This window comes from Panicum virgatum, chromosome 5N, assembly GCF_016808335.1.
Source record: "Panicum virgatum strain AP13 chromosome 5N, P.virgatum_v5, whole genome shotgun sequence".
NCBI classification, from domain to species: Eukaryota; Viridiplantae; Streptophyta; class Magnoliopsida; order Poales; family Poaceae; genus Panicum; species Panicum virgatum.
In genome coordinates this window covers 71,900,163-72,178,942 of record NC_053149.1, presented here as the reverse complement: position 1 = coordinate 72,178,942, position 278,780 = coordinate 71,900,163, and the positions used below count along the sequence as shown (strand labels likewise).

The 278,780-nt window shown below is 45.6% G+C and overlaps 20 protein-coding genes, 4 long non-coding RNA genes, 1 other non-coding gene and 3 pseudogenes across 64 annotated transcripts; 17 read left to right on the top strand and 11 right to left on the bottom strand.

Annotated features, from left to right (window-relative positions):
• Nucleotides 1-42,463: 42,463 nt before the first annotated feature.
• Nucleotides 42,464-43,453, bottom strand: LOC120675151 (probable serine/threonine-protein kinase PBL25). Its single transcript, XM_039956233.1, has one exon. It carries the CDS (start codon nucleotides 43,451-43,453, stop codon nucleotides 42,464-42,466), a length of 990 nt encoding a protein of 329 aa, XP_039812167.1.
• Nucleotides 43,454-66,472: 23,019 nt separating this feature from the next.
• Nucleotides 66,473-72,798, top strand: LOC120673153 (probable LRR receptor-like serine/threonine-protein kinase At1g67720). 4 transcript variants are annotated; one of them, XM_039953869.1, is made up of 11 exons: nucleotides 66,473-66,847; nucleotides 66,976-68,182; nucleotides 68,284-68,355; nucleotides 68,474-68,542; nucleotides 69,059-69,130; nucleotides 69,220-69,288; nucleotides 69,441-69,533; nucleotides 70,246-70,274; nucleotides 70,443-70,626; nucleotides 70,730-71,942; nucleotides 72,055-72,798. In XM_039953869.1, the coding sequence occupies exons 1-10, from the start codon at nucleotides 66,742-66,744 to the stop codon at nucleotides 71,247-71,249; spliced, it is 2,421 nt and encodes an 806-aa protein (XP_039809803.1). In that variant the 5' UTR covers nucleotides 66,473-66,741; the 3' UTR covers nucleotides 71,250-71,942; nucleotides 72,055-72,798. The 4 variants fall into 4 exon arrangements, with proteins under 4 accessions (XP_039809803.1, XP_039809801.1, XP_039809800.1 ...); XM_039953867.1 differs by having other exon boundaries at nucleotides 69,441-69,604; nucleotides 69,789-70,274; XM_039953866.1 differs by having other exon boundaries at nucleotides 69,441-69,604; nucleotides 69,783-70,274.
• LOC120675150 (GATA transcription factor 15-like) lies at nucleotides 71,784-72,420 on the top strand. Its single transcript, XM_039956232.1, has 2 exons — nucleotides 71,784-71,942; nucleotides 72,055-72,420. Exons 1-2 carry the CDS (start codon nucleotides 71,784-71,786, stop codon nucleotides 72,418-72,420), a joined length of 525 nt encoding a protein of 174 aa, XP_039812166.1.
• Nucleotides 72,799-85,011: 12,213 nt separating the features above from the next.
• Nucleotides 85,012-94,309, top strand: LOC120675571 (ABC transporter B family member 20-like). Its single transcript, XM_039956769.1, has 11 exons — nucleotides 85,012-85,710; nucleotides 85,821-85,875; nucleotides 85,975-86,150; nucleotides 86,229-86,429; nucleotides 87,068-87,327; nucleotides 87,422-87,732; nucleotides 88,062-88,282; nucleotides 88,375-88,715; nucleotides 89,662-90,440; nucleotides 90,731-90,972; nucleotides 92,542-94,309. The coding sequence occupies exons 1-11, from the start codon at nucleotides 85,327-85,329 to the stop codon at nucleotides 93,769-93,771; spliced, it is 4,200 nt and encodes a 1,399-aa protein (XP_039812703.1). The 5' UTR covers nucleotides 85,012-85,326; the 3' UTR covers nucleotides 93,772-94,309.
• Nucleotides 94,310-94,548: 239 nt separating this feature from the next.
• On the top strand, nucleotides 94,549-96,126 carry LOC120675572. The gene is made up of 3 exons (XM_039956770.1): nucleotides 94,549-94,823; nucleotides 94,944-95,547; nucleotides 95,626-96,126. Exons 1-3 carry the CDS (start codon nucleotides 94,792-94,794, stop codon nucleotides 95,665-95,667), a joined length of 678 nt encoding a protein of 225 aa, XP_039812704.1. The 5' UTR covers nucleotides 94,549-94,791; the 3' UTR covers nucleotides 95,668-96,126.
• A 491-nt stretch (nucleotides 96,127-96,617) lies between these two features.
• LOC120675573 lies at nucleotides 96,618-98,043 on the top strand. The gene is made up of 2 exons (XR_005675392.1): nucleotides 96,618-97,669; nucleotides 97,760-98,043. It is a non-coding gene; the product is annotated as an uncharacterized LOC120675573 (long non-coding RNA).
• A 637-nt stretch (nucleotides 98,044-98,680) lies between these two features.
• LOC120672552 (vacuolar fusion protein MON1 homolog) lies at nucleotides 98,681-106,278 on the top strand. Of its 6 annotated transcripts, none has more exons than XR_005674197.1 (16): nucleotides 98,683-99,168; nucleotides 99,258-99,337; nucleotides 99,438-99,509; nucleotides 99,581-99,620; nucleotides 99,743-99,844; nucleotides 99,969-100,090; nucleotides 100,185-100,317; nucleotides 100,673-100,764; nucleotides 100,841-100,922; nucleotides 102,765-102,829; nucleotides 102,943-103,227; nucleotides 103,304-103,395; nucleotides 105,571-105,635; nucleotides 105,800-105,910; nucleotides 105,978-106,048; nucleotides 106,120-106,181. XR_005674197.1 is itself a non-coding variant. In XM_039953033.1 (16 exons), the coding sequence occupies exons 1-15, from the start codon at nucleotides 98,803-98,805 to the stop codon at nucleotides 106,006-106,008; spliced, it is 1,719 nt and encodes a 572-aa protein (XP_039808967.1). In that variant the 5' UTR covers nucleotides 98,683-98,802; the 3' UTR covers nucleotides 106,009-106,048; nucleotides 106,134-106,278. The 6 variants fall into 6 exon arrangements, 5 of the variants coding, with proteins under 5 accessions (XP_039808968.1, XP_039808967.1, XP_039808966.1 ...); XM_039953033.1 differs by having other exon boundaries at nucleotides 105,800-105,891; nucleotides 106,134-106,278; XM_039953032.1 differs by having other exon boundaries at nucleotides 105,800-105,891; nucleotides 105,978-106,184.
• A 25-nt stretch (nucleotides 106,279-106,303) lies between these two features.
• On the top strand, nucleotides 106,304-110,012 carry LOC120672554 (annotated as a pseudogene).
• Nucleotides 110,013-115,903: 5,891 nt separating this feature from the next.
• Nucleotides 115,904-125,051, top strand: LOC120672553 (pectin acetylesterase 5-like). 2 transcript variants are annotated; one of them, XM_039953035.1, is made up of 11 exons: nucleotides 118,207-118,768; nucleotides 118,854-118,983; nucleotides 121,497-121,576; nucleotides 121,680-121,769; nucleotides 121,948-122,072; nucleotides 123,697-123,757; nucleotides 123,915-123,965; nucleotides 124,072-124,149; nucleotides 124,238-124,343; nucleotides 124,425-124,570; nucleotides 124,658-125,051. In XM_039953035.1, exons 1-11 carry the CDS (start codon nucleotides 118,472-118,474, stop codon nucleotides 124,781-124,783), a joined length of 1,290 nt encoding a protein of 429 aa, XP_039808969.1. In that variant the 5' UTR covers nucleotides 118,207-118,471; the 3' UTR covers nucleotides 124,784-125,051. The 2 variants fall into 2 exon arrangements, 1 of the variants encoding a protein (XP_039808969.1); XR_005674198.1 differs by adding an exon at nucleotides 115,904-116,102 and having other exon boundaries at nucleotides 116,187-118,768; nucleotides 118,854-121,576; nucleotides 121,948-124,149.
• Nucleotides 125,052-128,518: 3,467 nt separating this feature from the next.
• LOC120677001 lies at nucleotides 128,519-139,730 on the top strand. 6 transcript variants are annotated; one of them, XR_005676076.1, is made up of 18 exons: nucleotides 128,519-128,863; nucleotides 129,686-129,765; nucleotides 130,083-130,133; nucleotides 130,213-130,731; nucleotides 130,816-131,067; nucleotides 131,520-131,585; nucleotides 131,922-132,098; nucleotides 133,291-133,342; nucleotides 133,413-133,700; nucleotides 134,071-134,181; nucleotides 134,941-135,129; nucleotides 136,020-136,295; nucleotides 136,724-137,332; nucleotides 137,734-138,242; nucleotides 138,337-138,397; nucleotides 138,473-138,541; nucleotides 138,722-138,921; nucleotides 139,296-139,730. XR_005676076.1 is itself a non-coding variant. In XM_039958344.1 (18 exons), the coding sequence occupies exons 1-17, from the start codon at nucleotides 128,612-128,614 to the stop codon at nucleotides 138,803-138,805; spliced, it is 3,645 nt and encodes a 1,214-aa protein (XP_039814278.1). In that variant the 5' UTR covers nucleotides 128,519-128,611; the 3' UTR covers nucleotides 138,806-138,842; nucleotides 139,296-139,730. The 6 variants fall into 6 exon arrangements, 2 of the variants coding, with proteins under 2 accessions (XP_039814278.1, XP_039814277.1); XM_039958344.1 differs by having other exon boundaries at nucleotides 138,722-138,842; XM_039958343.1 differs by having other exon boundaries at nucleotides 138,722-138,842; nucleotides 139,219-139,730.
• A 1,332-nt stretch (nucleotides 139,731-141,062) lies between these two features.
• On the top strand, nucleotides 141,063-144,393 carry LOC120672992. 14 transcript variants are annotated; one of them, XM_039953650.1, is made up of 7 exons: nucleotides 141,063-141,525; nucleotides 141,806-142,199; nucleotides 142,300-142,358; nucleotides 142,584-142,682; nucleotides 143,511-143,578; nucleotides 143,722-143,816; nucleotides 143,967-144,393. In XM_039953650.1, exons 1-6 carry the CDS (start codon nucleotides 141,424-141,426, stop codon nucleotides 143,756-143,758), a joined length of 759 nt encoding a protein of 252 aa, XP_039809584.1. In that variant the 5' UTR covers nucleotides 141,063-141,423; the 3' UTR covers nucleotides 143,759-143,816; nucleotides 143,967-144,393. The 14 variants fall into 14 exon arrangements, 4 of the variants coding, with proteins under 4 accessions (XP_039809584.1, XP_039809586.1, XP_039809585.1 ...); XM_039953651.1 differs by having other exon boundaries at nucleotides 141,065-141,525; nucleotides 142,321-142,358; XM_039953652.1 differs by lacking the exon at nucleotides 142,584-142,682 and having other exon boundaries at nucleotides 141,064-141,525.
• A 5,624-nt stretch (nucleotides 144,394-150,017) lies between these two features.
• LOC120673152 lies at nucleotides 150,018-152,654 on the top strand. 11 transcript variants are annotated; one of them, XM_039953865.1, is made up of 6 exons: nucleotides 150,026-150,460; nucleotides 150,582-150,619; nucleotides 150,845-150,943; nucleotides 151,772-151,839; nucleotides 151,983-152,077; nucleotides 152,228-152,654. In XM_039953865.1, the coding sequence occupies exons 1-5, from the start codon at nucleotides 150,391-150,393 to the stop codon at nucleotides 152,017-152,019; spliced, it is 312 nt and encodes a 103-aa protein (XP_039809799.1). In that variant the 5' UTR covers nucleotides 150,026-150,390; the 3' UTR covers nucleotides 152,020-152,077; nucleotides 152,228-152,654. The 11 variants fall into 11 exon arrangements, 2 of the variants coding, with proteins under 2 accessions (XP_039809797.1, XP_039809799.1); XR_005674531.1 differs by having other exon boundaries at nucleotides 150,031-150,460; nucleotides 150,582-150,711; nucleotides 151,772-151,894; XM_039953863.1 differs by lacking the exon at nucleotides 150,582-150,619 and having other exon boundaries at nucleotides 150,018-150,460.
• Nucleotides 152,655-154,927: 2,273 nt separating this feature from the next.
• Nucleotides 154,928-156,283, bottom strand: LOC120673926 (annotated as a pseudogene).
• Nucleotides 156,284-156,400: 117 nt separating this feature from the next.
• Nucleotides 156,401-159,570, bottom strand: LOC120673925 (protein TRIGALACTOSYLDIACYLGLYCEROL 2, chloroplastic-like). Its single transcript, XM_039954971.1, has 6 exons — nucleotides 159,417-159,570; nucleotides 158,778-159,323; nucleotides 158,328-158,657; nucleotides 157,170-157,285; nucleotides 156,978-157,068; nucleotides 156,401-156,883 (listed from the first exon to the last, which is right to left on the bottom strand). Exons 2-6 carry the CDS (start codon nucleotides 159,276-159,278, stop codon nucleotides 156,791-156,793), a joined length of 1,131 nt encoding a protein of 376 aa, XP_039810905.1. The 5' UTR covers nucleotides 159,279-159,323; nucleotides 159,417-159,570; the 3' UTR covers nucleotides 156,401-156,790.
• A 351-nt stretch (nucleotides 159,571-159,921) lies between these two features.
• TRNAM-CAU lies at nucleotides 159,922-160,008 on the top strand. Its single transcript is given in 2 exon segments — nucleotides 159,922-159,959; nucleotides 159,973-160,008. It is a non-coding gene; the product is annotated as a tRNA-Met (tRNA).
• A 185-nt stretch (nucleotides 160,009-160,193) lies between these two features.
• On the bottom strand, nucleotides 160,194-162,472 carry LOC120675622 (annotated as a pseudogene).
• Nucleotides 162,473-166,310: 3,838 nt separating this feature from the next.
• On the bottom strand, nucleotides 166,311-168,530 carry LOC120674100. The gene is made up of 2 exons (XR_005674973.1): nucleotides 168,200-168,530; nucleotides 166,311-168,113 (listed from the first exon to the last, which is right to left on the bottom strand). It is a non-coding gene; the product is annotated as an uncharacterized LOC120674100 (long non-coding RNA).
• Nucleotides 168,531-186,315: 17,785 nt separating this feature from the next.
• On the bottom strand, nucleotides 186,316-187,165 carry LOC120676994. Its single transcript, XR_005676073.1, has 3 exons — nucleotides 186,861-187,165; nucleotides 186,578-186,701; nucleotides 186,316-186,358 (listed from the first exon to the last, which is right to left on the bottom strand). It is a non-coding gene; the product is annotated as an uncharacterized LOC120676994 (long non-coding RNA).
• A 29,714-nt stretch (nucleotides 187,166-216,879) lies between these two features.
• On the top strand, nucleotides 216,880-218,186 carry LOC120671858. Its single transcript, XM_039952114.1, has 4 exons — nucleotides 216,880-217,303; nucleotides 217,404-217,543; nucleotides 217,636-217,793; nucleotides 217,873-218,186. The coding sequence occupies exons 1-4, from the start codon at nucleotides 217,149-217,151 to the stop codon at nucleotides 218,110-218,112; spliced, it is 693 nt and encodes a 230-aa protein (XP_039808048.1). The 5' UTR covers nucleotides 216,880-217,148; the 3' UTR covers nucleotides 218,113-218,186.
• A 42-nt stretch (nucleotides 218,187-218,228) lies between these two features.
• On the top strand, nucleotides 218,229-220,479 carry LOC120671857. The gene is made up of 9 exons (XR_005673893.1): nucleotides 218,229-218,315; nucleotides 218,396-218,526; nucleotides 218,645-218,720; nucleotides 218,804-219,158; nucleotides 219,277-219,475; nucleotides 219,564-219,640; nucleotides 219,710-219,970; nucleotides 220,049-220,121; nucleotides 220,223-220,479. It is a non-coding gene; the product is annotated as an uncharacterized LOC120671857 (long non-coding RNA).
• A 4,377-nt stretch (nucleotides 220,480-224,856) lies between these two features.
• On the top strand, nucleotides 224,857-227,301 carry LOC120671974 (probable dual-specificity RNA methyltransferase RlmN). The gene is made up of 10 exons (XM_039952254.1): nucleotides 224,857-225,075; nucleotides 225,157-225,232; nucleotides 225,313-225,410; nucleotides 225,485-225,589; nucleotides 225,667-225,753; nucleotides 225,835-225,951; nucleotides 226,089-226,192; nucleotides 226,435-226,574; nucleotides 226,667-226,803; nucleotides 226,895-227,301. Exons 1-10 carry the CDS (start codon nucleotides 224,896-224,898, stop codon nucleotides 227,057-227,059), a joined length of 1,209 nt encoding a protein of 402 aa, XP_039808188.1. The 5' UTR covers nucleotides 224,857-224,895; the 3' UTR covers nucleotides 227,060-227,301.
• LOC120671973 (AP3-complex subunit beta-A) lies at nucleotides 227,204-233,281 on the bottom strand. The gene is made up of 11 exons (XM_039952253.1): nucleotides 232,942-233,281; nucleotides 232,708-232,784; nucleotides 232,338-232,584; nucleotides 231,656-232,252; nucleotides 231,133-231,306; nucleotides 230,567-230,693; nucleotides 230,376-230,485; nucleotides 229,423-229,623; nucleotides 228,364-229,328; nucleotides 227,903-228,151; nucleotides 227,204-227,816 (listed from the first exon to the last, which is right to left on the bottom strand). The coding sequence occupies exons 1-11, from the start codon at nucleotides 233,143-233,145 to the stop codon at nucleotides 227,492-227,494; spliced, it is 3,276 nt and encodes a 1,091-aa protein (XP_039808187.1). The 5' UTR covers nucleotides 233,146-233,281; the 3' UTR covers nucleotides 227,204-227,491.
• A 518-nt stretch (nucleotides 233,282-233,799) lies between these two features.
• Nucleotides 233,800-244,379, top strand: LOC120673889 (kinetochore protein SPC25 homolog). 2 transcript variants are annotated; one of them, XM_039954929.1, is made up of 8 exons: nucleotides 233,803-234,044; nucleotides 234,190-234,255; nucleotides 234,430-234,576; nucleotides 234,945-235,052; nucleotides 235,122-235,211; nucleotides 235,306-235,428; nucleotides 243,549-243,739; nucleotides 243,885-244,379. In XM_039954929.1, the coding sequence occupies exons 1-8, from the start codon at nucleotides 233,873-233,875 to the stop codon at nucleotides 243,894-243,896; spliced, it is 909 nt and encodes a 302-aa protein (XP_039810863.1). In that variant the 5' UTR covers nucleotides 233,803-233,872; the 3' UTR covers nucleotides 243,897-244,379. The 2 variants fall into 2 exon arrangements, with proteins under 2 accessions (XP_039810864.1, XP_039810863.1); XM_039954930.1 differs by lacking the exon at nucleotides 243,549-243,739 and having other exon boundaries at nucleotides 233,800-234,044; nucleotides 243,885-244,345.
• A 1,027-nt stretch (nucleotides 244,380-245,406) lies between these two features.
• LOC120673888 (pentatricopeptide repeat-containing protein At4g39530-like) lies at nucleotides 245,407-249,661 on the bottom strand. Its single transcript, XM_039954927.1, has one exon. The coding sequence runs from the start codon at nucleotides 249,508-249,510 to the stop codon at nucleotides 247,042-247,044; it is 2,469 nt and encodes an 822-aa protein (XP_039810861.1). The 5' UTR covers nucleotides 249,511-249,661; the 3' UTR covers nucleotides 245,407-247,041.
• A 1,100-nt stretch (nucleotides 249,662-250,761) lies between these two features.
• LOC120673112 lies at nucleotides 250,762-253,105 on the bottom strand. Of its 2 annotated transcripts, none has more exons than XM_039953802.1 (9): nucleotides 252,806-253,105; nucleotides 252,572-252,639; nucleotides 252,415-252,480; nucleotides 252,219-252,316; nucleotides 252,085-252,122; nucleotides 251,898-251,985; nucleotides 251,527-251,799; nucleotides 251,348-251,413; nucleotides 250,762-251,258 (listed from the first exon to the last, which is right to left on the bottom strand). In XM_039953802.1, the coding sequence occupies exons 2-9, from the start codon at nucleotides 252,630-252,632 to the stop codon at nucleotides 251,103-251,105; spliced, it is 846 nt and encodes a 281-aa protein (XP_039809736.1). In that variant the 5' UTR covers nucleotides 252,633-252,639; nucleotides 252,806-253,105; the 3' UTR covers nucleotides 250,762-251,102. The 2 variants fall into 2 exon arrangements, with proteins under 2 accessions (XP_039809736.1, XP_039809737.1); XM_039953803.1 differs by having other exon boundaries at nucleotides 250,813-251,258; nucleotides 252,830-253,082.
• A 9,711-nt stretch (nucleotides 253,106-262,816) lies between these two features.
• Nucleotides 262,817-266,185, bottom strand: LOC120673110 (protein FIZZY-RELATED 3-like). The gene is made up of 9 exons (XM_039953800.1): nucleotides 265,617-266,185; nucleotides 265,358-265,480; nucleotides 265,170-265,274; nucleotides 264,830-265,009; nucleotides 264,503-264,760; nucleotides 264,316-264,417; nucleotides 263,529-263,591; nucleotides 263,367-263,435; nucleotides 262,817-263,249 (listed from the first exon to the last, which is right to left on the bottom strand). Exons 1-9 carry the CDS (start codon nucleotides 266,079-266,081, stop codon nucleotides 263,196-263,198), a joined length of 1,419 nt encoding a protein of 472 aa, XP_039809734.1. The 5' UTR covers nucleotides 266,082-266,185; the 3' UTR covers nucleotides 262,817-263,195.
• Nucleotides 266,186-269,090: 2,905 nt separating this feature from the next.
• On the bottom strand, nucleotides 269,091-271,201 carry LOC120673111 (probable WRKY transcription factor 57). The gene is made up of 3 exons (XM_039953801.1): nucleotides 270,752-271,201; nucleotides 270,479-270,628; nucleotides 269,091-269,932 (listed from the first exon to the last, which is right to left on the bottom strand). Exons 1-3 carry the CDS (start codon nucleotides 271,015-271,017, stop codon nucleotides 269,281-269,283), a joined length of 1,068 nt encoding a protein of 355 aa, XP_039809735.1. The 5' UTR covers nucleotides 271,018-271,201; the 3' UTR covers nucleotides 269,091-269,280.
• Nucleotides 271,202-273,641: 2,440 nt separating this feature from the next.
• LOC120675148 (DNA replication licensing factor MCM2-like) lies at nucleotides 273,642-274,926 on the top strand (the record flags this gene model as incomplete). Its single annotated transcript, XM_039956231.1, has 3 exons — nucleotides 273,642-273,808; nucleotides 273,900-273,999; nucleotides 274,285-274,926. Coding segments are annotated over 3 exons (291 nt in total), but the record flags the coding sequence as incomplete, so codon positions are not given.
• Between the last annotated feature and the right edge of the window lie 3,854 nt (nucleotides 274,927-278,780).

Below are 278,780 nucleotides of genomic sequence, written 5' to 3'. Positions count from 1 at the left end.
AACCCTCCTTGAGAGATCTAGTTTTTGGCCAAGCTAAAATAAACGAATCTTTAAACAAAAAGCTTGCTGCCAATGATAAAATTTTGGAAGGTATAAATGCAAAAGTCGAAACTCTTTCTTCTGCTCTTAAAAATCAACTAAGTTTCAACAAAATGATAGAAACACAACTAGCTCAAATCGCTGCTGCCTTTCCTGTCTCTGAGACCGGGAAGATTCCGGGGCAACCCAAATCTCCCGTTGAAACTGCAAATATGGTGTCTACCGGGTGGAGCAACCTTCCCCGACAGACTTCTCGCACTAACCATGCAGGAAGAACCACACACCCAAGGATGAATGCATGGGGCGGGCTGACAGTGAAACTACATGGAGATCCAGGGGTGCCCATGATCAGCTATTCGATCTTCGATCAATCCTATAGACGGGCCCTCTACGACCTTGGGTCAAGCATAAATATCATGCCCAAGGTAATCTTTGAGCAATTACAGTATCCTGCTCTTTCCCAAACCCATATGATTGTACAGCTTGCAGATTCCACAGTCGAAAACATCTACGTACGAATCAGGAACTGCTTCATCCTCGCCGACTTCGTCGTCCTCAACATGGATGGGGACCTGGGTTTAGACCTTATTCTCGGACGGCCCTTTCTGAATAGTGTGAAGGCTAGGATCGATGTCGGATCTGGAGAAGTCCAGTTCTGCATCGGGGTCGACAACATATTCTTTAAATTCCTCTACAGGAAGGAGCAGAAGCTCGCGATCCAGCAGGCTCACGATGGGAGTCCACTCTGGGGTGCACCTGAACCCCAGCCGGAAGAACCTACAACCACAAGATCAAAGAAAAGACGTGCAAAGAAGGTGTGGCGTAAGGTCACAAGCTCGTCCTCGTCCAATTCTCCAGGACAAGCCGAGCAGTGGTAATTACAACAGGAAAAATGTCCCGCTCGTCAGACTCAAAACGACGAGCCCTTGCCGAAGGTAAATCGGTACGTATCTCATATTTACTTTTCACCATTTTAATTTTCTTGATTTTTTCAATTTTTCCCACTGCATATTTGAATTTTAAACACCTTTGCATGCTAGAAACTTTTCTAGCACTTTTTGACTTTCACAAAAATCCAAAAAAATTATTTCTGAGCATGAAAATCCTTTGAAAAATAATTTTGAACATCTTTCGAAGCAAAGTTTGGCCGGGCACCCAATATTTCAAAACTTATAGCCGTTAGGGAGCCCCTAGGTCCTGGCTATCAGCCAGTGGGCCCACAGGGGGGCCGGCCGAACCCTAGGGTCGGCCGACCCAACCTGGCAATGGCTCCCTGCCAACTTTTTCCAACGGCTAGTGATAATTGTGCTCAGCTCCTAGTCGTTGTGCCCGGGCATTCTCTCTTTAAATAGAGGCCAAGAAGTGGGTGTTGAGCTCTCACACTCAACTCTCATTCACTCACTCCCTCTCAAACCCTCTTAAACTTTGCTCTTGGGTTTTCATTGAATTTTTGCTCAAGATTTGAATTCAAGAGACCTCTCTCTCTCATTGCTTTGCTGCAAGAAAGAAGGAGCAACTCACAGGTAAAAACATTCATTTTGGTTTCACTAACTTGACTTGTTTTCGAGTTGCACGTGTTTTTGTTCCATCATGAAAGGCTTAGGACGGAAGGTCTCCGGCGCATTCAAGAAGATGACGGGTAGAAGTTCATCCCATTCTCGGGGTGGCTCAAGCTCGTACACACCCGAACCTACGCCTACACCAAGCACGATGGACTATGAGGAAGAAGAACAATATGAAGAGATGCAAGCCGAACCGCAAGCTGGGGTCATAGAGATTGATGCAGAAGATGCACCATACCTCGACTTGCGAGATGATCGTGAACAATAAGGCTACACCATCCTCAAGAACCGAAGCTTCATCCACACCCGAGCATTCGATATGGATCTCCTCATCAAAACAGGTATGTACGAAGACTTCTCTAAAATTTGGCATGCAATTAGATGGCATAACTTCGTTCCCGTTGGGGAGTATGGTTCTCGACTCCTCACCATCCAATTTCTTTGCACTCTTCGGGAGGTGGAAAATGGGGTTTATCTTCGACTTTTCGGGAAAGAGTTTTTGCTTTCTTGGAAAACTTTTGCCGGCCACCTCGATTTCAATAAACGCTGACTGATTTCTCTCGATCAAGCTTGCCGCGGTTTTAATCGTCATGAATTTTGGGGCCAGATTTCGGGTCAAGTTGTGCATGGCAAGTTCGCACCTCGGTGCGGCGATATTCATAATCCATCTCTTCTGTTGATGCACAAGTGGTTAACCATCACTCTCTTTCCAAGAGATGATGTCCGACCCGTGCGCAATGATGAGTTGCTCATTCTTTATGCCATGGTCAACAAGATCAAAATCTCCCCCGCGCAAGCTTTGGTTAAACAATGGCTTTTGAATTTCAAGATGACGGGTCCTATTGAGTGCACTTCTTTGATTACTCGTATCACTACATGTATCGGTGCCTTAGAGGGGAATTTTATTCCTTTCATTGAGGGCGACCGTGCGTATATCGACGAGGCTTACTTGATCCAAGGTCACACACTCAAGAAAATCCCGAATGACTCTTTGATTTTCTTCTACTTGGGCTTTACAAATGAGATTCCGCTGCCCAATGCGGAGTTCCATTTGTATAATTGTCATTCGCTAACCATCCCTCTCATTCCACGAGAACGAGGTCATAGGCATAAATCTTCTGGATTGTCTGGCAGGATGACAAGAAGCAGGACCAGAAGGGAGGCAGAGCCGACACCACCACCACAGCAGCCACATCAATCACATCAGCACGAGGCTGGTGGTTCGTCATGGCACAGTGCCAGCACTGAGGAGTGGGCACGGCAGGCACCAAGCCACCGGTCCACAAGTTCTAGCTCCAGTGGAGCCCCGAACCTCATCAAACGGACATCCTCGTCCCGAGGTTTCGGTGGCATCACCCAGCATCTAGGTGAGCTGCGGGTGCAGGGTGACAACATACAAGAGACGTTGAACCGACACATCGATGCTACCCAAGCATGGCAGCGTCACACTGGCGAAAGAATCCACGACATGGAGCAGTTGCAGTTGCAGCGACAGGAGGAGTGGAGGGCAAACTGCTGCTGGACGGATTTCAACCCCGATCAGCCATAGTAAACCTGAAGCTAGCTTGGGGGAGGACCCCCACGAGAGGTAACTTGTATCATTTATTTTTACTGCTTTCATAACTATTGACACCGTTTTTTGACACGTGTCAAGGAAGGTAATTTCGGTGAAGGAAAGGTGGCCGATTCAAAAGAAACCAAAAGATGCACAGAGTTGGAATCGGCCGATGGGAGTCCGTCCGATGGACCTGGAGAATATTCTGCGAAGATGCTGATTAGTCCGCTCTGGTGCTCGGCCGATGGAGAGTTGCCGATGAAGTCAAGGAAGGAGAAGAGGATCCAGACTCTACGAAAATCTTGATGATTCGGTTGTAATATTTTAAGTAGTTTATCTTTTAGATAGTCTTTTCTTTATGATCAAGTAATGTTTGCCGTAATCGACTAGGACTTGATAGCGCTAGGCTATATATACCAGTTGTAAGGGACCGGAAAAACTTGATACACATCCAATACAACAAAATTTACAATTCCTTTGCACTTTTTTCGGCGACTTCGCCTTTTCTCTTCTTTTTTCGACGAGTTCTTTCAAGTTGATCAAGGATGCCTCACATTCGAGCGACTAGATTTGTTGGTGAGTTTTCATTTTACCGAGTATATTTGAGCTTTAGCTATCGGGTGCATCGCTGTGGCTTCGTTCAAATCTATTCAAAAGTTATCGAGTTTATCTAGGCTTTGACTTCTGGGCGCATCGCTGTCGTCTCGTCTAGATTTATTCACCAATTATCGATATCGGCTAGATTTGTAGGTTTCCCTATGCTTTTTGGCCATTATCACATCTAAAAACATACTAGATCGGCTTTAGGTCTTGGAGTGACACTTTTGTTATCTCAAGAGCTGTTTTAGATCTGTTTTTAGCTTTACATCATCTGAGCTACACATTTGTAGTTTAGATCTTGTCATACATATACGATCAGCTGTTCAAAGCCGGTTTTATCGTTTAGTGTATCAGCGGATCCTGCCGATACGCTCGTTTATTACGCGCTTGCATTTAATATCTTTTTGTCGTCTATAGTATCGGCAAAGCTTGCCGATACGCCCATCTGAGAGATATTTGGAATCCTAGCCGATACGCTCTCGAATTTGACTTTGTTTTCTCCCTTGTCAATTCCAGGTCAAATTGACTGGCACGCTTGGTTGACTTTTCCATGCTTGGCGAACACTTGCCCTCGGATTCCAGTGTGTTGATTTTTGCGTCAACACATCTTTTGGCACGCCTGGTGGGACACGAAAGCTTCAACATGGTGGAACTCACAGATAAATCTGTACTTAGTGAAGAAAATCATATTCCTGTTCCTGAAGATAAGCTCAAAGAAGAACAAAAGAAGGAATATGAAGAGCTGGTGGAGAGATTTAAGCGTGAATGTCTCAAATCGTACAACGTCAATAGATCTGGTGAGGTGATCAAGAAGTTTAATCTTCCATCTTTCCAGCCATTGACAGAGGCTCAATGTGAAAGCAAGATGATAGACGCAGTTGGCCAGGCTGTGGCACACGCCTTCATCAAGAGTGCAATAGTCATGGGCAACACGGTGCACAACGCAGTGGTCAAGACTTTTGCTGAAGGCACGTTACCAGGGTGCATGGGTCCTTGCTATATACAACCAGATCAGATGCAATATACTCCCTTGGAGGTGTCTATGGCAGCAGCCCTGTCGGCTCAAAATAGCCAGGCAGGAACAAGCAACAGTCAAACTCCACCCCAGATGACTACTGCAACATCGACATCCAATATGCAGTTTAATGCATCGGCTTCTCAGCCGATAGCCTCTCAGCCTGATCCATTGGCCGTTCAGCCGATGGGTGCACAGCAGGATGCATTGGCAACACAGCCGAATGCACAAGGCGCATGGAGTCCACAACAGATGGCACAAGCTAATGCATCAGCGCCACCGCCGATGACCCCACAGCAGCATCTTGCTATCCTGCTCCAACCCCAGTCTCCTTCAGAAGTATTATTGTTGCAATCTCCGCATTAGAAGGGAATCAACTGGGTATTCCACAATTAAGCAACTGAACAGATACGGTATGTCAATGTGCCGTACATGGATATTACTGGTCAACAATCGTCTAACCCATCATCTACATAGCCGATGATGACTCAGCAGACTCCTAATCAGATAGCTGTAGCGAAAATGGCCTCTCATGCCATATTTCAATATAATGTTTTGGCGATTGATGACACACACAACACTTGGACTAATATGACTGTTAAGATAAACATTCCTAGGCTTTTAGGTTCAAGTGATGACAAAGAGAAGATAGGCGTAGCTCTTCGGTCCAAAGGATTCGAAGATTGAAGAAACCGTGAAGAATCCAAGTCGAAAAGATCAAAACAAAGGCATTTTGCTATCACCGGTTAAACCGACGTGGGGCAAAATGAACTCACTGGTGCAATCACAGAAAAGGCCTGCGGGCTAGCGTTTGGCACCGGATTAACCGGCGTTGGGTGTTTTACACTCGTCGATGCATTGACTTGGAGTACACCAGGCTAGGGTTTTACACCGGTTGATGCATTGACAGATGAAGACAGAGGATATTCTATACACCGGTTAAACCGACGATTAGATATTGGTGAACGTCGGTGCAGTTGTCCAGAGAGTTAGTTTTTCAGCAACTACACTCACCGGTTAAACCGACGCTGCATCGGTTGATTACGTCGGTCGATTGAGGTAGCCGTTGAAGTATAACGGCTAGTTGGAAAATGCACTCACCGGTTAAACCGGTGATGACAAAAATGGGAGCATCGGTTTAACCGGTGATAGCGCTTTTTGTCAGCCTTTTTCCAACGGCTAGTTTGGGGTGTGTGGGCTATATATATGCCACCCCACGGTTCATTGGAGGTTGCTGGAGACTAAGGAAGCATACAAGAGTTCAAGATCATCTCCAACCACCATAGAGCTTCATTGTACATCATATAGGCTTAAGCACACTTGTGAGAGTGCTTAGTGCTTGTTTAGGCTTAGTTCTTGAGAGAACTAGCTTGAGTGAAAGCCTTGCTGCGGCAAGCATCTTGTGATCCGTCGTGTGACCCTCCGACTTGGTGTGGAGAGGCAACGACACTTTGTGCGGGGGAAGAGGAGACCCCCTCCTTGGTGGAGAAGCTCCGTAGTGGATTTTGGCCGGGTGACCGAGAGAGACGGTGGTGGTGCACGAGACTCGGTGTCTTGCGGGCACTCGCCTTTACTTGCCGGCAACGCCTTGGTGGTGTAGTGCAAGACGGTGATCGGAAGAGCCTTGGTGTCCCGTGGACGTAGGCATTTGTGCCAAACCACGTTACATGACCGTGTCTACTCGGGAGTTTGCATCCCTCTTGCACTTACCTCTTTACTTACCATATTACATTTCCACATTTACTTTATCTTGCGTGCCTTTACTTTCCTAGGTAGTTTGTTTAGGATTGGCTATAGGTTGCAAGTATTTTGGGGTAAGTAGAGAGTAGCAAAGATAAACCCTGGTCATAACTAGCATGTATAGGACGTGTTAGGTTTATCTTATGCAAGAAGTTTGAGCCCTAGGTTAAAAAGTGATTAGCGACCCTATTCACCCCCTCCCCCTCTAGGGTCGGACACCCCGGTGATCCTTACAATAGCTCAGCAAGCCCAACAGATGCAATCAGCTGGACAGCCGATGAGTCATGTAGCTCAGCAACTTGCGATGATGACCAATGCGGCGAACACGGTTTCCCCTCAATAAATGCCAATAGTTGAGCCGCAAATTGATTGGAGCACAAAGATAGCTGAAGTGATGAGGAAGCAGTTTGGTTTGAGGCCAAAACAACAGTCCGTTATGTACAAGACTCCCTTTCCTCCGGCTTATGATCAGATTCCTCTCCCACACAAGTACAAGATGCCTGACTTCACGAAGTTCTCAGGGCAGGGAGAAGTTTCTACGGTGGAACATGTTAATAGGTTCCTTCTACAGTTGGGAGAAGCGGGCAACCAGGATGCACTCAGAGTCCGTTTGTTTTCCTTGTCTTTGTCTGGATCGGCCTTTGCTTGGTTCACCACTTTGCCACCAAACTCCATATTATATTGGGCCAATCTAGAGAGACAATTTCATCAGTTCTTCTTCTCTGGGATTACTGAATTAAAGTTGACTGATTTGACCGGCTTGAGACAAAGAAATGATGAATCGATTGCTGTTTTTATCCAAAGATTCAGAGATGTCAAGAACCGATGTTATAGTTTGGTTCTGTCCGATCAGCAGTTGGCCGATGCAGCATTTAATGGACTCTTGCCGCACATTAAAGATAAATATGCATCGCAAGAGTTTGAAAGTATTAACCAGATTGCAAGTCGGATGACAGGAGAGACTCGATCCTACGAGCCCAAGAAGCCCTTTCAGAAGAAGATCAACTATGTGGAATATTCTACTAATGATGAGTCTGAAGAGGAGTAAGAAATGGTCGCGTCGGCTGAGTGGATACAGAACAGCAAGAAGCCAGTGACCTGTCCGTTTGGAAAGAAAGAGCCTGAGTCGTATGGGTTTGACATCACCAAAGCCGACAAGATCTTTGACTTGTTATTGTCAGAAGGATTGATCAAGTTGAAGCCATATCACAAGATTCCATCGGAGGACGAGCTCGAGAATATAAAGTACTGCAAGTGGCACAACGCCACATCGCATGATACAAATGAGTGCAAGGTCTTCCGACAGCAGATTCAGATGGCTTTCGAATAAGGGAGATTGAAGTTTGAGGCTCCCAAGAAGACGATGAAGGTCGACGGACATCCTTTCGCCACGAACATGGTTGATGTGGCCAGAGATGAAGGTTCTTCTCAAGCTAAGATTCTGACGTCATCATCAGCCAAGAAATCTGGAGCTGTTGATCCTAAAGCGTAGATAGCGGCCGATGAGGTCAAAGGAAAAGGTCCGATGAGGGATGCTGAACGTTCATCGGCACCACGTAGACGTGTAACGTCTCAAATGCTGTTGAACAAGTTTCAGCGTGATCGTGAAAGGCGGCAGTGTAGAGAAGAAGAGGAGCGACGCGAGCAAGATCATTGGAGGTGTCCTTTCTTTGTCTACTGCTGGGAAGAAGGGTTGACATTGCCATCGGCATATGATTGTCCCAAATGCAATGGTCAAGGCAGCCGATCATATGAAAAGTCACGTCATGAGCCCTATCGGCGTGAGCGCACTCCTGTGCATGATCGGCTAGGATAAAGGATATCAGTGCATGATCGACTGGGGGGCAGGACAATGCTACGTGATCCTGCTGGGAGAAGAATGCCTGTACACGATCGGCTAGAACAGGTGGCCGATGACAGAGTGCAAGATGATCAGCCGATGCGAAGAGATCCAGAAAATGAGCCTGATTGCACGGATCAATCTCAAGGGTGCCCAAGAGGTTTGACCAGGTCTCAGAAGCAACGTATTCAGAGGTTACGCCAGCTGGAAATCATTGAAAAAGAACAAGAACAGACTTTGAACAAGAAAGGAGTCAAGTCACAAGTCTGGCGTGTCAAGGCTAAGGCCGATGGTGAATTGGCCAGTAACAGTTCCACACTGATCCAAGCAGTCGGTTCTTCAGAAAGTTCCTGATGGATGAGTTCCTAGAGGAAGAAGGGAAGTTGGGGCATGGGTTTACGTCGGCCGATTTACTAGAGGAAATTGACATCGGAGATGGTGATAGACCAAGGCCGACGTTTATTAGTGCCAATTTGGATCCCAAATACAAACAAGAATTGAAGAGTTTATTAAAAGAATACAAAGATTACTTTGCTTGGGAATATTATGAGATGCCTGGCTTGGATAGATCTATTGTGGAACATCGTTTGCCTATAAAACCGGGGATATCGGCCATATCAACAAGGAGCGAGGCGATGTAATCCTAAGATGTTGCCAGATATAAAGGCCGAGATTACACGGTTAATTGAAGCTAATTTTATTCGGCAGTGTCGTTATGCCGAATGGATTTCTAATGTGGTTCCTGTTTACAAGAAGAATGGCAAACTACGAGTGTGCATTGATTTCAGGGATCTCAACAAAGCTACGCCGATGGATGGTTACCCTATGCCAATAGCTGATATGTTAGTAGATGCTGCTGCTGGGCACAAATGCTGGATACAATCAGTTTTATGGATGGCAATGCTGGATACAATTAGATTTTTATGGCAAAAGAAGACATGCACAAGACTGCGTTCAGATGTCCAGGACATCTCGGTTTATTCGAGTGGGTAGTCATGACCTTCTGATTAAAAAATGCCGGTGCTACGTACCAAAGAGCCATGACTTATATCTTTCATGAACTCATCGGTAAAATTGTGGAGATATACATTGATGACGTGGTTGTGAAGTCAAAGGGGCACCAAGAACATTTGGCCGATCTGCGTAGAGCTCTGGAATGCACCAGGAGACATGGTTTGAAGATGAATCCAAACAAGTGTGCTTTTGGTGTATCAGCTGGCCAATTCTTGGGTTTTATGGTACATGAACGAGGAATTAAAATTAGTCAGAAGCTATATCAGCTATAGACAAAGTTGAAGCCCCTACAACGAAGGTTGAGCTTCAGTCATTGATCGGCAAGATTAATTTTATTCGAAGATTTATATGTAATCTGTCGGGAAAAATTCAGCCATTCAGTTCTTTACTGAAGTTGAAGGCCGATCAGGAATTTGTATAGAGAGAGGAACATCAGAAGGCATTGGATGAAATCAAACATTATTTGGTAAATCCTCCGGTGTTGGTTCCTCCCCAAAAGCACAAGCCGTTTAAATTGTATTTATCGGCTGATGAACGTGCTATCGGATCGGCCCTTATTCAAGAATTTGAAGGAAAAGAAAGAGCTATTTATTTTGTGAGCAGAAGGTTGCTGGATGCTGAAACCAGGTATTCTCCTGTCGAGAGATTGTGTCTTTGCTTATACTTCTCCTGTACCAAGCTTAGACATTATTTATTATCGGCCGAATGTGTTGTTGTGAGCAAAGATGACGTTATTAGATATATGCTCTCATTGCCGATTTTAAAAGGGAGAATAGGGAAATAGATTTTGGCATTGTCAGAATTTGATTTGAGATATGAATCGGCTAAAGCAGTTAAGGGTCAAGCCGTAGACGATTTTATTATGCAACATTATGGAACAGAGCTAAACATGGTAGATCTTGTTCCTTGGACTTTATTCTTTGATGGATCTTCATGTGGGAATGGTTCTGGAATTGGTGTGGTGCTGATTTCCCCTCGGGAGACAAATTTTGAGTTCTCATTTCCGATTGAAGCCTCTGCAACCAATAATCAAGCTGAGTATCGTGCTATTCTCAAGGGAATTCAATTACTTCGAGAGATCAAAGCCGATGCTATTGAGATTTTTGGAGATTCTATGCTAGTGATTAATCAGTTAGTTAGGGAGTATGAATGCAAAGATGATATTTTGCAATTATATCATGAAGAATGTCTTCGGCTGCTGAAAGAATTCAAGAGGGTAACCATCGAGCATGTTCCCAAATTTCATAACAGTGATGCGAATCAGCTGGCTCAGAATGCTTCAGGATATTGGCCGATGGAAGGAATAATGGCCTTGGAATTAATAGCCGATGATTGGAGGAAAGAGATTATTGATTATTTGAATGATCCATCCAAGAAAGTGTACAGAAAAATCAGATTCCAGGCAATCAAATACGTATTGTTGGAGGAAGATTTATATTATTGGACGATTGTTGGAGTTTTGCTCAGATGCATCGATAAAGAAGAAGCAAAGGAGTTAATGGGTGAAATTCACGAAGGTGTATGTGGATCCCATCAATCAGCTTATAAGATGAAATGGGTGATCAGGAGGAACAGATATTTTTGGCCGACGATGTTGGAAGATTGCTTCACATATTACAGGGGTTGCCAAGAATGTCAGAGGTTTGGGAGCGTGCAAAGAGTTCCTGCGTCAGCCATGAATCCCATAATTAAGCTGTGGCCGTTTAGAGGGTGGGGAATTGATTTGATCGGCCAGATATATCCTCCATCCAATAAAAATCATAATTTTATCTTGGTGGCCACTGATTATTTCACCAAGTGGGTTGAAGCAATTCCTCTGAAAAATATTACATCAAAAGAGATGATTGAATTCGTCAAAGAACATATTATCTATCGGTTTGGTATTCCACAGACCATTATGACCGATCAAGGTACTATGTTCATGTTAGATGAATTTGAGGAATTTGCTACTGTAATGGGGATTAAATTGCTGAATTCTTCACCATATTATGCCCAAGCTAACGGTCAGGCAGAAGCATCTAATAAAGGGGTCATCAAATTGATCAAGAGAAAGATTGATGAATATCCTAGAAAGTGGCATACTGTACTTCATGAAGCTTTATGGGCATACAGAATGGCTTGTCATGGTGCTACAAAGGTGTCTCCATATCATTAGGTATACGGACATGAAGCTGTTCTCCCATGGGAGTTGAAACTTGATTCACGGCGTGTCACGTTTCAGAATCAATTGACGGCCGATGAATATTCTGCTCTGATGAAAGATGAATTAGAGGATTTGGCTGGCCATCGGCTGAAGGCTCTCATAAATGTTGAGGTAAATAAAGCCAAAGTTAGCCGATGGTATGATAAAAAAGTAAAAGCCAAAACCTTTGAGCAAGGGGAATTGGTTTGGAAGTTGATACTGCCGATAGGAACAAAGAGTTCAAAATTTGGCAAGTGGTCGCCGACGTGGGAAGGACCATTCAGAGTAAACAGATGCGTCCCTGGCAATGCCTATATTTTAGAGACACTAGAAGGGGAAGAGTATTCTAGAGCTCTTAATGGGAAGTATCTGAAGAAATATTACCCAAACGTTTGGGTAGATGCATAGCTGATTAAGTAAAAAGATCGGTTGAATTCAAGATAGCCAATGCAGAGAGTGTATCGCCTTTAGCACGAAAAATAAGAAAAGGCTTGATCGTATCGTAATGCGTTCAAGTGTTTTCGCGGCCGATATGACATATATCACCCTTAGATCAAAAAATCTAATCCAGAGATGCATGGTTTAGGTTTGACATGGTTTTCTGGTTCGATTGTGATAGCAAGAAGGTATTGGTATATTTGGAGCGATTGCAAGACAGAAATTAATGAAAATACAGTAAAGACAGTAGACAAGAGCCAACAAGGGGAGCCATTCATTGATTATATTTACAAAAGCTAGAATAGGCTGTTTCATGCTACAACCTAGTCTGACTCTTCCCTGAAGAGGTTGCTAATGACCCCCTCCGAGCTGACGTCATGGGCGACGGCATCAGCAGGGTAGTAGAGGTCCTCAACAAGCTCTTCGAAGGCATCGCGCCGTGGTCCTGGCTCGGGGAAGACCGGCGCCCATTGCCGGTAGTCCGCCCCGGACATGGTGGAGACAATTGTGATGGCTCTGGCGGCGCCCTCGTGAGCCCCGTACTCAGCGACCTCGGTGACGCAGGCTGGAATGTTCTGGAGGCGTGCGGCGACGGTTTCCCCCCTCGTATTCACCAAGTCAATGGCGACTCGGGCGGTGTCTAGCAGAGACTGGACTTGTGCCTCCAGCTCTAAGAAAGAGGAAGGGATTAGAGTGGAAAATCTGAAGGTCATTAAAGAAGACATAGTTCTAAAACTTACTTGCGGCCTTGGAGTCGGCGCTGGTGAGTTGGCCGCGGATGATGACCTGGTCCGTCCGTGCCCGGTCGAGGTCGCTACAGACCTCGTTGAGCTGGCGGAGGAGGTCGCGGATGTACTCCTGGGTGCCTGCATCCAGGATCCGAAAGTTTGGGGGGAGTTCCATGGCGGCGTATCTACAGAGAAGAGCTGATGGTCAAAAGCAGATCAGAGATGTAGCATTGACAGAGAAGAAAATAATGACTTACCCCAGATGGGGGCGGAGCGGCGGAGGAGCATCGGAGGAACCCTCACCGATGCACTTGTTGCTGGCCATCTGTCTTGAGGAAGGAGAGGAGGCTAGGGTTTTTTGGGCTGGAAGAAGAAGAAGGCAAAGAAAGCTTTGGCCGATGAAGAGAATACAGTGCCGATGGGGTGATTTATAGCCCAAGGCAGGGAAGGTGAATCGGTTGCGTGCCCCTACATATCCTTTACTCTTGGATCTAATCGAGGGACACGGGGGTAAAAAGACGGAAGGTGAATCGGCAGATTCCCATTGTGCGGGCGAGAAGATGAAGGGTTAAGGGCAAAGGAGAGATTTTTACTCGCCACCCGCACGGGAAGCAAAGCTACAGTAAGTGAAAAGACCGTTTGGCAGCATAATTATGACAAAAGTTTAATTTCAAAGTAAAAAGGACATTTTTACTCCGAAATTGGGGGGCATGTGTTGACACCGTTTTTTGACACGTGTCAAGTAAGGTAATTTCGGTGAAGGAAAGGTGGCCGATTCAAAAAAAACCAAAAGATGCACAGAGTTGGAATCGGCCGATGGGAGTCCGTCCGATGTACCAGGAGAATATTCTACGAAGATGCTGATTAGTCCGCTTTGGTGCTCGGCCGATGGAGAGTTGACAATGAAGTCAATGAAGGAGAAGAGGATCCGGACTCTACGAAAATCTTGATGATTCGGTTGTAATATTTTAAGTAGTTTATCTTTTAGATAGTCTTTTCTTTAGGATCAAATAATGTTTGCCGTAATCAGCTAGGACTTGATAGCGCTAGGCTATATATACCAGTTGTAAGGGACCGAAAAAACTTGATACACATCCAATACAACAAAATTTACAATTCCTTTGCACTTTTTCGACGACTTCGCCTTTTCTCTTCTTTTTTCGACGAGTTCTTTCAAGTTGATCAAGGACGCCTCACATTCGAGTGACTTGATTTGCTGGTGAGTTTTCGTTTTACCGAGTATATTTGAACTTTAGCTATCGGGTGCATCGCTGTGGCTTCGTTCAAATCTATTCAAAAGTTATCGAGTTTATCTAGGCTTTGACTTCCGGGCGCATCGCTGTCGTCTCGTCTAGATTTATTCACCAATTATCGATATCGTCTAGATTTGTAGGTTTTCCTATGCTTTTTGGCCATTATCACATCTAAAAACATACTAGATCGGCTTTAGGTCTTGGAGTGACACTTTTGTTATCTCAAAAGCCATTTTAGATCTGTTTTTAGCTTTACATCATCTGAGCTACACATTCGTAGTTTAGATCTTGTCATACATACACGATCGGTTGTTCAAAGCCGGTTTTATCGTTTAGTGTATCGGCTGATCCTGCCGATACGCTCGTTTATTACGCGCTTGCATTTAATATCTTTTGTCATCTATAGTATCGGCAAAGCTTGCCGATACGCCCATCTGAGAGATATTCGGAATCCCAGCCAATACGCTCTCGAATTTGACTTTGTTTTCTTTCTTGTCAATTTCAGGTCAAATTGACTGGCATGCTTGGTTGACTTTTCCGTGCTTGACGAACACTTGCCCTCGGATTCCAGTGTGTTGATTTTTGCGTCAACAATAACCTTGCATGAAACCCATAAAAATTTGCAAAATCAGAAAAATCCATAAGAATTTGCATAACTAAAAACAAATAAAAATTTGTAAAACTTAGAAAACACCAAAAATATTTCTTTAATATGTGTAGTAAGCATGGTGTAAGTTTTCCTTGTTGAGATGATGAATAGTTGCTTTGTTAATTTTCTTCAGATGCTTAGTTACAACTTTATGCTCTACCTAGTTTTGGGTTTGTTGGCTTAAAAAGTTCAAAATCTTAAACTTGAAACTTGTGGGTAGCAGAAAGCATGATCCAAATCTAAATTATTGTGAGCTATGATATGGTTAAGTAGAGTGCCTATGATCTTCTCTTATGTGATGCTTGATATCCGGAGTATTTAATTTTGAAAACACAAAAATTTAATAAAGTTCCTCGATGATATGAAAATTCCTATCCAAAGTCATATGTTGTTTTTCATTGCAAAATCTTCCACATATGCAGCTTGCTATCTCATTGAGCTTTGTCAAATTGTTGTGACCCTTAGTGAGATTCATTTCATACTCCCATGATCAAGATCACGTACATGTTTCCACCACATGCTATGCTTCTACACTAGAAGTAAGTAAAAATTCATCCATCTACAAAATAAAACTCCAAGTCCATGTATGACACCTCTCTCTCGAAAATATGTCAAGGATATGGGGCTATGCAAAAAGAAAATAAAGATGCATACCCAAAGAAGGTATGCCACATGCTTTGGCATGTCAAAAAAAAGAGAGAAAAAGAAAAAGATGCATACCCAAAGAAGGTATGCCACATGCTTAGGCATGTCAAAAAAAGAAGAAAAATATAGCCCTTTATCCAAAAAGAATGAAAAAGAGAAGATGGTGCATACAAAGGAGTTCATACACCATCCACCAAAAATATCCACACACTTACACATCTTGATTAAGGTTTATGACTTGTTTCTCCTTTGGATCCGGTCTTTGACTTAGAGAAATATGAGAAGCAGGTATGCCTTCAAATCCTCCATACCTACAGCTCCACAAAAACAGCCATTAGAGATAGGATGAGGAAGAAAGGCATAATAAAAAGCCTTGGTGAGGAATTATACACATTGAGCGATCCGAGAGATCATCCGAGGAACTTTATAGATTTCTTTTGAAAAACTTTACAAAACCTCCGGATTGACGGTTGAACTAAAGAGAAAGAAATATAAGCACTCTATGATACCGTTCTGACTCTCAACCGCCAAAGATGAGGTGAAGCTATAAGCTCCACAAGAGTAAGGTAAGAGGTAACAACAAAGGCCAACTTATTCAAAATCAAGGTAAGAAGCATTCGGTTGTGCTTAAGTATGAGTTGGAAATTCAATATTGTAGCAACTCCTGATCAACAACGAGCGCCTTGTTTTGCTCGAGATGAGCAAAAGGCTAGCTTGGGGGTGTTGTTGACGGTCGTTAAGTGCGAAATATGACAGTCAACTATACTTATAAAAGAAGAAAAACTATACCTCTTACTCACATATTTGTATCACTAACCTAGCTCCATAGTTGTTTACGAAGATTTATGTTTTCAGGAGCACAAGTTCGGAATAAGAAGAAACCTATCTGGATCAACAACGAGCGCCTTGTTTTATGAAGATTCATGCCTTCAGGAGCACAGTTGTTTACCCAAATGGAATCATAACCTTTCTGGGTCTTGGGCAATCCTACCACAAAATCCATTCCTATCTCATCTCATTTCCAAAATGGGATAGGTAGGGGGTTGTAATAATCCTACTGGCTTCTGATGCTAAGCCTTGATCCTTTGACATGTGTCGCAATGAGCAACGAACTGGGCAATGTCCGACTTCATACCATTCCACCAATACTTTTGTTTTAAATCCAAATACATTTTGGTGGACCCTGGGTGAATGGAATATACCGAGTTATGTGCTTCGCCCATGATCATTTGCCGAAAGTCCCCTTCTTTGGGCACACAAATCATATCTTTATACCACAAGGTTCCCTTATCGCCCACTCGAAAATCCGGTGCTTTGTTCTCTACGGTACGTTTGCGGATTTTCATTAAATCCTTGTCCAAACCTTGGGCCTTTCTGATGTTGTCCTCCAGGGTAGGTTGAACACTCAGCTTGTGGCTGGAGCCTCAAGGGACAATGTGCACATTCAATCATGCCATCTCCTCTTGCAGATGGGCATCCTTGGGTCCCTAAGGTTTCCAGCTTAATGCATCTGCTACCATGTGATGAGGACACGACACCTATAGATACGCCCATGAAAGTTAAAGATAAAATGAGCTCGTTTACACATTTGCTTAGTGACTTTTGGTACAACTCACTTGGTTCCACATGTACATGTCCTTATTTGTTTGTAGGTACAAATGTGTTTCAAAGTGCAAGCTCATCAAAGTCCAACATTCGGTTCGTCGGCCGCCCAATAGTGCTTCAATGGCAAGGCCGTAACTCATCCATCCGATGTGTGATTGAGGTCAATGAGCACTTGATGGAAAGCTTATTTGATAAGCTTTCAAATAGATCTGATATCACCTCAATATCTCGTCGGCAAGGTCTTCAAATCATCAAGACATTCTGCCATTGTTTTTGCCGGAAGCTACATCGTCGTCATGGGCTTGTTGTTCATCCTTGAAATCCTAGCCCAAATTGGAGCACCCCCAAAGGAGATGGGAGACACACCAAGGAGTCTTTTGGACGTTCTCCACCTTGGCCACCTCCTTAGGAGGCCAGCAAGGGCGTCCAACCCAAGTTGGAGGCCCAATGGAAGTCAACTTTGAGTCCGTTTCGGAGTCCAGGAGCAGTCTGCACTAAAACGGGCTCCACGGTCACATACTGGCTCGGATTTGGGAGCACTTTATATGGTGGGAAAGATAATTCCAAGATGCTTCCAATAGCACTGGTTTCAGGCCCAAATTCGTCCGGAGTCGACAAGAATCGTCCGAGGAAGTTGACATCCAGAATCTGTCCCGGTGCTGCGTCACTGTTTTTGGGCCGATGGTCCGTGTATCGTGTTGAAGCCCAATAGGGGCGCGTCCAGGGGTCCCTCGACAACCCTAGGGTCTTTATTAACAGCCGCCGCCACATCGTTAGGGTTTGAGTTTTGTTTAGATTCATTCTGTCAAGAACAGTTGTCGCCGTTCATCGGTTTGAGAAACCCCAACTCGTGAGATTAATTATTCATCTGTAGAGTCACTTCATTTGAGCTGCGTTCTTTTGAATTCTTGCTTATGTTCTTCATTGCGCTTGCAGGGATTAGCCTTCTTGGCGAGGTCAACCGGGTTGTGACACGGTTGATAACCAGAGGAGTTGTGGTGCTAAGATTGCTGGATTCGGGTCTTAGGATCTGAAAGCCGGATCGGTGTGTCTCGCTCTGCCTACAACGAGAGTTTTCCAGAACCTGGCGGAAGATCGGCAACCCACGTCCCCATCATTTGGTAATTAGAGCTTCAGGTATACTGATGAGCCTATGGCTGGACAAAATAATTCAGGCAGCAACTCTTTGGATGAGAAAAATGATTCAATTATTTCATCCAATATCATTTTCAGAGATTCTGTATTGCGTCAAATAGAAGAGAAAAGGAAGCCAAGGAAATATATATACATCGGCTCCATGCATGTTGACGTCACTTGAATTTCTATTGCCTTGGAGAAATACTTGGGGAAAAGTGGTAATTTCCTTATATACAAGTAGCTACAAGCATGATGCCGAGAGATGCGTGATTTGCATATGGCCACATTTTTATATTATTAGATTACTAGTTGCATGTTACAATTATTTTAATGTTATTATGTCACGTACTTAGGTTTGAGATACTTCTACACGTGAGTTAGGCATGGTCGAGTGGTTTTGGAGTCCTGGTGTGGTGCCTGCGTGGACTTGTTTTAGCCGAGCCTGTTAATGGGCCGTGGAGTCCAGGGTGCCTGCGTGCACATTGATAAAAATCCCAGGGTAGGCATGTAGGGAGATTAGATTGGATTTTATTTGTGCCTCTCGTCTAGGGTTCCTCCTACGAACAGCGAGACGCCGTCCGATCTCATCTAACTTACTGATTCTTCTGGATCGTGATTGGGAGCATGATCAGTATTGTTTCCTGGGTGCGCTGCTCCGGATTCTTCAGTGGATCTCCATCTTCTGATCGTGGTTCGTCGTGGCCGCGGGTGGAAGAATTATCTAGGGTTTAGATTGCATCCCTCATTGTAAGCCGATCCTTCTATAGATTATATTGCTACAGCTCATCTTTGATTTGTCAAAGGAATATTTGGATATTATTTCTATTACTCTGGTCGTGGTTGACTTTGATCAAGAGGAAGCTGATCCTATATTTATCTGTGTTCCTGCGCTGGTGAATATTAGCTACCGAACGGAGTTGGTTTATCCTGCCGAGGAGTACTATTACTATTTTCAGTCCTTTTATTATTTGGTCAGACTTGAGACTTGAGATAGATCACACTATTGTTCTTTGCTTGTCTCGAGATATATAGTACTATGCTTTTTAGTTCCTGGATCGAGGTTCTATTGCAGTAGTTTGAGTCATATACATTGCTTGACAACAGTACTAGATTATCTCATACATTATTCTTTAGTCTTTCTTGAGTGAACTGGATTAAAAGAAATATTCAGTGAAACTATTTGTAAGTACCTTGAAAGATCGGACACACTCCCGGACATTCTCGGCGTGTCCTCATCACCCACGTTAGCTTTACCAGGGTGGTAATGAATTTCCACATTATAATCCTTGACCAGTTCTAACCATCTTCTCTGCCTGAGGTTTAGATCTGGTTGGGTGAAGATATACTTCAGGCTATTAAGATCCATGTATATTTCACACTTGTTTCCAATCAGGTAGTGCCTCCAAATCTTGAGGGCATGCTATACGGCTGCAAACTCCAAATCATGTATTGGGTAGTTCTGGTCATGAGGCCTGAGTTGGCGGGAAGCATATGCAATAACTTTCCCGTCTTGCATTAGTACACACCCTAGTCCTTGTAGGGATGCATCACAATAAATGACAAAATCCTGATGAATGTCCAGTAAGGTGAGTACCGGGGCAGTTATCAATCTTCTCTTCAATTCCTGTAAACTCCTTTCACAGATTTCCGTCCAAACAAACTTCTTTTCCTTTTTAAGCAGCTCTGTCATGGGCTGGGCGATCTTGGAGAATCCTTCAATAAACCTCCGATAATACCCAGCTAATCCAAGAAAGCTTCTGATTTCACTAACATTGGTTGGCTGCTGCCAATTGGAAACTGCCTCAACTTTCTCGGGGTCGACTGCTACTCCTTCTGCAGTCAGAATATGACCAAGGAAAGCTACTTTCTCAAGTAAAAATTCTCACTTGCTGAACTTGGCATATAGCTTATGTGCTCTTAGCTTTTCCAGAACCACTCTTAGGTGTTGTTCATGCTCTTGAGCACTTTTGGAGTAGATGAGTATGTCGTCAATAAAGACTACGACAAACTTATCCAACTCATCCATAAACACCTTGTTCATGAGATTCATGAAATAAGCAGGTGCATTAGTGAGTCCAAAAGACATCACAGTAAACTCAAACTTCCCATAACGGGTGACAAAGGCTGTCTTCGGGATGTCACTTTCCTTAATCTTGAGCTGGTGATATCCTGATCTCAGATCAATCTTGGAGAAGTACTTGGCTCCTTTTAGCTGATCGAAGAGATCATCAATTCTGTGGAGAGGGTACTTATTATTGATGGTAACCTCATTCAGTGCACGGTAATCTACACACATCCTCATACATCCATCCTTCTTCTTGACAAATAGGACTGGGGCTCCCCACGGGGATGAGCTGGGCCTGATAAAACCACTTTGTTGTAATTCCTCTAGTTGCTTCTTCAGCTCCGCTAGTTCTGGGGCTGCCATCCTATAGGGTCTCTTGGCTATGGGAGAGGTCCCTGGGACAAGGTCAATGGAGAACTCTATGTCCCGATCTAGTGGCATTCCAGGGAGTTCGTCGGGGAAAACATCAGGGTATTCATTCACAACTGGAACTCCTTCTAAGGATTTCATGTCCATACTGAAAACCATTGGGTCTGGTCCACTTCCCCGAGTATGGCAAGTCACTTGCATCCCATCTGAGTTGGTTAGGTGTACTACCTTGTCAGCACAACCTACGAGGCTATTGTGTAGGCTTAACCAGTCCATTCCAAGGATCACGTATATTCCCTTAGACTTAAGTACTACTAGGTCTGCTAGGAATTCTACCCCACTTAAATTGATCCTTACCCGTAAACAACCTAGTTGACACTTGATGTCATCTCCAGGCGTCCGGGTTAATAGGGGTGTTTTTAGTAGTACCATAGGTATTTTATGCTTATCCTGTGATGCTCTAGAATCAAATAACACTGTTGTCAGAGTTGAGCTGACTAGAAACTCACCAAGTACCACTCCTTGTGCACTCGGAGCCTCCTGCGCGTTGATGTGGTTGACGCGGGCTCGTCCATAAAGCTGCTAGCTGTTGTTGTTGTCCTTGTTGTTGCTGCCGATGGGGACACGGTTGGCTCCGGACACAGGTGGTTTAGGCCCATTCACCGAGTTGGAGAAGGCTGATGCAGTAGCCTTGTTTTTGGCATATGGGCAGTTGGCAATGTAATGCCCTATCTCACGGCAGTTGAAACAGGCCTTAGCATTATTGTTGTTGGTGGTGACTTGGCTGGCATTGCTCTGCGGGGCTTTCATGGTGTTCTGGCTCCTTGTAAGGAACATGGCACCATTTATGCCATTTCGAGTGATTTTGGTGATCAAATGACAACACAACACTTGGACTAATATGATTGTTAAGATAACCATTCTCAGGCTTTTAGGTTCAAGTGATGACAAAGAGAAAGAAAAGATAGGCGTAGCAAAGCCCGAAGAACCGATGCATGAAGCATCGGTGCTTCCGATGGTTGTCGGAAGAACCGACGCCATGGCAGAAGGGAATCAAAGCCAAGTCAGCTTAGGGGCACCGGATGAACCGATGGGTCAAAAAGGGGCATCGGTGCATTGGGCATCCTATGTTCCAGAGATGTGTCAAGAGCCCAGGAGAAGATTCTTCAGCACCGGTTCAACCGACGGTGCATCGGAGTATTGCGTCGGTGCAATGACGTCAGCGCCCAGGAGAAGATTCTTAAGCACCGGATGAACCGGTGATGCATCAGTACAAAGCATCGGTTCAACCGGTGATCACTGCGTCAGCTGTCAGGAGTTCAACGGCTACTTCGGGTTATGAGTGATCGGAAGAACCGACGCTACCTCAGCCGAAGGCATCAGTTCTTCCGGTGATATGCAGATTTGCTGCTGACCGTTGGAGCAATGGCTACAAGACTTGGTGGCCTATATATACGCCTCACCCCGGCCATTTGAAGTTTGCTGGAGTTGCTGGACATCCCACACACACCCAAGAACATCTCCAACCACCATAGAGCTTCATTGTACATCATATAGGCTTAAGCACACTTGTGAGAGTGCTTAGTGCTTGTAATAGGGATTAGTTCTTGCGAGAGCTCCCTTGAGAGAAGTCTTGCTGCGGCAAGCAACTTTTGATCCGTCGTGTGACCCTCCGTCTTGGTGTGGAGTGGCAACGACACTTTGTGCGGGGGAAGAGGAGGCCCCCTCCTTGGTGGAGAAGCTCCGTAGTGGATTACGGCCGGGTGACCGAGAGAGACGGTGGCGGTGCACGAGACTCGGTGTCTTAGGGGCACTTGCCTTTGCTTGCTGGCATCGCCTTGGTGGCGTAGTGCAAGACGGTGATCGGAAGAGCCTCGGTGTCCCGTGGACGTAGGCATTTGTGCCGAACCACGTTACATGACCGTGTCTACTCGGGAGTTTGCATCCCTCTTGCACTTACCTCTTTACTTACCGCATTACGTTTCCGCATTTACTCTATCTTGCGTACATTTACTTTCCTAGTTAGTTTGATTAGGATTGGCTAGGTTGCAAGTCTTTTAGGGGTAAGTAGAGAGTAGCATAGATAAACCTTAGTCATAACTAGCATGTATAGGACGTGTTAGGTTTATCTTATGCAAGTAGTTTGAGCCCTAGGTTAAAAAGCGATTAGCGACCCTATTCACCCCCTCCCCCTCTAGGGTCGGACACCCCGGTGATCCTTACACTCCTGAACTGTGTGTTAGGAGCCTGGGGGCCTGTCACTTGGGACTGGGTCCTATACTGCATTGGGGCCTGAGATCTTGGTGCAGCATAGCTGGAGCTTCTTGGTTTCTGGAAGCGGTCCTGCTGGCGGGCCTTGCTTTCCAGGAACTTACGCTTGTTTTCCTTCCTTTCTTAAGCTTTGGCCCTTTCTGTGAGAATGGCCATGTTCATCAGAGTATTGAAGTCCGGATATATCTGAGGGGTAAGCAAGGTTCGGAGTTCTGGGTTCAATCCCTTCTTGAACATGTCATATTTCTTTTCATCCTTATCCACTTCCTCTAGTGCATAGCGGGCAAGCTCCATGAACTGGTAGGTGTACGCTTCCACAGCCATGCTTCCTTGCTGCAGTTCGCGAAACTCATCTGTCTTACGCTTCATGGTGGCTGTGGGGATATGGTAGCGGCAGAACTCTTTCACAAATTCATTCCAAGTGATGGTGGTGGCATCTTCAGCAGCGGCACAGTAATTCTCCCACCAAGCTAAGGCAGTTCCGGTGAGTTGGTGAGCTGCCAGAAGAACTTTGTCTCGGTCTTAGCATTTGAATGGCTCGAGCTTCCTTTCAATCACACGCAGCCAGTCATCTGCCTCCAAGGGGTTGTTGGATCCGGCAAATGTGGGTGGCTTGGTTCTCAAGTAAGCTGTCAGCTTGTCATTCATGGTCTACTCTCGTGACCGCTTATTGATGAGGGCATTGGTCAGGGCTTCCAGTATGAGGGTCTGATTGCTTATCGCCTGTGCTAGGTCCCCGAAAGGTGGAGGTGGTGGCATTGGCACTTCTCCTTGGTTCCCTTCTCCTTGCTGGTTTACCTCCTGCTCTTTCTGAATAGGGTCCTGGCCGTGCTCATTTTGCGGTCCTCCCGCGCCAGGGGCTGCAGAGGTCCGACTGTGGGAGGCTCTTGAACCGCGTCGGGAAGCCATCTGTAGATTGGGTAGAGTCTTTGTGAGACTGTGATTAGGATTAGGTGATGTTTAGGTTATTTAGTTTGTATTTTTGAAAAGACAGAATCCACCTCCTGCCGATAAGCACACAGATTAACAAGCACAAAGACTAGCAAACAACAAGCACAAATAATTTTATTTGCCACGGAAAGGGGTACAACACTTGGGCAAGGCCAAAACGCGTACTACACGACCGGGTACAAAGGCCACAATTAAGGGTACAATTTAAGCCAAAGGGGCTGGGAGGGCTCCTTCTAGGGTGGCTTCGGGACATGCTACTCGCGGGGCGAGCCTTCTTCTGGGACGGAGTGTCCCTCCAGGGGAATGAGCAGTCCTTACTTGCCGTTCTCTAGGACTCCATTTTCCGGGGGTTGCTCAACTGTTTCTCCTTCAACGGCGGCAGTAGGCCCTTTAGGGTTCTTGGGTGGGGCTTGTGGGGTCCCCAAAAGTGGTCCCCATCCTATGATGGGCGTCCCAAGTAGGACATGGTTTTCCCCAATTGCCGAGACTGGCGTTCCACTTCTGGTCCATTCTTGCATACGCCGGTCCCGGGCCTGCCTAAGGCTCTCCTGGGCAAACACTTCATTACTGACCGCGGCTGCGGCTCTTGCCTCGGCTTGAGCTACCTGGATCTGATGTATTCTTACCGCAAGCTCTGCTTGCTCAGCCCGATGGGTCTGCTCCCTCAGGATGCTGGCTTGCTCGTCAAAGAGCTGATCCAAGGAGGCTAGGTAAGTAGCCACTTGGTACAGGGGGTCCTCTTCATGGCAGTGCCGTTCCAGGCTTCTCATGCGAGCCTCCCAAACTGGGGTTCTGACGGCCGGAGGAAAGGACCTCATCAGTGTCGGGGCGAGGTGTCCCTCAAAAGCATAGATAACGGTGCGCCTTCCTGATGACCAAGGGATAGGTGTCTTGGTACCTAAACCCCGTGGCGGTCACTCGACATGGCTGGATGTCGGGGTAGCGGTCACTTTTGGTGATAACCAGGATCACCCTGTAGCGGAGGGTACCACAGTGCTCGTACTCCCTGTTGTAGTACCTTGGGCGTTCCGAAACACCAAGACTCTCCAGGGCATTGATCAAAAGGCTGGGGAAGCCGGGGGCAGCTTGGCAAATACCCTAGGTCCATCCTTCCTCAGCCATCTGAAAATAAAGATAGGGTGAACAAGCTTTGCACAGATACTTGGGTACAAAGGGAATAGATGATCTTTATTATTACAATAGGGTGGGGTACATTTTCCATGGATACACAATTATTGGGATAGAGGCTCTAGCTTAGGTGTGCTATTCTCCTATTATGGGGACTCTTCGTCGATCTGGAAAGGGCACTTCTTTGGTGGAAAACCGTATCTTCTAGTTCTTCTTCTTCCCTTCCAAGTCCTCTCATCCGGGCAATCCATGAGCGTCCTCTTCCTTCAGTGGGGCGGAAAAATCCCATAGGAGTCCGCTGAAGATGATGTTTGTAAACCACACGCATACGTCGCAGGACTTTTTGGGTGGCCTTTCTGTAGGTGTCTGGGATGCAAAAGCCAGTGGTGGAGATGAACCAGGGTTCCACGTCAGAATAGCGGGTGCTCTTTCGCACAAAGATCATTATATCACACCGACGGGTGCCCCTGGAGTCGTACTCCCGGTAGCTGTACTCTGGTGGGTCCACAACTCCGACGCGTTCCAGGCTGAGTAGCAATAATTTAGGGAGGCCAAGCTCTGTGGGGCAGATTCCGCCACTCCATCCATTGCCAGCCATCTGGAACAGGCAAGAGTCAGCGGTGAGTGTTTATGTGGAAAAAGGGTTAAGCAAGGAAAGTCCTAATGTGGAAAGACTTAGAAAAAAGTATCGATCCTAGGAGTCATGTTCTACGGCTAACCTATGGCTCTGATACCACCTGAAGCATCCCCTCAAAAGAGGTGACTTAAATGTGATACAAATATCAGTCCCAGGAGGCTGATAACACATTTATTACATCAGATGATACATCACCGTACAACTCACGCAATAATGGGCAATGAAGCGCCACTATCGCGAGGATAACAACTAAAACCCAAACAAGGATGTTAACTATGAAGAGGTCATCAGAGTCTTGCGTCATACGAAGCTTCCTGCGGGTGACCCTAACCCCAGGCAAGGTTGGGTGCAGAACGAAACCCCTACTCAACGTCCTCGGGAATAAAGTCTAGATCTTCCTCTGTAAAAATTAAGCAAGGGTGAGTACGAACGTACTCAGCAAGTCCAATCACACCCACGGAGGGGGTATAAACAGAATACATGCACAGGATAAATCAAGGAGGAGGCTAGGGTTTAAATTTTGCGGAAAGCTAATTTTTTATGCATGGGTTTATTTTGAAACCATTTTTTCTTAAAACAATTCTTTTATAGCCGGTGGGGTTGATCCACACATGATTCAAGATTTTAAAGGTTACTACCGGACTCCTCATCCGCCGTAGCACACGACACAGCTGCCGGACACTTTTCCAAAACAACTCACGCCAACCCAACCATTCCCAGAAGAAGTACTAGTTATGTGACCAAACCATAACTCGCCCAGTACCGTGGGCACGGCTATACGAATAGGTTTTAACTCTGCAGAGGTGTGCAACTTTACCCATAAGTGGGGTACCACAACACGATCACCTTAGCGTCGGTTCAGATCCCAACAAAGACATTACCCACCTTAGCTAGACCTGACTAGCCAACTCGGGATCCACCAAGGGGTCATTGACCTATCACCAAGATTTAACCGGTGCATAAGTCACACAGAGCTTATCCCTTCTCCTTGATCACCCGTTGCTCTTAGCTCTCCTAATGGCTATCAGACTAACTAGTGGGATTTATGCTAAGCCGTTGCCACATACAACAGTTGAGTGGTTTGCACGATAGTTGAGTTAGGCAAGATGACACATCAACTCGGTCCTTACTGTGACAAGATGGATATCTCCCAACCTTCTTGCTCAACCACAAAGGTACGAGCACACCATTTGGTAATTCACACAGAAGTGCCATCCATCTCATCTAAACTCATCTTTCTTTTAGTTTCTAAAAATTCCACATTCTCCCTTCCCACACACTCACACATTTTCTTTTTATAAAATGAGTTGTACCATGTTCAAGGTCCTAAGCATTCTAGCAGCGATTAACATCCAAATAGAATGAATCATATTTAGACATTAATCTTGGTGGTCAAGTAATGGTTATAGCAAATCAAGGGGTGGCTATCCAACCATGTTTTCAGCAGTCAAAGTATATGCAGTTTCGTAAAACAGGCCAATAGGTTGTGTTTATAAAACTGGAACAAAATATGCATCAAAGGATGAGATTGAACTTGCCGTTCACAAAGCCTTCCGGGAAGTCCGGATCGAGGTACTGTCCTTCGGGTTCGGGGTCGCGGTACTGGTCCTCGCACTATTGCTCGCTGTACTGCTCATCGATGGGTTCTTCCTCGGTCACTCCGTGATCTATGGAACACACAAACAAGCACACTATAAAAAAAAAGAAATAAAGGTTTTACCGTTGAACTCGGATCGGGAAAAATTAAGATATGGAGATAGGAGTAATATTTTTGTGTGGTTTTCTAATGACACGGCCGAAATTATGTTAGAACTGGCGTGGTAAAGTTTCGAAGTAATCAGAGGATTTTTGGCGCATGAAATGACGAGTCGAAGGAGTGGTTAGGGGTCAAACGGGGGTTCAAGGGCTTCTTTGTAATTGTTTTTGAGATGGCGAGGGCTTGATTGGAATTTTAGAAAATATCTAGGCTACTCTTAAAAATGGGCAGGGGTTTATTTAGAATTAATTCTATGTGGGAGGGTTATTTCCTAAATTGGGGAAACATGGAGGGCTTCTTTGGAAAAGAACATAGAGAGAGGGGAAGGACTCATAAATAAAAAGGAAGGAAAGGAGGGGCCTAAGGGCAAAATAGCCCTTTCTTCCTCCTCCCTCCCGTGAAACAGAGGAGGGGGCAGGGCGCCGGCGGTGGCCCTCGCCGGCGGCCCAGGGCGCGGCGGCGGCTGGTGCTAGGGGGAAAAGCGAGAGGGAGGCGCGGGGATTCCATCCCCCCGCTCACCCCGAGTGGAGATGGAGCGAGGAGGCCGGGCCACAGCGGCAGCCGGCTCCGCCGTGTGTGGCGGCGGTGCTGTGGATGTGGAGAGGGGGCATGTGGTGGTGAGTGAGGTGCTGGGGGTCGAGGAGATCCTATCCTTGCCCTCACCTTGGGCGGAGAGGCAGTGAGGCGGCCTGGCCACTGCGGCGGGCGGAGGTCGCCGGAGATGGTGGTGGTGGCGGCACTGCGGGCGTGGGGGAGTAGGCGCGCGGTGGCGGAGGCGGCTGTGGTGGCCGAGAGCTGCACGAGGGGCCTATTTAATTTATAGGCCGGGGCAAGGCGGGGAACAAGGGGGCGCGGTGGTGGTGGCCGGCGAGCTCGAGGACGGCGATTAATGGCAGTGGGGCTTACTCGGCCACTTGATGGGCGTCCACTAGCGTGGCGCTGTGGCGCGGAGGTGATGGCGAGGGGACGGCAGGCAGGGGGGCGGCGCAAGTGGGTGTGGCCGGTGGCCAATGGCGGCGGCGTCGTGCCTGGTCGGCTCTGCTTCGCAGGTGAGCGCGAGGGGCGAGGCGGCCAAGGGGGTACAGCGCACGCAGCGGGCAGGATGGGCGAGCAGCGGCCGCAAGCGGGGGAGGTGCGTCCATGGGAGGCTCGGTGCTGGGAAAGGGGGCCGGCGTGGGGGCGCTCGGCGTCGAGCAGAGAGCTCGGCGTGCAGCGCATGGAGGAAGAAGGGAGAGAGAAGGAAGAAAGAAGGATGAGAAAAAGAAAAGGGGGAGAAGAAAAAGAGAAGAGAGGGGGCGTCGGCGCGATTCGCGGCGGCGGTCGGCCACGCGCGCGCTGCGGCGTCCGGTCGGACAGCGACGCACGCAGAACGAGGAGAAGAGGGAGATAGAACGGTGATTGGTACTGGTGTCGGGATGGCGGATTGCCGGGAAATGATTTCGGGAGATTGGGAGCTCGGGCGGGAAGAGTTTTTTGAAACGGATTGAGCTCAACGATGAAAAAGATTTTGAAATGGAATTTTTAGCCAGCGATTTATTTGGATGAATTTTACGGATGTTACACTAACCCTAGAGCCCGAGTCGCTACTCCCTTCCACCGCCGCCGCTAGAGGAGGCAAAGAGAGGGGGGAAACGGAGGCGGAGGAGAAGTGGGAGTCGCTGCCGCCCTGATTGGAGAATGGAGATGATATGGAAATGCTGGAGATAAGAGTGCATTTGTGCAGCTTTGGTTTTCCATCCTCGTATGACTAAGTCGGCTTGATCCAATGGTGAATGTGTTTATGAGAAATACCTGGTGTGCTCTAGATCAGAGATACTCAGGGATAATTTAGTTAAGACAAACCAACAATTAGGTTTATGGCAAGATTTACTTAATTTAATCTTAGTAAATCCGATCCTTACAATGACCCTTATAAGGCGGGTTATTTAATTTATTGCTATATATTCTCCCGAATGGCACTTCTTCGATTGTCATTCTTAAAATAGCTTGTACATTTTTGCTATCGTGAAACTAGGAATTCAACAGAATTGCAACTCTTACTGACGTGGCGCTCCACGTCGTGCTAGCGTGTACCAGAGACCGGAAATGACCTCGCATGTAGCTACAACATGTTTTGTGACAGACCCGCCGAGTTAAAACGCTTAATTAAGCGTAACAGTCGAGTAATAGGACATTACTCGACTTCTACCGAATCCTAATTTTAGCATGGCAAGGATAACGACATATACATACTTGGCTTGGAAGTGGAAAATATATCAAGGCCGTACAATATTCATTCACCCGGGGGCATTTAATTACCAATATTGTAACAATTCAAAAAAAAGAGATCAAATGAAAATTTGGAGCTTACACGTGGGCCCCACGTGTCAGTCCCTCTCCCTCTCTTCTCCCTGTTTCTCCCTGTGCGCAACGGTCCGCAATAATGGAGGCGAGGCCTCCCGAAGCTCCCCCGCTGTGCGTTGCCGTCGTGGAAGACGATCCCATTTTCCCGGCCGGTGTCGTCGCCAAGTCGTCCACGATGCCTTCCGAGCTCGCCACCTGCCTCACTGTCTTCCACGCCCTCGGTTCTTTCCCTTCCTTCTTCCGTGGTCGCCATGGATAGAGAGTGAGCAAGCTCACTGTCTCCACCCGATTCGCGAGCTCCTCTCCATAGATTCCAAATCCACCATACCCGAGGTTCCTCCACATCTCTAGCTTCCTCCTCGACCTCTCCTTCATGAGCCCCCTCGACCAGAGCACCAGGAATCATTGGTTTCGCGGCCGCCGGTTACCAGTGAGCTCAAGATCCACCTCGACGTCGAACTCCCTCGTCCGGTCATCATTTTCTTCACTTGACGGCTCAAATCGTCCCTAGGTGATGCACTGGAGCTCATGCTTCCCTTGCTTTTCCATGTTCACCAAGTTTCCGCGCTCGTTCCAAGCCTCGCCGCCGCCGGCCGAGCTGCTCGCCGCCGCCGCACGCTGAGCGCCCCGCTCGAGCCGCCCCCCTCGACGCTAGCGCGAGCACCAGAGCCGCCCTACCCCACTGATGCTCGCACCGCCTCGCGCCGCCGCCGCCTGGCCCCACCGCTGCCGGAACGCGGCCTTGCCGCCGCCGCTCCCCTGCTCTGGCGCCGCTGCCGTCGTGCAGCCGCGTCGCCACCACCGCCCTGCCCCACCTCCGCACCGCAGGCCCGGGCACGCGAGCCAGAGGCCCCGCCGCCGCGCTACTCACCACCGGCCGCCGCCACCGCCGCGAGCTTCTCCTCCCCTGTTCCGCGCCGCCGCCGCTGACCCTCGTTGCTGCCTAGGGAGGCGCGCGCGCGGGGGCCCCACCACCGTGCCGCTGCCGCGAGCCGCCGCGCGGGTCGCCGTCGGTCGCCGCCGCCGCAGGCCGCTCGGCCCTGCGCCTGGGCGCCGCCGCGCGCCGCGGCGTGCTTTGCCGGGCGGGGAAGAAGCACCTCCCACTGACCAGTGGGGCCCGCTGGTCAGTGGGATAAGGGGGGATATTTTTCTTTTATTTTGTATTTTATTTTGGCTGTAGCTTGTAAATTCCATATAAAATCAAGGAAAAATGCGAAAAATGTGAAATAAATTTTGTTGGATTTGTTAGAGTAAGATCTATGGAGGAAAAATATCCACAGTGGCAAAATGACCTTTTTACCCCTGCAAGAATTTAAATTGTGTTTAGTCTTGCTTAATTAGTTTCTATAGATATGTTAATCTAAAAATTGTGAAATTTTTGCAGTAGCTTACTTTAAGCATGAGTGATCCACCGTAAAATTTTCATATTCATAAGACCTAGTTAATATATGAATATAAAATGTAACCAAACTTAAATATGTGTATAGGAATAATAATATTTTTACATGTAAAATTTTATACAAATTATAAGAGGCAAGTAATAATGTCTTTGCTAGTCGTGTTTTATTTTATAGTAAATCATGCTCTAATTGATAATTTGACCTCTAATTGTTTCTAGCACTTATGGTTAAAGTTAATCATCACCATACCTGTGTCATTTTATGTAAATTGTTAATTTGTTAGTGTTTATCTTCTAATGGCAAATTCATGATGGCATTTACTCATTGTCTCATATGCATGGCATTTACTCATTGTCTCATATGCATGCATATAGAAACCGCGACCGAGGAAGTCGTGTACGAGGTGATCGCGGAGCCGCAGGAGCAGACGGAGCCAGCCCCGCAGGAGTTTCGTGACGACCCGGCCCCAGGCCCAGTGGACACTAGCTCTGAGCAGCAACCCGCAGGCAAGCCCCGGAGTATAACCTATTACTTTAACTTATGAATTGTTATATATATATTTACTTGATTATGCATTAAGTTTCTAGGCGTTGGATGAAACCCTAGTTGCATGATTCCTAGGTTCCATTGGTCGGAATACTAGTATGTGTATGTCGTTATGCTTGCCGTGCTAAAAATAGGATTCGGTAGAAGTCGAGTAATTTCCTGTTACTCGCGAGATATAGGATGTCTTTATGATTTGATTATGGAATATTGGAATATGGAGGAAAAGAAAAGAATTGGAGACCGGACGGGAACTGTCTAGCCCGTCTGTGTCGATTAAGGACCGTTCGTTGTCTGGCCCTGAGATCGAGTTTGAATTGTACTAACTGCATGCCGGGAGTAGGAGGTAGTCGAAACCGGTAAGCCGAGTACTGCCTTGTTTCGAAAGTACAGAACTTCTACCCACCCCTTAGGGCAGTCGAGTGGCCGCGGAGAATTGGGATGCATATGTTTACTTTTGGTGGTCTCTTGTAGGGCTCGGTTGACTATATGCAGGTGGGGCGGTTCTGTAGTTCGAGGCGGGGAGGGGAATGGTTGGTTTGTATTGTCCGACGGGGCAAATACGTGCCGTGTTGGTTAGGTCCACCTTGCAAGGTTAAATCGGATCGATTCGCCGTAAGTCACTCTCGGATATGAGCACCTTGATCGCAGCACTGCATCGTAGTAATGAGATGGAATATTAATGTATATGTTGAAGGAAATGTTGAGATTACTAATTGATCTTCTATTATGTTTGTTTTAGAAAGGGGTTCTGCAAATGCCTAGAGGATATTAATTTATATAGAATGTGAGCTAAAATATTGAAAGTAAGGATCCACCTTTAGACGCTTTTCTGCAAATAATCCACAGCCAGAAAGCCGTGCATGTCTAGATAGTGGGCTATGTATACCCATAGTCGGGTAAGTCTTGTGGAGTATTAGTATACTCAGGGTTGTGGCTCAAACTATTTCAGGTCAGGATGAGATAGACTTCTGCCCTTGTTGTGCTAAATTCATCCAGCTTGGCGCGGATGGTTGGGAGGTGGCCGGACCAGATGCTTAGTCCTTGCTAGTTACAAAATCACACACCCGTGGGCTGAGTGTGTGATTCAATACTGCGCTTCATGTATTATAGTCGTCAGGTTTCCTATATCGGACTTTGTTTTAAAATAAAGTTACTCTTGTATATTGTTATGTAATTAAACCAGGTTTGTAGAACTTAATGTACTCTACTCGGTATTGTAATCGTATTTATATGTACTCGTCATGTTTGTACTGCCTGCGCTCACCTTCGCGTGGGACTACTGGTGTTTGTTTCGATCAGAAGGTCCGTTCTGAAAGAGCTGTCAAATTAAACCGTTAAGTCAAATGTGCCTGATGTGTTCAAATGATGGCCATTTAGCTTAATTTGAGTTTTAATTTGGTGGTTCTGTCACAGCTAGTATCAAAGCCGAAATACACCAGAGGTGGTATGGATGTGACTATTTTCTAGATTTTCAAAATTAAAAACGAATTTCTGGGTTATAAAGAAAATCGTTTCAGTCGCGCTTTACGATTAAATTCGTATTAAGCCCTATATAGTACTTGGTTATTTATAAATTGGTGGCAATATTTATATTCACTGACTTCCAGCACATTTCTTTCTGTTAAACCTTAATTTCTTGCATAACCCTTATTTAATATTGTAACGACGCACCTACGCTGAGGTAAGCAAGGTGAGCATTCTTGGTAGTCCTTAGAATAGCCCACGTGTTTCATACGTGTGCGGGTCCCGTATGATGAGCATACGAGGAGGTGATAAGGCTCCATTCAAATGAGCCTGTCGCTATCTGCCGCCTGATATGGAGTGCGGACTTCCCACCGTGTGATTGTGAGCACGGCCATTTCGTAAGGCAATGTTACGAGATGTAAATCTGTCATGCGATTGGTTATGACCGTGTACCTTGGGACACGTTTACCCTTGGGTGTCCCGTAAGGCGATTTGTACAGGAAGTGAATACGTTGCCTCGGTAACGTATGCAGTGCTGTCCATGCAGCATTGAACGCATGGGCGCCATCTCTATAGTGGATGGTGATGTATGAGTGAATATGTGGGCAACTGCATATGCGTTACCCATGTGGCGTAGGATACATGGGGGTCGTTCGTGTGTGCTGGCACGAAGGGTCCAGTCGTGGATATATGCATATATCTGTATATCATGTGCTTTCTGCAGGTACACTAACAAACGAACGCGTAAGTTAAGGCGTGTAGAAATCGATTATATAATCGAGAGCGTATGTTGCCACCAAAAGACCACGTATAATGCCCTATTATTGTCGGCAATTTTTGTTGGAAGGGTGACGTATGACGATCATGCATAATACCATTCATTGCATTATAAGAGTGGGTTAGCGAGTTATACAAAAGTTGTAGAGTATTTTGATAGCCACTCGCTTGCAAAAGTTGTGAATTTTTGGACGTATAGTTTGGGGGATATTGTCAAATCTATGCCACGAGGATTTGTGATTTTGAGAGTTAGTTGGGGCCTATGTTGTATTCACTAGTTGATGCAAAAATGGTTGTACCTCCCTCATGCATGATTCAGTTATTCTTGTTACAATTGTGGGGCATAAAAGTGGTGATACAAATATTGAGTTATTTAATCGGTGTTCTAAATTCAGCATTTTTCATGAATTGAATATTAGTTGCTATCATGATTACTTAATTTAATCAGATATTGGAACTAATTGATTCATGATTAATTGCAGAATGCCGAACACCGATAATGATTCCTCTGCGCCCAATGGTGCTAATGCGCTGCCACCGCCTCCCAATTTGGTTGAGGCAATCGCGGCCATGTTGACTGGGCGTGATGAACAGACGGAACTGCTCCGTCAGCTCGTTCATCAGGGTGCTGCACCGTGGCATGGAAATCATAATCATCACTAGCCACCTGTCCTTGGGTATCAGGAGTTCTTGGGTACTCAGCCACCGCTTTTCCATAAGGCGGATGAGCCACTGGAAGCTGACAGTTGGCTCCGGACCATTGAGTCCAAGTTTACTCTATATCAGTATAATGACAATGACAAGGCATCATTTGCAGCTCAACAACTCAGAGGTCCTGCACGTACGTGGTGGGATAATCACGTAGCCATGTTCACTGCTGGCACTCGGTTTTCTTGGAATGAGTTCAAGGAAGCTTTCAGGGCACATCATATCCCTGAAGGGGTTATTCGAAGGAAACTCAATGAGTTCTTGGCTCTGAAACAGGGCAATAATATTGTGACACAATATGCTCAAGCTTTCAACACCTTGTCTCAATATGCTGGATATCATGTAGAAACAGATGAAAAGAAACAAGCGTGCTTCAGGCAGGGGCTTAGCAGCAAGCTCCAGGAGCGCTTGATTATGTTCAAATTCAACACTTTCAGTGAGCTGGTTAATGGGGCTATCACTCAAGAGGACGCCCATATAGCTCACCAAGCAGAGAAAAAGAGGAAAGCACCAATGGGTGGGTCTTCTAGTCAAGCAAATCAGAGGTTTCGTCTAATTCAGACCGGACCCCCTCGGGCGCCTTATCAGCATCGGCCGGTGTACCGACCAGTACAGTATCAGACCACATATCGGCCTCCGCCACAGCAGTCAGGTTATAGGCCAACACAGCACCAGATGGGATATAGACCACCCCAGTACCCACAACCTCAAGGGGTAGCCAGATCTCTGGTGCCTCAGCAGAATGTGCTGAAGACGTGGGTGCAGCCACAGGGTGTACGCCCTAATTTTCCTCCCTGTTACAACTGTGGTCAAGTTGGTCATTTTGCACGTGAATGCCGTATGCCACCTAAGCAAGCTCAGGGTTCTAATCAGCACAATCAGAAGCCAAAAGTGGCTCATTTCAAGCCAGGACGCGTGCATTATACCACGCTAGAGGATGTTCCTGAGGGAGCTCAAGTGATGGCGGGTATGTTTTCAGTTTATAATCAACCTGTTACCGTATTATTTTGATTCTGGTGCATCTCACACGTTTATTAGCAAGAAGTGTGTCATTAGACTGGGACTGAAAATAAAGAGCATGTCCAAGCCGTACCATATTCACTCACCTGGGGGAAAATTAATCACAATCAATTTGTTAAGCAAGTACCCCTACAGTTGCAAGAGAAATTTTTTCCTACGGCCCTTATAATTCTACCAACTCAGAGTGTAGATATTATATTGGGCATGAACTGGATGGATGGTCGAGGAGTTCTTCTAGACACTACCTCATGATCTGTGCATATTAAATCTTCCATTCATGGTTCTATGACTTTGAATCTGGTGGACCATATACCTTCGACATCCACAGTGAATCAGGTTGAGGCCAAAAGTCTGGCTGAAATACCAGTAGTGTGTGAATACCCAGATGTTTTTTCGGATGACTTACCAGGCATGCCACCTGACCGTAAGATAGAGTTTGCCATTGAATTGCAACCGGGAACGGCACCAATTGCCAGAAGACCTTATCGTATGCCACCCAATGAGTTAGCAGAACTAAAGAAGCAATTGCAGGAGTTGCTTGATAAGGGTTATATCCGTCCTAGCACTTCACCTTGGGGCTGTCCAGCGCTCTTTGTTAAGAAGAAAGATCAAAGCCTCAGGTTGTGTGTGGACTATCGGCCTTTGAATGCTGTCACTATCAAAAACAAATATCCACTCCCCCGAATTGATATTTTGTTTGATCAGTTAGTCGGGGCTAAGTTATTCTCCAAAATTGATCTTCGATCGGGCTATCATCAAATAAAAATTAGGCTCGAAGATATCCCAAAGACAGCTTTCTCCACACGATATGGGCTTTATGAATATCTCGTTATGTCATTTGGATTGACAAATGCCCCGGCTCATTTCATGTATCTCATGAACTCGGTGTTTATGCCCGAGTTAGATAAGTTTGTCGTGGTTTTCATTGACGACATTCTTATATATTCCAAGAATGAAGAAGAACATGCTGAGCATCTTCGCATTGTTCTCCAGCGTCTTCGGGAACACAAGTTGTATGCCAAATTCACCAAGTGTGAGTTTTGGCTAAAGGAGGTTCCATTCCTGGGTCATGTCATATCAGAAGATGGAATTTCTGTTGACCCTAGTAAAATCAAAGATGTTTTGAATTGGGAAGCACCTACATCTGTTCCGGAAATTCGGAGTTTTCTTGGGCTAGCAGGATATTACCGGCGGTTTGTTCCGGATTTTTCAAAAATTGCTAAGCTCATGACTGAGTTGCTCAAGAAAGGGGTGAAATTTAATTGGAATGATAAATGTGAACAGGCTTTTTTGACCCTGAGGAAACTTTTGACATCTGCCCCTATCTTAGCCCAACCTAATATTACTCGACCCTTTGATGTATATTGTGATGCATCAGGTACGGGTTTAGGTTGTGTCCTCATGCAAGACCGTCGAGTAATTGCTTATGCTTCCAGAGCACTCCGGCGACATGAGGAAAATTATGCCACTCATGATTTAGAACTAGCAGTAGTGGTTCATGCTTTGAAGATCTGGCGTCATTATCTTCTGGGCAATCCTGTTCATATATATACGGACCATAAAAGTCTCAAGTATATCTTCACCCAGAATGAACTAAATCTACGCCAAAGGCGATGGTTGGAATTGATTAAGGATTATGATCTGGAAATTCATTATCACCCGGGTAAGGCCAATGTGGTTGCAGATGCTTTGAGCCGCAAGGCTCAGTGCAACTGCCTGTCTATTGTGCCTTTCAATGAGACCCTTTGTTACGAACTGGGAAAGTTAAACTTGGGGATCATCACGCACGGCAGTCTTAATAATTTGGTCCTTTCATCTACTCTTCGAGATCGGATTATTTCTGCTAAAAAATATAATGTCGGGATGGAAAAGATTCGCCAAAGACTTGCTGAAAATGACCCGGGGGTGAAGTGTTTTCATTTAGATGAGACTGGAATTCTATGGTTTAAGGATCGTTTGGTGGTACCTAAAGATTTAGAGCTCCGAAAACAAATCCTTGATGAAGCTCATCTCTCTAGGTATTCTATCCACAGGGGCAGCAATAAAATGTATCAAGATTTGAAGCAGCGATTTTGGTGGACAAGAATGAAGCGGGAAATTGCCAAATATGTGTCTGAGTGTGACATTTGTAAAAGAGTTAAAGCGAGCCACTTGAGATCAGCTGGTCTTCTTCAACCGCTGACTATTCCATCAGGAAAATGGGAAGATATTAGTATGGATTTCATTGTTGGATTTCCCAAGACTTCTAAAGGATATGATTCTATTTGGGTTATTGTGGATCGTCTGACGAAGTCAGCTCATTTCCTTCCCGTAAAAACCATCTATAGGGCACAACATTATGCTGAGCTTTATATCAGTCATATCCTGAGTTTGCATGGAGTACCCAGGACTATCATTTCTGACCGTGGTACCCAATTCGTTGCACGTTTTTGGGAGCACTTCCATGCAGCCCTTGGTACTCAACTCATTCGCAGTTCGGCTTATCATCCTCAGACTGATGGTCAGACGGAGAGAATAAATCAGATTCTCGAAGATATGCTTAGAGCCTGTGCACTCACCTATAGTCATAAATGGGATGAGTGTTTACCTTTAGCTGAATTCTCCTATAATAACAGCTATCAGGAAAGCATCAAAATGGCTCCTTTTGAGGCATTATATGGGCGAAGGTGTAGAACTCCATTGAATTGGTCAGAAGCCGGTGAAAGAAATGTATTCGGCCCTGATATGGTCAGTGAGGCGGAAGAACAAGTCCGGGTTATACAGGAGAACTTGAAAATAGCCCAATCCCGGCAGAAAAGCTATGCGGACAAGAAACGTCAATCGATCTCGTTCCAAGTGGGAGATCATGTTTATTTACGGGTATCTCCAATGAGAGGAGTCCAATGGTTCGGTGTGAAGGGAAAGCTCGCCCCTCGCTATATTGGCCCTTTTCCTATCATTGAACAATGTGGGCCAGTAGCATATCGCCTGGAACTTCCTGCCCAATTATCCGCAGTTCATAATATATTCCATATCTCCCAGCTCAGGAAATGCCTCCGTGTTCCAAACAAAATAATTGACATAGAGAAGTTACAAGTGGAGCCCGATCTTGTCTATCCAGAGCATCCAGTGAAAATTGTTGATCACAAGACTCAGGTCACTCGAAATCAAACCAGCAATTTCTATAAAGTACAATGGAGTAATCACTCAGAGCGAGAAGCTACCTGGGAAACGGAGGAATTTGTTCAGTCCAAATGTCCTAAGTTGCTCCAATTATACCAAGGTATATAATTTTCCGATTTCCTTTCAATCCGGCACTTCTCTTCTAAATCTCGGGACGAGATTTCTTTTAGGGGGAAGGATTGTAACAATTCAAAAATTAGAGATCAAATGAAAATTTGGAGCTTAAACGTGGGCCCCACGTGTCAGTCCCTCTCCCTCTCTTCTCACTATTTCTCCCTGTGCGCAACGGTCCGCAGTAATGGAGGCGAGGCCTCCCGAAGCTCCCCCGCTATGCGTTGCCGTCGTGGAAGACGATCCCGTTTTCCCGGCCGGTGTCGTCGCCAAGTCGTCCACGACGCCTTCCGAGCTCGCCACCTGCCTCACTGTCTTCCACGCCCTCGGTTCTTTCCCTTCCTTCTTCCGTGGTCGCCATGGACAGAGAGTGAGCAAGCTCACTGTCTCCACCCGATTGGCGAGCTCCTCTCCATAGCTTCCAAATCCACCGTACCCGAGGTTCCTCCACATCTCTAGCTTCCTCCTCGACCTCTACTTCACGAGCCCCCTCGACCAGAGCACCGGGAATCCTTGGTTTCGCGGCCGCCGGTCACCAGTGAGCTCAAGATCCACCTCGACGTCGAACTCCCTCGTCCGGTCATCATTTTCTTCGCTTGACGGCTCAAATCGTCCCTAGGTGATGCACTGAAGCTCATGCTCCCCTTGCTTTTCCATGTTCACCAAGTTTCCGCGCTCGTTCCATGCCTCGCCGCCGCCGGCCGAGCTGCTCGCCGCCGCCGCACGCTGAGCGCCCCGCTCGCGCCGCCCCCCTCCACGCTAGCGCGACCACCAGGGCCGCCCTACCCACTGATGCTCGCACCGCCTCGCGCCGCCGCCGCCTGGCCCCACTGCTGCCGAAACGCGGCCTTGCCACCGCCGCTCCCCTGCTATGGCGCTGACGCCGTCGTGCAGCCGCGTCGCCACCACCGCCCTGCCCCACCTCCGCACCGCACCAGCGCCGCGTGCCCGGGCACGCGAGCCAGAGGCCCCGCCGCCGCGCTGCTCGCCACTGGCCGCCGCCACCGCCGCGAGCTTCTCCTCCCCTGTTCCGCGCCACCGCCGCTGACCCTCGTTGCTGCCTAGGGCTGCGCGCGCGCGGGCCCCACCACCGTGCCGCTGCCGCGCGCTGCCGGTCGCCGCCGCCGCAGGCCGCTCGGCCCTGCGCCTGGGAGCCGCCGCGCGCCACGGCGTGCTTTGTCGGGCGGGGAAGAAGCCCCTCCCACTGACCAGTGGGGCCCGCTGGTCAGTGGGGTAGGGGGGATATTTTTCTTTTATTTTGTATTTTATTTCAGCTGTAGCTTGTAAATTCCATATAAAATCAAGGAAAAATGCGAAAAATGTGAAATAAATTTTGTTGGATTTGTTAGAGTAAGATCTATGGAGGAAAAATATCCACAGTGGCAAAATGACCTTTTTACCCCTGCAAGAATTTAAATTGTGTTTAGTCTTGCTTAATTAGTTTCTATAGATATGTTAATCTAAAAATTGTGAAATTTTTGCAGTAGCTCACTTTAAGCATGAGTGATCCTCCGTAAAATTTTCATATTCATAAGACCTAGTTTAGTATATGAATATAAAATGTAACCAAACTTAAATATGTGTATAGGAATAATAATATTTTTACATGTAAAATTTATACAAATTATAAGAGTCAACTAATAATGTCTTTGCTAGTCGTGTTTTATTTTATAGTAAATCATGCTCTAATTGATAATTTGACCTCTAATTGTTTCTAGCACTTATGGTTAAAGTTAATCATCACCATACCTGTGTCATTTTATGTAAATTGTTAATTTGTTAGTGTTTATCTTCTAATGGCAAATTCATGATGGCATTTACTCATTGTCTCATATGCATGGCATTTACTCATTGTCTCATATGCATGCATATAGAAACCGCGACCGAGGAAGTCGTGTACGAGGTGATCGCGGAGCCGCAGGAGCAGACGGAGCCAGCCCCGCAGGAGTTTCGTGACGACCCGGCCCCAGGCCTAGTGGACACTAGCTCTGAGCAGCAACCCGCAGGCAAGCCCCGGAGTATAACCTATTACTTTAACTTATGAATTGTTATATATATATTTACTTGATTATGCATTAAGTTTCTAGGCGTTGGATGAAACCCTAGTTGCATGATTCCTAGGTTCCATTGGTCGGAATACTAGTATGTGTATGTCGTTATGCTTGCCGTGCTAAAAATAGGATTCGGTAGAAGTCGAGTAATTTCCTGTTACTCGCGAGATATAGGATGTCTTTATGATTTGATTATGGAATATTGGAATATGGAGGAAAAGAAAAGAATTGGAGACCGGACGGGAACTGTCTAGCCCATCTGTGTCGATTAAGGACCGTTCGTTGTCTGGCCCTGAGATCGAGTTTGAATTGTACTAACTGCATGCCGGGAGTAGGAGGTAGTCGAAACCGGTAAGCCGAGTACTGCCTTGTTTCGAAAGTACAGAACATCTACCCACCCCTTAGGGCAGTCGAGTGGCCGCGGAGAATTGGGATGCATATGTTTACTTTTGGTGGTCTCTCGTAGGGCTCGGTTGACTATATGAAGGTGGGGCGGTTCTGTAGTTCGAGGCGGGGAGGGGAATGATTGGTTTGTATTGTCCGACGGGGCAAATACGTGCCGTGTTGGTTAGGTCCACCTTGCAAGGTTAAATCGGATCGATTCACCGTAAGTCGCTCTCGGATATGAGCACCTTGATCGCAGCACTGTATCGTAGTAATGAGATGGAATATTAATGTATATGTTGAAGGAAATGTTGAGATTACTAATTGATCTTCTATTATGTTTGTTTTAGAAAGGGGTTCTGCAAATGGTTATAGGATATTAATTTATATAGAATGTGAGCTAAAATATTGAAAGTAAGAATCCACCTTTAGATGACTTTCTGCAAATAATCCACAGCCAGAAAGCCTTGCATGTCTAGATGTGGGCTATGTATACCCATAGTCGGGTAAGTCTTGAGGAGTATTAGTATACTCAGAGTTGTGGCTCAAACTATTTCAGATCAGGATGAGATTGACTTCTGCCCTTGTGCTAAATTCATCCAGCTTGGCACGGATGGTTGGGAGGTGGCCGGACCAGATGCTTAGTTCTTGCTAGTTACAAAATCACACACCCGTGGGCTGAGTGTGTGATTCGATACTGCGCTTCATGTATTATAGTCGTCAGGTTTCCTATATCGGACTTTGTTTTAAAATAAAGTTACTCTTGTATATTGTTATATGTAATTAAATCAGGTTTGTAGAACTTAATGTACTCTACTCGGTATTGTAATCGTATTTATATGTACTCGTCATGTTTGTACTGCCTGCGCTCACCTTCGCGTGGGACTACTGGTGTTTGTTTCGATCAGAAGGTCCGTTCTGAAAGAGCTGTCAAATTAAACCGTTAAGTCAAATGTGACTGATGTGTTCAAATGATGGCCATTTAGCTTAATTTGAGTTTTAATTTGGCGGTTCTGTCACAGAGTGGATGATTCCACCATTAGTGGTAATGATTATATCAATCTCTCAGTTAATCCTAATCAAGGTAATTATTACGTGGGTTGTTACATGTTTGCTCTCAAAGCCCGGGGTAGCATGCATCTACCTAGCTCATAGATCATCGCAAATTGTTGCATCAGAATTCAGGAGCAGAGCATGCATGTGTGATCCAAGCAATCCAACCCATATCTGCTGCGGCCTAGCTAATCCACTACCTCTACCCACTATATATACGATACGATACGATCCGATCCGATCCGATCATCTACTGAAGAAGAAGCTAGCTGCTTGCTGCTGGTGCCGCCGATGAGGCCGCCGCCTCGGCGAGGTACTCCAGCGTGACGGCTGCGTCGCTCATGAGCGGGCGAGCGGACGCCTCGTCCTGCAGGCACATGGCGGCCACGGCCACGGCCTGCTTGAGGTCCCTCTCCGGGAAGTCCCCTCGCAGGAGCGGGTCGGCGAGCTCGCGGTACCTCTTGCCGTCCCGGAGCATGGGCCTGGCCCAGGCCACTAGCAGTTGCTCCGCGGGGGGCCTGGAGGAGTCGACGGCGCGCCGCCCGGTGACGAGCTCCAGCAGCAGCACGCCGAAGCTGTACACGTCGGTCTTCACCGTGAGGTTGCCGGCGCGCACGTACTCGGGCGCGCAGTAGCCGTAGGTGCCCATCACGCGCGGGGAGCGGTCGCCGACGGGGCCCAGCTTGGCAAGCCCGAAGTCGGAGAGCTTGGGGCAGAGGGCGTCGTCGAGGAGGACGTTGGAGGACTTGAGGTCGCGGTAGATCACGGGCGGGTTGGCCGTCTCGTGCAGGTACTCGAGGCCCCGGGCGGCGCCCAAAGCCACGCGCATGCGCGTCTCCCAGCTCAGCGCCCGCTGCGGCTCGCCCTGCTCGCCAGCGGGGAGCAGCAGGTGGTCCGCCAGCGACCCCAGCGCCATGTACTCGTACACCAGCAGCCGCTGCTCGCCGTCGGCGCAGTAGCCCACCAGGTTCACCAGGTTGGGGTGGTGCAGCAGGCTCAGCATCAGCACCTCCACCACGAACTCGCGATTGCCCTGCGCGCCCTCGCGGTCCAGCTGCTTCACCGCCACCACCTGCCCGCTCTCCAGCCGGCCGCGGTACACGCGCCCGAACCCGCCCTCCCCCAGCATGCACTCCGCCCGGAAGTTGTCCGTGGCCGACGCGAGCTCGCCGTAGGTGAAGGCGCGAGCCCTGCTGCTGCTGCTCCGCCGATCGGCGATGATGCTCGTCGCCCCCGCCGCTATGTCACCTGCCATCAGCAGCTAACCATTATAAATAAATAAATAAATATATATACTAAATCATCATTCATGTGTGTGTATATATATACATATTTTTAAAGAGCAGATCGTATCTGTGGTACTTTTATTTTTGGTCCGTCAATACCCAATACCCAATGATCGGTAGGTCCTTGGCTTGTATTTGCCCCACATACCACACCGTGCCCACACGCCGGCCAGCCCGAGTCGAACTCTATCACCTTCACCGCACGTTCCATCACGTCAATTCCCCTACCCGATTCCCGTCAGAGCTTTCTAGCGGCGGAAGACAGTAGTAGCTTTGATCGGTGTTCGTGCTTTGCTGGGTACCTACATGTGGTTGATCAGATCTCGTGAGGATGATATGGGGATGCTCTTCTCGGTGCTCGCGGTTGTAGTGGCTGCGCCGTGGTCGCTGGGCTGTCAATGGCCGCAGGGGTCACCAATGCCGTCGTGTGCCTCGCCGCCTACGCCATCCCTGTGCCTAGCAGCCACTCGACAGCTATGCCAAGGGATCGTGATTGGATTTGATTTTCACAGAGCGGAAGGAGCAGAATTGCCGGGCACCACTTGGGGCTTGACAGCCATTGCCACGGCTAGCAACCCCGATGTCATCGTGGTGCTGGTGGTGCCCTAATGGAATAGGAGAGGGGAAGGAATCGGCATTGGATTCGATTTGCAGAGCGAAGATTCCAACGAAGAACGTCAGGCAAGTTAACGGGCTGCATTGTGGATCACTATCGCAGGCTGGGTTTCAAGAAAATAGTAATTTCCCTGGTCTTTATTTGCGCTAAGAGTGCAAGACTAATTAATTTTTTATAAAAAAAAGAGTGCAAGACTAATCCATCCAAAAAAATTTACTTTTCTAGGAAAAATTATCAACACAGATGCTCCTGGAAATAGCATCTTAAACAAATATTTGTGTATGTGTTGTTCGTGTAGGATGACTGGCCATTGACCGATGACAAAGCTAAAGTTGTTTATTCATGATATGTATAATTCAGGAAAATTGCTGGTTTCTTCTTTCACATGATATATAGTTCATCCGTATCCAAAAATATCATATATTTTTAAGTTTCTCATAAGTCAAACTATCCTAAATTACAACAAAAACACCGCTATATACATTATGAAATATATTTTTAGATTTAACATCTTTGATGACTAATTTTGCATGTACTAAGATTCTATGATACATGCAATTCTAATAACTTTTTATGATCATCTATATCTTTCCGTTGCAACGCACGGGCATGTTGATAGTGTGTGTGTGATACTAAAGTGAGTAAGTTTTCCACCTAAATTTTTGGTTTGGTCCATCTTGTGTTATTGACAAGTGGATTTTAGTCCCTCTCATATGTAAGTCGGACTAGTCTTTTATCAATCAGAATTATAATTGGAACCTGGACAAATCAATCATAATCATCAGACCTCGCATAAATCAATTGAAATTCCAATCGGATCCGGACAATCAATGTCTCCTATGATCATAACATGGCCTGTACACGAAGAACAAGCACAAAATGGATGATATTATTGTGTTGATGATATTATGTAGATTTATTATATTACCCATAGCAACGCACGAGCACTATGCTAGTATATTACTAAAGCGGGTAAAGTTTTCACCTAAGGTCCATCTTGTATCATTGACAGGTGGGCGTTGGTTCATCTCGTATGCGAGTGAGACTAGCATTTCATCAATTGAAATCCTAACTAAAACCAAACAATGCAAATCAATCGAAATCCTAATCAGAACCCCGACAAATCAACCAGATTCCTAATTGGATCCCAGACAATCAATGTCTCGTATGACCACAACACAGTCTGTATACAGAGTGAATGAGCACAAAGTTGATGATATTACTTTGTTGATAATATTACATAGATCTATTGTAATACTCGTAGAAACACAAATCTTTTCTACATACTTTATCCTCACTCATTCGCATACGGTCGGTCACCCATTCCGAAATTGCTCCAACCCAAGCACGCTTAACATCGAAGTTCTTTCGAGATCGACTTCCGGAAAAAAAATGTTATAACTTGTTGGTATAAGTATCATATTAATCATAATAAACCCTTAGTCGGGATGTCACATCTTCACCCCTTAAGAGACCGACATCATCGTCGGTCAATCCCAAGCTGGGAACGTTCTCTTGGCCACGTCCGTCCAGAGCCAGTGCATGTGCCATGTTGTGTGACCACTCCGGGTCCACACCAGCCATGCGTACCATGTCTATGCAACTGTGACACGCGCGGCCATGAAACCGCGAGAGTCAACTCTGATACCATTATGTAACGTCCCGCCTCGGAGGCTCGCGGCGTGTAACGTCCCGACTCCTCGAGACTGGGCCCACTTAGATCTAGCAGGTTTTTCTAGGATCTAGACTGTCCTAACAAACCAGCACAAGTCTTTTCTGTACACTTTATCCTCACTCGTGCGCACCCAGAAAGAATTTTCCGGTCGGTCACCCATTCTGAAATTGCTCCAGGCCATTTTTTTTTGGAAAAAGTTCTTACAAGATTGGCTTCCAAAAAAGAAGTTGCAGCTTGATGGTATGAACATCTTATTAACCCTATTAAACCCTTGGGTCGGGATGTCACATTCTCACCCCTTAAGAGAACGACGTCCTCGTCGGTCAACCCCAAACTAGGAATGTGCCAGCGCATGTGTCATGTTGTGTAACCACTCTAGGTCCACACCAGCCATACGCACCATGATTGCACAACTACAACATACGCGCCCGTGAAACTGCGAGAGTCGGCTCTAATACAATTCTGTAACGTCCCATCTCCCAAGGTCGGGCCCGCTTAAATCTGGCAGGTTTTCTAGAATATAAAATGTCCTCACAGACCAACACAAGAATTTTATGCACACTTTGTCCTCACTCGTGCGCACCCAGGAAGAGTTTCCCGGTCAGTCAACCATCCCGAAATTAATTTAGGCCAAGCACGCTTAAAGAACTCGAGATCTTCCGAAAAAACAAAGTTGGAATTTATTGTATGAGAATCCTATTAAGCTCTTGGCCCGGGATGTCACACGGCTTGGCCGGCAGGGGTGAGCAAGCGCGAGGCAGCGGCTGCTCGGCGGCCGTCGGGGTGAGGCAGAGCTAGAGGAACACTACTAGAAAACGGACCAAAGGTCCTGACCAAAGGTTCCAGTTGCTTTTGCAACCGGTACTGATGCCACGCATCAGTACCGGTTGCAAAAGCAACTGGTACCTTTGGCCAGCGGCGATCAAAGGTAAGGGGTTTGGTACCGGGTTAAAGCATTACCCGGTACCAAAACCCCAGTATAGTCACCGGTTGGTGGCACCAACCAATGCCTAAAGGGCGGACAATGGCACCGGGTTTTGCCATGACCCGGTGCCGCCACGTGCCCACAACAAAGGCACAGGTTGGTAACTTCAACCGGTGCATATGCCTATTGTTTGCCACCGGTTTTTGAGCACCAACCGGTGCTTTTGAGCCACGCCTATAAATACCCCAACCCCTCCCCCTCCAAGCTGCCGTGAACTCACTGTTCATGGCAGCTGAGTGAGGGGAGGGGAGACAAAAAAATTTTAAAAAAAGTTAGTTATTTTTCTCCATAACTTAGCAATTGGTTTTAAGAAGCAGTTATCACTTAATTTAGTTTATACATGTGATAATTATTTTTAGTTGTAGCATTTTATTGTAGTTATATGTGTTATCAATTTATTTGATATGTGAATACTATCAAATTATTGTATTTATATATTGTATCAATTTATTTGATAAGTGAATAGTATCTATTTATTATAGTTATATGCATTATCAATTATATATTTGAATTCAAATTTTGTATGGAAATATTATCAATTACATATGCAAGGGTGCTTTATTTAGTTCCCTTCAAAAATTCCAAAACTTTACAAGATTCCACATTCGAGATGCATGCTGCGCCAATTCGAGACCCGCAGCTCAGCTAGGCCAGAAGGCCACATGCGTCGTTTGAAACAAAGTTTTTACACAGTCATGCAGTCAGAAGGCCATATGCATCGTTATAATTTTGTAGTTCAATTTTATTAATAGTGTATTCAATATTAGTTATAAATTGGTAGTATGAATAAACTATTTGTACACTACAATGATGTATATAAATGTATTGTGGACCCAGATGAGTCGGCAATGGATGTACATAGCCGACTGGCGTTCAAAGGAGTTCATTGATGGCGTGCACGAATTCACAGAAGCGGCCGAGAAACACAAGTATGGCGGTTTTGTTCATTGTCCATGCAAATTCTGTAAGAATGAGAAGGATTACTCATCATCAAGAACCATCCACAGTCACTTGTTCAATAGTGGTTTCATACTGAACTACTATGTTTGGACCAAGCATAGCGAAAGAAGAATTATGCTAGATAATAATGTAGAAGAAGAGGACAGGATTCCTGACTTTGCAGCCAATTATAATGCCTTTTTCAATGACACTGCAATGGGTGAGCCTGAAAAAGATACTAAAGGATACGTTGTAGAAGATGATCTTGGTCAGATGCTGCGCGAAGCTGAGGAAGGTTGCAAAACAGAAAAGAAATCGAGAGATCTGAAGCGTATGTTGGAGGACTACAGAACATTGTTGTCCCCTGATTGCAAACAAGACCAAAAGAAGTTGGGTACGACATTGGAATTGTTGCAATGGAAGGCATCAAATGGTTTGTCTGACAAGAGTTTCGAGGAGTTGCTGAAACTTGTAACAAACTTACTCCCTGAGGGTAACACCTTGCCGGCGACAACATACGAGGCAAAAAAAAGTTGTTTGTCCTTTAGGATTAGAGGCACAGAAGATACATGCTTGTCCTAATGACTGCATCCTATATCGAGGTGAGTATAAAAATTTGGAGTCATGCCCTGTATGCAACGCATGCCGGTATAAGATCCCTCGAGATGATCCAGGCGACGTTGAGGGGATGCGTGTCAAGAAGAGGGTGCCTGCCAAGGTGATGTGGTATTTCCCTCTAATACCACGTCTGAAACGTTTGTTCATGAACTAAACGAATGCTAAATTGATGCGATGGCACAAAGAACGTAAGCAAGACAATATGTTGAGACACCTCGCTGATGGGTCGCAGTGGAGAAAAGTGGACAGAACATTTCCAACATTTGCAAATGATGCGAGGAATATAAGGTTCGGCTTAAGTACGGATGGCATGAATCCTTTTGGTGAGCAGAGTAGTGGCCATAGTACCTGGCCTGTGACACTCTGTATATACAACCTTCCTCCCTGGTTGTGTATGAAGCGGAAATTCATTATGATGCCGGTGCTTATCCCCGGCCCGAAGCAACCCGGTAACGATATAGATGTGTATCTGAAACCACTGATTGAGGATCTTCTATTGTTGTGGAAAGAGGAGGGTGTTTGTATGTGAGATGCGCACGCAGAGGATCATTTTAACCTTCGTGCATTACTTTTCATAACCACCAACGATTGGCCAGCACTAAGTAACCTCTCCGGACAATCCAATAAGGGTTATAGGGCATGCACCCATTGTTTAGAAGAAACCGACAGCACGTACCTCAAGAACTGTATGAAGATCGTGTATATGGGTCATCGTCAATTTCTTCCGATCAAGCACCCATTAAGGAGGAGGCATGCTCACTACGATGGAAAGGCAGATCATCGTACCAAGCCTAGACATCGTTGTGGGAAAATAGTGTTTGAAATGGTCAAAGATATAAAAGTAGTATTCGGAAAAGGACCCGGCAGCAGATCAGTGCAGAGTATGACGGACGTGCACCTATGTGGAAGAAGAAGAGTATTTTTTGGGAGTTACCTTATTGGGAAGTCTTAAACGTCCACCACGCAATTGATGTGATGCACCTAACAAAAAATCTTTGTGTGAACCTTCTAGGCTTCCTTGGTGTCTACGGTAAGCCAAAGGATACATTGGAAGCGCGGCAAGATCTTCAACATATGAAACAACGGGCCGCCCTACATCCAGAAAAAAGGGATAAAGGACGTCATTATCTAGGTCCTGCGTGCTACACTCTTAGCAAGGAAGAAAAGCAAAGTATGTTCGACTGTTTGAATAGTATCAAGGTCCCATCAGGCTACTCTTCGAATATAAAGAGGCCACTGAACTTTAAAGAGAAGAAATTTGCACACGTAAAGTCCCATGACTATCACGTGTTGATGACGCAATTGATTCCAGTTGCACTTAGAGGTATTCTACCAGCTAATGTTCGAGCAATAATTATAAAGCTATGCGCCTTTCTCAACACAATTTCTCATAAGGCAATCGATCCATCGAGTTTAAGCAGGCTACAAGAGGATGTTGTCCAAAGTTTAGTCAGTCTTGAAATGATATTTCCTCCATCATTCTTCAATATTATGACGCATCTTCTAGTTCACCTGGTCAAAGAGATTGGTATTCTCGGTCCTGTTTTCCTTCATAATATGTTCCCTTTTGAACGATACTTTGCAGTCCTAAAGAAATACGTTCGTAATCGGGCTCGTCCAGAAGGAAGAATTGTGAAGGGTTACGTCACAGAGGAGGTCATTGAGTTTTGTGTTGACTAAGTGGAAGAACTCTACCCAATTGGGATTCCAGTATCACGTCATGAGGGGCGGCTGATTGGAAAGGGCACACTTGGAATAAAATCAGTAAATGCCACAGATCATGCCACGTTGAGGAAAGCACATCTCACAGTTCTGCAACAATCAGTCTTGGTGGCTCCATACATGGAAGAGCACATGCAAATTGTGCGAAGCATATACCCTTTGAAGTCTGAGACATGGATTACAAAACATCATAACGATACATTCGCCACCTGGTTGCAGAAGGAAGTCATGGCCAACGATCAAATTCATGAGCAGCTATCTTGGCTGGCCAGGGGTCCGGTAAATTCAATCTTGATGTACCAAGGATATGAAATTAATGGTTACACATTTTATACAAGAGCCCAAGATAACAAGAGCGCCAATCAAAATAGTGGTGTCCGTATAGATGCCACCGACTCTAGTGGCCAAACGAACTCATATTTTGGTTACATTGAAGAGATCTGGGAACTCGACTATGGGCTGTTGAAGATACCTCCATTTCGTTGTCAATGGGTTAAACTCACAGGAAAAGGTGTCGATATCGACGGGTACGGAATGACAACGGTAGACCTCAAAGAGCTTGGTTATCGAGACAAACCATTCATCCTAGCTAAAGATGTCACTCAAGTTTTCTATGTGCAGGACATGTCTAGCAAACCGAGAAAGGACAAGTCCAGGAATAAATCAAGTTTTGTAGGTGCCGGAGATGAGCCAAAGCGCCATATTGTTCTGGCAGGAAAAAGAAAAATTTTGGGAGTCGACGATGTCACAGATGAAGAAGAATACAATAAGGTTAAAGATATGACTTCGTTCGCAGTGGAGGTTGACACAAGTATTCTTTTAGCCGAAGAGGAGGCTCCGTATGCACGTCATGATCATAATGAAGGGATGATTGTAAAGCGAAACATCGTTAATATTCCCTTAGTTGAATGATTATGTCTTGTAATATTTTTTGTGAACATTATCATATTTCTTATGTAATGAATTGATTTATTGGGCAATTAAATGATTTATTATGCAATTATTTGATTTATTATGATTTATTATGCAATTAAAATGATTAGTTATGCACCTAAATGATTTATCATGTAGTAATTAGAATTATTGTGCATTTAAATGATTTATTATGCAATTATTTGATTTATTATGATTCATTATGCAATTAAAATGATTAGTTATGCACCTAAATGATTTATCATGTAGTAATTAGAATTATTGTGCATTTAAATGATTTATTATGCAATTATTTGATTTATTATGCAATTAAAATAATTAGCTATGCACCTAAATGAATTAGCATGTAGTAATTAGAATTATTGTGCATTTAAATGATTTATTATGAAATTATTTGATTTATTATGCAATTAAAATAATTAATTAAGCACCTAAATGATTTATCATGTAGTAATTAGAATTATTGTGCATTTAAATGATTTATTATGCAATTATTTGATTTATTATGCAATTAAAATAATTAGTTATGCACCTAAATGATTTATTATTATGTAGTAATTAAAAGAAAATCTTAGGTACTGGTTAGAATTGTCAACCGGTACCTAAGGCAGGCAATTCAGAAAAAAAAAGGGTTGGGCGCGGGTTCGAACCGTGGCCGCGGCGCACAAATTACACAGAGTTACCATTGAGCTATCGAGGGATTTCAGATCTCATCCCGCCAGAAATCTACAAAAGTAAATTTCAAAAACCCTAAGGCACCGGTTTTCGTTCCCCACCCAGTGCCAAAGGGGAATTTCAGTTCCCGCCCGTTGGGCACCTAAGGCACCGGGTGGGAGGTCACCCGGTATCTAAGCATTCCTTAGGCACCGGTTGGATACCCAACCGGTGCCTAAGGCTGCCTTAGGTACCGGGTGACTTTATCACCCAGTGCCAAAGGCTTCCACCATATAAGGGTCGTGCCTCCACTCCCTGCCGCCCTCCGATCCGCCGCCTCGTCCTCCACCGCCGCCGCGCCGCCGCCCCACGTCGACGCTCCTAGCTCTATAGCTCTGCGCCACCGAGCACCGCTCCCGTGCGCCACCGCCGTCGACGCTCCTCGCTCTACAGCTCTGCGCAGCCGCCGTCGATCCACCGCCCCGCCATGCCTCTTCGCTGCCCGTTCGTCACCGGAGCTAGGTGAGGTGGTGAGGAAGCCCCATACCCCCTTTCCCCTCTCTCTCTGTCGCTCTATCTCGCCGGCGATTCCTTGCCGAAGCCGCGGCTCCGCCCCCTCGCCGCCGAGTGGCCACCTCCGGCCACCGCCGCACCTCCTGGACCCCCTAGCCGCATTCCTCGTCGCCCCCCCCCCCTCCCTCCCCGGCCTAACCCCGCCACGAACCGAGCCCCGGAGCATCGTTTTCGGTGTACTCCAGCGGTCCGCCGCCGCCTCTGCTCGCCGCCGGAGCAAAGCGCCGCCCGCCCGAGCCGCCGGCTCCGCCTAGCGCCAAGCCGCGTTGTCGCCAGAGCTGCTAGCCAAGCCGCCGTTCACCTGAGCCGTTGCCCAAGCAGAGCCGAGCCACAGTTGAGCCAGCAGCCGCGTCTCAAGCCGCCCCACCCTGTTTCAGCCATTAGATCGAAATCCAACGGATCGAATCTGTTAGATCCGAGCCGAACCAGAGCCGCCCCGACGCTTTTGCTAAAGAGACCCTGAGTTTCTTCAAAATTAACCCACAGTCCTTCCTAGTTCAAAAGAAATTCCAGAGAGGCCCTTTCTAGATTTTTCTTGCAAATAAGCCCCTAGAATCTTGTTTTAGCCAGATCTTTCACATTTTGACTCCGATTTTAGCGATTCTTGCGCTCACGAGATCCTTGCATCGTGCTCTACATCTTTTTCAACTTTTCCAGTACATCTTTGCGTCATGCCTCTATTATTAGTCTTATGTATAGTGTACAATGTTTTCATTATATATAGTGTATAATTTAGTTATAGAATTTAGTTATTAGAGAGACTTTATTTAATCATGTATTTAAATAGAGAGTGAATAATGCTTGTATTTATGTATTTATCATGTATTTCTGTAACTCATGTATTTATCATGTAACTCATGTATTTATCATGTAACTCGTGTATTTCTGTAACTCATGCATGTATTTATGTATTATGAATTCTTCATTCTTAATTATGAAATCAAACACGACGCTCTCTCCTTCTTAACGACTTCTTAACGGAGATCGGTCTCTCGCTAACTCTCGTTGTCTCCTTGTCCCCGACGCTCTCTCGCTGTCTCCCCACCGACGCTCTCTCGCTGTCTCCTCACCGATGCTTGGTCTCTCGCTCACACACACGCATACACTCTCTCTCTCTCTCTATCTCTCTCTCTCTCTCACACACACACACACACTCACACACACTCACACTGACTCACACACACACTAACTCTCTCTCTTTCTCTGTCCCACTAACACACAAACACACACACACTGACTCACACACACACTCACTAACTCTCTCTCTCTCTCTCTGTCCCACTAACACACAAACACACACTCTCTCTCTCTCTCTCGCTCTCTCTCTCACTCCCTCTAACATACATACACTCTCTCTCACACACACTCTCTCTCTCTCTCTTTCAAACACGCATATTTGTTCAAAGAATTGAATTCTCCTGCTTCATTTAAGGATGGACACATACTCTAACACATTTTTACGGTTTCAGTTAAGGATGGACCCCTTCGGTGATGACGAGGTTGCCAAGCAATACATGTTGGACGCAATAAACGAAGATACGAGGGCCAACACCACCCAGCCAATCGCTGAAGAAGATGCTCGGACAGCTGATTCGTTCCTGAATATGTCTGGAGATGCCGATGAAGAAGATGATGACTTTGCGCCGCCGCCCAATCAACAGCAGCATGTTCCAGTACGAATCTTAAAACTATATGCATGGTGACTTCAGTAGATTAGTTTTGCGATTAACATATCTTTTCTGCAATTTAGTCGACCTCCGCATCGACTTCGTTGAGCCAGTCAAAAGGGAGACGCCGACCAACCAAGAAAATGGAGGGAAGACAGGTCGTCACAGAAGTGGACGCAGAGGGCTGTCCAAGTGCTCCAGAGGCTACTAGCACAAAATTTGTCAACCAATGTGGGGTTATTGTTCGGGCAAGAATTCCGATCACCACAAGACTATGGAAAACGAGCAAACCCGAAGAACAGCAACACGTCGTGCCTGCACATCAAATGGAAATGCTATGGGCAGAACTCAAGGATATGTTCACTCTTCCTGAAGGAGTTGACCAAGAACTTGTGAAGAAATGTGCCCTGAAAAAGATGGCCCTTGCCTTTGCAAATTTCAAGAAGAAGTTGTACATCAATTACATCAAGAAGGATAAGGAGCCGAACTGGGACGATCTTCCTCAGGTTAAACCATACTGGGAGGAGTTCAAACAATACAAACTATTAGAGGAAGCCCAAGAAAAATCCGAACAGACCAAGGTGAATGCAGCAAATAAGAAGTACAACCACCACATTGGGGCTGCCGGGTACAAGAAGTCAATAAAAAAATGGCAGAAGATGGAGCGGGACCTTATGGATAGAGGCATCCGGCCGACGACTTGGGATTAGCCGGATAGATCCAAGTGGTGGTTATTTGCTAATGGCGTGACACTAAACCAGTTGGATGGAAATTTGGTCGTGCCCGAGCATATGCAAGAAGTGTCCCGCAATCTAGTCGCTGCAATAGATGAGACCCAACAAGGAACATTCCAGCCTCAAAGGGAGAATGATGAGCTGACAAGGGCATTAAAGAATCCGGAACACCCTGGACGAGCCCGCGGCATCGGCGTGGTCCCATGGAAAGTTGCTTGGGCCAGAGATTCCTCTTACAAGACTCACCGAAAGAGCAAAGCCGAACAGAAAGAGAAACTTCGTGCCATGCAAGAAGAGATGACAAGAAAGGTTGCGCCCTTGGAATCTCAGATGGACGTTAGGGTCGATAAGGCAGTGCAGCGAGCTCTGAGCCAAAGGGGCACTGCTGGGTCGCACCCGGATGTTGTGATGAGCCCGGTCTCTCAGCGACGCAGCAACTGTGCATCCACAGCGGTGCCCGACGTACAAGCGGAACAGCAACCCCAGATTGAGCCAACGGCGGTAGATGACCAGAGGTATCCAGTGGACGATGTCATCATGCCGACACCGTACGAGCTTCATGTGCGAGCAAGAAATATATCCATTCATGTCGCATACGGGTCAGCCCTGCCCCTGAATCCTTCTACTAAAATTCATGGAAGGCCGATACCCCCTGGCTACACCTCCGTCACAGTCGAGCAGATAGTTGGAAACAATGAGGATCTTGAGCTCGACTTCGTTGGAGGGGATGGAGAGAAGACATTGGGAGACGCACTGCACGGGGTCGTTCTATGGCGCAAGGCCGACATCAAACTTACTGCAAGCACAACGGCTCCTGTGCAAACCGATCGCCCATCTCCGCGGTCTCCCTCACCACCGTCCCCACAACCACCTCCTTCACCACCGTCTCCGCCGGCGCAAAGGGCCACGAGTACTCCAACTCCTCCTGACCCAGAAAAAGGAGAGAAAAAGACAGCATCCCTCCCAGCGGCTGGACCCTCAAAGAAGAAGCAGAAAACGGTCGAAAGAAAATTAACCTACGAGAAAACCGCTGAGGAGTTGGAAGAGGAGACTGCTCGATATATAAAAGAACAATTGAAGTCTAAAGTCGAAAAGCTTACCCTCGGACTATGATCGTACTCTGACAAAAGCACACAAGGTGATAAATCCAAAGAAAAAATGTGGCAAGACCATTCCTCAGCTTGGCACACAACAAAAAGGACTCGAGCCCCTCCGGGTGCCAGGGTTGCCACTCCTACACCCGACGGACGTACAACTCCAGACGGACCTACAGGCCACGATATTTCTTTCTGAAACTGGATTAACGCTAGAGGAGGCAACGGGGCAAGAGGAGGCGAAAATCCCTGACGCTCCCGTTCTTACTCCATTCCAGCATGGAAAACCTTTTGTCACTGAGGAAGAGGAGAAAAGTCTAGGCACGTAGATGTTTAATTTACATAGATGGTACCTGCGAATGTCGAATGACGAAGGGAAAATGTTTGGAGTCAAGTATCGTGACCATGATTTCTTCCGCGGGGAGGACGACTTCTGGGTGTACTTCGAAAATTTATATCACATTTACCATCGACAAGCCCTCGACGCCTCTATCATCACCATTTAGGTTTTGTAAGTATCGCTTACCTCTATATTAATACTTTTTGTTAACAAGAACATAATTATATGTGTGCATTATAAAATTTCTATTGTATCGTTTAGACAGGAGACCCAAAGAAGCTGAAAACATGGATGGCACCATCAGATCGGCTTCATGTCTCCTTTGCTAGTCAACCAGAAAGTGCTCAACGAAAATTACAAGGAAACGTGCCAAAACATGTACGATTCGTTGACTAGGCAAAATTACAAATCATATATATTAATATCATACAACTTTGGGTAAGCCTTGGTCAACTCAATCCTCTGTTATATTACTAAATTAATACTAAGTCGTCTAATGCATGTATGTATATATTCTATCTATATCCGCAGTTATCATTGGATTTTACTCATACTTTCCGTAGAGACCGGCAATCTTATAGTATTTGACTCAATGAGAAATCCAAAGTCCGCAATCCAACATATGCTACACCCCTTGAACAGGTAAGTTCAATTTGCACAATCAAATCTTTTTTCTGTTAATAACAATTCATGAATATCAAACTTAACTTTGAGCGCAGGGTTTGGAAAAATTTTGTGAAAAATAACAAAGGACGTGGTCAATGGAGGCCCGAACTGAACGTTAACATGGATTATCCGGTATGTTGATTCATAAAAATTTATCTAGTTAAGTATATAATCCCAAATTATTCTAAATTGAGTAATTTATTTATTTCTCCTTAAGTGTGCGAGACAACAACAAAGAACTGATTGGTGCGGGTACTACACATGCGACTACTTGCACATCATGACTCCATGCGGGAAGGCTACTGATGAAGACACGAAAGTACGTCCAAACCGTTCACTAGTATATTTTCATAATTGTACTAACGCACATGATGTTAATCCTTTTTTTCTAAATGATAGATGTATCAAATGGGGGATGAATGTTACTCTACTGATCGGATCAACGCCGTGTGCGAGCAGCTCGCCGGATTCATTTTGAACGAGATCTTGGATCCTAGAGGCGAGTTCTACCACGACGGTCACATCCATAGAGGACTTCCATCGACCTCCTGAGGGGACCAGTAGTTGGACTACAAATATGACTTGTATATTTGTAAATATTTTTAAACATTATGTCTTGATGTTTGTAAATTAATAAATATATTAGTTCATCTAATTAGCTTAATTATATGCTCACATTTCACTTTTAGTTAGTTTCAAATATTCTCTGAAAATGAACACGAACGACCAATGAACGTATAGTACTGTAGAGATTGAGTGCGTTTAGCAATTATAAAAGAATAAACAGTAATAAATATAACAAACAAAACTAGATTTGGGGAAAAAAAGGAAAAAGGTCTTTGGTACCGGTTGGAAAGACCAACCGGTACCAAAGGGGCTGCCACCTTGCGTCAGCGTGGCAGCCTCTTTGGTATCGGTTGGACTTTCCAACCGGTACCAATGGGTGCCTAAGGCACCGGGTTAAATACCCGGTGTCCTAAGGTGAGGCCATTGGTTTCGGTTGGCGGGAAGCGGTGGAAAAACCGGTGCCTAAGGCCATTTCCAGCCGGTTCCCATGGCCCGTTTTCTAGTAGTGGAAGGGGATGAGCACAAAGAAAAATAAAGAGGATAACAAGTGGGGCCAATGTTATACGATCCTCCAAATCTATATCTATTTCTAGATCGTACATAAGATTTCTATCTAAATTTTGGTTTGATCTATCTAAATTTTAAATTTGATCCCTTATATTATTGATAGGTGGGTCTTAGTCCATCTCGTATGCAAGTCAACCGAGCCCTCCGTCCACGACTCGGTCACATAGTTTCCTACAAATTAACGCACGGACAACTATACGTATCTGATACTTATATCAACTTTGTTCGTTCGGGTTAATTTACATATCTCTATCTCTTCTCTATATTTCTAAAGCAAGCAATGATTTCTTGGTCCGTCAATCGGAAACCTAATCGGAACTTGGACAAATCAATCGAAATCCTAATCAGAACCTAAACAAATCAATTGGAATCCCAATGGAACTTGGACAATCAATACTTTGTACATTATAGAGTGAAAGAGCAAAAAAAAATTAACGGTCTCATATGTACATACATACCGCCGGCTTGTTGGTTGCGGCCGGACGAGCACGACAACCGCAGGCTACGACCGCGCCTCCTTGACGGCGACGGTGACGGCGCCTCCTCCTCCTCACCGGCGGCTGGCTTGAAGCACGCAAAGCAGCCCACCATGATCTATCTCGCTCCTCGGTAGAGCAATTCACTCAAAGCAGATCGAGCCAGCAGCAGGTTCGTAAAACACTCTGACGATCCATATATGCATGCAAGCTAAGAACAGGAGGACAAAATGCAAGCAATAATCAGGTCGATCGATCCATCCATCGATGGAGAACAAACAATGCAAGAGAACGAGCTAAGGCATGAATGCATGCATGTGTTCTCTGGTGGCGGCAATAATCCATGCATGGACCAAATTAAGCCGCTTTACCATGATCTCTTCTTGTCTATTAGAAGTAAGGAACTAAAATTAGTATGCATGTACTCCCCCGGCCCCTTATATACCGAGGGCCAGTACATGCATCACTAAAAAATTCACGCATGGTCTCTTGCAATATATATTTTTAGAAAATAAATTCATTCTTGTTCTTATTTGAACTTCGTCTAGAACAGCAATAAATTCATTCTTGTTCTTAATTTCAGCTATTTAAAAAATCACCCAATTTCGAATTCATATTGAGAAGTTATGATCGTTGGAAGTAGGACCTTGGAAACAAGATTCTAAGAGGGGATGCGGCTATGGTTTATGCAATGGATCGGCAATGCATATATGGATCAGCGAACTGGTGGATGAAACACGCTAAGCTATCAACCAAACTCAACCTAGGATTAAAACTCAACACTACATTATAGACTCTGAAATTAAATAATGCTAAAGGCTAAAGATATGAATGGTTGTAGGATGGGGCGAAACAACGGCAGTGACAAGCGAGCAATGTACACTACCAGAAAACGGCTCATTCATCCCTACACGTTAGTACCGGTAGCACTTTGGTCCGGTACTAATGGATCAATTTAGTACCTGGCGGGACGCACAGTGCCCCTGGGAGCCGGTTAGTACCGGCTGGAACCCCAAGCCAGCCCTAAAAATCTCCACAGACACGAGCAACGCAATGATCAACGACCATTTAATACCGGTTTGTGGCTTCTGCCCGTATTAAATGACACCCAAAATATTTAGTACCGGATAGAGTCTACACCCGGTACAAAAAGTAATCTGTTAATACCGGGTGGAGCCTCCACCCGGTACTAACGCGAGCACTGAAAAAATCTGCGGGACGAGTGGCCACGAGCGGCTCTTTATTTGTTCATTCTTTCCCTTCTCCCCTTTCCCTTATCTCTTCTCTCTTTCCATCTCCCTTCTCTCCTCTCTCTCTCTCTTAGCTCGAGCGGTCAGGACGCGCGCGGCGGAGCCAGGTCGCGGCGGGGACGCGCGCGGCCGCCGCCGCCACCGGCGCACTGCAGAGCCTGGCCGCCGAGCCCCAGCGGGTGTAGGGGGCGGGCCTCCCGGCGGCGGAGCAGGCGCCGGGCCACCCCGGCAGCGGAGCGGCGCGGAGCAGGCCGGGGGCGCGGCCTCCCGGTGGCGGAGCGGGGGCGGGCCGCCCCAGCAGCGGAGCGGGAGCCGGGCCACCCCAGCAGCGGAGCAGGGCAGAGTAGGCCACGCGCGCGGCCTTCCGGCGGCGGAGCGAGGCGGAGCAGGCCGGGGCACGGCCTCCTGGCGGCGGAGCGGCGGCCAGGCCACCCGACGATAGAGCAGGGCGGAGCAGGCCGGTGGCGCGGCCTACCAGAGGCGCACGAGCGGCGCGACCCTCCAGCGGCGGAGCGATTAGAAAATTCGGCCTGTGAAGTCTTGTAATTATTGTGAATTCGGATCTTGTGATTTTTATGTAATGAAATCTTGTGATTGTTGTGTAGTCTTGTGATTCTTATGATTTGTCAAATGAATTCTTAATTCTTGTGAAATGGAATCTTGTGATTGTTGTGACTCTTTTAAGATTGTGATTGTGTAATTCAAGTTTTGTGGTGGCCGGCGCTGTTGGAAGAAAAAAGGAAAGAAAATGAGAAAAAAAGGGGGGGAAAAGCCACGAGCGTGGTAGGCATAAAGCAATTAAGTACCGGTCAGTTGTTCTGACCGGTACTTAAGAATCTCTTTATTACCGGGCATTTTGGCCGGTACTAAATGTAGACGCATTTAGTACCGCCCAAGCGGTACCGGGCGTCCGACCGGTACTAACCGGGTGTTCCGGCCCGGTACTAATGTCTATTTTTCTAGTTGTGGTATGGGGATGAAGGCAAAAGTAAGGATAGGAAAAATGCAAACCTGACGGTATAGTTGAGCCTTTGATTACCACATGGGAAGGGGTGTGCCTCGGCCCATTTTCTGTCAAGAGAAGACAACTAACGACTTGGCTGCCACTTCACACAATCGATCCAACTTCTTATCATCTACAAGATCTAAGCCTGTGATCGGAAGCATCACGCCACCTCTGGTTATCAGTTGTGCGTTGCCCGGTTGATCTGGCCATCCTTGCCTTCAAATTGAAAAACACAAACAGGAGCAAGAAAGAACATAACAAAGGTTGTAGATGATGGATTATACTTCTGAAATGGGGTCTTACAAACCGATGATGGTGAAACTATTCTTAACAGATTAATCCATGCAAAAATCAAACTATTCTGAACTACATTTCAGCACTGGGAAAGGGACCACTTTCTGATGCTGATCTTCTTGATGTTGCGATCGCCAAAGCGCAACTGAGGGCATTCAACCAATAAAGGGGTCCAAGGGACCTCCCTGAGTTTGTGATGTTCAAGGGTATTGAGAAGTTTGTGGAGATAATCCCACACGCAAAGGGGCAAACGATGCACAAGATAGCGGTCAGGTTGATGTTCCCACCAAGGAGAAGAAATCATGATTTTTTTTTTGAACGAATCGCACAAGATAGTGCGAGTTTCATTGATATAGCAGAGAAAATACAAGTCTACAGCCCTGGGAGGCCATAGCCAGGAAAACAAAAATAAAATGGAAAAAATCAAGATTCACCCGGTTGGATTGGGACGTCAACACGGGGAACACAACAACTCAACTCACTCGGTTGGATTGGGTCATCAACACGAGGAGAACTCAAACTGCCACGAGAGGCCCAAAGGTAACCACCCCACACAAAACGGCAACAAAGTCGAAACAAGTCACAGCACCCATCCGCACTCCACACTCTTATAATCGTCGAAAAAACTTCAGTGTGACCCAACGTTGAAAAAGAAAACAAGAGGTGGACAACACCGCACCAAGAGGGTCGCCGCCATGCAGGATCCTTCGCCGCGATGCCGCTGCAACCAAATGCCGCACCCAACAGAGTGAACAACACCGGATCCGGGCCACTCGTAGACTGCCACGCAGTCGCCGCTTCCGCCGTTGGACTCCACCTCTCACGTCTACGCATGGGGGCCTCGCCACAACCGCCACAAAACTCTACGCCCAGGATCCATTTCAGAAGTCGCCGTCGGAGTGGTGAGCAAGGATGCCCCGCTCCCCCGGGTCTCTAACAAACCGCCAAGCCATCGCCGCAGTTTCGACTTCGCCTCGTTGCTTTACCCTCGCATCTAGCCACCGCCGCCATAGCAGCAAGCCAGGAAAGTCGCTTGCGCCATCTTCCGATGTTGTATCGCACCAGGAGGCCACAGCTAGGCTGAGCAACCCGCCGCAGTCCGCTGCAAGCCAAGTTGTCCCATGGTGCCGGTGCCGCGAGTGCTGTCATCTGACTCAGTCCCACATCGCACTGACCATTGCCAAGCAACGCCAGCCACTGCGGTCCGCTGCAAGCAGTCAACTGACAACCAAGCAACAACCCCAAACGAAGCCGCAATTGACCAAGGACCAGCGAAGCCACACACCAAGCTGGGTCTCTAGAGACGACGCCTTCAAGAAGGGCACGATGCCAAGAGCGCCGCCGTTGCTCGTTAGAGGACAGGGTTTTCACCCAGAGAACCCTTGCAGCAGAGTTGTAGCTCCAAAAATGACGCCCCCAACAGAGAAAGCGACGTCAATGACGCCGCCGTCATCCCACCAGCAACGCTGGCGAGGGCTTTCGCCTAGAGCATCCCAACCCCAAACTGCACGCGCACAGCGTGGCAAACCCGACACCAAAGCCCCGACAGCCCATCCAAGACGACACCGCCGCCGCGCCTCCACACGCCCATGCCGCCGAACTCCACCTCGACTTTGATCGCCGCAAGCAGCGTCGCGCAATAATGTCGCACGCCCGTCATCGAGACCGCCCCCGCGTGAGGGCACTCCTACGCCGAGGCAGCCGCCACGTGTGGGCACCTCGCCCCACACCAACGCTGACACCGCGCGCGCCCCCGCGCCTCGCACTGTTGCCGCTGCTGCGGCGAATGTCGGACGCCGCGCACAAGGCACCACGCCCTGCGTCGAGGCCGCCGTCACCGCATCCGTGGTGCGCGGACACCCGGCACATCGCCCTCCGCCGTGAAGACGGGCCCAGGCGCCGGACCGCCGCCCTCCATCGCCGTCCACGCGCGGCCGCCCCCAATGGCCGCAGATCCACCCATGGGGATGGCAGATCCGGCCATGGGGACGATGGATCCGGCCGCCAAGTCTCCGAAGGAGCCCCGCCGACCAGCCTCGTCGACCGCCGCCCGCACCGGTGAGCACCTCCGCTGTGCAGCTTCTCTGGACGCCAAGCTCGCAGCCACCGCCATCAGCCACCTCCACGCCGGCGCCTCCGCCGCGAGCCCCCACCGTAGCAGCTCGCCGGGCGCGCACGCCGCCGACACCTCCATCGCCGGCCGCGGTCCCCCGCCGGATCCGCACGCAGCTCGGAGAGCCTCCGCCGCCACCCTCCTAGGGAGCCGCGCGGACTTCCGGCAGCTCCCTCCGGCGGCGGCGAGGAGGAAGGGAGGGGGAAGGGGGTGGTGCCGCCGGCGACTGGGACGCCGCCCGAGTCGCCCGAGCGGGGGGCGACGCGGGGGCTCCTGTGTTGCGCACACAGCGACCACTAGTTAATCACGATATTTTGGGAGTTCATCTCACAGGAAAGAGACTTTACCACAGGCTATGAGGATTGCGGAGGATGAGGCTTATGGGAGTAGCATCTTATTGCATACACCATCTGCTGTCAAAGCTTATGGGAGTAGCATCTTGCATTGCATACACCATCATCTACTCTCAAAGCTAATGGCGCAGCGTCTCACACAAAAATCATGTAAGGGTAAACCTCTAGGAAAGTGAATGCTGCAGACAAATCTTCACGTCCTGTGAAAGTGACTCGGCCCAAGAAAGAAGTCATCGGATTCTTTATCTTGATGAAATGCTATATGGAACTCTCAACAGCTGTATGTGATCCTAAGCAGGGAGAAAAAATTGCCTCTACAAGTGTTTTTTTAGATTTTAGAAAAAACTCGAGTATTTCTAGTTTTGATATCAAAGAGGAGATACCTAAGAAGTCCGTTAACACTGAGTATACTTCTGAACAGCCAATTGTTGATCGTATGCAGGATGACTATTGGGCTAACACTGTTGGAATTTTGGGCTTGGCCCATTAACAAATTCAGAAATTTCAAATAAATTTTAAAGGCTCATATGTGTGCACAAGGGAGCTAGTGGGGCAAGCCTTTAGTTCCACCTTGCTTGTGGAAGGTGAGAATGGCTAATTTAAATGGGAAAATTCGATTCATGCCACCACAACTCCGTGAAATTGGGTTTCACGTTGAAAATCATGCCACTCAATGGCATGGATTTCAACATGAAATCCAACTTCGTGAAATTGTAGTGGCATGGATCCAACTGACTCAATTTAAATTGTGAGGCTATTCTTACCTCTCAAAGCTATGTGTGTGGGAGAGAAAGAAAATTCCATACACACGCACTCATCTTGGTAGGTGTGGCGTGGCGAAATATGTGGGCGCGCACAATGTTCGCCGAAATCCGGCTTCTCGCTTCTCGCCTTGCAGGACCGTGACTTTTTTTGCTGTTTTATTTTTTGGTTACTTGGCCCGAAATCCGGCTTCTCGCTTCTCGCCTTGCAGGACCGTGACTTTTTTTGCTGTTTTATTTTTTGGTTACTTGGCCAATAAGTCGATTTCCTAATCTAATTACGGACCCGATCACAACGCGGACGCTCCTATATATACAACCTATCGGCCTTCACCAAAAACAATCTAATCTCAGTTAGGGTTTTGCCTATCCTCACTGTTGCGCCGCCACTTTAGTTTTCTTCATCCTGAGCATCGGCGTGCACCGGCGAACAGGAGAGCAGGTCTCTGAAACCTCTGTCTTCTCGATCCTGCACCGGGAGAGGGCGAATAAAATTTTTGGGAAGCGCCCGGCGCGACTGCTCAAAGATCTTTGTCATGGCTCATCCTTCGTCCAAGTCAGGCACTGCAACGAATCGTCATCTACGACACCGGTAACTGCACTATGTCAACAGGACTGTCTTGATCCGGTCAACTTCGTTCGTCTTCCCAAAAGCCAAGGCTCAGCACATACACTGTTATTTCATCCAGTTCTTAATCATGTTTTCTGAGTTCATGATTATGTTGTGTCTTGTTACTAGTATGATATAGCTGTCCATGCTAGATCTAGCCATGTTAATGATTTATTTATTTCGGAATGTAATCATGCAATTGTCTCATATTTCAACAGACACTCTCATTGATGTGGAGGAGCCACTCTCTAGACTCAAAAGGAAGAAAGATGAGAGTAAGAAAAGAATAGACTCAAAAGGAAGAAAGATGAGAGTAAGAAAAGAACAAGCAAGAAGGCACATCAGGTCAAGAAACTTATTATTGATAACCCATCAGGACTCTTGCAAATGCAGATGAGCCGATGAGTGAAGGAATAGGGAACAACTTAAGGTTCAAAGCAAACCGATTGTGGCAAATGGGTCTCCACTCTCCACTGAACGCTGGAACCAAATCTTCTAAAGAAATGGAACATAGCGTGGTACCAGCAGGACTGATGCTGCTTGCCGCACCTCAGTGGGCTAAGAGTTGTTCCATCGCGCGGTGACCTTATCAGGATTTTTAGTCAATATGGGTCTGTTAGTGAAGCGAAGGAAGAGATTTGTTTTTTAGATAAATTTTGAATTCTAGAATGACTTGTTTTCTAGTCGGAGGGAGTATTCAGTTACTTGGATCATCTTATTCTGCAAATTTGGCTGGTATAAAGATTTGGTGCATGCCTGTTCTCTTTTATGCTGCCCATATGCTTCAACTTTTGATATGTGCAACCGGATTCCGTAAATCTGAAACCAGTAAAGCTTTTTATCTTTTCTATTTTTCGCATCAAGCGTCGTCCATTGAGATGAGATGGTCGGGAGTATATAAAATAAGTGGCGCAAAGTGATTTGCAGGTGGTAACGACTTTGTTTTTTCGCTGTATGCGTATGGACTAAAAGATGGAATTCCCTCCACCATGCATATTTTTCTTCTTTGGTGTGTGTATGTATGTGTAAGCATGGCTATCTGTACCTTTATTTACCGCTTTACGTACGTGATGTAGCTTTATTCGCTGCTGAATCTTTCTTTGCATTGCAGGCTTGCTTGCTTTACCTCACACAATAATCTATTCTCTTGCGGCTTCCATCTGCGAATTGGAGGCGTCTAAGATCTGAACTAACTTTGCTCTTGCTTAATGCTCTTCCATCCAGTTTGCATTTCATCCAGCAGAGGTAGCAGCCGAATTGGACCACTCCGTTCGGCAGCTAGCTCCAGTTCCAGCCCAATAGTATTTTTCTCTCATACCACTCCAGCCACCAGCTCCGGCTCCAGCCAGCCCAACAATATTTTTCTCTCTCACCATTGGCTGTTGCAGGTTGCAGCCAATCCACCGACCACCATAGCTAGCTTTAGCTTTAGCCCGTGTTCAGTTCCAAACTTCCAAATTCAAATTTTTTTTTCCGGCACCCGCATGGAGACTTAAATCTAGACGAAATAAAAAACGCATTGCGACTGCTGTCTGTAAATGGCGAGACAAATCTAATGAACCTAATTAGGCTGTAATTAGATGCTAAATTGCTACAGTAATGCTACAGTAAATAATCTCTAATGACAGATTAATTAGGCTAATTAGATTCGTCTCGCGATTTACAGACGAGTTCTGTAATTATTTTTGTAATTAGTCTATGTTTAGTACTTTAAATATAGAAATATGTCTTTTCAAAAATTTTACATGCCTTACAGTCCTGGCTCTGGCTGCCTGGCCCTGGGTAGGTACCTTTTTCCCTTTCTTTCTTTCTTTCTCTGCGTCCTCACTCTGCTGCTTTATCACCACACTGGCACACTCTCTCACTGTCCACCTGCAACTCCTGCTAGTGCCTCTTCTACCTCCCATCCCCTTTCCTCCTCGCCTCGCTCCTGGTAGTAAGTAGAATTACGATTTCAGTTCCATCCATGGCGGAGGACAGTCTTTACTCTTTAGCAGCAGCCAATTAATTAACCTATAGGTGGCAGTTTGCGAGCCTAATTAAGATGGCAGCAGGCAGCTCCTCCGATCCGGCAACCGGCATGGCCACATCTCTTCTCTCGGCCGCCCTCCTCCTCTTCTCCGCCGCCGCCGCCGCTGCGCAGATGCCAGGTGAGTTGGAATAATAATGTTCGATATGATTCTCTTCATCCATCCATGCGCCATTAATCGTATACGCCATGTGGTTGTATTGGTGATTTGATGAATCGATCGGTCGGTCGGCCGGCCGGCCGCTGCAGGTTTCGTCAGCATCGACTGCGGCGGCTCCGCGAACTACACGGACGGGCTGGGCCTGCTGTGGACGGGCGACGCCGAATGGTTCCCCTTCGGCGAGACGGCCACCATCGCCGTGGCGTCGGAGAAGCGCACGCAGTACTCCACTGTGCGCTACTTCCCCGCCGTGTCCCCCTCGTCGCCGGCGACCAGCAGCAGCACCAGCACCAAGCACTGCTACACGCTCCCCGTCCGCACCCGCACCCGCTACCTCGTCCGCGCCACATTCCTGTACGGCAACTTCGACAGCAGCAACGTCTTCCCGGAGTTCGACCTCTACCTGGGGGCCACCCGCTGGTCCACCATCGTCATCTACGACGACGCCAAGGTGGTCACCCGCGAGGCCGTCGTGCTCGCCGCCGCGCCCGCCCTCAGCGTCTGCCTCTCCAACGCCACCACAGGCCAGCCCTTCATCTCCACGCTCGAGCTCCGCCAGCTCAACGGCTCCCTCTACTACACCGACTGCGAGGCCGACGCCTTCCTCGGCCTCGCCGCCAGGATCAACTTCGGGGCGCCCACCGCCGAGCCGGTCAGGTACCCCGACGACCCCTACGACCGGATCTGGGAGTCGGACATGGTCAGGAGGGCCAACTACCTGGTCGACGTCGCCCCCGGCACCGTCAACGTCTCCACCGACAGGCCCGTCTTCGTCGCCTCCGGCGAGAGGCCGCCGCAGAAGGTGATGCAGACGGCGGTGGTGGGCTCGCTCGGGGAGCTCACCTACCGCCTCAACCTCAACGGCTTCCCCGGCACCGGCTGGGCCTTCTCCTACTTGGCCGAGATCGAGGAGTTCGTGGTCCCCGAGACGCGCAAGTTCAAGCTCTACATCCCCGGCCTGCCGGACGTGAGCAAGCCGACGGTGGACATCGGCGAGAACGCGCCGGGGAAGTACCGGCTCTACGAGCCGGGCTTCTTCAACATCACGCTGCCGTTCGTGCTCTCCTTCGCGTTCCGCAAGACCAACGACTCGTCCAAGGGCCCCATCCTGAATGCCTTTGAGATATACAAGTACATCCGCGTGGAGGTCGGCTCGCCGGATGGTCCGGTGATGGCAGGCCTGGCGTCGCGTTACCCCTTGGCCGACTGGGCGATGGAAGGCGGCGATCCCTGCCTCCCTTCGCCGTGGTCTTGGGTGAGATGCAATTCGGAAGCACAACCAAGAGTCATTTCCATGTAATGTACTATTGTGAATTTTGTTTATATATATATATATATATATATAACACTAACCTTTTTGCTTTAATATAATATATGCTCTGCATGCATGTCATCAGACATATTTCAGGAAAAAACTTGACGGGCAACGTGCCGCCGGAAGTAGGGGCCTTGCCATGCTTAGCAGAGATGTAAGAAGCAACACGCAGTTAGTTGATCATTATATTGACTAGCTAGTGTAGTAACTATATATATATTTAAGCCTTGATTATTATTATATATACTAATCCACAGTTTATTTCCTTGCAGCGGACTTGCTAATAACATGCTGACGGGCCCAATCCCTGACCTCAGTGGCTCGTCCAACCTATCCATCATGTGAGATGCATGTCCATTATTATATTATATTATATTATATTATATTATTAGTGTACGCATGCATACATGATGCATATGGCTTTTAAATAAAGAGAACATATCTATCTAGTACAAACCACAATTTTATGAAAATTCATGTAAATTATGGTAAAAAAAAGTCGTCTAAATTCACCCAAAAAAACACACATGTAGATGATATGATGATACACAACCTTGTAAAATATCTTGTCCAAACTCGACTTCGTTTGTGAGATATAAAAATAACAAATTTCTAACAAAACATCTGGACAACTTCCTGGCTTAAAATTTGTTCTTTTTATATCTCATAGACGAAGTCGAGTTTGGACAAGATATTTTACAAGGTTGTGTATCATCATATCATCTAGTCGTGTGATTTGTTTTGTGAATTTAGACGACTTTTTTGTCGTGGTTTACACAGATTTTCACAAAGTTGTGGTTTGCACTAAATATATTCATTTAAATAAAATACTATCTATCTATAATGCATGCATGCAGTCATCTCGAGAATAATCAACTGACCGGAAACGTTCCTTCATACTTTGGCAGCTTGCCAAAACTGAGCGAGCTGTAAGTCCTGCATACTCCTACCTGCTGTTCAATTATTCCGTCTGCTAGCTGAAACACTTTATTACTTATACAAGTACAATACAATGCAGGTACCTTCAAAATAACAAGCTGTCTGGATCCGTACCCAGGGCTCTGCTAAGTCGAAGCATTATTTTCAAGTGCGTGCCTGCGTGTTCTTTCCCTTTACTTACTTATTTATTTATTTATTTATAATAGAATAGAATACAATTAAATGTGTCCATCTCCCTGCATCCAATAAATTAACTAGCTATAAGAGAGAAAAATTAATTAAAGGACTGCAAATTTTCAGCTACTCCGGGAACATGTATCTTGGAATAGAGACCCAAGAGAAGACGAAGCATGTAATCATCATCATATCTGTTCTGCTTGGAGCTTCCTTGTTGCTTGCAGCCGCCCTATGTTGCTACATGCTGACACGCAGGAGCACTAAGAAGCAACACTCCTCACCACAAGGTCAGAATTAATTAATTTGCTTTGTAATTACATCTTTCCATCTATCTTTAATTTATTTGGCATGGTGTTCTTTCTGATCATTTCTGATCTTAGTGTTCTTTCTGATCATTTCTGATCTTAGATAGATAGATAGATAGATAGATAGATAGATAGATAGATATAAATAATTCTTCTGCAGGAGCAGGAGCAGATGATGATGGTGATGATTTTATAAACAAACGCAAGGTCGCCGTGCCTGTACCCCAGAACAAGTTGCAGAACCCAATAATAAGCTCGCAGGCGCAGCCCTGTGAAATCGCCACCGAGACTGCTCATCCCTACAGTTTATCTGAGCTCCAAGTGGCGACCAGCAACTTCGCCAGCAGGATCGGCTCAGGGGGGTTCGGGATCGTCTACTACGGGAAGCTGAGTGATGGAAAGGAGATTGCAGTGAAGGTGCCTAGCAACGACTCGTACCAGGGGAAGAAGCAGTTCAAAAACGAGGTGTCTTTGCTCTCAAGGATACACCACAGGAACCTCGTGGCGTTTCTGGGCTACTGCCATGAGGATGGGAGAAACATTCTGGTCTACGAGTTCATGCACAACGGAACCCTCAAAGAGCACCTGCATGGACGCGACAAGCACATTAGCTGGATCAAGCGGCTTGAGATTGCAGAGGATGCGGCGAAAGGTCAGTCGATCGACGACTTTTCCTCAATCTAAAAATTAAAGAAATGTATATATGTAGAATGGAAACTATATATATGCACATAATTAGTGTGTGTGTGTGTGTGTGTGTGTGTGTGTGTGTGTGTGTGTGTGTGTGTGTGTGTGTGTGTGTGTATATATATAAATGCAGGGATCGAGTACCTCCACACTGGATGCACGCCATCCATCATCCACAGAGACATCAAGACGAGCAACATCCTTCTTGACAAGGAGATGCGAGCCAAGGTGTCCGACTTCGGGCTCTCCAAGTTGGCCGCCGAGGAGTCTCACGCGTCCACCAACGTGAGAGGGACACTAGGCTACCTGGACCCGCAGTGAGTAGTGCAGATGTGTGTGTGTTGTATATATGTTGTATATTTTATATGTAATATATATATATATATATATATATATATATAATACTGCACTGCACTGCAGGTACTACACCTCCCAGCAGCTGACGGAGAAGAGCGACATGTACAGCTTCGGCATCATCCTTCTGGAGCTCATCTCCGGGCGCCCTCCCATCTCGACCATCTCCTTCGGGGAGCAGTTCCGCAGCATCGGGCCCTGGGCCAAGTCATACTACGAAAGCGGCGACATCGAGGCCATCATCGACCCCTCCATCATCTCCGGCGGCGGGTACCAGGACGTGCAGTCCATCTGGAAGATGGCGGAGGCCGCGGTGCGGTGCATCGACACGGAGCCCCGGAAGCGACCGTGCATGCCGGAGGTGGTGAAGGAGATCCAGGACGCCATGGCGCTCGAGCGGTCGTCGGAGACGGCGACCGTGCAGAGGGGTGGCCCCTTCTCCCCTGCGGCGGCGAGCGTCAGGTCCGGCGGAACCATGAGGTCGCACGACATGGTCATGGACAACCTGCTGCTCTTGGACGACGACGACTCGGCCACCTCCTTCTCCGGCTCCGTCGGCAAGCTCAAGTACCCGGAGCTGCGCTAGACATATACTCAGCTTTGTTTTTTTGAGCGGCAATTAATTTTAGTACTGCACTGTAGTATTTTTCATTTTTGCTTGCAAGCATTGATTGCCAGCAGTCGCTAGCTATGTCTGTCTGTCATACTACACGACACACACGACCAGCCAAGTGTTATTTAAAAAAAAAGAAAAAAAAAGAAGTAGAAAACCTTGAAATTAATTCTCTTGAGGCCCAGGCCCAGGCCCAAAACCAGCAGCAGCAGCCCAGCGAGAAGTTGACGTGGGCATTCTGGTCAATTCACATTGGAACAGACGCGGGCGTTAGGGTTCCATCTCCATCCCGCCGGCTGCCGCCACGCCCACACACCAGGGGACACAATTATCCTGACCCGACCCGAACATCCATCACCGCGAGCTAAAACCCTTGCTCTCCCCGCCCAGCCATCGCTGCTTCCGCTTCTGCTCCTGCTTCTCCCGCCCCGCCTACGCGGCCACCACGCCTCTTCCTCCTCCTCTTCCTTGTCGGAGCATCGGATCAGCTGCTTAATTTCCATGGGGATGGAGATGGAGATGGACAAGGAGAAGGAGATGGAGACCGATCCCGATCTCAATCCCAATCCCAGTCCTTCCCCCTCGCCCGACAACTCGACCAAGGCCTGCGCCGACTGCCACACCACCAAGACTCCGCTCTGGCGCGGAGGGCCCGAGGGACCCAAGGTCTGGATTGGATTGGACTGGATCCATCATCATCAACCATACATATCCACATGTTTATGAGATTCATTGCTTTTGATTGGGTGGCTGATCCATCCATCCCATCTGTTTGCAGTCCCTCTGCAACGCCTGCGGCATCCGCTACCGCAAGAGGAGGAGACAGGCCCTCGGCCTCGACGCCGCCGACGCGCAGCAAGATCACCACCAGCGCAAGAACAAGGCCGCCGATCCGCACGAGGATCAGCAGCAGCCGAAAAGGAAGGCCGCCGCCGCCGCCAGCAGCACCACCACCACCAAGAAAGACAAGGACAAGAAGAGAAAGGATCGGCAAGTCACCGTGGAGCTCCGCGTGGTGCCTTTCGGCAAGGAGGTGATGCTCAAGCAGCGCCGCCAGATGCGCCGCAACAAGTGCATGAGCGAGGAGGAGAGGGCGGCCGTCCTCCTCATGGCGCTGTCGTCGGGCGTCATCTACGCCTCATGATTCCATCCAACCTGCTGCTGCCTATCCCCCAAGTGCCCCTTTTTCTCCGATCGAGATCAGATCATCTGTAGCACTACTAGTTAGTGGGAGCCGAAGCTGAACAACAAGACTCCTTGCATCCTCCCAATAATCCTGCCTTTAGCTCATTCATCTGTAATGCTCGCTCTATGTAACTGTAATCTCCAGCCAGTCCTGACCCGACCCAGCAGACACCAGACAGCAAGTGTAACAAAGGTCATCGTCTCTTCTTGTTGCAACGCTCTATCAAAGTGTTACTGTTTGGGCTGCTGATGTTGACCTTGCATCCATCAACTTTTTGGCAAGTGCTGTTTTGACTGAAAATGTTGCACTGCTACTGCTGGTCAGTCAGCATCATTACATATCTGTTGCTGCCCCCTTTTGATTGAATTGTCGACCTGCTTCTGCTGCTATCTTGGGTGTGTTTTCTTTCCTCTTTTGGAAATTGGAAGGTGCCCTTTCCTTTGCGATGATTCAGCGAGGAACTGTCCAGTCCTGTCACCCACCAGGCAAGTTATGCTTGCCCAAACAGGAAGCCCTGTCACTCTCGTGCAGCAGCAGCAGCAGCAGCACAACAACTGTGTCAATTGAATGATATTCTTGTAAATGTTGAATCCAGCACAATGCAGAGGAGCGTATTGCAACAAGAATTATATATGCACGAATGAAATGACTTAGTCACAAGCATGATGACGAGAGAAAAGGGAAAATGGACATGGGCTGACATCCACGTAAGCGGCCCATCTACTATTTTCAACTTATTTTATTTCTTCTCTCGTTTACCTGAGCTGAGGAGAAGAAGGGGATCGGAATGGCTCTGCGGGCTGCAAGGGTGGTCTGGCTCAGCATGTTCACACACATTTTCTCAGTTGATGCTTATTCTAAAATCTCATTACTGTAAAATGAAATGGATTGGCGTGTTCAGTCCTATATATGCTTGGAGTTGAGTCATGTGGATGTCCCTGTTTTAAAAGAGAATCCTTTTTTTTTGCACATGAATATATGAATCCAATTGTCTGCTGCGCCGGCAAAGCTGACGGTCCGGTGGTGTGGTGGTGGTGCAGCTTGGCCAGCGCCCGCTCCACCTCCGCCTGGAGCCCCTTGACGTGCTCCAGCCCCGCCTGCAGCTCTCGTCCGACACCCTCTTGTGTTCTGCTGCTGCATGTTGAGGAGTGAGGACTGATGGTCGTCTATCACCTGCTGGATGTCGCAGCGAGGTGAACCTGCACTGGAGCTCCCCGCGCAGCATCGCGTTCTGCTCCGATCGACCACACGTCCACACCTGCAGCTCCATCTTCAAGGCCCGCAGCTGCTTCTCCGTCGAGCCGTCCTGCTGCTTGTTGGCTGCTGCATCCTCGCTGTTGATCAGCTGCAGCTTCCTCTGCAGGCCCTCGTCCTTGCTCTGCAGCTCCTGCACCCGCTGCAGGGACGAGCTGAACTTGATCCGCAACTCGAGGTTCTCATCCAGAAGTGTGTCAATGTCCCTCCTCAACTTGTCTTCCAGGTCATCCTGAACTTGCTCATAGTCATCAGCAGCTGCTGGGTCGCCACCACCACCTTCATGGATGCGGCTGGACGATGGTGGAGTGCATCGTCCTTATATGGTGGAGAGAGAGAGAGAGCGACGTGTAGCTCGGTGTCCTCCTACGACCCCGGCGGGAGCGGGAGCATGAAGCTGAACCCCCCTCGCTGCCTGCTCCTCATGTTGACATCTTTTCTGAGCCAACACACAATCGCGCTAGATCGCGCAGCACGCAGACACAGTGACGCCGCGCAGCACGCAGACACAGTGACGTTCTTGCACCGCAGCAGCACCAACTGGTCAAACCGGTATGGTGGACCGGTCATACCAGTCTCGTCGGCTGTCGGGGCAGCACGATGAGGATCCAACAAACGCCCACCCGGGAAGGACCCATCAGGGCAGGCGCACCTTAGGTTGCCCTAGACTCGGCAAGCCAGGTAGGGCACCCTCAAACGTCTTGATGCTGTTTTGAATCCATCTTTGTCTCATTGATGAAATCATGTCCAAAATATCCCAAAACGATCTCCATATCCTGCACAATAGTTATACATGCCAAACTTGCAAAATAATAGGAGTTATATATTTTCTCTAAGCATGCTAAAATAGTCAAAATAAGAAAACTAGCGAATGCAACAATTTATGGCTTAAGATCAGCAAACTATTTCGGCTTTCATACTTTTAGCATGTTCAATAATAAAAATCCTGAAATGGCCAATGCGGCAGATTATTCAAATTATTGCTTCTTGATAAAGTATAAAACTGATAGTCATAATATGGCAACCAAGAATTATGTCCAAACTATGGATTAAACGCACCTAAATATGCAGTCCATGGTACGTGCGTCAATGGGATAAATGATGAAGTCCAATAAGATGAGTAGATGAACGATGATGTTTTTTTGATTTTGGTGGTGAAGAATTTCTTCTTCATTTGCCTTCCAATTGATTGCTTTGTTTTTGTTCAGATATTTTCTTATATTTATCCAGAAGATCCTCAAAGGTCGGCTTGGTCCTATTTTTTGCACCACCAGACTTCCTAAGTTCAAACCGGTCAGAGCCTGATAAACCGGTCAGACCGGTCCTGCCAGAACCGATATAGTTGCTCTTATCTTGTCCCCCACCCCTGCCGAACTTGAACATTGTTCGACTATATTGTTTGAGTCATGATCACCGTTGGGGATAATTTTACCAATTGAGCTATCCGATTGCTCTTCAACAACTGGCTTTTTTATCTAGTGTCCAATCTGAATTTTTATTTAATCTACCATCCCTTTTGACACGGTAGACTTGTTTGATTACATTATGCTTATTTTTCTGCATAGACCGATCTCTTTGATGAAAATAGTCATTATTTCTAAGTGATGATTCATTAATTATCAGCTCTCTATAAGTAATATGATTTTGACCAAAATAACTATGAGAAGCCGACATCCAAGAATTATAAGACCGTGTTGGACAAGAATAAGGCATGTAAAAATAAGGTTCACATGGCATAGGAATAGGTGATTCATGTGAGGAAAACAGCATTGATGAAGTAGGAAAATTATTCCATTGCCGATTTCTATCACGAAACTGGCATTTTGGAGATGATCTTGGTTGTTTGGATTTATTAGGGCGACCAGCATCTTTAGCTGAAAGTATCGAGGCCTCTAGTGGGTTTTGGAGCATTGATTGACAACACGATTAAAGGACTAACTTGTTTGCATAAGATTATGAGCAGGAATTTAATTAAGGAATTGGTATTAAAAAAGATGGCTCATGTGTTGCGAGTAAGTGTGTTTATCCCATTGGAATAATGTATATGTGACAAGCAAAACAAGAAAAAGAAAAATAGAGCAAGGTATTCATGGTTGATATAAAGGCTCTAATATTTGCAAAGGCTTGTTCAATCTATGATGGGATTCAAATTGACAAGTAAAGGTCTTGTGAATGAGATGTGATATACTTATGAATAGTCTCAAATATGGAAGAACTTATCATTTGTGATAAATAGTGATTAACAAAAGAAGCAAGCAAGGCAAAAGTAAATGAGACATGAGTTTATGCATATATGATGTCTCAAATTGGAAAGCCTGCATAAGAGATTGAATTGAGAATTCAAATTGATAAAGAAGATTTCATGCATGACATAAATCAACATGAGTTCAAGATGGATGGCTAGGATAAAGGTAGAGGACCGAGAGACGTGTTTCAATAGGCTACGCAAGCGACGGATTGGAGGGAGCAAAGAAAATGATATGGGTCAAAGGCCGGAGATCCTAGAGTCATGGAGAGCTCTATGTTGAAGAGTGTCATTATTCAAGTGAAGAAAATGACTTGTGAATCAAAGTTGGATTTCATTCCTATGCAAATCCAAGATTCAAAGCGGGCATGCTCAAAGAATGAAGATGTTGATGCCCTCACAGTATTGATCGAAGAAAGGACGGCATGATCATAATGCGAAGCTCAAGTGGTGACTGTGATAATTTGTATATTTCATTTATGCACTTAAGTATAGGTATGCCGTACTATCAAGAGGGATGCAACATCAGTGGGTTTAGACAACACCAAAAGTGCTCAAATAGTCCCTAGAGAGATTAGCCTAAGAGAGAGCTAAAAATGTAAAAAACCAGAGAGGGACCGGTCTGAGCAGGCAGAGTTCCAACGGCTAGTTTATTTGAACTGACCGGTTTGACCGGTGTTGGGGACCGGTCTGACCAGTCTAACACTGACAGGGGCGACGACTAGTTTTTGAGAGAGGGATATTTATACCTCATGATTTCACCCATTCGTGGGTGCTGATGCTAGAACATTCAGAACACATTTGAGAGCCTTGTGAGCACTTAGAGAGTCCTCCCCAACCGCTCTTAGTGAGAGTTGCTTGATTCAAGTTGAATTCTTGAGTTGGGTTGAGTGAATCCAATCCTAGAGAATCATTTGAGCAAGAGAGATTGAGTCCTAGCTTTTGAGCACTTGAGGTTGCGTCGGCCAACTCGATTGAAGCATTTGTTACTCTTGGAGCATCGGCTCCTAGACGGCTAGGCGTCGCCGGCTAGCTCCCAAGGTTGTGGTAAGCCGCGGCAAGTTTGTTGCAGCAGCGATTGTGTGCCACGAGGGCGCATGATCATATAGTGGAGAAGAGGAGATAGCTTGACCTTGCGGTCGTCACGAGCTTCCTCAACGGAGAGTGAGATTCACACGTGAGTGCACGGGGTGAATCCGAACTTCGGTAAAACAAATCACCGTGTCTCCTTTGTATCATCTTCATTTTGGTTTGATTTACTTACCTTGCATTATAGTCTTTGAGTTCGAGTTGTGCTTCCGCTCGATCTATTTTGTTGTGTTCTACTTGTGTGTAGGCAGCTAATTATATTGATAGAAACACTCTTGCAAAAGCTACACTCCAAGTTTCATATAGGTTCAAGCTCGAGAAGGGGATTAATCCCTGCTGTGACCTGTCTGCCTGTTTGGACCGGTCTGATCGGTCCAGGCAGAGTCAGCAGGGGTTAAGTGTCGAAATTTAAAGAAACGCCTATTCACCCCCTCTAGGCTACGACATTGTGTGATCAAGATCCTTTCATTAGCATCTCTTTGTTTTTGAGGTTTAGCCGGAAACTCTCCAATGGGCTTCGGTTTTGCCTTTTGATGCTTGCTATGACCTTTAGCTTTAACAGCTTTCCAAGTACCGATCTCAGGTTTCGGGCTTCACCACCTTAGGTTTGGATTTATTTTGAAAAAAACCTAGACGAGGCGGTTAGACCGCGGTTAGAGAACCGGTCAGACCGGTTGTGACACAACCGCCACCTTTGCCATTGTTTTGTTGCCCCCCAAGCGAATAAGTATTTAATATATGTTATCGCCATAAATTAACAGGGTTAATTAATGGACCGCAAGCGAGTTGGGCTTAAGGCAGGAATCAAAGAAGGCTTGTGAATCGGCTCCTGCGTGAGCATTTGGGCTGTGTGGGCCATGTATCTTTAGATTTAATACAGTTTGATTAGAGATAGAGTCCAATATGGATACATTAGTTTAGATTGTTTTCCAAGTTTCTGGACTATAAATATGTACCCTATGATATTTGTAAAGGAAGAACGTCATCATGTTTCGCAAACAACAACTCTCGGCGCACCGCCACCCCTAATTCTAGGGTTTCATCCAAGTAAGCGCCATGTTGCCCTGATCGCTTCTTGCGATCGGGGCAGCGTTGTTCTTGCTTTTATCTTGGTATTACTCGTACTGAAGCGTTTTTTATGGCGAGTAGTGCTAGCTATCCTGATGTTCGTAGCATGGCTTTTAGTAGATCTATCATGCTTTGGTTGTTTATCATCTACGAATATCATGTTGTTTCTGTGCAGTCACGTTTTAATCTTATGCTAATTCTCGTTGCATGGAATTAGTTGCGCGGAGACAACACCCTGCTTCTTTTCTATCTAGTAGATTGAATCTGTTATGGTTTGTTCTTATACTTAAGAATTGGCTTAATATCTGCTAGGTTAGGCCTTACAAACGGGTTGGATGATCCGGTGACGTATTAGATGCTTTGCCTTAGTCATAACAGGGAATTGATCCGGGAATCGGCTTTCGCTTATTCTTAGGCCTCTATTCTGGTTAAGGTTTAGTTATTTATTACGCTCGTTAGGCCTAATTACGTGTAGGATATTCCGATCTAGCAGTGAAGCTTTACCGTCGTGGATTAGATTAGCTAGATTTAATTGAAGCAATTTTTGCAGTTATTTGCTTTATCCATTACCATCTGGATATGCAGATCCAATCTGACACCGGGACTCGATCGGCTCTTTAAAGCCGATGCAAGAGTCGTCCCGGGGAGCCGACCACGGCTCAGACTAATGTTTACACGTGTTTGTGTATGCAGGCAAATCGTTGCAAGCACATCTGCACCTTCCTGATCAGGTATAGGTCAGGTGGCACGCCCTGCGTCTTAGAAAGCCGCGGCGTGTGCCAGGATTGCGGGCCATTGACGAGGGAGCAGTGCCTGCCAGCGCCCCGGCGACCTCCCGGCTCTTCGTGTTGCCTGTCGTTACTCGCCGGCGGGTTTTGATCGACAACAATATAATCTTTGTGCTCTTTCTTGGGGGTCTTGAGTCGACAAATTCGGCTTGAGACGATCGAATTGTATCTTGACGAGCAACATCACAAGTTCAAAAATCTTTACAAGGATTATTGGTCGGGTTCTCAATAGCCGACTTTTGAATAATAGGAATTGGATCCACACTCTTATTTCTACTGATCTGATCATCCACAAAATTAAGCAAACCACTTATGGCGCTAGCTATGGACTTACTATGCTTTTGTAGATCGTACATCCTCAACTCATCGATGACAGATTTCTTCTGCATGATGACGCCTTGTTCCATTACCCGATAATAGTGAGGACGCAAAGTCTCTTTGAGTAGCTCTTCAAGTAATCCTTCAAGTGCTATCATATCACTGAAGTTTGATAGATCGATCATGATAGTCAGATTATCGTCCCCAGCGGAGTCGCCAAAATATGTTGGCACCGATTCAAAGCCAACACACAATCATGCTAGATCGCGTAGCACGTAGCGACACACCTTGCAGCCCCGCAGCACCAACTGGTCAGACCGGTGAATGGAATCGAGTGCTCGTAGCCTAAGAGGGGGAGGGGGTGAATTAGGCAAACTAAAAACCTTAACCTCAATCTCCAACTATTTGCACATAAAATAAACTAAGTCATACTATCTAGATGTACAACTAGTGTTCTTCTAGTGTGAAAACCCTCATTCCAAAAGAGTTATGCAACCTATGGCCAATCCTATCAAGATTCTACTCTATGAAAGTAAAGGCACACATGATTGCAATAAGTAAATGCGGAAGCTTAAAAGAGAGATGAGAGAAAGCAAACTCTTTGACACGAGGATTTATCCCGTGGTTCGGTTAGCCACAAAGGCACCCCTACATCCATGTTGTTGAAGCACTCACAAAGAGTATTGCTTCTCGGCAACCAAATCTCTTCCGTGAACACAATCACGGCCACCTTTGGCCCCGGGTTCCACTAAGGAGCTCCACCAAGAAGGGTGGGGGTCTCCACGTCCCCCGCACAAAGATGTCGTCGCCGCTCCACACCAAACCGGAGGGTCGATGACGTTGCTGGCGAGCCACCAAGACTCCAAGAGGCCGGCACACCGAGTACAAGATGTGGTTCTCTCCTAGAACCAAGGCACAAGGCACAAACCTTGCTCACTCACTCACTCAAGAGCTAAACTAGCACTAAACCTAAGGATGCGATCAATTTTCTATTTGGTTGGCTTGGAGATGTTCTTCAATGTGTCTAGGGTCTCTCTGAACTCCGGCAACACCAAAATGGCCGGGGTGAGGCGCTTATATAGGCCACCAACTCAGATTAGCCATTGAGTAGCCGTTATGCCTTTTTCTATGTAGGCGTCGGATATTCCGACGGTGCTCCGACCAAGGGCGTCGGATCATCCGACCCCACTGTCATCTCCACGGTAGCCGTTAAATTTCAAACCAATTGTTGACGTCATTTGTTCGACGCATTAGTCCGACGCTATTTGAGTACCATGTCGGATCATCGGTGCTGAAGGCTGGATTTGAATTCTAAGACAACGTCTCTGATCATTGATCCGACCATTACTCCGACGCTCCAAAGTTACCACGTCAGATCATCCGACCCTAAAGGATATTTTTCATCTCGAGAAAGCAGGCTCTCTGGAGAATAATCCGAGGCTTAGTCCAATGGTTCTTTTCCTTGCATCGGATCATCCGACCCTGTAGGCATTTTTCATCTTGGTGTAACAACGGCTCTGAAGGATGCTCCAAGTATTTGTCCGACGCTGCTTATCCCACGTTGGATCATCCAGCTGCTTTTGTCGGTTAGTCCGACCACTAGGGTGTCGGATTATCCGAATACACTGTGTTTTCCTGTTTCCTTGTTGCACTTGTCCAACTCGTCGGATTATCCGAATACACTTGTTTTTCGTTGTGACTTGATATCTCTACGGTGGATTGGACACCTCGTCTCGACGGTGCATTGGACGTCTCGTCTCGACGGTGCATTGGGCATCTCGTCTTGACGGTGCATTGAATGTCTCGTCTTGATGGTGCATTGGACGTCTCGTATCGACGGTGCATTGGACATCTCATCTCGACGGTGTATTGCACGTCTCGGATATTGCTTGGACTCTATCCAAGGGGCCTAAAGAATACTACAAATACAATCTTGCAAACTCGTTAGTCCCATTGATTGCGTTATCACACGATCACCAAAATCACTCGAAATGGCCTAAATGGGGCCATGTTCGTTACAATCGGTATGGTGGACCGATCAGACTGGTCTCGTCGGGGCAGCCCGACGAGGATCCAACGAACGCCCGCCCAGGAGGGACCCTGTCGGGGCAGGCGCACCTTGGGTTGCCCTAGGCCCGACAGGCCAGTTAGGGCGTCTTCAAACGCCATGGAGACGAAGGAAGGACAACATGTCGAGGTTGGAAGAGCTAGGATAAAGAGAATAAGGTAAAAAGATAAAAGATGTATTTTTGATTGATTCGATTGGGTTGTGTCCCTCAATCGGTCGTGGCCCTTTATATTTATAGGATGGGGAGGTCTGTACCGTGAGAGATCGAAAACATGTTAAAAACTGACCTAAAACCGAACTACAACTCTAATTTGAACTAATCTGCTCAAAACTGGTGGGTCACCAAATCTGGTTTGACCGGATTTACTACATCGCATAGCTCCCAAAACCGATCCGGATTTACCGGTCAGGAAAACTTCTAGTTGCCATATCTCCTACGTCTGGATTTCGAATTAGGCGATCCATATATCCGTTTCGATCGTCTCGACGAGGGCTTCATCTTGGTGCACTCGAACTCATGATTTGACCTCGTCTTGATGCTGTTTTGAATCCATCTTTATCTCATTGATGAAATCATGTCCAAAATATCCCAAAACGATCTACATATCCTGCACAATGGTCATACATGCTAAACTTGCAAAATTATAGAAGTTAATATTGAATTAGTTATTTTGACCTTTATCTTGCTTGTTTTAGGCCATGCCAATTTTAGCTATCAACGCCTCCTTCCCGGCTTCCCTGCGGCTGCGGCACGGAGCGAGTAGATCTCCTTGAGATACTCCTGGTTCGTTTTTTCCATTTCTGCAAGCCTTCTCTTGGCGTCCTTGTAGTCCCCCAGGAGTGAGGTGTACTCGCACTCGCCTAGGAGCACCTTCTCCTTGTCTTCCAGCAGGCTATCTGCTGCATGCGAGCCTCTCCTGCAGCTTCTTCATCATGTCAGTAGCTAATGATGAAGATGGATCTACGACGGTCTTGCTGCTTCCCATCGTATTCGTAGCCAGCTCCAAGGTTGTCCGCCGAAATGTGACGAAGGCGTACCAACAGCGAACCCCTCTCACGTGAGCTCTTGTCCTGTCCGACGTCTACTTGTTGCTGCTCGCTGCTGCTGCTTTTGGTGCTACCAGCGGATGGCTCATTAGTGCCCGCCACAACAAGTGCATCATCATCCTCGTCCGGCTTGACAACACTAGACGCTGGTCCGTCCGGCATTATTGTCAGCGGCGTGGGGGTCGGCAATATGCTCATCTGATGATATTAGCTTTGTCGACTCAACTACTGCCGGTACTGATTGGGTCGTTTCTGCAGATTCAGAACCAGCAGTGTGTTGCTCTTGCGGCTCACAACCCGGGGATAGCAACAAGTTCGATAGATTGCTGAATCTGCTTATTGCTTCTACGAAATTGGAATGGATTGTGCTTTCGTCCTTGTGGAAGGAGCTTTCAAGAGCCTCAACTCTGACAAGGTCCTCTTCTACTTGTTTGAGCTTCTCATCCAGTTCGCTTGATCCACCGTCCAGCATTGCATTCTCGTCGTCCAGGCTCTGCAGGGAATCCAGCCCAGTGTTCTCCCAGCAAGTCGATCTATCTAGGAGGTTTCTAACTGAAAGCAAGTAGGTTTGGAAAAACTGATAGATTGATTATGAGGGTGGCAATGCCCGTGTACATATATATATAGCCAAGGATGACACTGACGGCAAGTAGGTAGGGTTTATAGAACAATACCCAATCAACAGTGATCCTTGCCTATAATAAAATCATCTACCATAAACCACACAAGGCAGCACAGCCGCCAGACTGCTACACCAAGGCCCAAAGGCCAGCCCAATAACTCTTGCTAACACGCTCCCATAGTCTGATCGTCAGCCACTACGCATGTTCAGATTGGACTTGAACTTCGAAATCAGTGATTGGAAAGAAGCTAGGTATAATTATTCATGAATAATAATCATGGTTGAAGAGTCCATTATTAATCGATCTCATTCCTCAACATGAAAACTTGTGTACAAAAGATAGGAAAGTGTAATACTGCACAAAAGATGAAAACAGTAGATGATTAACTTGGAGGTGATTGTCAAGCCATTTTGACTGTTTGGTGCGGATGTGGTTTGCCCACCACCATGAATACGCATTGCTCGCCACCTGGTGCAGCATCGTATCTCTTCCTCCTCCTTCACCTTGTCTGAAATCCAATCGAGCAGAAAATCTTTTTCTTGACATGATAATTACCATGCAAGAGAAGAGAGGCTGGAGGCAATGGGAGCAAGAAAGGAGGAGGGGGGGAGGGGTTATCGTGAGGCTAATAGCCAAAGTCCTTTCCTTGCATATAGATACACGACAGTGGCTAAAGATAGCAAGGACGGCGAGAGGTTAAAGGAAAGGAGAACATGGCAGAGGCACAAGGAAGGTCATACAGCAAGACTTCCCTTCCTGCGCCTGTCTGTCAAAGAGGCATTGATGATGATCCCAAGTGCTCAGAGATGGAGTTTAGCCTACTAGCACTTAATCCTTTGCACTCACTCTCTTCACAATCTCAAATTTCTTGCAAATCAAGCTAGAGAGAGGAAGGTGAAGTTTATTTAGACTATGTAGCTCCAAATAATGAAGCAGCACCAGTTAACGGGTGTAGAGAGAGTGTATACTACATATATACCCTGAGGTTTCAAACCAAGTTTGAACCACACATGATCCGAGGAGTTCACTGAAAATTTCAGACCACTTAAAACAATAATACTACTTAGCCTAAGGTCAGCACTCTAAAACAAATTAGAGTCCAGGGCACTAGGAGTCTGGATCATCTGTCCGGACTAATTCCGGAGGTTCATGGACAATGCATTGAGAAATAAACCTTGAAATCAGTATTTTATACTACAATAGAGGTACTTTTAGGGTTTTCTCTAAGTCAAATCTTTAAAATTTTGACCCTAGATAGTAAAAAAAACTATAAAAATTGGTAACATAAAAAATAATATTATTCTATTTATGATGAAACCAACTATTATAATGTAACTTTTTTAAAAGAGTGATTATTTTTTAGATATTGTAAGTTAAAGATGAAAATATTTGATTTTGACTAATCTAAAAGTTGTTATATTTTGAGACAGAGGCAGTATCTCTTTTGCATCAAGCCGTCAATTGTTTCTTTCTTTTTTAGAGCCACCAACTATCTTTCCTCATCCATAGGGGCTACCAAATGTCCTTGATTTGCTAAAGTTGAAGCTTTGTTTGGATTGGGAGGGGAGAGAGGGAGAGAGAGTATGCCAACCTGGAGCTGCACTAGGGCCTTGTTTGGCAATGCTAGAATTCTAGTACGCACACATCTCGAAAAAAGAATCTCGCATGCATGAAGCACTAAATGAAGTCTATTTGCAAAACTTTTTTAGGGATGGGTGTAACTTTTCGCGACGAATCTAATGACGGTAATTAATCGATAATTAGCTATAGTGATGCTACAGTAACCATCCTCTAATCGCGCGGTCAAATGCCTCATTAGATTCTTCAGAGTCACTAACGCAGGGGTTCTGAAGTTGGTTTTGTAAACTGATTTTGTTTGACACCATAATTAGTGGTCAAAATTTGTTACTATTCACTAGCGCTGCAATTCTTTCCAAACCAAACAAGGCCTAGGAGTCTAGGACAGCAAGTAAGTAATAAGTAAATAAATAAAAAGTCAGAAAAGAAAGAAAAAAATGGGAAAAGATCCGCCCCTGGGAATGGTGGGCACAGCCGTGAGCAGAGCACACAGGCAGGCAGTCCCCAACGGCCTAATCGATCCGCCCCGCCGCTGCCTCCTCCAATTCCCCCCAGCGATCCCCCCCGAGCCCGACCCGAGTAGGAGTGCCGCCGCCGCCGCCGCCGCCTCTCCGGAGCAGGGATCAGCTAGCTGAGCAGAGCGGAGCTCCCCTTGTTTGAACCACGCCCACCCACTCAACACTGCAAGCAACCTCCTCCCCAAGTCGCATGCCATTCAAATCTCGCGCCGCCGCCGCAGCAACCCACTGACCCCTCCCCAGCAGGCAGCAACCCTAGCTCAGCTCCATGGTGTCGCGGGGGCTCTTCGGCTGGTCCCCGCCCCACGTCCAGCCGCTCACGCCCGTCTCCGAGACCTCCGAGCCGCCCGAGTCGCCCTCTCCCTACGCAGCCGACCTCGGCCGCGGAGGGGACGGCGCCCCGCCGCCCGACGACGACGCCCAACCGCCCCTCGACGATGCCGACGACGACCCCGACCCGCCGCCCGCCGCCGTCCCCTTCAAGCGCCTCTTCGCCTGCGCCGACCGCCACGACTGGGCGCTCATGGCCGCCGGCAGCCTCGCAGCCGCTGCCCACGGGGTCGCGCTCGTCGTCTACCTCCACCTCTTCGGGAGGGCCATCAACTCGCTCCATGGCCGACACACGCACGACCTCTTCCACAACATCAACCAGGCAATTGCTCTCTTCGCCCCCCGCTGCTAACTTTGCCCTTCTTGTCTTCTGCTGCTACTTGCGTTGCCAACAGGCACACAGGTCTTACATGGCTCTTGTTCCCTCTGCAGCACGCCTTATACTTCCTCTATATAGCCATTGGCGTTTTCTTTGCTGGATGGATAGGTAAGATGAGGGAGTCCCCCCAATCAACGCCCCGTACCCAGGTCGTGCCCTATATAACAAGGGTGAAAGCCAACTTACTCAATTCTCTCATATCTTCAGAGGTTTCGTGCTGGATTTTGACTGGGGAAAGACAGACGGCAGTGATTAGATCCAAGTATGTTCAAGTCCTGTTGAACCAAGACATGAGTTTCTTTGATACCTACGGCAACAACGGTGATATTGTCAGTCAAGTACTGAGCGATGTCTTGCTCATTCAGTCTGCTCTAAGTGAGAAGGTGTGTTCCTTCCATGCTCAATTATCTTTCTGTTATATATAACCGTATACTGATTGCTTTGTAATTTGTTGCTTTTAGGTTGGAAACTATATTCACAACATGGCTACATTTTTTGGCGGTCTTGTCATTGGTTTGGTCAACTGCTGGCAAATAGCTTTATTGACATTAGCAACCGGGCCCTTCATTGTTGCTGCGGGAGGAATTTCAAACATATTTCTCCACAGGCTTGCAGAAAATATTCAGGATGCTTATGGTGAGGCAGCAAGCATTGCTGAACAGGTGTGTACCTTATCTGATTTCGTAATTTGTTGTATCTTACATAGGATGCTCGCATACCATCTATAAATAACCTTTGTTTCTTTTGACTTCCCCAAAAAACACGAGACATGCCGAAATCAAGTTTAAATGTTTTACTTTCCCCCTGAAAGAAAAGTTTGAATGTTGCGTCATTAAACAAGGGTAAACTTATAGGATAGACTGATTATATTTCTCCAAACTGTTGTTATTTTTGAATGAAGAGCCCATTGGGACAGGTCGTGCAATGCTGGCAAGTTAAATGTATTAAAAAGCAAACTGTGCGTAATTAAGTAACAGAATTTGCATAATCTAGCATGGAGATTGAACCAAATGAAGATCCTATGAAATATCTATTATTAAATCATTAGCCTATGTCCATCACGAGATGGCATCTGAATTCTTGAAGCACCACTAGGGAAATAGAAACAAATAGAAAGCGTATACTTTTTTTGTTAATATAATGTCAACATGGAGCACCTAGGTCTTGAAAACCTGAAGACTTGTTTTAAGTTAGGCACTTACAATGTGCATGGCTTCAACTAGGATAATTTAATTTGTTTGTGTTCTACTGGTTTACTGGAAGTTGGGAAATAAAACATGCCCCAATGCTTGTTTTGCAGGCAATCTTGTACATTAGGACTTTGTACTCCTTCACAAATGAGACCCTTGCAAAATATTCTTATGCTACTTCACTTCAAGCAACATTGCGCTATGGAATACTCATAAGTTTGGTGCAAGGTCTTGGTCTTGGCTTTACATATGGGCTTGCCATATGTTCTTGTGCCTTACAACTTTGGGTTGGGAGGTTCCTTATCTCACATGGAAGAGCTAATGGCGGTGAAGTTGTAGTAGCTCTGTTTGCTATCATCTTGAGTGGACTGTAAGCTTATAGCTCTTAAGTCTTTTCCTTTAGCTAATTTGAAACTTTACCCTGATATTCATCTTAGTCAAATTTGAATTGAAATTGATTGTAGTGGACTTAATCAAGCAGCAACAAACTTCTATTCCTTTGAGCAAGGACGCATTGCTGCGTACAGACTATACGAAATGATCAGCCGTTCAACATCTACTGTAAACCAGGATGGCCACACCTTATCTTCAGTGCAAGGCAACATCGAGTTCCGCAATGTCTACTTCAGTTATCTGTCCCGACCAGAAATCCCCATCTTAAGTGGATTCTACCTTACAGTACCTGCTAGAAAGACTGTTGCTCTAGTAGGAAGAAATGGTTCAGGAAAAAGCAGCATAATTCCTCTAATGGAACGTTTCTATGACCCAACCTTAGGTATTGTAGTTGCAATCTCCCTCCATTCTGTTTTGATAGCTATATTTCACATTGACACAATGACCAAGGAAAATAACCTTACTTATCATATAATAAATGCAACACAGATTTTTTTTTTTGGTCCTCCAATGTTTAAACTGGGAACTCCTAGTTACTAGTGCTATTTATTGCCATAGTCCATGCAAATAGCAAATATAGCTATCATTTATGAACATTTGAGTTTTTGAAATATAGCTATCAAAAGAGAATGGAGGGAGTATTACTTAATATTTATTTTTACCTTGATCGTGGTTTATCATTACCTGTGGGGCTATGCTTATATGTTGCAGGTGAAGTGCTTTTGGATGGGGAGAATATCAAGAATTTGAAGCTAGAGTGGTTAAGAAGCCAAATAGGACTTGTGACTCAGGAACCAGCTTTGTTGAGCTTGAGCATTAGGGAAAATATAGCATATGGCAGATCTGCCACAACTGACCAAATTGAAGAGGCGGCGAAAACAGCTCATGTGCATGCTTTCATCAGTTCACTAGAAAAAGGATATGAAACACAGGTTCTACACCAGCTATATCACAGTCATCTATTGAAACTGCTTTTTTTTTATGTTGTAACATTCTTATTTGATTAAAACTAAATGTGAGATAGGTTGGTCGGGCTGGCCTTTCTCTGACAGAAGAACAAAAGATAAAGCTTTCCATTGCTCGTGCTGTGCTCTCAAATCCATCAATTCTTCTACTGGATGAGGTCACTGGTGCTCTTGATTTCGAGGCTGAGAAAGCTGTTCAGGAAGCACTAGACATTTTAATGCTTGGGAGGTCTACCATCATCATAGCTCGGCGCCTGAGTCTTATCAGGAATGCTGATTATATAGCAGTAATGGAGGAAGGTCAACTTGTTGAGATGGGGACACATGAAGAATTGTTAAACCTCGATGGCCTTTATGCTGAACTTCTTAGGTGTGAAGAAGCAGCTAAACTTCCAAAGAGGTTAGTCCATTTCAACCGGCAGTATGCTGATTCCTTAAAAACACCTTAATTATTTCTTTGCTTAGTCTGAATGCTGCAGAACTTTCTTGGTTTTCTCTGTCAATAGTTGTTGCCTTTGCTTAGTCTATTTTCAATGCCATTGCAGACAGGAATTAGAAAATAATTCTTCTTAACTGGTACCACTACCACCACATGTTCATATAACGGATTGGCCCTATATTGGTGGTGGTTTAAATACTTCAATTGTCTACATGTTTTTTTACTTTTTTTTTCTTCTGGTTCCTTATCATATCATACTTGGTTTGATTGTTTTTATATTCTGATATGGTGGTGATACTTTCCTCTTTTAGCCATTGCTATCGTTGAGTTTATGTTTACCTAGTAAATGTGGTAACATCATTTACACTAGTGCTACCATTTACTATGTACGCTAAACTAGATGTATGGTTTGGCATGCATAACCCTCCACCGGTGGTCCTTAATCATCTGTGCATTTGCTTCTCTTTAAATACTTTTGTTTACAAGTGACTTGCATTAGCCTGCCTACACGATTTTTTTGGAATTTAACGGCTTTGTTGTAAGTGATTTACTTTGTGAACCTCATTTATACATGCATCTAGTTGAGCACTTTGTGTCAAGCATTATGTCTAAATGGACAGTAAAGTTTGTAAAAGTGCTATTAGCTTCTAATATATATTAAAAAATTCACATGTAGCACTAATTTGATTATTATTATGCTATGTTATGCGGCTTCAATTTAATTTAGCTCTTTAGAATGCACCTATTATAGACTTGTTGCTATTATTTTACCTAGCTGCAACCAGCACGAAACATTTATTCTTCAGGTCTTTGGTATATAGAAATTAACACTTTGTTGATTTACTACTGGCACCTAAGTTTATTTGTGGGCTAATTGAAGCGCTTATTTCCTCCCGAATTATTTCAGGACACCAATCAGAAACTACAAAGAGCTGAGTTCCTTCCAAATTGAAAGGGATTCATCAGCAAGCCACAGCTTTCAAGAGTCGTCTTCTCCAAACATGTCAAAATCACCGTCACTTCAGAAAACACATGGTTTTCTCACGTTCCGAAATTCAGATGCCAATCATAACTCACATGAATCACCAAATATTCAAAGCCCCCCTGCAGAGCAAATGGCAGAAGCCAGACTTCCAATGGTTGCTTCTGAGAGAGCTCCATCCATCAAAAGGCAGGACAGTTTTGAAATGAAATTGCCTGATCTTCCCAAAATTGATGTCCCGCTGCACCGGCAGTCTTCAAATACGTCAGACCCAGAATCACCAATATCACCATTATTGACTTCTGATCCCAAAAATGAGCGCTCCCACTCGAAGACTTTCAGTCGCCCTCCTGATATATTTGATAGTTTCCACGCTGAGGATTCCAGGAAGCCACAAACAAAAGCACCATCTTTTTGGAGGCTTGCAGAGCTTAGTCTTGCAGAATATTTTTATGCTCTGTTAGGAAGTGCTGGTGCTGCTTGCTTTGGTTCATTTAATCCTCTTCTTGCTTATACGATATCTCTAATAGTAGTGGCGTACTACAAAATAGGTGTCCATGATGTACATGATGAAGTGAATAAGTACTGCTCATTCATTGTTGGCATGGGGATAATCACTGTACTAGCTAACTTTTTGCAGCACTTCTATTTTGGTATAATGGGAGAGAAAATGACTGAGCGTGTAAGAAGGATGATGTTTTCAGGTATGACTTATAATCCCATCATAGTATTCTACTATTCTTGATGGCTCAACCTACCTTTATAAAGTATCTAATTCAATATCTGTAAATAAAGCACATTATCTGGCACGGAGCATGACGCTGCTAGGTCCTATTGTGGATATATTGTAGTAAAGTGCTGTTGAAACATCAGACTTATCACACCCTGTTTATCTGATACAAAGCATGATGCTGCTAAATCCTATTGTGGATGGATTATAGTAAAACTTCTGTTGACACATCAGCCTTATGACACCATGTTTACTGTATTCCAGCAATTCTGCGCAATGAAGTTGGCTGGTTTGATGACGAAGACAATAGTGCAGACATATTGTCAATGAGACTTGCAAATGATGCAACATTTGTTCGCGCTGCTTTCAGCAACAGGCTTTCTATATTCATTCAGGACACATCTGCCATTTTTGTCGCACTTCTTCTTGGTATGTTACTACAATGGCGTGTTGCTCTTGTTGCACTGGCAACTTTGCCCATCCTTATCATTTCCGCGGTTGCACAGGTTAGCTCTCTTCTATTTTCAACATTCAACATGATTTTTTATGTGGATGTACTTTTATATGGCTTTATTCTCTCATCTAAATTTTGAAGTATGTATTCTATGGAACTTTATATGTAGAAGAATAGTGTCACTAACATTGGGGATTTGGGAAGATGAAGATCTCTGTCAGTACCCCAGGATTGGGGTACCCCCTCTTGCTGTGTCTAGGCAAGAAGAGCTTTCTAGTTATCCTTAACTATGTCCAGCAGCCGAACCCCTGCGATCCGGAAGCCCTGTTCACCCGTCAACGGTCCCGGACCCGTCCTCTGGTTGGGAAAGGTCCGGGAGCACCACGTGTTCCGGAAGAAGCAGACGCTCAGCCCGAACAGCCGGAGGCTCCGGACCTCCCGTGGAGGTCCAGGTCCCCGCGGAATCCCGGACCCCCTTTTGGGGTCTCGGACCCCCGGTATAGTAACCGGACCCCTCGCCAAGGGAAGGAATCGACACCCCGCCTCGGGGTGGTCCGGGGCCGCCACGTGTCTGCAAGCGCAGAACACGTATATAAAGCCGCTTGGTCTCCATATTAAGGTTCACCTACCGCTGTATTCATTGCGGTAGGAGGACGTCCGCATTGATGTAGCAGAAGCCGAGGCAATTCTTTGACCAGGGGGCACTATTGATCGCGTATTACCAAGATGCATAGTGGGGCTGCTGGCGCCGCCCACGCCGCGCCTGTCAGTCTGCCATAACAGGTGGATACGACGGCTCGGCTTCACCCATTATGACATCTACATAATAGCCTCAACAGGTCACGCCGCAAGCTACGTTCCCCCAACGGGCACCTTGCTGACGGGACAAGAGAAGACAGGGCTAGCAGGGCATGGAAGCGTATCGGAGGAAAGATTCGTAACCACTGTAGCCATTTGACTACTCTGCGCAGTATGCTGCACAGTCACGTTGGGCCACTTGTCGGGGCCCCAACGTCCTATGTATCCGCACCCCTTGGTCTATAAAAGGAGGCGCCCGCTAGAAGAAAAACTCAGGCTGGGTGAGAGCCAAGACCCGGTAGAGGATAGATTCATACACAACAGAGATCAAAACCTCTTCCAGTGGACGTAGGGTATTACGCTCCGGCGGCCCGAACCACTCTAGATCGTATGTTCTTGTGTGCCTATCTCAGAGCTAGATTAGCCCAATCGCCTAGTACCTTCCCGAGCACTCCCTCTCTGGGAATAGGCGGGTGCGTTCCGCCGGCCACCCGGCTGTGGGTACCCTAGAAATCCCACGACAATCTCCATTAGTGGAGGTAGCAGTATATAGGTGACCTCATGGGCCATATGGGCCTATAGTATTATGGGCGCTAACAAATAGCACCAAAACTTTTGCACAGTTACACATATTGCCGATCTAAGTCGCTGTGACAAGTCCTGCACTTTCTGTGTACCTAGTAACTTAAAAAAAAGGAAAGGTCCACTTCTGGTCTCAATGGGATAGCATGAAGTTGTCTTGAATGCTTGCTTTAGAAAAAATAGTAAATTTTCTCATTTATAACTGCTTAATTGGCCTCATACCTGGGTTGCTCTTTTGCAGAAAATGTGGCTTTCTGGCTTTTCCAGGGGAATCCAGGAGATGCACAGGAAAGCTTCTTTGGTTCTTGAAGATGCTGTGAGGAATATCTATACTGTGGTGGCATTCTGTGCTGGTAACAAAATAATGGAACTTTATAGATTGCAGCTTGGAGATATTCTCACGAAAAGCTTTATTCATGGAATGGGCATTGGTGTTGCCTTTGGCTTCTCTCAGTTCCTTCTTTTCGCGTGCAATGCACTTCTGTTGTGGTATACAGCCGCTGCTGTGAAGGATGGACATCTTAGTTTGGTAACTGCTCTCAAAGAATACATTGTCTTCTCTTTTGCGACTTTTGCACTGGTGGAACCATTTGGCCTTGCCCCCTATATTCTGAAACGCCGGAAATCCCTGACCTCAGTATTTGAGATTATTGATCGTGTACCCAAGATTGATCCAGATGATGCCAGTGGCCTGAAACCCCCTAACGTGTATGGGAGCATTGAGTTCAGGAATGTTGATTTTTGCAATCCTACGCGCCCTGAGATGATGGTTTTGAGTAATTTTAGTCTCAGAGTCAATGGAGGACAAACTGTTGCCGTGGTAGGTGTATCAGGGTCTGGGAAGAGCACAATAGTTTCTTTGATAGAGAGGTTCTATGATCCAAATGCCGGGCAAGTTTTGTTGGATGGCCGTGATTTGAAATTGTTCAACTTGAGATGGCTGCGGAGTCACATGGGGCTGGTTCCTCAGGACCCTGTTACATTTTCGACAACCATAAGAGAAAACATAATATATGCAAGGCACAATGCAACCGAATCTGAGATGAAAGAAGCTGCCAGAATCGCGAATGCCCATCACTTCATTAGCAGCCTGCCTCATGGTTATGACACACATGTGGGAATGCGTGGGGTGGATTTGACTCCTGGGCAGAAGCAGCGGATTGCCATTGCTCGTGTGGTGTTGAAGAATGCACCCATTTTACTGCTTGATGAGGCCAGCTCTGCTATCGAATCTGAGTCGAGTAGAGTGGTCCAGGAAGCCCTTGACACCTTGATCATGGGGAACAAGACAACGGTTCTCATCGCACACAGGGCGGCGATGATGAAACATGTGGATAACATTGTCGTGTTGAATGGTGGTAGGATTGTCGAGCAGGGATATCATGATTCACTGGTGCAGTTGAATGCTTTGTATGTGAAGTTGATGCAACCTCACTTCAGCAAAGGGTTCCGTCAGCGTAGACTAATATAGGCGGTCCAGTAGATTGTGTACATTAATCCATGGGACTGAACTAATTGGCTCTGCTTGACTGACCCCCAGGGAACATGCAAGGCAGCTTCCAGTCACATTGAGAGATGTTACAGATGTTGTGGGCTAACATAACAGAACAGGCATGGCTCTGGGCGGATGATATTTATTATATATTGTACTACCAAAAGTTGCTCCTGGACTTCAGGACTTGTGGTTGTGGATAGCTAAGGCGCCTCTTGGTGGCATGCCATTTAGATTGAGATGCTATCTGATGCCGTATGGCTAATTTTTGTCTGATTATTACTTCTAATTGCAGTTTTCGTTTCCTTCTCTTCTCTTCTTTTGCGTGACCCTTTAGACTGTACCAGATTCTTGGTGGTGCTGGGTGAGGTGTAGTTTGAGATTGGAAGTGTAATTATAATTGGAGCAGTGGAGGAAGGGGGGTTTTGTTTTGCATTAACTGTCTACTTACTATGATGATTGGAGATGTTGCTTTCTGTTTCTGATACCTTTTTTTATGTAATGGGTACTTGTTGAATGTGCTGAAGCATCCTGCTTAGGGAGAAATTGGCATTCTCGCCATCATGAGAATCTGGTTTCGCACTTTTGCATCCCTCAAAGTGGATTCGCAAATATGCCATCAGCAAACACAGGGAACCAGCACAAATGCCATTCTTGAGACTTTAGAGCTGATTTAATTCATAACAAAAAGAAAATAACTTATCTTTCCTATTCTACCCTGCATCCCTTCACATCAAAACGGAAGGCAGGAACGGATCGCTGCCTCCTCTCCCGTTCCTCCCGCAAAAAACGGATCGGGGGCGCCGGCCTCCCTGCTCCTCCAGGCGCGCCGCAGATCTCCTCCCCGCCAGCTCCGGCCAGGCCGCGGCGCCCCTCTCTGCGCGCAGCTCCGCCCTCGCGGCGGCGCCCCTCTCTGCGCGCAGCTCTACCCCCGGGCCGCGGCGCCCTCCCCACACAGCTCCGCCCAGGCAAGTCGACGACAACGGCGCCCCTTCCTCCATGGATTGCAGTTGGAGTTCTCTAATTTCTAGGTATGCATTATCCTTGCTGATTATCCTTGATGTTGTTCTCATTTGTAGTCTGCTAACATAGATGTAAACACCATTTTAGTTATGCCATTCTAACTATACACCTGCTTTCACTTTATCCAGGCTCGATGCGGAGCCTGAGCTTAGGTTAGATGCTGTAGCATACCATTGTGATGTTGAGGAGCATGTAAAGGATGTAGACCATGGATCTGGTGATGTTAGTTGCAATGCATTGACTATAGAATATTATGGAGGTGTTGAATGGGATAACCTGCAGATTGTTGAGACAGTTGATGAAGAGGGTGAGGGAAGGATAGAAATTATTGATGAGGATAATGTTTTTTCTCTTTTGGGTTTGACAACTGAGGAAGAAGAAAATCGATCTCAAGAACAGCAAGCTTCTGCAAAGGGGGGAGACGGTCATGAAAATAGGAACCAAACATGTCAGGAGGAGATGGACACAGTTGGGGCTGCCATCCCTGTTGAGGATGATGTACCAGGGGAGAGAATCTTAGTTTATGACCCAAACAAGTCTTGCATGGACATTGGCACTGTGTACCCTAACATGGAAGAATTTAGGTTGGCTATGAGGCAGTTTGCAATCAATGAGGAGTTCGAGCTGCACTTAGTGAAAATAGATAAGACACAATACATTGCGGACTGCAATGTGGAAGATTGCCCATGGCATATTGTTGGAAGGAGGCAACCTGATAAGTCAACTGTTAAGGTGTTTAACTTTGACTAACAGTTCCATCATTGTTATTTTAACTATTGGTATATTGTCTAACTCATTGTTATTTTGCAGGTGACATGTTTGGTTTCTCTGCTTAGATTCAACTGCACTTAATGGTAGGTGGAATGGTCATATGGCTGCAGCTACTGCAATAGATGGTCATAATTGGATATACCCTCTAGCATTTGGTTTCATAGATGGTGAGACAATAGATAACTGGACATGGTTTTTGACTCAACTACACAAAGCCATAGGAGACCAACCAGTGCTTGCTATTTGCACCGATGCTTGCAAAGGTTTAGAGAAAGCTGTCAGAGAAGTGTTCCCTCAAGCTGAGCATAGAGAATGCTTTAGGCATCTAATGCAGAATTTTATAAAAAGATTTGGTGGAGACATTTTTTCAAAAATATATCCTGCAGCAAGAACCTATAGGCCTGAAGTGTTCCAATATTTCTTCCATCAAATTGTGACAGCTTGCCCTGATGTATTGGAATGGCTTCAGAACCACCACAAATTGTTGTGGATGAGAAGTGCTTTCAATCCTGAAATAAAGTGTGACTATGTTACTAACAACTTAGCAGAGTGTTTTAATAACTGGATTAGAGATTGGAGGGAAAAGTCTGTTTTTCAACCCTGAACTATCACGATAGTCCGATTTTGGCCCTTGAACTACGAAACCGGACATCCTACACCTCCAACTAACGAAACCGTTTGAAAAACAACATTGATAAAAACTTGGGCCAATAAAAAATACCTTATTAAACTAAATAAAAAATTATGAATTATCATATTTTTATTTCATTTTTTATCAAAGGTTTAGCTAACCCAAAAATTCAAGAAATTTTGAATTCTACCCATTTTTAAAATTTTATAATTCAAATTTCATTATGTTTAATGTATCACATCTAGCCAAAATAAATTCCTTGTCTTTTTATCTACCTCTCAAAAAAATATCATGATTTTTAGACAATATTAACTATGCTTTTTTTTATTTAATTGAGAGAGGTGTGAAATTCCAGAAATTCGAAAATGTTACTGTAGCAAAACCGCCCTCAAAACAGCTTGCTACAGTGCTCGAGGGGGTGATTCGGACGGTTTTGCCAGTTCGAGGGCCTAGGTTACCCGGTTTCGTAGTAGGAGGTTGAAAAACGGACTTCTTGACTAGTTCGAGGTTGTAAAATAGACTTATCCCGAGATTGGAAAGACCTACCTGTGGTTGAGCTTGCAGACAAAGTTAGAGAGATGATAATGATGTTATGGAACAAGAGAAGGCAGATTTCAGAGAAGCTTGAGGGTAAGATACTACCTGCTGTCCTAACTATGCTGAAAGCAAGGACTAGAGGATTAGGAAACCTGACTGTTGTGAAGGCAGCAAGTTGCTTTGCTGCAGAGGTACATGACACTACCAGCACACATAATAGACATGTTGTGAAAGTCATACTTGCATGAATGTTCCTGCCTTCAATGGCAGCACACTGGAAAGCCTTGTCAGCATGCTTTGGCCTTGATAACAGCCCAACAAAGTGCTGATGTAAAGTTAGAGGATTTTGTTCATGACTATTACTCAGTGCAGAGGTTCAAAGATGCATATAAAAGGCTCATAGAACCACTTCCAGATAAGACACACTGGCCAAAAGTCGACCTTCCTTTTAGTGTTGGAGCACCATTAGATAAAAAAGGGCCTGGAAGATAGAGGAAACTGAGAATTAAAGGGTGCTTGGAAGGTGGTAGTGGTGGCAAAACTAAGAAAGATGCCCAGGAGGCTGTAAATCAAGCTGATAAAGATGCTGAATTGGAGGCTGCTGAGGCTTCTAAAGGGAAGAGGCAGCTGATTAGAGGGAAGAGGAAATGCAATAGATGTGGTGAATTGGGACATTGAGAGAGTAGCTATAAGTGCAGACTTAATGGTACAAAGAAGCCTCCAAAAAGGAAGGCAAGGCCAAATACTACTAAATATGGCCCAAATGCTAAACTCCCTAAAAAAAGAGCAAAAAAAGCAGCCTAAGAATGAAATTGGCCAACCTCCTGAGAATGAAAGTGGCCAACCTCAAGTAACAACTCCCACCAGAACAAGGGAAACAATATTGCAGGAGAGTCCAAATAGGCTGACAAGAAGGTACATCACTTCTGACATTTTTTATTCACATGTTCAAATATATTTCATCATTTCTGAACACATTTTGTGCTGTCTATTGTACATTTTCAGACAGCTTTCTATTCTGATGGAAGAAGAAACCTGTGCTCGGCCGCAGCCTACTCTGATGGAGAAGGCACAATGGCTACAATTAAGCGCACTGCGAGGAAGTTGATCCCAAGAAAAAAGACAAGCTGAGCATGAAATTTGTGTTATCTTAGTAAACTATGTTAGTCCGACATCTTGTATTTGTGAACTTATGTCTTTTTGTGTCACCGTGAGAACTTATGTATGGATTCAACTTATGTTTTTCATGCCAGTGTGATATCTAATATATTTGTGAACTTCTATCGAAATTATGTTGAAATGCTGTCAAAATTTTGTAAAAAGTCTGATCGAAATGATTTCAAAATTATGTAAAAATAGGCGCCTGGAGGAACGGGAGAGGAGGCAGCGATCTTTTTTTTTTTTTGCGGGAGGAACGGAACGGGAGAGGAGGCAGCGATCCTTTTTTTTTTTCCGGGAGGAACGGGAGGCCGGCGCCCCCGATCCGTTTTTTGCGGGAGGAACGGGGGAGGAGGCAGCGATCCGTTCCTGCCTTCCGTTTTGATGTGAAGGGATGCAGGGGTAGAATAGGAAAGATAAGTTCTTTTCTTTTTGTTATGAATTAAATCAGCTCTAAAGTCTCAAAAATGACATTTGTGCTGGTTCCCTGTGTTTGATGATGGCATATTTGCGAATCCACTTTGAGGGATGGCAAAAGTGCGAAACCAGATTCTCATGATGGCGAGAATGCTAATTTCTCCCTGCTTAGGACTAATCTTTTTTTTTGCGAGGTGCTTAGGCCTAATCCTGCTAGGCAGTGCCTGCTGGTTGTATGTACGGGTACCGAACCGCGTAGGCTGTGGCTGGCTGGCTGGATCAAGCGATTCTGAGCCCGTTACCGTGGCGTTCATTTCATTATCGGGCTGGCTGGGCCGCAGCGTGGCAGCCCGGGAGCCGGTCAAGCAGAGAAGAGCAGCGCGGATCTATCTGATCTGAGCCAGCCGAGGGGGGGGGGGGCGGGGGGAAGAGAACAAGCCAACAAGGGAGCTGGAGCAAAGGGAAAGATAGCCATGGATCCACCACCAAACCCTAACCCCAACCCCACCGACGCCGAGCCCCAAGCCGAAGCTGGAGCCAGGCTCGCCGCCCTCTCTCTTCGCGGCGGCAGGGACCTCCCCCCGGACTTCGAGATCCACGAGCACCACCTCGACGATGACGACGACGACGACGAGGGCTACCTCACCGCCGCGTCCAGAGGCGGGAGCAGCACCTGTGCCTGGAAGGGCCTCCGCGACGACGACAGGGACGGGGACGACGTCTCCCCGCCCAGCCCCAGCAGCAGCGGTTACGCCGGCGAGCGGGGAAGCAGCCTCGACGATGACCCCGACCCCGAACCCGCCCAGGATTGGCCGCGTGACAAGAAGCATCTCGACGAGGTGAGCTCGTCAGGATGCCTGCCGTATCAATCGCCGCCCATCTGCTCCCAGTTGACTGGATCACTGAGCCCGCCGCGCCCATTTTTCAGGACGATGCCTCATCTTCGTGGAGGAAGAGGAAAAAACATTTCTTCATCTTGAGCAATTCTGGCAAACCAATATATTCCAGGTGAGACCACTTGTGCACCAGGAATTCATTCCACCACTACTACGGCTAAGCATTTTCTGAACCAAGACCATAACGCTGCTAGCATTGTCGTAATTTTCAGGTATGGAGACGAGCACAAGCTAGCCGGCTTTTCTGCTACACTGCAAGCAATCATTTCCTTTGTTGAGAACAGGTATATATCGTGGCGTTTGTGACTTTGTTCATTTGTTCACCCATGTCTCACCTTATTTCATCTCATTCCAGTGGTGACCATATCAAATTTGTGAGGTCTGGCAAACATCAGGTCGGAGACCGAGAAGCCTATTCAATCTTATTTCAGACTGTAAAAGCCATGCTTGGGACTTGAATAATTAATGCTACTAACCCATCCTCTTATTCCAAAATGCTTTGCATGCTGTCTTTCAGATCGTTTTCCTTGTGAAGGGACCAATCTATTTAGTCTGTATAAGTTGCACGGAAGAGTCATATGAAGGACTGAGGGGGCAATTAGAGCTCATGTATGGTCAGGTGCTTCTACTGCTGCATTCATCTCTCAATACTATTATGTCTTTTTACAAACTCTCAGCTCTGCCTATATATCTGCAGATATGCCTTCTCCATCCTTATATTGACTTCTCTCTGGAAATTGCAGTTGTTGCTTATTTTGACAAAGTCGGTCAATAGGTGCTTTGAGAAGAATCCCAAATTCGATATGGCACCACTGCTTGGTGGCACTGATGCAGTTTTCCTATCTCTTATACATGCATTCAGCTGGTCAGTTAGATTTTTTTTCTTTGCTTGGAATTCATTTTATGCTGAATAAATATTTGGAAGCATTCACTGGGAATCCCATCAAATGGCTGGACAGGAATCCGGCGACGTTTCTTCATGCATACACATGCCTCCCTCTTGCACAATCAACAAGGCAGGCAGCTAGTGCAGTTTTGCAGGACATTGCTGATTCAGGGGTTCTATTTGCACTGTTGATGTGTGAGCACAAGGTTTGTCCAACTTCATGCCAGAACTTGCACTGTGATTCTTATTACATAAGACTTGTTAGCCGTGTGTGAAGTGTTAAAATTCACTTTGCTTTATCAAATCCCGACTGTCAATATTCCGATATTAGTTTTTTATCAGCACACACTAGGTTCCACTTGCACCTTCAAGAGGTTCACGAACATAGATACACTTCTTTCTCTACTGTGATACTAGTTATCCGTACACAAAAGGTATGGATATGAGGATTATGATCTTGCTCTTACTATAAGAGCTTGCTATCTTTAGAGAATTTTCTTTTTCCAGTCCCCTAGTCCTGCTTTTTTATGTTTTATGTATATCATTCTTGATTATTTTCAGGTAATTAGTCTTGTGGGAGCACAAAAGGCAACTTTGCATCCTGATGATATTTTATTACTTGCGAATTTCATACTGTCCTCTGAATCTTTTAGGTAATCATGATTTACTCTGAAATGAAGGATTGCAACCTTGAACCATTGTTCTTACAGTTTCTGTCTTTTTATGCAGAACTTCAGAATCATTTTCACCCATATGTCTGCCAAGATACAATCCTATGGCCTTCTTGTATGCTTATGTTCACTTTTTCGATGTAAGTGAAATTTATACATTTGAATAACTGTATTCGTTTATCGTTTTTTTGCTGAAACTTCAGCTTACAAATTGTCAATGATGACTGATAATGATGTATTACTCTCTATAGTTGGTCAGTATGTCTCAGTTATGCATCTGTTGAAAACCAGATTTTGAGGGAAATTCAGTGTGCACCGTGAAACTGTCAGGTGTCAGCGAGGAGATGAGAGTTTGAAAAGAAAAGAATACAGGGTTAAGGGTGATAACTAAATAAAAATCCCTGAGGATTTGAACAAGTAGCAGAATACAAAGAGGAGCACATTGAAAATTTTCTTCTCCTTTTTAGGGGAACGTGGTCTTGGAAAAAAATGTAGGTAGTAACTATGAATTTGAGCTCAGGTATTTTGTATACACTGTATTATTTTATTTTGAGTTAAATACACCAGCGGCCCTCGAACTTGTCATGAGGTGCCACTTAGGTCCACAAACTCGCAAAATCGAAATCTGACACCCTGAACTCGTTAAGTTGTGCCATTTAGGTCCATAACCCTTCAAGGAGCATGAATATATGCAAAAAAGCCCATTTTTCCCCTCCTCTCACACGCCCCCACCCCCGTTGGCCACACTCGCGCCCTCCTCGCCCCTTCCGCCACACCACCGGCGAGTGGCCGGCGCACCCCCTCCGCCCCACCTCCAGCGAACGGCTAGCGCGCACCTCTCCTCCCTACCTCCGACGAGCGGCTGGCGCGCACCCCTCCTCCCTCCCCTGCTCGGTCCCCTGTGTGGATCCGGCTCTGCCCCGCCGCTCGCTGCCATCCGCCGGCCCCCGCACGCGGCCACACCACGCCGGATCCGCGCGGGTGGTGGGAGAACACGGCGGGAGTGGCGGCCGGCGTGCTGACCTGCTCGCGCGGCGGCCGACACGAGCAGCCTGCGCGGGAGCGGCGACCGGGCGAGCACGACTCTGGCGGCCGGTGTGCAGGGGAACTGCCTCCCCTCCCCCTCGCACCTCTCCGGCGGCGTCCGAGGCGCATGTGCGCAGGGGAACCGCCTCCCCTCCCCCTCGCGCCTCTCCGGCGGCGTCCGAGGCGCATGACCGCGCGGGTCGGAGCAGGCAGCAGAGCGGCGCGCGAGGCTGCGGGTGGGCGGAGCCGGCGGGCGGGCGAAGCCAGCGGCGCGTGGGTCGGAGCAGGCAGCAGAGCGGCGCGCGAGGTTGCGGGTGGGCGGAGCCGGCGGCGCGCGAGTGGGCGGAGCAGGCGGCCGCGTTGGCCGGCAGGCGAGCGGAGTGCGGCCCGCGTGGAAGCACGGAGGAGCAGGGGTGCGGCCGGAGGCGAGCGGCGTGCGGCATCAGGCGAGGCGGGGTGGCTGGAGGACGTAGATATAGAAGATGATAAAATTCAAGGGCTTTTTTGCATATATTCATGCCGCTTGAAGGGTTATGGACCTAAGTGGCACAACTTAACAAGTTCAGGGTACCAGATTTTGATTTTGCAAATTCGTGGACCTAAGTGGCACCTGAGGACAAGTTCGAGGGCCGCTGGTGTATTTAACTCTTTTATTTTTACATGGCTGGCAATGAGGAGATAAGGGTTTGAAAAGAAACTAATACAGATGTTAAGGGAGATAATTAAAATAGAAGTCCTTGAGGATCTGAATGAATAGCAGACCACAGATAAGAGCACATTGAGACATTTCAAAAAAAATTTAGAGGAACATGGAGCTTTGACAAAATGTAGTAGTGACTACTAACTAGGAATTTGACATCCGGCATTTAATATGCACTATCTCACTTTTTTTCTTCTTTTGTGTGACTTGTATTGAGGGTTGATTTGGAGCTTAAATGTGAGTGCATTCTTGTCAGGAACATACATACGTGACTTTGCTTACTACGCGATCAGATGCCTTTTATGATCTCAAAGATTCCAGGTGAGTTAACAAATAAATGAGTCGGCATGATTCTAATGTCACAAGGTGCCTGAATGTGTGTTAAGCTTAAAATTGAACTGAGATCAACTATTCTTTTGTAAACAATGTCTTAGGACCCGCATTCAAAATGTTCTATTGAAGTCAAATGTCCTCACCGAAGTCCAAAGATCTTTACATGAGAGTGCGCTGCATGTCGAGGATCTCCCAATCGATCCATCTTCTCAATCTGCATCCCAGCCTCAGTCGTCTCGAGATATGAGTTCCCAATCTTTATCTTCGGAAATGGCAATCGGAGGACCTGCTGGACTCTGGCATTTTATATACAAAAGCGTCTACCTTGACCAGTATGTATCATCTGAATTCCCCTCATCCATTAGCAACCGAAAGCAGCAGAAGAGGTATGTATATTGATGACACTACATATTCATTTCCATAGTAGTCAATCTTCTTTGTAAGGCGACTTCATATATGCAGATTGTACAAAGCTTACCAAAAATTTTATGCCTCCATGCACGACAAAGCAACAGGTCCACACAAAACTCAATTCAGAAGAGACGAGGATTATGGTGAGTCATCTTTAGCACCCAAAAACTGAAGTCCCACTATTCGGAAGCACTAGCAACAAAATAGTTCCGTAGTATAGAAAAATTGTGATTCACTGATAGTAATTCTGGCGCAGTGGTTAAAGTCACCCCACTGAGCCAAAAGGTCCTGGGTTCGACGCGGCATCTCTGCATGCATGCAGGGGAAAGGCTTGCCTCGGTTATTCCTTCCACGGACCCCACTCACGTGGGAGCTACCAGCACTGGGTCTGTCCTTTACTGATAGTAATTCTGGATGCTCAAGCTATTCTATAAAGCATACACATTCTAGTATCCACTCACATGATACCAGGATTGCACATTAAGGTCAGATGAACTAAGTCATTATATCATAGTGACATAACTATGAACAAAACTGTGAGCACTGTACAGTACACATATGTGCATTGATTTGTGTCAGTGTTTGCGTATAGAGCTGAAGCAGACTTAGCCCCTCCATCCCAAAAAGAATGCAACTATTGTTTCCTGAGAAGTCAAACAATTTCAACATTGACCTAATTTGTACAAAAAAATAATAAAATTTATGTCTCCAAATAGATTTAGTATGAAAATACAATACATGATTAATCAAATGATACTTATTTTGTAACATAAATATTAATAATATATTTTCTATAAATTTGGTCATTGTTTGACTCCTCAAGAAGCGAGAGTTGCATTCTTTTTGGGATGGAGGGAGTAAAATTCTGTGTTGACTGATTGTACATAGTGCGTTGTTCTAGTTGTTAGGCTTGTGGATGTTTATCGAAATGTGTAATTCATTCTATATGTCAGTTATGTTTCTACATAGAGGAGGAAAGTGGAGTATTTTGTTCCACTTCAAGTACATCCTTGTGGGACCCATATAGATTCTACCCTCTCCCAAGTGTGCTGATATCAACATGGATTGTCCTGCAAGTAGAAATATAGTGCGGGAGAACAGGGAGCCTGTCATACCTGGTTCTTAACGTGCTAAGGCAACTCGTGGCAACCTAGCCCCCTCATAACACCTAGGCGTATAATTTAGTAGCATATCCTAAACAAACCGTGGCAGAAAATTTTAGTAGCATTTACATACCTTTATTGAGCTCTTGTACCATACATTCACCCCTTTCTAGAGCCACACACAACTACTCAAGTAGGCAGTAGAGGCATAGAGCAGAGCAAGCACTAGCAGCAGAGTAGAGGGGACTAGGGAAGGGAAGCACGAGCAGCAGAGCAAGAGGAATGGAACTCGAGAAGATTGGAGATTGAAGGTGCCTGGCCAGTGCAGTATTGCAGAGGGCCACATGGGGCCACAGACAAGCAGAGGAGGCGCATGGAGGTTAGGGCGCACAGGGCTGTGGACCAGCAGAGGCGGGTCTGCACAGAGGTGTAGAGGAGGCGGAGCCTCATGTGGCTGTGGCCTCGTAGAGAACAGGCGGAGACGCGTGGGGTCACGGGGCTTGCCCGTCGCTGTCTCGCCGGGGATCCGCACCGCCGCCGTGAGTTCTTCACCTCCCTCTCTTTCCCTCTCTCGTCTCTATTTCCCTCTCCCTTTTGTTTCCCTCTCACGATTAAGCTAGGATTGGGCAGGTTTTGCCGCTCGATTACCGCCTGATTTCGGCCCGTCTCTCCATTTCTCGCCTAATTTCCCCCTGCCCCTCAATTTCCTGCTGCCCCGCTCGATTTCCCCCATGCTACCCATGTATGGCATCCTCCGCCTCATCCTCCACGACGCCTTTGGACGCCCAGGAGGACGCCTTGCACCTGAGGCGCCATAGGCATCCTGGCAAGGTGAGGGGGACACTACCACCCGGAGCATGCCTGGACGCCTAGTTGTCGACTGGCGACGCCTTAAGAACCATGCTGTCATATCTAGGGGATAGTTGCAAAATAGATACCAAATTTATAGGTTGCTGTTCTTTTCTGCCTTGACGCTAGTCAGTGCAAATAATGGTAAAGAATACCTTAGTATAGCATCGTAATTGTGAGATGAACAGTAGCATCACATGGTTCATCCTGTGCATATTGATATCAACTATTGGTACTAGTTATGCACCAGAGAAATCATATGCTATCAAGAGTACATTCGCAGCCAAAGATGTCAAATTTGCTTGCTCATAATATTTGGCTATGTAATGTAACAACTAGTTCATTTGTCTTTTCCTTTTCTTGCAGTTCTATTTTGCTGGATAACTCAGGACTTTGAGCTCTATGCAGCCTTTAATCCACTGGCTGATAAGGTTGGTGCATGTATATTTTGTTTTTTTTTGGTGGTGGTGGTGTGAGCGCAGGACTCTGCTGTTGTAGTCCTTATGTATGGCTTAGGGCGCATGGATTAATTGCAGGTGCCATCTGCGGTTATATAGCACATTAGTGATTTAACTTGGATTATACTTATTTGCAGAGCCAAGCAATCAAGATGTGCAATAGAGTATGCCAATGGGTGAGGGATTTAGAAAATGAGATATTCGTATATGGGGGAAGCGCCCTCTCCTGGTGATATATTGTCTTGTGTGTAAGTTGATGTCTGTTATGTATTTTATTGAAAGTTTTTGATGATTGATGTACTTGTACCGGCACAGGCAGTACCATCATTGTTGGGAAGGTGAATGAGGGACTGGGTTTGTCAGTCTTTGACATTTTCTCAGAAGAGGTATCGTTTTTATTATTATTATTGCAGTGAATTGGGATATTTTATTTTTGATGGCTGCGGTTTGTACGCAGATTCTATAATGTAGTAGGCAGGCCGCTGAGTTGTGGCTGAACTTTGTTGGCGCCTCTCATAATCAGACAACTCCAGACCATGCATCATCATCTCTCCCGCTTGAGTAAACATAGCGAATTTCTTGTAACCAAAGACGCGTACAGAAAATACGTTGCCAACCACTCTTCCTAAAAATCGGAGCGGAGAAGAGAATATAACAAAATAGATGATGATGCCGAATGCGGAGGAAGACAAAGAACTCCACGTCGGAGGCAGCCGCTTGGATTTCCCACGTCCTGTCAATTGTTCATCCACGTGGCTGTCCCCCACTGGCCAGGAGGCCCGCCCTATCATCTTGGCATTGTTGGGAAGCCCGCCCTGTCATTTTCACTCTGCAGGTATTCACTCTTTTTGCTAGATTTGTTAGCTAACTCTAGATAGTAGTGTTATTCTCTCACACCAATCAACACTAGTCATTAGCTAGCAGTATTTTTCTCTTATAATAAATCAGCATCACACATTAGGCACAGCCAAACGAATAGAGTAATTATTGTCTGCTGTTAGTCGGGATGTGGGCCTGTAACCTGTTCCACCGGCTCAGGCTGACCGCTCCTTCCCTTTTTTTTTTCTCCTTCAACTAGCTCATTTTCGGCTCCAACTCCAAACTGGCTTCGGCAGTGAAAAACCTGTGTCAACCCGGCGGCGTCACGTTCGGCGCCTCATCGTCGCTGTCTCCGTCGGCGTTAACATCTCCGGCGGCCACGTCAACCCGGCCGTCACGTTCGGCGCCTTCGTGGGCGGCAATATCACCCTCTTCAAGACCGTCGTCTACTGGGTGGCACAGCTGCTCGGCTCCGTCGTCGCCTGCCTTTTCCTCAAGAGCGCCACCGGCGGGCGGCCGTGGGCGCCTTATCGCTGTCCCCCGACGTGGGCACCTGGAACGCCATCGTCTTCGAGATCGTCATGACCTTCGGCCTCGTCTACACCGTGTATGTAACACCCAGTAAAACCGCGGACGGTTCGCTAGGGATCGGCGGACGGTCCGCTAGGGATCGGCGGACGGTCCGCCAAAGTAACGCCCAGATATTTATCTGGTTGTGGGACCCGCCTATCATCTCCACCTCTTTCCTTTCCTCCTCCCGTCGACCAGAGACGAGCGGAGCTCGTCCGCTCGCCCCGTCGTCGCCCCCTTTCTTCGATCTCCCTCCTCCGGCCACTATACCTCGATTCCTCGTGCGAGCACCTTCCCCAGCACCTCCTCCACCTTCCCCAACCCCCAGCCCGGCTTCTCCCCGGCCGGAATCGCCCCAACCACCACCGGTCACCATTGGAGCCTCTTGAGCTTTGCTCCACCGTCGATCCGTCTCTCCGACCGTCCTCCGCCCGAACCGACCCCGGGAATGGATTCGTGGTGAGTTATTTGTACTCCCCGGCCTTTTTCCCCTCCCGTTGTGCGCCACCGGCGCCGGTGAACGGCCGCCGCCGCCGCCGTCGTGCCTGCTGCCGCCTGTCGCGCGGTGTCAAAAGATGTGAACTGCGGACAGTCCGCCTAGGAGGGCCGGACAGTCTGCTGGTCAAGTAGAAGTTGTCCAGAGACGATGTTGTCTCTGGAGGGTTTCGCAGGGTTGAATTGCGGACGGTCCGTTATTGGAGAGCGGACAGTTCGCCGTAGAGTCTAGGATTTTGTCCAGAGACGTTGTCGTCTCTGGTGGTTTGGCAGAATGAACTGCGGACGGTCCGCCAAGGGGGGCCGGACGGTCCGCCGTTAGGATTAGAAATTCGTCCAGAGACGTCGTTGTCTCTGGTGGATTGGCGTAGGTGTGTTGTGGACAGTCCGCTAAGGGTGAGCGGACAGTCCGCTAAGGGTGAGCGGACAGTCCGCAGTATAGATTTGAAATTTGACCAGAGAAGTAGTCGGTTCTGGTGGGATTGCAGGAGTGTGTTGCGGACAGTCCGCTACTGAGGCGCGGACAGTCTGCCAGTCAGTCTAGAAATTCTCCAGAGACGATGGAGGTTCTGGTGGGTCTGCGAAGTTGAACTGCGGACGGTCCGCCCTTCGGTGGCGGACAGTCCGCAGGACATTTTATTTTGGGTATAGTGATTATGTAGTTTGGGTTGCACTCAATCATTTCATATGTATTCGTGTAGCATCCGCAGTTGAGGGCGCCATATTTGATGTGATTGCGGCACCGCAGGAGCAGCCGGAGCAAGCCCAGGAGGAGAGGCGTGAGAACCCGGCCCAAGGCCCGTCTGACCCCAGCTCTGAGCAGCAGCCCGAAGGCAAGCCCCGGTGCGCATCCTATTAATTTAAATTATGGCACCTATATATGTATTTATTACTTGTACACTACGTTTAGGAGTTGTTTGTAACCCTAGTTGCATGAACCCTAGGTTTCCTTGAGTTATACTAGTATGTATAGGACGATAGAAATGCTATGCTAGATAGGGTTCGTTAGAAGTCGAGTAATTTTGGTTACTCGCGAGATATAGGATATTTTTATGTTTCCATTTATGAGTTACTCATCTTGGGATGAAAGTCTTGGAATGAAAGAAAGACCGGGCGGGAGAGGTGTAGTTCCGCCTGTGTCAGTTAAGGACCGAGCCGTTGTTGGCCCTGTTGATCATGTTTGAACTGTACTAACCGCATGCCGGGAGTAGGAGGTTGTCGAAACGGTAAGCCGAGTACTGCCTCACCTCGAAAGTACAGGACTCCATCTCACCTCCTGGGGTAGTCGAGTAGTCGCGGAGAAATGGGGATGCATATGTTTACTTTTGGTGGTCTCACGTTGAGCTCGGCTGACCATATGATGGTGGGGCGGTCCTGTAGTTCGAGGCGGTGAGGGGAAAAATTGGTGCGTGGGGTCCGACGGGGCTTTCGCGTGCCATGTTGGTTAGGTCCACCTTACAAGGTTAAATTGAATCGATTCGCCATCAGTCGCTCTCGGACATGTGCACCTTGATCACCGAGTCACATCGTAGCAATATGAGTTGGAACATGGAGTTTATTATATATGTTGGTTCTATTTTGAATTGTAATTAATATTCTACCATGTTTGTTCTAGATGGCCATGCAAATATTAGATTATGATTAATCCATATAGAATTTGGAGAAAAAATATTGAAATTAAGGATCCACTTTTAGACGTTTTTCTGCAAAATAAACCACCAGCCAAAAGCCTTGCATGTCTAGATATGTGGGCTAGGTTATACCCACTGGTCGGGTAAGTCTTGCGGAGTATTAGTTACTCAGGACTTTTGTTGAAACATTACTGCAGGACACGCAGACATAGACTTCTGTCCCTGCTGCGCTAAGTTCATCCGCCGGGATGCAGAGGGATGGGAGGTGGTGGAGCCAGATGTTTAGCTAGGGATCTCCCTAGGGTACACTTTTGGTAGTTGTAGACCCTCCCTCTATTCGAACCTTAAATTCCGGTTTTGTAAAGTTTTATAACTATATATGTATCCAAACTTGGTTTGTAAAACTTAAGGTAGAATCTTATGTATATTGTTGTATTTTTCAAATGTTTGTCATGCTTGTACCATCTGCGTTCACTTTCGCGTGAGACTATCGGTGATGTTTCGATCGGGATGTGGGCTGAGAAAGGGCTGTCAAATTAAACAAAACATTAAGCTAATGCGCCCGATGTGTTCAAATGACGGCCATTACGCTTAATTTAGAGTTTTAATTTGGCGGTTCGGTCACAGTATATGCCACCGCCGTGGACCCCAAGAAGGGCGACCTCGGCGTCATCGCGCCCATCGCCATCGGCTTCATCGTCGGTGTAACGACCCAAATGTAATTATCATGTTAAGCATTGCATCATGAGCATTCTTGTTAGTGTTATAAAAATTTTTGTACTTCATTCGAATGCATTTGAATTTAATTTTGAATTATTAATGCATCTTGAACTCATGCTTTGTGAAGCAAATTGCATTTTTATTATATGACTTATGTTGGGAATTACTTTGATAAAATACTACTTTGAAAAACTTGAATTTAGGTGATTTTTCTTGGATTTTAGGAAACCATCTTGAAGCCGTACAACTTAGCCGAAAACCCAAAAATAGCATTTCGAGAAGAATTTTCATTTCAAATCCACAATAGATTTTCTACCAATTCCAAACAAAATGGGTTGCTCTTGATTTCTAGTATGAACACAAAAATTGGTGAAAATTTTAGAGACTTGGAAGATCAGTTTTGGAGGTTGGAGTAAAAGAAGAAGTTTCTGTACACAACTAGCATGTAACGTAAACCTCTCCTCTACCGCGGATGGTCCGCGAGAGGCCCCTGTGTGTGTGTCGCCTGTGCAAAGAAAGCTATGCCACGTATCTTCATCGGCCCCACTTGTGTCCCCACCACCACCAGCGCATCTTCCCTCCCCGTTGCCTCTCTTCTCCAATAGAACACTCATTTCATCTCCCTTCTCTTCCCCAACCAAGCCATAGAGGAAGAACTCACACCCTCCCACCAAATCCACCCCACCCTCGCCGGAGATCAACGGAGGACTAGAGAAGAACGACGCCGACGAGCTCATCCACCACCTCGGCCACCTCTTCCTCGCCGGAGACAAAGGAGAAGGACATCTCCAAGCTTCTTCTCCATCTTCCCCAAGCCCTCAAGGATGAACTTAACCCGATCTACACCGATACCGCTCTACTCCAACATGAGGCCCCTTACTCGTGCTCTACTCGTCGCCGGTGAGCTCCCCTTGCCAATCACATTCATTCCTTTGCCCTCAATCAAGCACCATAACCCATTCATGGTCCTTCACCATTGATGACCTAGAGCTTTAGAAACTACATGCATGTCAAATCTTCTAACCAAAACAAGTTCGCCATGTCCTTAGAAACCTATAGAAACAAACCGCACTCAAAACCGATGCCGGAGATGTCGTCGGCGACCTCGCCGGTGAATCTCGGCCGACGAGCGGACGGTCCGCGACCTACAGCCGGACAGTCCGCGAGTCGTGGCCTCCAACACCGAGCCTCTGCACGAAAACACGTCCCCATAATTTTCTATAGCGGACAGTCCGCCATTCACCCCCGGACGGTCCACAGTTCACTTCCAAATTCCACACAGAACCGATGTGTTTCTGGAACTCATCCCGGGCTTGTACTGCGGACGGTCCGCCCTTCCGGACCGGACGGTCTGCGGTACTGTAGCTGCACAGTAGCAGCCTTGTTTGTTTAAGTGCATCATCTTGCATAATTCATATCAAATTGAATATAACTCCGATTGATATAAAATAAGTTTTGTTGGTTTTGTGTTGATGTTCTCTACATGTTAAAAATATGTTTGCTCCCAAAATAATTATAATAATTTCCAGTTTATTAAATATGTGTTTGTCTTGTTAATTGTATAATTAATTCCCTGTTAGTCAAAAAATTATGAAACCAATTTTGCTAGCTTCCTTATGATGTGTACTATCCATTAGACATGTTGTTTTGTGCGAATTGTTTCTAGATTAGTACAGTTTAACCTATGTTTATTTAAATCTAGTTAACTAGTAAATTCCACGACAAGTGCATGTGTGCCTCTAAAATTGTGAATCCAATTTTATTTACTTAGTTCAAATTTTATCTACTGTCTAAAATTAATAACACATATGCAATGGTTGTATGTTCATGTAATTTCTAATTTATTAATTAAGAGCTTGTTCCCTAGTTGAATGCATGGTTAATTATTTCATGATGCTCTTCTAAAATCATGAAACACTCTTGTTAATTACCTATAGCCATGATAAGTTGTTGTAACTATTAGCTTTCATTCGATGTTTGTAGATGGATACAAATTTAAATATATTTGTTCTAAGACTAGTTTACTTGTAAAATGCCTAGTGAATCAATTGTGCTCATGTGAGCTATCAACTCCCCCTTAGTAATTAAGATAAATGTGATATGCTTGATGTAAATTTCCATGATATAACTTACAATAATTATTCTCGTCTTAATTATGTAGAACATGATTTGCTAACTTCTCTTTTATATAATTAATGGTGATCTTATCTTAATTAAAATGTGATGTTCCAGTAGCTATTATTAATTTTTGAATTGTCTAAATTTAGCTAGCAACTGCCTTAACTAATATTATCAACTTGTATGAGCATACTCTAGACTCTAGCACTCTGTATTAATAGCATTCATGAACTAACTCCCATGGTTGATGCTTGATGTTGAGATGAGTTACTTTTTGTTAATTTATATGATCACTAGTAATAGCACAACTAATTTTATGGCATCCTCATGTTACAACTTGTCTTGTAGAGTATGTGCTTGCATGAGTAATTGTTTTGCATCTCCACCCTATGTAATGTGTGTGTGCTCTCATTTATCTCTTCGAACTGTTTACTTTGTGACCTTGAATCATGTTAGTCTTTACCTCTCATAAGTCATTGCATCTCATAAGCATATGCATTCACGGTATCTTTTCTAACTCATCATAAGCATATGCATTGGTATCCTTTCTAATTCATGCATTTGTCTACTTTCTTAGAGAATGACGTTCCTGAGTGTCGCGATTGCGGAGTACCAAGGAAGACACCTATGTATCTCAAATTTTACTTTTGAATCTTAATTTGCTATTATAAATTATTGCTTGTGCATGGGTTTAACCCTATCTAGTCATGTGATTTGTGTAGAACCCACTTGGCATATTTTCTCTTTTATCTCTAGAACAACTTATACTAGGTAAAGTATGTATGCTTAGACTTCTCGAATTAATTGGCTTAGCCATGCTTAGCTTACGGTAGAAATCGAGAGATGGCAAGGTCACCATCACTTGAGCAAATGGTTTGCTTAAATATACTTGAGTAGATGAGAAAGATTAAAACATGAACAAGGTATGAATGATGGATCGAGACTTGAGCAAGTGTGGTAGGGCCATGTTGGAAGTGGAATCCAAATGGTTTAGGCTTGCTTTAGTTGGTTAAGGACTGTCTCTTTGGATGCCGGTTTCTTGAGCACTCTTCCGTACAAACCACATGCTTTATAATGTGATAGTAAGCTCAGTACCATATGCGCACCTTTCACTGAGCAGATTCGGCGTGGTTTGTGATGGGGTGTAGTCGGCGGTTCCGTTGCATCTATCCATCCCGGCCGTTCGTCTCAGCGTTGGGGATGGGTATGCGAACGGTTGACACGTGAATCATTGCTTACGGACCGACGGGTAGTATGGCCTATGGTCTCGTGTCGTGTGGGAAAAGTTGTACACCCCTGCAGGGTATTAATCTATTGCAATAGCCGCGCTCTCGGTCATAGAGCACGTTCTCTGAGGTTCGCTCCAATGTAGAGTCTCGTGATGGAGTTCATAGAAGATTGAGCTCATGAATATATGATCACTTTACTTATGCAATTGTATTGGTGCTTGATATAGAAATATAGATGCCATGTCTTTTGCTTATTCACTTGACAAATTATGCTGGCATTTTTATGGATCAATGATAAAATTTGACAAGCCTCATGCATCCACCAAATGTATAGTATTATGGATAAGTCATACAAGTACGAAATGTACTTACGGTGCTGCCATTAAGTTGTTTTGCAGATTCTCTCCTAAGGAGTGACCGCCACGTTCATCCCGCCGGAGCCGGCAAAGTGAATGGATGGTGGAACTCGCTCAAAGTTTATGCAAGTGGTGTCTTATGGGCAAGGACATCATTATTGCTATTTAATACTCTCTAAATATCCGCTGCGTTTAGACTCTGAATCATAAGAAAAACATGGTAGGTTATCGACTTAGACCTAGGATACACCTTAGTTTGTAAAGAATCGTTAAATGCTGAAAATCCTTGTTTAGTTGCTCATGTTATAGTTAACTTCATGAGTTTTTGTAAGATGATTAAGACTTGTAATCAAAAGTTTAAAATTTTGCTCTCATATGTATCCTTGTGATGGTCGCTATGACGTGAACAACGGTATGCGAGTTGATCCTGGGCGTTGCTCAAGGCGCATATCGGGGACTACCGGAATTATCTCGGTTAAGCTGGGTTGATCAATGGATAATAACCCGGTTTAGTCGAGATAATTTGGGCGGTTCCTCACAGTCGGCGCCAACATCCTCGCCGGCGGCGCATTGGCCTTCGGCCCAGCCGTCGTCACCGGCGTCTGGGAGGACCACTGGGTGTACTGGCTCGGCTCCTTCGTAGGCGCGGTCATCGCAGCGCTCGTCTACGACATCATCTTCATTGGACAGCGCCCGGCCGCCCGCACGACCAGCTGCCCACCACCGACTACTGATCACCGGCCTACCACCACAATGGATGCATGCATTCCAATCGTACTGATTCCCTTCCATTCAACTCGTGTCCAAGTCCGAATAATAAGATCCATCTTTTTCTCGTCCTGGTTAACTGTATAATTTTCTTGGTCTAAGAAAGAATGAAAAATATATGTGGAGTATGTACAGAGTCTGCTAGTAATACTGTTTACCGGTGGCATGTCATTGTTGAGTCGAAATCTTTTATTTTTCTATCAAAACATATCTATATATATACTATAAAGATTAAAATTAATTAAAAAAATTATCACCCAAATCGGGCCATATACTCCTCACGCTAGTCCTACCTATGAGGATCAAAGAAGGTGGGACAAAAAGTAGATCCATAGAAATCGCGAGCTAGATGATATTTCTACCGAAAATCAAATTATTTTGACACCAGCCGTAATCCCACATGCTTGTTGTGCCCGCCCGAAACTTGAACGAGATCTCTCTCCCCTTCTTATTCTGATCTGATCTGATCTGCTGTTAATAAAAAGCTAAGACGGTCGGCTGGCCGACGAAAACTGTACAAGATTCGAGGTCTTCCCTGGGTTCGGCGGCGCCCCGGCTGAGCTCCGATCCGCCTCTCGCGCTCACGCGCGGGCCAACAGCACCGGTCGCCGCCGTTGGAGTGGACGCTCGGGCATGCGGTGGTGTCAAACCCCTGCATCCTCACGGACGGCGCGGCCGATGAGGCAAAACTATACTTGTTCTGCTGCTGCTGCTGCTGCTACTGCTAATATACGTGGGGCGGTCGAGGCTGCGCAACGCCCATATCCGTCCCGTGCGGCGCCGACCTTATCCTCATCCCGCCGTCCTTCCCGCTCAGCAACACCAACCTCTGTTCTCGTCATGAAAAAATCCCTCCTGTTGGTCATTCTTGCTCGTGTTATCTTATTGCATTGGATTGGATTTGTGTCGCCCTAAACTATTTTCAAAATTTATTTTGAATATTAATTTAATTGATATTTAATTCAATATACTTTTGAATTAAATCTAATTAGATTTATTAAATTACATTCCTATCGCACGTGCGTCTGTATTAATATATATAATATAGAAAAAAATTTATTCTACACTCGCTTGTGGCTGCACCCACATGTATATCTCATGATGTATGTATACATACATTTTGTAGCTACTCCCTTTTTGAAACATATCTAGTGCAAACCCACCCATCCAGTGTAAAACGTGAAAACTCTAATCTGGGCCACAAAATGTCGATCCAATGGGCCACGCGATGTTGCATCTCTCCTCCCAACTCCCACTCCTACCACTAATCACTTTTGCAAAACCTCCCCCCCTCCTACTCCTCCCATGCGTGGCCTGTTGGATCAACATCCTATAGTCCAGATTAGAGTTTGTACGATTTGCACAAAAGGGTGGATTTGCACTAGATATGTCCCCTCATGTGGCCCATTGGATCAACATCCCGTGGCCCAAATTAGAGTTTGCACAATTGGAGTGGATTTGCACTAGATATATGCCCTTTACTATTTCATCAAGAGAATGAGAATTAGAAATTCTGCAATTTCGAGACCCACTGCTGAACAGAAAGCCCAGTGTGCAAAAGCCCGGCCCGCGTCACAAGGGCAAGCATGGCCCGTCCTCCTCTCTGTCTATGGTCGTCGCCGTCCTCGTCCAGCCGTCGTCCTCAAGATGGCGGCGGTGGATCTGTCCAAGCTGGTGAAGGAGAAGCGCTTCTGGGTGGCCTCCTTCCTCGTCGCATGGGCAGCCGCGCTGCAGGTACCTAGGCATGGTTTGCCTTCCATTCAATCACCCATCCGCCTCCGATTCCAAATCCAAAAATTCCACTTCCTTGTGCATCAGGGCCGCATGATGTGGATGCAGCGCCAGGAAGCCTTCAAGCACAAGTTCGGCGCAGACGCCTCCGACGCCTCTTCCCCCTTGGACTCCTCCTCTACCTAGCATTTTTACCACCGGATGCGCCAGATTACTGGTCTGTTGGCAGTCTGTCCGTTGATTTGTTCGTACTTTGGGTCTGGGAAATGAACCTCTGCTACCTTCCCTCCCCTATCCAGCATTCTACTGTAGCTCTCACAAGTCACAGCAGCAGCTGTTTCTCTGAGTTAGTACATGCACTGGGAAAATCAGTGGCTGTGAATGACTTGCTACCTGCTAGTGCTGCTTATGATTCCCAATTATGAATGAATTGTTAGTGTCAAGAACGTAATGTTGAGTCATGAGCAGTTACTTCTAGTTATCTGCATGGAGCTCTTGTGGTACCGTTTTGCTTTACAGGCATCTCTGAATTGTTGAGGGCCTGAGAAGATAGGCTGTTGCTCCATGCATGATCTGCATACATCCAGTCCAATGAGCACCTTAAGCCTTCATTCTCCTTATTGTAATATGATGAATAAATGGTTTGGTTGAGCAAAACTATCTTTTTGTTTTTAAAGAGTTTCAACTTCCATAGTGATACTATATATTTTCCCAACACAAGTATTGTGGGTGTTAGGAAATGGTGCCTTTTGGTGCTGCCTGATCAGTAAAGTAATAACCTAGTGTCACCTTCGAGTGTTGCAAATAAAATTTTCCATCATCAGGCCTAATCTAGCGCATGCTGATCTAAGATGGGAATAACACTCTTACACTTCATGCAATGGTGCCAGCGAAAGAAAACGGTTTAAAGACGCGGTGGTCCTGAGATCTGTTAAGTCTCAAAATAAAGTGAGGAACAACTCAGGGAACCACCCTGTGCTGTGCTGAGAAATCAGCAGACTGTCTATTTGTAGGCTGGACTGAACATGAGCAACATAAGCAGTGGCAGGTCATCCAGTGTTTGAGTGGTGCACCCGAATGTTCCTCCCATCAAGCACCTGTTCAACAAATTGTTACAGTACAAACGTGTGTTAGCTACACTACACAGAGGTGTTGAGAAGATGACTTGCCTCACCTCACCGTTCATCTTGTGCGCTGCTGCTGCAGCTTCATCTTGTGAAGAAAAGGTGACAAAGCCAAACCCTTTTGACTTGCCCGTCGTTGGATGGCATACAACCTTCACTGTCGTGCATATGCAAGAATCATTCAGATTACGATTAGGGTTTATGAGGTGATAAGAATAGCTACCTGAAATAACAGCACCATGTTGAGAGAAAGCGTCCTTGAGAGCTGTTTCATTAGTATCGTAAGAAAGACCTGCACTTTGGTACAAGAAACGGAAGGCAGCAATTAATTAGCAACTTTTACCAGACGAGGATCAGGCAGCAGCAAGCAATCCGCAATCATCATCATATCATCACATTATCATAGAGGAGGGGAAAGGAAAGCTAAGGATTACCACCGACGAACAGTTTGGAGGTGCATCCAGTTCCAGATGAAGACGCGGCGGTCCGATTAAACAGCTTCCCGAACGGAATCGCAGCACAGCGCAGCGTCCATCCTCTCCTCCGATTCAGTGCCATCTCTTCTCTTGTCTGCAAAGAGCGAACGAAACCCTCATCTGAATCTGATCCCAAATCGGGAAGAGTTGTCCCTTTTGCAGTTGGCACCCCAGTGTAACCTCGTTATTACAGCACCATGCCCCTATCCAAATGCATTCTTTTTTTTCTTTTCTTGTCGTTTTGTTCGGCTAGCTGTAGTTAGTAGCTGGTGCTGATTTGTTATCAGAGAAAATTACTGCTGGTTAGTTGCTGATTGATAACTGATGCTGATTTAGTGTGAGAAAAAATCACTGCTGATTGGTTGGCTGACAAAAGAACATAGCAGGGTGTATTGAGAACATTTGGTTAAGAGGATTTGTCTTGTCTGATAAACACAATGCAATGCTGACAAGACCGAGTACTATTCGGATCCTCGTCATTTCCAATTCAACGCCTTGCCATCCCATTGAGAGGGCAAATAGGAGAGGGCAGTCTATTGGGCAGTTGCAATCCAAAGCCCTTCTCCATTCTTCCCTCTCGGCGCCGGCGCCGCCGTCCGCCGGACCGGTGGCAAGCATTGCTACATTATTCTATATAGAAGAAAGAGATGGACTCGCTGACCTTTGTTTCCCCCTAGGTCTAGGATTCTTTTAAATAAAAAAATGAGGAGTCGTCGTCGGAGAGCGTTCGTTGTCGCCGCCGAGCCGCTCCGTGCCGTTCTCAGATCCGCCGATGCCGGGCCTCCTCTCCACCTCGCCCGCCCTCCTGTGGCGCCGTCTCGGCCACCGCAGCGCCGCATTCGCCCTCGCGCTCCTCGCCGCCGCCCTCCTCTTCACTTTCTTCCGCTACGCCGCGGTCCCTTCAGCATCCCCATCCCCATTCCCAACCTACGGGCATCGCCTCCCCACCCTCGTCGACCTCACGCTCGTCTACGGCAGGGACGCACTGTGCTTGGATGGGACGCCGCCGGGTTACCACTTTCTGCCAGGATTCGGAGACGGATCCCACAGCTGGCTCCTTCACTTGGAGGTGAGATCTTCTCTTCCTCTCTTTTCTTCCCTTCTCTTGGAGGAGAAACACTCTGACACACCACACAAAAACCTCATTCCTCCAGGGCGGCAGCTGGTGCCGCAACTTCAAATCCTGCGCTCGCCGTAAGAAAACAAATCTCGGCTCCTCTGCCCACATGGATACTCGCGTCAAATTCGTCGGCATCCTTAGTGACGATGAATCTCAGAATCCAGGTAATGCTGCCTTCCAATGTTGCTGCAACTCCAGCCACCAACAACTACGGATGCAATGCATATTGGACTGCTCGATTTGTTGCCTACTTTTTTTCAACACGGGCAAAGCCCTGATTTCATTACTCATAGTAATCAAATTAACAAAGTTCCAAGTTTAGTAGCAAAAGTAACGGCCCAACCGGCCCACCGCACAGAGCAGACTCCAGGCAAAGTTCTAGCTTATTACAGCAGACAGAGGGCTGCAAGAAGGTGAACTAGAGTAGTTACTAGTAGACCCAGACTACCAGCAGGACAGTTTTAACTAGAGAAAAGAAAGTGATCGTCGGTAAGGAAAGAGGGTGAAGCTCAAAAGCCCGCCTAAGGAAAACATCCAGCGGAAGACATGATGATGATCTTCAAGCTAGGGGCGTCAGTGAAGAAGCACCATTCCTGTATCCTCTGATGGCACTTCAGAGGGTGGAACATCAGCACCGCATCTTTGAGGGCTTCTCCTCCCGCTTCCAGGGCCGCCATGTCTTCGATGCCTTGAAGTTCTGCCCAAAATAGAATAAACGATGAAGCCATACAAATGATCTCAGTAGGAGATCGGACAATTTTTTTTTCTCAAACAGATGTTATTGCGAGCTCTCCAAAGGGCCCAACATATTGCAGACAAGCCCACCATATGGAATTTAGTGCCGTTTGCCATATATTTTTGCACCCAAACCCAAAACTGAGCAAAAGTTGGGGATCTGCAATCTGCCCCTACAACTAAAGCAACTAGGCTCCAAACAAATTTGGCCATCGAGCATTCAAAAAATAAGTGGTTGAAGGATTCATTTTCTGGGCAGAAACAGCATTTTGGATCACTCTTCCACTTTCTTTTTAAAAGATTATCTTTAATAAGAATAGCATTTTGGTGGATGAGCCACATAAAAAGTTTTGATCTTTAAAGGTATTTTTGCTTTCCAGATTTTATTGTTAGCTGAGTCGACTTCATTCACAAACATATGTGAGTATAAGGACTCAAGCCTCCACTTTTGTTCCAAATCCATTTTGGTTTATCATCTTCATCAGTCACAGCAAACACATTCATCAAATCTTTCAGTTTTCTCAGGCTGTCTTGGTTAGCCTCATCTAACCATCTTCTAAAACTTAGACGCCGGGATCTAGATAGAGGCCATAAAGTTCACTGTGCAGTTTTGTTCTCTGCAGACTGGAAATAGGTTGGGGAATCTTTCTTTTAGTGGGATGTTGTCACACCATGAATCAGACCAGAAGTCAATCTTTTTCCCATTCCCTATAATCGTCACTCTTCCCTTCAGATACCAATCCCTAACTTTCAGAAGGTCATTCCACACAGCGGAGTTTTTGGGTTTTGTTTTCAGCTGGGCTATTGTATTCTGTTTCACATACTTCTCTTGCACAATTTCTTGCCACAGCCCTTCAGTAGATTCCAGTTTCCACCACCATTTGCAGAGTAAGCTCTGATCCATTTTCCTCAAGTCATGTATGCCCAAACCACCTTTCTTTTTTGGCTTACTGATTTTGGTCCATTTGGTTCCTCCCCCCTGCCACAAGAACGTCTTTCTGATTCTGTCCATTCTCTTCACAACTGTTTTGGTAGCAGGTACATGGACATACAATAAATAGGAATGCTACTTGGGCAAGCTTTGATCAGCACAGTTCTGCCTCCAATGGATAGTACTCCTCCCTTCCAGCCATCAAGTCTTTAGTCAAATTTTCAACAAGGGGTACCCAGTCCATAACATGTAGTTTTGAACCAGAGACTGCCACCCCAAAATATTTTATAGGCCTGGCCAGTGGCACAGTTGAACATCTCTGAGTAAAATATTGATTTTTCTACATCTTCACTAACCATGATAACTTCACTTTTGTTGAAATTTATCTTCAGGCCTGACATGTTCTCGAAGAGATACAAAAAATATTTCATGTTTCTGGCTTTCTTTCATCATCTTCTAGACACAATATTGTGTCATCAGCATACCCTGTCTCACACCCTTGCCACACTTGAAGTAGCTTCCCAAGCTTTCATTCACTTTCACACATAGAGTGCCACTAGTCATCACCTCCCAAATCCACTGGCACCATTTGTCATCAAAGCCCCTCTGCCTGAGGCAATCCATCAGAAAAATTCCAGTTTATTTTGTCATATGCTTTCTCAAAGTCCAGCTTAAGGATGAGCCCTTCTTTCTTTTTAATTCTTGTGTCATGTAGAATCTCATGTAAACACAAGACTCCTTCAATGATATTTCTTCCCTTGATGAAAGCATTCTGAGCTTTATTAATTATTTTGTCCATGCATCTCTCAAGCCTCAACATGAGGGCTTTAGTAATGATCTTATAAATCACATTCGAAAGCTAGATTGGTCTATATTGTTGGATCAAATGTGCCTCCTTTATTTTTTGGATCAAAATAATTGTCCCATAATTCAACCTTCCTAAGTCCAGATTGTGAATATTTTCGGGATCAAAATATTTTTTTTTGTATTTGTTGCCTACTGATTCTGCAGATTTTTACAATTGGAACAAAGTCAAAATAAGATACTGTGATGGTGCATCATTCTCTGGACATGTCCAGGATCAAGTCAAGGTGTGTGCGCCTGGCCTTATCTACTTTGCCTCTCGTCTCCCATCTACATGCATTTTATTTTCTGTCCAGGTATTTCGACTAACATTTCTGTGATCCTCCCCAGAATGGCACAGGTTTCTTCTTCAGAGGCCAGCGTATCTGGGAAGCAGTCATGGCCGACCTTCTGTCAAAGGGCCTATCCAGGGCTAAACAGGTTTACCTTACAAATAAAATACCGGTGCTTGTTGCAACCAGGCTTTCATACACCCAGTGCATTCGTCTAGCATGTCTATGTATTCAACAGTTCCCTCTAGTTGTCATATTGATTACCGACTGACATGCCATGTTGTGTTATGTATAGTAATGGCTAATATTTTCCCTACTACTTGTAGGCTTTTCTTACTGGATGCTCGGCTGGTGGCCTCTCTACATACATTCACTGTGATGATTTCCGAGCACTTCTACCAAAGACACCTACTGTCAAGTGCCTCGCAGATGGTGGCTTTTTTCTTGATGTGTATGCTACGATCTTCTTTAACATTTCTGCTCATTGCATAAATTCGCTAGCTCTGTGCCACTTGAGATTGTCTTGTTTTCTGGATACTTTGGTTGAAAAACAAGTAGAGTTTGAGCCTACCTTAGCTTGCGTGATTTTCGCTCGTTGCAGCTTGAGTTATGACATAATTTAATTGTTTTTTTCTCGAACACACAGGAGAGCTGCATATCTTTATATTAAGAGAGAAATAATAGTCCAAATACAAAGAAACATTCCACACCTTGGACTAGACTGAGGAACGTAAAGATCTAGAATAAAAAACTATTACATAAAAACATGAAACATAGGACCAGACCACAACTCGACCATCTACTAGGCCTTCACCACACTCATCTCGGGGCTTTGGGCAGTAAGCTTTTTGGCCCCCGAGAATTGCCACAGCTGGGACTCCTTGAAGGCTTGCACCGCCACCTGCAGGTTTGGAGAAGCTCCTTCAAAGTTCAAACACACAAGCATTCATATGCTTCCAAAGGATCCAGGCCTTGCCACAGCTGGGACTCCTCCTTGAAGGCTTGCACCGCCACCTGCAGGTTTGGAGAAGCTCCTTCAAAGTTCAAACACACAAGCATTCCTATGCTTCCAAAGGATCCAGGCCCTAAGTATACACAAGGAGTTAAAACCCTTCCTGTGCTGTTTAGGAAGTCTCCTCTCAGCATGTTTCCACCAGTCAGCAAAATTCACACTCCGTGTGGGTCTCAACCGACTCAAGTTTATGGGCTGCAAGATGGCATACCAGAATTGCCTTGCAAAAACACATGAGATGAGGATGTGTTGAATGTTTTCCTCCTCCTGATCGCAAAGAGGGCAATGCTCAGGATGAGGAAGACCTCTTTTCTGTAAACGATCTGTGGTCCAACAACGATTCCGAATAGCCAGCCACACAAATGTTTTGCATTTCCCAGGTGCCCATGACTTCCGTACTTTATTCCAAGGTTCAAAAGTGATTGAGCCGATAAAAAAAACTCCTATAGGCTGATCTTGTCGAAAATAAACCTGAGGCTTCAGGTTTCCACATATGAGTGGCTTCATTGTCATTGAGAGTAACACCCACCAACATGTCCTAATTTAATTGTGGTAGACATAAAATAAGCTATAACACTTGTCTTCCTTTTCTACTTGCACCAGCAGCTTTCATGCTTCTTATATGCAAAATTGTTATTTGCCACAAGCATTGCCCCTTTACGAGAATGCATAAAGCAAGTTCTATGGATAAAATATGCCGTGTTGGTTGAGTTTAGAATGATATATCAACATTCATATGTTTCTGGCACTATTATGGCCTAATTAACGTTAAAAAATTTCTCATCATCTTGATTTGTTTTGAAAATTGCTTGGGAATTGTGATTTGGCTCCAGTTTGTTATGACCTGTGTATAAACCTGTTATTTAGTTTGGTCAACTCAACTGAAACTGTGCTCACATGTTTTTATAATGAAGAGCTGAGTGTAGTTTAGCTTTCTTGAAATTGACTTGGTTGCAGCCCAATCTGTTGCTACAAATAATTAGCTTATTTCCATTAACTAGTAAAATGGCATCAGAGAAGTGAATTAGCAGCGATTTTATTTCTCCCTTCTTATGCATTACAGAGAAGACATAGCTGGAAGAAGGTATATGCGGGCTTTCTATAACGATGTTGCTCGGCTGCAGGTCTCTCTCCACCACTCAGCCCAAATGAATCAGTGGCATTCATATCGTATTATTCTCTATATGTTTTGTTGCAGAATCTCCCTCTACCTCTCCACAACTCAGCCCAAATCAATCAGTGACATTTATATCATATTATTCTCTATATGTTTTCTTGCAGGATGTGCGTAAAAAGTTCCCTAATTGCAGTCCAGATATGGAGCCAGGGCAGGTTGTCCCCTGATCTGTTTTAAGTTACCATTTCCTTTCTTGAAACTAATCACTCTCTTCAATGTTCAAGCTGGCGTATGCTAATTAGTCCCCTTACTTGTTACCAGTGCTTCTTCCCGCGGGAAGTTGCGAAAAGCATCACCACACCGATGTTTATACTCAATCCTGCATATGATGTTTGGCAGGTGCTGTTACTCATACCCATTTTGATGGTCCATTAGCGCATATAAATCGACATGACTCTTACGTCTCTTTTCTGATTTTACTTTGCAGGTAGAGCATGTCTTGTCTCCAGAAGGTTCTGACCCTCAAAATTTATGGCGAAATTGCAGAATGGATATTACCAAGTGTAGCTCAAAACAGCTGGAAATTCTCCAAGGTTGTAATGGAATCTTATGTGGTTATTCTGGGTAAGCTTTGCATCATGGAAGTTGGTATACTGAGGTTATGAAATTTTCAGGTTTTAGGAAAGCGCTGCTTGATGCTATAAATGAATTCAAGAATAGAAGAGACTGGGGTATGTTCATCGACTCGTGCTTTATACACTGCCAGTCGATGAAAGCTATTACTTGGCACTCCCCATCAACTGCTAGAATCAACAACAAGGTAAGCCCATCTCTATCTTGTTATACACGCACGTGCCGTTTTGTGATGCTTGTGGCATCGTATCTGAATCTGAAATGTGGTGAACAGACGGCTGCTGAAGCGGTGGGAGATTGGTTCTTTGATCGGAGGGAGGTGAAGGAAATAGACTGTGAATATCCCTGCAACCCGACTTGCTACAATACGGTTCTTGATGAGCCCTACAAGGAAGACTGACTGTGTTTAGGAGTTTTGGCGATTTATTAGGCGCAATCGCAGTTGCAACCGATTCTCCATGAATTGATATCTGTTGGGTTGAATGTGATCAGAATTCAGACTTACTTGAGACCTATTTCTATATGTTAAAGCCCCGAGGGGCAGCGAGCGGCCAGACAGGTCACGTAGGCCGGAAAAATTCGACCGTCCGATCGCGATCCGATGGCTATGGATGAAAGAGAATTTTGCTATTTCAGAGTACTAAATAAAATCTATTTAAATTTTTTTATATGGATGGGTTGTAAATCACGAGATTAATCTAATAAGCATACTTAATTTATGATTAACTCATAATTAGTGAACGGTTACTGTAGTATCACTGTATGGCTACGGATGAAAGGAAATCTTACTATTTCGAAGTACTAAATAAAATCTATTTACAAAATCTTTTACACGGATGAGTTGTAAATCACGAGACGAATCTAATGAGCATATTTAATTCATGATTAACTCATAATTAGTGGATGGTTACTGTAGAATTACTGTTTGGCTATGGATGAAAGATAATCTTGCTATTTCGGAGTACTAAATAAAATCTATTTGCAAAACCTTTTGCACGGATGATTTATAAATCACGAGACGAATCTAATGAGCATACTAAATTCATGATTAACTCATAATTAGTAAACGGTTACTATAGTATCATTGTTGCAAATTATAGATTAAGTAGGCTCATTAGATTCGTCTCGCGATTTACAACATATCTGTGTAAAAAGTTTTTGTAAATAGATTTTATTTAGTATTTTCATGCATGTGCTCAAATATTCGATGTGATGTTTTTGAGATAAAATTTTTGAATCTAATCACGGTCCTAATTTCTATATGTGAATGCCCCGAAAGTCGGCGCAAGGGCAGACCGGCCACATCAGTAAAAAAAATTCCCATCATTTGATCCTAAATTGACAGTGCATGTGATTGGTCGTGCCATTGTTATCTTTGAGGTCTTGAGACACGAATGGTCCACGCGTCAGCTCTCCATTCGGTCATTACAAAATATCTGAATCTAGAACTCTCGACCGGTAATTTTGGTGGCCTCCGAATGGGTGTGTGCTCTACTGCAACGACGGAAGTGAGGCTAGGCTGGAGAGCCACACGGCGAGTTTGGGCGGGCCGCCGGGCACGTCCTCGACGGGTGCGGCGAGTTCATGCCGTCACCGGCGGGCGACCCGGCCTCGCTCTGGTACGCCGCGGTGCCGCAGGCCGGGCATGATAACCGCGCATTGCATGGTGAGGAGATGCTCAAGGACCGCTCTCGGCCGCTTTCGACGGCGAAATTGAGACGTCGGATTTCAGCTACTATTTTTTTGCCTTTTTTGCTTTAAAAATAAATATCCTATTTCTATCTATGTATATCCATTTGTCTATACATCTACTACAAACCTCTATATAAATTTATATTGCCAAACTGAAACAAGTAAATAAATTACGCGCAAGGCACTCGTATTTGATATAGATACGACGAATGGATGGCTCGTTCTTGTGATCTGTATTTGATCGTGTTGGTGGCTGCAGGTTTTGATTTTTGGTTGCATCCAGAAGTGGCCGCGGCCCAAACAAAGGCATCCTCGGGTTGGGCTGGGCTGGGCCCTGGTGAGAAAGAATGGGGAGGTCTAGAGACGGCTTTTTTATTTTTATATTTTTTAAAAACGTTTTTTACAGAAATATATTTTCGATTTCACATTTTACAGTTTTATACCCCTACCGCCCGGCAGGGGGCTGCAGGGACCTACATATAAATAAACATAATTTTTTTTGCGCAGAGGCCCCTGATGGGAGCCTGCCACCCCTCTGCCGGGCGGTAGACACCTGCCGCCCGATGGAGGGGCAGCAGGCAGCCCGCCCGCCCGGCAGGGGAACGACAGGCTCCCCCCAATATAAAAGCTGAGTCCCTTCCGTCGCACCCTCATTTTCTGTCCACGAGATCTAGAGAGGGGAGAGGGAGAGAGGAGGGGTGAGGGAGGTAATTCCACCGGTGAAGCCCTGCCGGATTTTGAATCCGAACCGCAGGTAACCAATATTTCTCAACTTTCTCATTGAAATTTTTTTGTATGTTTAATTCTATGATTAGTATTTTTTATTATTGCAAGCACTTAGGGTTCAGATTAGTGGTTATAATTGAAGAGTATTCTCAACTGCCGGATTAGTGCTTGCAATAATAAAAAATACTAATCATAGAATTAAACATACAAAAAAATTTCAATAAGAAAGTTGAAAAATATTGGTTACCTGCGGTTCGGATCTAAAATCCGGCAGGGCTTCGCCAGTGGAATTACCTCCTTCACCACTCCTCTCTTCCTCTCCCCTCTCTGGATCTCGTGGGCAGGAAATGAGGGTGCGAGAGAAGGGGCTCAACTTTTATATTTGGGGGGCCGCCCCCCTGCCGGGCGGGCGGGCTGCCTGCCGCCCCTCCACCGGGCGGCAGGTGCTTGCCGCCCGGCAGGGAGGCGGCAGGCTTCCGCCAGGGGCCTCCGCACAAAAAAAAAATATTTATTTACATGTAGGTCCCTGGTGCCCCTCTGCCGGGCGGTAGGCCCCCTGCCGGACGGTAGGGGTATAAAACTGTAAAATATGAAACCGAAAATATATTTCTATAAAAAATGTTTTTAAAAAATATAAAAATAAAAAATCCGCGGTCTAGGGTCAGTCGGATCGTCGGTCTGGTGCGCATTGCGAATCAGGAGTATTTAACTTTTGGTGGAACCGCATAAAAACTCATGCAAATCACGATAAAAATTCGTTTAAATTTACAAAAAAAATTATATATTAGATGATATGATGATACACAATCTTTTAAATATTTTGTTCAGACTCGACTTCGTTTGTGAGATACAAAATAATAAATTTCTAATAAATTATCTGAACAGGTTTCTGGCTTGAAAATAGTTATTATTATATCTCACAAACGAAGTCAAGTTTGGACAAGATATTTTACAAGGTTGTGTATTATCGTATCATCTACATTTGTGATTTTTTGATGAATTTAGACGACTTTTTTTACGTGGTTTGCACGAGTTTTCACAAAAATTGTGGTTTCCACAAGATATGTTCCCTTTAATTTTTTACTATTATTACACCCTACACCTTCTGAGATAGCATCTTTAGATTTAGCGCTATGTTTTTAGGAGTAGAGAGAAAAAATGATACATATTTACTATTTTTGTTGGCGTGGCACGCCACATCCTCACTCCAGCGTGGATAGGAGTTAGCACGAACATGCCAAATGATTGTCGATGCCCCTAGCTCCCTTCCCCTCCCCCGCGCGGCCAATCCCAGCCCCTCTACTCGTCGGTCGGAGAAGCGCCCGCCGTGGAAGTTGACGGTCATGGACGCCAATCACTGTTGCAAATCATGGATTAAGTAAGCTCATTAGATTCGTCTCGCGATTTATAACCCATCTATGCAAAAAGTTTTGTAAATAGACTTCATTTAGTACTACATGTATATGTCGAAACATTCGTGATGTTTTTTTTACGGATTTAAAGTTAAATACTCCACGAATCAGACAGTCAAACTCATCATATAAAAAATAAACAAAAAATCCCATCTTTAATCCGTCCGTCCCTGATGAGAGTGAGAAATGAGAGAATGAAACTGGAGGGAGGGAGACAGACAGAATCCAATCCAACATCCTTGCACCCTTCCACTCCCCTTGTGATTTGTCAGTGACTCCATCCCCCCGCCCCCCCCCCCCCCCCCCCCTCGATAATTCCTGCTGCCTGCTGCTCCTACGACCACGATCGAATGCCGCCGACGGAGACCTAGGGTTTCGATCTCGCCCACCAGCACCAGATGCCGCACCGGGAGGCGCCGCTCCCGTCCAAGCGGCTCGCCAGCGCGCGCCACTATGCCCCCGTCGCCGCCCCGCCGGTGCCGCCCCACCGTCCGCCGCGATCCGCCTCTATATCCACCGCCTCCGCCCGCAAGCCGCCCGAGCCGCTCCGGAGGGCCGTCGCCGACTGCCTCTCGCCGCCCGCGCCGCACACCCACGGTCCAGCTGCCGCCGCCGCTTCTGCCGCCGCCGAGGCCTCGCGAACGCTCCGGGTACCAATCCATCCCTCATCCCTGTCTTGTCAACCATCGTTATTATGTGTACCAGCTACATTTCCATACTCTACTTCGTGCATGCTGCCCGTCCCCTTTGGTTCCCCTTGGGTGTGAATGCCAATGCTGATATGTTTGTAAATGCACCGTGCAAACTTCATTTATCTCCAGGCATCTAGGACCAGGAAAAAAAACCGGGGGGGGGGGGGGGGGGGGTATTTCCTGATGTGTTAGTTAAATACACAGCAGAGCAGTGAGACCCCCTTGTTTAGATATCGACACGCCATTCACTTTTGTAGACCCCAGTATCGAGTGCCAGCTGTTCTCGACCTATTCGCACCTCGTGTAACGCTCGCGTGCTTTGAATGACACAAGTTTGTCTATGCTTATGGCAGTTAAAAATGGGAGAACAAACTTATGTTCAATGTTGTGAGTACGAATGGCCTCATAACACTACTTATCACAAGAATTCAGATACCCTTTGCTATATCCTAGTAGTTATGGTTTCACGATCACCAAAGAATTACTAACGTGTAGGACAACATACTGTAGGACATCGTAGCATGGCCTACACATCATTTGAAACGTCAACACATTCTCTTGTCCAGGTGTGGTTATTTTTCTATATCTGTTATTACCTCATAACTGGGTAGCACACCTGGCTTCTCTGCTTTCCGTGTTATACTGCTCTTGATGATGTCAGTGTTAGTTGCAAAGGAAGTTATCTAATGCAGCACAACATTTTCTTAATTTTTGTTATAACCTCAAGAACTTCCTTCGTATTTATGCCATTTCTGAATGGAGGTGATTATATGCTGACAGGATTATATAGCCAACCCTTCAACCATCGATATGGCTTATAATGTCCTCATTGACCATGCACTTGCAGAAAGTGATCGCAGGTATGCTTTCAGCTTTGACATCTAAATGTGGCTATCATTTTTCTGGATTACTACTCTTTCTTTGCAAGGCAGCAGGGGAAACAGGAACTTAATTTTTTTTCAGCATAATGTCCTAATTTAGAATAAATCTCTTGTTTGGTCTAAAAAGAAGAAAATTCTCTTGTTTCTAAATAGCATACATGAATATAAGTAGTTTTTTAATAAAAAAATGCGTAACCTTATTCATTTCTTTACTTGGTTCATTTTGAGATTCATGATGCATCTTATGGGGTATTGACTTCTCCCACTTTCCTAATTTGGACAATCTTTTGAACCAGCCCAGCGGTCGTCCCAAGATGTGTGGCATTGTTAAAGAGATATCTTATCCGGTAACTGGATTGTTTCTTGCCACTTATTTCAGCTTGTGAAATTTGTTTGCACTAACTCTATCGTGCATTTGGTCTTTAGGTATATTCCAAGGGTCCAGACTCTGCGTCAAATTGATCTTTTCTGTGCAAATACGATTGCAAAATGTGAACCAATGGCAAATAACAGAGCAGAATCTCTTGGCCAAGTATCAGCAGCAGCTGCACCGAATTCCTCACCAATTGCCCCGCCAATATCCAACTTTGCTTCAGCATCTCTTGTGAAGTCTTTAAACTATGTTCGCTCATTGGTTGCAAGACATATTCCAAAATTGTCATTCCAACCTATAGTCCAGTCTGTTGCGTCCAAGCAGTCACTTCCTTCACTCTCATCATTTTTGAATAGGTCCTTAGTTTCTCAGCTAACTCCAGAAGTTATTAGCAACAGAGAACATCTTGAATTGAAGGAATGCCATAGTTCATCCAATTTGATATCATCAGGTAGCGATAAAGTTGACGGGGGTGAGCCTGGAGATGATAGCAAATATATATCCTTTGACATTTTAAAATGGCGATGGCATGTGTATGGCGAACGGCAGGCATCAACTTCTGCCAAAGAAAGGTATATCTCTTGTGCTTGTTTTTTCTTATCCCCATTTTTTTGTTGTTGCCAACACTAACTACTTTTCATCTCCTTTACCACCAGCAGTGATTTTGTGGGCCTTCAAGATTTTCATACACATGGTTTTCTTGAGGTTGGTGCTGCAGCCCTTCTAGTTGGGGATATGGAGGCGAAAATTAATGATCAACAGTGGAAATATAGTGTTATCCAGGAATTTCCAGATATTGCTTTGCTGCAACCTTCAACTTCTGCACCAAGTACTTTTGCATCATCGCAAAGCCATTTAAAAGCAATAACTGCCTCAAAACGCATGAAGTCAGGCCCAAATCATGTTTGGTATGCCCTACTATTTATTTATTTGTGTAGTTGTTGTGATTAATAGCATATCTTTCCATTCATGCTCCTTAGTATTTCACATGAAATTTGTTCTGAATTTTTCAATATAATGTCTTGCATTTCTCTTTCCTTTTATAGAGTGATTTTTCGTTCCATTGAAATCTTTGCCTTGCTGGCAAATTTCTTTTAATAGTATCCTAGGATTTTTTTAATTGTAATCTTTATCAGCTTAATTTGTCCAGAAACAGTTTTCCGTATTTGGACAGCTGGCGTATCCTTAGTGTTCTAAGCGAATGTTTAACTGAAGGCCGGAGATACTTGCTGTCATCTAGATTCGTGCTTACTGTATAAATCAGATGCCTACATAATTTTGTTACTATTTACAGTTGTTTTAAAGAAAAAAGGGTCAAAATAAACTTAATTTTAATAATCTGTCTTTTTCTTTTTGGTAGGATGAACATACCAGCAAACACCTTCCAGCCTCGAGCACGTCCCCTTTTCCAGTATAGACACTACAGGTACTTTTATCTGTTTCATTTGTTTACTTGCATGGTATCGCACACCCTCATTTGTTGGAACATCTGTATTTGTTTGCAATCATACAGATCCATGTCATTGTTGCATTCATGAACCTAAATTCCACATAGTTTAATTTAAGATGAACTCATTATGACCCTTTACCCCCCATATCCTTGATGTACGGGGGGAATATAGTTATCAAAGGCACTTTGAATCATATACCCTCTCCTCTATATACTTCAGTTAGAACTTCATGTATCTTTACGATGTGTCAGTCATGCCTGATGTTGTATTTGCATGTTTGCCTTGCTCATAATGTTACCTTCTTTTACTAGTGAGCAGCAACCCTTAAGATTGAATCCTGCTGAAATTTCTGAAGTCATAGCTGAAGTTTGTTCCGAAGCAACTTCAAATGCAAGTCAGTCTATTGCTCCATCAAGATTGAGCACCCAGAGTCGGCAACCTTCAGCAGATGTGGCATTCAGTGTCCTTATCAAACTTGTCATTGACATGTATAATTCTATAACCCATTTCTTTCTTGTTATTTATTCACCAATATCAAACCTCGCCAATTTTCTTGATATTTTAATTACCCTTGGCATTGTTGTCATGTATTCTCTTTTCACTAGTTTTACGACTGATATCATGGCCTGATCTACCTAAGAATTTGTTTGCTCAGCCAAGGCTATGTCATGTTCAATTTTTATTATTTTGTTGTGATGTGATATTTTTTTTCACATGAATGTATTTTGAATTGCTTATCGCTCTTCTGTATTCATGTATATTAGCATGGCTTCTTTTCTTAAAAAAAAAGTCAAGAGATTCAAATTATTAGTCACATAATACAAGAATGCGTGTTTATAAAAAATAGACAACAATAAATTTTGGAAGACAATAAAAATTCTTCTTTCAAGATGGTGATATTACATTTTAAACGGATTGGTGAATTTCATGATCGAACGAATGACTTTCTAAGAGTGGTGAGCTATCTTCCCCCCTAATCAGTACTATGTGATAGGAAATAGTTTGTTTTACTACCCCGAACAATTCACTTTATCTGCTTAACCCCTCAATAAAATTTGATAATTCCAACTCGATTTACTCCCCTAAACCATTCAAATTGGTCCATAAACTGCTCCAGGAGTAGCAGCAATGCCTGAGGCCTAGTCGATGTTGGCATGCGCTGCTAGGGAGGCGAGAGCGGTGCTGATTGCTAAGGTCAAGAAGTAATGGCAGGAGTTGACGCTGGTGGTGGTGAAAGGAGTGAAGGAATCCTTGTTGAGGTCGAGGGAGTTGTAGGTTTGGGCACTGCTGTGCTTTGCTGTGCCCGCGCCTAGGCATACGAGATCTGAGTCATATGAGCCACATGGAAAAAATCACTGTAAAATGGACTGAGGAACTAGTTTTACATGGTTTGAACAGTTAGGGGCCTGGTATTGGAGTTGAGGGACGAAAATTAAACCACAGTGTTAGTTAAGGTACGGAAATTGACTAAATTCTTGTATATATTGTTGTTGCTAAAACAAGTTCAGTAGTATTCTAATGATGAAGCATTTTCACTTCTGTGCTACAGAAGATATACAACACTGATGTCTTTCGGTAATTATGAACATGCTTGCGATCAAAGTAGTTTAAACAGCTGCTAGCCTGTCATACCTTCTTAGCATATAATTGCTTTCTCAGGGGTCTTCCTTTATTTCTTAGGTATATGATGGATTCCGAGACTGCTGCACCCCTGACACTTTATATGCTTGAGGTGCGTATTTTTCATGATGGTTTCTTCAAATCAACTTTCAATTAACTTTTGCACATTATTAACTTGTCAGGGTATGTTGAGCTCTCAAAAGACATCTGCCAGAACAAAGGCTCTTGATTTGATCCTAAATCTGGGGGTACATGCACACCTTCTGGAACCTATGGTTGTTGAAGATGCGCCGCTTATAGATAAAAGTGAAACTGTGCACCATTCTTATCTAAGCAACGAATATGGATCAAGTATAGATGAACCAAGGGCAGCAGAACCTGAAGAAGAGCCGAAGATCAGTCCTGCTATTGATCAGTTTGAGTCATGGCTTCTTAAATTACTATTTGAGGTTCTCCTTCTCCTAGTACAGGTATTTTTTTTCTAGGACATTGATTTTGAGCATGCATTTTATTTGTTATATTTGGGTTCTAATATCAAGGAAATGTGTTAGCTGTTACCAAATATACTATTTTTTATTAGTGCTCTCAGAAAGAGTTATCTTTCACCTTTCTGGGCCATATTTATATTTATGGAATTATGTTCTTTTGTGGCCGGGTGATGCTTCAATTTGCCCGTGTCTATGCTCTAATTTGTCCTTGTATTTTTTTATATTAGTTAATCCTAAGAATATTGTTTTTAGTACTAAAACATTATCAATGCTTAATTAATCAATTTTGTGCACTGTCTTTTTGTTTGCTGGTAAGCTGATATGTGTGATCATTTTTTTCTTGCTTCCATAGATGGAGGAACGACAGGAGATTGTGTGGGCCTCAGCTTTGAGTTGTCTATTTTACTTTGTTTGTGATGGAGGAAAAATTATCAGTAGTAGACTGGGAGGTCTGGACATAAGGGTAAACGTAACTTTCTTCAAGTTCACTTTTGTTATGTTTTGCAACATTTCTTAGTTGCCAAACTGTAGAGAGTTGGGAAAACACCACACACCCTAGGAGGGAGGGGTGACCTTTCATATATAGTTGTACAAGAGGAAGCCGAAAAGGCTGCAATTACAAGAGGAAGCCTAATAGGCTGCTTTTCCAACTATTTATGTCTAAGAAGCCTAATAGGCTGCTGTTACAACTATTTATATCTAATACAAACATAGTTGCGACATTTCTTAGTCCTGATTGTCAACATTTCTTACTCCAGATTGTCACGCATTTCTGTAATACCTAAAAGATGTTTTATTTAATATTGGAGATAAATCATGTAGCTGCAAAGTTAGCCATTTTTATATTTCCTTCACTACTAGGCACAATATGATTTGAACATGCATTACAATTTTTGTTTACTGAGTACCATTGGGGAAACCAAAAAGGCCAATTATCAGGACAACAGAGTAGTTGAATCTCTGGATTTTGCTGATGTGTTTTTGAGATATGGCCACAGTACTATTCAATCATCATAAGATTTTTTTTCCTAGTAGGCTCGGCAATGCACATTTGATGTCTTGGTATATCTAATGTGGTCCTTTCAATGTATTTGACACATGTTAGACTTTTGACTTCAGCAGTTCAGCTAAAATGTAGAGTACTCTTTACTAGTTTCTATGAATGGTTTCATTAATGAAAATGTTCTTCAAGTCACTTGTGCATTTGTTAAATCCTGAACAGGTGATAAAGACTCTTCTTGAGATTAGTGTGGAGCACTCATGGGCAAAAGTAGTGCACAGCAAGCTCATATGCATGCTGACAAATATGCTGTACCAAGTATCAGATGTAACTCAGAACGGTGTTCGTGATACTCATTTTGTTCCTCAACGGATTGATCTTCTTGGTGGAATTGACTATATTTGTCTTGAGGTTTGGTCTTGCTCTTAATTTGACACCTGGCCTTTCTTTATGTGGGCTGGAATGGTTTTTTAATACCCCTGTTTTAAGAAGTCAAAAGCAAGACCATATGAAATGTATCATATTTCCAGTTGACAAAGGAACTTGTTATTACTATGTAGGATATCCCTGTTTAAGTGTTACCGTATTCCTTCATAGTTAGGACTGCATGTCCTATATGGCAAGCTCAATAAATCATACATTATTATTAGAGAACTTTGCACTTGATCTGTTCTACTCCCAATGATCCAATTTTCAGGCACCTTCTCCTTTAATCATAGATATGAAAATTGGCGAAATAGAAATTTATTTTGAAACCCAACTTTGCTTGAAGGCCTAAAAGCATTTCTTATAATCCTGAATTTGTAAAAAACTCAGCAAGACACAGTATTTGCTCTTTTTTCAACCCTCCGGCCATTATACTTCATACTGATCTAAGTACTTCTACTAAAAACAGTATGACTTGCTTTCTAAATAATATTTATTTCATTATTATGTACGATGTGTTAATAGCCTCTTCGAAAATGAATTATATTATTAAAAAGTCAATATTTTTATTAATGAATACTAAAAAAATACTATGAAGGTTGGCTCCCACGATAACTTCTATAGCTTTTTCTGTGAACATGCCATGAAAATTGCGAATTAAAAAGCTGTTTATGAGATAAAGATAACAGATTGCCCTTGGTAGTTCATAACCAGCAGTCAGTTCCATTTTGAACCCTCATCTGTTATGACATAACACATTGCCCTTATCATAGTGTTTTGATATTTCTGACTTCATTGAAGGTTTCTTGGCTAATATACTTAATTGTGTCATCTTTTATCTATGTGTTAATGAAATTTGTCTATGACCTTTACAGTATTCACGAGCCAACTCCAGGGAGGAGAAGCGGGATTTATTTTTTGTGATTTTTGAATACGTAGTGCATCAAATAAATGAAGTGTGCCTGGCTGGTGGTATTTCAACCTATACCTATGATGATGCCCAGCCCCTTGCTTCCCTTCTTGCATTCGCTGATGCTCCTGAGGCCTTTTATATATCTGTGAAGCATGGTGTTGAAGGCGTCGGTGACATGCTGAGGAAAGCTATATCGGCGGCATTATCGCAGTCTGCACAATATGACCAATTGAATGTGGTACTGTGTGTTGGTATTATTATTTACTAATTTATATGTTAGATTAAGAACCTTTGTTGAATAGTTAGCCACTTAACCTCTTTTATCTCTTGTAGAAATGCAAATATATCATTATTACTCAGTATGCAGAGTTGATAAGCTACCTGTATGCACAACCATAAGGACTTGTCTAATTAACTGTTTAATCTGGTATCACTAATGATTGCCCATACATCTGCATATAGAAACAGCTAGTAAATATTGAATATTCGCTCACTAGTTTTCATAATTACCTATATAGATTGAAGGTTTATGTATCTCTTTTTACAATTAAATGTTATAGATCTTTTGTAATAGGGGACTAGGTAGTGTGTGGATAATCTGGAAGTCGCACAAAATGTTTTTGAGAAGCACTTTCCTCATTCTGATCAAAATGTTTATTTATGTAGCTTCTGGACAAGGTTATGAGGAAACTTGATGCAACTGTCAGCACTTTTTCCAGGATTGACAATGAGTTTGCTTATATGATCCAAGTAACAAAATCATGCAAGTGCTTTAGCAGCATTAAAGACGGATGTGATGATGCTGATGTCGCGCTTAGAGCCAGGCTTTGCTGGGCGACTTTGCACTCACTTCTTCACTCACAGATTTCATCATATAGACACCATGGATATATTTGGTTAGTTGAATTGCTCCTTTCAGAAATTAGTGAAGAAACAGATGGTTCTATATGGTCTAAAATAAAAAAGCTTCTAGAGGAAATTGAAGTTGCTGGTAGCCAGGATCTATCATGTTCAGAAGTTTCTCTGCCCGTTTGCATGCTCTATGGGCTTCTGAAGTCAAAACACAACTTCATTAGGTGGGGATTCCTGTATGTGCTGGACAAATTTCTGATGCGTTGCAAATTATTATTGGATGACAGTGATATGCAAGACCAAACAACTGCTGATCATAGCAAAAACTGTCTTGATAAAGCTTTTGCGGTTATAGATATTATGAATAGTGCTCTGTTACTAGTAGTTCAAAACAATGAGACAGACCATATCAACATCTTAAAGGTAATTCCATAATGTATTTCAATTTTGGTGCATGCATATGTCATACATACAAGTCAGCACCATTTGCATATGGCACCAGTTGCATTATAACTGTCTGTTACAAAAGGAAAGATGTTGCATCAGCTACATTTTAAAATAGAAGTAATATAGTATTCTTTCTTGATTATGGGAATTTGGAATAGTTCAAGCTATGAGTTGATTCTCCTCTCAGTTACTAGTTTCTTGCCTTTAACTTTAGACTGCTTTGCTCTTACCGATTGCAAATTAGAGAACATTGTTTGGAGTCCATTGAACTTATCCAAATCAGTCTATTACCTCTGGATCTCCTACATATTGAGGTGATGAAGTTTACATAATACTATAAATTTGATTATTTTGTGATTTGGTCCTTCCTCTTTCAGATGTGTGACATGCTGTTCTCTCAATTATGCCTGAGAATTCCTTCCACAAATGCGATGCATGACGGGGGCCTTCAGTCCCTTGGTCAACTTTTTGGTTGTACAACCAAGAACATTGATAGTCATCTGGAAACCCTTGCATCACACCAAAGTGTTGCAAACAAAAATCTTTGCCGGAGTGAGACATTGCAAGATGCCGGCATGAATCAATCTGCTCAATCCACTTTACTCTGTGAAGCATCAATGGCAGCACTACTTCTGAGAGGTCTCGCAATAGCTCCCATGCAACTTGTAGCCCGTGTACCGACTTCTTTGTTTTTCTGGCCATTGATTCAGCTTGAAGGGGCAGCCAGTGATGACATTGCATTAGGTATTGCTGTTGGTAGCACAGGAAGAGGCAATCTTCCTGGTGCTACATCAGATATTCGAGCAGCACTTCTATTACTATTGATTGGTAAATGCACAGCTGATCAGGAGGCACTGAAGGAGGTAGAAGGCAATGAGTTCTTCAGGTATCCTCTTTTTATAGTCCATTATCTTGGTAGGTTTTAAGTTGTAATGTCTAATGTGTATCCAATGATTGATATTCATCCATTCAACCAACAGGGGTCTTCTGGATGATACGGATTCTAGGGTAGCATATTATTCTGCTGCTTTTCTTCTGAAGGTACGTCTGGGGCAACTGCTGATTAATTGATGATAGTTCTACTCTGGTTTTCCTTAACACAGTTTGTATGAACAGAGAATGATGACAGAGGAACCAGAGATCTATCAGCGGATGCTTCAGAGCCTCATTTCGAAAGCTCAACAGGTTAAGGTCTTCTGCCCTATGTATATTGTTGGGATGAAATCTGAAACATTTACAGGAACAGTGCTACAATAGCTTCTGCTGACATGTTGAGGCAGTTCAAGCCTCTTAAGAAATTTCATTCTGTATCTATCCTGTCACTGAATTATGTTGATGCTGACATGTTGTTTGTGTTGTCGCCAGTGTAACAATGAGAAACTTCTGGAGAACCCATACCTTCAAATGCGTGGAATATTGCAGTTATCAAATGACCTAGGAGTGCAATGATAAGGCCGTGATGGCATTTCAACGGATAAAGCTATAGGTTAGGATCTGTAGTACTTTAAGCTGTGTTTATTGCAGAAGAATATGAAACTGCCTTCTCTGCTCCAAATTAAGAAAAGGTGTGCCCTCCTGAACTAATTCGCTGTCATATCATTGCGGTATGTTGGAATTGCCCGTTAGTGTAGAATTAGTCTACTTGACATGGTGTACTTTATATTTTTAATGATGGCTTCTAGAAAAAGAGATGTGCCGTGCAGTGCCCTCTTCTGTCTTCTCTATCCGTGGCAACGTGATTCTCCATATGTGGCATTTGCCCATGAGTCTAGAATATGCCAGGCTGCCAGAAATCCATAATAGTACTCTCCATGTGTGCTTTATTATGGGGTCACTTATATTTCTATTTAATATTTTTACAGATGCAATGCGAAACATGTAAATTACTGGGTTGGCCGGATTCATGTACAGGCCTCTGAATTTCTTCATTCTTTGTTAGACTTGGTGAACATCTTTCCATGGGAGCCACTGTGATTGCCAGGATAATTTGGAGATCATCCTGTGTTATGGATACCATCATGGTTTATTACCTACCTGGATGAATTGACAAAGGATAAAGACTACAATTTTGTAATGCTGACCGTTGAGATCGAGGCAGCACAACTTTTTTTTTTTGAGGCATGCTCGGTTCAATAAGTAGTAGGTCTCTTCCTTACCTGTGTGGTTGGTCTCCATATATGGCAAACTGACCAAAGGAGTGTAGATTTGTTTGCCGGGTAATAACAGTGTAAATTTGTAGGGTGTTGGTGTTTAATTTGGAGATGATGTATCGCTGTCTGTCTTAGCTATCATGTTGGTTGGTTAATTGTAACTAACAGCACTGTTCATACTTGGTTGTGTATATGGAATCGAGAACTGTGCACTTTCGGTTGTTTTGGTGCGTTGCAAGGTCGGAAGACCAAACGTGGATGGTGAAGATGATGTTTAATTGCTTCATCTTTTTCATGTGCAATTGCCGCGGATTTTGGTATGCTGAATTGGTGACCGTTTTGCTATGTACACTTGCGAAGACACGGACTGAGCGTTTGGAACCACATGTGGACAGGGCAATCGCATCAATTCATCAGTCCCTCCATGTGTTGGATGGGCTCAGGCCAATATTTATGGCCGGATCAAAACACGGGCTCGGCAGAGGCCAAAAGCTTTAACCTAAAATCTGAAAAAATTAATCTAACTCGAAAATTAAACACAAAATATGGGTTTGACTTGACCCAAGCTGAACTTGACCCGACCCGATGTTGCTGAAAACTTCAACCCGGTAGTCGGCTGTGGTCGAGCACGAACCAAAATCTTTTGATCCGAAACTCGAAATAACCTGACACAAACCATCTAATGATCAGGTCTACATGCTCATAGCGACCCATTGTCATCGTCCAAGCGAAAATTTCAATTTTAATGATAAACTTGCGCACTGTTGTTGACACGATAATTTCTCTGCTCGATGGAAAATCCTCGCGCTCCACGACGTTGGGTTCGGGGAGATCTGCTTCGCTCTGACATACCAAATCCAACATGCGCGTGTGGTGCAATAGGCGTACTAATCAATTTGACCTGCAATTGACAAAAAGAGTAGACGTTAGATTCGAAAGGCTATTGACTAGCCAGTCGATATTGATGATGCCAGCAATCGGCTATCGTATAGCAGATCGAGATCGTGTAGCTCGCGAGCAACACCTAGATTCAAGTCGAAATTAGCCTGTGTGATCAGATCACGAGAGGTAGCCGATCAAGATAGATCTAAACTGGATAATTTGTGACAAAAACTTAAAATAAACTAGATTAAACGGATTAACCTAGCAAGATCTAAGCAGATGTCGATAACTTGTGGTAAAAATTTAAAGCAAACTAAATTAAATGGATTAACCTAGCAAGATCTAAGCAGATACCGATAACTGATGATAAAAGCAACAAGTTAGATTAACGAATCAATTAATCTAACAGATTGATAACTTTTATCGATAAATTGGTGAACAAACCAGACCCGTCGAACGGATCTACCTTGCTCGATAACTTGAGCACTATAGATTCCAGTTATCTCAGAACAATTGGGAAGTCCAAAAAATTTGAGCTATACTCTAGTTACTATGCACCCTGGAGAATCCGCCTTCTCAGCGCTCCAGCCCCCCGCGGTCGACACGTGCACGGGTGGGGGCAAAACCGACGCGGGTCGTCGAATCCCAGGCCCCGCCTGCGCTGAGGTGCCACGCCGCCTTCCTTCCTGTGGGGCAAACCGGCCCGCTTGGCTCTCCTCCGCGGCCCGCTCCTCTATCGCGCTGCGGTTCCTTCCCTTTCCGCGCGCCCTGTTGCCCTCCGCCCCCGCCGCCGATCGCCGCCCTTTGCCTCTCGCCCTCCTCCCCCCTCGCCCTCCTCCACCGCCGTTGGTCGCCGTCCTTGGCCGCTGCCCCCTATCGGGCTCCCCACGTCTTGACCCCCGCCGTCGCCGCCCCTCCGACCCCCGTCGTCCGCTCTGCCCCTCCGACCGGCGGCGTGCTGGTGACGGATCTGGTCCGCTCCGCCCACCGGCGACGTCGTCCACTGATCTAGGCTAGCGACGTTGAGGCGAAGCAATGGGCGGTGGATCCGGTCCAGCGGCATCGAGGTGGATCGCGGGCGGCGGCGTCGAGGCGGTGCAGCAGCCGGCAGATCCGGGCGGCGGCATGGAGCGGGCGGCGGTGTAACCCCCGTTGCCAACGATCGAACGAGGCGTGAGAAATTCACAGCAAGAACAGATCTCGGGAACGGAACGAGGACAGCTTCCTCTTCCGAGAGTTCATTTCGTATTTTTTGAGTTCTTAATCTCGAGTTCGTCTCGTACAAGGCTTATAGCCGCACTCCTCCATGGCTCAAGGCCCACATGACAGTGTGATATCACAAACTGAAAACGTAACTCTCTAAGCCTAATGTGCTGGCGCTTTCTTCATGTCGATGGCGCATCCTGGGCTATGACAGGCGGATCCAAACGCTGGTGTTGAAGAGGCGGCGTCGGCGGTGGCGGTGCTGTCGAGGCGTCAGCAAGATGGACGGAGGCGACATCCAGGCAGAGGCGCGGGTGGCGGGAACGCCGGTGACGTGCACCGGCCGTCCGAGAAGACCGCAACCACCCTCCTGCAGGTGCGCTCCCCACGTTTTTCGTTTTCGTTCCTCACGCGCGGAAGCTGTGGAGGGGTTGGGGAGAAGCCTCGGCGTCGTTGGAGGGGGGTCAGGCCGACGGGGTCGACCGGCCGCGGCCGGGGCCGGAGGCCGCCAGCACAGGGCGGGGTGGGTGCGGCTCCTATGCCGCGCCGAAGTCGAGATTTCCCTGCCGCCATGGCCGACCTACAGCCCCACGCCCTCTTCTTCTCAGGTTAGTTCATTCCCTGCTCAGTTCGTCGCCGTTCCTACACCCCTCTCCAAATCCGCAGCTGATTCAGCTTCCCTCGCACTTTTTTTTCTTTTTGCCTCATACTTCATGTTGCTGCACGCAGCTCCGGCCTGTCCCGCAGGTCATCTTGCTTCTTTTGTGGTGAGATCCTATTCCCCATTCCTTTATTGTTTCTGAGATTCCAGAGCTGGAGCTCACCTGCTGGTACTGGGGCACCTCATCACGAATGAATCGTAGGAGCCTGATACTCCTTGCATCTTGCAATCTTTCTTCTGTGTTCGGCTCGAAATTGAACTCTGATTGAATGCATGTTCCAGTCAGAGAGGTAACATTTCAGTTGTTAATTGCTAAATGTGCTTCCTTTAGGTTGAACTACTGGTGCTACGCCAGCCAATCAATAATCTCCTAAGTGATTCCTACTCGCTTCCACACCTGGGCATTCTTCAATTTAACAATTATGCCTCGGTTTGTCTTTCTAAGCCTTAAACTTGCATTACTCAAAATGTTTGAGTAGTAGTCTGATGCAGTTCAGTGGTGGCGGTGAGCTAAACCCCAAACTAATTAGTAGCTTCCTAATCTATTTGTCTCCATGCCCCCAAACTGTTATGAAATGCATTGTCAGCAAACAAAATCATTTTTTTTATTCATTGGCAACCTGGTTCACACTTAATACATCTTATCTATACTAGCTTCACTTCACCAGATTAGTAGTGGTTGGTTATTTGTCGATGTTTACTTTCAAGGTTTGTGCAGACAAGTTTTAATGTTCGCACTTAATCACCCTACCTAATTTCTTTTTTGGCGAGAAGAACCCTACCTGGTTTTGTTACTATGATGACAGTCTCACTAGATGAATGTTATCTCAACTGAACTCTTACCTGTGTTGCAGGTTTAAATTTAAATTGCCATGCTTCTTTATCTCCAAAATATCTTTTTATTGCTTCCCTCCATTTCACAAAGTACAGGTTGATACAACTTGATACTTTTAGAATAGTAGTCAGCTGTACTTTATTGGTGATGATGAGCCAAACTAATTTCAATGAACAAGCTATCAAGATGTAGTTTCCTAATCTATTTTTCTCCATGCCTCGGCAGTCCGCACCAAACAATAATTAACATTGCCTTTTGTCCCCCGTTTCCTAAGTGAGAGATAACTTTTAATACTTTAAGGGTGTAGAATTATTAGACAGAATAGTAACCTTGACAGCAGGTTTTGTAATTGAATCTGTTTCTTTTTTCAACTGAACTTTTCATTAACTTGCGCTGTGTTGGTTCTTCCATTTGGTGACCAAGGGTGGCTTCGTTCAAATAGCTAGCTGCATCTTCGGAGGGATTGTTTGCAAGATTCCGCTAGCAGCTTGGTTAGTAACTCCGATTTCTTCCCCCTTGTGCTGGCATAACTGATGACCCGTCAAGGTTGAGTTTGTATGTTTCACTACTATGCCTGTAACTATGGCGTTATTATGTATCATTTACCCATGATTTGTTTGTTATTGCGTTGTAGGTTAAGGCTAAAACAAGTTGTAATGGGTGTGCTTTAAGTGGCATGTGTTCATATTGTCAGATTAGTTGAAGCCCAACGATGAACAATGGGAAAAGGTAAGTGGACACGAATATGTTCATCAAAATGTAATGACTGGCTATTCAGCTCTGTCTTGGCAAATAGCAAGTAGATATTTTATCTTCAATTTTTTCTTTACATGGTATACAATTAATATTGGAACTTGCATTGTCGCTCCCAATATTCAGGTGAATATTTATCTACATTGAAGCATTCACATGGATGAGGGCCCATGATTGTCCTGAGGTTGCTTTTAAAGCACTACCGAGCTGCCTTACATGGAAAGAGAAAACATTTCTCCAGCCTTTTTCCTACTGTTACTTCATCTTGCAAATTTCTCATCTCTAACTTAAAAAACAAGTAGTAGGAGGGGTTTAATCATGAGTCCTTCGATATTTTCAATATTGCATAGGCTTATCATGGAGAGTTGTGACATCAGAGGCCTCCTTAAAACTATTACGAATTATTCATAGTAATAATGCATATGGTGATTATAATTTGTTAGTCATCTTTATGATGCTTCTTGCCAATTCTGTATTGGCTCATCTTTTGACTGGAAGAGCAGTGACAATGCTAAAAATATATAAATTTACTATCTGAGCGACCTTGGAATAAGTATGCAAATTTATATAGAAGTGATTTATTAGTGCTCTGCACTGCAATGTTTTTATTTGTTCTTTTGTTTAGTGACCATGCTCAGTCGATTGTATCTGTACATATTGACCAATCATTCCTACTATGTTATAAAAATAAGCTATACCAGCATTTCAGAAAAAAAACTAATAGTCTTTCATCTGCTTATCATTTTTGCTGTTCTGCTTGCCTTGCGCTCTATCACGATGCACAGCAGCACAGAACCAGAATGAGCGCGGCGAAGCGCGCTATTTACCTAGTAGTTCATGATTTAGGCTAAAATTTCTCTAACACAGGAAATCCTCAAAACGCATTTTGTAACCATGGAGTGACTAGAAAGGCATAAAAAATGAGCTGTAGCTTACCCATTCTGCCAAACATCAGTCGAAAGATTGAAAGATCTATCTACCGCCATATATGAATGACCGCAATGACAAATTGCCAAAAAAAAAAGAGAGCTATAACTAATGCTCTAGGACAAAATCTACCAAAAATTTGAAAGCCTAGTACAACCCTCGGCAATCCTAAAAATATTGCATGTTCTAAAATCATGAGATACACAAACTCCTCCAGAAACCATGGAATGACTAAATAGGCACTCTCTCCGTTCCAAATTATAAGTCATTTCAAGAATCTTGGAGAGTCAAACTATCTCAAAGTTTGACCAAAATTATACAGAGAAATGCAAAGATTTATGACATCAAATAGGTACACTATGAAAATATAACTAACAAAGAATCTAATGATACTTAATTGGTATCATAAATGTTATTATCTTGTTATATAATTTTGGTCAAACTTGCAAAACTTTGACTCTCTAAGATTCTTGGAATGACTTATAATTTGGAACGGAGGGAGTAGAAAAGCATGACCCGAAGCTAGCCCACTCGGCCAAAAACCAGTCGAAACTCAAAAACCCAACAACGTATCTGGCATATGATAAAGACACAGTATACCAAGAAATCCTTGTACAATTCCAGTAATCCCAAAATGACTGAGAAGGTAAAAAAAAAAGGTTAGTTCATGCTTTAGGATAAGAATTAACGCACGGGCACCGGTATGTTTAGGATACTTATACGACCAACTTTGCCCGTAGCAACGCACGGACATAATTGCCTAGTATATATACAAAAGGAGAGAGACCAAGACAATGCAACAAGGTTGGTCACATCTGATTGGGTAGTCAAACATGAGGTGGTTCATAGATCTTCGGGCTTCGATCCCCTAGGAATGGAGATTTTACAATAAAAGTGAGGGTTTAGGATTCCATTACAATCAGTTTATATGTATATGGTTACAATTATTTACTTCCCAATGTGTATCATCTTATGGCTCATGCTTCACGCCAGTAATCCTTTGAAATCCAAAACCTCACAAACTCCTTGGGTGACCACGGAATGGGAAAAAAAAAGAGCTATACCTCACCCACTAGGCCAAAAGTCTGTAAAAAGACCAAATATAATCCACCGACACATCTAATAGACCATAGTGACGTAATAGGTTGTTAATGCCTCATGTGCACACAAACTGGTAAAACAACAATCACATGCATCTTTTTGCCCTCATCTTTTCCTCAATATCTAGAGAGCCAATAAAATCAGCAAAGGAAAACTCTTATTTTCTTACATTTTAGAATAGTTTTGAAATTCCTCCATAAAGGAGAAAGTTTGGAAATGATGCATAGCGACAAACTGTTGGGGTACGCACAAGTACATCAGTTCTCGATCGAGTCCCTTGCCAAAACACTCGTAAGCTTGCTCAAATACAGACCAATCACCAACCAATTTGTTGTCATGATATTGCTCCATGACATATAACTCACTGCCTATGGCTGAGAAATGTGACGGAACATGGAGCCAAACCAAGCGGGGGGTGGTTGATTTCTGCTTGTGGAGATCAGTTGAACAAGCACGGACATAGACTTGCAGTGGAGCAGCGCGTGGAGGAAGCTGCAGGGCCGGTTTTATGGTCAGTACGTATGATGAATTCTTGTCTTTGGAGGTAAGGTCTCCATTTCTCAATTGCCATAATCAAGGCAAGAAACTCCTTCTCATAAATGGACAGGTGTTGGTGTGTGGGGCCAAGAGCTTTACTCAGAAATGCTATGGGTTTATCCTCTTGCATCAAAACTGCACCCACCCCAGTAGTACAAGCATCAGTCTCCACAATGAAGGGGATAGAGAAGTTAGGGAGGGCTAGTACTGGGGTGTGAGACATAGCCTGCTTCAATGCTTCAAAGGCTGCAGTTGCTTCAGAGCTCCATTGAAACTGCTTTTTCTTGAGCAAGTTGGTTAATGGCTTAGCTATAATGCCATGATGAGGAAACGAAAAAGAAGATTTTATTCATGTCCATATTATGTATGTAGAGACTGAAATTAACAAACAGAATGAGCGGATGAAAAATGATGGATGGATACATCTCTTGCGGTCTTTGGATGCATGCATGGCGTGTTATATATGCTAGGGATCCGATCGGATCGGATGGATGATCATGAGCTGAGGTGGGTAAGCAACTCCGCGGCGGCTGCGATGGCTCCTCCGGTGATGGCGTTCTCCACCACCTTGTCCCGCTGGTGGTTGTTCACGGCAGAGACCAAGGCTCCCGTCACGGCTCCTCCAAGCGTCGCATTCTTCTGCATGCATGCAACATTATATATATATATACCATGCGTTTAGATACATAGCATTTGCTATGCAACTATAATGTTATACATGCACCTAGATATACAGTATATTTAGATACATAGGAAAAACTCTGTATCTAAAAAAGTTAAAACGACCTATAACTTAAAACGTCAAGAGTACCCACCCAGTCCAGGTGCGTTGGTAAGACCAAAAGGCATTACTCTGAACTGAAAATGGCCATGATGTGTTTTGAAAGCTGTCTTATGTTCATCTACAGGCAGCATGCGTATCTGATGGTAACCAGAGGTCATATCCAACTTAGTAAAGAACTTGGAGCCAAATAGTTCATCTAGAATTTCTTCAATGATAGGCAATGGAAATCTGTTTTTGATAGTTAAGTCATTCAACTTTCTATAATCCACACAAATCTCCAGCTTCCATCTTTCTTCTGGACTAATAAGACTGGGGATGCAAAAGGGCTAGTACTATGGCTGATTAATCCAGCAGTAAGCAATTCTTTGATTTGCCTCTCAATCTCATCCTTATGAGTGGAGAGTATCTGTAGGGTCTAGAATTTACTGGAATAGCACCAGGAAACAAGGGTATAGAATGATCATAGGTTCTCTGAGGTGGAAGTTTATCAGGTTTGGCAAACACATCAGCAAATTCTTCTAATAGAGTAGCAATTTCAGGTGCTGGAGTAGAGGAGGAGGGTGGGTCACCCATCTGAATGACTGCTAAGGCCCAAACATCATTACCTTGTTGCCATTTGACAAAACTTTCAGCTGAAATTGCAGATAGTGTCATTGGTGCTGGTATAGTACCTTGAAGTTTGATGGGGTGGCCCTGATTAGAGAATTCCAGTACATGATTAACCCAATCACAAGTCATGGGACTATTCTGTTGCAGCCAATCATAGCCTAAAATTGCATCATATGCTCCTAAATCTAACACTTGCATTCTTGTACAAAGAGTATGGCCCTGGCACCACCATTCCAGTGATGGAACTGTCTTGTCAGTATACAAAATTTGACCATTAGCCAATTTGACTGCCTTGGGTGGTGATGGAACAGTGTGTAGTCCAACCAAATCAACAAAAGAAGTATTAATGAAACTGTGAGAGCTGCCACTATCAATGAGAATGAGCATCACTTTGTTGTGGACCAGTGCTCGAAGAGTAAGCACCTCTCCATGAGCAGTTCCTGCAAGTGCATTCAGAGACAATTGCTCAAACTCCTCCTGCAAGGAATCCTCTACTGCTAGCTGGGTCAACACGTCTTCAGTCAATGTCTGGTCCAAATCATTGATCATCAAGGCATGAACCTGAGGCTGCGGTCGTTTAGTACAAGATGCAGCATGAGCTTTGTCATATTTATCACCACAATACATGCAAAGACCATTAGACTTGCGGTAATCACGCAACTGTCGTTCTCTCCAGAGTGGGATGATAGAAGAAGATGTCGAGCGAGTATCAGACTTAGTAGCAGACAGAGAAGACTTCGAGGAAGTGGGAAATTTGGACTGTCTGAATCTCTTGTCCTCCCATAATTGGTGTTGGATTTTGGCCAACATAACAGCTTTCTTGATGGTTTTAGGAACTTGAGACTGAACTCCAGCACTCAAGTCAGACTTCAACCCTTTGATAAACTGGGTCACAAAGAAAATCTCATCTAAACCTGTGTTATGCATAGACACCTGATACTGCAAATCAGTGAATGCAGCAACATAATCATCCAGAGAACCATCCTGTTCTAATGCAATGAGATCGGTGATAGAATCACGATAAGCATAAGACCCAAACTGATCTTCCACAGCAGACATGAATTCCGACCAAGTCCCCAAACCATGTTTCAGTTTATACACTTGCAACCACTTGGCAGCGTTGTCATCCATGTTCATGGATGCAGATGTAACCCACATAGACTCCGGTATGTTAAAGATGTGAAAATAATCAAGACATTTATCCTTCCAGATTCTAGGATTTTCACCAGTAAATCGTGGAAAAGCCATTTTAGGAACAGAATGACGAGGTAATGCAGATGAATCACGACCAGATCCATGGTAACCCGAGGAAGAGTGGGGAAAAGGCGGCTCACCAGAACCAGATGCATTCATGGATGACTGAAACGGAGGACGAGTTGGACCAGAATCGGTGGTAGGGAATCGCTGGGTGAGACGCGAAACAGTCTGACCTGTAGTCTCCAACTGCTTGGCCAGGGTAATCTGATCCCGCAACACCTGATCCATGATTTGAGCACTCAAGTCGATCTGCGCAGACATCTGGGATTGGACTCGCTCGATGTTGCCGACACGAGAGAACAACAAGTCGATGCTCTCCGTCATCTGATCCCAGTGAGAATCCTCGCGCTGAGAGAAGGACTCCATCGCATCGAGGATGAATTGGGTCTGCGCGGAGGGCTTTGGAGGCGCCGTGGTGGAATTCGTCGAAAAACTTGGCCGCGGAAGGAAGATGCGGTGAATCCAGACGAAGAACACCACAACACAAAAATCCCGAATCCCCAACTAACCCTAAGCGGCGCTTGTAACGGGATCTGTGGCCGACGGCGCTGGAGCAGCTAACCGTCGCGTGGCGGTGGCCGTCGCCGACTGGGAGTCGGTGGACGGGGCGAGGACGCCGGAACCGGAGTGATTCACGGCGGAGCGAGTCGCAGTCGCCGTGGCGGCGGACCGGACTGGGGGATAAGGCGACGAATCAAGCGGAATCGCGCCGGGATAGCCTGAATCTGATACCACTGTAACCCCCGTTGCCAACGATCGAACGAGGCGTGAGAAATTCACAGCAAGAACAGATCTCGGGAACGGAACGAGGACAGCTTCCTCTTCCGAGAGTTCATTTCGTATTTTTTGAGTTCTTAATCTCGAGTTCGTCTCGTACAAGGCTTATAGCCGCACTCCTCCATGGCTCAAGGCCCACATGACAGTGTGATATCACAAACTGAAAACGTAACTCTCTAAGCCTAATGTGCTGGCGCTTTCTTCATGTCGATGGCGCATCCTGGGCTATGACAGGCGGATCCAAACGCTGGTGTTGAAGAGGCGGCGTCGGCGGTGGCGGTGCTGTCGAGGCGTCAGCAAGATGGACGGAGGCGACATCCAGGCAGAGGCGCGGGTGGCGGGAACGCCGGTGACGTGCACCGGCCGTCCGAGAAGACCGCAACCACCCTCCTGCAGGTGCGCTCCCCACGTTTTTCGTTTTCGTTCCTCACGCGCGGAAGCTGTGGAGGGGTTGGGGAGAAGCCTCGGCGTCGTTGGAGGGGGGTCAGGCCGACGGGGTCGACCGGCCGCGGCCGGGGCCGGAGGCCGCCAGCACAGGGCGGGGTGGGTGCGGCTCCTATGCCGCGCCGAAGTCGAGATTTCCCTGCCGCCATGGCCGACCTACAGCCCCACGCCCTCTTCTTCTCAGGTTAGTTCATTCCCTGCTCAGTTCGTCGCCGTTCCTACACCCCTCTCCAAATCCGCAGCTGATTCAGCTTCCCTCGCACTTTTTTTTCTTTTTGCCTCATACTTCATGTTGCTGCACGCAGCTCCGGCCTGTCCCGCAGGTCATCTTGCTTCTTTTGTGGTGAGATCCTATTCCCCATTCCTTTATTGTTTCTGAGATTCCAGAGCTGGAGCTCACCTGCTGGTACTGGGGCACCTCATCACGAATGAATCGTAGGAGCCTGATACTCCTTGCATCTTGCAATCTTTCTTCTGTGTTCGGCTCGAAATTGAACTCTGATTGAATGCATGTTCCAGTCAGAGAGGTAACATTTCAGTTGTTAATTGCTAAATGTGCTTCCTTTAGGTTGAACTACTGGTGCTACGCCAGCCAATCAATAATCTCCTAAGTGATTCCTACTCGCTTCCACACCTGGGCATTCTTCAATTTAACAATTATGCCTCGGTTTGTCTTTCTAAGCCTTAAACTTGCATTACTCAAAATGTTTGAGTAGTAGTCTGATGCAGTTCAGTGGTGGCGGTGAGCTAAACCCCAAACTAATTAGTAGCTTCCTAATCTATTTGTCTCCATGCCCCCAAACTGTTATGAAATGCATTGTCAGCAAACAAAATCATTTTTTTTATTCATTGGCAACCTGGTTCACACTTAATACATCTTATCTATACTAGCTTCACTTCACCAGATTAGTAGTGGTTGGTTATTTGTCGATGTTTACTTTCAAGGTTTGTGCAGACAAGTTTTAATGTTCGCACTTAATCACCCTACCTAATTTCTTTTTTGGCGAGAAGAACCCTACCTGGTTTTGTTACTATGATGACAGTCTCACTAGATGAATGTTATCTCAACTGAACTCTTACCTGTGTTGCAGGTTTAAATTTAAATTGCCATGCTTCTTTATCTCCAAAATATCTTTTTATTGCTTCCCTCCATTTCACAAAGTACAGGTTGATACAACTTGATACTTTTAGAATAGTAGTCAGCTGTACTTTATTGGTGATGATGAGCCAAACTAATTTCAATGAACAAGCTATCAAGATGTAGTTTCCTAATCTATTTTTCTCCATGCCTCGGCAGTCCGCACCAAACAATAATTAACATTGCCTTTTGTCCCCCGTTTCCTAAGTGAGAGATAACTTTTAATACTTTAAGGGTGTAGAATTATTAGACAGAATAGTAACCTTGACAGCAGGTTTTGTAATTGAATCTGTTTCTTTTTTCAACTGAACTTTTCATTAACTTGCGCTGTGTTGGTTCTTCCATTTGGTGACCAAGGGTGGCTTCGTTCAAATAGCTAGCTGCATCTTCGGAGGGATTGTTTGCAAGATTCCGCTAGCAGCTTGGTTAGTAACTCCGATTTCTTCCCCCTTGTGCTGGCATAACTGATGACCCGTCAAGGTTGAGTTTGTATGTTTCACTACTATGCCTGTAACTATGGCGTTATTATGTATCATTTACCCATGATTTGTTTGTTATTGCGTTGTAGGTTAAGGCTAAAACAAGTTGTAATGGGTGTGCTTTAAGTGGCATGTGTTCATATTGTCAGATTAGTTGAAGCCCAACGATGAACAATGGGAAAAGGTAAGTGGACACGAATATGTTCATCAAAATGTAATGACTGGCTATTCAGCTCTGTCTTGGCAAATAGCAAGTAGATATTTTATCTTCAATTTTTTCTTTACATGGTATACAATTAATATTGGAACTTGCATTGTCGCTCCCAATATTCAGGTGAATATTTATCTACATTGAAGCATTCACATGGATGAGGGCCCATGATTGTCCTGAGGTTGCTTTTAAAGCACTACCGAGCTGCCTTACATGGAAAGAGAAAACATTTCTCCAGCCTTTTTCCTACTGTTACTTCATCTTGCAAATTTCTCATCTCTAACTTAAAAAACAAGTAGTAGGAGGGGTTTAATCATGAGTCCTTCGATATTTTCAATATTGCATAGGCTTATCATGGAGAGTTGTGACATCAGAGGCCTCCTTAAAACTATTACGAATTATTCATAGTAATAATGCATATGGTGATTATAATTTGTTAGTCATCTTTATGATGCTTCTTGCCAATTCTGTATTGGCTCATCTTTTGACTGGAAGAGCAGTGACAATGCTAAAAATATATAAATTTACTATCTGAGCGACCTTGGAATAAGTATGCAAATTTATATAGAAGTGATTTATTAGTGCTCTGCACTGCAATGTTTTTATTTGTTCTTTTGTTTAGTGACCATGCTCAGTCGATTGTATCTGTACATATTGACCAATCATTCCTACTATGTTATAAAAATAAGCTATACCAGCATTTCAGAAAAAAAAACTAATAGCCTTTCATCTGCTTATCATTTTTGCTGTTCTGCTTGCCTTGCGCTCTATCACGATGCACAGCAGCACAGAACCAGAACGAGCGCGGCGAAGCGCGCTATTTACCTAGTAGTTCATGATTTAGGCTAAAATTTCTCTAACACAGGAAATCCTCAAAACGCATTTTGTAACCATGGAGTGACTAGAAAGGCATAAAAAATGAGCTGTAGCTTACCCATTCTGCCAAACATCAGTCGAAAGATTGAAAGATCTATCTACCGCCATATATGAATGACCGCAATGACAAATTGCCAAAAAAAAAGAGAGCTATAACTAATGCTCTAGGACAAAATCTACCAAAAATTTGAAAGCCTAGTACAACCCTCGGCAATCCTAAAAATATTGCATGTTCTAAAATCATGAGATACACAAACTCCTCCAGAAACCATGGAATGACTAAATAGGCACTCCCTCCGTTCCAAATTATAAGTCATTTCAAAAATCTTGGAGAGTCAAACTATCTCAAAGTTTGACCAAAATTATACAGAGAAATGCAAAGATTTATGACATCAAATAGGTACACTATGAAAATATAACTAACAAAGAATCTAATGATACTTAATTGGTATCATAAATGTTATTATCTTGTTATATAATTTTGGTCAAACTTGCAAAACTTTGACTCTCTAAGATTCTTGGAATGACTTATAATTTGGAACGGAGGGAGTAGAAAAGCATGACCCGAAGCTAGCCCACTCGGCCAAAAACCAGTCGAAACTCAAAAACCCAACAACGTATCTGGCATATGATAAAGACACAGTATACCAAGAAATCCTTGTACAATTCCAGTAATCCCAAAATGACTGAGAAGGTAAAAAAAAAGGTTAGTTCATGCTTTAGGATAAGAATTAACGCACGGGCACCGATATGTTTAGGATACTTATACGACCAACTTTGCCCGTAGCAACGCACGGACATAATTGCCTAGTATATATACAAAAGGAGAGAGACCAAGACAATGCAACAAGGTTGGTCACATCTGATTGGGTAGTCAAACATGAGGTGGTTCATAGATCTTCGGGCTTCGATCCCCTAGGAATGGAGATTTTACAATAAAAGTGAGGGTTTAGGATTCCATTACAATCAGTTTATATGTATATGGTTACAATTATTTACTTCCCAATGTGTATCATCTTATGGCTCATGCTTCACGCCAGTAATCCTTTGAAATCCAAAACCTCACAAACTCCTTGGGTGACCACGGAATGGGAAAAAAAAAGAGAGCTATACCTCACCCACTAGGCCAAAAGTCTGTAAAAAGACCAAATATAATCCACCGACACATCTAATAGACCATAGTGACGTAATAGGTTGTTAATGCCTCATGTGCACACAAACTGGTAAAACAACAATCACATGCATCTTTTTGCCCTCATCTTTTCCTCAATATCTAGAGAGCCAATAAAATCAGCAAAGGAAAACTCTTATTTTCTTACATTTTAGAATAGTTTTGAAATTCCTCCATAAAGGAGAAAGTTTGGAAATGATGCATAGCGACAAACTGTTGGGGTACGCACAAGTACATCAGTTCTCGATCGAGTCCCTTGCCAAAACACTCGTAAGCTTGCTCAAATACAGACCAATCACCAACCAATTTGTTGTCATGATATTGCTCCATGACATATAACTCACTGCCTATGGCTGAGAAATGTGACGGAACATGGAGCCAAACCAAGCGGGGGGTGGTTGATTTCTGCTTGTGGTTGAACAAGCACGGACATAGACTTGCAGTGGAGCAGCGCGTGGAGGAAGCTGCAGGGCCGGTTTAGCCTCCACGCTAGGGTCCGCCCCTGCCTGCCTGAGACAACAAACTTGGTCTTGACTGAATCCCGCATTTGTCTGCAAGAGGGTAAGTGCATGTACGTGTCGACTAGGAACTCATGAAAAACTCTTATCATGGCACCTTTGAAAATAAAGGCAGTTGGCAGCCACAGACGCTTGCTCCTCCTCTAGAGGAAGCAACCCTTGGGGCTCGCTCTATGCCATATAAAAACATTCATGGTCACTTTGGTGCGCCATTTCGTATAGTTGACACGGTTGAACGCATTGGGCAGCAAAAACCAATGACAGAAAAATGCCTATAATCAGGTTCTGGATTGTTGGATGTATTAACAATTTTTATTTCAATTTGATCCATACATTTTTAGACGTATGCATGGATGAGGAAACGAAAAAGAAGATTTTATTCATGTCCATATTATGTATGTAGAGACTGAAATTAACAAACAGAATGAGCGGATGAAAAATGATGGATGGATACATCTCTTGCCGGTCTTTGGATGCATGCATGGCGTGTTATATATGCTAGGGATCCGATCGGATCGGATGGATGATCATGAGCTGAGGTGGGTAAGCAACTCCGCGGCGGCTGCGATGGCTCCTCCGGTGATGGCGTTCTCCACCACCTTGTCCCGCTGGTGGTTGTTCACGGCAGAGACCAAGGCTCCCGTCACGGCTCCTCCAAGCATCGCATTCTTCTGCATGCATGCAACATGGTATATATATATACCATGCGTTTAGATACATAGCATTTGCTATGCAACTATAAATGTTATATATGCACCTAGATATACAGTATGTATATTTAGATACATAGGAAAAACTCTGTATCTAAAAAAGTTAAAACGACCTATAACTTAAAACGTCAAGAATACCCACCCAGTCCCGGTGACCACGGGTACTCCACGCCCATGTATACACCAGCAATAGTACCTGACCGATGAACAACTTTATTATTCAGTTATTAATTAACGCTTAGTATGCATGCAGATTGATTAGTAACTAAAATAAAATGATGCATTACAGACAGGCAGCATACCCCAATACGCGCCTTCCTTGCACATTTTCTTCAGCTGCAAGCATGCGTGTACATATAGACCACATTAATCATCATATACATAACACCTTACAGATAGAATATAATTATTTATTTTTATATCAACTTACAGCATGCTCGACTTTGCGCTTGGAGACGTCCCGTGGATGCATATATGCAGAACGAATTCGAATGATCGAATCAACCAACAACTTTGTGCTTATGGATCGGAGGAGATCGAAAGAGAAATTAAAATCATATCCTAGCGATGGATGATACCTTTGTGGAGACACTCGAAGGTCTCCTCGGCGGCGACCTTGCAAGCACCAACCTGCAAGAATCAATCAACAGATCAATGCACTGCAGACATGATGGAAGGAAGAGGCTGACTACTTACGGTGCCAATCTTGATGAAGCCGTCGACGGTGCGGTTGAGGAAGGGATGGCCCATGTCTACGGCCAAGTCCAATCTCGGCGACGACAGGCCGCCGGAGAAGCCACCGTGAGGCATTGCTTGCCTTCGCCTTTGGATGCTGCTGCTGCTGCTGCTGCTATCTATATGTAGTAATGGTCTCCTTGCAGCAAAGCTAGCTGTACGGTCAACCTGAATGAGCGGTGGTGATGTCGATCCATCTGTATCGGATCGATTGAGTATGCCTTAGTAGATGACCGGTCCAACAATATCGGATCACTGCATGCCAGCTTGGGCACCATTCCCGGCCTCATGGCAACAAAACTTTAATTAATCACAAACAGCGAGACAAACACAACTTTGTGTACTTCACTTGTTACACGCTTGCTCAGCCAACAAGGAACATCCAGCCGAGTCAATACCAAAAACATGGGCCTATTATATTATACGACTGACTGAAGATAACAGCTCGGCAAGTAGGGAGTAATTACTCCTCATGCTTGCTCTCTTTTTCTTTTGTTCGGTTGGAAGACCGATCGAATTTAGACTGTTCGGAAAACTTGCAACAAAAACAACCAAAACCTTGCGGAACAATAATTAGCTATTCCTTCTCATCCTACCTCAGTGTCAACAAGACAGACAGCCGCCCTACTCTACCAAGATCAATTCCCAGTCCCCAGCGATCATCATCGACAACCAATCACAACAGCCTGCTAAGAGACTTGATCAGAAGCTTGATGTTCCGCCGTGTCGTCTCATCACCCGTGAAGCCAGAGATGTCCGAGCTGATACTCTGTATTTCAACCAAGGTAAGGGGGCTTATCAACCTCTTGTTCAGTTCGAGAAACAGATACAACAAAAGTGCAGGGTCTGTGAAAAGTACAAACCTCAATGTTCTTAAGCGTAAATATAAGGGTGAAAATAGACTGCTTAATGAGATCCGTGTTCTCAGGGGTAAGCATGGATGACTTGAGCCTTCTGCAGGGCAGCATCAACAAAGAAAACAAATCAAGTGCTCCATTCTACCATTAAAGGAAAATAGGATTCATTACATCATAGTGCTTTCCAGGCAGCAGTACCTCAAGTCACCAGACGCATCAGCCAGGCCTTTAGCTATAGTCTCTACATCCTTGAGTAGATCGCTATCACGAACCTCAGAGAGCATAGGCTGAATTTCCTCTGCTAAGGCTTCAATCTGTTCCACAAGGACCACAACTACCATTTACTTCCATGTATAACAAATTTAACAGCAAAAGTAGCTTCTAACACAACTCGATCCATATTTCGTAGACAGAATAAATTTACAAACTATCTGGAATACGCACCACGCTCCACCCACTTTTCCAAAAGCATACAACATATAGAAAAATAAACCTAACACCACTAAATGCCTAAGTGGAGGTCCCCTCCTCTTCACCATTACTCATAAAGCAGAGGCAAGTAGACATACCAGCCAGGGAAGGCATGCTGGCATGCTGCATAGTGAACCCGATTGTTATGCACGGCAAAGTATACGTGAGGCGCAAGAAGAAGGAGCAGGCGCCGTCAGCCGTGCGGGGACGGGGATTGTTTAGCCAATCAAAGTGGCTAAATTTCAGGAGTTTGTTTCCTTTTAGTTGGATTATGTTAAGAGATAAGTTCTAGGAGTTTGAGTTGGTTACGTAGAGCTAACTTATATATAGTCTTTGGCTTGTAACTAGGGATTATTATCAATCAAGTCATATCCCAGATATCGTTTCTCCCACGTTCAAGGGAGAAGACCTGCCCTCTGGCTGCCGCTCCGCCGACGACGGCGTCGAGGCGGCGAGCGGCGACCGAAGGGTCCAGGCCTGCGGCCCTCCACCTCTCACGAGTACAACCTCCGTCGTCCTCCTCCCTCCAACATCCCCGTCCATAATACTGATCTGCAACATTTCAGCAGTCCAGCTCAAGTCTAGCTTAAGTAAGGGCAAGTTGTACTATTTCTACCTGAGCCCCATTGCTGAATACAGAGCTGGTATTTGGGATTTCTAGTAGTGTGCCAAGGCGAATAAGTGCAAGTGGGAATCTATTTTCGATGAAAAATCAATAAGAAGGTGATTTTGCACAGTGGCAGATGCAGTGACGTGTTAGGAAAGCTGTGCAGAAGCAGAATGAAGCCCAAGTGATAGCAGCTTAGACTGAAATAATTGGTTCCAATTTCCAATAGGATTCACCAAGAAGATAGATAGCTCGCAAACAGTTCTGGGTGGACGTACCCGTGTAAGAAGAGGTTGTGCTTCTTCCATTATAGATGCAACCTTTTCAGCCAACTTATAGCTTTTGGTAACACCAATTTCCTCCATGTCTCTTCCTAGACGGGTAAATATTCCAACCAATGCATCTAAGCTTACTCCTTGCTGTCCTTTCATCCTCTCTTTGTCACAGAGAATCAAACCTTCTTTGGTACAATCAGGGTGTAGTGGTCCTAGTGAAGGTGCAGGGAGTGGATCTTTTGGTGTGATATCAATGAGTGTCTCCATTAGAAGACCAGACTGGTTCACCTCAACCACTGAATTACGTGGTATGATGATTTTATCATCTTCAACCTGGCACGTCGAATATTGTGATTAGCATTGGCATTTGGCAGGCAGGCAGGCAGGCAGGAGTATATGGATACTAGTATGCGAATGAATGAATGTATTGTTAGCAAAAGGGGCCGGGCGAACCTCGACGAGCGCATCGATGCTCCTGAGGGATGAGTCGACGCGGACGACGGATCCGACGGTGACCCCTCGTATCCGGACGGGCGTGCCGACGCAGATCCCACATGCCTGCGTGAACTCAAAGACGGTGTTGTACTTGCGGAATCTGGAGCGGAGCTGGAAGCCCCTGAGCCAGGCGAGGGCGAGGGCGAGGAGCGCGGCCCCGGAGACCATGAAGAGGCCGACGCCGCCCTCCCAGACGCTGCGGGTGCCGAAGCCGTAGTCCCCGAGGGGCTGGAGGGTGCGGCGCCAGAGCGTGCGGGGCACCTGGAGGAGCGCGGCGAAGGGGTTGGTGGCGGCGTCCGGGGCGGGCGTGGCGTCCGGGGCGGGTGTGGCGAGCAGCGAGGCGCGGCGGGGTCTGAAGGCGAGGCTGGGGGAGAGGAAGGCGGCGCGGGGCTGCGGGCGGGAAGAGGCGAGAGTGAACGGGGGAGATTTGGCGGCGGCGGCCATCATCATCATCATCATCAGGTTTCTCGTCCACCTACCTACCGGGGGAAAGGGGCGCGCATCCTGCGGCAAACAAAATCAACCAACCAATCGATCAATCAATCGACGACACCATACCACACCACCTATTGTTATTGGGAGGCGAGAATTGCTTACTTGTACTGCAGCGAGCAGGAGCGGAAAAGGAATCCAGATGGAGATGGGCAGGTGGAGGAAGACGACGACGACGAGGAGGGGGACGGGGGAGGCGGATGAGGGAGATGAGATCTCACCTTCCTTCCTTTGGACGCCCCCAGCCCAGCCCAGCCCAATAGAGCTCAATAGACCCGGATTCAAAAAGAGGTGAATTCTAATTTTATATAATTTTAAACTATAAATATTAAAAGTTAAATTAAATGTGAAGAGAGTATTAAAACCATGTTCCGTTACCACCCCTACCGCCCAAGTACAAGCAATATTAGTTAATTAATTAAATACCTATAAAAGGCCAAAACAAAATAAAAAAACTCGTACCGGAGACCTTCAGTGTGTCAGACTGACTGATAACCAACTACATCATGAAACCAGCTTTGGATGCACGTCCCGATTAAAAGTGAATAGTTACAACCACTATTTGGATTTTCATGTAATAATGGTGAGTACCAGGATTTTCCAACATAACGGGGTGGTGGCGCAGTTGGCTAGCGCGTAGGTCTCATAGCTAAGGCGAGTGATCCTGAGGTCGAGAGTTCGAGCCTCTCTCACCCCATTTTATTTTTGTTCTGCAGCATCAATCATCAAAAGACACGCATGCCATGTGCAGTGTTCACCTCAGGTCAGCCGCGCCTCGAGCAGATTCTTTGCTCATTTCTTTTGTTTAACCAAAGTGCACGCACAAACAAAAAGTGCTCAAGATAGATATGCTCTCCACATCACACCATAAATCAAAATCAATACACAAACACACAGATGGAGCTTTCTGTACTGCAAAATAATATTCTCTATAACCAAATGAACAGAACCATATACTTTTCAACAAGCCCAACTCAACTTATACATCCTACAATTACAATGTGGGAAAGAAACATAAGTGTGCTCCAAAAAGAGCAAGGGAACAGCTGTATCACCCGAAAATCAATAACAAAGGGGAAAATTTCGACTTTGTAGTAACTCTAAATTGTACATGGTATGCAGCAGATTCACCGCTCGCATACCCATCCTCGCCGAATGAATGAAAACCAAAACCAGAAAGCAATTCTTGTAGTTCTTTTTTCCTTATGTGCCTTCAAAAAACCTGGCACTAACATTGCCTGTTAGTATCCATCTCCTATCTCACCTTATCTGTAAACTCCAAAACTTGTAAAAAGGGCCTCGTTTCTCCCTTCTCCTGCGAAAACAAAAATGTCCGACACCAAGCTACCGCTCATTTCCCTCGGTGTTCTTCTGTATGCAGGGAACAAAAATCTGTATCAACAACTGAGAAGGGAACGCCGCCACCGCCTATCAAACTTTGGCATCCTCTTCTTGTCAGCCTTGATTGGCATCATCAGCAATCTTCCTGTTTCAAGCTCTGACTGGAGGGAAGTTTTCAGTCTCTTCAGGTGTCCAATGCACACCGCGTGATCCGAAGCTGTGCCGTGGAAACCTTGCTCAGTAATCAAGTCTTTCCTCTCATACTTGGACTGCCATTTGGCTTGGAGATAAGGCAAGGATCTCCAAGGAGGAAGCGGCATAGAGTTCTGCTCCAGGGACCATTTTGCAGCGTCTACCATCACATGCAGGTACTGCTTCAGGCATGGAAGGGTGCCGACGTACACCACCGGGAGTGAATTCAACAGTGCCATAAGAGTCAACTGCCCTGGCAATTTCAAAGTGGCTCCTGAAGTCGATGTCAACTATCAGACGCTCTGGGTTGGTAGTATCACCGTGCACTATGACATCAATGTACTCGTGGTCACCTGATTGGGAAAAACACAAACAGTTTAGCCCGCAGCTGGATTTGTAGGGCAGATTAAGGAAGGACCCCCAGTATGAAGTAAAGGTAGGCAGGCTGTCATCTCAGGTACCTCCAGGTATCTTGTCAAAGACGTGCCATTTGGATGTGCAGACTGCTGCATCATATCCCGAGTATCTCAAGAGCTTGACAAGTAGAAGGCGGATGCAACTGCCACTGCATTGACCTCTTTTGAAACACTGAAGCTCGGACCCATGGATAGAGAAGAGTAGCGAGTGGACCATGGAGAGAAGCTCATTTTGTTTCTCATCTCCACGTTGCTTGAGCATCTAAAACAGGGTTCACTGAATGTAAGTTGTGGTCTATGCAGCATCCGACAGTACCTTTTTTTTTTTCTGAACGTCTGTTTACGGTTAAAAGGAAGCATACTAGTATAGAATAAATAGGCCATGGAAGCATACTAGCAGTTTGGTGGAATTGTAACATGACATAAACCTGTTGTAAACATGGCGCCAGCAAAATCCGACCGGTTAATGTAATAATAATTAACAAAAATGGAAGCAGAAGAATTATGGACCCTCGGCTAGCTGGTGGTTGCAGGAATGTATCCCGGTGAGACTTGCACTCGAGTAAAGTAAAACCAATCAGGGAATGAGGGAAGCAATCTCGTATGTATATATTCTATTTTCATAGCGCAAGGAACAATTGCTATCACTAATAATAATGATAATAATAATTTATGTTGCCTGTTTTGGATGAAGCAGCAAAACCAATCCCTAAATTAATTAAGTCACTATTCTTTATCAATGAAATAGGCACCGTCTCGTGCCCATTCGTTCAAAAAAAATTAATTACTAGCAGCAGCTACAACTGGGGAGGGACACCCAGGGCAGGGGTGGTACCGTACGTCCGTACCATGATGTTGTCAGCGAGGTGGGTGAGGTCGGAGAGGGCGGCCTCGTTGTCGCTGGTGGCGCGCGCGTCCCCGGCGCCGTTCTCGAGAAAGTCGGTGACGAGCATGGCCAAATCCGTGTCGCTGTCGTGGCTGTGGCTCCCGAAGGCGGGGGGAGCGGCGGTCCGCAGCCAGAGGTCAGGGACCGGCGGACCCCCTCCGGCGGTGGGCGCGACCCTGGCGGACGCCCTCCGGCGCGGCGCGGCCGCTGCGGGCGGCGAGAGGGCGAACTCCTTGGCGACGAGCATCATCTTCGGAATCGAATCGGGGCGGGGGGACGGGGCGGCGAGAGGAGAAATCTCGAGGGAGGGAGGGGAGGGGAGGGGTGCGGTGGCCTACCGGTGGGGAATGGAGTGGAGAACGGAGGCAGCCAGCCAACCAACCAACAAAAAGGGAGAAAAGCCAACGCAACGTAACGCGGAGTATAAATAAATATAATATATTATATTTATCGTTTGAATTCCGCGCGCACGGCCTTCTCGATGCTTCCAGCTCGAGCGTGCTTTCTTGGGGCTCAAGACACTTTCCGCATTAGGCCCTGATTGGATGGGCATATCTTTAAGAATCTGAAACCTGAATTATTCCCCGAGCTATCATTAAGCCACGTCATCAAAAATTATTCCAGCCATTGGATTGAAATCGGACGGAACTTAACAATGCCTGATGCAAACATGCCGCCCGTTCCGCCTGCTCTTCCCGCCCGTTCCGTCTCCTCTAGATTTCTCTTTCCACTTCTACACCAATCGGGAACGACTGGACGAATGGGCCATCCGTCAACCTCTTCCGCCGCCGGCGCTCCCTCCTTCGCCAGCGCTCACTCCACCGGCGGACCTCCCTCCACTCGCTCCACCAACGGAGCTCCCTCCGCCGGCGCTCCCTCCACTCGCGGCCTGGCGCCAATGGCCCTCGCGGCCACCGCCGAGTTCCCCCACGCCACCCGCCGCTCGACCTCCATCAGTCCTTGGTACACGTCGCTCGCCCTCCACCGGCCCGTGCAGGTGTGTCCGCCGCCGGCACCCGTCTCTGTCGGTCCCGCTCACTGCCCTTCCCCTCCTCTCACACGGTGCAGATCCAGGTGGCGACGGCGGCCGCTCGCCCGATTGCTCCGTCCGGCAGCGCATGGGCTGCTGCGGCTGCTGCATCGGCGATGACAGCAGCTTCCGCGCGTGCTCCGCGGGCGCACTGGCTCGTCCCAATCCCAGATGGTAGCAGCCGAAGCTCACCCAGGTGCTCCGTGCAGCGATTCCTAGGCCGATCTAGAGACTCAAGGCGGTGGGATTCAAAGAAGCTCACGAGATCGAGGTCCCCATGAGCGCGAGCAAGACTCCCGCGAACTGCTACTCCTGCTGGTGCCATGGCGACCACGCGCTCCCATCTATCACAGGACGACCTCAATCCTCCAAAAAAAACTGCCAAAACGGAAATCCCTCTCCCTCTTCTACCTCCTCATGCTCTCAAATTCTTAACAACATCTCGAGACCCCGTTCCAGCGAGCTCCAGGAGCTCAGGCACGAGACACCCCTCCCACCCCAACACACATGCAAGAACCAGAGCACCAAGCACCTAAAAAACGAGGTAGATAGCCTATGTATTTTTAACTTCTCCAACACAGGCCCTATATGCTGGCCACCGCGCTCACCATGGCCGCCAAAGCCATGGCTGCCTCGCAAAAACGGTCCGCGATGGCGCAGATGTACTGCAACCCAAACTCATCTAGCATGATCTTTCTGACTATGGAAGTGGCCACCTGCATGTGTGCACCTGGCTAATTAGTGAATGGAAGCAGTGGTTACCTATCGTTTAGTCATTTGGTTCATTCAGTAAGCATGCTGACGAATAGGATTAACATGATGTGCCATGGCTGGGCAGATGCAAAAAGAAGGCATGACATACGTCGGGAGCTCACTGTTTGTCTCCATGATTCGCAAGCACAGAGAGATTACTTGACTTGTCACTAGGAAATTGACAGCTTCTGTATCATCTACCTGCATGTACCACCAGACAGAAGCTTCCCTCTCCATTGCAGAAATAGCTTTTTGATAAGAAAAATAAAAGGATGGATCTTCACATGAATCTGTTGTTCTTAAATAGGGTTATTTCTGTTATACCAGTAGGAATTGAACATGACGAAATATAATGTTCCCACCAAAAGAAATTAACATATAACAAACGTTCCAAAAATTCATAAACACTCTCTCATGTGGGGCATGTTGTCATGTGTATCGCTTCTGAACATCACAAATTCACAAGGCATTGTCATGTGCAGCTATAAACCATTATCAGCTGAACATCACAAATTTACAAGTTCACATTTGTGGTAAGGATTCTACATAAAAAAGAGTATGAGGACTGAACATCCATCCTTTGAGAACCTGTTGATAAAAGAACGCCATGGAAAGCAGGAAGCACTCCCATTATTAAGCACTCAATCATACGCACAAGGATCAGGAACATCATCAGCTTTAGTTGCAACCAAGGATCTACCTAATCTAATGACTATATCTTCTAAAACACCAACGGATGAGGTAAGATTGTATAAGCACCGATAATATCGACTATGCATACATTGTTAATATATTACTTTTACTGTAGGAACTTGAAATGCTAACTCAATCCATAGGAGAATTAGATGATATGGACATTGATAAGTCCCCATGGTAAACATTCACTCACATATTCTCATGTATGCCTCTACTCAATAGTACATAACTAATAAAATATTTCATCTCCACTACAGAAATTGGGATGACACACCATTTGCAACTAAAAGAAGGCCTTATGATGATATCGAGGATGATGAAAAAAAGCAGGTCTTTAAGAGAGTCAAGAAATCTGATATGTAGCCATCAACCAAGTAACAAGTTCCAACAAGTACTTCAATACTTAATACTTCATACATACATGTTGGCTCAATAAAATCAATACAATTAGCATATTTTCCACAGCTAATTCATATTACAATTGCATATTACTGCTTGAAAGATAGAAGAGGAATACATATAAACTTTCTTGCCATGTTAAAATGCTGAATTTTCTGCATTCCATATTAAAATAATACTTTTAATCTTAGATTTTGTTAATTTAGTGGCCATAATCCTACAGATTGCTTTTAACATCTATTGTTCTAACACTACATTCGTTTCTTTTTTCCCAGATATTGGCCATGCAACAACTACTTTGGTGCTTACTTCAGAACTACCTTTTGACGCTCCTAAGTCAGAGCCAACCACACCAATATACACAATGCTTTTGTGACAAACACACCCATATGCACACTGCTTTTGTACTGGCTCTTCTTTTGGTGTATATAATGCCACTCTTCTTATTGCGTTTCTTCAAAGTTGGGTTATGTGATAGTTGAAACACTAAATATCCCTCTTATAAAAAATATTTATATATTATGTGTGGAACCGTAAACTATTATGAACATTGATATACATATATCCTATTCGACTACTTTGTCATGCCTACAATATATAAATGAGCTTCTGATGGTTTAAGCACATTACGTGCTTCACCGCTTTGGCAAACTACAATGTATAAAAAGAGATGAATAAACTCTGACGTGCCAAAACAAATGGACCAGCAATGGCCCAACGCGGCAACGCCGCGTGTCTTTTCTAGTCCAAAATTTTAGATCAAGGAAAGGAATTTTGTCATTTAGAAGTACTAAATAAAATCTAATTAAAAAATTAATTGTAGAACTCTAGGGCTACTTTTCGAAACGATTCTAACAAGGTATATTAATCAACAATTAGCGAAAAGTTACTGTAGCAAATCATGACTTAATTAGGTTCATTAGATTCGTCGCGCCAAATTACACTCATCTGTGAAATTTTTTTGCAAATAGACTTTATTTAATATATCATGCATGCAAGATTCCTTATCCAAAATTTTGGATATGGCCATCCAAACAGGGCCTTAGTAAGATACAGAGCCGTGGGAATGGGCTGTGATCCTACCCAACCCTGATCCAGCCCTATCTAATTAATCAGTTGGTCCGATCTTTATCCAGCCCTTCAAATAATTAGTTGTATTCTATCCGATCACATCCCTTAACTAATATTATTCTAGCCCATATATATGCTCATGGGCCAATCTATTTTCACTAAAAGAGCACAACCCGTGGGCTGTTATTATTAAAACAAATTAGCAAAGCAATGGATGGACCTCGCAGCATGCAGCACGTGAGCTGCCATTCTGCCAATAGTATAAAGCCGGCATGGCCATGGCTCAACAAAGCAAATATACGTATCATGTTGGTACCAGCCACCACACGTCACAAATAAATAGCAAACAAAGTAGCTGTCAACAATGAGTAACCAAATAAACTAGAAAATTGGTCAACAATGAATATAAGTATCGGATTTCATTTGAAGATGGTCTGCTCTTAGCTAGCCTACTACAAGCCGTCAGCAGCTGGGCTATGCAGAAACATCTCTCTCCCGGCAAAGTCCAAACCTCCACTGTTGGAAGCATCACCAGTGTTGATGTAATCCTGCTATAACAAAAAGAAGTTTGGTTAGATGAACCTCACCCAAGTAGTAGCCATCAATTTCACATGTAAAACTTGAAAAATATTGTATATAGAAATAAAGTTCAGAATAAGCTAACAATTAAGCATGTCTTATAGCCGAGATTATGCATAAACTAGCATGATGAACCTAAAATGCACTGAGTACTAGCAGCCAGAAGTACCTAAACCAACATCAGTATCCTTGCGTGCAGTAAACAAAGAATAAAATAGTATTCAGATGCTTTCAGAGTCTTATATCCTTGCATGTAGTAAACAAAGAATAAAGTAGCATGTAACTGTGACCTTTGCAAAGAATAAAGATTGTTCAGAATAGCATGTAACACTATAAAAATCAGCACCGTAGCTAAGAGGCATCAGCCTGTTGTAGTCCTCTTGTCCTGCAAAAGGCCAACCAAACTGTAAGAACGCCACCATTATTTTCAGCAAATTTTAGCTCTTTTTTTGGATGACCGACTTGACTGGTCAGTTGACAAAGACTCATGACTCTCTGCAACAAGTTCTGGAACAGCTGAAACCCCTTCCATTTGTATCTAGTGCAATCAGAATAAACTTTTTTTTAAGTATGGATTATGGAACACTAACAAAGTTGATGAAAATAAAAATAATGCAATCAGAATAAACGTCTTCCAGTTGTATCTAGTGCAATCAGATAATAAAAATGATGCAGTTACCATTCTAATTTAGAAATTCAGACTAGCTGTGGTCTGTGGCTAATTTGATTCAGGGACATGTGCTTGTTACCATTCTAATTCAGACTAGCTAGCTTTTCAGTAGCTTATGGTACCAATGCATAATAGATCTAAATAAAATGCTGAAATATTAAACTTGCATTAATTAAGTGAAAAACCTAAACTAGTATAATTCAGAACCCAAAATGATGCAGTTACCATTATAATTCAGATTAATTCTGATCCTAGCAGAAGTGATATGGCAAAGCAAAAACACATGTATGCTATTGGCAAATACACATTATGATATGGCATGAACAGAGCAGCTCACGCACTCACGTTTTGATGATCCTATAGTACCATGATACTGGAAGTTACAAACCGGAGCTAATTGGCTAACAATATTGAAATAGAAGCTTCTAATTTCAAATTTGTAGTCATGTAGTGCGACACGGCAAGCTAATTAAGTTTGTAGCTTCTCGATTGGTGGCCTGATGCTTGCAAATGCCAAATGGAAGTTAGAATTTGCCATGCTGTTGCTCCTGACTGGAGGGCGTGCCGTTTCGTTCGCGGTGCCGCTGCAGGCCGCTAACAAGCAGGCAAACCAGATCGTCAAGGAAGGTCAGTCACGCTACCGAGGGGGAAGTGCGCCGTGACGCCGCAGCTCGCAGTTGAAGACGAAGTGGGTGCGGAACTTGAAGACGAAGATGCAGTTGGGGTCCTTGATCTCGTACACCTTCGCCAGCCGCTCCTTCAGCTCCGCCTGTGCCACAAACCTCAAACCCTGAAGATCCAGTGGGCCGAGAAACGAGGAGGGTAGAGGGAGGAGGAGCTGAGGAGATCCCTGACCTTGGAGACGTTGGGGCGGCCGGGGTCTTGGGATGCGTCGCCTTGCAGCTGGACTGGCCGGTATCTAGCTTCCACCTTCAGCGAACGCGGATCTTGGAGATGAGCGGCGGCGGCGGCGGTGAATCTTGAACGGATGGAGCACCCGCAGGTGGGGAGCGCCGGCGCCTCAGGCCGTGATGCACCCGGAGGTGGGGAGCAGGGTAGCTTGGCTAGCTTCCTTCCTTCCACAAGCTAGCTGCTTTCGCCGCAGGTGGGGAACGGATGGAGCGTGGCTGTGCAGGGGATCTTGCACAGATGCTGGCGCACCTCGCGGCACTTGGCGAGGAGGCCGAGCGCCTCGACGACGCAGGCAGGCTTATTATCCATGGGCCGACTTGGGCCAAATCCAAAATCCAGCATGTGCCAATCTTTTTGAATTAAAGTCCGATCGAATCTTATTTTTTTTATCTGAAAAGCCCATAATAGATCCTAAATTCTTAGCCCATGAGCTTGGAGGCCCTTAGAGCCCTTGGATTTTCGTGGCCCATCGTCATACAGTATATATTTTCCCCTGAAGAAAATGCACCAGGAGATGGAGAGGCATTGTCATTGAGCAGTACCAATAACAATAATAATAGTAAGTCTTTTTTTTGAAATATTCTAGTAGTAGTAAGTGGAAAAAAATGGGTGGCGCATGGGTGCTCGCGTGCGCCCCCAGCCCTGATCAGGGTTTTTTTACCGACCGGCCAGACCAAACCGCCGCCCACCGGTTCCGGTAAACCGGACCGGTTTGACCGGTTACCGAAAAAACCCGGACAAATTCAAATTTCAAACAAAAACGACAGTTCAATCGGTTTGCACTAGTTAGCCGACCGGTTTGGTCGGTAAACCGGTCCGGTTTGAGGTGTAACCGGTCCGGTGACCAAAAAAACTGAGCAATGCACATATTAATGTAAAAGACCACACTTATAATCATGCATACAAATACAATAGTAATAAGCGTGGGAGTGGGAGGCAACCGCGTGAGTCATATGCCAGCGCGATGGGCCTTAATGGGCCGGCATTTTTTTCTTTTTTGGTTTAACTTCACATGCCCGCAAAGTATACTAAATGAACGAATATTTGAAAAAATTTGACACCATTAGATTCGTCGCAACTTGAAGTATTTTTAGGAATTTTTTTGGGAATTTTTCATTTTTTGAATTCAAATTTAAATTTTGAATTGGGCCGGTTTGCAACCGGTCAGTACCGGAACCGGTCCAGCCCAGTTACAACAGTACCCGCGGTCCGGACCGGTTCCGGTCGGTAAAAAAAACCCTGGCCCTGATGCCCACCACGTGCCTATTCAGCAAATCCGACGAATGAAGTAGGGGTGTGGAAGTCAGGTATTGGCAGATCTTTGCGTACGGAAACTAGCCGGAAGCATCACCATTAGATAGTCTCTGACGGATGCTTTGCACCGTTGTCATGTTGGTTGGTGATAGCTTTGGACGAATGCTTTGCCGTCTTGTTGGGTCGAGTGGATGTTGTGCCACCTTTGTTGTGTTGTCGATCTTTGCATCCTTTGCGTTGTAGTATCTTTAAGCATGTTCAATTGTGTGGCTGTGTCTAGGTTTGTGGATTCGTTTGTGCCTCCCCCGTTGTTCTTGCTATTCTTATTTGTTGTAGCCGTCACTTGTTTGATAGTGATGTCCACTGACGAATGCCCAATTTTCTAGTAGGGACAAGAACCAATCATCCAGCGAGCACAACCTAGTGGAGTGGGCGCGCACGTTCCTTTGCTCAACCAGCGTCACATCTTCCGCATCCTAGACACATGGCTAAGTGGTGCAGTACTTGCTGACGGGCACCGAGAAGACGGCGACGCTGGCGATGTAGTAGTGCCTCCTCAACGACTCGAGGAAAATGTTATGTTCCTGACCAGAGAAGCCAAGAACAGCAGAATCTCGGACAGAATCCACCAAGAACAGAGGTAGCAGGGGAGTGAGACGAAGAACAGAATGGAAGGAGGAAGAGAAGGTTCGTTCAGAACTGTCGTGTTCGTTACAACTGCTGTCCTCGACGGGCAGTCTTATACCAGACATACAAGGCCTCATGGGCCGGTAATCGACTCGGCAAAGCCCACAACTCTATACCGCCTATTACACTATCAGCCACTGATAGGCCGGGTCATGACATTGCCCCCTCCTTCAAATCCAGCTTGCCCCCAAGCTGGAGCATCTGGGTAACGACGCCGAATATCATGAGTTTCTTCCCAAGTGGACCATGAAGAAGGCCATCCAGACCATTGAATCAACCATTCAGACTTAGGCGTCGATCCATAATGAACACAACGAGAATCCAGCACCGCAATAGGTGATAATTCTGAAGAGTCATCAGAAGGTAAAGCCGTCAGGTCTGCACTGACCTGAATGTGAGCTGGAACGTGTTGCTTGAGCAAGGAGACATGAACCACCGGATGGATTTTGGCATCTGATGGAAGATCTAACTTGTAAGCCACTTTGCCCACATGTTGCAGAATCTTGAATGGGCCAAAGTATCAGAAGGATAGCTTCTGATTTGTCCGAACTGCCACTGAAGACTGAATGTAGGGATGGAGCTTCAGATAGACAGAATCACCAACAGAAAATTCTCTTTCACTCCTGTTCTTATCAGCCTGAGACTTCATACGTTGCTGTGCTCTGAGTAGCTGTTGTTGGATCAATGTGGTGAGGAGGTTTCGTTCCTTCAGCCAACTCTCCAAATCAGGGACAACACCAGCATGCAAATTGGTAAGCCCAAAATGTCGAGGTGGGTGACCATATAGGACTTCAAATGGAGTGAGTTGCAAAGCAGTGTGATATGAAGTATTGTACCAAAATTCTGCAAGAGGGAGCCATTTACTCCACTGCTTTGGACAAGAGTGCACTGTACAGCGAAGCAAAGCTTCTAGGCACTGATTCAGACGCTCGGTCTGCCCATCTGTTTGGGGATGGTACGATGAACTCATAAGAAGTTGAGTATCAGACAGTTGAAATAATTGTTGCCAAACGTTGCTGGTAAAGATCCTGTCACGATCAGAGATAATCGACTCAGGCAACCCACGAAGCTTGTAGACATTATCCATGTAAGCCTGTGCAACTTGCAGTGCTGTAAATGGATGAGATAAGGCCAAAAAGTGACCATACTTTGAGAACTTGTCTATGACAACCATGATGACATCTTTCTTGTTGGCAATAGGTAGACCCTCAATAAAATCCATGCAGATGACAGTCCAAGGAGTAGTAGGAACTGGGAGTGGTTCTAACAGTCCAGGAAGTTTCACATGCTCCACCTTGGCTTGCTGACACACTTCACATGCCTGCACAAAGGTTCTGATGGTTTGCTTCATTTTGGGCCAGGTAAATAATGATTTAATTCTGTGATATGTTGCTTGAAAGCCAGAATGACCCCCAAACCACTATTATGCAGTGCTTGAATGACATGATGTTGAGCTAGGATGTTCTGACCAATCCATACCCGGCCCTTATATCTTATTATACCATTCACCAATGAGTAACTTTTACTGTTGTCAGGAGAAAGAGCTAATTCAGTCAGTATCTGTTTAGCCAACTCATCATCCTCATAGCCCTTGACTAAATTCTCTTGCCAGGCAGGCATACAAGAAGAAATAGCCATCAAGGAGTCAAACATTGGACATCTTGACAAGGCATCGGCAGCAGAATTAAGAATGCCTTGTTTGTAAACAATTTTGAACTGAAGATCCATTAGCTTGAGCAAAGCTTTATGCTGCAATTTGGTATGCACTCTCTGGTCAGTTAAATACAACAAGCTCCTATGATCAGTTCTTATATGGAATTCCTTTTGCTGAAGGTAGGGTCTCCACTTGTCTACAGCCATGAGAATAGCCATACACTCCTTTTCATAAGTAGACAGGGCCGGATTCTTTTTGCAAAGAGATGTGCTCAGATAAGCAATGGGATGGCCATCTTGCATGAGCATAGCACCCAAACCAAGGTCACTTGCATCAGTCTCCAACACAAAGGGCTTGTCAAAATCAAGAATAGCCAAAACAGGTGCCTCTATAAGTGCTTGTTTCAACAGAGAAAAAGCCTCTTGGGTCTGTGGTGTCCACTGAAATGGAGTACCTTTCTTTAGTAACAAGGTGAGAGGACGACTGATCATTCCATAATGCCTAATAAATTTTCTATAATACCCAGTAAGGCCTAGGAAACCCCTCAGTTCCTTGAGATTAGATGGGACTGGCCACTGTTGCACAACCTGAATTTTGGAAGGTTCTGTAGATACCCCACTGGCAGAAATACAATGACCAAGATATTCTATGTGCTGCTTGGCAAAAGAGCATTTAGATAGTTTGATGAAAAACCCATGTTGCTGAATAATCTGAAACACTTGTTGCAGAAGGGCTAAGTGAGCATCCAAAGTAGCAGAATAGACAAGTATGTCATCCATGAATACCAAGACACCTTTTCTCAACAAAGGAGCAAAGATTTGATTCATGACACTCTGAAATGTGGCTGGAGCATTTGTGAGGCCAAATGGCATTACCAAAAACTCATACAGACCACTGTGGGTCCTGAATGCAGTTTTAGGCTCATCTCCCTTTGCAATTCTTATTTGATGATAGCCAGCCCTAAAATCCAATTTAGAAAACCACTGTGCCCCCGAGAGTTCGTCAATCAGTTCATCAACAATAGGCATAGGATGCTTATTTTTTACAGTGATGTTGTTGAGATGTCTATAGTCCACACAAAATCTCCATGAGCCATCCTTTTTTTCTAACCAATAAAACTGGGGAGGCATAAGGGCTGGTGCTTGGTCTAATTGTACCATTCCTTAGCATTTCAGCCAACTGCTTTTCTATTTCTGTTTTTTGATGAGGAGCATACCTGTAAGCTCTCGTGTTGACTGGTTGAGCCCCAGGAACCAGGTCAATATGTTGGTCACAGTACCTTTCAGGAGGAAGAGATGAAGGCTCACTGAATAAATGAGAGTAAGTATGAAGCAGCTCAGCAACAGCTGGTGGAACATCCAGAGAAGGCTCTTGGCTCACAAAATGTACCACCCTATCAGAAGGAATTATCTGATGTTGTTTGACTTCACACAGCAGTTGGAGGCAGTGTGAAACTGCTCTTCTTCTTATCAAGCCTTTGAGCTTGTGGGCATCAATAGCCACACATTTAGTCACATCAGTCTTGATACCTTTCAGTGTAATCCTCTTCTTATTATGTGTAAACTTCATGATTTTCTTCCTCCAGTGTACCCACATGGGACTACATTGTTCCAGCCAATCTTGACCAACAATCATATCATAACATTTCAGAGGGAGGACACCAGCATCAACTGAAAAGGTATGTCCCTGAGAAGACCACAATAATCCTGGGATCATAGAGTGACATGCCAAGGGGCTGCCATCAGCAGTGAAGTATTGGGCTGAAGCACACTGGTCAGTTTTCAGGTGTAAAGCAACAACCAGTTGATCACTGACAAAAGTAGCAACACTACCACAATCCACCAGAATGAGTACCTCTTTGTTGGCTATCATGCCTTGCAACTTCATTATTCTTCGCTTGGGAACCTCAGGGGTGGACAGGGAACCAACTGCCATCACAATGTCCGGTTCCATTTCATCATAACTTGTATCAGAATCAGAGGTTTCCTGTGGCTCAAGTGCGTCAAACAACTCCTCCAACACATGCAGAGAAACCTGCTAAGGACATTTGTGGCTGTGACCCCACTTCTCGCCACACTTAAAACACAACCCATTCTTGCGTCAAAAAGCCATTAGTGCCTTAATCTTGTCCTCAGATTTTGACTTCTCCATCTTCTGCTTCGGCAATGGTGCAGGTGGCTTATCCAAAGTTGTTGGCCTCCCTCGATCAGAAACACTGGAGGACTTGAAACTGGGCTGACTGAAATCCTTCGACCCTTTCTTGCGAGTCTCCAACTCAGTTTCCTGCAACAGTGCCAATGAGCTGGCTTCCTGAACATCTTTTGGCTGATGCAGAGTAATGCCTTCTCGCACTTCTTCACTGAGGCCACCCAAAAATCTTGTGACAAAATAGGTATCATCATAAGTAGAGTTGTATAAAAGAATACCATGCGAGAGCTACTCAAATTCCTCCAAATACTCGCTGACAGAGCCTGTTTGTTTCAGGGAGTCCAATTGTCGGAGTTGAATTTGATACTGATCCCTGTCAAACCTCTCAAACACCGCCATGCAGAACAAGTCCCAATCAAGAACACGGCCACGCCGTTCCAGAGTCTGAAGCCAAGTTGCAGCCGCTCCCTTGAAGTTCAGCGCAGCGAATCTTGTCTTCAGGCTTGGATTCACCGAGAAAACCTCGAAATACATGTTACACCAATCACGCCATAAATGGGGATTATTGCCATCAAATGTTGGAAAATGCAGTTTGGGCATATGAGATGATCTGTTGGCTGTATCGCGAATAAAGTCTCTCGGAACATCAGAAGAAACGTTGGGATCAGGAACCATACCCGTGACCGGGTGTGGTGGGCGAGATCCAAGGATCCCACCGCCAGCATCTCGGTGGCTCTGGTCGACGCGGTGCCCATTGGGCCGCTCCGAGCTCGACGCAAATGGGCGCAATGGCTGCGGCAGAGCCAAATTGAGGTCGAAGGGGTCGATCCAGCTGGACGGTGGTGGCGGGGGACGGGGAGGTAGTGGTGGCGGCGCTGTCTCGAGGCGCTGCAGCCGCGAAGCCGTCTCCTGGGACTTGTTGAGCAGAGTTCCCAACGAATCCTCCGCAGACGCACGCCACACATCAATGCCACTCACCTTGTCGAGCGTCTGCTGCATCATCAGCTCAAATCCCTCAAACTTCTTCACGAAATCCTCCACAGCGGTCGTCATCTGAGCCTCAAACTTTGTAGGTTTTTGTGGCGCCAGATTGACGGTACCCTCCCGACGGTGAGCTCGGATTCTGAATCAGACAGCCCAAATCTAAACCTTAGCGGCGAGACACGAGGTGGACGGCGGCGCCAGACTAGCTAACTGCCGTTCTGCGGTGGCCGCCGCCGACTGGGAGTCAGTAGGCAGGGCGTGGACGTCGCGTTCGATCGAACATGGCAGAGCAGGCCCGGAATGTCGACGAGGCGTGCTGGGCAAGGCAAAATCCGGCGGCGCAGGTGCTATTGCAGCACGTCACAAAGAGAACCGAGAAAAATTTGTGGGGGATAAGCGCGGAACGAGGCTCTGGATACCAAATGTTATGTTCCTGACCAGAGAAGCCAAGAACAGCTGAATCTCGGATGGAATCCACCATGAACAGAGGTAGCAGGGGAGGGAGACGAAGAACAGAATGGAAGGAGGAAGAGAAGGTTCGTTCAGAACTGTCATGTTCGTTACAACTGCTGTCCCCGACGGGCAGTCTTATACCAGACATACAAGGCCTCATGGGCTGGTAATCAACTCGGCAAAGCCCACAACTCTATACCGCCTATTACACTATCAGCCACTGACAGGCCGGGTCATGACAGAATAGGCCCACCATGGACCAGGTGGTAGCGGCTAGGGATCAAAATGGGATGGGAAAATCTCATCGCGTTCGGCACCACATCCCATATAAACGAACCACTAGCAGATGCCCATGTGCGGCACACACATATCTTTAAAAAAATCTAGAAAATAAAAATTATATCGTTATAGTAAGGGTTGGCATTGTGGCAGAACCACCTGAATTATCCCGGCTCAAGTGCGCTGGCCATCACCATAAAGGCAACACCGACTCAAACGCACTTCAAACGGAACAATTCTTGGTCTGTCGGGTAACGTCCCGATACAACCACCGGATCTCGGATCGAACAAGCATACCCCGCACGAAGGCGAGTCCAGAGATGTTACAACCATATATTTTACAATACAGGCATAGTAGTTGTTACAACATGTTCAAAGTATTATTACAGTTCCAAACTTAGTAAAACGTTATACAATACATAAGTTTAAAGTTCAGAGTTAAAGCAGCGGAAAGATAACACGACAGCTACAACACGTCGTAAAAGGATACCAAGCTAGCCCAAGCAAGGTATCACTCATCGGGGTCATTGCCGGCCGGGGACGGATCCCACTCTACGGACCAGCCAGGGGGCAAAGAGCAGGGCCAAGTCAGACTAGCGGTCTGGTCCTCAAAACTCATACCTGAAACAGGATTCAACAGCAAGGCTGAGTATACTAATACTCAGCAAGACTTAACCGTCAACGGATATACTTAGTCCACTTAGCTAGACTATGCAGGGTTTTGTAAGGCTCTGGTTTTCCTTTTTGCTGAAAAGCAACAAAGAGTAGGTCCTTAATTTCACATTTTAGCTATCAATATTCTAGTTGATTAACCATTCTATGTAAGCAACTAATTCTAATCAACCATGGTAGAACTTTAGTCAAACATCAAGATTAATCATAATGACATTACTCTTATTGCTTTGTGTGGCAAAGGGATCAAGTAGTCTCAATATCCGTGAGAAACGGACGATTCGAATCGGATTTCCAACCTTGCAAGGTAAACCTAACACACACGTTTGGAACATCGTCGGGTCGTTCCCAAACAACCGTTGACCTTTCATTCCGGCTTGTGGATAGGGTCACTCTCCCCGACTACAGGGCACCAACTTCCTCCCTGCACCCGTGGTGTTGCACAACATAAACATAAATAAAAACCTATCTCTAAGAGAGAGTGAAAGGTATATCCACTCACCGGGCCGATCAGCTACTAGGCTTACCGCGTACCATATTTACGGCATGTGGCTAGTACGTTCAAACACTTAACCACCGCTACCACACACTGCGGCCTTATCAAGTTCATCAACACATACGGACTTCAACAAATCCGCCCATGATCCTTATAGTGATTGCAGAAAGTAAACAAGCAACTCCTATAGAGCTCGCGAGTGACAGGCAATCACTCGACTTTTACCGGTCCTATTAGCATAGCATCTAACTCGGACTCAAAACTAGTGTTCAATTAGTAGGAACCTAGAATTATGCAACTAGGGTTTTCAATCAATTCCAATAACTTAAATGCACAAGTAAAATAATAACGATAAGTTGTATAATTTGAAATACTGGGTTTATGTCCGGGGCTTGCCTTCGCGGTAGTCACTAGCTAATTCAGCCTTGGGCTCTTCCGGACTTTGGTCTGGGTCTTCAGTCAGTGTAGCGGTGTTCACCTGGACTTCATGATCACCTCCTTCGGACTCCAGGATCAGCTCGTACGTCCCGTCAGCTAGAACAGTCGTATCTATATGTGATGCAAGAAACGATATTACAATCATACACACTTCGCGATAAAGTTGCAGTCTAACAACTAGCAAACATAACTTAGCATACAGGCAATTATTTATAGAGTAGTTATTTAACATTTCTTACTACACAAAACAACATGATTAACCTCACAAGACAACTTGACTATCTTCACAAAGTAAGTTTTAGTTGGTTCACATAGCATGTAAATCATGGTTTGCTAAGAATTAAGCAACTCAGTACACAACTAGTATTTAAATTCAGAAAAAAATAATTCAAACATAAAGTACAGAGAGCAATCTATCCTGTAAATTTCGTACTATTTCATGCAGCCAATTATTCATAATAAAACATTTACTCAGACAGTACTTAGAACAAGATTAAATTATACAGACTAATCTAGAGCAAATCAGATGCTATAAATTTAACAAGATATCTATACAGAGCTAACACAGCTACTGTAAATTTGTCATGATTTTATCTGCACAGAATTAATTCTGATAAAATAAATAAAACAGACAGCAACATATCAATATTCATTTTTAATTTTTGTTATAGACATGAACTTGTGCTCAAACTTCATGGACAAGCTGAGCTACTCAAAATAAACACTCAGAAATATTTGCATGATTTATTATGAAAATAAAGTATCTATATGATTTAATCTATGTAAGAACTCATAAATTTATAACTTAAGATGAACAGAGCTTTAAGCTCTCAACTTTTTACTATGGCTAACATGTAAACAGTGAGATATAGCTTAAAAATTAGAGCTACACAAAGCAAAAAAATCATGCTCAAATAATTATCATGAATATAAATAGCATATAACCAAACCTAAGTCATAGCTGTTAACATAGGCATGGACAAGAGTTCATATTTTGACACAAGAACACACATGACAAGTAGAGTATCTCTGTCAAAAGACACACCCAGCATAGCTATGGAACTCAAGTTATAAATAAAAGATCATTTACAAAGTATTTAACATACACATAAAAATTTGCAGTGACAAGACAAAGTCCTTTTACAAAGTGATAGAGTTCTAAACATAGAATCCATAGCCACTGGTTTCATATTTTTTGGATTTTTCTAGCATTTACTAGGAATTTCTAAAATTCAGCCTAGAAACAAAAGGAAAAGAACTGAAAACTTGCAGATAGGTCCCTAGAAAGAAAAAGAGCTTGCAATGTGGCCCCTGGCTCGCCTGAGAAGAAAACAGGGAGGGGAATCGGCCGGCGTTCCGGCCAGGGGACTCACCGGCGGCGCGCTAGAGGTGGCTAGGGAGCACGAGGAGGTCGAGGCGCGTCGATTGGTGGGTTTGGTGAGGGCTGGGGCGGTTGGCTGGGGTGTTTCCCACGGCGAGGTGCGGCGGCGGCTCGGACAGCTCGCCGGCGGCCGTGCTGCGGCGGTGGAATGGGGGTGTGGAGGGGTCTGGGAGCTGTGCGACGCTCGGGCGGTGCTAAAGGCGGGGTCGGCGCCGGCGGAGGAGGTCTGGAAGGGCGGGCCCGCGGCAGCGTCGGGCTCGCCGGAGTTGAGGAGGAGGGGCGATGGTACTCGAGGTGCCTGGAGCGCGAGACCGGGGGTGCGAGGGGCGGAATTGGGAGGAAAAGGACGAGGCCGTGCTCGTGCGCGCGCTAGAGAAGAGAAGGGGGCTCTCCACCAACCGGGCCATGTCGCCGGCGCTGTGACGGCCGACTGGGGCCTCGGGGGTGCGTGGCAGGAGCGGGGGAGGTCCAGCGCGAGGGGAAGAGGGCAGCGAGGAGCCCGGGCACGACGCGTGGAAGGCCACGGCGAGCAGGAGGTGTCCTGCGGCCCTCCCTCGGCGGCGGGTGGCGCTCTGACGGGCGGCAAAGGAAGCAGAGAGGGAGGAGGAAGACAACAGACTGGACTCGTTTGCAATTTTAGAAAAGTTTAGGGGTCCTACTGTAAAATAAAAATAACTCCTAAACTAGGGCTCAAATGAAAAGGTGCCCAACATGAAAGTTGTTCAACTTTTCAAGATCTACAACTTTGATGTTGTGCAAAAATTGATTTGACCAAAGATTGAAGAGTTATTTTGAAAACATAGAAATAATTTTGAATGTAATGGACTTTTGTCTTTTTCAAAACGAATTCACCTTAATTTTAGACTGAAAAGTAAAATTTCGTGCCATGTAATGATTACACTGAATTTTGCAAAAAACCCTCCACAAAAGCAACATTCTCCCATCTTATTCAAATTAAATTATAGGAAGGACCTTGCATCAATTCATATTTACACAATTAACCTTATATTTTTAAAATAAGACCCTTGTTCAAGTAATTTAAGCACATGATGCATAGAATAAATATAGTTCTACTATGCAGACACCTAAGGTGTCACAGGCATGTGGCAATGATATATATATATATATTCAATTTTCAACATGCACCCGTGGAATTGAGCAGGCATTCAGGCTAGCTTGTTATATCCCATGATTTTACATCAATAGGTAACAACAAAAGATTAGTAATACAATGTGTCAAGAACCATCACCTATCTCCTTCCACCAGTAGGATCTTCAGTTCACAACCGGCGCATAAAAAGGAACTCTCTGTGGGCTTAATTTCCCATCTTTAGCTTTTCAGACATTATGTCCAGCACTTGAACTGCTACTGTCTCGTGCTTCAGTTCCTCATTCTGGTTCTTGGTGAGGCAGTCTTGAGTGGCATCCAGATCAGGGAGCAACGTTGCGCCAGACTGCCTCCAGCTTTCAGCGTCGGCCGTCTTGAACCGGGTCCAGGAGCAGCACATTCATCCTAACACTCCTCGCAGGGGTGTAGTCCTTCCGCATGCTGTCACCTATATGCGGAGTTCTTCGAGCGCTATCTTGTAAATTCTTGGATTTGGCTTCTCAACACCAACAACGCCTGAAAACACCCCAAAGTCCCATTCCGAGCCCTAGTTGGTAGTTGCAAACACAAGACATGGGACCAGAGTGTCAGGCTACCCCATTATGAACAATGAGAAAACAAATTACTACAGAAGCATGTAATAGTGTCAGGCAATCCATCGGATATTGCACCTGATTCAACCCTAAGGCTGTCAAGATTACATCTTTGTGGCATTACTCTGCATTGCTGACAATCCCAACTGTGAGTCCCTTCTCCCGAGCCCACTTTCATGAAACGATAAATCATTCCAAGTAATTCCTATTGGAACCTAAACCTCTTTAATTACACACTACAGGCATGAGCAAAAACCTGCTGTGTGCTCTAACAGACTCTGAAAGTATACACTGTTTGAAACACTATAGCAGTAAGTGTGTACTTGATTACCTGGGAATAAAGCAGCCAAGGCTCATCATCTCTCAGGGACACTCAAACAGTGAAGTGAATTCTCAGGAATCTGCACAAATATCTGAAATAAAACTATGGAACATATAGCAACAATTAGCACATCAAAAGGTTGTTGTCACGAGAGCTCAATTTCTGAAATAAGAACCTGCCTTGTTGTGTCTAAGCAATGCAGTTTTCAGACCACCTTCAAATTTTATGATTAACACACACTTTCTAAGAAAAATCATTTAATTCTGTCCAAGTACCACCTGAATTTCTGCATTTTTTAAGAACAATTACCTTCATTGTACAAATGGCAAAATACCTTGAAAAATATTGAATGTGTAATATGCTTTTCGCTTATTGGAGATATTGTAATGTTATATTACCGACTGAGTTAGCAGGCCATTGCATTTGAACTTCCGCCGCCATTGGTAACTGGTATGGCGACGGAGGTTGTATGTGTGACTGGTGGGAGGCCGTGGACTGGGCTCCCGGCGGCGACGCGCGTGCGACGCCGTCCGGCGTCGGCGAGAGCATAGGCAAGCAACACAGGAAGACAAGTGAACTGCCACACACGACGCCCTGAGATCCAAATGATCTCAAAGCTTGCTTTCCTTCACTTCTCAGTACGATGGATATACACAAGTCTTACAACTGATTACACACACACACATGCTAATTGACACACACATGCTAATTTAAACGTAATGGCAACTACCCACGACGTGGGCGCGGCTTGCTGGTCGTGTTCAGGCTTCAGGCTTCCTTCTCCTTTCATATACTCTTCCGATCATAACTTCTCTCCCTCCCTCAGGAAACAGCTCGTCCTCAAGCTGAAATGTTGGATGTGCTTCTTTGATTGCTTCGACTTGTTCCCATGTCGCTTCACTTTCTGGAAGATCTGTCCATTTGACAAGAACATGCCAAATACCTCGGCGGAGTTGGGAACGCAGCACGTGTTCAGGGGCATGGAGGAGACGCCCGTGTTGGAGTGGAGGTAGAGCTGGGGTTGTCGTTGGGGGATCACCATGGAACGGCTTCAGAACACCGGCATGAAAGACGTCGTGTATGCGGGCGCCCTCTGGAAGGCGAAGTCTGTAAGTGACATCGCCGACACGTTGGATAACTTGATATGGTCCGGCGTATCTTGGGCTGAGTTTCCCTCGCGGCCCTTGTAGCAGCGACTGAGTTGTTCTGTTGAGAACACGTAGCCAAACCCAATCATTGAAAGAAAATTCAAGTGATCGGTGATGGCGATCATAGTGTTTCTTTGCATATTGTTGAGCCTGCAGTAGACGATCGCGCACATCGTTGAGGAAGATGTCACGTTCTTGCAGGAGGCTGTCTACTGTAGCTGTAGTTGCTGTCTCAGCTGAATAGGGAAGTAATGGTTTCACTGTTGGAGAAAGGCACATTAGTGCCGGTCACAGGACAGCTTAGTGCCGGTCCCTGTGGCCGGCACTAAATGGCCGGCACTAACGTGACAGACGTTAGTGCCGGCTACTCTGACCGGCACTAACGTGCGTATGTTAGTGCCGGTCCGTAATACCAGCCGGCACTAACGTGCCCGCCCCCGCCCGAGTTCTGACAGCAAGGTTAGTGCCGGCTGATATAACTAGCCGGCACTAAATGTTTTTTCTTCTTTATGTTTCTTTTCTTTTCGTTTTTATACGTATGGCTATGCGTATTTCTAGCGTATGTGACTACATAGTCGTACTCTTTGCATTGCACAGTATTATTAGAACAGCATATTACACTAACATTATATATTTATATATATATATATATTATATGTCATGTATGGAACACTTAGGAGTTCAAAAGTACATGAGATATTACATCAACTATAATAACGTATCAGCTTCCTCGTCGTCGGATCTTCTTGGGCGACGCTTAGACGGAGATCGCCATGAAATTCGCCCTTAGGATTTATGACTTCATCGAGTAGAAATCCACATATAGCTTCTTGAATTGCCCTGATCCGAGCGATTTCAATGAGTTCTTCTTTCATCCGCCAACGCTGTCACATTTTTCGATAAAAACATGAGAATAAAAAATAATGAATTAAAATAATGAGCAGATGTGATTGTGCTCACGTACATTGAATGCCTCCACTGTCATTTGCCCTTTTTCACTTGCAAAAGAGTTGATCCACTCGCATACGTAGTATCCACATAAGTTGTTTCCTTGGCCCTGTCTCCAACACTATGGACAAATGTGGGTTACGATATAGAATTTTTTTGATGTTTTATTGCGAATGACATTAGTAGCGAGAGTATATTCATACCAGAAAATCAGTCACCCAATGAAGAGGCTCGATTTCACCTATGGGCAAGCCTATGTGTTTGTGGAGGTAGCGACTCCATGCAGTATTTACCACCTCGATGATATCTTGGTACTTTGATTTATCTTGCCTTAACGAGTCGTACACCAAGACCTTGTGCTCCTCAATCTGAATACAAAGCAATATCCAATGAAAGCTGTGCATATACATACGCATAACCAATTAATGTTGATTATAATAGTTATTAAATGGTATTATTAATACGAAGGGATTGAAAAAAAAGTCTAACAAAGAACGACTCACTGATGGTTGTATGGCAAGAGAATGAAGGGACACATGCTATTTTTACGCAACCCCCTATATATAACATTGACTATGTCTCCAGAATTTAGCGCTAGCGATTTCTCGTGTATAATATCGGGGTCGAAGAACCCGACGTTATGAAAGTTCTTCTTTCGGCAAATTTGAATTTTTGACCTACGGGACACAAGAAAAACGGGGATCAATCAACACTCAAGGCTAAAATAATGAAATGAGAGACAATACTTACATGCACCATACACTGACGAGGGACTTGTGAAGGGCATCTTGATGGTATAAATCGTAGAGTGATGCAAACTCGATATATACATCATCTGCCCCCCGCCAGAAATGCTCATCTTTAATCCGAGCTGGGAACATCTCTAATTTACTAGCTTTAGATTGCACGGCATACCATTTGTGTAACTCGGCCATTCTCGTTGGTAGGAATGGTAGCAACTCTGGCCATATCAAAGGTTCACCAAGTACAAACTTTTTCCTTCCGCGGGCATTCTGTAGGGCCTCCCCAAGCAATTGAGCCCTTGTTAGATCAGTTTGCAATATCATCCCAGCCATGGTCAACGGATCTCTTGATTCATCGGGACAGTCTTCATGCGGCACTATCAACGGAGGGATCGATTGTTTGGACTGCTCTCCGAGCTGGGGAACGGTCTTTGCATTAATCAGGCGATTCTTGGGGTTGCTGTAGCACTTTCTGATCTGCCGATCATAATCCGACTCTCTTTCTTTCTCCTTGGTGGGATCTTTAATGAAGTGTTTCACAAAGTGTGCCTTTGCAACCGGATCTATTTCTGGCTTCTTGTTCGCAGCCTCCCTCAGTAGCTTGCGCTTCAGCAAGAAGGTTTGAAACGATTCTTCTGCCTCTTCCTCTTCTGGCGCCTTCTTTTTCTTCTTTCTTTGCTGCTTATGAGATGGCTGGACCGAAGGTACCGTGTATGACTTCTGTCGCTGACTCTGATTCTGTTGTGCAGCTGGTGATGATGCCAGAATTGGCTCGCTTTGTGCGGCTGGTGATGGCGGATCCATGCTGGGGTCCCGTGCAGGCGGTGGAGAAGGTGGGCCAACACTAGGATTCCTATCAGCTGGCGTTGGTGATCTTTGCCTTGAGCACCGAGCGGAATCTGTGTCTGCTTGCACCAATCTTATGTCGCGCTTTGGCCACGCGATCCATGTGTGTACGGCATGTTGTAGTTCTGTTTCTTCAGGACTCATAGGGATCGGGAGGTCCATGTCTTCCCAGCGTTCTTCAGTAATTCGGTCAACAAAGACTCTGGCGAATCCTTCAGGAATCGGCTGGCAATGTATTGTCCCGCCCTGTTCTTGGACTTCCGCATAACCCTCAGCACAAACTTTAAGCTTTTTCCCATAAAGAACCAGAAGCTCACATTGGGTCCTAACGGTGATGTCGTCAATGGGGTCCCTCGGCCTGTCGGCACCCAAATTAGGGTGCTCCGTGGAAGCAACACTGCTACGACGCTGAGAAGAGGGGCTGATCTCCACATTGGCAGCTGGTTGGTCCGAGCGTTGCCCAACTGCTGCCTCAAGTGACATTATCCGGTTTTCTAGGCTATGAATCTTCTCAGCCACTACTGCCTTGCTTCTGCATCGGCTTCGGTAGGTTTCGAGATCTCCGGAAAAGCCATATTTCCATGGAACTACGCCCACACCTCGGGTCCGTCCAGTGTGTTCCGCATTCCCAAGAGCGTAAGTCAGCTCGTCATTCTCTCTGTTGGGCTGGAAGGTTCCTTCTTCGGTACGCCTCATTGCGTCCTCGAGTCTTTGGGCAGCCTCTCTTAGTACGTCGCTAGTCACAAATATTCCAGTGTCGGGGTCTAGTGTGCCTCCATGAGCATAGAAGTAATACCTTGCTCGTTTAGGCCAACTCAAGGTTTGCGGTACGATTCCTTTTACAATTAAATTATTTTCCATCTTTTCCCATTTCGGAATGGCAACCTTATAACCTCCGGGCCCAAGTCTATGGAAGTTTTTCTTTTTGCTAGCATTCATTTTGCCTTGAATCGAGGCTGCCATGCTGTCAGCACTGTGCTTGTAATTCACGAATTCATTCCACCACTCTCGTTGCTTCTTCCAGACTTTATCAAAATCTGGTGTGAGGCCCTTGTTGACAAAGTTTGCCACCAATTTTTTCTTGAATGAGGCGAACTGAATTGCCATCTTCTTAAATGCCCATCCCTTTATTTTGTCAGCTTTGCCTGGGGGAAAGTTGAAGTGCAACGACACCTCTTTCCATAACAAATCTTTCTCTGAATCTGGCACGATATCTTCAGGTCGACCAGAGACTTTATTTCTCTTCCAAAGCTTATACTTTATGGGGACGGATTCCCTAACAAGATATCCCAATTGATTTACAAATGTTGTCTTAATTTGACCAGGAGCTAGTGGCTCGCCGGTTGCTTCGTTGATCTCCGTGATGGTCGTACATCCTACCATCTTCCTCTTGGAGCCACGTTTCCATTTAGGCTTCGTCGATCCGGATGCCTGAAAGAATCGCAAATTTATCAAGCGGGTTGCTAGCAACTAGTGGACGTCGCGGCAGGTATGCGTAACCTTCATAACCCGCAAGCAAGGGTTCCAGATCGAAAATTATCATGATATTAGGTAACTTATTGACTGAAACATTCATAAGAATTTTTAGCTGGAGCACGACTCCTTACACAAGGACTGAAATCATCAACAAAGCTAGCAACATAACACAAATAGTTCGCAGCTGGGTCGCATGTGTCACAAACAATATCTTGCTCCTAACATATATATTGACAAAACGTTTATCCTGATGCCTGAAAGAATCACTAAACTTTTATACCTCGGCTTCCTCGACATTTCCTTCTTCCTCCCCACTAATATCTTGCTCCTCGTCGCCATGATAATGCAAGTTTAAAAATTGGTTGCCATCGTTCTCGTCCTCATCAAACTCTGGAGCTATGTGCCCAGTACTACCACGAATGAGCTCATGCATTAACTCGTCTTGGTTGTCCGTAGGATCCATTTCCACTACCTGAAACAATAAAAAAACAGCAAGCCACATACTATATGAGGTTACAAAGCATCTATTAAATCAAAGGTTATCTTGTTTGTTCCTTATGATTCCTATATCATGTTATGATATCATACTATATCATACTGGAGCCACATACTATATGCGGTTACAAAGCATCTATTAAAGCCACATACTATATCATACTGCCTAGACTGAACAATCTACAGAATATGATACCTTACAGATTTGAGGAGTTTCTTGAGGATCTAGTGTTCTTGGTGGAGACAGGGGAGGTACCTATGTCTCGGATTGATGATGCGGTCGAGCGGATTCTGGTAAAAGACTTCAAAATGCCTTATGCCTAGTTATGAAATTATGGGTAATAAAAATCATGTATGTGAAGTCTCGAGTACTGTAAATACTCAGTAACATGTACTCTAAGAATGCATATCTTGTCTGATCAATACAGAGATTACTTGGATTATGAAATTACTTGGATTAAGAAACGTAAAAAACTAACCTTATGCCTAGTTTAGATCTCAACCAAATACGAGAATTTTCAGTACCTGTTGAGAAACAAAATAATAAAAAGAGAGAGCATAAGTGTACATGCAGAGAATGGAAGGGAAAAGGGAAAAGAGAATGTAAGGTGTAATACATGTGTAAGGTGTAAGCGTATACTAAACTTATAATTACAGGTACTACACTGGATATCCCAAGGACCTAGGGCCATCAAGAATTATACCATTTACATCTGAGCGTCAGTTTGTGCAGCTATTGCATGAAGGAAGGCCTGTAGTTGTTGCCTTTACTATTAAGTATACAAACTCTGCTGTAATGTCGTTCTGAAACACTAAGTAGAATAGTAAATCCTCGCATAGGACAGTATTCACTCACTTCAATCCTAAAAATTACCTTTTTAGGTGCACTTATACACAGCATCTTGATAAAGTACTGGAAGAGGCTGCTGCCAAATTTTATCCACATATCAAGTTTGTCAGAGTAAGCTACTATTGATTTATGTTTACACGAAAATTTCCATTTTGCATTCTTGGCAGATCACTTCTAGTTGCTGAACTATCTGAAAAAGGCTGTAAACTTGTGATGCTTCAATAACTACGTAATGCCTGTATTAACACTGTATTTTTTTTAGCTTATTATGCCTAACCTGCAATATTTTTATTGGTGAATTAAAACCATGATTTATCTGATAATAAACTCTCAGATTTTTTCCTGATTGTCTTCCATACTGTGTAACTGATTCGATGCCTCTATCATTTATTAATGATTGCACTTGTTCTTTTCAGCTTCATTTGTGGAAATTCATCATTGTCTATGTTTGCAAATTTCTCTTCATATGTTCTTCTCTGCTTTACTTAGACAAGCAGCTTGATGGAAAGCTTGGGCATGCAGATAGCATAGTTCATTTTGGTACTTCTGTATTAGGATTGACAAAAACATGCTCGATTAAGGTAGAAATGAGTGATTACTTATATTTTCATAAGGCTGCATTTCTTATCAAACCAGTCTATCAACTTTTTGTTTCCTCCAAATATATGTTGGATCTTGTGGTCACAATACAAATTATGCTTGCTTCCAAAATAGGCAGTGAACATTCTTCTTCTCTGCTGTCAGGTCGAGTGCCCAAAGTATCCAGGGTTTTGCCTCACAAGGCAAAGGAATGAATATCCATTTGTTGAAGTATTTTACAATCCAGAACAGGTTATACTTGTTGATCGTTGAAAACAAAACGAGTATTCTGAGGCAAATTTTGGTGTATTGGCTGTATGTATGCGGATCCTAAAACTTTTACAGAAATGTCTGGCCATAGCATCAAAGTAGATTTTGGCATAAGAAGTGAACAAGGAAATAACATTAAGGTAAAAAATTGTAAGAGGTACCGGGGCGGCGTGGAAGCAGGGGCGGCGTGGTCGGGGCCGGGGCGGCGTGGGGGCAGCCGGGCGGCCGCGATGGCGCTGATGACTCGACGGGCGGCTCCACGGACCGGGCGAGGACGCCGAGGTGCGCGGCGGTGCGGGCCGGGCGAGGACGCCGAGGTACGCGGCGGCGCGGGCCGGGCCGGCGAGGACGACGACGAGGCGTGGGGGCGGCCGGCCTAGGGACGACGAGGAGGGACGGCGGGCTGGGGAGGACCTCGAGGGCGGCCACGGTCGAGCGCCGGCCGGGGACCCACGCACGGTCGGGGAAGAACGCGGCGGCGCATGCGGGCGAGCGAGCCAGGGGCGGCAAGAAGAAGTCGGGGCGGCGGGCAACGTCGATCTAAATTGGGCGGCGAAGGGAGTAATTTGTTGGGGGTGGCTCGGTTAGTGCCGGCTGGTATTACCAGCCGGCACTAACGTGGCCCATCTGGCGGGAATTGTAAATTCGCCACGCCAGTTACCATTTACAATAAATTTTTAATATTCATAAATTTATTCATAATAGGCTTAATAATTAAAATAATAAAACAAAAATTTATATCTTAAGTTTTTTAGCTACACAATAATTATAGTAATTATATCTACACAATAACAATAGCAATTGAAGTAAATTAACAAATATGCTACTATTATCAATTATGTGTAGCTTATAGGGTTTATATGTTAGTATACTTCTATTATTTGTAATAAATCGAAAAAATTTCAGATTGATCCATGCAAAAATATTCAAAAGTCTTTTCAGTAATAGCCAATACAATGATGTAATCAATTCACAAATTACTTGATTATTTGTTTGTAATTTAATGTTTCAACACTCCTAATAATGCAAAATTAGTGAAAGTAAATAATAGTTATACCATGCAAAAATATAATATTATTTGAAGATGATATTGTGTCCTAATTGGATGAATAGTATCGAGAATTGAGACAAATACGACGCGGTGCGTTACATTACATCACTTAATGAGAAAATATAATATATAATTTATATAAAAGTACTACTCATCATCATTATCTACTGGAACATTGATAATCTTCCTTTTGATGAAAGTGCCTTGGACGTGATCACGGCGTAAGTAAGGCGTGTCCTCTTTGGATAAGAGGATGCTGGGGTCAACGTCAACTGAGAATGGAGGAAGGTCATCAATCTGGTCATAATCTTCCGAATTGTCCGAAATATTCTCGACTCCAACAACTTTTCTTTTACCTGGAAGAACTATGTGCCGTTTCGGCTCATTTCCAGCCTTGTCTGCTTGAGACGTCTTATCCGACTTTTTCTTCGGTTTGCTCGACATGTCCTTCACATAGAACACTTGTGTCACATCCTTGGCTAGAACGAATGGCTCATCTTTATATCCAATCTTTTTAAAATCGACTATGGTCATCCCATACCGGTCCTTCGTTACGCCTCCTCCAGCCACCCATTCGCAACGAAACAGAGGGACAACTATGGGTCCATATTCAAGTTCCCATATCTCCTCTATGACACCATAGTAGTTGTTTTTTTCTCCATTACTGTTTACTATACACATACGGACACCACTGTTTTGGTTGGTGCTTTTTTTATCTTGAGCTCTCGTGTAAAATGTATACCCATTGATTTCGTACCCTTGGTATTGCTGGACGGTTATTGATGGTCCCCTGGCCAGCCATTGAAGTTCTTGATCAACTATGTTGTTGCCCAATAATTTTCGTCTGAACCAGCCGTCAAAAGTTTTTATATGTTGCCGTGTAATCCAAGCAAAATTCTTCTGTGGATTTTCGGACCGTATAATATTCATGTGCTCATCAATATAGGGAGCCACCTTGGATGAATTCTGAAGAACCGTGAAGTTTGCTTGGCTGAATTCACTACAAGAGATGTTCATATTACATTTCTTTCCTAGTGTGCCTTTTCCCTTTAGTCGCCCCTCATGGTGTGACACGGGGAGCCCAATCGGATTGAGATCAGGAAGATAGTCAACGCAAAACTCAATGACCTCCTCTGTTCCATAGCCCTAGCAATGCATCCTTCTGGGCGAGAACATTTGCGCACGTACTTCTTCAATACGGCCATGAACCTCTCGAAAGGGAACATATTGTGTAGAAAAATAGGACCCAGGATAGTTATTTCTGTCACAATATGAACTAGAAGGTGTGTCATAATATTGAAGAAGGAAGGTGGGAAGACCATCTCGAAGCTGACAAGACATTCGACAATGTCTTTCTGCAGCTTTATTAGATTATTTGGATTAATTGCTTTTTGCGAAATTTCATTCATGAACGCACAAAGCTTTACAACTGCCAATCTCACATTTTCCGGTAGAACACCCCTCAGTATAACCGGAAGTAGTTGTGTCATCAGGACGTGGCAGTCATGTGACTTCAAGTTTTGGATTTTCTTCTCTTTCACATTTATTATGCCCTGTATATTTGAGGAGTACCCAGACGGGACCTTGATACTGTTCAAGCAATCGAACATACTTTCCTTCTCCTCTTTGCTCAGATTATAGCTGGCAGGTTTTAAATAGTGGCATCCTTTGTCTCTCTTTTCGGGTTGCAAGCCTTTTCGTCCAGCTAGCTGTTGCATGTCGCGCCTTGCTTCCAATGTGTCTTTTGACTTACCATACACTCCCAGGAATCCTAGTAGGTTTACGCAAAGATTCTTCGACAGATGCATCACATCAATTGCGTTGCGAACCTGTAAGACTTGCCAATAAGGTAGGTTCCACAATATAGACTTCTTCTTCCACATTGGAACATGTCCCTGGTCATCCTTGGGAACAGGTTGCCTACCGGGACCCTTTCCAAATACTACCTTCACATCCTTGATCATCGAGAACACACGCTTTCCATTACGAAATAGAGGCTTAGGACGAGTTTCGGGCTCTCCTTTGAAATGCTTCCCTTCGGTTCTTAGGGGGTGATCGGTTGGAAGAAATCGACGATGGCCCATGTATACGCACTTCTTACAGTGTTTCAAATAAATGCTATCGGTCTCATCATAACAGTGGGTGCAGGCCATGTATCCCATGTTCGACTGTCCCGAAAGTTTTGCAAGTGCAGGCCAATCATTGATGCATACAAAAAGCAAAGCTCGGAGGTTGAAGGACTCCTGTTTATACTCATCCCACACACGTACACCTTCTTATTTCCAGAGTAGTAATAGATCATCCATCAAGGGTTGCAGGAACACATCAATGTCGTTGCCAGGTTCTTTTGGCCCTTCTATAAGCACCGGCATCATGATGAACTTACGCTTCAGGCACAACCAAGGAGGAAGGTTGAACATACATAGGGTCACAGGCTATGTACTATGAGCGCTGCCAAACTCACCGTACGGATTCATTCCATCAGTACTTAGAGCAAATCTTATATTTCTTGGGTCGTTGTCAAATTGAGGATACTCTCGGTTAAGATTTCTCCACTGGGACCCATCTGCTGGGTGTCTGATCATGTGATCCTCCTTACGGTCTTCTTTGTGCCACCGCATCAACTTAGCGTTATCCTTGTTTTTGAAAAAGCGCTTCAGACGTGGTATTATAGGGAAGTACCACACCAACTTTGCGGGAACTCTCTTCTTTACCGGCTGCCCATCAACATCACCTGGATCATCTCGCCTAATCTTATACCGCAATGCGCTGCAAACAGGGCAAGCTTCCAAGTTCTCGTATTCACCGCGATACAGGATGCAGTCGTTAGGACATGCGTGAATCTTCTGCACGTCCAATCCAAGAGGGCAAACCATCTTTTTAGCTTCGTATGTTGTTGACGGCAGTTTATTACCCTCAGGAAGTATGTTCTTTACAATCTTTAATAGCTCACCAAATCCCTTATCGGTTACACCATTAGTTGCCTTCCATTTCAGCATCTCCAGCGTGGTACCCAACTTCTTTTGCTTCGGTTTGCAATTAGGGAACAACGGCCTTTTGTGATCCTCCAACATCTTCTCGAACTTTAATGCCTCCTTCACAGTCTCACTGTCTTTCTGTGCATCAAGTAACGCCTGACCTAGCTCGTCAGGTGGCTCCTCTTGTGCAACATTTGCTTCACCCTCGTCCATTGGTTCATCTTGAAAGCCACCTGCTTCATGAACCCATGCCCAATCTGGAAGATTGTTATCACCATCGTCATCTTCTTCATTATCTTCCATCATAACTCCAACTTCGCCGTGCTTAGTCCAAAGACTATAGTTACTCATGAAACCATTCAAGGCCAGGTGATTCCATAGAGTATCTCTTTTTCGGAATTCCTTTTTATTTTCGCAAACACTGCATGGACAACACATTAAACCCTTTGGCGACCTATTTGCCATTGCCGCTTTGAGAAAAGAATCTAAACCCTGAATCCACGCCGAGGTGCTCCGGCTTCCGTGCATCCATTGCCGGTCCATCTGTACAAATTAAAAAAAATCATGCTCATTATCCCTAAAAACAGGTTACTATGAAGTAATTCAAAAAAATATAAATGTGTCATAGACCACCTATCTAGTAAATTTAAACTAAATAGCAAAATAAATTGGCACAATAACATATAGACATGTCACCATGAAATAATTCAAAAAAACTCATTCTAAATGTGTGATAGTCAAACTATATAGTAATCATTCTCTAAAAAGCAACAAATCAATTCTACCTTGCTCAAATTAATGAACAAATTAATAAATCATGCTCATTTTTCCTCATCCTTAAAATCCTTAAAATTTTGCATAATAACATATACACATGTCCCCGTGAAATAATTCAAAAAAATTACTCTAAATGTGTCATAGTTAAACTATCTAGAAAACCTTCTCTAAAAAGTAACAAATCGATTCTATTTTACTCAAATTAATGAATAAATTGGAAAATTTTGCTCATTTTTCCTCAACCTTAATATCACTATTTTCTTTATCTAGAAAGCATGAAACAAAGAATAAACACCGTGAAAGAAGAGTGGAAGAAGCTACTAACCTTTGGTGCACTTGGATGGGTGAAATCCTCACAAATTTGGGGGAAAATGGGCAGCACCTCCCCTCTAACACGCCATGAGAGAGAGGAGGAGCTCGGCCAAATGAAATGGTCGGGCTGGGGAAGAAGGAGTGCCTGGCTTATACGGGGCAAGTTAGTGCCGGCTAGTGGATTTAGCCGGCACTAAGTGTGGACATTTAGTGCCGGCTAGATTTACTAGCCGGCACTAACATGCAATTGACCAAGTTAGTGCCGGATAGAATCACTAGCCGGCACTAACGTGTCTTTTGACCGTTGTGGCAGACGGGCTGATCGTTGGGGGATGGCACGTTAGTGCCGGCTGGAGTTTCTAGCCGGCACTAACGTACCCGCTTTGTACGGTTCATGCACGTTAGTGCCGGCTCCTATTTGACCGGCACTAACGTGCTGGTACCAATGTGCGTTTCTCCAACAGTGTTTGCTGAAGAAGGCGAGAGGTCCTGCACCTTGACGAAGCACAGCACCGAATCCATTGCTGGACGCGTCACAGTCTACTAGAAAGGGTTGGTTGAAATCTGGCAAGTGAAGTACAGGAGCAGTAGATAGTTCTTCTTTTAATTTTGTGAAGGCATGTGTTGCATTGTCAGACCACTGAAATGAATCTTTGCGAAGTAATTGAGTAAGTGGAGCAGCTATTGTACCAAAATCCTTTATGAAGCGGCGGTAGTAACTGGCTAAGCCCAAAAATCCTCTGACATCACGTGCAGATTGGGGCTGCGGCCAAGTAGTCACAGCTGAAACTTTATCACTGTCCATAGCAACTCCACTTTCAGAAATAGTGTGCCCAAGATAAGCTACTGATTTTGTTCCAAACTCACACTTGGATTTCTTGACATGCAAATTATTGGCTTGTAGTGCTGTGAGGACAGCCCGCAAGTGCTGTAAGTGTTCAGACCAAGATGGGCTATATATCAAAATATCATCAAAGAACACTAAGACATATTTGCGAAGAAATGGCTTGAGCACTGAATTCATGAGAGCCTGAAATGTACTTGGAGCATTTGTAAGACCAAAAGGCATCACTAAAAATTCAAAATGTCCCTCATGTGTTCTGAATGCTGTTTTCTCAATGTCATTTGGGTGCACACGGATTTGGTGGTAACTGGCACGAAGGTCCAGCTTGGTGAAGAATTTGGCACCATGTAGCTCGTCAATGAGTTCCTCCACAATGGGTATAGGGAATTTATCCTTGATTGTGATTCTGTTTAAGGCACGGTAATCTACACAGAATCTCCATGAACCATCATGTTTCTTGACTAGGAGGACAGGGGCTGAGAATGGCGATGTACTTGGTCTGATGATGCCTTGCTGAAGCATAGTAGCACACTGTGATTCCAACTCGTCCTTTTGAATTTGAGGGTATCTGTAAGGGCGAACTGCTGCAGGTTGTGAGTCAGGCAATAAATGAATTCTGTGGTCACAAGGACGCTGAGGGGGCAGACCAGTAGGGGGATCAAACACATCTGCAAATGAGTTGAGCAGCTCATCAAGCAAAGGGGTGTCAGTGTCATATTTGCCTATAAAACTGAGGCGATCAAATGCTGACTGCCTGTGTATTCTGGGTGAGTACTCTCGGCCTGCAGGAAACAATTCTCGCTGTGGGGAATCGATGCCTCTCCATAGCACTCTATGTCCACGGTGCCAAAAGGACATGCAGAGCTCATCAAAGTCCCAAAGGATAGGGCCTAAAGTTATGAGAAATGCAATACCGAGCACCATGTCGAAGCAGTCAAGAGGGATTGCATAGCACTCCAAGGCGAAGAAATCAGCACCAATTTTGGTTGCAATATCACGAGCCAGTCCTTGACATTGTACACGGTCCCCGTTGGCTACAATTACACTAGCACCTGTACTGTCATGGAAATGAAGACCAATTTGTTTAGCCACATCTTTGTTGATGAAATTGGAAGTGGATCCAGAGTCGAGGAGTGTTGTGAGTATATGGTCTCCAATTTGCACACGGATGCGCATTGTGTCATTTGTTGTGAGACCTGCAATGGCGTGCAGAGAGATGAGAGGTGGCTGGTCTTGTGGGTCGTCATCTCTAACTTCAGTATCTTCATCATCAAAGTCAGTCACTTCCAAATAGAAGAGGCATGGGCATTTGTGGCCGCGAATGTATTGCTCATCACAGTTGTAGCAAAGACCTTTCTGTCGTCGATCAGCCATTTCAGATGGTGTGAGGCGGCAGAAAGGTCGTGGAGGTGCTGTAGCCATAGCACCGGCCACTGAAGAGGGTGGTAGTGGTTGTGCCTGTGGGCGAGTAGGGAAACGTGGTGGTTTCCAGGTTGCTGATGTTGGGTTTGAGACAGTCCTGCGTTCAAATGCTCGAGCAAGGTACATAGCTGCCTGCAAATCTGGTGGTCTCTGAAGCTCCACATCAGTGCGCAAGGAGTCTGGTAATCCCCCAGTAAACAATTGGACTTGCTGTGCAGGAGACAGGTGGCCGGCATGAGCCATTTTCATCTGAAAAAGTTCCTGATAATCAGCCACAGTTCCTTTGAATGGCAGCCGGGCAAGCTCTGCGAGATGATTGGTACACAGTGGGGGGCCGAAGCGCTGCTGGCACAGCGAACTGAACATTGGCCATGAAATGGAATTGATGTCACCAGCGTCACGTTCTAACATGTAGAACCAATGTTGAGCGACTCCAGTCATGTGAAATGAGGCCAACCACACCTTGTCTGATTCTCTTGTACAACCGAGAGGATCGTCCTTGCCGTCGTATGCAGGAAATGAGAGCTTGTGGTAGCGAGGGATTGCAACGCCCTCGTCATGGTCCTCTGGGATGTGGTTGGGTGGGAAATTATGGTGTTGCTGGTTGGGAATTGGCGATGGGGAGTGGGGAAATGGAATTTGTGTAATTGGAACGCCAGGAGGGCCCCATATGGAAAGGTCTGCGGGAGTGGTGATGAGGGCCCTGCGGACGATGGTCCGGCGTGATTTGGCCAGGGGATGGATGTCGTGGGCGCGGCGCCGATGACCAGCGAGGAATGAGCGTCGCCCGTTGGGGGGGCCGCGCGGGCTTCGACGCCGGCGAGTCGCGAGGAGAACTGAGTCATCTGGCGCTGCAGTCCATAGATCGCAGTGGTGAGCGTATCCAGGGCGGCGGCGGAAGAGGCGGGATGGGCGGGCGGCGGAAGCGTAAGCGCAGGCGTAGGCACGATTGGAGCGGAGGCGGCAGTGGTGGAGTCGTTGGTCCCAGACATCGGAGGGGTCTCTGGTACCAGATTGGTATGGCGACGGAGGTTGTATGTGTGACTGGTGGGAGGCCGTGGACTGGGCTCCCGGCGGCGACGCGCGTGCGACGCCGTCCTGGAAGCCGGCGTCGGCGAGAGCAGAGGCAAGCAACACAGGAAGACAAGTGAACTGCCACACACGACGCCCTGAGATCCAAATGATCTCAAAGCTTGCTTTCCTTCACTTCTCAGTACGATGGATATACACAAGTCTTACAACTGATTACACACACACATGCTGATTTAACTGTAATGGCAACTACCCACGACGTGGGTGCGGCTTGCTGGTCGTGTCCAGGCTTCAGTCTTCCTTCTCCTTTCATATACTCTTCCGGTCATAACAGTAACTGAGACATGGACAAAACTTTTGTTGTTAGACGGATTCAAAGATAATTAAGATTTCTTAAGACATCGTATTTTGTCCACCCGTACTGGCTTGCTTCTGTAGAGCAGTTTGCCAACATCCTTACCACTAAATCTATACACATAAGCTGTGCAGATCAAACCGTTAGAGAGGAAGAGATTTAAAATATCATAAGACCTCCTATTTTTTCCACCTGTACTGCCTTTTGTATAGCAGTTTGCTAACCTCCTTACTACTAAATCTATATATGTAATCTGTGCATATCAAACCATGGACAAAAATTGAATGTAGAAAGCAGTTCTCGTGTCAAGCAAATGTACCCGGCATATGAGACATGAACTAAAATGCACACTAAACAATGACACAAGAAAATAAAATTCCATCTAGGCACGTAGTAAGTGTATGCATGCAAAGGTCTGACGAAAAAAAAGGAAGCCTTACCTGAAACTGTTGTGACAACTTCAATGGGGATTACCAAATGTGAGGAACCAGCCCAAGTTAATCCCGCCTAATCAAGTCATCATCCATTGATCAACTTGATTAGAGAGAACCAACCCCGGTAGTCCTTGGAATGTGTCATGAGCACCGCCCAGGATTTAAACACACTCCACGAGCACAACAGTAACACCATTACATAGGCACATCCAACACACGAGATTATATTACAAAGCGGTTCAAAGTTTAATACAACAAGTCCTCAGAGTTTTTGCAGCGGAAAGTTCTACTACTAGCACTCCATACATATCGCAAAATAAGAAGGTAACACTATATGCCGATAGTGCCCTTCACATAGCCACCGGCCATCTACTCCTCACCCGCACCTCCGTCCGCAGGGTAGAAGTAGCCGAACACGGTCTCCGGCTACATATCACCTGCAACAACTTTAACGATAGCACCATGAGTACAAAAGGTACTCGCAGGGCTTATCCGATATGGGTATATAATATCCCGACCTCAAGGAGAATGCATTTGGTTAGTAGCAAGGATAGGGTACGGTATTTAACTTTTGCATAAAATCATCTAACTTTGATCAAGTTGTAATAAACAAAAGACAGAGCGTCTATGATCTCTAAAGCATGCATCAAACAATTGCATAAGTAAGGTGTTCATAAATCATAAGCTCAATCTTCCATGAACTTCCTCGGTAACTCTACGTTAAAGTCAAAGTACAAGAGCGTGCTCAATGTCCGAGAGCGCGGCTATTGCAATAGATCGAAAACCCTGCATAGGTATACAACTTTTCCCATACGAGAACAAGACCAACGACCATACCCACGGCCAAGGATAAGTGTTGATTCATGCCTCAACCTTTCGCACAAACACAACCGACTATGAGCGAACGGTTGAGAAGGACAAGTGCACCGGAAACGCCGATCACACTCCATCACAACTCGCATCGAATCCGATCAAGGCAAGGTGTGACTTATGCTAGTTGGCTTACCGTCCCATTATATAGTATGTGGTTTGTACGGAAAGGTGCTCAAGTATCAAAGCGATTACGCATCGGTCCTTAATCAACTCAAGCAAGACTAACCATGTGAGCTCCATCCCAACATGGCCCTATCATACTTGCCCAAGTCCGAATCATCTTTCATATTTGCTCAACTTTTATCTATTCTTGACTAATCATGTAAATTAATCAAACATCCTATAGCTCGCGAGTGGTGGTGACCTTGCCACCTCTCATCTTGTACCGTAGCTAAGCATGGCTAAGCATATAGTTCGTGACACCTATTCAAGCATACTCATCTAAAGATGATATCCTAATCAAGGTTGATAATGCATCAAATAGGTTCTACGCAATCAATGATATATATAGTAACTCATGCGCAAACAAGACACATATACTTCATTGATCCAAAATAGGGTGTAAGAAATGCTTAGGGGCCTGCCTTGAGTCTCAAAAGAAGCGTCGTCTTCCACGGGTTTCGGCTCACCCTCCTCTTGTTCCGGTGTCACGGTCTCTACACAAATGCAAATAATGCTTGAGAAATGAGCATGCTATGAATGCGTGCAATGATTGCTAGTGACAGGAGAATGCATGTTTTAACAGGGCTAAACTATGGTATAGAGACTGGACATAAGGTACAAAGGTGGGTGGTACATGAATGAGTGAAAGGGTGCTAAACAGGTAATTGCAGACCGTCTGGTTTAGGTAAGCGGACCGTCCGGTCTGAACGGCGGACCGAATGGCGGACCGTCCGCCGGTCAGTCGCAGACCGTGCTGGGTGGAAAACATACTCTCTGACTAAATCGCAGACCGTCCGCGTGGGATGAGTGGACTGTCCACCTTTCAAATCTTGAAAGACCAGAACTAGTGCAGAGGCTCTGTTGGATTTGGTCAGGAGCTGGCGGACCGTCCGACCATGTCAGGCGGACTGTTCGCGACACGGCCGAGGCTCACCGACGAGTTCGCCGCCGGCGATTCCGGCCATGGTTTGGGGTGGGGTTTGATCCTAGAGGCTCCTGGGAGCCTAGGGAGTTCATTTTAGTAACTAAATCTCACATGCATTAGGGTTTCGAAGCTCTAGGTCAACAATGGTGATTGGGCTCTAGGTGAGTTCTTGGCTTCAAATCCTAGGGCAATGGGGGATGGATCGGGGAGGGGAAACACTCACCGGCGTCGAGTAGGATACCGGCAAGGGCTTCAAGGCGACGGGGAAGGCTTGGAGTATCTCAGGGTCGCCTTCCTTGCTTGGGGCTTGAAGGAGGAGATGGAGTAGAAGAAGAACTCGTTGGGGGAAGCTCCTCCCCAAGGAAGAAGAGGGGATCGGGGCGGTGTAGCTTGTCGGCGTCGTTTCTTAGCGTCCTCCAATGATGCTCCGGCGAGGTAGGGCTTCAATGGCAAGAGAGGAGGAAGGGGAGCTCCTCCATGGCTTAGCTAGAGAGAGAAGTGTTTGGGGAGAGTGGGAGGGAGAGAGAGGGCTGGGAGATGGTTCCCAGGTGAAGAGGGGTCAGGCTGACGAGTGGGGCTCGAGGGTAGGACGTGGCGCCTAGACTCTGCGCACATGACACGCACCAGAGATTTACTGGCGGACCGTCCGCGAGTGATGCGCGGACTGTCCGCGGGTAGGGTGACGTGGCAGTGAATTCGATGTGCCCGAGGTGAATCGTGGTTGGCCACGTGGCAAGGTCGCGGACCGTCCGCCGTATAGTGGCGGACTGTCGGCACTACCAAAACAGTGGATTAGCCTAAGGTTTAATTCTCTCCTTAATTGCGAGCTAATTATGCTTAATTCTTTAAGATGCACATGATGATATGTTTAACTAGTTAATCAACATAGGGCTGTTACACCAAACGTATGGGAAATCTAGAATATCCCAGAAGCTCGTCTCGATAAGCTTCTTGATCTCCATGAATAGATCATTCCAGGCTGACATCAAGATCAATCATGGATGACCAATCGGCTTGGAATAAATCTGTTCCTCTTGCCAATGACTTCTGTCTAATTCGATATGTTATAAAGAAGAAAATAGAACTATTCAAAATTTAGCAAGCAATATACATGACTTCAGTTTTCTAAGCTAGATTTCCCTTAATGAATTCACAAAACAAAAAAATTCTGAATACTGATATACAGCTTATCAAAGAGCTAATAACTTTTAGACAATACTATCACTTCTGGATCTTCTTTTTTTTTTGCGCAAGAGTATCATTTCCAGATCATGTGCTCTCATACGATCTAAAGTCCATTGAAGCAAGCAACTCTAGCTGTGCCCCATCTATGGGTCACTTTGTTCGGGGCCTCTCAATTTAGAAAAAAATATACTGCTTGCTGCAGCTTATTTGACCACCAAAAAATTCACAGCCTCACAAAACTTACCTCTTCTCCAACTATTTATCATTCCTACTACTAAAATTGATGAAAGAATGATGGTATATATAAATAACAAATGCACATTAATTAGATTGAGATCTTACCTTTTCCATGTCAATCTCCTGCTCTCACGGCCATGCTAGAGTTCATATTTTTTGCAAAATACATCTCCCACATCTGCATGATAACTTAGTAGGTTTAGAACATCGCTAATTGCATGTGGAGCGGTACTCAGAATAAACCAAAATTTGTCCTAACAGTACTTGAAAAGGAATCAATCATGTAGACTTGTAGTTGGATACAATCATTATTGGGGATATTTTTCAAGTTATTTAAATTATCATTACACATCACCAACCCCTGAATAAAATTTTCTACAATCTATAATGTAGCTCTTTTACTCAAGCACTGGTCATACTTGATTTAGTAATTTTATAACACTACTTCCCATTATATCAGTGGGTCAGGGCATACCATGCATGTAAGGATAATGATATTCCTATGCAGTCATGGTCATATTTGACATTACTCTGACACTGGCAGACGACAGCCAGGGCGTTCTCGATCATGGGCAACACAATCAGATCGAATGCATCGGCCTGCAAACAACCACCAATTTTTCGTTCAGGATCGTGCACAATTGGGTCAAGCTCCGCAGTGTAATGGGGCCAGGTTGCTTGTTGACGGCTGTTAAGTCCAAAATTTATGCCATCAACTCCTGCATAAAGACATAAAAAATGAATATCAACAGTAGTGGTAGGAGTTATTACTAACGAATTCCACAAGTGTTGGTGAATTATTGATTGCAGGGACACAAGTCGGAAATAAGATGAAAACACAAAGAATACGCAGATGAAACTACAGAAGATCACATCCTGCGTAACACATGCAAAAGAGGCCCACCTGACAGAGCAAACCGACCAACTGAACCCCGGCACCGACGCACCAACATCAGGGCCCACCAGGCAGACACTCGAAGAAAGGCGGTGGCTAGGGGCGCCAAAGGGGGGTCGGCGGAACCAGGGGTTCGGCCGAACCTGCCCTGGCTCCCGTCCAGGTGCACTTTGGCGGGAAAATCACTCTGGTCCTCCTGAAGTCGGTGGCTGATGTTTCCCTATCAATCTTGGCGGGAACCGACCTCCACAAGCTATATAAGGGGCCTCCCTCACCCCCTCTCACACACACCACCAAAGGGACCTCTTCCTCCTTCACTTGAAGTTGTAGTGCTCCAATGCTAAGGCGAGGCCCTGCCTAGGCTAGTGCTTAGAGTAGGAGGAGAGTGAGGAGTAGTTCGGGGAAGCGTCGGGCCTGTCGGCGGTCTTCCCCGGTCTTGTACCTCTACGGATGCTTGCTTCCTCTGATATGAGTAAGTTAGTATTTATGATTCTTGTATTGCATAGTACTTTTGCTTGAGTGAGATCAGTTCTCTTACTCGCGGGTTCGTCGCTTCGTATTTATACGGAGTGCTGCAGTTTGCTATGGGTTAACAGACGTAGTTAGACTGCAGTAGTAATCAGTAGCGCAGACGTGGTGTCTGGGCTAAGGGTTACCTTCGTTTGCCTTATATCCCACGGTCTATGAGGTAGGCCGCATGTGGTGACAGCCCTGTCGGTCCTTCGTAGTCCTCCACGTTCGGATATAGCGTATAACTATTGGCCAGAGTCTCCTGACCATTTCAGGGGTAAGCCGGTGCCCAAAGCGAGTATTCTGCTCGAGAGATCGACCTTTAACTCATCTTTAGTGCTACCACAGGAATCCTCTCCATCCTCGCCACTTATCCTGGTGTGTCCTTGGACCGACTAAGTTAGGAGTTAGTGCACACATGTTCCCTGTGGATACGATACCCTTGAATACTCAAGGGTGAAAGCTACAATGGTATCCGTGCACTTGCGGATTTATTTCGCATCGTTAAAATACCCAATAAGCCTTCTGGCGCCGTTGCCGGGGAACAGTTGTTGTTCTAAATTCGAACCTAGTTGGTCCTCATATCTTTTCTTTTTCAAAATATAAAAATTCTTATTTTTTTCTTCTTTCCTTACCTCTACCTTAATCCATGCCACCCTCATCATCATCGTATCGTTTTGCTTTCTTTGTCTCTACCTCCATCCCCGTTACCCATGGAAGGTTATCCTCGTACACACCTTCCGACCCTTTTGGGGTGAGTCTTTAGAGCCATCCTCTCTAGACCTAGTTCCTCATCTGGCTACGAGATTCATCCCTGAAATGTTCCCGTGTCAAGGCAACCTCTGAGGTGTTTCACCAAGGAATATGCCTTGACCTTGACCACCATGCTGTAAGTCCGCAGGACTCATCTTTTTAGTCAAGGGATCATAGGACCATACCGATCGAATCGAGTGAAATAAATTCACATTCAAATCCTCGATTACCGGTCGATGCCAATCAAATCAAGTGATTCAAAATTCACATCTTATTCCTTAATTTTGATTGATGCCCAATAGAAGTTATGTCCACCCTTCATTTCAAATGAACTTCTACTGGATGCTTAGGCTGGATTGCTTTGCCACCACATTCATCTTTAATGAAATGCAAAGATTCCTACCTAAGGAGGGGAGAATTGAAAGAAACTCATCTCCCTCATGACCGAACTCGTAATCGTTCATTTGGCCCACAGAGTTACACATCCTCTTTCACTATGGGGCCATGAACATTCTCAAGTTGCTCTATCCGGAGAACAAGCCATTCACTCCATGAGCATGAAGTTCTTTTCTGATTCATCACAAAAAGCCATGCTCATCCTTGATTTCTCCAAGATCCTCTGTTGTGCCAAGTCGCTACGAGCTGTACGATCATCGTAGGGTTTCCCATCATAGACGCCCTTTAGGATGGTTGTTTTGGATTTAGCTTATCATAATATGTATGCAGGGCTCGTTGTTGCATTTGTGCACTAATCTTGCATCTTGAACAATGATAAATTAACAAATGGTGGTAATGCTGGGGACTACATCACCATTGATAGCTGCAGGAGGAATCCCCATGGTCGAGCTTGCGACCATAAACAAAGCACTGCCGGGAGATAGCCCGGAGCAACTTTTAAAAAAATCTTTCTCCTTAAAAAAAGGCAAGAACATGTTTTTAAGCATAGTATGCACCCTCGGGTATTCTTGTTCCTAACCATTTTAGGTGACGATTAAGAAGAACGAGGGACATACGATGCCCGAGAACATGAGGTCTGCATCAACTGAACATTTTGATGCTCTTTGGAGTTGGAACACACTTGAAAGGAGACCCTGGCATTGCACACTTGACTTTCACACAAAATTCCAAGTGTGGGGGGAAATCACTGAGCGTCTTGCTGCAAAGTTCTAAACATCCAAAGGAGTATTCTTGTTTCAAGAAGGTGTCAGACCTAGCTTGCTCAAAAAAAAAAGAGAAAAAAAGAGAGGAAAAGAAAGAAAAAAGGAGGAGAGAGATAAAAAAAGAAGAAAAAAAGAGAGAGAAAAGAAAAAGAGTGAAAGGAAGAAGGAAAGAGTGAGGGAGAGCCATGGCTCCACACACTCAAGCAGCTCATGCACACAAACAATCAAGAACCCTGCTCCTCTTCCTTTCAAAGCCTTTGCTACTCCACTCAGATCGGCACTTGCTCACATGCACAAAGGGAGACGTACCTTACGTCCCCAATCATAAAGCATTGTGCCAACGGATCATGCCTCTAATGAACAAGGTTCGCACACACAAGGCAAGAGTATCACATGCCATCATTACAACAATTCCAAGAAATCCATCCTTCATGCTAGTGGTAAGTATACTCAGGTGAGCAAAGGTAAGGTTCACCAATCCCTTATGTTTATCTCCAAATGAATAGAGTTTGAAAAATCATGCTTCCTTTGTTAGCGTTCATTTGCTCTGATTTGGGAGTATTTTCGAGATACTTCCATAGGCTTTTTAAATTATGCATGGTGCTTAGGTTAAAAAGCTTTCTTTAATCAAATTTGGCATGGTGCTGAAATTTTGGTTAATGAACTTTGCAGTAATACTACCGTAAACTTTGGATGCAAATCTTTTGTGGACTAACCCTGAAAAAAATCACATTTGATTGGTAAATTCCTTAAATTCATGCTGGAGATAAGTCAAGGCTCAGAAGCGCTTCAAATAATAAAATTTGCACAACATACAAAAGGAGGCATAAGTCGCGTTTCAAAAGTGAACTTTGTGCACTCTACAAAATGCCCCTGTGTTTTGTTCGTGCAATTTTAATCTCGGCCTTGCTTGATTCTGATAAAATTGGTGAGCAATTAAAAAAACCTTTTTGAATAAAAAATCTCTCTCGAAAAAATTCTTTTGGCAAGCATTTTGTGATCCATGCTAGCTTACATCTTTGAACTTGATTTTTTTCTCAATGCATGGATGTGAACAACAAATCTGAAAAAAAAATCATTTCCAAATCCTTATGCATCGCTCGAGTATTTGTTGTCCACTAACCTTTTGCAGTGAAGAAAACAAAACACAAGGAGCGGCGTACATAACTCCAGCTTCAACACAATGCTCCTTGGTCCAAAGGGAAGACAGATGCACGAGGAACCAAGATGAAGCTTAACTCTTGCTTCATGTTTATGAAGCTTAACTCTTGCATTTTTGTTCATTGCTTGGCAAATATCTCCAGGTAAGTATCCCACACACCTCATGCATCCTTGCTTCATGTCTCCACCCTGCTATGTTACCCATATTGTTTAGCTTGCCATGAAAAAAATTATAAATAAAAAATTATAAATAAAGTAAAATAAAAATTAGTGCTCCAAATAAAACTATAATTTGATTAAATAAAGTTTAGACTCCCTGGTGTTCAAAACCGACAGAGTCCCTTTTTTTTGTTTCCACTTTTGTGTTTCTTGTTTTGAATAAAGATAGGTACAAAAATAAGTGTGGGGGAGATCTCTAAGAATCACCAACTGCAAGCTCACTTGAGATCTCTCCCCCAATATGTTGCACAACATCGACCGCCCAACACGTTGAAGAACAGGATAGAAGGGAACCAGGGAAGGATGGCCGAACCTCTGGTTCGACTAAACCAACTCCGATTTCCCTCAACTCCATCTTCTTCCCCTTCAAACGATGGTTTGTGCAAACACACTCCTCTTACTCCCTAAGTTCTTGAGTTTAAATGAATTCATTCTAATCACTAAAAATAAAACTCAACGAACCTTGCCTATCACCTTTCGCACTCCTTGCACTTCAACGAAAAAACTTGCATACTCTTTATTCCTCGCATTCTTTCTAGTTCTTGTGAACATATTTCTTCATAGGGACCCCATGCTATCTAAGTAATTGAAAAATGTGATATGATTGGATGAACGGAACCATGCTCTTCCTTGCAAAGTACTTGGAATTTCTTTTCAAAAAAAATCATCAATAGCTTGTCTCCTCAAATTAATGAAAATTCCTACCAAAGCCAAAGTTAGATTTCCATGGTCAAACCTTCATATGCAATTTGACTTTGCTTTGAGTTTTGTCAAATTTGTTTTGACCCTTGTTAGAGACTTGTCATACTCTCATGATCAAGATCACGTACACGTCCACTCACATGCTATACTTCTACACTAGAAGATAGCAAACATTGTCATCCACCCATAAAATAAAACTCCATGACATACCATGACTCTTTCTCTCTAAGTGACCATCGAGGATGTGGACTATGAAAACAAAAAAATGATGAAATAAAAGATGCATACCCAAAGAAGGTATGCCACATGCCCAAAAGACATGTAAAAAAAAGAGAGAAAAGATGCATACCGAATGAAGGTATGCCACATGTCCACAAGGCATGTCAAAAGAAAAAAAAGAGAAAGATAGTCCACATCCAAGGAAAATAAAGAAGAGAGATGGATCATGCAAAGGAGTTCATCCACCCTCCGCCAAAAAAAAATCCACACACTTGCACATCTTGATCAGATTGTATGACTCGTTTCTGTTTGGATCTAGTGTTTGACTTAGCAACATAAGCAAAGCAGACATGCCTCTTTTACTCCTACCCTGAGCTCCACATAAGCCTGATTAGATGATAGGAGAAAAGAAGGCAGCAACTTTGCCTTGGTGAGGATCTAAAATACAAAGAGTGAATCGAGAGAATAATTTGAGGAGCAAGACTATTCTTTTGTTTCAAAATTTTAAAACCCATGTTTCTAAGCACGAAGAGCTAGGAACCCGAAGTCTTTATTGTTACATTCTTCAATTACCCAAGAAAGCATGGTAGCCACTCAAAAAAGTTTCACGAGAATTGGAAGAAACTTGGAATAACTTGTATGCAGGTTTTATCAAGGGAGATGCATCCACCTTAGTCCTTCAATCTTTACTCGAGGACGAGCAAAGGGCTAAGTGTGGGGGTGTTGTTGATGGCTGTTAGTCCAAAATTTATGCCGTCAACTCCTGCACAAAGACATGAAAAATGAACATCAACAGTAGTGGTAGGAGTTATTACTAACGAATTCCACGAGTGTTGGTAAATTATTGATTGCAGGGACACAAGTCGGAAATAAGATGAAAACACAAAGAATACGTAGATGAAACTACAGAAGATCACATCCTGCGTAACACATGCAAAAGAGGCCCACCTGACAGAGCAAACCGACCAACTGAACCCCGGCACCGACGCACCAACATCAGGGCCCACCAGGCAGACACTCGAAGAAAGGCGGTGGCCAGGGGCGCCAAAGGGGGTCGGCCGAACCAGGGGTTCGGTCGAACCTGCCCTAGCTCCCGTCCAGGTGCACTTTGGCGGGAAAATCACTCTGATCCTCCTGAAGTCGGTGGCTGATGTTTCCGTATCAATCTTGGCGGGAACGGACCTCCACAAGCTATATAAGGGGCCTCCCTCACCCCCTCTCACACACACCACCAAGGGACCTCTTCCTCCTTCACTTGAAGATGTAGTGCTCCAATGCTAAGGCGAGGCCCTGCCTAGGCTAGTGCTTAGAGTAGGAGGAGAGTGAGGAGTAGTTCGAGGAAGCGCCGGGCCTGTTGGCAGTCTTCTCCGGTCTTGTACCTCTACGGATGCTTGCTTCCTCTGATATGAGTAAGTTAGTATTTATGATTCTTGTATTGTATAGTACTTTTGCTTGAGTGAGATCAGTTCTCTTACTCGCGGGTTCGTTGCTTCGTATTTATACGGAGTGTCGGTGTTTACCGCCAAGCCTGCTCAGGGATACCCTTGGCAGTATGGTTTATAGGTAGGGATCGACTGATCTAGAACTCGATGGTACAAGGAACATAAAGATTTAGATAGGTTCGAGCTGCGAGTTTGCGTAATATCCTACGTCCTGTGTGGTTTGTATTGTCTTTGTACTATAGCTAGTTCTATGCCTATTTGAATAGTTACAAAAAAGGTAAGGTACATCCATGAGCTATCCCTTACCCTAGAACATTCTATGTCTATAAACAGTCCCGCTGTTCCGGGTCTGACAAGCCCCCGAGCTTTTCGTAGCCGAGTCCTGCAGGAGTCGAGTACTTGGCTGGGCATCTTCGAGTACTTCAAGTAGTCAAAACATCATTCTGGTTGCTTCTGGTCCTTCCTTCAGATACGTCGAGTAGTCCTTCAAGTACTTGTGGTTGCTCCGAGGCTGTGAGGTGCTCAAGCCCCGAAATCTTGATTATATATGGTGCACGAAGTACTCATGCTCCATATGGAGTAGCCCCCGAGCCTTAGGTTGAATCGCAGAATCAGGCTGAGGGTCACTTCAGTCTATTTTCCAGAAAAATTGAAAAAAAAATCTATGATGCCTATATCCGGCAGCTCCCGAGCCTTAAATCAAAATCCCTTTTGCTGCGAGTAGCCCCCGAGCGTAGATATGGGATTAAGGATTTAAGTCGTGGCATCATATTTTATCCTTCAGATTATTTGCAGGATTCATCAGATCCGTAATCCGAAAAGACCTCTTTTTCGGGTAGAATCCCAGAAAAATGATACAATTGGATCCGCCACACTGATTGCACCCGAAATAACTTCAGGAATAAAAACTGGGATGTACGGCTCTTTATTCAGTGCTCACGTGGGACGTTACTGTTTGGAGAATCTGCATTATTACATGTTTGACTGCGTCCGTGAATGCTTCCATGAATGCGTCCGTGAAACGTGCACTATTGATTCACGGGTTCTCCTCAGTAAGCCCTCTTGTGACTATAAAAGGCAGGGGAGAGGCCCTTAGCAGAAGCATCGAAGTGTAACAGCCATGGCTTTTCCTTGGTGTTCTTGCTCTCGCCCTCCTGAAATTTGTGTAGTTCTTCCCAGCAAAAGATGCTAGAAGAGAACTTGCGAGTGACAAGAGAAGTCTCTGCTGCCTCCTCCTGTATCCCCAATGATCTCATCGGATCCATGCTGGACATCATGTCCTTGCATCTTCCAATGAGGCAGATTTGGGGTCGCTGGGTTGAGTCTTGTTGTGTCACATCCTTTTGGTTGCCTATTTCTGGGTGCCCAAGAACTGACATCTCTGGCAGGGAAGCTTAATCTTGCCACAACGTATTCTAGGAGAAAGAGAAATTTCTCCAGAAGATGCTACAAGAGGACTTGTGAGGTGATTACTGTAATATACCTCCATACTCTTGGAACTTTTCTCCCAGAATACGAATATCATTATTCCCTTGATGGGAATAACAAGTTTGTACTTTGTCACGGCCTCGGGCAGATCTAGCTGCAGTAGGCTTCTCAGAAAGCCAAGAATTGTGCATGCAGACTCGAGTCGTTTGTAAAGTTATGTAAAAAGTACTCGAATTGTAATATCGAGTAGTTGTACTGTGTCGAGTAGTTATCCTTGTTTTGGAATGTAATCCCAATTTAAGGAAAAGAGTATCGAGTAGTTGACTAGGGATGTGAGTGTTTTCTTTTTCCAGAATGTAATCTCAGAAAAAGGAAAGTCTCTTTAAAATCCTATTTTTTCCGCGATTTACAACGGACTTTTAGCCTGTTGGGTGTTTTTACCGTGTTGCCACCGCCATTATAAAATGAAGCGGTAACTTAGGTTTTACCCCACCGGCCGCCACCTGTTTTTACTACTTTAGATCTGTCTTTTCACTCTCGAGCTTTCAGATCCAAAGTTCTTGCTCCTTCTGCTCCCGCTTTCACCCTAGGGTTTCCGCCAGTGTATGCGCGTGAAGCAATCCGTAGATTTCCGGATGGCCCCCAAGAAAGCGACCAAGGGGAAAGGTGCGGCTGCAGAGCCAACCCGCAATGAGGAGTGGAACACAAGTGTTCCCAATCTGACTTGGAATCTCTAGTGTCGCAAGGTCTTTTAGTTCCCAGATCTGTTATCCAATGGCGTCCTGCCTTGGGTTCGGATCATCCGTATGAAAATACGGGGGAAGTTGTTGCTTTCACCTCATACTTGGAACGAGGATTGGGGTTTTCTTGCTCTTCTTTCTTTTCTGGACTCCTGCGCTACTACAGGATCCAGTTGCATCATCTGACCTCAAATTCCTTTGTTCATATTTCCATCTTCATGCATTTATGCGAAGCTTTTCTGGGCATCGAGCCCCATTTTGAACTCTTCCGCTACCTTTTCCATTTGAAGCCGCAGCCCGACTCCTTTGTTTTAGATGTAGTAGGAGGTACGGGTCTCCAACTTAGGCAATGGAAAGATAGAGAGTATATTTCTTATAAACTTAGCAATAAAGTAATCGAGTGGAAGCCTAAGTGGTTCTTTATCGAGAACCGACTAGGAAGCTTTCCATCAATTACTCCAGGCGCTCCTATTCAGTGGCCTGAATGGAATAAAAAACTAGTCGACGAGAGTTAGATTTCACAACTTCTCGAACGAATTGCCGTTCTGAGGCAAAATATGTTGACTGGGGAAGCAGTCATGTTTGACTAGATGAAGTGAAGAATTCAGCCGTTGCAGGCTCGGGAATCACTTGGATTTCAGTACCAAGGAACAACTGATCCGTCAAGATACTCGAAGGAACAAATCTCGGATGATGTAGCATTTAGTCGAGTACAACGACTGCTAAAGAATGTAAAGCAAATCCCAGTTGTTCCTGGTGCATATTCTACTGTGAATCCCCCGAAGCAGGTACTTGATAAGAGTAGTCGATGCGTAGAAATCGAGTACTTTACCTTAGTGTAAACCTGATAGGATTTTGCTTTCTATAGGAGGACGTGGAGCACTTTAAAAGTAGTCCTTCGCTACGAGGCATTTATTCGCTCTTTTGTTCTTCCAATTTCCTCGATCTGTTAATCAAATCTTAGTATGCTTATATGAGGTTTCATATAATCAGTATTGATGTCTAGACTTGGTTGTGCAGATGAGGCAGCATCTGGAGAAAAGAGTGATGGGGAGCACAGCCCCACTCCTAGTGTCGATGCCCAGACCGAGCGCCTAAGGAGTACTCGGTCAGTGGTGAGGAAGCGTAGCAGCTCCTCCCACACTACTAGTGATAGGTGAGTAGCTAGTGATTTTGCAATCGAGTACTTTCTAATTATCAATTTGCAAGTTTTAATTTGTGTTTTTGCTTTTCCAAGTCCGGCAGCTAAGATGCCACGGACCTCATCATCTGGGGATGATACTGCGGTGGGACAAACTGTCCCCTCCACCACAGTGGACCCATCCAGTGGGATCGGAGCTACTCCTTCAGCGAGTAGTTCCAATGTGGATAAGACCGTCGATCCAGGTAAGCTGGCCGTGATCACAAAGCCTGCCCGCAAATTTGGCATTAAGGGGTTTGCCCTAATAAGAGCTCATGCGTAAGTTCTTTAGAACTTATATGTGTAGGATCTGTTTTGAATCTTGAAGTTTGTAACTACTTTGTCTTTGCAGAGATGCGGTCCTGGGAGAGGACGTGGGGGCTGAGAGCCACTCGGCTTCTCAGCCGGTGTTGGAGAAGCCCCCGAGTACTCCTGAGATGAGTGCTCGTGATGCGGAGGTGATGGCCATCACTATGCTTCTGGATTCTCCATTGCCGAACTTGGAGAAGGCCAATGAGGAAATCCCAGAGGATGGTGGAAGTGGCATGTTTGGGTGGGCTGGCCATAGCATCCATGAACAGCTCGATGTTGTATGACCATTCTTCGAGATCGTCGAATGGTTCAAAGTTCTCGAGACTGTTCATGAAGCGATCAAAGTCCTGATCGAATTTGGACTCGACTGGTTTCGGAGTCCGACTGTGAGCAGGTTTCGGTGAAGGGCTCTGAGATATCCTAGAGATAGACGGTCCCATCCAAACAAGCCGGGGGTTTTTCTCACCAGCTCCCCTGTAGATTCCTCCTCCCGCTTTCCGCTCTTTGTTTTGCAGAGTGCTTTCAGCCATCTTAATGCAGTTGGCAAGCTTCGGACTTACCCGATCGATCCCAGAGAGCATATCGCCCATCCTTTTCTGTGGTGGGTTTAACGCTTTGGGGATCTTCCGCGACGTAGATGGGCCGAGAGCAGTTTCTGCAAGTTTGATGCAGCCCTTGATTGACCGTGAAACTTGATCTACTCCAGCGAGTAGTTCTGAGTTTTCGATCTTAGAGCGTTTGATCGTCTTGAGATGAGCCCAGTATTTTCTAAGAGTTTTGGAAAAGTGAGGCTTTTCGGAATCAGGATTTGTGTCGGACTCAACCAAACCAAGAGTTCGATTTCGAGTTGTCACGTTTCCCGGGTTGTCCGAGTCGAGTTCGGGTAGAACTCTTTTCTCGTCGAGATCCACGGACTCGCGGATGTCGGCGAGTTGGGAGCGGGTTTTCGATTTAGGCGAGTTAGGCGTGACAAGGTGGCTAGAAAAGCCTCCCATTCCATCAGCCGTGTATGCCCAAGAATCGAAAACGAGGGTTGTGCCTTCCGGCATGTCATTGACGTCGCTTGATCCGGCCATCGAATTCGTTGGTGAACTCGCCGAATCACCTACCTGGCGTGCCAGCTGTCGGTGTTTACCGCCAAGCCTGCTCAGGGATACCCTTGGCAGTAGGGTTAGTAGGTAGGGATCGACTGCTCTAGAACTCGATGGCACAAGGAACACAAATATTTAGACAGGTTCGGGCCGCGAGTTTGCGTAATACCCTATGTCCTGTGTGGTTTATTGCCTTAGTTGTTGATGATTGTTTGGAGGGGGTCCCTGCCCGCCCTTATATATCCCGGGGGACAGGGTTACATGGAAAGTCCTAGCTCAGTACAATTGGAATCCTACTACAATATAATCGGATAGTTTACTTTGTACTGTAGCTAGTTCTATGCCTATTCGAATAGTTACAAAAGAGGTAAGGTACATCCATGAGCTATCCCTTACTCTAGAACATTCTATGTCTATAAACAGTCCCGCTGTCCCGGGTCTGACAAGGAGTGCTGTAGTTTGCTACGGGTTAACAGACGTAATTAGACTGCAGTAGTAATCAGTAGCGCAGACGTGGTGTCTGGGCTAAGAGTTACCTTCGTTTGCCTTATATCACACGGCCTGTGAGGTAGGCCGCAGGTGGCGACAGCCCTGTCAGTCCTTCGTAGTCCTCCACGTTCGGATATAGTGTAGAGCTGTTGGCCGGAGTCTCCTGACCATTTCAGGGGTAAGCCGGTGCCCGAAGCGAGTATTCTGCCCGAGAGATCGACCCTTAACTCATCTTTAGTGCTACCACAGGAATCCTCTCCACCCTCGCCACTTATCCTGGTGTGTCCTTGGACTGACTAAGTTAGGAGTTAGTACACACACGTTCCCTGTGGATACGATACCCTTGAATACTCATGGGTGAAAGCTACAATGGTATCCGTGCGCTTGCGGATTTATTTCGCATTGTTAAATACCCAACATTGCTCATATACCTGGTAGGCCCTATCGTCGAGGATGCCATCAACCGCAAAGGACCGGTCGCCGACAGCAATGGCGTCCGGAGCAGTGTTGCGGACAAACCAAGATCCCTGCCCTCGACCGGCCGGCTCACCGTTGGCCGCACCCTCACCACCACCTGCGTGCACAAATCCCTACACATCACGAACAAGGCTTGCAACCCTCCCGAGATCCCAAATTACCCTCGTTGGAAGTGGAACCAGGTGAAGCAAGCATGGTATGGTACCTTGACGGAGGGATCTTCCTCGATGGTGGCCGCCGGCGGTGGAGCAGCAGCCGCAACTGCTGGGTGTTTCGGGCTACTGTGGAGCAGCAGTCGCAGCCACTGGGTGTTCCAGCTGCAGTGAGGCGGTGCCCTTGATGGCAGGCGACCTCTGGCAGTGAGGAAGGCGAGGTTCGGGAGGAGGTTCTCCTGACTTGCGGCACGCGGGGAGGTGGCGGTGCCGGGGCCTGCGGAAAGCGAGCGGGACGGCCGACACTTCAGGTTCCGCCAATGGACTCCGTCCTATCCCCCGTCGGCCGGCGCGTGGCACCTCACCGTAGGTGCGCTCCCCGCTCCACCACCCCTCGCCGCGGCGGCCGCCACCACTTGGCACCTCGCCGCTTTTGGTGTGAGATGAGGAAAAGCCGCGGCGCGAGATGGGGGGATCCAGTTGCGGCCCCGTCCGCCGAGGCGGAGCAGGCGGTGTGCCGATGGGGAGGAAAGCGATGGAGGGGAGGAGCGGCATTGCGGCCTGCAGAAGGGAGGAAGGCGATGGGGGGAGGGGGCGGCCCTATGGCCTGCGGACAGGGGGGGAGTCGGCGGAGATGGAAAGGAGATGGGGCAAGCACCGTGTTTGAGGTGTGGGCTGATGCCACACAAGTGACCGATCAGTAATTTATGCTTGCTATGGCAGTTCATGAAAGCTGGATTCATGTCTCTTTGATTAATTGTTTTGTGCTGCGTTTATTCTTCAGAATTTGAATGGAGTATTAAAACATCATTTTTTATGGTACAGTGATCAGTAATGATCTAACTGCATGGATCATGAAAGATGTCTCTGCAAGATGATTACATGGTAGCTCTGATTATACCAATGGATGAAGAAAAGTATGGTATTAGGATTCATCCATCAATACAATTGAAGTATCCGAATTGTTCACGGAATGCCCGTACTATGCGGGAGAACTTCATCATCGATGTGTTGGCGGCAGATTTGAATGCTTATTGAAAACTTACTTCCTGCGAATATCTCAGCCGCATCACAGGCAAGAATATAAATTAGAATGTACTGTATATTTGTTTAAATATTTAGTTGATCTTGGTGACAATTGTGAACCAATGGGTTTGATTTATCTCAATACATTTTGGAACGACAATGTTATGATGGAGTATGTGATTTTTTTGTATTTATATTGCTTGAAATAAAATTCTGGTTACAATAGAAAAAGTTGATGCTTCTAATTTTAATTGGACTCAAAAACTTTTGCCCCCGTAGCAACGCACGAGTACACATATTGTGTGTTCATCCAACAGGAGCACCACTATTGAGGATGGTAACGGCATGGCTGACATTTTTCGTGATGAGACCCAAAAGCCAATTGAAATGACAACCTCTGCAAGGTGATGGAATGTCTAGAAAAATAAAGGAAAGTGGTGAAGGAGAAGACATTGAACCATCTCATGAGGAACTCAGCAATGATAGGTGCTGTGATGCACGGTCATTCTCTGTGGAAGTTACATTAAATCTATTTTAATATGATTATTTTTCTAATATCATGACCAGTGACATGGTGGCCGACAGGGGTGTCACAAGAGATTCACACAAGATCGACACTGACGGGGATAAACATGTTGCCAAGGTTGGAATGGAAGAGCAAAGCGTCGATAAAGAAGAGATTGAACCAAACGAGCAGGGACTCGTCGCGGATAGGTAATATATTCATGTCGTACATTGCAATATAAATCAAATTTCTCGTGAAATTTTTGTCAATTTCATTTGATATGTTGTGTAGCTGTTTTATGCTTCCATTTTAAAATATTGTGAGTTCATCCAACAGGAGCACCACTATTGAAGATGGTAACGGCATGGCTGACAAGGATCCTGATGAGACTGTAGCGAAAATGGCCTCTCATGCCATATTTCAATATAATGTTTTGGCGATTGATGACACACACAACACTTGGACTAATATGATTGTTAAGATGATCATTCTCAGGCTTTTAGGTTCAAGTGATGACAAAGAGAAGAGACCGTGAAGAAATCCAAGTCGAAGAGATCAAAACGAAGATACTTTAGTATCACCGGTTAAACCGACGCTGAGAAAATCACATACGTCGGTGCATTGACTTGGAGCACACCAGGAATTGTGGTTTCACCGGTTGAACCGACGATAGGAAAGTTGAATACGTCGGTGCAATGGACCCAGAAGCTGAGGCAAGGTCTATACACCGGATGAACCGATGATTGGGTCTTGGTGAACGTCGGTGCAGTTGTCCAGAGAGTTGGTTTCAGAGTTTACAGGACAACTACACTCACCGGTTAAACCGACGCAGCATCGGTTGATTGCCCGTACACGTAACGACTAGTTTTTGAGGCGGGCAGTTTAGTATCACCGGTTGAACCGACGATGGCTATTGGAGGTGCGTCGGATTAACCGGCGTTAAGTATTTTTCTGGCAGCTTTTCTCCAACGGCTATATTTGCTTGTGCTGCCTATATATACCCCCAAGGCCGGGTCATTTGAAGTTGTTGGAGACTCTGGAAGTTCTATTGAAGATCAACATCAACTCCATCCACCATATTGAGCTTAGTGCCACATTCAAGCTTAGAATAGCTTAGTGCAAGTGTGAGCTTGAAAAGCTTAGTTCTTGGGAGGACTTGATCTTGCGAGATCAACCTTGAGCAAAGTCTTGTTGTGGCAAGCAATCGTGTACTCGTCGTGTGACCCTCCGACTTGGTGTGGAGAGGCAATGACACTTTGTGCGGGGAAGGAGACCCCTCTTGGTGAGAAGCTTCAATAGTGAAGACGGTGCCGTTGGTGACGCTTTAAGAGAGACGGTGGCGGTGGCCTTGTCTTGGTGACTTGGCGCCACTTAGCCTTTGCTTGCCGGAAGCCTTGGTGGCGAACGCAAGACGGTGATCAAGCGAAGTGACTTGGCATCACACTTGTTCTTGTTGGACAAGTGGCCGTGGACGTAGGGAGGGACTTGGTGTCCTAACCGAACCACGTTAAATCGTGTGTCTTGGTGTCTTCACGGGAGTTTGCATATTCTCTCCCTTACCTCTTTACTTACCGTATTACGTTTCCGCATTTACTCTATCTTGTGTGCCTTTACTTTCCTAGTTAGTTTGATTAGGATTGGCTATAGGTTGCGAGTCTATTAGGGATTAGTAGAGAGTAGCATAGATAAACCTTAGTCATAACTAGCATGTGTAGGACGTGTTAGGTTTATCTTATGCAAATAGATTGAGCCCTAGGATAAAAATCGATTAGCGACCCTATTCACCCCCTCCCCCTCTAGGGTTGGACACTCCGGTGATCCTTACAGAGACCGAAAGGCCGATTGAAATGACAACCTCCCAAGGTGATGGAATGTCTAGAAAAGTAAAGGAAAGTGGTGAAGGAGAAGACATTGAACCATCTCATGAGGAACTCAACAATGATAGGTGCTGTGATGCACGGTCATTCTCTGTGGAAGTTACATTAAATCTATTTAAATATGATTATTTTTTTCTAATATCATGACCAGTGACATGGTGGCCGACAGGGGTGTCACAAGAGATTCACACAAGATCGACATTGATGGGGATAAACATGTTGCCAAGGTTGGAACAGAAAAGCAAAGCGCCGATAAAGAAGAGATTGAACCAAACGAGCAGGGACTCGGAGTGGATAGGTAATATATTCATGTTGTACATTGCAATACTAATCAAGTTTCTCGTGAAAGTTCGTTTAATCCATGTAATGTGAATTCTTTATTCAATTATCATGACCAGTGATGTGTTAGCCGACCGGGATGTGCGGACAGAGTCTGTTAACGAGCCAAAAGGTAAAGAGCGTGCATTACATGAGATCATGGGATCTATGGTTCATAATAAACCAAAAAGTTCATGGTCGGCACAAATAGTACCAAAAGGTATTGCATTTTCCTATGTTAATTAGCTCATATAGAATACTTAGGTCATAATTTACCATGTGATGTTGCCCTTATAATTGTGGCATTTCCAGATTATGCCTGCAACAAAGACGATCTTTATGTTATTGAATATGTCAAAAAAATTCCATCTTCGCTGGGACAGGAAGAGGTAGTGTTCATTGGTGATACTCCAGTAAAACGATATCAAATAGAATGCCTTTTCCAACTAGACGCTCACGTGTATGATGAGGTAATCACTTCATAATAAATTGAACTGTACAGTTAGTTGTATTTTATATCTAACCATTGTTATTGTGGAATCTATGTAGGTCATAAATGCATACTTAGATTTATTAAATTGGCAAGACCACATGCTAAACAGGCCAGGTGGTACCGCCTACATAGAAAATACTTTGATGACTACATTTATGAGGCATGATGCTGGAGTTGACCTAGAGGATTCATATCCACCGAAAGAGATTTCTAAAATTTCTCGTTCTGGCAATCATCGGCTGTTATATTATTTGGCAAATGACATGGTAATACATATTAACTCTATGGTGCCTTAATTATCATGACATGGTTTCTAAAATTTGGCTCACCTACATCTGATATTTGCCTATACGTTATTCTTGATGGTTATTTAGGTTTTTTTCCAATAAATATTAAGGATACACATTGGTATCTTGCTGTTGTCAATGCTGCTAAGCACGAGATACAAGTGCTCGACTCGTTTGGTACACTCTTAGGACACAGGGAGCTCGAAGCTACAGTGAGTATTAATTAACCACGTAATTAAGGGATTATTGCTGACCTATCGATACTATTATATAAATCTTTATGCATTGACAGTTGCAAGGTATGGAGAAAGAAATAAAGTTCATATACGAGTGTGTTACTGTAGAAAAGAATGTATGGCCAAACCTTGATGTAGCTTCGTGGCCAAGAAAAGAGATTCTACCACATCGGCAGCAAACAGATGGGTATGAGTTTAATATTATGCAAGTACAAATTAACATGTGTAAATCAAATACAAATTAACATGTGTAAATCAAATATGTTTGAACCACATCCTCTTTTTGTTGTACGTATACATTGTAGTTGTTCATGTGGCCTATTCTTAATCAATTTTGTGGAGTATTGGACCGGAGAAGAGCTTTCCAACACCATAACACAGGTTATTTAAATAGCTTACTAGAAAATTACCATCCTTTGTTAACAAATTTACTCAACAATCTATGTTTTATACCAAACGTGAAGCAATATATGACAAGATTCAGGTTGAAACTTGCTGCTATTTTGTTATCGACTGGGTTTAACATTCGGAGAGGACGTCCATTGTTTCCGAGCAATGACGATGATAAACCTGGAAGTCCAAATGATGTTGTGGAAATAGAGAATCCTGAAAAGCAGAGCACAACTTCAATCAAGAGAAAGCGTGATAGAGATGGTGATATCATATCATATCAACTCAACAAACCTCTACACAGAATCATCGTGATGGAGATAACTTTTTAGGCTATATTTCAGAGCTGTATGGGAACCTGCCCAAAAAAGAGTTGACAGGAATATTGTGTGATTACATCAGGTCGATTGATGATGCCGCTGCCTTGGAGTAAGCTTCTCACTTTCTATCATTTTTAGTACTGTTGCAGAGTACACTACTAAATCTCAATTTTGCCTGTCGATGTAGATTATTACAATTGATTTTGCTTCTCATATACTCTTAACAGGAAGTGTGTGATGCGAAGCTTTAAACCTTACGATATTGCGTTAACTATAAAAGATCTACAGGAGATATTACGAATAGATACATGTATATCTGTGAAATGTTTCAACCTGGGTGTTCGTTGTCGCGCCTATCTCAAGTACTGACAGTTGACATATTATAATAATGCCATCTCAAGGGATTTTATGGATCTACGATTCTGTGTAAGTGGGTAGTTACATATATTATCATAACATAATAATTTATACTCATGCCCTACTGATCACACCAATTAATTTCCCTATATTGCAGATGATGTGTGATTTGACACGAGATCCAAAATTTTATCATGGGATATCATGAAATATGATCACTTGCGTTGCAAATACGTAAGTCTGCCAGTTTCTTAATTCTAAATTACTGTTATTTCTTATCTTACTATACTGTATTTCTTATAGTTCCTTCTGCCATGGTTCACCGGGGAAAAACTTCATGTTATATATGTTGGATCATATGGATAAGAAAATATATGTGATTGATCCATCACCCATTCCGAGTTGGTGTGAAGGAAATGCGTTCAGAAAGTACGGAAAGAATCTTACGCATTTCAGTAAAAGTTACATGTCCGCAATGAACGTTCAAAGCTCCGGGTGGTACGAGGATATATACAAGTGGTCTTTCAGACATGAAAAAGAAATTGTTCAAGACAGTGAAGAAGGGTAACTTATTATAGATTGGTAATAATAATTAGGTTTTATTTACTTTATACAATATGATTGATAGGAAGTCTACCGCAGGTATTCTATGGGCTACCTAGTTTTGCAGTACATGTCTACATGGAAAAATACGCAAAACACAGAGATTTGTAAGGTAATTATACTACTCCGTGCAAAAAAAAATTCATGATCTTTATTAATTATTTTCATTGATCATGTATGGGATGTATACTTATATATCCGAATTGTTTGTAGGATGCCCGCACTATGCGAGAGAACTTCATCATCGATGTGTTGGCATCGGATTTAAATGCTTATTGGAAACTGCTACCTGCGAATGTTAAAGATTATCTTAGCCGCATCACAGATAAAAATATAAAATAGAATATAGTGTACAATTGGTTGAATATTTAGTTGTCTTTGGTGACAATGGCGATCCAATTGCTTTGATTTATTTCACCATAACTTTTGGAGTGACAACGTTATATACGATGAATGTTTTTATTTGCTGACAGATTTATATCGTTAAGCGCTTGATTTTTTCCGCTCCCGTAGCAACGCACGGGCACTCAACTAGTAAGGATTAAGGAGACAACACGCAAGGTCACTGGAAGGAACGAAGGAGAGGGGAAGAAGACGACAACGATGCCACGCGTTGGATCGAACCGGCAAGAAGGAAGCCGTGTGCTAATTCGGACTTCGGAGGTGTTTGGGTCTGGTGTGTGGGATCTACTTGCCACCGCTGTCCAACTCTCCTTATCTATTCTGTGTATTGTTTGATATGAAAATGCATTGAAACTATTTACTATTGTGTCGAGCTAAATGTTTCGAGTGGTTAAATATGTCGGTGTTCTCGATTTGAGTTACAGATTTTCGATCGTAATCGACATGATTCTGATCGATATGTTCCGTTCCCAAAATCCAGTAATATCGAATTCGTATTTCCATGCGCCTTTCCCGTTACAGGAGCAGGAACAATTAGGGGATTTTCTCGACCGTTCCCGACCGCTGCCGCACCTCCAGCATGATGATGATGAGATGATGATGTTAAGGACACTATGGATAAAGGATGGCTGATATAGATAGATTATTTGATTACATCATTCATCACCTATATATCATTCCTCTCCTTTTAATAATGGAATACGTACATATCCAGGCACGGTCACGAAAGAGCCATCTATATATCATTTTTGTATAAAACCATGTCTACAAATTCTGTCCGTAATCTAGTGTGGTCGTTTTGCCAATTCAATCCAAAGTTTTGTTTTCTATAATTAATTTGGCCTTCTCTTCCACTAATAATAGGTGTCGCGCATGCAGGTGGGATCCCACGTATCGTACAAGCACCCCGCCGGCTCAAATCAGCACATTCGAATTACGCATGCTCACAGCCAATAAGGGATGCATCATTATTGGTGGTTTCTTCTTTTATCATTCGTTCATTCATTTGGAACAATTGTTCCAGAAAGCAGAATATATTCTTATTATGTTGGAACAATTGTTCCAGAAGACTGAATATTTAATTATGTTGGAACAATTATTCTGGAAGGTGGAATATTTTTTTATCATGTTGAAATGATTGTTCTAGGTTCAAAAAAGTTATTCCGCGTTTAAAAAATATTCCACAAAAAAATCATTCAAATATATTCAAACAAGATCTTGTTTTGAAAATTTCGTCGCAAAAAAACACAATGGTGCAGTCATATTTTGATTTGGATATACTGTTTGGAAAATATAACTTTTTTATTATTTGATTTCTTCTTCTGCCACGTGCCCATTCCAATATTATTTATGTGATACCTTGACTTCTAGTTATGCATGTGACTCCTAACAGCCCCTTTGCATAGGTTCCTTTCCTTCTTCTGGTGTGCTATGGACCTGTGGCAAACAGCACCACCACAGCCAACAACATACTCTCTCCATTCACATATGATAGTTTTATTTCAAAATTTAAAATTTTCAAAATTGCTAGTCTTATTTGAGCTCACCCACCCATTGCCTCTTAGGCTTAACGCTCATTAGCTGCATGGAAGTAAATTCGTGCATCGGGAAACGATGTAGTGTTTCAAATTCACGTACCTCTGAATAAAAACTATTTGTTTTCACGAGATTTAAGCATTAAAGATCACTTATTTTCACTAGATAATAATAATGACGGGATAAGTAGGACTGATAAGCATTTTTTTTTTGCTCTGGTTATTGTGCCCATCCTAATTTTTTTTGAGAGGTAGAAAACAACTCATTGATGAATAAAAGTAGTTCGAATAAAACGTCTTCAGGCGGATTACAAAACCACACATGACGACCCACCGAATCGTGGATGGGGCTCCTTGCAAGCTTGTGTGCTTCTTTATTGAATTCTCTCCGCTGGTGGACAAAATCGATCTTCAGGAAACTTGTCATCGACTCCTTGATTTCTCCAGTTATGCGGCCATACCGACCCATCCCATCCTCCTGAAGACTTCTTATGCGTTCAAGCAGTCACTAGTAAATATCGGACCTTCTGGATGAGGAGGTCGCTCGCCAAAGCCAGGCCTTCCTGCATGCCAGGACCTCCAAAGTTTCTGGATCAGATACACCAGAGAACCCCAGTGTTGATGCACCAAGAAAGGAGCCTGAGTTGTCACGGGCAATAGCCGCAACAGACGCTTGGTTGGAATTCTTTGATGTTGCAGCATCCACATTAATCTTAACAAAGTCCAGTGGAGGGGGAAATCCATCTGGCGCCCTGGTACTGCACTTGCTTAACTTCCCTCGGCCTAGGTTTCGTCAGCTCCAAATCAGCAATATAACGGCTGATGAGGTTGTGCGTTGATAGCGGGGATTGAAAAACAGCCTCATGAATTGCCTTTCTCCTTGCATACCAGATAGCCCACATCGTGACTGCCACCCGTACTAGATCATCAATGGCCAATTCAGAGAATACATATGCCAGCCACGCCCTCGCGTCCTGCTCCTGCAATTCTCCGATGAGGTCGGTGATCTCATCCTTCTCTAGAGCCCACACGCATTTCGCCATGCTGCACAGGAGCTGCTTGCAGCCATATTTCGATGCTGAAGAACATCGCCAAAAGGTATAGACTGTTGCGCCAAGCGCCATAGAAACATTCTAATTTTGGAAGGAACCTGAACTTGCCATAGTGACTTACACTCTCTTTCTTCAGACTTATAGTCATACTTTCTTGGCTGGCCATCTACCCATGCCACTATCTTTTCTCTATTCATCACCAGAATGCGATATGCTGATCTCACCAAGAACACCCCTTTTTTCATAATGCCACACCCAAAAATCATTCTGGCATCTCATGCCGAGAAGAATTCCACTTATCACCTCGACATCCATTGGGTTGAAGTAGTGCTCCAGCTTGTGCTGATCCTATCATGCTTTAGATTGGTCAATCAGCTCACTTACCATGATCAGAGGATCTGGCTTATCTGTCGGCATAGGCCGGAGAAGGCCATCCCCGGGTAGCCAATTCATGGATCAGATTTCGGTTGAGTCACCAGTGCCTATCCTTCGTATAATTCCCTGCGATAAAACTTCTTTGCACTCCATGTATAATTGCCCTCCAGATTCGCGACGGACGTGCTCCCAGACCCGCTCCCAAGAAATCCCCCCTGAGGATAGTACACAGCACTTAGAACACAAGCACTAAGTGAGTCAGGAACATGCAGAATTCTCCACGCTTGTCTGGCCAATGGGGCAAGATCATATAACTCTATGTCACGAAAGCCTAATCCTCCACATAATTTCGGTTTTGTCATACCCTCCCAGTCAACCCAACAAATCTTCCTTTTTCCTTCTTTACTTCCCCTCCAGAAGTTGCGAAGAACACTGTTAACATGTTCGCATAATCCCCGTGGTAATTTAAAGCAGGACATGGAGTATGTAGGAGTCGCTTGAGCCACAACTTTGATCAAAATTTCCATGCCTCCTCCTGACAGCGACTGCTCCATCCACTCCTGAACCCCCTCCCAAACTCTGTCTTTCAAGTACTTGAAGGCGCCACTTACCAAGACCCCTATATCTGATGGCATGCCAAAGTAATTGTCGCTCAAGGACATATTGTGAACATCTAGTAGATTCATAATTTCCCCCCTTAGTGCTTTGAGGAACACCATTGGCAAAATGAATAGGCGATTTGTCCATATTCACCTGATGGCCCGACGCCTTGCAATATATTTCCAATATCTCCTTAATCTCCTGTGCACTCGCCACATTAGCTCTGAAAAACAACAGGCTATCATCTGCGAAGAGTAGGTGACTGCCCACCAAAGCCGACGGTGCCACCATAATACCATTTAAGTGCGATGACCGAATTCTTGATTTTATCAGGCATGAGAGGCCCCTTTTGCTAACAGAAATATATAAGGAGAGATAGGATCCCGTAGCGGATTCCTCTCAACGGGCTAAACTTGTTAAGACATTCACCATTAAATAGAACCGAAAACGAGACTGAGGAAACCAGTTGCATTACCATCGGTTGATGGAAGCCGAGTCGAAGCAATGGCCTGTAGGTAGCGCCATTCAACCTTGTTAGATGCCTTCGCATGTCGAGCTTCAGCGCACAGCATCCTGAGCTTTTTTTCTGCTTCATAGAATGCACACACTCGTAAGCAGTAATTATGTTATCAGTAATAAGCCGACCGAGGACGAAAACAGATTGTTCTTCTACAATGATCTGCGGAAGGAATAAGGATACGATTGGGACGATTAGCAACCACCTTGGACGTAATTTTATTGTGCCCATCCTAAATAAGACTATCGTCTGTGAATGGACTGAGTATAAGAGAAGCATAGGCCCAGCCCAGAATAGCAGGGTAAAAAGCCCGGCTCGGCCCGTTCCCAAGTGGATAGAGAGAGAGAGGGACTATAGCCGTGAGCCGTCGTGAGCAGACAGAGCAGCGTCGTAACAAAGCAGGGAATGGCCGCCGCGCCGCCGCACGTCCGCGCAGCCCCTCTCGCGCGCGCCCTCTGCGCGCGCGCCTCCGCCACCGCCGCCGCCGCCGTGCCGCCCAAGCCTCAGTCTCAGGCGAATTCTTGCCGCGCGCTGCTCGGCCTCTCCGAGACTGACCTCCGCCAGCTCGCCCTCGACCTCGGCCAGGTACTTCTCCACCAGACCACCACCTACTGAGTACTGACTACTACCTTATAACTCTACTCCATCGTCCGCTTGCGCACGCAGCAAAGCTACAGGGGGAAGCAGCTGCACGACCTCCTCTACAAGTCCAGGGCCAAGCAAATCCAAGAATTCAACCACGGTCGGTCAGGCTCCGTCATTCCTGCACGCCACCTGTTTGTTATTTTGCTTCCCTAAAAAAAACCCACTGTCTTTGCACAGTGCCCAAGGCGTTCCGGGAGGCGTTGCTCGGCGCTGGCTGGACTGTCGGCCGCTCGCCAGTGCACCATGCCGTGACCGCCTCGGATGGCACGGCCAAGGTGACATTATGATGCATTGCTTAGCATGCTCAAGTTAGTATCTTGGCTCCTCACTCCTCTCGTGGTCCTTGCAGATACTTCTCAAGTTGGAGGATAACCGGTTGATCGAGACAGTAGGGATTCCTGTCAATGATGACAACAAAGGATCTTCTAGGCTCACTGCCTGTGTTTCATCGCAGGTGCTGTGGACAGTGGAACCTCTACTATTGGAAATTAATGTGTTTCTTTCCTTTTTACACCTCTAGTGCATATACAGGTCGGCTGCCCCTTGCGTTGCTCATTTTGTGCCACGGGCAAGGGAGGGTTCGCTAGGAACCTTCGACCACATGAGATTGTTGAACAGGTTCTCTCTCACCTGCTTTGTCCCTCTTTTACCTCCGATTGTGATGTTGCTGTATAAAAGATCAATGCTCCACCATTGCAGGTGTTGGCCATCGAGGAGATGTTCAAACACAGGGTCACAAATGTTGTGTTCATGGGGATGGGTGAGCCCATGTTGAACCTCAAGTCAGTTCTAGAAGCACACCGATGTTTCAATAAGGTCTGCTGACAAGTAACTAGGCTATCTTCCTTCTGCGCTGTCCAACATCATAATGCAGCTTACCATAACCATTTTCAATACATAAATAACTAGCTGATATTCTGTCTACATTGTCAACATGAATTTTCTACTCTCAGGAACTGAAAATTGGGCAAAGGATGATGACAATCTCTACAGTAGGTGTTCCTAACACAATAAAAATGCTAGCATCTCACAAGCTTCAGTCAACACTTGCAGTGAGGTACCTTACTAATAATCTAAACCTGGCTTAAGTTTCTGCTTGTATTCTCCGCACTTCATTGTTAATGAACATTTTTTCCTCGCAAAACACTTCCCAGCTAACATTTTCTAAACTCTGAAGCCAATCGTATTTGACACAAAGTTTTAGCTGAACAATGTTTACTTAGATGCATAGGACTAGGAAATGCATGCAGCACTGTTTCTGCAATGTCTTGCTGATCAGTCTGTCATATTGTAAATTAGCCTGCATGCCCCAAATCAGAAGCTACGGGAAACAATTGTTCCTAGCGCAAAGTCTTACCCCTTGGGAGCACTAATGGATGACTGCAAGAGCTACTTCCTCGAAACTGGACGCAGGGTATCCTTCGAGTACACTCTGCTAGGTACTCTGGCCGTGCCTTCACACTGTATCTATATGTTTTTGGCCGTATACCTTTTTCCCTACTAATATGGATGAAGTGAAATTTGTGGCCAGCTGGGACCAATGATGAAAGGGAGCATGCCGAAGAACTTGCAGAATTGCTTCGCACATGTGGAGGTGGTTATCATGTGAACCTAATTCCCTATAACCCAATTGAAGGTTCTGAATACAAGAGGCCATACAGAAAAGTGGTATGTTTCCTCAATCTTAGCGCAACACACCTTTTGAAAGGAACATTTTCCTCGAAGCGAATACTGAGGTTCATGTTGGCAAACTGCATAGGTTCAAGCGTTTGTTGATGCATTAGAAGCAAGGAAGATAACTGTCAGTGTTAGACAGACCCGGGGGCTAGATGCTAACGCAGCCTGTGGTCAGCTGAGAAATGAATTCCAGAAGAATCCGCTTCTTGAATCTTCAACCTCAGAGCCCAATCTCGCACCTTTATGATGAAGGGCTGGAGTGCGTGTAGATTATAACATTTTAAAGCCTTTTCGGGCATCATTTTCAGGCATGACTGCATGAGGTTTCTGTTTTACTGAGAAAATAGGTGTTGTCACTAGAAAAGTCAAGCAAATTATGTAGACATAAAGCTAAGGAATTTTGGAACATTCTGTTATGCCCCACCAAATCATGTAAACCGAGCTTACATTTGATACCATGAATACAATTCAGTAGTCATGCTTGTCTCAGATCTTACAAAAAAGATTTTTTTTTATTTTTTTTACAAGAGGACGATGTGTTGCCTCCCTGAAGATGATATTCATTCACAACCAATGTCTTCATTAATGATTTGTGGCGCTATTCTATATCATCGGTATTTACTGATGTACTGACACTGGTATTTAAAATTGAAAGCTCAAAATGCTAAAAGTTAACACATCACTCCATGAGTGCCACAATTCTGTTCAGGAGGTTCAAGGCAAACACTGTATCTTCAGAATTCACCTTAGCAGTAAGGTCCAGTTGTCCCGAGGCATGCCTTTCCACAAGGATCGTAAGTAGGCAAGGTTTTGAAGTGCTCAGGATTTCACTGCTGAATCTCCAGCATAAGCCAGATGCATCGTCAACATTGAAAGTAACTGGCATATCCATTGAAACAAGGTGCACATTGGCGTTGCTCAGCATTTTTGATGCAACACTCTGAGCTACTTGAAGGTTCTTATCATTGTGCTCTAGCTTCTCAAGATGATCTTTGAATGTGCACCTGTTGCAAATTCATCAGATTAATTTCAGCAGATGTTACCGACCGAAGGGAACCTAATTCCATGTTAAACGAGGTGGTTCACTGACCTCCTAGCATACTCGAACATTCCCCTCAACTGGTTTTCCTTGCAAAGGAAAGCATTTAGGTCCATAGGTAGTGGCCGAACAAAATAAGCAATGTCTGGGTGAAGTTTTGCTGGATGTGTTTTCCCATTGCAAAGCACAGACAGCTTTAGAGGCAAGAGATGGTGATGAAAATGAACCTCAAGAACCATCTTTGCCGTTTGTTGTGGAGCCAATGAATGAATTTCTTCCACAGGAACAATAGTGGGGACACTGCAGGTGAAATAATTACCATAAATGGGCTGAGAATTAATATAAGTCTAGCTGTTTTGTATACAGGTATTGGTTGCCAATGATTGTTCAATATAGAGTCACGGAAAACCACTTTCCATTAAACAAGTTAAACAAATCAATACAACAATGTCACCATAACGTATGAATGCTGCCACGGAAATAATTGAACTACAGATGAAGATGATGCATACCTCATAGATCCTTCTGATGTTTGGCCTGTAGAATCCATGCTGCTAGAAGCCTCCTCAGATTTAATGGTTATATCTGTTAAATGTTTTGCACTAACATTCTCCAAGTATAAGTCTACACATACTAGAAAGTGTGATCTGGGCAAAACCTCAGATGAGAAGGCATATAGAACACTTAAGCCATTACTGTCAGATGAATCCAACAGTGTATGCCATTTAGGTTTTCTCTCAAAGCTGAGATTGGTAAAAGCAACTCTGGCAGATGATGCCTGCGATGAACTCTGAACAAGTGGCTCAGCAGGGGCCTCATCAAGCCATGATTCCAAGGCTGACTTAGACATCAACTCACTCAAATCAGTGGAGATCAGATCTGCCAAATTTTCATCAACATTTTGACGTGTCTGGCCTTCCTGTATACTAGCATCATATATGTGTACCAGTGGAGTATCCCGGTTATCTTGATGAAGGGATCCATTGGTATCCCCATCAGATAAGCCATCGCCTTCACTCTCCGAATCATAAACAGAGCTGCTCTCGTATGTTGAATATCCAGATTCAGCATCAGAGTTATTACTTCCAGAAGGTTTGGCTATGCCTCTGGTTGGTTCCATAATGTTATTATGGCTTAATTCCATACTCTGAGGCTTTGGAAGCAGTTCATAACCAGGAGCTGCATGAAGAACAACCTGTGAAAGGGAACCTGGAAGATAAATGCGATAGTTGCTTGCTGAAGGTGATGTTGGCTGCAACTTTCCATCAAATATGTGGTCGGCAAGCTCTTTACAAATATCACCATTCTGAGGTTGATACGAGGATCGTTGGTGAGTCGTGTAGCATGGCAAAAGTCTTGAAAGTAAACGAGCACGATCACGGACATCATAATTCAAGTCATATGTAGCCAACTCAATGACATATGCAATTACCCTTTTGAGTTCTTCGGTGTGTTCTTCCGGACAATGCATTACAACCTGAAAAAGGTAAAATATTACCAATCTCCAGACTAGAGCTGGAACCTAATTTGGGACATAGACACGAGCTGGAACCTTTTAATTTAGGATATACCTTGGCAGAAGCATTTAGGATTTGAAGCTTTGTTTCGACCACGTCAGCAGTGAAGGACCATGCAAGATACTTGAGAACAGCAGGAACAATCTTTGGAATGAGATCTCCCATGAAGTTATATTCTCCAAACATCCAAATAATCAAGGATCGTGCTGCAGGCTCCTTAATTTTGTCCATACTGCGCACCAAACGGACAATTACCTGCACAGAAGTAATTCAGCCGAGATACAAGATCGCAACATCATCAAGGAAAAAAAACCCGGATATCCTCAGTAAAAGAATTAGTGAGGGTACTGGATTAATTGTCAAGTTGGGAAGAAATGCATTCAAACAATAGCAGATAGTATGGTATATATCATGTATTTATTCTCACATACAATTCTAACAATGACTCAATATTATTTACAGCATGCCTCTAAATTCTAAAATGTGATTATTAAACCAACTAAAGAAAAAGAAAACAGTTCTGATCTTTAGAACATTTATAGTCCCTTCACACTTGAGTAGGCAAGTTATAGATTATCACTGATAGATGATTATGACTAAAAGTAATTCTTGATTGTTCAGTGTTCACTTGTTGTTCACACATGGTGATCTAGGAACTGAAGCATAAATTGTACGGTGCAACCAAGGTAATAGACACCCCTGAGAATGTTTTATTCGATGAGCGTTACAAGGTCAGCTAAAAATGCAGTTGTCAAATGGACACGATAGGGGATAAGTTCCCGTGCCCGTATGGTGGATGGCAAATTAGAAAGGAAATAGAAGTCAAGAGGCTAATAGAACCAGGATAAGCTCTCATGAAAAAAAAAGAACATCAGGTGCTTGTTTCCTAAAATAGAAAGCAAAAAGGATAGGCAACCTGGGTAAACTTGGGTTTAGCAGAGGAGAGGGGGAAGAAAAACTCTTGGTCAAATAAAAAGAAAAAGGAACAAGAAAAAGCGAAATAGTACCTTTTCATGGGATACTGGGTCCATTTTCACTATTGCTTTGATTGACAAGATTGCTTGAACCAGAACAGCATCTTCTCCATCAAAGTGGACTGAGTTACTAATAGATGATTCTGTAATATGATCAAAATAAAATATTAATTATTACAAATATAATGTTTTATCCCAAAATTTTCATAGATGAAAATTATTACCATAAAATACAAGTGCCAAAAGCCCCTCAAGGCAAGTGGTGGCAACAGACGGAAGCTTCTGGGCGCACAATGCAATAGCTGCAATAGTATCTGCCGCAAATTTCCTATCTGGATCTTTAATGTAATCCTGGCAGCGAAAACGAAGCACCAGAAACATGCATTAACTGAATGACAAATAAGTATTCACTACTTTGTTTAAAATTGAAATTTTTTCACCAAATTGCAGGTGCACAGCAATACTTAAATATTGCTGATTTGAATATATTAACATTTGACTCTAAGAGATGTTCCCTGGATCCCCAAGGGCGCATTTTAGTGAACTTGACATCAAGGAAAGCACAGAACAGAAAATAATTTCCAGAACCATGCATGAACAATGGCCACAACGAAACAAACAAAACTAACATGTCTTCAAAAAAGATGCAGCAAATATATATTATCATTATGTGGACTTAAGATTCAGCAAAAGTTCAACTATAAATTTCATGTGAGGGCGTAAATACATCATTGCAAGTTACAAAGAGAACCCAAGAGATATATTGCTCATTGCAGCTACAAGAAATTACCTGAAACTCTTCAAAAATGGCTGGAATGGATGGCTCTGTGGCAATAGTTGTCAGTATTTCAAGCTTCAAAGCCTTAGTCTGGTATGGGTCTGAAGCATTTATAAAGAAGTCCTCGTAAAACGGGGCAAACAATGATGGCATCGTCTTGGCAAAAACTAGTACGTTGCCAAGCATCTGCAGGAGCAGAAAGAATAGGAAAGCTCAGGTCAAAGTAAGAAGCTGCATGATGAAAACTATCAAACTCCATTTTATAAATTTCTACCATCACCTAATGCAAGTTGTATATGGTTGTCTTTGCTGAGTTAAAAAAAATACAGAAACAGAAATTTGCCACTGAAAAAGAATTATGGAGAAATTATAGGTAGGCTTTAGCCTTTTGAGGAAATTCTAACTCAAGTTCATAGATTGACTTTGAACAGAATCATTTTGCTATACAAAACCAAGACTAAGAACTCTTCGAATGATCTGATCAAGTGAAAAATTGAGATGGACACTAACAAAAAAAGAAGTATCGATGAAGTACCACATATGCTGCATCAGGAGATGACCGCAGAGTAAACAAAATCGGGCCAACGACTCTCTTGACATCCCCGACTGGAGCCATGATCCAATGCACACTTGCTGCTGCAAGTATTACTCCACTATTTCGACTCCATAGAAGAGGCGACGTACACTTCAAAAGAATTGCAACATCATCGTTGCTGTTAGTGGTGACGGATGAAAATCTTGAGCTATTGCCTTCTTTATCAGCAAAACCTGAATATTCTTCGATGTAGTGCCGGAACAGCATGATGTTTGACATAGTGCCAGCAGAAACCCCATTGGCAATAGAATCAGTAGGTTGGGTGGCCATGCTAGTAATAGAGTCCGAACCTATGATACCCTGAATCTCCGTAGAAAGTAAAGAATCCTTGACCAAGCCATGTCTAGCTACTACATACCGCAAGAGGATCTCAATAAGAATAATCTGTGCCCATTCCTCAATATCAGGGAGTGTCTCACATAGCCTCCGGAAATGCTTTGACAGCAATGCTAAACAATTTGGACAGACAGACTTAAATGCAACAGCGGCAGCTCCCACTACTCCAGGTGAGCTGTCGTTGAACAAGGTGTCTACAATCTGCAATAACAGTAGCAGAGCAGGCTTGAGGTGCATATGATATGAAGATGCAGAAAGAAGAAGCAGAGGGTTGTGGCAGACGAACCTCCTCTAAAGCCATAGCTTGATCCGGAAGCAAGTCGTACAGCTTACAGAGTGCATAGGCAGCACATTTTCTAACATATGCGGATGGATCCCTGGAGCATTTCTTGACAGCAACCAGGACGAGCGGAGCAACGACATGTAGCCTAATGCCAGCCATGGTGCGCAGCGCCCAAGCCCTGACTAGTGGGTTTATATCTGACAAGTCCTTCTGGAAAATGTTGATGGAGAGAAGGGCTTCGTTTTGGCGCCTGGAGGCACAGTGGGAGGAAAGAAGTAGTGAGAATTACATACATAACATACAAGCCATAGTCAAAGTAGAGTGGTGGTGGTTCAGTGGGTGATGCACGCATGGCATGGCATTGGTCACATACTTGTCGGCGTAGTGGAGGAGGTAGAGGTAGACGAGCTTCTTGACCTCGAGCGACTGCGAGGCGACGTTCTTGACGACCTGGCAGCGTTTGTTTGTGGTGCAGTGCAGTGCAGGTTATGTATATTTTTTAGAGGTTATATTTTACAACTAGAACTAAGGGGTGAATTGAATTGAGTAGTGAGAGAGCAGCAGCAGCAGCAGCAGGGGGAGAAAGTGAGAAGAGGAAATTGCCTACCTGCGGGAAGAGGTTGGCGACGTCGACTCCCTGCGCGATGAGGGCGAGGAGTCGCTTGAGGGCGTCGACCTTGTCGGCGTCGAAGCGGGAGTCGAGGAGCGCGGGGATGGAGGCGTCGTCGGGGTCATCGTAGAGGTGCGCATCCGTGCCCATCCGGCCGACGACCCACGAGGCGGCAGCGCCGGTTGCCTGGAGGCCGAACATCCTGATCCTGCTCTGGCCTCTGGGGCGCCCCGGAGATGGGCGGGCGGGCGGATCTCGCGCCGTTGTGGCCGGAGGGCGGCCGGACCGCCGGAGGAGGGGAAGAAACTAGAAACCCAACTCGACTCACAACTGGAGAGAGAGAGAGAGAGTGGGCCAAGCTTCCCTGGCCTTTGATGATGGATGGGCTCTGGACCCCAAAGCCCAGCCCAAGAGACGACGAAGTTGGTGATGGCAGTGGCAGCAGCCTGGCTTGTGCCGTGTTTGGTAAAACTTCTCGAAAAAAGACGAATGCACACATAAAGTACTAAATAAATTTTATTTATGAAAATATTTTATAGATGGATGTAATTTTTCGAGACGAATTTAATGAGCCAAGTTCCACTATGATTGGCTACAGTTATACTACAGTAACCACCTCCAAATCATCCTCTAATCATGCGGTCAAAGATCTTATTAGCTACAGTATCATGCTACAGAATCATAATTGTGAAAATTATTTTATAATTAAATTTCATCTAATACTTTTAATTAGTAGTCAAAAGATCGAAAAGTTTCCATAAAAATTTTCTCAGGACCTAACCAAACACGGCCCACACGGGAAGCAAGTCCGTCAGGAACAGAAGCAGCAGGAGAAAAAAAAAAGAATCAAAATCCATTTTGAACTCCAGCCCGCCGCCCCTCCCATCCCATCCCTGATCCCCACACCAGACAGGCAGACAACACCACCATGGCGCACGCCGAGGCCTCCTTCGATCTGCGCCGGAGGATGCAGCACCAACGCGCCGCCATCCAGCGCCGGATCGCCCACACCCGGGACCGCGCCGCCGCAACCGCGGACGCCTTCAGCGCCGCCCTCCTCTCCGCGCGCTCCATCGCCAACCAAACCGTCTCCAACCGAGGCATGTCTCTCTTCCCTGGTGGCTGGCTTTTGCTAGGGGACCCTCCGCCCCGCCTAGTGCTCCAGTCTGAGATTAAGATTACATCTGTATTTGTTTTGTTTCTTAGAGTCCTCAAACTCATCTCTGCGTTTTCCGAATCCTACAGCACAACTCAACCAGCTAAAACAACAGCTCCGGAAATTAGAAGCAGATCTTGCACAAGCCCTCTCCGGTGAGCACAAGCACATCTCCTCATTTCCACGCGCTTCTCTGTTGGCAAATCTTACCATCGCCTATTTCTCACTGCTTTTTGTTGCACATACAGTAAGCAGATGGCAAAGGTATGTGCATTGCCTGCCTAATTATTCTGTCTACCGCATCTCATACTAGTTTTTCCACCCCGCAGTCCAAACAAGCAAAAGGTCAAAACACAAGCTCATGGGCGACTCAATTTTGAACACCACTGCAACGAATGACCAGCTCAGGAGCTTGGTCATGGATCAGAGGGCTACAAGAGATGAATATGTGAATGCCATATCAAACCAACTCCAAGGTAATCCATAGTTCCCACTATAAAGTGATCTCGGTACCGTCTGTGCCATCCAGTTTCCATGGCATAGTGTTTCAGTCCATATGTTGTAATCTTTGGCTATTCTCTTAGCAGTTAGCAGTATGTGACACATACAGTGACTTGTCAATAGAGCACCTGTCATGTTTTTTTTTTCTATTTTGCATCAATGTTCCCTGGCATCTGTCATATACTAAATGCAGAATCAGTGGCGCTTTATGCAGCTCTAAGTTTGCTTTTATGCACACACTTTATCTCTATTATTGTGAAGTTGGTTCTTTTGTTCAGAAATTTTCCTGGGATAGGCATAATCTGCAACCTATAGGCCTTAATTACTCTTCATTCGGTCGCAGCTATTGAATCCCTCGAAGCTGAGAGTGATGCAAAAGGGGATACGAACCTAGACAAAGCTATCATGTGGTACAGCAAGTTTCTTGGTTTTCAAGTTGTTGGAGGAGAAGGTATTGGAAACATGGTTAATTAGTATATTAGTTTGATGCAATAGAGTCTGACAAACAGCTTTTCACCAGGGGTGAGATTTGTGTTCAGCAAAATCGACGTGCAAAGTCCTGACAAGGAGTATTCTTTTTGCATAAAGCTTATTGAAGAAAGATACATCTGTGAGTTGCAAGTTTCTTAGCTGCACCTTCCGATATATTTTAGTGATTTACATTTGTGCATAGATGTTGAAGTTCTTTCTCTTGTTAATAACAGTAGTCCAGTGTGTTCCCTTTGTGGATGGCTCCGAAGAACTTTTGAAGGATCTTAACTGCAACAATGATCTGTACAAATTTGTGAGGACCATGAGAGAGAGGTTCCAGATGGCTACAATCAGTGGTACTTCATGATACATACCTCATTACCTGTTCTGTTTCAGAAAAGAATGTCTACATTAATTGAACTTCAATCATGACAAACGTTCCAGGCTCCGGAGTATTGAGTGTCGGATACTATGATTAGGGGCACCCTAATTAGGGGATTAAAATCGTCCTAAAAACCTAAACACATGCTAGGCAACCAGGCCCACGAAGGCCTACAGCCTTCTTCCGACCTGGAAGAAAGGAAAGAACTCAAAGAAGCCCAACACACGGCCACGTACGCAGTGCGGCCCATCCGCACCCCCCTCGGACCCGCAGGGTGATCTCCGCCTCGCTCGAGGGCTCCCCGCCGAAGCCCTCGACCGCGCCCCGCGCCTCCGCCTCGCTCGAGGGGTAGCGAGCCCACCCTCGGGGAGGCGAATCGTCTCCGCCTCGCTCGAGGGTAGCGAGTCTGCCCTCGAGAAAGCAGAACGTCTCCGCCTCGCTCGAGGCCACCCCTCGACGGAAAGGACAAACGACCCTTCCACTCACCCGCCCGCCGTACGGAGGCATTGATGCCAACCACTCCTCCACAGCGCCTGGGTCAGACGGCGTCAGGCCGCCATTCCCCACAGTGGCGGTGACCGGAGTTTCGTCCGCCAACTCCGGTCACTGCTCCGTCATTCCGGACGCTGTGGCGACACTGTGGGAACCTGCGACGCAGTGCAAGACGTGCTCGGCACTGCTCCAGCTACTATACTGCCAACTCCTCATACCTTCTTCGTACTTTCCCTTCCGCAGAGCCCTCGAACGGCATGGGCACGACCCTCAGAAGTGGCTCCGGCCTTGACCAGGACAAGACCATGGCCTGTAGGACCCCGGAACGCCGCCACGCCACGCCTGGAGGACGGTACCTCCCACAGCAACAACCACGCCACCCGCTGGAGCCGCCAGGACGCCAGCGCAATCTCTGCAAGACCAAGGACGATGCCCAGGACGACTGTCACGCCTGGCGCCATACCCCACAGTGTACTTCCCACAGTGCTCGACCACTGCACCCTCGCGACTCAGGGAGAAGACGACGACTTCCACGATCCCCTGTGTATGTACACCGTTCCTCCTTGTGTCTATAAAAGGAGGAGACGGGCTTTCCCTAAAGGGGGTCGGCCCATTCGGTAGAACACAACGCTCAGCACTACTCACAGAGCACATACGCTCTTCTAAGCCCCGATATGGGCACTCGCCTCAATCAACTCCCCCTCTAGCAAAGACTTGGGAGCTTCCCTCCCTCTCTCGCCTCACTTGTACCCCCTACTACAGGCACCCCCCGGTGCAGGATAGTACAGTGCTCTCGCACACCCCTTTGCTGGACGTACGGCCCCACGACCGGAACCAGAATAAACCTGTGTGTTACTGTGTTGCCTCTTGCATCAACATCTGGGACGAGGAACACGCAGCATCATCACTGGTTGGGTCCGGACCGCCGGGTCAGGACACCGACAGTTGGCGCGCCAGGTAGGGGGATAGCTGCGTGACATTTCTTTTTTTGTTCCCATTTGATCTCCAGGGATGACGAGCAGATCCAACCCATTCCCCATGGGCGCCTCAGATCCGCTCCCAGCGGGATATGTGATCTGGTTCGGGAGTTTTGAGTTCAGAGCAACCGGCAACGGTTACCTCATGGAGCTCCTCTCGCCCAGACGCAACCCTGACACTACGACTTCACCAGCCCGGCGCAACAGGCGCTCGGGCCAGCACTCGCGACAAGCGCGCATGGAGCGGCGCCGGGCGGCACGCCTCAGCTCCCCCACGGGGGTTGAGGTTGCCATGTCGCAGCTCAGCGTCGCGGCCGACGGGGCCACCGCTTCGTCATCGCGTGCCTCGGCGTCGTCTACGCCGACACCATCATCGACTGCAGCCTCGGTGCCTCCTAGGGGGGGCGCGACTGCGCCGTAGCCCTTTCCCTTCGGGATGCGCAACGCTGCCACCTACGCCTCTTCGTCCAGCACCAACTTCGCCGAGTACGAGGATCTGCCGAGTCATCACCTCCTGTCGATCCGCAACCTCATTGCATCATCTCCTGACGACTCCTACCCCGAGACGGAGAGCTCGATCGCCAACGACATCAGCTTCTTCATGGACAACTTCACTGCCGAGGAGGCCGAGGACTACTCCGGGGTCCGCGACCCCGACGCTTTCCGCTCGTTCCAGCTCGCGGCAGCTTACTGCCTCACCTACTCCGAGGACTCCAGCGAGGGGGATTACGATCCCACTCGGGAGTGCTTCATGGTCCAGCTCACGAACGGGCAAAACGACAACGCTCCAGGCAATGACGGGAACGGCGGGGCAGACGCGCAGGCAAACCAACCAGTGGTGCCGGCCGCGACCCCTTCTTCCTCGTCAAGCTCGGCGGCGCGGCAGGCATAGCTAGCGCAGCTCAAGGAGCTTCAAGCCAAGCTCGACGAGCAGCGTCGGCAGACACAGAAGCTGCGCACTACACTCGAGAAGCAGCGCACCGCGCATGGCGCACACGCCCAGGCGGTGGCGTGCGTTGCCCGGGAGTGGATCCTAGCCGATGAAAACGTCGACAAACCTTCGGAATTGAAAACGGCCGGCGAAAAACTCGTCGTTGCGGCCTACCTACTCCAAGCGATGCCCGAGCCGTCGACGACTTCGGGTCGCAACCTGCGCCGCGAGGCACAGGCGCTCATCGAGCAAGCTGCTGTGCAGCAGGCCGAGAGCTCTGCGTCTCGCATGCGCTCGATAGTCCCGAAGCAGCCTGGTGGGACTGCACGGCAGGACCACAAGGTTTCGGTGCACACTCCACCAGGAGGGAATGGAAAGGCAGCCGCAGCGCACGATGCGAAGGCACCCTCGGTGCACGACCGCATCAGAAAGACTCCCGCAAGGGAGCGACTCCATGACACGCGCGGACATGGCGGCGACGGCGACGCCCGCAACATCATCAATGGCAGGGAGTACACCCTTCAACGGGGTGGACGTTTCGACCCCGAACATGACAGGGGCGAGTCACCGAAGCCTCCGGGCACCCGTGTGTTCAGCCGAGAGATTCATACCGCTCCTTTTCCCCCCACGCTTTCGACAGCCTACCACCCTCGTCAAGTACTCGGGCGAAATCGATCCCGCAGTCTGGCTCAACGACTACCGCCTAGCATGCCAGCTAGGCGGTGCGACAGACGACGCGGTCATCATCCGCAACCTTCCCCTTCACCTTGCTGACGCCACACGAACGTGGCTCGAACACTTGCCCGCGGACCAGATCCACAACTGGGCCGACTTAGTCCAGATCTTCGTGGGCAACTTCCAGGGCACGTACGTGCGCCCTGGGAAATCCTGGGACCTCAAAGGGTGCCGGCAGAAGCCCAATGAGTCCCTGCGCGACTACTTGCGGCGCTTCTCCAAGCAATGCATCGAGCTCCCCAGCATCACCCACGTCGAGGTCATCAACGCCTTCCTCGAGGGCACGACGTGCAGGAACCTGGTGCACGAGCTTGCGCGAAGCCGTCCCGCCAACACCAACTTGTTGTTCGACGCTGCCACCAACTACGCCGCCGGCGAGGAGGCCGTTGGTGCCATTTTCGACGACAAGCCGAACAAGCGCAAGGAAGATGCGCCCGCAGAGGGAAGCAACGCCAAGGCTAACGCCCCCGCCAAGAAACAAAAGCGGGGGAGGAAAGGGAAAAAGCCGGCCCCACCAAACCAGCGTGGACCAGGGCAGGCGAAAGACTCCGACGAGGCCTTCGTCGCTGCCCCGAATCGCAAAGGACCTTGAGGTCCCCCTCGAGGCGGTGGCGGCCTGTTCAACGACATGCTCAAGAAGTCGTGCCCTTACCACAAGAGCTCGGTCAACCACACCCTCGAGCAGTGCGAGATTCTCCGGAAGTACTACAACCGCGTCGCGCATCGCGACGAGGACAGGAAGAAGGATGCTGGCGACAAAGGTGGAGACGGCGCCTTCTTCATCTTTGGAGGACCGACGACAAACATGACTTCTCGGCAGCGCAAGCGAGAGCGCCGGGAAGTCTTCTCCGTCACCAAGGCCATGCCATCCTACCTCTACTGGTCGGAGGACACTATTTCCTTCGGCCGCGAGGACCACCCCGACTACGTCCCACACCCGGAACGGTACCCGCTCGTTGTCGACCCCATCATCGGCAACACCCGCTTCTCCAAGGTGCTCATGGACGGAGGCAGTAGCCTCAACATCATGTACGCCCACACCTTGGAACTCATGGGGATCGGGTTGAACAAGCTCCGCCCCAGCAAGTCGTCATTCCATGGCGTTGCGCCGGGGAAGCGAGTCCAACCCCTCGGCCAGATCGACCTACCCGTCTGTTTCGGCACGGCAGCCAACTTCCGCAAGGAAGTGCTCACCTTCGAGGTGGTGGGGTTTCGGGGAGCCTATCACGCCATCCTTGGTCATCCCTGCTACAACAAATTCATGGCCATCCCCAACTACACCTACCTCAAGCTGAAGATGCCGGGCCCGAGGGGCATCATCACCGTCGGCTCCTCGTTCGAGCACGCCTACGAGTGCGACGTCGAGTGTGTTGAGCACGCGGAGGCTCAAGCGGAGGACGAGGCCCTTGCAGCCACCCTCGACAAGATGGCAAGCGAGGCCTTGGACTCCACGCACCGACACGCGGGCAGCTTCGAACCCGCCGAGTATCAAGAAGGTGCCCCTCGACCCGAGTCACCCCGACGGCAAGGCGTTGCAGGTCAGCCCCACCCTCGATAGCAAATAGGAAGTGGTGCTCGTCGACTTTCTCCGCGCCAACGCAGACATCTTTGTGTGGATCCCCTCGGACATGCCTGGCATACCGAGGGAGGTCGCCGAGCACTCCATTGATATCCGACCCAACTCCAAGCCGGCGAAGCAGCGCCTACGACGCTTCGACGAGCTCAAAAGCCTGGCGATCGGCAAGGAGCTGCAGAAACTTCTGGCGGCCGGATTCATCAAGGAGGTATACCATCCCGAGTGGTTAGCTAATCCCGTATTAGTGAAGAAAAAGAATTGAAGTTGGAGGATGTGCGTAGACTACACTAGTTTAAATAAAGTATGTTCGAAGGTTCCCTTTCCTTTGCCACGTATTGATCAAATCCTCCAACTCCGGTCACTGCTCCGCCATTCCGGATGCTGTGGCGACACTGTGGGGACCTGCGACGCAGTGCAAGACGTGCTCGGCACTGCTCCAGCCACTATACTGCCAACTCCTCATACCTCCTTCGTACTTTCCCTTCCGCGGAGCCCTCGAACGGCATGGGTACGACCCTCGGAAGCGGCTCCGGCCTTGACCAGGACAAGACCCTGGCCTGTAGGACCCCCGGAACGCCGCCACGCCACGCCTGGAGGACGGTACCTCCCACAGCAACAACCACGCCACCCGCTGGAGCCGCCAGGACGCCGGCGCAATCTCCGCAAGACCAAGGACGATGCCCAGGACGACTGCCACGTCCGGCGCCATACCCCACACTGTACTTCCCACAGTGCTCGACCACTGCACCCCCGCGTCTCGGGGAGAAGACGACTTCCACGATCCCCTGTGCATGTACACCGTCCCTCCTTGTGTCTATAAAAGGAGGAGGCGGGCTTTCCCTAAAGGGGGTCGGCCCATTCGGTAGAACACAACGTTCAGCACTACTCACAGAGCACATACGCTCTTCTAAGCCCCGATACTGGCACTTGCCTCAATCAACTCCCCCTCTAGCAGAGACTTAGGAGCTTCACTACCTCTCTCGCCTCGCTTGTACCGCCTACTACAGCCACCCCTGGTGCAGGACAGTACAGTGCTCTCGCACACACCTTTGCTGGACGTACGGCCCCACGGCCGGAACCAGGATAAACCCGTGTGTTACTGTGTTGCCTCTTGCATCAACATCTGGGACGAGGAACACGCAGCATCATCACTGGTTGGGTCCGGACCGCCAGATCAGGACACCGACATTGAGCATGACAAAGTCTTTTTTTGAACGAACGGCACTCGACAGTGCGTTTCTATTGATATAGCAGAAAAAAATACAACCAGGTAACAAAAGAAAAAACAAAGAACACCACAATAACAAACCGGCAGGTTGGATTGGGGCATCACCACGCGCCGAACTCAAAACTACTCAAACAACTCAGACCGGTCGGATTGGGGCATCGACACAGTCGCACAACTCAACTCCAAGCCTACTCCGCCCGGTTTGGAATTAGCCCACGCAACAAATACAACAGAACCAAAGCCCGCGGCACACCCCGAACCATCCACACTCATGTAGTCGCCGAGAACCTCCAGGTGTGACCCGCGTCGATAGGGAACCGAAGGATGTAGACCACACTGCACCGGGAGGACCACCGCCATGCGGGGTTCACCGCCACCGTGTCGCTGCAACACCACCCACCACCTGACGGAGTGAAACCACCGAAACCGAACCTCTCAAGGCTGCCACGCAGTCGCCACCACGAAAACACAACGCGCGGGGGCCTCGCCACTTCCGCCGTTGGACCTCACTCCAGTCGCCTCGAAGAAACACCAAGCGCGGGGGCCTCGCCACGCCCGCCACAGTACTCCACTCCACGGTTTTGTCTCCTTTATCGCCGTCGAGGGGGTGAGCAAGGTTGCCCCACGTCCGCAGGTCTCCATCTAAGCTGAGCCGCCGCCGCAGGCCGGCCTCACCTACTTGCTTCGCCCACACACATGACCTTCGCCATCGTGCCTGCAAGCCGAAGAAGTCGCTTGCGCCATCTTCCAACGATGTACCACACCGGAAAGCCCAGCCAAGCTGAGCAGACCGCCGCGGTCATCTGCAAGCCAAGCCGTCCTATGATGCCGATGCCGCAAGCGCCGTCCTTCGACGCAGTCCCCCGCCGCACTGATAGTTACCAAACAACATCAGCCGCCGCGGTCCGCTGCAAGCAGCCCCAACCGACAAACATGTGACAACCTCCGACCACCACCAAAGCTACGAACGCCACAACGAGAGCGCGGCAACACCTGTTCAGCTTGCCACACGATGGAATAGCCAACACCATCTGCTGCTGCCCATGACCAATGGGTCAGGAATACCTCATGCCTAGATGGGCCTCGAAAGACAACGCCTCCAAGGAGGTCACGACGCCAAAGGCGCCGCCGTTGCTCGTCCAAGAATTGGACCGGGTTTTCACCCCGAGAGCCCCATGTAACAAGGTTGTAGCTCCACGATAACGCCCTCAACAGGGAAACGGCGCCCTAGGTCTGCCAACAAGAATGCCGGCAAGGGCTTTCGCCCGGAGCTTCCAAACCCTCGCTACCCGATCATGGCTGGTCACTCCCGGACCACTGACACGGCAGCCCATCCGGAGCGGCTCTGCCACCGCGCCTCTGCCACCGCGCCTCCACGCACCGTGCCACTGACCTCCACCTCCGCTGCGCTCATTGCTTAGACCTTCTCACAACAACACCAAGCTGCTCCGCAGGGGGTGCAGTCCCCGCCGTGGCCCGCCACTGCCAGCACCGGCGAGCGCACGGCGCCACGCCTGCGTCGAGGCCGACGTCGCGCCCGCCGGCACCCGTGCCGAGGCCAGCACGGCCCCCACGCAGCCACATGTCGTCGCCGCCGGCACGATGTCGCGGGGGTGGCTTCACGGCCGCAGCTCCACCCCAGCCGCAGCACCATGCCGGCATCACCTCCCCGGGCCATCGCCCCCAGCTCCAGCTCGCCATGCCAGGCCACAGCCGCTGCACGCGCCACCTCGCGCCCCCCAACGCGCCAAGCCCAGGCAACGCCAATGCAGTGCCGGCCGTCAGATCCGGCAGCAAGAAGACCGGATCCACTCACGGCAGGCCCGGATCCACGCCATCGTCGCCCCGGTGCGCCACCCGGCCATGGCCACCAAGCGCCGTCCCGCACCGGCACAGGGGGGCCCCCACCGCCGCCTTGCCCCGCCGTCGCCTTCCTCGCCGACCGCGCTCAGGTGACGGCGAGGGAGGGAAGGGGATGTGGCTGGGTCTGGGGCGGCGGCACGAGGGAGCCCCCCGTCGCCTTGCGGGAGCGACGGGGGGCAGACAGTGTGCTATGACAAAGTCTTATGAGCTTATGTAAATATTTGTTCTGTAAACGTACCAACTAGCTCATCGTCATATTATTTATTAAGAGCTATGGTTGTGCTTGCTTCAGGAAATCTCCAGGCAATCTCCTTTTCCCCTGACATGTCATCCATAACGTCTTCATCAATCTCAGCCTTATCGCTCAATTCCGGAAGTGAAAATAATACCAAGCAAAGGTATACTAGAAGTCGGTCAAAGAATCAGGAAATTGCTACTAAGAAAGGACTAGCATCCCGATCAGTAGCATCCCCTGGTTCCATGGTATGCGTCGCTCCCCACGAATAATTGTGAATACATCCTATCATCCTCCTTGTGCATACTAGCATGTAATTGTTATTTAGTTCGTAGAAAAAGCAAGGCAGTATTTAGTGATAATAAAATAAATCGATATGGATATTGATTGTAGGAACGCTGCTAAAGTTGCCGTCAGACAGCTGGCTCCAGTGTAGCAAATTCATCTGCGGTTGGCTAAACTTATACTAGCAGGCAGCGGAATGTGCACTAGACAGACACGTGGAGATCCATTATCCATCTTGGAGGACTCCCATTCTCCATGGCGACTTCCTACTCTCAACTTCCAACAGCAATGGGCAGTGGAGATCTGTACAGTAAAGTTAAAGCACCTCTGTGTGGCAGATGATTAGATCATGCATCAAATATGAACTTTGAATCCCTCTGTTGACACATAGGTAATGCTGTATTTTTTTTTGTCTGTTGCTTGGCATTTCCATCTCAAACCCGTACCGTACCTCTCGGTTTCACCGTTTGAAAATTTTCATTTACCTAATATTCTTAATAGTCTTGGTATTGTAAGCTTGTTCAAGCCTTTGAGACGCTCTTCTACAAAGTTTAGCTTGTAATTTTACATGTTGAAATGGTTTACAAATTTGCCAGACCAAAATGTTAGAAGGATCCACAAATACAATGTGCAAAAACTATACATTCCTTGAATATTCGTTGTAAATGAAATATGTAAAGGTGGGCGTAGCTAAATTATAATGCTCTAGAAGTTGCAAATTATCAGACAAATGTTCTCAGTTATGCCGGGCAACAAAGCGTGAAAACTGATATGTTGACATGAACAGTTATTTAAGTAGTGGGTTGTCTTGAAATATGCCCAAGTTTGAGCTAATGGGCCAAATGTAGCCAACAACAGGATGAAACTACAAACTGTGAGTTTGGAATGTACACAGTTTTGTTGATTCATTTGGACATCCCTCCTTCCTACAATGGAAATTTCATCTTTTCAAAAAAAACAATGGAAATTTCAGTGATTGGAGACTTGCTCGGACGCTGTCCGTAAGTTTCACCAGGCAGGAACAAAGTCAAAAAAGTTCTTGTACAAGTGGCGATACACTTGCAGTCTGCACCAGGTTCTTGCACTTGTCCTGATCATCAATGATCATTTCACAACTTCGGTTTCTTCTTTTGGGGGCATCACAGTTCACAGATATATATAAAAAAAATCAAAATAGCATATTTGAAATAATGACTCCACACTAACAGGGGGGGAGGGGAGAAGCTACTGCAGAGCATTGACTTTCAGAGCGCCAAAATGTATGTAGCATTTTTTTTACAAAAGGTTCTCCCGCTTCATTAAAGGAACAAAGCGTACATAGTTTCAAAGTCAAAGTGCAGCGTATTCGAGGCGTGCCGCCCAAAAGAGTTTTATGATAAAGCAACATCTAAAGCGACTGCACACACATCAAGCGTCGTTTGCATGGTCAGCAGAGCAGCGGCTGAGGCCGTCCGGGAGTGATCCCGAGGAGATAACCGAACTTGAAGCTTGTTGTGTAGAGATGTCCCAACATAACTTCGGCGGACTGCCCCCACCCCCCCCCCCCCTTCCTCCAGCAGGTGTTGCGCAATGTGATCCAATTTTGCATGCTTCTCCTGCTTCAATAGCACGCGCCAACACTTCAGCATCCTACCTATCAGCCACTTCCATTCTTTTTTGTAGATTATCTCTAGTTAGAAGCTTATTATTGTACAGCAACCAAAGGAAAATGTGGACTCTGGAGGGGTGTTTAATTTCCACATTGCCAAAATGTAGACGGTAAACCCCTTTAAAGCTCAGCACCGCGTACAGCGATTGCACTGAATATTTGCCATTAGAATTGAATTTCCAAATGACAGCATCTTCCTCATTGTTGAGAACAACACTGCTAGCAACCTGGAACAATTCTTCCCATTGCAGCATAAGCTGTTGGGAAACCGTTCTTCTAAAAGTTAATTTCAAATCAGTTCCATCCCAAACTTGACTAATGGTAGCACCGTGTTCATTGTTGATGACATATAAATGCCAAAACTGGACAGCTAAGCTCGAGTTCCTGAACCAATGTTCTTTCCAAAACCTGATTCTGTCCCCGTTACCAACCAACCATTGATAGCCCATAGCAGCTGCTTGAGCTGCCCACTGTACTCCTTCCCAAAAAGGAGAAACATTTCGTTCAGGGCAGCAAAACAGGTTTAGATGTTCAGTCTTATATTTAAATCTAATGATCTGTGACCAAAGCACATCATTTTGAAGGTGATATCTATGGATCCAACTATCCAAGAGGCCAGTAAACACATGTTTGAAGTCCTCAAAAAATGTATGTAGCATCACTAATCAAACTCCACATAACCCATATGGCCATATTGTTTACCTTCAATAAACTCACTCTTGCATTATCAGTGACCAAGACCACGTTGAATGACCTTTTTTTTGGATTATGTTGAATGACTTCATGCTCCTTGCACCAAGTATGATCCTGAATCAAGTATGATCCCACCTATATATAATAGCAGCACAGTCCTTGCACCAACATAACAGATTTTTACCTTTCCATGGAGATTATTTCCAGAGATTTGTCCCAGTGGAGCAGTCAGATAAGTTTTGTGTATGACTACCTGCTGATGTATCAGCAGTTCCACAACATTTGATGTGGGAAAGCAATAATAAGGACGTAAGAAAATTAGTCCTATTTTTTTTGGAGAGAAAGCCGAGCCCGATCCGTTATCTCATGATACAACCAGCGACCAAGGGGAAAACTTTCTAATAGCTAAACATTAAGAGTAAGAAGTTCGATAAGGTTTTTTTCTCTGGGAATCAGTTAGTAAGGAAAATACACCACATATGTTTATCTCGGTTACTGGCCAACGAAATAGCTGTAAACAAGAGCTTCTTATCGGTCAATGAATCAGTTTAACATTATTAACTTTTCTCTAAGCCAAAATCTGATGCTGTTACCAAATCACTTGACTCCACTATCTGTGTATGTGCGTCAGTGAAACTTCACATCCAATTTTTTTATGCGGTTACAAATCTCAAAGATCTGAGTTGATAGTAAATATATGCTCGGATTTTTCTCTCTTAATATCTGATCCTCTGTCCCAATGCTCGTCTTGGTCAATAAGTAGTGACCAGTCAGAAATTGTTTTGGAATGGACAGTTGTAAATCACAGTAATATTCTAAAGCCACTACATGACTGCCTCATCATACCAGAGTCAATATTGTGTAGATACTGAATTAGAGTGGTCCATCTTATGAAAGTAACTGGTGACCACTGAGCAAGTAGCACTAACCATAATCACCAAGTAATGAAAGTTCAGATGTATCAGGGAGATAGCCAAAATCTTTCAGTAGACTCGTCAGCTCATCCAGTACTGCATATATGGATTCTGCCTGTGGGTGTTCTGTCCCACTTGCAATGAAAGTATGAACCTCCTTCATCACCTCAACCCAACTATAACCTGGTTCCTTCACCATCCCAGCATAGTCCATCCCCAGTCTTAGCTTCTGCACATCAGCCCATAACCCTTTGGAGGCATAAACATTTGACAGTAGTACATAAGGGCCACTGTCTGATGGATCTACCAAGAGTGCCATTTCAGCAGCATACCTCCCAATTTCAACGTTACCAAAGAGACGACAGGCACTCAGCAAGCTCCTCCAAACAGCTGCCTCTGGTTTGATTGGCATCCTTTCAATAAACTCCTTAGCATAATGCAATTTTCCTGAACGGCCGAGAAGATTGACAACAGAAGCATAATGCTCAGTACCTGGTTCAATACCATATTTTGTTTTCATAGAGTTAAAATGGTGTAAACCTTCATCCACAAGACCTGCATGAGCACATGCTGTTAGCACACCAACAAAAGTGACATAGTTTGGTTCTAATCTGGCCTCTCTCATCAGCTGGAAAACTCTAAGGGCTTCTTCAGCATGACCATGCTGTGCATATGTCGAAATCATTGAGTTCCAACAAATGACATCCTTCCCACATGTTGACTCAAACAACAACCATCCTTCTTTAATAAAGCCACACTTTGCATACATGTCTATAAGAGCATTTGAAACATGAGGATCCATGTCAGCACCTGCTATAATGATCTGGGCATGAAACTGCTGCCCATGGAACATGGTTGCCAAGTTGCTTGCCGCAGTTACTAGTGCTACAAATGTGAACTCATTAGGTGTTACCCCAGAGATACGAAGCTGGTTGAAGAGTTTTACTGCCTCTTCGCCTTGCTCATTCTGGGTGTGGCCAAATATCATGGCATTCCATATGGCTATGTCCCTGTTTTGCATCATAAGAAACACAGCCTTGGCATCATCCACGAGGGAACATTTAGAATAGGCATCAATTAGAGCACTCCCCACGTACAGGTCTACTGAAGTTCCTGATCTGATGATGAGACCGTGAATCTGTTTGCTCAATTCACTAGCTGACTGAAATGATGACACCCCAAGGAGCGAAACAAAGGTCAATAGATTTGGCCTTAGAGAGCAATATCTCATTTTATGGAATATATGAAGCGCTTCTGTAAGATCACCTTGCCTTGCATATCCTTCAATTATCGCATTGTAAGAAATCACATCATCATGCGCCAAGGCATCAAATACCGCTCTTGCAGCAGTTAAATGATCGCACTTAGCATACATGTCAATGAGAGCATTCTTGACATACTCATCAGTCTCCAGGTTAGCCTTTATGGCATGTGCATGTATCTGCCTTCCTTGCCATATAGCCTCCAATGAGCCACACGAATTCAAGGTACTTGTGCAAGCAAAGACATCTGGCTGCCATCCAACTCGACACATCCGCCAGAACATGTCCATGGCTTCAGCATCAAGTGAATTCTGCATATAACCAGCGATCATTGTTGTCCAAGACACAAGATTATGGTTCTTTGTGTGATCAAACAGCTTCCGAGCCACTAACGGTCTAGAGCACTTGCAATAAAGATCCATCAGTGCATTGATCACTGAAGCATCCATTCCTGCTGCACTTCGATAAGCATAACCATGTATTTGCCTGCCTCCTTGTATAAAGGCAAGCGCAGAGCAGGCACTGACAGCACTTGCTAGCACAAACCTGTCAGGACGGACACCTTGAACCCCCATCTTTTGAAACAAGTCCAGGGCACGTCCGCCCTGGCAAATCTGAGAGTAGCCAGTGATGACTGCTGTCCAAGTGACTGGGTTCTTTGCGGGGAGGGCATGGAACACCCGCATCGCCGCATCCATGAAGGCAACCTTTGCATACAGGTTGATCAACGCTGTGCCAACGTAGAGATTAACATCCAGGCCAAGCTTGAGGGCAGTACCATGCACTTGCTCGCCGAAAGGAACAGCCCTGGACTGCGTGCAGGCCCGCAGGACACTGGCAAGCAAGAACTCGTTGGGCACCTCGTCAGATGATTTCCTGAACGCTGCAAAGAGGAAAAGAGCTTGGTCGTCGCCGCCATGCTGCGCGTACATGGAGATGGCCGATGACCAGGATACGAGGTTCCGGTGCAGCATTCCGTCGAACAGGCGGCGGGCGTCGAGGAGGAGACCGAGCTTGGAGTAACCACGGAGGAGAAGGTTGGCGAGGAACAGGTTACCGAGACCTTCTGAGACGACGGCGCGGGCATGGGAAGCCGGGAGGAGGCGTCGGAGGCGGTCGCCGGCGAGGCTGGAGAGCAGGGTTTGAGTGAGGCTGCGCGCTTGGCAGGAGTAAGCGACTGAGGAGGGAGCGCGAGACAGAGGCCCCACAGGATTCATACTCGAGTACTCCTGCTCCACCTCCACCAGTTGGGTGGCGGAGGGGCGAGCCCGGCGACGGGACCAGTCGGCCGGTGAGCCAACCGGATTGCCGGCGACGGCGAGGCGCTGCCGCACTGGTAACGAGTCGACGGGCGGCGGCCAGTGCCGTAGTAGGCATTTGGGCCCGGATCAGGGTTGGTCCATGGGCCTAAACCCTAGCCCATTGAGGCAAATGCTTACTCGGTACCTCTGAATGCTCTAATTCGCTGTATTCGTTTGGCTATGGCTGGTGCTGATTTGTTACGAGAGAACAGTACTGCTGGTTGTTTGACTGACAAGCAATGAACACAGTGAATAGAAGCATTTGTCTTGTCATCATGAAATTTTGCAAGATAACATGCGCATATTGAAAACCAATCATGCCCAAGAACAACAGCGATTTGTATGCTCAATGTTTCTTATGAAACATGGCAGCAACCGTCTGCAACATCGTGTACACGTGCCAAACAAGGTTCTCTCCCTTATTGATCCACGGAGGAGAGAGAACCTCTGGCTTCAACAGAGATCAAAGAAAAAAAAAAGTTATAAGTTTGCAACAACACACAAATTAGTCTGATTCCTTTGCATATCCCTTCTACCTTGTTTCTATTATTAGGCACACAATTTTTACAAGGAGCATCTCCTCTTTCTAGGCAAGGCAAATCTCAGGAGGTACAGGAGCCTTTCCATGAAGCTTTGCCTGCTGGGACCAGTAGGCCTGCGCTGAGAGCACTCGGTCCAGGAGTTCTTGCGGAACTGGCTTGCAGTGTGCACCAGGGTCTTCCATTGCGGTCTTCCACTTGTCCTGGTTCATCAATCTGTATTCCATAGTATGTTAAAAAAACACAGATTTCTTGCGGCCAATTGAACAGAAACAGATTAAAGGCAGCTATGGTGAACAAAGCATTGAAATGGAACAGAACTAAACTGCGTTGACAACTATTTGTTGTTGTGAAATTTTCAATTGACAGCTCAATATGACGCGTCATTTTGATAGTATTGATCTGATCCAGTGTGATCTAAAGCTTGGTAGCATGTTGACTGTTGATCCCGTAATCAAACTGCCCATCTGAAACTAGGAGTTGTCGGAATACAAAGTTGATGCATTGGGCATTCTAATGATGGAGTAAAGAGTGAATCAAAGGACGACAGGGCTATCATAAGCACGAGGAACCAGATAGAAAAGTGATAGGCATTTGGACCCAACATCCAGCTGCTTCAACTATCAGGTGGTTAAAGGAAAAACTGAGCATTCTTCTGGTCCATACAGACCCCATTCCATCACGGCAGTCAGGAAGTGCTTATATTTCATTGGTACAGAAGTGCTATGCCTCACCGAAACATTTTTATTCCTTACCACACAGTATAGTAGCATATGGGACGTAACATCAGTTATAGTATCGGTTAGTCCCAACCCCCTCGAGGAGCTTGTTTTCTTGTCCCCTAATTAGTAGCTCTTTTTCAGATAGATGGAAGATAGTGCAGAGATGGGCTCTCAAAAATATAATGATCAACCATCTCGTGCTCTCCTCCATGGCAAACAAAAGGGCTACATTTGACGCCAAAAAATACTATGCAATCACTGATGTCTCGATTCCAACTTTGCTTGAATTCCTCACATCTTCATCCTTCTCCGCCTCCTCCCACAGTTCAGGCAGCGCTTCCTTCATGTTGTGGATGCTTTCCAAGGCATAGTCAGCACCTTTCTTTCTCTCGGATGTTCCAACCTGGTTGTTACATTCATTCATCACATCTGCATTTACATTTCTTTTCTGCCAAAAGTTTCTAACATCAAACACAATGGATATTTCCTTACCAGGACAGTTCGCATTCCGATCTGCTTTGCAGCTTCGATGTTCCTGAAGCTGTCATCAAACAATATCTGGAAGGTGTTTCAAGCAAAAGAGTCAGCTACTAGTACACACCATGGCATGAACACATAAGGCAAGGTACCCATCGGCTATCAATCATGCCGATGAGCAGGTAGGCGCTTACAGTTGTCTGTGGATTGATGGAGGCGACCTCGAGGGCCAGCAGCATTGCCTCTCTCGATGGCTTGCACAGGATTGGTGATTTTGGTAGCTCCACCCCGGGCTCTGGATGAGCCATATGCTTCATAATGTCAAAGATTTCAAGTTTGTCACATGGTGCAGAAGGAGGAGATGTTGGGTTCAGTGTCTCAAAACACACAACTCTTTCGAAACAGTCCTCAATTCCAAGCCTCTTGAGGGCCCTTGAAGCATGGATTCTATCACCGTTGGTAAACACCTAGAAACACAGCAAGAAAATCATCACTATAATCTCTCAGATACTAGTTAGTCTCCACTACAGAAAATGGAACTTGAAAGTATTCTTTCTGTACATACAACTTTGCGTATGGGTAAGCTGAGCAGAATGTTCTTAAGCACCGGATCAGGCTTGATTTTGTCATACGCCAACCTTCCATGAACAAAACTGATGCAGAAAACAAGCGAGGCAAGTTAAGGAGATGGCTATGCTCTGTACAAATTACTGGAAGATTCACAAAACTGAAGCTTGGGCAGAATCCAGCACCTGTGGAAATCATCGTAATCAAACTGGTATCCAACAGCCTATAGTATAACAAGATAGCAAGAAGCAACGGTTTTAGTGCCAGGAGGCAACAGGAGACATACAAAAAAGAAAGATTATACATTAGCAGCACGCACCCTCAAACCAGCCATGGTGGTTCCATACTGCTTGTAGAGGAGGATGCAGAGTTCCAAGCTAACGCTCTCGTCAACACCGAGTTTGTGCACCATGTAATCTGAAGAGTAGATTTTTTTTTTCAAATCAAGCAGCAGGACGTCACCCATCTAGTAAAGCTCATCTGTTGCAACAAGGCGGACATAGGTAGGTATTGACCTCGGATGTTCTTGGCGATGTCGGCAGCAATGCCGGAGGTGAATGGGTAGAGCGTATCATCAAGGTCTAGAGGAGGCAAGATGCATGTTCGAAATGATGTACCTGCCGTCAGCAATGTTCTTGTTTGGAAACGATGGCGAGGAGGAGGAGAAATTACCGAAGAGGAGGCAGTCGCACTTGAGGCTCTGATCCTTGGTGTACCTGCCGTCGTAGTCCATTGCGGCTCTGCGGGGAATCGATTGACATGGTGGTGGTAAATGTTTAATGCGCAACAGATAAATAAATAAAAGCAATAGAAACAGGGATGGGTATGCATGTGGCTTTTTTCTGGATCTAAATCTGTGACCTTGAGCTGGATCTGCTGGTTCGAGAAGAGAAACAATGTTCCTACCTTTGAGCAAGCAAGAGCAGTTACCAGATTTAGTTTTCGGACGAGAGGCGCGCGCAGCAGCTCCCCCCTGGGATTGGATGGAATGGAATGGATTAGTCTCCTCTCCTCTCTCCTCTCCTCTTATAGGAAGACAAGGGAAGGGAGCGGCCGAGCGAGGGAGGGAGATGAAGGAGGGAGGAGGGAGGAGGGAGGAGGTCGGCGGCCTTGTCGGCGAATCCAATTCTAATCCTGGGATGCGATGGCCGTATGCTTCTTTTTTTCTATTGTTAATTTTGTGGCATCATATTCATCTCGACTCTCAAGTAAGAAGAGTAGAGTCCACTTGAGCTTTTTGTCAACCCCACCAGCCCAGCCCAGCCGTACTGTTTGATTTGTTCAAAACAAAAAAAATAATATTTGTATTACTGGAGGAGAAGAACATTGTGCCTCGCCGCCGCGTGTGACATGCACATCTCTATACTACGATTCGCGCACCAAAAGGTGCGACGTCAGCGTGCCACGTCATCAAAAAAAATCTCGGCCGTCGATCCGGCCACGAACGGCCAGCGGCATGCCAAGGCGTCCCCACTGACCCACCCTGGCCCGCGCCCCCCGACCGGTTCCTCGCCGGGCCGCCCCGGCCGCTGGTTGTCGCTGCGTCACGGAGAGGAAGGAGGGGCCGCGCGGCGCCGCACCTCCGGCTTCAGGAGCCGGCCGCCGCCGGTCCACAGAGGGGAGGGCCCGCGGGGCCGAGACTCAGACCGCATCCCCAGCCCCAGTCGCCGGCCGCCGCCTGGCCATGGAGGACCCACCCTCGCCCGCGCCCCCCGGCCGGCTCCTCGCCGGGCCGCCCCAGACGCTGGTTGTCGCCGCGTCACAGAGAGGAAGGAGGGGCCGCGCCGCGCCGTGCCGCACCTCCGGCTTCGGCAGCCGACCGCCGCCGGTCCACAGAGGGGAGGGGCCCGCGGGGCCGAGACTCCTCGCGCCCGCAGACCGCATCTCCAGCCCCGGTCGCCGGTTGCCGGCCGCCGGCCGCTGCCTGGCCATGGAGGAGAAGGGAAGGGTGTCGCGCTGACCCACGGAGTGACGGAGGGGAGGGGAGAGCTTGGGCGCCCGCCACGACACGGAGGGGAGGGGAACGGGGTTGCGCGCGCCAGCCACACCCCCGGCCCCTGCCACCACCCGTCATCGCGTCACTCCTGGCCCCGCGCTGCTTCGGCCTGGCTGGCCCCGTGGTCGGCGGGCACTAGCCGCGCCCGCATGGACAGGCGAAGGGAAGGCCCGAGGGGGCAGGGAGCCAAGGAACAAGCCGATGGCTGCTGGCCTGCTGGTCTGCTCGCTGCTGCTTCAAGAGGGAAAAGAAGAGAGCGTGGAGATGGAGGCGTCAGAGAGGAGAGACATAAGGATGAGGATGAGACGCTGCTGTGTGGCTGGGAAAGAAGGAGGGGCTCACGGGCTCACCGGCTGAGGATAAGGCCACCTGTTCCAGTACCATCTCTTGGTTTATCTGAAAGTGACAAACAATGCATAGGTGATCGTAGCTGCATAATGGCCCGACATATTTTGGCTGACCAACCACAAGAATATATACAGGCTCAGGTGTAAGGATCACCGGGTGTCCGACCCTAGAGGGGGGGTGAATAAGGTCGCTAATCGCTTTTTAACCTAGGGCTCAAACTACTTGCATAAAATAAACCTTAACACGTCCTACACATGCTAGTTATGACTAAGGTTTATCTATGCTACTCTCTACTTACCCCTAAAAACTTGCAACCTATAGCCAATCCTAATCAAACTAACTAGGAAAGTAAAGGGATGCAAGATAGAGTAAATGCGGAAGCGTAATACGGTAAGTAAAGAGTAGCATAGATAAACCTTAGTCATAACTAGTATGTGTAGGACGTGTTAAGGTTTATCTTATGCAAGTAGTTTGAGCCCTAGATTAAAAAGCGATTAGTGACCCTATTCACCGCCTCCCCCTCTAGGGTCGGACACCCCAGTGATCCTTACAATTGGTATCAAAGCTTGGTCTCACACCTCTTACGAGGATTAGCCAAATTCCATTGGTAAATTTGTGAGAAAGCTCGTAGGAGACCCGTCGACTTCACCGTCGAGTGAGTAAAATGTCTGGGGAAGGGATGAGTACCGATAGGGCTCCGTTTTTCGATGGCACGGGGTTCCCACGATGGAAAGTGCTTATGCAAGCACATCTCCAAGCCGTGGGCTTGATGTTTGGCGTGTCACCGAAGTAGGCATGAAAAATGAGAATAAGGCCGAAAGACAATATGATGCCATTGCTAAATCAATTCTATTGTATTCTCTATGTGATAGTGTGTTTAATCGTGTATTTGCTAATGAAAATGCTCATAAGCTATGGAAGCAAATTGTCGAAAATCATAAGGGCACAAAAAGGATGTTGCCAATCAAAAATATCATATTCTCGTCAATGAGCTTAGTAGCTTTAAGCAACTTCCAAATGAAAATGCTCATGACATGTACTCACGATTAAACACTCTTGTCAATGAAATTAATGCCTTAGGTCTCAATCAAGTTAAAGATGAGGAAATCAACCGCAAGATTCTCCGAAGCCTTCGCAAGCCCGACTACGACATCATCAACACACTCTTGCAAAAGGAAGACTTGGTCAAGCTTACACCCAACCAAGTCATCAATCAAATCATTGCCCATGAATATAGTATGGGGATGACAAAGAAGAAAGAGCAAGAGCCCACCTCTTCTTCAAGCAAAAAGAGTCTCGCTGCCAAGCACTCATGCAAGCATCAACCAAGGCGACAAGACTCATCAAGCTCAAGTGAAGAAGAAAAAGAGGATGAGAGTGATGATGAATAAGTTCAAGTGATGAAGAATATCCAAGGGCCGTGCTATACCATCACCGCAAGATTGCCAAGCACGTACATGAGCTCTATGAGCTTGGGTACAAAACTCTCATTAGAGGGAGTGCGGTTGGGATGGAGAAGATGGCGAAGAAGAAGAACAAGTCAAGACCTCAAGCTCTCTCCGCCATCTATAAACCCAAGAAAAGTGGTGAAAGCTCAAGTCACAAGAAAAATTCCAAGAGCTCCACCACCCATCGCCCTCGGAGATTATCACCACCTCCCATATGTCTTATGGCACTAGGTAATAACGATGTAAGTGATGACTCCTCCTCCAATAATGAATCCGATGTTGAAACCGATAAAATTAGTGAGATGATGACACTCCTTCATAATCAACAAGAATATCGCACTAAATAAAATGAAGAAATGAAAACTCTCAAGGCTAAAGAAAAACTTCATGCTTCATTTGTCTCAAGATATGAGAACTTGCTAAACAAATTCAATTTGTTAGACAATGAGCATAAAGAACTTAAAATGAAATATGATAGTCTTGAATCTAAAAGTGAATCATCATCGGATAAATCATTTCCTTGCAATATTCCTTGTGCTATTCCCATTGACAAGGTAGATGCGTCTACCTCTTGTGATCTAACCACTTGCAATGAGGATATGATTGTAGAAACATGTGATGATCTCATTGCTAAGGAAAATAATGAGCTTAAACAAGAGGTAGAAAGGCTAATGGCGGACTTGAGGCGGCTCAAAGGAAAATACACTCAAGAGCAAGTCCAACCTTCTCAAGATAACACCTCCGCGGGCGTGAAGAAGCTTGAGAAGGGAGAAACCGTGACTTGCTTCAAGTGTTGCAAAGAAGGTCACAAGTCCTACCAATGCAAGGAGAAAGAGGGCAAGAAAAATGGCAAAGAAAATAGCAAGCCCAAGAACTTGAACAAGAGCAAGAAGGGACACAAGAAGGCTAAGGAGATCAAGAAAAACTCATCTCCATACTTGAAGGCGTCATACATGTACACCAAGCCCATCCACAAGAATAAGCAAAAGAGCAACCACTACATACTTGAAAAGAAGAAGAATGGCAAGGTGGTGGCTCATGTCATGGGGTGGAGAACATATGGATGGAATCGGCCTATTTGGGTGCCCAATGATATTATTCATACCATGGATGGCTCTCAAAAGGTTTGGGTCCCTAAGACTTAGGCACCAAACAAGTGGAAAGGGGATTTGGATGCTTAGCTTACAAGTTAAAGTGAAGGTTCAAACCAAAACAAGCTAAGCTCACAACTTGGACATTTGTTGCCCAAGTCCCCCATAAGATAATGGTAGCTAATTTTCAATTCAAGCATCAAGTAGCTCCATTGCTTTTGCTAGGATGTTTGTTTGTTTTACATCTCCTAGTGTTATATATGGTGGGTTGCTTGTGCCATGACTCTAACCCATGAGCAACCTACATGGTTTGATAAGTGTGTAGAAAGCTACACAAGGTTACCTTTCATGGTATATGGACTTCATGAGGTATGTATTTCATATGTGTACCATGAACACAAACTATAGGGTAAACTTCCCATTGTTGTCAAAATCAATGTGCATACTTTTGCTTGGTGATTCAAACACTAAATGCACATATTTAGGGGGAGTTCATCCTATAGGTTGTGATTTTAAGACTAACATATTTGCTAGTTTATCTTTTGTAGTCTCACGTGGAGTTAACACTCTAAGAGAATGTTATTCACGATCAATGTGAACAAACAACTCTACAAGAGTGATTAGATAATTTGTGCATCTTGCATATTAAGCCATACACTATTGAACTTAAATGCTTATATCTAAGTTCATAGGCTATGTGCTCATATATTTGCTTAACCTTGGTGTACCAAGTGCTCACCTCTTAAAGACTTTCAATTGGTTGCAAGTCACTTTAAATTGGTACATGCAAGGTAAACTAAGTTGTTCCCCCGGAGGTATGCAAGGTTCTAAACTCATTCAATTGATATAAATTGTCAAATCTTTATCTTTTTAAGAGCTACCTCCGTGCATGATATGATCTAAACTTTCTAGTTATAACATCTAGTTGTGTACTTGATTTTCACATTATCATTTTGTGCACATACCTGTGGAAAGCTTAGCTCATATCATGCTAGTTTCGTGATTTTGTGATCCACCATAGTAAATTCTCAATTGGTATCTTCATTGATATCATACAATTGGATCATGAGTCATGGAACTAACTCCCTAGGGTACTAATCTTCTTTTGAGCTATATTGTTTTGCAAGATTTTTTTAGGAGCAAGACCTTTTAAGTGATTTGATTCCAAAGGGGGAGAAATGTGGATCAAAGAAAGATATTTTCTCAAGGAGAAGAAGCATATCTCAAAGGGAGAGAAATACCTAAGTGAATCAAGTCATGAGGGAGAATCAAAGGGGGAATCATGGTTTTAGGGGGAGGCCAAGCCATCATTGGATGGTGGTAACCATCCAAGTGACGGGGAATTTGGATGCTTGACAAGGTTTGTGATGCATAAGTAGGGATGCATCATGCAAAGATGAAGTAAAGTCAAGTTGTGGATAAAAGATTAGTGACCCAAATTCCCCTCCCCTACATATGAGGTAATGAGCAAGGTAAAAGGATGATCTCAATTTCATTTGATATCATTCATGCATCATTGTAGCTCAATGCCTCTCTAGAATGCATGATCTTATCTTCACAATTGGTATCTTTTATTTGACATGCTTTCCTAGACTATCATATGGTAGGTTGTTTTAGTACTAACTTCTTATCTAGTGCAACCTACATGGGCGAAAACCATTGCTTCTCCATGACACATATTTTCGAAAGAAAATACCAAAGTGTACATTTGGTATCAATCCTATTTTTGGTATTCATTTGGTGTCATGTTTTCAAGTTGTAGAGTTTGATCCCCATTATGTGAAATACAAGTGCATACATTTATTTAAAAGTGATTCAAACACTAATGCACACATTTAGGGGGAGCTAACTCTATAGCTTGTGTTTTTTTACTAACATGCTTTCAAAGTGATATTTGTTGTAGTCACACTCCCTTAGTCCATATGATAATACACTCAATCCTTCGATATCAAGACGATGCAAATTGCAATTAACCTTACAATTGGTATCAATTGATCAAGAAAGATTGGACAAGGGAAGAAGACCATGCCATAACTCCCAACGGTTAAAGAAATAAATGATATAGGGAGGCATGGCTAGGTAAAAACACCTCTCACCAAGTTAATTCTTTTTGCTACTAATGCTCTTTGTTGCTAGTGGTTATGGAGCTTTTAGGTGTTTGATGACAAAGGGGGAGAAATGTACCCTAAAAGCAAGCAAATGATGTCATTAGCAACGGGGAGGAATGGAAAATGCAATGCAAAAGGATGCATGGTGATAGGGGGAGGTACTTAGTCAATATGGGGGTAGAACAAATTGTAGTGCAATTTGATGATCCCATGTATTAAGGTACAAATTTTTTTTCATTGCTCATATGGTTCAAACCACACACAAGCCATTGTTCTATAATTTTTTCTACAATTGGTATCAAGGGCTTTTAAAATGAGCATTGAAATGTCATCCAAGCAAGCTAAGTAGTTTCTAACTTTTCAAATTGGTATCAATTTCATATCCTTGCAATTTATCTTGCTTGTTTTGGTTGTGTTGTCATCAATCACCAAAAAGGGGGAGATTGTAGCGAAAATGGCCTCTCATGCCATATTTCAATATAATGTTTTGGCGATTAATGACACACAACACTTGGACTAATATGATTGTTAAGATGACCATTCTCAGGGTTTTAGGTTCAAGTGATGACAAAGAGAAAATAGGCGTAGTAAGGCCCGAAGGGCCGCCCCTACGGGGGTTTCGCTACCCGGTTAGCGGACGGGGGTCGAGGGGGAGCCGCCCCTCGCGGCCCTGAAACCTCTTCGGTCCAAAGGATTCGAAGATTGAAGAAACCGTGAAGAATCCAAGTCGAAAAGATCAAAACAGAGGCATTTCGCTATCACCGGTTAAACCGACGTGGGGCAAAATGAACTCGTCGGTGCATTGACTTGGAGTACACAAGGCTAGGGTTTTACACCGGTTTAACCGACGCTAAAGAAATTGCATACGTCGGTGCATTGACAGAAGAAGACAGTGGAAATTCTATACACCGGTTAAACCGACGATTGGATATTGGTGAACGTCGGTGCAGTTGTCCAGAGAGTTAGTTTTTCAGCAATTACACTCACCGGTTAAACCGACGATGCATCGGTTGATTACGTCGGTCGATTGAAGTAGCCGTTGAAGTATAACAACTAGTTGGAAAATGCACTCACCGGTTAAACCGGTGATGACAAAAACGAGAGCATCGGTTTAACCAGTGATAGTGCTTTTTGTCAGCCTTTTTCCAACGGCTAGTTTGGGGTGTGTGAGCTATATATATGCCACCCCACGGCTCATTTGATTGTGCTGGAGACCAAGAAAATATACAAGAGACAAAGATCATCTCCAACCACCTTAGAGCTTCATTGTACATCATATAGGCTTAAGCACACTTGTGAGAGTGCTTAGTGCTTGTAATAGGGATTAGTTCTTGCGAGAGCTCCCTTGAGAGAAGTCTTGTTGTGGCAAGCAATCCTTGTGATCCGTCGTGTGACCCTCCGGCTTGGTGTGGAGTGGCAACGACACTTTGTGCGGGGGAAGAGGAGGCCCCCTCCTTGGTGGAGAAGCTCCGTAGTGGATTTCGGCCGGGTGACCGAAAGAGACGGTGGCGGTGCACGAGACTTGGTGTCTTGTGGGCACTTGCCTTTGCTTGCCGGCATCGCCTTAGTGGCGTAGTGCAAGACGGTGATCGGAAGAGCCTCGGTGTCCCGTGGACGTATGCGTTTGTGCCGAACCACGTTACATGACCGTGTCTACTCGGGAGTTTGCATCCCTCTTGCACTTACCTCTTTATTTACCGTATTACGCTTCCACATTTACTCTATCTTGCATGTCTTTACTTTTCTAGTTAGTTTGATTAGGATTGGCTATAGGTTGCAAGTTTTTAGAAGTAAGTAGAAAGTATCATAGATAAACCTTAGTCATAACTAGCATGTGTATGACGTGTTAAGGTTTATCTTATGCAAGTAGTTTGAGCCCTAGGTTAAAAAGCGATTAGCAACCCTATTCACCCCCTCCCCCTCTAGGGTCGGACACCCCGGTGATCCTTACATCATGTTAGCTTATAATTTCTCAATTCTGTGCATCAAGCAATAACGACCCCAAGTTTCAGGTACAATTATGATCTAATTACTTTATACAACTGTGTTCTATATGGGCACTATGATTTGCTAGATAATTAGCATCTACTTCTTTTTCCAACTTGAGTTAAAAATTAATTGAAGCATAACTTCTCCGATTTTCCCTGTTTGTTCTGATTAGTATCTCTGCACACACTTGTTTGGCTGGTGAGTGTTTCTGAAGGACTGATTTAGCCAGTCTACTAAACACATTTAACGTCAGCTACAAAAAATAGTTCATATGCATCAAGATAAATAAATAAAAAGAGAAGATTTTAGTGTTCACACATTGAAAACGAAAGTTTCAGATGTTTAACTGGATAAAGGGAACCACGACAATATATGTGTTAGATTGTAATTGGAAAGACATACCTTGTTGAAGAGCTTCAACAGTAGATTGAAGAAGCTGGCGCTCCTTTTTGTAGACTTGAAACTTTGCGTCTGTGGACGATTAATGAGAAAATTTAGCAGAAATATAGATATTTTTCTAGAGAAAAGCAGAAATATAGATACATGAGCTACTTATGATTTTACTAACTCGTGTCAAGTATCACAGCCCTTCTAAATGCCAATGTGGACACATATGTGAATTCCTGAAAAATAAAATGCACAAAAGTTGCCAATATCCAATGTCTGGTTAGTAGCTTACAAGTTCAGGTGCCTTTAAATTTCAATTTCATACAACATATTCTCTTCATGCCAATCATTATAAAACCTATAAAAAATTTTTTAAACTGTTGTCATCGAAAACCATGGATCCATCCACTGGCCACCAGCGGGCTTTTCTAGGGCATCATGATCTATGCCCATCCTTCAAGGTCATCAAGGTCTTCCTTTTCACCGGCCTTGCTGTTTTGTTTCTCCATCCAGAAGCGTCACAGCATCTGATACCCTTTTCCCTCTAGAACTAGAAAGAGTAGGGAAGCAAGCAACAAGAATGCAAACAGCGGGATCCATAGCATCTCCAACAGATTAGTTAAAAATCCTAGCTAAATGATTAGGTAAAAGACTATGTAAAAAATAAAAAGCTAGCTAAACGATTGAGTAAACCAACAGACTAACTAAATTCTTGTCTATTTATATTCAAATCACCTTCTTTTTCTTCCTAGAATCCACCAGGACGCCACGCGCCTCGCCGTAGCCGAGCCAAGCTCCGGACCTGGACACCGGAACGAGCTCGCAGCAAACAACACACCACTTCTAGAATCAATTCGACTGCTACGCTGTAGATGAGTCAATCTCCGGCTGCTAAGCTGCGGATGAATCAAGGAGAATCACGGCCAAATCGACTCCGCTCCGGCCAAGTCGACGCCACTCCGGCCAAATCAACCCCTCAGGTTCTTCCCCAAGGCAGTCGAACATGAACCGGAAGAGCAGCAGCCCTGCTGCCTGCTGCCGCTGGCCCCCTCGACCCCCACGTGCAGGTGGGAGCTCGAGCTCCACCGCGGGCGGGCACGCTGGAGACGCGAGCTCCGCCGGTGCCTACGGGCGGGAGGCACGAGACGGTGACGGCAGCAGAGCGACGCGAGGGAGAAGAAATGCGACGGCGGCAGGACGCGCGCGGGAGCGCGAGGGAGGCGCGGGAATCCAGCTAGCGCACGCACGACGAGGCCGATGGCGATCCGAGCAGCTTTGTATAGATGGCTAACGGAATGGGAGGAATAGCGATGCGGATAGAGAAGCGAGGTAGATAGATAGTCTGTTGGAACTTGGTTTTAAGGGTAATTTTTCAATTTTACAGAATAAAACAAGTTTAGCTAGACTGTTGGAGTTGCTCTTACTCTTGTAGTTACAACCTATGTCCCAGTCTTTACACGTCCTCATACATCTCACTCCAAGGGAACACTTGCCAAAACAGAAGATTCATTCCTTCAAAAAAAAAAACCAGGCATAACTCTGATCATTCATTTCCATGTCTGAATCTGAAGAAAAGAAAAAATCTTTCAAAAATTGTCCAACTTCTGTTTCAGCTACAAACAAACAATTACATGCATGGCCCTTCATTGTTTCTCTCTATTTTGTCAATCGTCAAATAGTATCTCATACATCATCAGCCAACTTTTCTCTACCTCAAACAATCCAATACGTTACGTTAATGTCACTCACACACAAAACAACAACAACAACGAATGAATGAACGAACGAACAAATGATCAGGCCTCACAATTACAAAAATCACTCAACAAACTACCTAGCTGCACATGTAAACAGAATTACTATATGTTGCTTCCCATCCCAACAAAGAAGGATATATGTATCTTGATCAGACTCCTCCAGGCCCGCTCATCACCGGATGTGGCTTCTTGAGAATGACCAGAGCCCAATATCACGGACAGGAGTCTGAATGCAAACACCATGGGGGAGTCAAAGTCCACACAAATATATGATGCCTTCTCAAATACACGCATCGGTCAACTCTCAATTCTTTCTCAAGCATAAATGCCCATTATGCATTACCTGTGTCTTCACTGATGGGAAAATATTCCAGAATCGTAGAGTTTCGTCCCCTGCTCCTGTTACTATGGTCTGCAAATTACATCCCGTCACTTTACTTTTTTTTTGACATAATTTCTGGGTAAATGTTAACACGATCTGCAGACTAACTAGATTCAGATTTACCTGGCCATCAGGGGACGATGCAAGGTAAAGCACACGCATCGTATGTCCGGTTAGAGTTGCAACCTGTTCTCCCAAAATATCCAAGCATCATAGAAATTAGGTTGCATTAACTATTGTACTAAGAAACATTTCTTCCTCAAGGACAATTATCGTACTTAAACATTAAATTTCCAAACAACCACAGCAGAAGATATAGCCCCTAGCACATAGCAGGCATTTTTTTTTATCGTATCAAAACTGTTTAATAAGAAGCGCATAACCTGTTGTGGACTGTGCACAGGCAAATGGTTCAGCTTAGTTTACAGTTCTATTGTGCTCTAAGCTATCAGCAAGTCAATATCTCAGCCCACAGAAAGAAAAATGACTTTTCTTTCGAGGCGTCATCAAAGAAGAATTTTGTTAATTAAACTTGCAGGTGAAGTCTCCTTGGAGGGCTTTTGATGCTTCATACCCAAAATACGCGATTTTATAGTGTCCAGCATTCTTACCAATGTATCAATAGATGTGAGGTACTGATAGCTACAATATGCTATGTCACCTTAACCTGCTGTGCAAGATAACAAGCAAATGGTATTTATTGCTTAGTCCATGTTTCACTGTTGCTTAAGCATTTCTTGATTCAATGTCTCAGCCGACAGCATTGAAATGTTGTTTATCAGAAGCAAGCTGAGAAAAACCAAGTTGCATACTATGGAGGTCATTGAGGATGCACATACGGAGGATGCATTCATTATACAATTGGCTTGCTGATATATCAAGTATTGAGATCCACAGTGTGTAAGCTCACCTTTGACATAGATGGATATTTCCACACCATGATTTGATTTTGAGAATACCCGTGTGTGCTCACGAGCTCATTCACATTTTTGCACCAGGCAAGGTTGCAAACCTGCAAGAGAAAGAGAATGATGAGGACATCAGAACCACAGTAGAACATAGCACTGAGGTCATTTGCATTCAGAACCACGACTTGCCTGGCTGCCTGTGTCTATTGAGTTGAGAACATTTCCATTAGCCGTGTTCCAAAACCTGATACACCTATCAGCTGTTCCACCTCCTGATGCCAGGAGGCCCTGCTGATGCGGTGACCACGCTATTGCTTTAACCGCAGCTGTATGCTCTGTCAAGCGCAACACCGGCTGTTGCGATCGTTGGTTCCAAACTAGTAGCTGATTGTCGTTTCCACCCGAAGCAAGCTCACGGTCGTCATGCGACCATTTTAGTCCACAGACCTGAAAATACAGAGGTCTGAGATCTAAAATTCAGCGCAACATGCATGCTTACCAGGAATTAAATCTCACCTCTGATCTATGACCAGAGAACATGCTGACATAGTCACTGGGGACACGGATGTCATGCTGCAATATGTTCTTGTCCCTGCTACCGGAGGACAATATGCAGGAGCTCCATGCTAATACCCCAGTCCGTGTTTGGTGACCTCCCATGTTCCTAATCCGTTTGCAGCGCGAGCTGTCCCAGATCTGTTGAGATAGTAGAGTTACTAGTTGTATGTGAGTATGTCGCTCAGTCGCTCGCATATTCTGATTGCTTGTAGGTTATGTGAATAAGCCTGATATAACGGAAGGAGCGATTCTGCTGTGATGTCGGCATTGGTAATGGAGAAAGGAAAGCAATGCAAACCTGGACATCTCCAAGGCCGGTGCCAATGGCAAGATAAGAGCCTTCCCGTGACCAATGCACGGCGCAGACGCTGTCTCTGGGCCCCAGATCGCAGAGCTTGGTGACCTGGATGTTGATTAATTAGAGCGTTAGCAGCATGGTGGTATGAGCTGGACCGGATGGCGATGAATGGAGAGGTAGATATGTACCTTGCTATTGGACGCGGACCAGAGGTAGACGCAGGTCCCTAGGCCGACGGCGAGCATGTTCTGCGAGGACCAGTCGACGAGGTTGAGGTAGAAGTCGTCCTGCAGGGACGGCGCGTCCAGGACCTGGCGTGGTAGGGAGTGAAGAAGAAGCTTTGAGCTTTGCTGCCTTGGCTGCCTTGCCCGGGAGGTGTTTGAGGCAACTGCCAACCGCCAAGAAGAAGAAAAAGGAAAGAAAGCAGCTGGAAGGCAGGCAGCGTACCTTGTGCGGCGTCTTGGGGACTTTCCTGGGCGGCTTCTGCGGCGATGCCGTGGTGTCTCCGGATCCGGCGGTGCAGTCGTGTTGGGCGGCGAAGGGGGATGTGGCGGCGGAGGACTGGTGGTCTTTCTTGTATCGGAAGAGGTTGGTGTTGGGAGAGGCGGGGGTGGCTGGGCGCGGCGAGTCGGGGCCGAAGAGCTCGGCGCGGAGGAGGCGGGAGTAGGTGGTGTCGTCCTTGGAGGGGGAGTCGAGGAGCGCGAAGTTGTGGAGGCGGGAGGAGGAGCGGCAGGGGATGAAGCGGTCGCTGTAGGTGGTGGTCTTGGAGGGGGAGGGCGTCTTGGGTGGCTCGGCGAGGCGGCGCGAGGGGGACGGCAAGGAGGAGGCGGCCGCCCCCACGGGGTCGAGGCGGAGAGCGGCCGCCATGGACGGCGGCACGTTGAGGCGCGGTTTCGCTTCGGCCGCCGCCATAGTTGTCCGTTCAAGAGGGGGTTGGCGTGAATGGCTTGCTTGGTGATCGATCCAATCAATGATTGGAGCTGCGGCGGCAACGGTCACTAGATCGATTGAGGATTGGGGGTGTCGGCCGCTGGCTGACGGTGGTAACTAGCCGTTGCCCGTTGGTGGGACGGAGAAGAAGAAGGCCCTGCCGCTGCCGCTGCCGCTGCCGCTGCCGCTGCCCAGACCAGCCCGAACTTTTTTCTTTTTTATATTTAAAAAAAATTAAAATTTCAAAAATATATGTCAGTTTTCAAAAATTTCAAAAATATACCCCGGTCGCTCTCCCATAGGGCGACAGGCCCAATGTGTAATTTTTTTTTTCAAATTTGCAACGAAGTCCCTGGAGAAAAAAAAAGCGGGGGACCTGTCGCCCCCCCCAACGGGCGACAGGGGCCTGTCGCCCTCCCCTCGGGCGACAGGCCCCTGTCACCCATTGGGGGGGCGACATGCCCCCCTTTTTTTTCTCGGACTTTTATTTTTGCAGGGACCTATTTTGAGCTATTCGAGCGTGTATTCGTCATCATCGTCGGCAAGATCTCGGCCGCTAACTCCTACCGCACGTTACTTGTCCTTCATTAAATCACGGAAAAAAATCGCAAGAACTTCCCTTATTTCACGAGCATTATGGAACCCACAAACATAATAAGTTCACATAAATAATATCTATAAAAATAAATGACAAGTAACCTACCACAATCATAAACATCGGATACAAATAAGCGGTCCACAGCTATCTCATTACAAATAAACATCATATACATCTAACCACCCCTAGGGCGTCGGACCCTCTTAGCCCTCTGCTGGGCACGGACATGTCCCTCGGAGTAGGTGAGAACATCCGGAGACCTCACCTGTCGCTCAGGACGCGCAAGGGGCTGCGGTGTCTGCTGCTGAGAGATCCCAAGTGGTGCTCCTCCTAGCTGTGAATGTCCCAAGACATCGGGGTCACCTTGCGCGGCAGGCTCTTCTGGACTCAAGCTGTCGAAGTCGTCTAAGGTGAATGTCTCGTTATCTGGTCGAAAGGAGGAAGAAGAAGGTCCGGCGCCCGCATCGGGGTAGAATCCTACGCAAAAAATATGGATGTTAGCGTACGCTCGTATATTTCGTAATGACATGTAGAAACCGAAATACGAAACATAAATTAACCTGTGCACGCCGGTATCTGTGGCCCCGGTACCATCCCTGGATACGGTCCGCCAACTGGTGCTGTCCCTCTAAACATTCCAGTATGGCCGAACGCAGTAGCTGGATCGTATTCTGTATGTGATATTAGTAAATATGTAGGAACACTTGATGTAATTTTAAAGAGATATATACGTTACCTGTACTTGGGAAGAACTGCGACGTCGGCCCGTGTATGGTCGACGGACACGGGAACGACGACGACGCCTGAGACGACCCGTGGCTGTCTTCGTACTGCACACGGCTTCCGAAGTTGTGCGTTACCTGACGCAACTGATCACGCTGCCTCGACCATGCCTCTATCTGCTTAAACTGGGTCATTGGGGATCCGGCACGTACCCTCGTCAGGTAAGTCGAGCAGTCCGTCTCCATCATGTTGCAAAGGCGAAACTGCATCAATTCAGTAAAGTTACAAACACATGAATTATCTTATGAATATGATTATATATATATGCAAATATGATCAAGAGACTCACCGCGCCAGTTAGTGCCTCCACGTGGTGCCGGGCATAGCCATCCTGAGACCTCGCCTGGTGTGGCTGCGGGTGAGTGTCAACAAAAACCAGACGAGCCCGAGTCCGGGGTAAGTACCAGGTGAGGTAAGCCCTAAAGGAGCTATCTGTGTGTGGTCCTGTTGGATGGACCAAGTGCTCGTCTGCCTGTTCACATTGGTCCACCCACGGCTGGATCTTGGTGAGCCAATCATCAGAGCACGGCAAGCCACTCCTTGACAACCTACAAAGTGGACCACGAAGAATCGTTAGAATCGACACGAATGTATGAGCCAAGTTCATTCAAAATTATCTGTATATCACATAATACTTATCGAGTTATACTCTTTACTTCACTACCTTATTCAATAATCCGTAAAAACTAAGTATGGAATTCAACTATAACGTATAAGTATTCATAACTACGTGATGACTCTCGAATTCTATACTGCATATGCCAAATTCTATTCTAAATCATAATTAATTTATAAACATGTCTCTAATAGCACTGCAATTGTAATAATAAATGCGTAGAACTAATTTTCTAAACTAATTTACTACTACGTAACTATAAACTAAAGTATCATTGAACTCCTACTTAAATGGATCTACTATAGCACTAATTAAATTAAATTACTCATATTTAAATACGTAGTACTTAAATATAACAATATTTAAACTAAATGTACTAACCTGCAGATCACAAGTGCTGAATCCGGCAGGGCTTCGCCGCTTTCCTTCTCCTCACTCCTCTCTTTTTTTTCTGGATTTTTGGTGGAATTTTCGGGCTCAAATGAGGAGGGAAGGGGAGGGTTGGGGCTTTTATAAGGGGGGAGACCCCGGTCGCCCGCGGGGGGGGGGGGGGGGGCGACAGGCCCCCCGGTCGCCCGGGGGGGGCGACAGGCCCCCTGCCGCGACTGTGGACCGGGCCCAGCGGCGGTCGCCCGTGGGCCGGGTGACAGGCCCCTGTCGCCCCCCCAACGGGCGACAGGGCTTGTTTTTTTTTTCTCCAGGGACTTCGTTGCAAATTTGAAAAAAAAAATTACACATTGGGCCTGTCGCCCTATGGGAGGGCGACCGGGGTATATTTTTGAAATTTTTGAAAACGGACATATATTTTTGAAATTTTAATTTTTTTAAATATAAAAAAGAAAAAAGTTCGACCAGCCCTCCTCCTGGTAATGGGCCGGCCCAGTTAGAGTATTGGGTTACATGCATCTCATCTGTGGGCTGGGCCTCGAGAAAAATAAGAGTCAAATGCTACAGCCCACAGATGTACATACATATTGAACAGCAATGTCAATCAAATCCATCCCTTTATTTATTATACATATATACCCTCATCAATCATCTAGTACTAATAGTAGTTATTAGTAGTAGACTGCACTGGCGTTCATTCCATTCCATTCCATTCCATTACATTACTCTAGCTATATACATAGTGTAGTACTATATATATACACACACACACACTTGTCGATCGATGGAGTTGATCATCAGAAGATGTTGGAGAGTATGGCCATGTCGATGCTGTAGTAGGGCGACGTTGGGTTATTATTCCATGATGAGACGGAGGACGACGACGTCGGTCTGCTGGCGGCGGCAATTGGGGTGGAGGTGCTGGCGCCGCCGCCGCCGCCGCCGCCGCTGCTGCTGCAGGGGCGCCGGACAAGCAGCGGCACAACGTCTTCCAGCAGCCCCCCCTGGCCCTGGCCCTTATTATTACTACTCATGTGCTGCTGCTGGTGACGACGATGATGATCAACAAAGCCGTCGTCATCGTAGCCCTCTGCTTCTTGTTGATGAGGGATCAGTCCATCCTCTCTTCTTCTTGGCGAGGCTGCCGCTGCAGCATGCTGCCAGCTGCTGCCGCCGCCGTGGAGGAGGAATAGGCGGTCTAGATCTCCTGGCGCTGCTGGGCCACCGCCGCGCGGCTGCAGCTTGGGCTTCTTGCTGCTGATGCCTGCTGCTGCTGCTGCTGCTGGAGCAGGAGGGGCTTGCTGCTGGTGGTGTTGCAGGAGGAAGTGGGAGTAGGTGTAGTGCAGGTGGAGACCTTCGTAGGTGACGAGCAGCGTGTCCGCCTCGTCTGTCGCGCGCTCCACCTGCTTCTTCGCGTTGCACCGAGGGTTCGTGCAACGGTAGTAGCTCCTGCATTGCATTGCATTGCATGCAAACAACAACACACAATACATTATTTAATTTCTGTATCTCTCTCATCTCAGGTACATATATATACAAATATACAATACATATTCAGATATCACAATCATTAATTATTAATGGAGTGGGAGGAATAATCGGTCGATCTGATCCTAGGCACGCGCACCTACCTTTGAACATCTTTCAAGTCCACTAATTATTAAGCTGCTATATATCTACCTGCACTAGCTAGCTAGATGACAGTGCGATCGATATTTCTTTTTTCAGACATTTCAGTTGGGAAATAAAGCTATCTACCTGCACTATATATACACACACACACACACACACACACACACACACACACACACACACACACACACACACACACACACACACACACACACACACACTGGCAGCCGCAGGGCCAGTGCTGCACAGCTAGCTAGCTATACTACTGCTTGTCCCTCATTTGGTATTGTTGGTAGCTCGCTGGATATGATGATGATGATCGGATCGGAGTCACTACCTACTTTAAATAGTAGCAGTATGTACCTTGGGTTGGGGCTGTTCTTGATGGATTTCTGCCCGTATTTCCTCCATTTGTAGCCATCCTCTGCAAGCCCGTTCCCAGAGGTCTTGATCTTGAGCGTGTACTTGTTCTCCATCTTGCTCAACACCTTCGTCTCTGCAGGGGAGAGAACCCTACGACGACGCAGCACATACAGATCAATTATATATATATATATATATATATATATATATATATATATATATATATATATATATATATATATAGAAAGATCGATGATATACACACACACTTACACCGCTGGGCTGGTGGAGACGCCGCCGGAGCTGTAGTTATCCATGGCATCATCAGCCAGGTTAATATTAATATTCTGATCGGCGCCGCCGGTGAAGGAGAGAGCGCTCTCTATGTCGCTGATGGTGGGCCCGGAGTAGACCGTGGAGATGAGCTTGTTCACCATGGACTCCCGCCGGCGCCGAGGGCCATCGTCGTCGCTGCCGCTGCTCCGCCAGCCGCTCTCATCAAGCGGCGGCGGCGGCGGCACTTGCAGCTCCTCCTCCATGGCTAATTAAGCTAGCTAGCTGCTGGGGCCTCGATCGATCGAATACAATTGCTACAGCTAGCGCAAGCCGGCCGGCCTGGCTCGATCTTCTGGCTACCTGCTGGCTGCTGCGTGCTATAGGGCAGGCAAGAGAAGAGAAGAGAAGAAATCTGGCAACTCTTGCGTTTGTGGGAATGCCGTAGTGACTTCACTCACCAACCAGCTGCCGCCAAGGGTATATATATATATATATATATATATATATATATATATATATATATATATATATATATATATATATATATATATATATATATATATATATATATATATATATATATATATATCAAAGAGCCAGCAAGGTAAAAGACCAATGTACCCTCGAGAGAGTGCTACTGGCCCTGCCCTGAAGGCTGATGCATATATATTATTGTAGCAGTTGCTCTTTACTAATTTATTTGATGATGATCTGATCATATCTGATCTGAAGCACATAATGATTGAAGAGAAGGAAGAGTTGAACGACGACTAACTGACCCAACAAAATAAATAAATATATCATATATTAATTAGGCCGATCGACCTGGTGCATGCAACTAATGCAACTGCTGCTGCGTGCATTGTTGTGTCGATCGTCGTCTAGCTCTACTACTAGCTAGCTAGCAACCACTAAAGCAAGCAAGCAAGCAAGCTAGCAATGGATATGGATCGATCGAGATATGATGGAGCATGTATGTATATATGATTGACATTGTGGGACGGAGGAGGTGCATATATATATATATATATATATATATATATATATATATATATATATATATATATATATATAGTGCTATTGGGTACTCTAGGTACTGAATAATATTCAGCACCCGAGCCAACCAGCTCCCGACCTGACCGCACCGGGCGCCTCCCCCACCCCGTCCGATTTTTCTGCTCTTCGCCGTTTCCCCACCCTCCGTCTGTTTTTTTTCTTTTCCTCCGCCAGCGCCAGGCGAGCTCCAACGGCTCACCGTAAGCCGCCCCCCACCCTACGTAGGGGGGCTTTGGGGGGAGCGAGCGCTCCAACGGCTCCCCCACAGCTCCCCCTACGCAGGGGGAGAGATGAATCTCCCCCCACGTATGGGGGGAGTTTCAACTCCCCCTATATCTCTAATCACACTGTTTCTTCGCGATATTAATCCCGTTTGAGCCCCGTAACACGATGATAATGTGTATTATGGCAGTACAAATACTGTATGATTTTTTTAAATTCAAAAACGTTAATTAAATAGTTAGTTAATGAGTGATAGTATATAGGGGGAATAGATATGGAGGGAATGGTTGGAGAGAAGGAGTTATAGGGGGAGGAATTTTTTGGAGGGAGATAGTAAAATATAGTAAATCGTACGTTTGGGGGGAGTTGGATGGGGGGAATGGTTGGAGAAAGCCTGATAGGTCGTGGGAGGACGAATCAGTTTCCAATTTCTCCCGCTGCTCCTCTCGTGCCGCACCGGCCAGCTGCAATCCCGGCGAGGGTCAGCGCCGCCTGCTCCCGTGCTGCCCCGGCTCCGCCCTGCGCTGCTGGCTCCCGTGCCGGCCCGGCGACGCCCTTCGCCGCCAGCTCCTGTGCTGCCCCGGCGAGACCCTGCACCGCCAGCCCCCGCGCTGCCCTGGCGGGACCTTGCGCCGCCCCGGCGAGGCTGCGCCGCCGGCTCCCGGCGAGCTCGCGCGGCGTCCTCTGCAGCTTCACCGACCTCTTTGGCACCTCCCCAATAGAAGCTCTCTCCAATGCGCAAAGATAGAGCAGCCGCCATGGGGGATTCGGTCACCAGCTGCCACTGATTCCACCGGCGTTTGTCGTCGGTGAGCCCACGAGCGCATCCCTGCCATCTCCTATTTTCAATGCCCTGCTCCATTTCGTACATAGGATGAGTGCCGTCAAGAGCCAGCTGGGCGGAGGATGTCATTAATCAGGCTCGTGGTATGGCCTTGCGCTTTAGATTCTCATTGATTGAATTCGAGTCATTCGTTTTGTGAAAAATGTGCCACATAATTCGTCCTGATCCCTGAGCCTGTAGATCGATGGATGAGAGAGGATCCGTGGAGAAATGGGTGGACCGGCTGCAAGAGCCATTTAGAGCGGTGGAAAGAATGGGATCGGCTGTAGATTCCATGGAGGGCAGATAGAGCAAGGCCGCTTAGCTGGTTCCAGGGATGCTGGTGCTAGATCCGTGAAGAAACATCATCGAAGGCGACCCGGTGGGCATAAGTCTACGTTTGGCTCTTGGCTTGTGTCTTTCATTGAGATAAGTTACTGCTACCGATTCCGAATCCACTAGATTTTCGTGCATTGATTTTCGTCCAAGGATCCAAGGATTGGGGAAAGGGTTTGTTATTTTACTCTTCAATCTCTTGATGCAACTCCATATGCTAATGTACAATATCTCACATAAGCACTTGAACTCAACAGATTGTCAAATGAATTGCTCCGTCCATTTATGGCCATGAATCGTCTAACATGCAATATCAGTGTCCTCCTCCTGGGTGATCCAGGCACTGCAAAATCCCAATTTCTAAAGTAAGGACAGAATCAATCACTTTTCATCATTTGAGATTGCACCACTAATTTTCCATCTTGTAGGTATGTGGAGAAAACGGGACACCAAGCGGTATATACAACTGGAAAAGGAACCTCTGCTGTTGGTCTCACTGCAGCAGTTCACAAGGATCCAGTAGCACGGGAATGGACACTTGAGGGAGGTGCACTGGTTCTTGCTGATAGGGGCATATGCCTTATTGATGAATTTGACAAGATGAACGATCAAGATAGGTATGTTATAATATTTGCATTGGAATCTTCTGTACTATTAGCATATAGATTTCTATCTTATGAATATATAATTCTCTTCGTATTCATGAAGCCATGGAGCAACAGAGTATCAGAATGTCAAAGGCAGGAATCATCACATCTCTTCAAGCTCGATGCAGTGTTATTGCTCCAGCAAATCCAATAGGCGGAAGGTAGATTTTATTACTTGCATAGTTGCAAGCCATGTAACCAGTGCCTATTATTAAGAAAGTTACTGGATGTATTCATCCTTGATTTCACAGATACGATTCATTTTGTGTACTTGTAACTTTTTACTAGATTTGTGCTTATTGTCAATTTCAAGAACACTCCTTTTGTTCTGTTTTGTACTTAGCGATTATGTTCTTGCAGAATATAAACAATCATTTGATATGTGAGGCATATCCACGTTTCGTATTTGTTTTTTCAAATATCACAAGTGATTTCTTTGTTCTCAGTTTATCTCCCTCGCTTGTGGGTAGTCTGAGGACACAAGGAGCATATTCTGCTTTGCCTCCTCCAGTTCAGGAATTCAGATGCCAATGACGCTCCATGGGAAGCTCAGCTTCGGCATGAGAGGTGAGCTCTCACCTGCTGTTGTTCTGAACTATAGACATTTGCATGCAGCTCCAAGTTCTCGTTAGAGCAGATTTATCAAAACAAATAAGCCTGTCATTTGTAAGCCTTACAGAAGACATCCAAAAAAGCTCAGATGACAGTGAAGGCTAAAATATCTCCAGGGAAGTGTAGAAAATTATTGTTAGCTTGATGGTTCATGTCCTTCCGAGACATCCATTTGTATGCCTGTAATTTGGTCCATAACCCTTCTAATGGCATGATGATTGATGTCAAAGAATTTATTTTGTCATGCCTGGTGCAGGTGAAGGCCAGCGTATACATGTTTTTTTTCCTTCACTTTATGCCAATCAATCAGTAGGAAGTTGGAGTCTGGAGATTGAGGGGAAGATTGAAAAACAAAGAGTGATATGAATAGTATTTATGCTAATAAAGTGTTTTTGGAACCAAATTATGTAGTATTTATGATTGACAGCCTATTTTTAAGTGTTTGTGATAGGCCAATGAATTTCAGTTGCAAGAAACTATGTGTTGACCAACATGTCAAAGACAGAATTGATCAAATTGTACTGTACCGAATAATTAATCTAATACATGGGTGCTCGTCCAATTTAATCTTATACATGTACAGAAAAGTGTATGCATTCTCCCATGCATCCACGAACGTGTCAAGAGTGCACTGACCAAGCGCACCTCCCAACAATCAACTTGTGCCGCACAACTCCCGAAAGAACGCATGTGTAAAGCAATCCGTGAAAAAAAAACCATGTGAATAACCAGCGATCTGTTCTAGGGGAGAAAAACCAGCGAGGGAGGAAAACGGCCGGGAGGAAAACTGGGAGAGAAAAAAAACCAGGCGCTCACCTAGCGCCAGGCGCGACCGGTGGGCGGGGCTGGCTCGGGTACAGAATAAGTATTCCATACCCAGAGTATGGAATAGCGGTGTCCTATATATATATATATATATATATATATATATATATATATATATATATATATATATATATATATATATATAGCTTTATTTCAACCTCCTCTCCAACAAGCTAAGACCACCTCATCATAGAAATCCAACTCATCATGCATGCATTTTTCTTACACGTACGGAAGAATGAAAGAGAAGATCTCTTTTAATTTTCAAGAGCCAGGCCAGCTCATGGAGGAAAAGTGAGCAACCCACTTTACTAGTGAGAGACAATGGTTGCGGCCGGGACCCAAGATGCATGCTTTGAACAATGTGCTCAACCTTTTTACTATATCGTCTTGTATAAAGATTAGGTACATATACCAAACTATATAATATAATTTAGGCAACACACACGTACGTCGTAGTTAAGTCAACAATAGGTGCGCGTGCAAGCTAGCTTTATTTAACTGCGGCGCGGTCCATCTGCTGCGACGTGCCTTTTAGTTTAATTAGCCAGGGGTACGGTCGTACTGGTATTACTATGTTAGGCCCTGTCTGTTTAGATCCCAAGTTTTTACACCCAGAAACATCACATCAGATGTTTAGACACATGCATGGAGTACTATTTACAAAACTTTTTGAACGGATAGACTGTAAATCGCGAGACAAATCTAATGAGCCTATTTAATCCATGATTTTGCAACAGTGATGCTACCGTAACCATCCGCTAATTATGGATTAATCATAAATTAATTAGGCTCATTAGATTCGTCTCGTGATATACAATCCATCCATGCAAAAAGTTTTTTAATAAACTTTATTTAGTACTAGGAAATTGTAAGATTCCATACCCAAAAAATTTGGCCTAAAGAACTAAACAAGGCCTTATTAGGGGGCCGGGGCAACCACCACACACTGGATGGATGGCAAAAGCATGCATTATTAGGAACGAGTTGACTTTTTTTTCTTCGTTATACTAGCAACTATAGCTAGCTAGTAGTGGGCGGGCCGGCGAGGCGATGATATAGGTTGTGTGGTGTGGGCATGCATCGTCGCGCGATGGAATGGAGATCACATAGTAGTACATGGATAATCCCAAGGAAAAGACCAAAGGCAATTAATGTGGTGGCTTGCATTATACTAGTGTAGTATTGGCCGGCCGGCCGGCCGGGGAGGGAGATGCAAGAGTTGAAGCCAGAGCCAGGCCAGGGGATGCGACAAAGCTAAGGTTGACCTAGCTAGCTAGCTGTCGTCGTGTCTATCCTTGCATGTGATGGATGGCCTGGTGGCGGTCGGGTCGTCGATCTACTCCGATCCGATCCTTACTCGTGTGTGCCCTGCCCGCACTGGCTGGCCGGCCGGCCGGCTAGCCTCATGCTGCATGCATGCATTATTAGGTGGTCCAAATTAATCAAGAGTCAACGCACGCATGCATTATATATATTATTACTTGGTTGCGATCCCGATCGACTGCTTGCTTGGATTTTTGTTCGCTCATGTCACATGCATGCATGCATGCTACCATTATCATTATATATACAAATAAACACACACACACATACATATATAATATGTAGGAAAAGTCCTTTCTTTCTTTTTTGAGAATAGGAAAAGTCCTTTCTTTTGGGATGCATGATATGGCATCATCATCATTTATTTACTAGTACTATTATCTTTTCGGGCTTGTCTTCTACACCAAGGACGAAGGCACGCATTTGCATCAAGAGGTCCACAACATGCATGCTGCAAAAAGTTTAATTTGCAGCAATTCAACAAACCAGGCCAGGCCCGCCGTCCTTGTTTGCCTGGTAGGCTGCCACTCCGACTCAATGGTAAGCCAGCCCAGCTAGAAGCTGCCGGCCCAGTACTACTCAAAGGGCTTAAGCCCGCCGGTTCCCCAAGTCCCGAAGCCCAAGCCCATCTCTCGGGTGTCCTTTTTTTATAAAAAATAAAGTCTTGCTTCGAGTTTTGGGTCTTTTTCCTTTGGTCCAACTTGTATAATCGACATGTGGGCTTTGGTCCATACTTTAGGCGAGTCGGACCAGTCCTCCGTCCATGACTCGTTCACGACAAATTAACGCAGTGCAATTGTACATATCCGATACTTATACGGTATTTATCCATAGCAATGGCGGGCACATTTGGCTAGTTATAAGAAAAATGATGTTTTCTTTATTATACGACAGGAGACCAGACATGCTGGCTGCCTGGCTAAGATGGGCATGCATGACAGCGGGTGATCTCCAAACACACGATGGAGTACGGAGTAGTAGCAATAATGCATGCAGGAAGGCAAATAATTGGAGCCTGCCTGCTGCTGGGCTGCTGGCCATTGGCCTTGCATCCATCCATCTAGCTCGTCAGCGAATATATTCAAGTGAAAAATCGAAATTAAAGAACACTACTGTAGCATACTTATATGCATGTGACAGGACAGGACATTTCTTTGGCTTGCCTCCGATCCCTTATTGGATCATCAGGTATACTATATGCTGCAGGCCATGGCGCGTCTCTAACTACTAGCGCAGGTGCTGCGTCGTCGGCTCTGTGGTTGTGTGGTGTGTGTCTCCACGCTATTTGCGGTTACAGAACAACGTAGTACTGCCTGCAGCAACAACCAGCTAGAGCTAGCTGCTGCCCAATCCTTTATTTCAGGCTAGCTGGCTTTATTTCAGGCTTTGCAGATGCAGCAGTCAGGCTATAGGAATATAGGTAGGTAGCTGCTCCTTCCGGGCGGCCTGGCCCTGGCCCTGGCCGACCCATCCATCTATCGGTCAGATCAGGTCTATCGCCGGTGGCCGACACCATGCCCAGAGAGCCAGCCAGCAGCGCTCAGGTATTGGCGACTGTGCTCCTCCGATCCGATGCTCGATCGCCATGTATTTCTGCACACTTGCTGGCCGGCCGGGCCCTATCATCCTCGTCCAAGCTCCGTCTCTCTCTCTCTCTCCAACTACTCCACCATCTCAAGCTTTCAGCCATAGCTAGTCGACCAGGAACGTGCATATGCCTGGCAGCTGGAACCTCGATCGGGTCCTCCAGGCCGGTCGATCGTCTCCAATCCATCGGGGGAAATAGATAGATCGACGACGCTCACATGCACAGTACTAGCTAGCTACTCTGAATTCCCTAAGATTTTACTGTACGTGTGCATTCAGTACTCGCTCACATACAGTACTCGTTGGCCTCACCAGTTGAGAACGAGTAGTTTTGTTCCTAGCTAGGCTGCTTTTCATGAGCCTCTCGGTTGTAATTATAGTGCCGTATAGTCTTATTTTTGCTTGTTGAGGTGTGCGTGCGCCCCTTATGACCCGCGTTGTAAAAAACTCATTTATTTTCTTCTTAATGCAATGATACGCAGCTCTCCTGCGTATTCTAAAAAAAAGTGCATTCAGTACTCGCTCACAGCATTCATGATCACCATCGTCATCGTCGTCCCCAATGCAAATATGCAACGCAACAAATTAAAAG

Bases quoted from the DNA above. Each gene is read 5' to 3' on its own strand.
- LOC120673925 (XM_039954971.1), bottom strand. From the start codon at position 159,278: ATGATGATGATGATGATGGCCGCCGCCGCCAAATCTCCCCCGTTCACT. The intron at 157,286-158,327 runs GTACGTCCACCC...CTTGTGGAACAG, and splicing joins CACAACCTCTTCTTACACGG to ATTGAAGCCTTAGCAGAGGA. The intron at 156,884-156,977 runs GTTTGTACTTTT...GTTGAAATACAG, and splicing joins TTACGCTTAAGAACATTGAG to AGTATCAGCTCGGACATCTC.
- LOC120677001 (XM_039958344.1), top strand. From the start codon at position 128,612: ATGCCGCACCGGGAGGCGCCGCTCCCGTCCAAGCGGCTCGCCAGCGCG. The intron at 130,134-130,212 runs GTAACTGGATTG...TTTGGTCTTTAG, and splicing joins TTAAAGAGATATCTTATCCG to GTATATTCCAAGGGTCCAGA. The intron at 138,243-138,336 runs GTATCCTCTTTT...TTCAACCAACAG, and splicing joins GAAGGCAATGAGTTCTTCAG to GGGTCTTCTGGATGATACGG.
- LOC120673153 (XM_039953866.1), top strand. From the start codon at position 66,742: ATGGCAGCAGGCAGCTCCTCCGATCCGGCAACCGGCATGGCCACATCT. The intron at 66,848-66,975 runs GTGAGTTGGAAT...CGGCCGCTGCAG, and splicing joins CGCCGCTGCGCAGATGCCAG to GTTTCGTCAGCATCGACTGC. The intron at 70,627-70,729 runs GTGAGTAGTGCA...ACTGCACTGCAG, and splicing joins CTAGGCTACCTGGACCCGCA to GTACTACACCTCCCAGCAGC.
- LOC120672552 (XM_039953030.1), top strand. From the start codon at position 98,803: ATGGATCCACCACCAAACCCTAACCCCAACCCCACCGACGCCGAGCCC. The intron at 100,318-100,672 runs GTTTGTCCAACT...GATTATTTTCAG, and splicing joins TGTTGATGTGTGAGCACAAG to GTAATTAGTCTTGTGGGAGC. The intron at 102,830-102,942 runs GTGAGTTAACAA...ACAATGTCTTAG, and splicing joins TATGATCTCAAAGATTCCAG to GACCCGCATTCAAAATGTTC.
- LOC120671973 (XM_039952253.1), bottom strand. From the start codon at position 233,145: ATGTTCGGCCTCCAGGCAACCGGCGCTGCCGCCTCGTGGGTCGTCGGC. The intron at 231,307-231,655 runs GTACTTCATCGA...CTGCTCCTGCAG, and splicing joins CTCCTGATGCAGCATATGTG to ATGCTTGGCAACGTACTAGT. The intron at 227,817-227,902 runs GTCAGTGAACCA...AATTTGCAACAG, and splicing joins ATGTTCGAGTATGCTAGGAG to GTGCACATTCAAAGATCATC.
- LOC120673152 (XM_039953863.1), top strand. From the start codon at position 150,134: ATGGACGGAGGCGACATCCAGGCAGAGGCGCGGGTGGCGGGAACGCCG. The intron at 150,461-150,844 runs GTTAGTTCATTC...TGCTTCCTTTAG, and splicing joins CCACGCCCTCTTCTTCTCAG to GTTGAACTACTGGTGCTACG. The intron at 150,944-151,771 runs GTTTGTCTTTCT...TTGGTGACCAAG, and splicing joins AATTTAACAATTATGCCTCG to GGTGGCTTCGTTCAAATAGC.
- LOC120673889 (XM_039954929.1), top strand. From the start codon at position 233,873: ATGGCGCACGCCGAGGCCTCCTTCGATCTGCGCCGGAGGATGCAGCAC. The intron at 234,045-234,189 runs GCATGTCTCTCT...CGAATCCTACAG, and splicing joins CCAAACCGTCTCCAACCGAG to CACAACTCAACCAGCTAAAA. The intron at 235,429-243,548 runs GTACTTCATGAT...TGCTTGCTTCAG, and splicing joins CCAGATGGCTACAATCAGTG to GAAATCTCCAGGCAATCTCC.
- LOC120673110 (XM_039953800.1), bottom strand. From the start codon at position 266,081: ATGGCGGCGGCCGAAGCGAAACCGCGCCTCAACGTGCCGCCGTCCATG. The intron at 264,761-264,829 runs GTGAGATTTAAT...CTGTATTTTCAG, and splicing joins TCTCTGGTCATAGATCAGAG to GTCTGTGGACTAAAATGGTC. The intron at 263,250-263,366 runs GTAATGCATAAT...GTTTGCATTCAG, and splicing joins TCCCATCAGTGAAGACACAG to ACTCCTGTCCGTGATATTGG.
- LOC120675571 (XM_039956769.1), top strand. From the start codon at position 85,327: ATGGTGTCGCGGGGGCTCTTCGGCTGGTCCCCGCCCCACGTCCAGCCG. The intron at 86,430-87,067 runs GTGTGTACCTTA...CTTGTTTTGCAG, and splicing joins CAGCAAGCATTGCTGAACAG to GCAATCTTGTACATTAGGAC. The intron at 87,733-88,061 runs GTATTGTAGTTG...TATATGTTGCAG, and splicing joins TTTCTATGACCCAACCTTAG to GTGAAGTGCTTTTGGATGGG.
- LOC120673111 (XM_039953801.1), bottom strand. From the start codon at position 271,017: ATGGAGGAGGAGCTGCAAGTGCCGCCGCCGCCGCCGCTTGATGAGAGC. The intron at 270,629-270,751 runs GTAAGTGTGTGT...GCGTCGTCGTAG, and splicing joins GTCTCCACCAGCCCAGCGGT to GGTTCTCTCCCCTGCAGAGA. The intron at 269,933-270,478 runs GTACATACTGCT...AATGCAATGCAG, and splicing joins AAGAACAGCCCCAACCCAAG to GAGCTACTACCGTTGCACGA.
- LOC120675151 (XM_039956233.1), bottom strand. From the start codon at position 43,453: ATGGCAGGTGACATAGCGGCGGGGGCGACGAGCATCATCGCCGATCGG.
- LOC120673112 (XM_039953802.1), bottom strand. From the start codon at position 252,632: ATGGACTACGACGGCAGGTACACCAAGGATCAGAGCCTCAAGTGCGAC. The intron at 251,986-252,084 runs GTGCTGGATTCT...TTTCTGCATCAG, and splicing joins GATTACGATGATTTCCACAG to TTTTGTTCATGGAAGGTTGG. The intron at 251,259-251,347 runs GTAAGGAAATAT...TGTAACAACCAG, and splicing joins TCGGAATGCGAACTGTCCTG to GTTGGAACATCCGAGAGAAA.
- LOC120672553 (XM_039953035.1), top strand. From the start codon at position 118,472: ATGCCGGGCCTCCTCTCCACCTCGCCCGCCCTCCTGTGGCGCCGTCTC. The intron at 122,073-123,696 runs GTATGCTACGAT...TATGCATTACAG, and splicing joins GGTGGCTTTTTTCTTGATGT to AGAAGACATAGCTGGAAGAA. The intron at 124,571-124,657 runs GTAAGCCCATCT...TGTGGTGAACAG, and splicing joins CTGCTAGAATCAACAACAAG to ACGGCTGCTGAAGCGGTGGG.
- LOC120672992 (XM_039953650.1), top strand. From the start codon at position 141,424: ATGGGCGGTGGATCCGGTCCAGCGGCATCGAGGTGGATCGCGGGCGGC. The intron at 141,526-141,805 runs GCGGTGTAACCC...GGGCTATGACAG, and splicing joins GCGGCGGCATGGAGCGGGCG to GCGGATCCAAACGCTGGTGT. The intron at 142,683-143,510 runs GTTTGTCTTTCT...TTGGTGACCAAG, and splicing joins AATTTAACAATTATGCCTCG to GGTGGCTTCGTTCAAATAGC.
- LOC120675572 (XM_039956770.1), top strand. From the start codon at position 94,792: ATGGATTGCAGTTGGAGTTCTCTAATTTCTAG. The intron at 94,824-94,943 runs GTATGCATTATC...CACTTTATCCAG, and splicing joins TGGAGTTCTCTAATTTCTAG to GCTCGATGCGGAGCCTGAGC. The intron at 95,548-95,625 runs GTGTTTAACTTT...GTTATTTTGCAG, and splicing joins CTGATAAGTCAACTGTTAAG to GTGACATGTTTGGTTTCTCT.
- LOC120671858 (XM_039952114.1), top strand. From the start codon at position 217,149: ATGACCAGTGACATGGTGGCCGACAGGGGTGTCACAAGAGATTCACAC. The intron at 217,304-217,403 runs GTAATATATTCA...TATCATGACCAG, and splicing joins CAGGGACTCGGAGTGGATAG to TGATGTGTTAGCCGACCGGG. The intron at 217,544-217,635 runs GTATTGCATTTT...TGGCATTTCCAG, and splicing joins GGCACAAATAGTACCAAAAG to ATTATGCCTGCAACAAAGAC.
- LOC120673888 (XM_039954927.1), bottom strand. From the start codon at position 249,510: ATGAATCCTGTGGGGCCTCTGTCTCGCGCTCCCTCCTCAGTCGCTTAC.
- LOC120675150 (XM_039956232.1), top strand. From the start codon at position 71,784: ATGGAGATGGAGATGGACAAGGAGAAGGAGATGGAGACCGATCCCGAT. The intron at 71,943-72,054 runs GTCTGGATTGGA...ATCTGTTTGCAG, and splicing joins GAGGGCCCGAGGGACCCAAG to TCCCTCTGCAACGCCTGCGG.
- LOC120671974 (XM_039952254.1), top strand. From the start codon at position 224,896: ATGGCCGCCGCGCCGCCGCACGTCCGCGCAGCCCCTCTCGCGCGCGCC. The intron at 225,590-225,666 runs GTGCTGTGGACA...GTGCATATACAG, and splicing joins CTGCCTGTGTTTCATCGCAG to GTCGGCTGCCCCTTGCGTTG. The intron at 225,754-225,834 runs GTTCTCTCTCAC...CCACCATTGCAG, and splicing joins CACATGAGATTGTTGAACAG to GTGTTGGCCATCGAGGAGAT.